This window comes from Mustela erminea, chromosome 13 (genome assembly GCF_009829155.1).
Source record: "Mustela erminea isolate mMusErm1 chromosome 13, mMusErm1.Pri, whole genome shotgun sequence".
In the NCBI taxonomy this organism is placed as follows: Eukaryota; Metazoa; Chordata; class Mammalia; order Carnivora; family Mustelidae; genus Mustela; species Mustela erminea.
The window spans coordinates 63,890,520-64,123,225 of record NC_045626.1 but is presented as its reverse complement, the minus strand read 5'-3'; the positions used below and the strand labels follow the sequence as shown (position 1 = coordinate 64,123,225).

At 45.1% G+C, this 232,706-nt stretch overlaps 4 protein-coding genes and 1 long non-coding RNA gene across 12 annotated transcripts; 2 read left to right on the top strand and 3 right to left on the bottom strand.

Annotated features, from left to right (window-relative positions):
* The first annotated feature begins 33,077 nt into the window (after positions 1 to 33,077).
* MAPK1 (mitogen-activated protein kinase 1) lies at positions 33,078 to 143,089 on the top strand. Of its 2 annotated transcripts, XM_032310395.1 has the most exons (9): positions 33,078 to 33,443; positions 95,820 to 96,002; positions 98,087 to 98,276; positions 109,703 to 109,819; positions 116,868 to 116,982; positions 117,264 to 117,395; positions 130,164 to 130,273; positions 132,790 to 132,915; positions 139,174 to 143,089. In XM_032310395.1, exons 1-8 carry the CDS (start codon positions 33,325 to 33,327, stop codon positions 132,904 to 132,906), a joined length of 1,083 nt encoding a protein of 360 aa, XP_032166286.1. In that variant the 5' UTR covers positions 33,078 to 33,324; the 3' UTR covers positions 132,907 to 132,915; positions 139,174 to 143,089. The 2 variants fall into 2 exon arrangements, with proteins under 2 accessions (XP_032166286.1, XP_032166287.1); XM_032310396.1 differs by lacking the exons at positions 132,790 to 132,915; positions 139,174 to 143,089 and adding an exon at positions 130,775 to 130,804.
* A 19,376-nt stretch (positions 143,090 to 162,465) lies between these two features.
* YPEL1 (yippee like 1) lies at positions 162,466 to 186,854 on the top strand. Its single transcript, XM_032310397.1, has 5 exons — positions 162,466 to 162,675; positions 178,582 to 178,864; positions 181,755 to 181,798; positions 182,359 to 182,467; positions 183,609 to 186,854. Exons 2-5 carry the CDS (start codon positions 178,748 to 178,750, stop codon positions 183,696 to 183,698), a joined length of 360 nt encoding a protein of 119 aa, XP_032166288.1. The 5' UTR covers positions 162,466 to 162,675; positions 178,582 to 178,747; the 3' UTR covers positions 183,699 to 186,854.
* LOC116571902 lies at positions 163,442 to 187,688 on the bottom strand. The gene is made up of 3 exons (XR_004278040.1): positions 187,284 to 187,688; positions 178,230 to 178,233; positions 163,442 to 163,452 (listed from the first exon to the last, which is right to left on the bottom strand). It is a non-coding gene; the product is annotated as an uncharacterized LOC116571902 (long non-coding RNA).
* A 408-nt stretch (positions 187,689 to 188,096) lies between these two features.
* On the bottom strand, positions 188,097 to 215,342 carry PPIL2 (peptidylprolyl isomerase like 2). Of its 2 annotated transcripts, XM_032310389.1 has the most exons (21): positions 215,187 to 215,342; positions 213,445 to 213,494; positions 211,951 to 211,996; positions 211,718 to 211,733; positions 209,605 to 209,667; positions 208,583 to 208,634; positions 203,790 to 203,841; positions 200,151 to 200,242; positions 199,211 to 199,300; positions 198,289 to 198,364; positions 197,409 to 197,569; positions 196,120 to 196,195; positions 195,441 to 195,547; positions 194,898 to 194,987; positions 194,537 to 194,570; positions 193,830 to 193,947; positions 190,126 to 190,182; positions 189,688 to 189,760; positions 189,511 to 189,573; positions 189,282 to 189,421; positions 188,097 to 189,018 (listed from the first exon to the last, which is right to left on the bottom strand). In XM_032310389.1, exons 2-21 carry the CDS (start codon positions 213,460 to 213,462, stop codon positions 188,922 to 188,924), a joined length of 1,521 nt encoding a protein of 506 aa, XP_032166280.1. In that variant the 5' UTR covers positions 213,463 to 213,494; positions 215,187 to 215,342; the 3' UTR covers positions 188,097 to 188,921. The 2 variants fall into 2 exon arrangements, with proteins under 2 accessions (XP_032166280.1, XP_032166279.1); XM_032310388.1 differs by lacking the exon at positions 211,718 to 211,733.
* Positions 215,343 to 217,071: 1,729 nt separating this feature from the next.
* Positions 217,072 to 231,331, bottom strand: LOC116571898. Of its 6 annotated transcripts, none has more exons than XM_032310390.1 (7): positions 229,081 to 231,331; positions 228,573 to 228,910; positions 228,284 to 228,407; positions 225,869 to 226,083; positions 225,157 to 225,227; positions 224,801 to 224,905; positions 217,072 to 217,299 (listed from the first exon to the last, which is right to left on the bottom strand). In XM_032310390.1, exons 1-7 carry the CDS (start codon positions 229,298 to 229,300, stop codon positions 217,125 to 217,127), a joined length of 1,248 nt encoding a protein of 415 aa, XP_032166281.1. In that variant the 5' UTR covers positions 229,301 to 231,331; the 3' UTR covers positions 217,072 to 217,124. The 6 variants fall into 6 exon arrangements, 5 of the variants coding, with proteins under 5 accessions (XP_032166281.1, XP_032166283.1, XP_032166282.1 ...); XM_032310392.1 differs by having other exon boundaries at positions 228,693 to 228,910; XM_032310391.1 differs by having other exon boundaries at positions 228,573 to 228,823.
* Positions 231,332 to 232,706: the final 1,375 nt, after the last annotated feature.

Below are 232,706 nucleotides of genomic sequence, written 5' to 3'. Positions count from 1 at the left end.
GAATCTCAGGCAGACTTCCTGCTGAGGGTAGAGCCTCATGCAGGACCTGATCTTACAATCCTGAGACCCCTACCTGAGCTGGCCACCTAACCGACCAAGCCACCCGGGCACCCCAGGATTTTATTTTGAAGTAATCTCTACACCCAATGTGGGGCTCAAACTCACAACCCTGAGCTCAAGAGTCCCGCGTGCTGCTGACAGAGGCAGCCAGGCACCCATCATGGCATGTTTCTTTTTTCTTGCCTTTTGTATGAAAATGGGACTCTGCTGCATGTGTTCTTCCCATTTTTGGCACTCAGCATTCTGTTCTCCCATTCGTCCGTACTGTGTGGGTCTCCGGCCTTTTGCAGAAACAGAGCTTCTCTGAACATCCTCGATGGGTCTCCTAGTACTCGCATGCAAGAGTTTCTCTAGGGCCCATACCCAGGAGTGAAATCACCGGGCAGGACTGGCTGCCGAACTTGCAGGGCTGGGCTCAAATCAAACATGTACCCCTTGATAAATTATTAGGAATTTCAGTGCAGCAGCAGCAGAACATTAAGCCATGTGTGGGCCCACGGGACTGCTCGGTTCCATCAGACTTTTTCATTCTTGTCAGTGGAACATGAAACGGCATCTCCTTGTGGTTTCAGATTGTGTTTCCTTGGTTACCCAAGAGGGCGGGCAACTTACACGTATATTGACTGTTGGGTGACTCTCTTTTTAAGGAACAGGGGACAGAGTTGTTGCCTTATTCTGCTCTTGCCCCTAAAGACCGTGTGGGTTTAGGCAGGTCACTTCCCTCCTGAGGACTTATTTTTCTCATCTGAGCCTAGAGATAGGCTGCTTTGCAGTTCTGCCCTTAGATTCAAATCTCTTAGGGCAGGAACCATGTTCTCTTCATCCTTGTGTCTTCAGCTCAAGGCCCGGCCCTGGGATGGTGTTGCTGAATGTCTCATCTACAGAATAAAGGCCGTAATTCACCAGGTCTGTCTCTAAGTGTCAGCAACAGCAAAGGCAGACTGGTGGGGTTGTTTCCCCTGGAAGCAGGTGGGGCGGCAGGCCGAGGGGCAGAAGGCAGAGACCTGGTTCAAAGGCCACCTCTGCCAAATTTCTGCAACCAGGGGACATCACTTCTCTGAGCCCCTGCTTTCTCATTTGTAAACGGGGTGGGGGGGTGGCGAGTGATGACAGCCCCCTCTGAGGGTTGCAGCGAGGAATAATTTAGAGTTGGAGTGGTGGTTATTCTTTTCACCCTACCTCTGGAATTCTAGGATGCATCCCCCAGACAAGACCTTGAGCTCTTCTCTCTGGGCATCAGATCTTTCCTCTGTCAGTGAGGGGAATGGGCCACCGTTGATTCCCCACTGGTGGGCCACTGAGTGGGCATTGGTTCCAAGTTGGAAAGTAAAGCCAGCCAAGCTAGAGCTGTATTTCAGTGTTGACCCTCTGAGACCTGGGTGTGATAAGCTTAGGGGAAGGTCAAGATAAATTGCTGGAAGCTTCGGGGGCTGGTCTCCTCCTTCTCCTCCGCCACTCACCGGTGCCCTAACACAGGTGTTGTTGGTGAAGTGCTTGGGATGGCTTCTTCCTTCCACTGAGCAGCTGAGCAATCCCTGGAAAGCAAAGTACACCCCCACCCACACTGAGCAACCGCTGGTGGGCGAAAAATTGGTCTCCAGCTGCTCCTAAAGAATGTTCTGGAAAGTCTCCTGGACACTTCTGACTCAACATATCCCAAACGCATCACACTCCCCGCAAACTCCACCTCATTTCAGGGATTGGCATCTGCAGCCTCCACCCAGGTGCCCACAGGAAAACCCAGGAACCACCTCCATCCGCCTCCCCCGATCCTGTGGTACCTCTGAGTCCTCTCAGGGAGGGCCGTGTAATCTAGTCTCCACAAGGTGACACCTTGTGAGAGCAAGCGAGGGCCCCATTAGTGACTGAACTGGGACAAGAGGCAAACACTCCGATGTCTGAGTGCATAGCTGTATATCACAGGAGGCAAGGACAATGAGTAACAACATAACTACCGGGGCTGTTACTGTAGCCAGTGATGGAACACAGCCTAGATCTCCACCAGCTGGAGTTGCTCCTAGGGCGGACTCTTACTCAGCCTTTGAAATGCTGTTCCCGAATTTTAGGAGGCTTACATAAGAAAATACGAAATTTAAATAATCAGAAAAATATAAAAATTAGGAGAAAAACTGAAGAAAAATGATGTTAAATGACAAAAGCAAAAGCATATGAAAGCATGGGCTAACTCTATATGTAAATGTACCAATATACAAAGTGTAAGGACCTGTTTAGAAACTGTCCCTGCTCCCTTTCCCCCAGGGGATTTACTTGGAGTCAAGTCCTGGAAACCAGCTTCAGGTAACAAAGCCCAGATACAAAGGTGGGTCAGGGCAGGTGGAGACGTCTGATCAATTGGGGTGGGGGGGATGCATACTGTCTCCCTGGTTACCAAGGAGTATGGTCCCCGTCCTTTGGGCGCCAATGCCAATCAAGGTGTAATAGGCTGGTTCAAATGTCTACTAGGGTAAATTGTAACTCAGTTGGTCACCTAGCATCACTGTGGAGTTTCCTGTGTGTGTTACAATCTCATTGGCCACCTGTGCGTGGCCAGGCCCAACCGCATGGCGTTTGCCCTCAAAAGCTAGTCTGTGAAACAGAGAAGGGTTGCCCTCTCTTGCGAGGGGTGCATCCCCGAATGTTCGTTTAGATTCTTGATGCTTGGCGCGAAATAAAGCTTTGCTTGACCTCCGCTTTGTATCAGTCTCGCTCCTTTAATCACGGACCCATTATTGGGGCATAACAAAAGAAATGTATATATCCTGTACACATGTAGAAAAGGTTCAAAGGAGGGGCCCCTGGCTGGCTCAGTTAGTAGAATATGTCACTCTTGTCTTGGGGTTGTGATTTGAGTTCAAGCCCCACGTAAGGTGTAGAGCTTACCTCCCAAAGAAAGGGGCCCTGGGTAGTTGAGTCGGTTAAGCATCTGCCTTCGGCTCAGGCCTTGATCCCACGCCCGTGCTTCTCCTGCTTCCTATGCCTCCTGCTTGCCTTGTGCTCTCCTTCTCTCTCTCTGTCAAATGAATAAATAAAATTTTAAAAGGAAAGAAAGAAAGAAAGGCCTAAAAGAATGACCACAACTGGAATCACAATTACCTCTAGGTGGTAGGATGTCTGTTTTGGTTTTGCATTACTATTTTTGTATTTTCCAAAAATTTGGTAAGTACGTTTTACTCTTAAGATCAGAAGGGGGAGAAGAAAGCTTTAATGTTATTTCAGGACACCCAAACAATTTATTCCTTCCCAAGTGCTTGCTTGCTGAGACCGCTCAGACTCCAGAGTGCAGAATCTGGGGACAGAGGCTCCTTCTCCTGGGTGCACACCTTGATAAAAAGTAAAAAGGCCCTGGGGTGCCTGGGTGGCTCAGTTAGTTAAGTGTCTGCCCCCTGCTCAGGTCATCCCGGGGTCCCGCCATTGAGCACCAGTCAGGCTCTCTAATCAGTGGGAAGTCTACTTCTCCCTCTGCCTGTTGACCCCCCTGCTTGTGTGTTCTCCCTTTCTCTCTGTCAAATAGATAAATAAAATCTTTAAAAAAAAAAAAAGAAAGAAAGAAAAGCACAAAGGCTCAGGCCAGACTTTGGGTGCCCCCAACCCTGCCCCGGCGGGGCCAGTGTGCTTGGGAGCATCCAGAAAGCTCATAGGGAAGGCCTCCCAGGGAGAGAGGTTCCAGCAGTAGGGCTGTGGAAGGAGCTCTGAGGTGGCCACAGGGCTGTGGACGGAGCTCTAAGGGAAGCTGAGTGAGCCCTTGAGGAGGTCGGGAGAGAGTTAGCACTTCTGAGCGTGCCCCGGGTGGGCGTGAGAGCCCCTACCGACCTCATTCAGTCGTAACTGCAGCCCTGAAGGTCTTTGTGATCTCTGAGGAGAGGCTGGGGGCAGCAGGAAGGCAGCCAACACAAGGTCATGGCCAGTACGCAGCAGAACCCAGGCAGCCTTCTCCCAGAGAGTGGGGAACAGAACTTCCCCACTTCTGGTCATCACCTGCTGTGGTAGGGACTGCCAGATAGCTGTGGGGGTGGTGATGGCTGTGGTGGTGTGTGTGTGCGCGTGTGCGTGTGCGTGTGCGTGTGTGTGTGTTCGCGTGCGCGTGTGCGCACCTGCATGTGTTAGAGACAGATCCCGCGCTGCGTGGCTGTCCATGTGGCTGAGTCAGAATAGAATAAATGTGTTAGAATTCTGTGTGTGCTGGCACTTAGTCTCCAGCAGGCTTTACTGAAACCTCACGTCTCCCCAGCTGACCGGTTGGTTTCTTTAGAAGGTTAATACAGAGTCAGCAAAGGTTAATACAGAGTCAGGGGGTGAAGGGCGCCGGGGTTGGGGGGAGGGCCTGTTCCCGCTGTGTGGCTGGAGCAAGGGTGTGGTATGTGCAGACGTCGGGGCGGACCAGGGGCCTCCAGGGCTGCACCCCAGGGTTTGTTCTCTATTCTTCAGCGGTAACAAGCCCTCGATTGTCTCTCGGGGTGGGGGCGGGGCAGTAATTGCATTCACATTTTAGCGAGGCCTCGGTAACTGCTGGAGGTGGTGTGTGTGAGCGCTTGGCAAACGGTTCCAGAGACCACGCTGTGCCGGCCCCATGGGCAACCGTCCTGCACATGCAAATAGGCTAATCTGAGTCTGATAAAGGGACTATTTACTCAAGTGTGGGAAAGGTGGAGGGAAACCACAAAGGACTGGTCAGTGGGGGGAGCAAGCGAGAGCAGGAGCGTCTCCCCCCCACCAAACCCCCGCCCCAAACCCCGCCCCGAGCCTGGAGGGAAGCGAGGAGGCTCTGGGTGGAGAGCGCCCCCTGCAGGAGCTGTGAGGTCGTGGCCGGCCAGGTGCAGCCCGGCGGATTAGCGAGGTAGTTAAAGCACCCAGAACTCACTCTCCTTCACCTTCCGAATCCCTGCCCGCTTACCCTGAGCAAATCCGGGCTGAAAACCCGCCTGCCGATGCTGAACAGGGTTTCGAGGGGGGCAGTGGTTATAAAGGGCGTCCGGCACCAGTGAAAGTTACCCTTAAATACAGTCAGTAGGTCAAAGGATAAATTACTGTACATTCTTTTAATGGATTCCAATATGTCTGTTTAGAGATTGTGGCAGATGTGTTATGCTCAGACCCAGAAAACAAGCAATGAAAATATATCAAACTATCTTATGAATATTTAAAATTATATAAATATCCATGAGTGTGCTCTTGGAAGCAGGGGAAAGAAGTCTGGTTATCTCTTGGAGCTGGGGGGCAGGGCTTACACTTTCAGGCTTTGCTTTACTGCGTTGCATTATTTGAATTCTTAAAGATGACCATGAAATGTTTTTGTAATTAAGAAAAAAAAAATCGTGGGGCGCCTGGGTGGCTCAGTTCTTGAGCGTCTGCCTTTGGCTTACATGATGGTGCTGGGGTCCTGAGATGGAGACCCGCATCGGGCTCCCTGCTTGGCGGGAAGTCTGCTTCTCCCTCTCCCACTCTCCCTGCTTGTGTTCCCTCTCTTGCTGTCTGTCTGCCCCCCAAAAAAAAAAAATATATATATATATGTATATATACATATATATATATATATACATATATATATATATGTATATATACATATATATATATATATTTTTTTTTTTTTTTAAATCGTAAAATGGAAAGAAAGATGCTCTCTCGGGAGCAAGAAGAAGTGAAGGAGCTGAAGCGGAGGGTGAGGCAGGGAGAACAGAGGGCTCCTAGCCACAGAGAGGCCAGGCGGGCGGGGGTCAGCAGGGACTAAAGCAGGGGAAGTAGGAGGGCCAGTTTGCAAAGTGCTTGCAACCCTCCTCCACTCCCTCTCCTCCCTCCCTCTGCCTTCCTTTCCCTTGGAGATGGCAACATGGCTGGAAGCCAAGGAGGCAGCTGGAATGGTTGGAAAATCAGTTACACACAGGGGACTGAGCAAATGTATTGAGGATAAAGGGAGCCAGGCTTTTCTCACTGTTGGAGGAGAATTACAAATGTGGAAGGGGGGCAGGCCTGAGGAATTGGAGCTGTCAGAGTGAACTGTACGTGTGTGTAGGCATTGTATGCATGTGTACATATACACATATAGCATATATTGTATAATTACCTAACCACATGTATTATATATTATATTATACAAATATATTTGCATAGGTGTATATATGTATATGTATATGTGTGTTTGTATGGGTGTGTGTATATACACACACGTATGCTTGTGTGTGTGCCCTTTTTCCCAGCGCAGCCCACTGAGAGGGCCTAGAAGCCTTGCCATCCCATTAGCAACAAGTAAATCAGGTACCCAGACCCTCATTTCTTTTTTCATTTTTTTTTTTAAAAGATTTTATTTATTTATTTGACAGAGAACACAAGTAGGCAGAGAGGCAGGCAGAGAGAGAGGAGGAAGCAGGCTCCCTGCTGAGCAGAGAGCCCGATGCGGGACTCGATCCCAGGACCCTGAGATCATGACCTGAGCCGAAGGCAGCGGCTTAACCCACTGAGCCACCCAGGCGCCCCAGACCCTCATTTCTAAACATCATCCTTCGCCAAAAAGAATTAGGTCTTCTTGAAGGAAAGGCTGATTCCAATGTCAGTGGGGCACCTCAAAGATAAGAAACCACTTAAAGAATTATAGGGATGGAGCATTGGGTGGCTTAGCCTGTTAAGCACCCAACCCTTTTTTTTTTTTCCTTAAGATTTGATTTATTCATTTGTCAGAGAGAAAGAGAGAGAGAGAGAGAGCGCACAAGCAGGGGGAGTGAGAGAGCTCCCGCTGAGCAGGGAGCTCGATGTGGGGCTCAATCCCAGGACCCTGGGATCACCTCCCAAGCCAAAGGCAGATGCAGAGGACTGAGCCACCCAGGCACCCCCCAACTCTCAGCTCAGGTCTTGATCTCAGGTCTTGATCTCAAGGTTGTGAGTTCAAATCCCACACTGGACTCCATGCTAGGTATGGAACCTACTTTAAAAATAAATAAATAAATAAATAAAAATAACAGAATAATAGTGACATGCTAAAAGGAAATAAAGGAGCTCCCACCGACCATGTCAGGGACAATTAGAGCATCAAAATAAAAATGATAACTGATTACAACCCACTGAATAACCTAAGACTCCATGAGTCATATTGACTGAGGAGAAGGGAAAGCTCTTCCTTACAGTACAAATCCAACCAATAAAAGTAGAGGGGGTGATGGAAATCAAGAAACCATCATTAAAAAAAAAAGAAACCATCGTAGTGGTAGATTGATCGAGGCTCGAGAATTCATGGATACTCTAAGGCTGGTAGGTGAAGGTTTGACGAGGAGCAGAATACTGCAAAATACAGAGTGTATTTTTCAAAAACAAATTTGGTTTCAACAAAATCTCCCCACCCCACGTGCTCTTCCGGCACACCCTTATCAGGTGGTGAATAGTTTCCCTCTCTTTGACTCTGGGCAGAGCATAGGGAGTCACTGCTAATCCAAAGAACATGGCAGGAGTGACCCTGAATTCTAAGGCCAGACGAAGAGAACCCTGCAACTTCTGCCCTCATCTCCTGGAACATTCTTTCCGGTGTTCTTGTGAACTTTCAGAACTCCCTGCTTAAGCTATAAAAAGCCCAAGTCATGGGGAGAAACCACATGTTGGTGACAAGAATCCCCACTGAGCTGGTCTGTAAACCACCTCAGCCCAGGTGCCATCTTGGAAGTGGATCCTCCAGCCACCAGCCATTTAAGACACTTCTGGCAGTTTAAGTCATTTCTGCTGAGGCCCCAGATCATGGAGGAGCAGAGACAAGGCTGACCTACTGTGCCTTGTCTGAATTTCCGATCCACAGAATCCAGAAGCACAATAAAATTATTTTTGTAAAGGCATTAAATTTGAAGGTGGTTTATTAGACAAATAGAGACAACTGGAGAATTGGCAAAACCTCAGGTATCTACCCAAATACTTATCCAGCACAAAGGAGAAAACGCTAACTTTCTGGAGGAAAAGCGCTGCAGACAGCAATTTGACAATGGAACCAAGGTTCCTATGACCAACTGAAGTTTCCATGATGATCAAGTCATCTTGATATGCTGAGAATAACACAGTATCACTTCAGCAGCACTCTGACACGTCCTGGGTCTAGTCTCGAGGAAACATTGAACAGACCCATATTGAGACACTGCCAATTTAGCCATGATATTTTTAGAGACCCACAAAAATATTTTAGTCTTTTTTTAAAAGATTTTTAAAATTTAGTTATTTAATTGACAGAGAGAGACAGCGAGAGAGGGAGCACAAGCAGGGGGAGTGGAGGAGGGAGAAGCAGGCTCTCTGCAGAACAGGGAGCCTGATGTGGGGCTTGATCCCAGGACCCTGGGATCATGACCTGAGCTGAGGGCAGATGCTTAACGACTGAGCTGCCCAGGCGCCCCAGAAATATTTTAGTCTTAATTTATTTTGAAATCAGAAGAAATGAATGTTAATGTAATAAATGTAGCCTAGATTATAGTCATCTTTGTACCAACACGGTATAAAATGTATTTTATTTTTCTTCTATAGAGGAAGGAGCCCACAAATGCAAAAGTGCCTAGGACCTACCACAGTCATCATGCATCCCTGCTTTGAAGACATCCTACAAAATGAAATGTTCCAGATGAGATGGAATCAGCACACTCCACCCTGTCTCTCCCACCGAATGTAGATATAAAACCCGCAGAGAAAAAATAAATCATAATGGGCGCATTGGGGAAGAATGCCAGAATTCAAAGTGTTACTGGACCAGTAGTGAATTTCCTCCTTTTCCCAAACCTCAAGTATCCCCAAGTCTAAAATCAACACATTCTGAAATCTGGAAATGCACGTAGCATGAATGGAGAGCCCCAGAAACTAGCAGAATGGGAAAGAGCACTCTAAACATGGAGAGAGATATGGGAAGATGGGAAGATACCATTTTTTCCTGGTCTTTCTTTTCTCACTCTAGGCAATTTTGAGTTGATGGTGGCAGCAGCAGGGGGGCTTCAGGAGCCTAAATTCTGAGCAAGGAAAATCTCCACCTTTGATCAAAGGGGCTATGATTCCCAAGAGAGTGAGCTTTAATCTCTCTCTCTTTCTCTCCACCCCTTCCACTGCTTGGCTCTAGATATGGGTCCAGTCATGGGAGAATGTGGTCCAGGGGACCACAAAAGGGAACCAACCCCGAGGAAATGGAAAAGACTGGGAAGATTGCAACGTGGTTTATTTTCTGTGTGGGTCTGACTCCAAACAGCACACCATGGATTTTGAAAACTAAACTAGGACAGACACCACCCGGGTCCCAGACTGGCCACTGGATGGCACATCGGGAGGACGGAGCTGAATAACCCTGTGAAGGCTTTGTAGATGGAACTGATACCAAATCACAACCCACAGAAAACGGGATAAAACTTGCAGCCTGAACTCCACCAAGTCAACTGCCTTTTTAAACAAGAATAACAACATTCTCACAGGATTTAGACAGAACACAGAGTCCCATGACATAAGATTCAGTGTCCAGGATACAATCCAATGATTTTGTAACAGTGAACATGTATTACTCAGCCTAAAGAGAGCCAGGAAAATCTCAATTTGCCTGGCAAGAGGCAATCAATAGGTGTCAACGCTGATATGGCATAGATGTCAGAAATGTCTGACAAAGACGTTAAAGCGGTTCTCGTGTCCGTCTATCTGTATGCCAGTATGTGTTGGTGTCGTTTTAATTACTGTAGCTTCGTAGTAAGTTTCAAAATCAGGATGCATGAGTTCTACAATTATTATTTTTTTCTTTTTCAAGGCTGTTTTGAGTAGTTGGAGTCCTTGGAATCCCATGTGAATTTTAGGAGAGATTTATCTATTTCTGCAAAACATATCATTGGAGTTTTGGTAGGGATTGCATTGCGTCTGTATCTCATTTTGGGTAGCATTGCCATCTAAACAATATTGTCTTTCAATCCATAAACATGGGATGTTTTTATGTTTATTTGTGTCTTCTTTATTTTCAACAATGCTTCGTAATTTTCAGCATACAAACATTTGGTCTCCTTACTTAAGTTTTTCCCAAGTATTTCATACTTTTTGATGCTATTATAAGTGAAATAGTTTCCTTAATTTTCTTTTTGAATCATTCATTGTTAGTGTATAAATATGCAATTATGTTTGTGCGTTGATTTTGTCTCCTGCGACTTTACTCAATTTGCTTATTGCTTTAACAGTATTCTGTATGATCTGAAGGGTCTTGTACTTACAAGATCATGCGATGTGCAAACAGAAATAATTTTATTTCTTCCTTTTCAATTTCGATGCCTTTTTCTTTTTCTTGCCTAATTCCTCTGACCAGGGCTTCCGATAGTATGTTGAATAGAAGTGCTGAAAGCTCACATCTTTATATTGTTTTGATTTTAGAGAAAAAGCTTTTAATCTTTCACCATAAGTATGAGGTTAGCCGTGAATTATTGTGTGGCTTTTATTATGTTGAGGTAGTTTCTTCTATTCCTGATTCGTTGAGTATTTTTTTAAAAGATTTATTTATTGGGGTGCCTGGGTGGCTCAGTCAGTTAAGCATCTGCCTTCAGCTTGGGTCATGATCCCAGGGTCCTGGGGTTGAACCTTGCATTGGGTTCCTTGTTCTGCGGGGAGCCTGCTTCTCTCTCTTCCTCTGCCCCTTCCCCCTACTTGTACTCTCTCTTTCTCTCTCAAATAAATAAATGTCTTTATTTATTATATATATATATATGTTACATTATTACAAATAAATTACATTATTACAAATAAATTTATTTATTTGAGAAAGAAAGAGAGAGGAGACAGTGCACAGGGAGAGGAAGAGGGAGAACGAGAGGAGACTCTGCTAAGTGTGGAGCCTGGCACGGGGCTTGATCCCATGACCCCAAGATCATAACCTAAGCCTAAATCAAGAGTTGGATGCTTAACCAACTAAACTATCCAAGTGTCCCCTTTGTTGAATATTTTTATCATGAGGAGTATCGGATGATTATGTAGTTTTTCCTTTCAGTATATTAATGTGATATATTGATTGATTTTCTTGTGTTGAACCACCCTTTCATTTCAGGGATATTCTCCCTCAATCATGGTTAATAATGCTTTCGGATTTTATGTACTAATATTTTGCTGGTGATTTTTCCCTGTATATTCATAAGGGATTTTGGTCTGTGATTTTCTTTTTTGTGATACCTTTATTTGGCTTTGCTATCAGAGTAATACTGGCTTCATAGGATGAAATAGGAATGTACCCCCTCTTCAATATTTGGGAAGAGTTTGGGAAGGATTGGTGTTAACTCTTTTTTAAATGGTTGGTAGAGTCAGCCCTGTCAGGACCCCTCTCACTCTTGAGAACGTTTTTTGTATCTTCACCTGGTAAATTCCTTTCACTTTACTCACCAAAAAAAAAAGTTTGGTAGAATTCATCAGCAAAGACATCTGGTTCAGAGGTTTTGTTTATTGATACATTTGTTTTTTGGTTTGTTTTTTATTTTTTAAGTTTTTAAAAGATTTTACTTATTTATTTGTCAGAGAAAAAGAGAAAGAGAGTGCATAAGCAGGTGGAGGGAGGAGGCAGAGGGAGAAGGAGAAGCAGATTCCTGCTGAGCAGGGAGCCTGATCCGGGCCTTGATCCCAGGACACTGGGATCATGACCCAAGCTGAAGGCAACCACTCAACCGACTGAGCCACCCAGGCATGCCTGTTTTTATTTTTTAATTTTAAGTAGGCTTCTTGCCTAACATGGGGCTTGAACTCATGACCCTAAGATTAAGAGTCACATTCTTGGGGCTCCTGGGTGGCTCAGTGGGTTAAAGCCTCTGCCTTCGGCTCAGGTCATGATCCCAGGGTCCTGGGATCAAGCCCCACAGCCCCGCATCGGACTCTCTGCTCAGCAGGGAGCCTGCTTCCTCCTCTCTCTCTGCCTGCTTCTCTGTCTGTCAAATAAATAAATTTGACATAAATAAATTGTGATCTCTGTCTGTCAAATAAATAAATAAATAAAATCTTAAAAAAAAAAATGAGTCACATGCTCTACCAGCTGAGCCAGTCAGCTGTCCCTGCTTACTGGTAGGTTTTGATTTCTGATTCAATCTCTTTACTTGTCACAGGTTTGTTGAGATCTGCTATTTCCTCTTGAGTCAATTTAGGTTATTTGTGCATTTCAAGGAGTGTGTCCATTTCTTCCAGGTTACCTAATTTGTTAACATACAATAGTCATTCATAGTATTCTCTTAATATTCTTTTTCTTTCCTTAAAGTCTGTAGTAATTGCCCCAGTTTCATTTCTTTCTTTCCTTTCTTTTTTTTTTTTTTTTTTTGAGAGAGAAAGAAAGAGAGCACCGCTCTTTCCTCCCACGTGAGCAGTGTGAGGGGCAGATGGGGAGGGGGATGGAGAGACTCTCAACCAGACTCTAAGCTCAGCATGGAGCCCAGTGTGGGGCTCGATCTCACAACCCTGAGATCATGACTGGAACCAAAACCAGTAGCTGGATGTGTAACCAACTGAGCCACGCAGGCACCAATGCTTCCCAGCTTTACCTATGATTTTATTTGTGTCTACTGTCTTTTTCTTTTTTTCTCCTTTGGCAATTTTATTGATTTTTCTCTTCAAAGAACCAGCATTTGGTTCCACTTATTTCTTTATTGTTATTCTACTCTCTATATCATTAATCTTCATTCTAATTGCTATTATTTATACTCTTCTCCTAGTTTGTTCTTCCTTTATAATTATTTTATTTTATTTTGTTTTGTTTTATTTTATTTATTTGACAGAGAGACAATGAGAGCAGGAACACAAAGCAGGGGGAATGGGAGTGGGAGAAGCAGGCTTCCTGCCAAGCAGGGATTTGGATGCAGGGCTCATCCCCAGGACCCTGGGATCATGACCTGAGCTGAAGGCAGATGCTTAATAACTGAGCCACCCAGACACCCCTCTTCCTCTGTAATTCTTTTTTTTTTAAAGATTTTATTTATTTATTTGACAGAGAGAGATGACAAGCAGGCAGAGAGGCAGGCACAGAGAGAGGAGGAAGCAGGCTCCCCACTGAGCAGAGAGCCTGATGTTGGGCTCGATCCCAGGACCCCGAGATCATGACCCGAGCCGAAGGCAGCAGCTCAACCCTCTGAGCCACCCAGGCGCCCCTTCCTCTGTAATTCTTTAAGGTAGCCAATTGATCTGAGATCCTTCTTCTTTTTTAATGTAAGCATTTACAGCTATAAGTTTCCCTCAGGGGGCTTCTGGGTGGAATGCGGAGCCTGATGCAGGGCTCCAACCCATGACTCATGAGATCAGGACCTGAGTGAAGCGAAGAGATGGACACTCAATCAACTGGGCCAACCAAGTGCCCCTTAAAAATAAAATCTTTAAAAAAAAGAGAGAGAGAGAGAGTTTTTGGATTTTGTTTTTGGGTTTTTTTTGGTGGCCAAACACACAATCTATGCAGTAGAATGTTCCATGAACACTTGAGAATAATATGTGTTCTGCTGTTGTGTGGCATTCTATTTATATCAGGTCTAATTGGTTTACAGTGCTGTTCAAGTTCTCTATTTCTTTATTGTTCTTCAGTCTGATTGCTCTATACATTTTTTTAAAAGATTTATTTATTTATTTATTTGACAGACAGAGATCACAAGTAGGCGGAGAGGCAGGTAGAGAGGGTGGGGAAGTAGGCTCCCCGTTGAGCAGAGAGCCCAATGGGGGGCTCAATCCCAGGACCCTGAGATCATGACCTGAGCCAAAGGCAGAGGCTTTAACCCACTGAGCCACCCAGGCGCACCAAAATTCTGTCAATTTTTGCTTCATATATTTTGTAACTCCTTAATACACATATATACTTTATTTTTTTTATGATTTTTATTTATTTATTTGACAGACAGAGATCACAAGTGGGCAGAGAGGCAAGCAGAAAGATGAGGAAGCAGGCTCCCTGCTGAGCAGAGAGCCCGATGTGGGACTCAATCCCAGGACTTCCAGATCATAACCTGAGCCAAAGGCTTAACTCACTGCGCCACCCAGGCACCCCCATATATACTTTTTTAAAAGAAAGATTTTATTTATTTGGTGGGAGGGGGAGAGAGAGGGAGAGAGAAACCAAAGTTGACTCCATGCTGAGTCCAGAGCTTGACAGGGGCTGGATCTCACGACCCTGAGATCAGACCTGAGCCGAAACCAAGAGTCAGATGCTCTACCCTGCACCACCCAGGCATCCCTAAGTGCATATATATTTATTATAAATGTTATATATTCTTGATTTGTTTAACCTCTTATGAATATATAATGTATTTCCTTGTCTCTCATAAACTTTTGATTGAAAGTCTATTTTGTGTGGTAATAATACAGTCACCCCAAGACTTTTATTTACTACTTTCATGGAGTACCCTTTCCCATCCTTTTACTTTCAATCTCTTTGTGTCTTTATATCTAATGTGGATGTCTTGTAGACATCATAAAAACGCATCTTTTTAAAAAAGATTTATTTGTTTATTTGAGAGAGAGAGAGCAGGAGGTGGGGCGGTAGGGAGAGAGAATCTCAAGTGGGCCCCCCAACTGAGCATGGAACCCAACACTGAGCTCGATTTCATAACCCTGAGATCATGATGTGAGCTGAAATCAGGAATCAGATGCTCAACTGCCACTCAGGTACCTCAACAAGTTCCATTTTTAAAAATCTACTCTGCCAGTCTCTATCTTTTATAATAATTGTTTAATACATTTACATTTAATGTGGTTACTAGAAAACAAGGACTTATTTTTTTATTTATCAATTTTAGACAGTATTTCTTATTCTGACATTGAGGAATTAGCTTTCTTGTGCCACTTTAACCCTCATTTTTTCTCCCCTTATTTTCACATTATAGTTTTCCGTAGTTTATCACTGAAGCAACAGTTTGCATTTACATTATTGACCAAATAAACATTTTTCACTCAAGCTATAAACTACCTGCAGTTTATAATTGTTTCTCTTTTTAAAAATACTTCATTTTCTGAATACCTGGAGCTATTTTCCACATAGCAATAATCCTTCTAAATGTTTACTCCATAATTGATCAGTTCCCTCTTTTCCCTGCAGACCTCTATCCCACAGAACTCTGTCCTTGTGCTCCAGTTTGGACTGGTTCCTCACTAAGCCTGGTACACAAATGTCCTGGAATTTCCTTTTGCTAGTCAAGAAGGATTTATTTTTTGTTATTTAACAATTTGTTTTCTGTGTGTTATATATCTGGATTGATAGATATAGTCATATATATGTACAATGCATATATAGATATATTACTCCTTAATTCCCCCATTACCATCACTTAAAAAAAATTTAGTTGATTTTTTTTAAGTGTGTCATTTTAATTCCCTTCTTTTTTTCTTTTCTATATTTTAAGTATTTTCTTAGTGATTATCCTGGGAATTATGATTAACATCTTAAACTTATAATAATTATAAAATAATTATAGAACTTACAAACAATTATGATTAAATAACAATTAAAAGCAATTATAAGATAAGATTATAAGATAGCAATTATAAGATAGCCTGGGTGGCTCAGTCAGTTAAGCATCCAGCTCTTGATTTCAGCTCAGGTCATGATCTCAGGATCATGAGACTGAGTCTCACGTCAGGCTCTGTGCTGGGTGTGGGGCCTGCTTGAGATTCTCTCTCCCAGGCACCTGGGTGGCTTGGTTGAGCGGCTGCCTTTGGCTCAGGTCAGAATCCCAGAGTCCCAGGATCAAGTCCCACATTGGGCTTCCAGTTCCACGGGAAGTCTGCTTCTCCCTCTGACTTTCTTCCCTCTCATGTTCTCTCTCTCAAATAAATAAATAAAAATCTTAAAAAAAAAAAAAAAGATTCTCTCTCCCTCTACCACTCCCTTCCCTTTCCTCTCCTCCTCTCTAAAAAATTAATAAAAAACAAATATATGATAAAATAATTTGAATTATACCAACTTATTTTTCTTTTTTAAAGATTTTATTTATTGGGTGCCTGGGTGGCTCAGTTGTTAAGCATCTGCCTTTGGCTCAGGACATGATCCCACGTCCTGGGATTGAGCCCCACATCGGCTCCCTGTTCAGTGGGAAGTCTGCTTCTCCCTCTCCTCCTCCCCCTCCCCCTGTTTATGTTCCCTCTCTTGCTTTCTCTCTCTTTCAGATAAATAAGTAAAATCTTAAAAAAAGATTGTATTTATTTATTTGAGAGAGATACAGAGTGAGAGAGAGATCATAAGCAGGGGGAAGGGTAGAGGGAGAAGCAGAATCTGCACTGAGCAGGAAGCCTGATGCAGGACATGATCCCAGTGGGATCATGACCTGAGCTGAAGTTAGATGCTTAACCAGCTGAGCCACCCAGGCACCACCCCCCTCAACTTATTTTCAATAGTATATTAACTATATTATGTTTTCAACTCTCCTCCTGCATATTTTTGCACAGATTACTCTTTATACATTGTATGTCCCTTAACATAAATTTATAGTTATTGCTTTATGCATTTACCTTTTATTTTTTAAAAGATTTTATTCATTTAAAACAAATTTTAAGATTAAAAACCTGTTTGAGAGAAAGAGCGTTTAACAGACTGAGTTGCCCAGGTGCCCCTATGCATTTATCTTTACATATATAAGAAAAAGAGGTAAGTTATAAGTCAAACCAAGAGTACAATAATATTAGCTTTCTATTTGCTTTTGAAATTACCTTTACTGGTGTTTTTAAATTTTTTCTGATATGTTCAAGTAACTATCTTTTTTTTTTTTCATTTCAGCCTAAAGTACTCCCTTTACCATTTCTTTAAAAAAAATATATATATATACTTATTTATTTGAGAAAGCATGATCAGGAAGGCCTGAGGGAGAGAGAGAGAGAGAATTTCAAGCAGACTGCACACTGAGGGAAGAACCCCACCCAGGGCTCAATCCCAGAACCGTGAGATCATAACCTCAGCCAAAACCAAGAGTCAGATTCCTAACTGTCTAAATCACATAGGTGCCCATACCATTTTTTATAAGGTAGGTTTACCCTAATGAATTCCCTCCTCTGTTGTTTATCTGGAAATATCTCCATTTCTCCTTCATTCTTTAAAGGTAATTTTTCTGGATATTGAATTCTTAGCTGATAGTATTTTTCTTTCAAGGCTTTAAATTTGTCATTCCACTGCCTTCTGACCTGCATGATTTCTGAAGAGAAATGAGCTATTAATCTTATTTAGAGCCTTTTGTACATAATGCGTCACTTCTCTCTTGCTGTTCAAAAAAAAATGTTTTTTCATCTTTGAGTTTCCACTGCTTGAATATAATGTGTCTCAATGTGAAACTCTGAGTTTACTCTGCTTAGAATTCATGGAGTTTCTTCGATGTGTATATTCATATCTTTCATCAGATTTGGGAAGTTTTCAGTAATTATTTCTCAAATATTTTTTCTTCCCTTTCTCTCTCTCTTTTCCTTCTTGAATTCCTATAATGCATATGTTGGTATGCTTGATGGTATTCCAAAAATCTCTATGCCTGTTATTTTTCTTCATTTCTCTTTTCTTTTCTTTTTTCTTATTTTTTATTTGACAAACAGAGATCACAAGTAGGCAGAGAGACAGGCAGAGAGAGAGGAGGAAGCAGGCTCCCTGCTGAGCAGAGAGCCCGATGCGGGGCTTGATCCGAGGACCCTGGGATCATGACCAGAGCCAAAGGCAGAGGCTTTAACCCATTGAGCTTTAACCCACAGGCGCCCCTCTTTTCTTTTTTCTTCATCCTTTTTTCTTATTGTTCCTCAGTCTAGATACTTTCAAATGTCTCATCCTCATGTTCAATGATTCTTTCTTCTGCCTCCTCAAATCTGTTCTTGAATCATTGTACTTTATAGTTTCAGAATTCCTATTTGGAACCTTTTTTAAATTATTTATTTATTTATTTGACAGATAGAGATCACAAGTAGGCAGAGAGACAGGCAGAGAGAGAGAGAGGAGGAAGCAGGCTCCCTGCTGAGCAGAGAGCCTGATATGGCTCCATCCCAGGACCCTGGGACCATGACCTGAGCCGAAGGCAGAGGCTTTCACCCACTGAGCCACCCAGGCACCCCAATTTATTTATTTTTAATATTTTATTTATTGGGGCACCTGGCTGGCTCAGTCATTAAGCGTCTGCCTTTGGCTCAGGTCATGACCCCAGAGTCTTGGGATCAAGCCCCGCATCTGGCTCCCTGCTCAGCGGAAAGTCTCCTTCTCCCTCTCCCACTCGCACTGCTTGTGTTCCCTCTCTCACTGTGTCTCTCTCTGTCAAATAAATAAATGAAATCTTTAAAAATTAAAATAAAAAGGATTTTATTTATTAGAGAGAAAGAGAGAATGAGCAGTGGGGAGGGGCCAAGGGAGAGGGAGAAGCAGACTATCCCTGAGCAGGGAGCTCAACGTGGGGCTCGATCCCAGGACCCTGAGATCATCACCTGAGCCAAAGGCAGACGCTTAAATGACTGAGCCACCCTGGGGCCCATAATTTCTTTTCTTTTAAGTTTTTTTATTTATTTTATTAATCTCTACATCCAATGTGGGGCTCAAACTCACAACCCCAAAAATCAAGAGTTCCATGCTCTTTCAACTGAGCCAATCAGGGATCCCTTTTATAATTTCTATCTCCTTATTGTTATTGCCATTTTGTTCAGACATCATTTTCTTGATTTCTTTTTGTCCTTTTTCATGGTTCCCTTCAGCTCATTGAGCATATTTGAGACAGGTGATTTAAAATCTTTGACTTATAATTCCAATGTCTGGACTTCCTTGGGAACGATTTCTGTCAAATTATTTTTTTCCTGTGAATAAGCTATTTTCCTATTTCTTTGTATGTTTTGTAATTTTTTGTACAGAACTGGACATTCTGAGTACTGTTTTGTGGTAATTCTGGAGATCTAATTCTCTCACTCTTTAGGGATTGTTGGTTTTGTTTGTTGATGGCTGGACTTTTCCAAGCTATTTTTGCAGTGTGAATTCCTTGTTGTGGTGTCCACTGAAGTTTCTCTTTCATTGTTTCTAAGGTCTGCTAATAAGCTGATGAAATTTACTTAAATGTCTGGCTCCCAAGAGTGGAGAAATAAATAGGTCCTATCTCTGTAAATACTATAGGAGTTGGGAAGCTGCTTCAGCCTCTGGGGTTTGAAACAATGGACAACCTCTTACTGGCCTCTTAACAATCAAAAGCCGCAATTAGTAATCAGACCTCACAGTCTTGATTTTTGGAAGACAAGGTTGTTGTTGATCACCTTGGGTCCAAAAGGCTGCGCCAGGAATGCAGGCTACAGTTCCTGCAGCTGCCTGCTGCAGGATAAGGGATAGGGATGGCATCTGCTACCATAGGAAAAAACTTAAATTGACTGAAATTTACCAGACTCCTTATCAACCCCTCCCCTTGCTACTGCAAGTGTTCTATTAGACTCCAGACTTCCTAAATAGTTGCTTCAGGCAGTTTTGCCACATCAGTGGTTTCTGTAAATAGATGGAGTCCTGAAACTCCCTACTCTGCTCTCTTCTCTGATGTCATCTCTTGACAATTGATTTTGACAAAACTGCAAAGACATTTTAATGGCAAAAGGACAGTCCTTTCAACAAATGGTATTGGAAAAACTGAAGCTTCATTGCAAAAACAAAAATTAAAATTAAAATAAGAAAGAACCTCAATCTAAGCCTCACAGGTTATGCCAAAATCAACTCAAAATGGATCATAGCTCTAAATGTAAAATGTAAACCTATAAATCTTACAGAATAAAACATTAAAAATATTACTATATACCTATTAGGATAGCCGAAATAAAAAATATTGACAATACCATGTACTGGAAAGGATATAAAGTTACTAGCACTCTTTGATGTTGCTGGTGGGAATGTAAAATGTAGTGGAAAACAATCTGGCAGTTTCTTATAAAGCCAAATATATACTCACCATAAGACCCATCAATTCCTCTCTTGGGTATTTTCTCTAAGGAAATGAAAACTTCTGTGCAAAAACCGATACACAAATGTTTATAGCAGCTCTATTCATAATCACCCAAAACTGGACAAGAAAAATGTCCTTCAGCTGGTGATCAAATAAATACAATGGTACATGTATACAGTGGGATGGAATACTAGCCAGCTACAAAAATGAACAAACTCTTGAGACTCGTAACAACTTAGATGAATTTCAAAGTCATCATGCTGAATAAAGAAGATCATTGGAAAAGGTTGCATATTTTATGATTCCATTTATATGGCATTCTCTCTCTCTCTTTTTTAAATTCTTTTTTGTTTGTTAATAGTTTTCATTTATTTATTTGAGAGGGAGAGGTAGCAAGAGAGAGAGCATGAGCAGGGGGGAGAGTGAGAAGCAGGTTCCCTGTTGAGCAGGGAGCCCTGACATGGGGCTCGATCCCAAGACCCTGGGATTGTGACCTGAGCCAAAGGCAGACACCTAATTGATCAAGCCACGCAGGTTCCCACCCACGTTTTTTTCTTTTCTTTTTTTTTTTTTTAGCAGGAAAGAGAGAGAAAGTGTGTGTGAGCAGTGGTGAAGAGGGGCAGAGGGAAAGGGAGGGAGAGAATCTTAGGCAGGCTCCACATCCAGCATGGAGCTCAATGCGGGACGTGATCTCACAACCTTGAGATCATGACCTGAAATGAAATCAAGAGTCAGATGCTTAACCAACTGAATCACCTGGGTGCCCCATTTGGCATTCTCAAAAAGATGAAACAGTATGGATACCCAGGTGTCTCAGGCCTCTGCCTTCAGCTTGAGTCATGATTTCGGGGTCCCGAGATTGAGCCCCACATGGGGCTCCCTGCTCAGTAGGGACTCGGCTTCTCCCTCTCCCTCTGCTGCTCCTCCACTTGTGCTCTCTTGCTCACTCACTCTCTCAAATAAATAAAATCTTAGAAAAAATATAAAGGGGTAGCTGAATGCTTCAGTCAGTTAAACCTCTGCCTTCAGCTCGGTCATGATCTCAGGGCCCTGGGGTCAAGCCCTGCATCACCCCCCCAGAGGTGGGGTGATGAAGAAGCAGAAGAGTCTGCTTCTTGAAGAAGCAGGAGAGTCTGCTCCTTCCTCTATTCCTAGGTTGCTGTCTCTGTCTCTCTCTCAAATAAATTAATAAAATCCTTAAAAAAAAAAGATGAAACTGTAATGGAGGAAAATACATCAGTGGGTTGGAAGGGTAAAGGGTGGGAGGGAGTTTGACTATAGTGCAAGGGAATTTTTGGAGGGCTAACTGAAGTGTTCTATAGCTTTATGGGGGTCATAGATACATAAATCTATACATGTATTAAAATCCATAGAGCTGTAAAAAAAAAAAACCCATAGAGCTGTAAATTTTATTTTTATTTTTATTTTTTTAAAGATTTTGTTTCTAAGTAATCTCTACACCTAGCACGGGGCTTGAACCCACAACCCCAAGATTAGGCTCTACCAACTGAGCCAGCCAGGCACCCCAGAGCTGTACATTTTATTTATTTATTTTTAAGATTTTATTTATTTATTTGAGAAAGAGAGTGCTGGAGTGGGGTGGGGTGGTATGCAGAGGGAGAGGAAGAAGCAGACTCCCCTCTGAGCAGAGAGCCTGATGCAGGTCTTGATGCCAGGAACCTGAGCGGAAGGCAGAGGCTAAACTGACTGAGCCACCCAGGCATCCCAGAGCTGTACATTTTAAAAGTTAATTTTAGGGCGCCTGGGTGGCTCAGTGGGTTAAGCCGCTGCCTTCGGCTCAGGTCATGATCTCAGGGTCCTGGGATCGAGTCCCGCATCGGGTTCTCTGCTCCGCGGGGAGCCTGCTTCCTCCTCTCTCTCTCTCTCTGCCTGCCTCTCTGCCTACTTGTGATCTCTCTGTGTCAAATGAATAAATAAAATCTTTAAAAAAAAAAAAAGTTAATTTTACTGTGTGTCAACTTATAAGAATAAAACAATTTAAAAATAGTTTACTAAACATACAAACAAAGCAAAAACACATGGTCATGAATGACAGGGAAAGACCAAGGACTGTTACATCCTGAAAACTAAAAAGTCACAACAACTAAATGCAACTTATGATTCTGGATTGAATCATAAACTGGAAAAATAAGAGGCATTGTGCAGCTGTCGGTGAAATTTGAAGAGAATCAGGATTGGATGCCAGTGTTGCCTTGGTGTTGAGTTCCTGATTTGGGTGAGAATACTGTGGTTACATAGGAACCTTCTTGTTTGGAAAATATACTCAGATGTATTTAGGGATGATGAGGGCATCAACTCTTTAACTTTCCCTCAAATCGTTCATGAAAGAATTATTATAATAATTATATATATTAATATATTATATATAAATTATATATCTTTATACATTATATATAAATTATATATCTTTATATATTATATTGCATATATGTTATCTACTATATACTAATATATATTAATGTATGTTTATTAAGATACACTATATTATTATATGCATAAATTATATATATGTATATATGGAGAGAGGAGGATAGAAAGGAGATATGGAAGTTCTTATACTATTCTTGTAACTATTAAGTTTGATATTACTTCAAAATAAATTATAAAAATCAAATACTAGTGGTGCCTGGGTGGCTCAGTGTGTTAAAGCCTCTGCCTTTGGCTCGGGTCATGATCTCAGGGTCCTGGGATCCAGTCCCACATCGGGCTCTCTGCTCAGCAGGGAGCCTGCTTCCCTCCCCCACCCCTGCCACCTGCCTCTCTGCCTACTTGTGATCTCTGTCTGTCAAATAAATAAATAAAATCTTTTAAAAAAATCAAATACTGTTGAGATGAAGCTCCCATGCAGAAAAATTCCAACTAATTCTTGCAGCTACACGACCTGCAAGGAGAAGGAACGTAACTTCCCATTCCTTAAGTGTGAGCTGTGCATCACGACTTCCTTCAAAGTGTACTGTCTGGAAAGGGAGAAAAAAAGAGCAACTTTAACCGGGAGAAATCTGACAAACACTAACTCAGCCAGGTGATCAAGGTCAACATCAATAGTGATGTCATGCTGGTAGCATGTAGCCTTGATATTATGTAATGAAAATGGCACTTTAGCTCTTGTGGTCTTCCTCCCCAAAATGCACATATGAGAAAACCATTAGGCAAATCTCAGTTGAGGGAAAGTCTACAAAACACTCAACTAGTACTCAAAACGGTCAGGGTCATCAAAAGCGTGGAAACTGGGGCACTTGGATGGTTCAGTGGGTTAAGCCTCTTCTTCGGCTCAGGTCATGATCCCAGGGTCCTGAGATCGAGCCCCACATCAGGCTCTCTGCTCACCAGGGAGCCTGCTTCCCCCTCATTCCCTGCCTGCCTCTCTGCCTACTTGCAATCTCTCTCTCTGTCAAATAAATAAGTAAAATCTTTAAATAAAAAAAAATCTTGGAAAGGCAAAAGACTGTCACAACCACACAACGAGTAAATATAATGTGGGATCCTGGAACAGAAAAAATGACCTCAGGTAAAACACTATGGACATTTTAATACACTGTGGACTTTAATTAACAACAATGTATCAATACTGGTTCATTAATTGTACCAAATGTACACACTAATAAAAGGTGTTAATGACAGGAGAAACTCAGTGTGGGATAATAGGAACTTTGTACTATCTTTGCAAGTTTTCTGTAAATCTACAAAATGATGTTTACTTAAAAAAAAAAAACAAGCACTATTTAGACAGTCAGTGAGGAGAATTTGGGTATGAATTAGATGCTGGGGTTGGTAAGGAGTGAGGTTGAAGAAGGTGTTTACTTTTTGGCTTGGGGAACTGAGAAAGCAGAGGGGCCCTTGGGTGAGCTGGAAACAGAGTGGGCAGGTGGGAAGTTCAAGGAGAGATTTGTAATGAGGGCCTGTGCTTGAATGCGGAACTGGTATGTGCAATTTGGACTAGATAGGGAGACTCGGGTGAAGATGATGGCTACTCTGGAATAAGTACATCCTGTAAGAGGACTGGGATAACCCTTTTGGTGGCTTGTCCATTCCCTCTTTCTTTCTGAGTACCCATTTGATTGGGGTATCTACCCTTCCCCATGCAGCTTGGTGAGGGTCACCCTCTTCTAGTTTTCAAGGGTAAACCTTGATTGGCTTAAGGCACTCATGGTAGTCTCCTTATTCCTAAAGATTTATTTATTTATTTTAGAGCAAGGGAAGCAGAGAGAGAGAGTCCCAAGCAGACTCTCTGCTGAGCACAGAGCCACAGGTAGGGCGTGATCTCATGACCCTGAGATCACAATCTGAGCCAAAACAAGAGCTGGATGCTTAACCCACTGCACCACCCAGGCACCTCATCCTTCTTCAGGATGATTAGAGTGGGTAGGCATATAACCCCATCTGTCAATGAGGCATGAGCAGAACCCTGCCGGGTGGCTCTGTAGTTTCCTCTCTTCTAAGGAGACTCCCAAAGACACAAACGCTTTCCTGCCTTTGGGTAATGTAACACCATGGGCAGGCTGGACATGCTACAGCCATCTTCTTGTTTGCCCGAGGATGATGTCAATACTCAGAATTGGGTAGAGGCTAGAAAAGGGCAGAGAGGAGGAGTGAGAACCTTACCTGTGGGATTCCTGTTAGATGAGAAAGTCCTTACTGTTTATCACTATTTGGTTTGGCAGGGCGAGGTCCAGAGGGAGGCAATGGAGGCACCCGTGGGATGCAACATTGAAGGAGGAACCCTCCCTCGGATGCTGCAGCCGTATTTGCCTGACGCCGGGAGTGATTGTCTCCTTAAATAGTGCACCTTTGGAGCCTCGAAAACCTCATCCTAATCCTGGCTCTGTGTGATTCAAAGTTTTCTGAACCTACAGCTGAAAGCTTCTATCTGGCAAGCAGAGGACACTGAAATTTAAGGAATGGACAGATAATGAGGAACCCACAAAAGGGGATGAGAAATAGCTACTCTGTTTGGACCAGAGTGATGTTACATGATCATGGTGCCGGTGGCCAGCGCAGCCTTCAGCCTAATATTAAAGAAATTGCCCTCCAAGCTTGCAGTAGTAGCCATCTCATTTTCACGATTTTCTTTTCTTTCTAAGATTTTATTTATTTATGTGACAGAGAGAGACACAGTGAGAGAGGGAACACAAGCAGAGGGAGTAGGAGAAAGAGAAGCAGGCTTCCGGCTGAGCAGAGAGCAGGATGCAGGGCTCCATCCCAGGACCCTGGGATCATGACCTGAGCTGAAGGCAGATGCTTAAGAACTGAGCCACCCAGGTGCCCCTAGAGTTTGTCTTTTGATCCAATCTGAGATTTTCCTATTTTTATATAAGAACTTTAGCTATTTCTGTTTTTCATATTTATTTACATTTGCCTTATTTGTTAAACCTAGTTTAACTTCCATCCTCTAGTATTCTGGTGTTTCGATGTTTTGGTTTTTTAAATCTTCATTCTGTGGTGAAACACTGTCTTCAGTGATTCAAAAAAAAATTGTGGGGACCCTTGGGTGGCTCAGTTGGTTAAGCAGCTGCCTTCAGCTCAAGTCATGATCTCAGGGTCCTGGGGTCAAGTCCTGCATCAGGCTCCCTGCTCAGTGGAGAGTCTGCTTCTCCCTCTCCCTCTGCCCTTCTGCTCTGCTTGTGCTCTCTCTCTCTCATTCTATCTCAAATAAATAAAATCTTTAAAAAAATAAAAATTTTAAATTTTTTAAAAATGTTTAAAGATTTTATTTATTTATTTAATTTTTTTGGAGCCCACGAATGGGGAATGGGACAGAGGAAGAAGCAGACTCCCTGCTGAGCAGGGAGCCCAATTTGGGACTTGATCCCAGGACCCTGAGATTATGACCTGAGCCTAAATCAGACTCTTAACCAATTGAGCCATCCAGGTGCCCTAAACCTTTTTTATTATTTTTTGATTCAATTATAATTAACATATAGTGTTGTATTAGTTTCAGGTGTACAAAAAATGAGTCAACAACTCTATACATTTCTCAGTGCTCATCAAGATAAGTGTACTGTTGGGCGCCTGGGTGGCTCAGTCGGTTAAGCAACTGCCTTTGGCTCAGGTCATGGTCCCAGCGTCCTGGGATTGAGCCCCGCATGGGGCTCCCTGCTCAGCAGGAAGTCTGCTTCTCCCTCTCCCACTTCCCCTGTTTGTGTTCCCTCTCTCGCTGTGTCTCTCTTTGTCAAATAAATAAATAAAATCTTTTTTTTTAAAGGCCTTTTTTTTTCTGGTCTTTTTTTCTTTGTTCATTCATTTATTTTGGTTCTTAAATTCCATATATGAGTGAAATCATATGGTATTTGTCTTTCTCTGACTGACTTATTTCACTTAGCTTTATACTTTCTATGTCCATCCATGTCGTTGTAAATGACAAGATTTCATTTTTTATGGCTGAAGTAATATTCCATTGAATATATACCACATCCTGTACATTCATCTATGGAAGACACTTGGGTTCCACTCTTGGCTATTGGAAATAATGCTGCAATAAACTTAGGAGTACATGTATCTTTTCAAATTAGTGTTTCCATTTTCTTTGGGTAAATCCTCAGTAGTGGAATTACTGGATCATAGGATAACCCTCTTTTTAATTTTTTAAAAGATTTTATTTTTAAGTAATCTCTACACCCAACATGGGGTTTGAACCTACAGCCCCGAGATCAAAAGTCACATGCTCTACCAACTGAGCCAGTCCAGGCACCCCTCTTTTTATTTTTTTGCAAAAACTTTATACTTAGACTATTTTCCACAATAGCTGCACCAATCTGCATTCCCACCAGCAGTGCCCAAAGATTCTTTTTCTCTACAGCCTTACCAACACTTGTTGTTTCTTGTGTTTTTTATTTTAGTCATTCTGACAGGTGTAAGGTAACTATCTCATTGTAGGTTTGATTTGAATTCCCCAGATGATGAGTGACGTTGAGCATCTTTTCATGCATCTGTTGGCCATCTATATGTCTTCTTTGGAAAAATGTCTGTTCAGGTCCTCTGACCTTTTTTAAATAAGATTATTTATTTTTTTGGAGTTGAATTGTATAAATTCTTTTTGTATTTTGGATATTAACCCATTATTGGGTTAATATATCATTATATTATTCTATAATAATTGTAAATATCTTATATTTACAAATTATATTATATATCATTTATATCATCATATACATATCATTTGTAAATATCTCCTCCCATTCAGTAGGTTGCCTTTTGTTTGTTATTGATGGTTTCCTTTGCTGTGCAAAATCTTTTTATTTTGGTGTTGTTCCAATAGTTTGATTTTGCTTTTCTTTCTGCTTTTCTTTCCCTTGCTCTTGATGTCATTTTCTATGATTCCTTGCTATTTCATTTCCATTTACAATGTGACAAAAGTGTCTGGTACGCTTCTTGGTAAAGGCTCTTGATTTTTGCTGCATGAATGATACCTTCCTTTTTATCTGTTATAATGATTTATAAGATAGAGATAGAACTTCTTACAGTGAAAAAATATATGGAAATTATACTATCTTTAAAATAACTTTTATCTTCAGTGTATGTAAAACAAAGATTTAATAATTTGTCTTTTCTTTTTTCTTTTTTTTTTTAAGATTTTATTTATTTATTTGACAGACAGAGACCATAGTAGGCAGAGAGGCAGGCAGAGAGAGAGAGGGAAGCAGACTCCCCAGCAGAGAGCCCGATGTGGGGCTCAATCCCAGGACCTTGAGATCATGACCTGAGCCGAGGGCAGAGGCTTAACACACTGAGCCACCCAAGCGCCCCTATAACTTGCTTTTTCTACCTTCTTTCTTCTTTTCTGGTTTTCATTGCATTAATCTGAGGTTAAAAATCCAATTTTTACAAAATCCTCTTACTCAGTTTTTTCTTTTGCATTTTGTTTGTTACCATAGCAACAAAAATGATTTCAACTTATCAGCATCAAACAGTCTCTACTGAGCGTTGTTTTTATTCAGTTATCGCTCTATCTTTAGCTGGTTTCAAGGCTTATTGCCAGTTCTTTCCTCTCGTTCATCATTCATGAGTTTCTGATTCATGTCTCAGTGGCTTATTATACAATTCTGAACAATTTTTGCAGAAAAGTGAGTTAATTGGGTAGTGTATTAGTCAGAAACTCTTGTGGTTTCAAGTGACAGAGACCTACTTTAAACTGACTATGGTAAAAAAAATAAATAAATAAAAGAATATATTGGCTCATGAACCTGTCAAGTCCAGATTGGGTTGACTATGGCCTCAAAACGTGTCATCAAGAAATTGTCTCCATTTCCGGGCTCTTCTTTCTCAATCTTGCCTTCATCCTCAGAGGGCATTTTTCACATTGTATCATGTTTCACTCCAACTCATACTCACTACCCTAGAACCCCAGCAGAAAGGGAGCACTTTTTTCCCAACTGTTTCTGTAAAAATCTGAGCCAAGTGTCATTGGCCTGGATTAGGTCACATGCCCATCCTTTGAACCAATGTCTGTGGCTCTTATTGGAGAGCCCTGGGTCACATCCCTACACTTGATTTGAGGGTGAGGCCAACCCTCCAAACCTCCTAAACCTCCTATGAGTATAGATGGGACGGTTCACCAAAGAAAAATTGGGTTGTTGCTTCCAGAAGGAAGAGTTGATGCTGGGCAGGCAAAAATAACAGACATCCATTGTTTTCTAATATTCTATAGTTCTATGAACTGTTACACTCTAGACAGACAACAGACAACACAGAAGACATCCAAGTGGTCAGCTGCCCATCTAAGCAGGGTTTTGTTTTTTATGTTTTTTTTTTTAAGATTTTATTTGTTTATTTGACAGAGAGCACAAGCAAGGGAAAGAGCAGAGAGAGAGGGAGAAGCAGGCTCCCCCTAAGTAGGAAGCCGGATGCGGCGTTCAATCCCAGGACCCTGAGATCATGACCTGAGCTGAAAACAGATACTTAACTGGCTAAACCACCCAGGTGCCCTTCTAAGTTTTGTGCTTAGATAGTGATTTCATAAGGTCTCACAGTGTTCCAGAACCTACTTCTCAGCTTTGTGCTTCCAAGTGTTGGTTGCTGTCAGTGTAGCTAGATGGTTGTTCCCTCTGGGCCTGACTCATGCTAACCTGACTCAGCAGAGACTGATGTCTATCTAATTCCCATCTTAGAATAAATAGTGATTGCCAAAGGACCTGAACAGGGCTGTCCTCTAGTTAGTAAACTTTCCCTGTTGAAAACCACCGGAGAAGCCAAACTGTAATCATAAGGTTATTCAGTGCGCATGGAACCAGGCAAGAGAAGTTCTCTGGAGAAAATTAGTGGTTAGATGGATCATAGCATGATAGTGTGGTGGCTTTAAAACATCCACAAATATGCTGAAAGACTGAAGAGAGAACATGTTACAGGAAAAGAGATAGGTATGTGGTAAGAAAGAAAGACAAGAGAGAACTGAGAGTAGTCCAATCTGGCCAAAACATGGAAGGTAGGGAGCGCAAATTAAGCAGAGTTGGGGTAGACGGGTGGTCAGCAAAGGCCTCACTCTCAGTGCAATGGGAAGCCTCTGATTTGCTTTAAGAAGGAAAGAGACATGGTCAAATTTGTTATGGAAAGATCGATCTGGGTACAAGAGAGGCATTTGGAGATGGGAAACACTGAAAGCAGAAAGACTAAGGTTATGGTGGTACTCTAGGTGAGAGAGTTGACACAGCAGACTTAGCAGAATGGCAGCAGGGATGACGTGGGAATGCCTAAAACAGTGCTTTTCAAAAGTCTGTAACCATGTGTGATGCTTAGAGTTAACTAGACTTATGGTGATCATTTCACAATATTTACGCATATTGAATCATTACGTTATACATCTGAAACTAATGTGATATTGTATGTCATTTATACCTCAAAAAAAAAAAGGTGCTTTTTGAAGTTTATTATGCACACAGACTACCTGGGGATCTTGTTAAAGTGCAGATCCTGACTCAGTATTTCTGGGGTAGGGCCTGAGATGCCACATTCCCAACAAACTCCCACGTAATGCTGGTGCTATAGGTCCAGACACCATACTTTGAGTAACCAGGATTTCAGAAATATTATTATTAATTTTATTTTTAAAGATTTTATTTTGAAGTAACTTCTATACCCAACGTGGGGCCTGAACTTCCAACCCCGAGATCAGGAGTCAAATGTTCCACCAACTGAGGCAGCCCCAGAATTTCAGAGATATTTAAGAAACAGAATTTACAGGAGTTTGTGACTGGTTGGATTGGGCAGGGTGGGGGGGAGTTGGCAACCAGGGAAAATGAGTTGTTCAGGATCATACTCAAATTTCCAGTTTGAGTATCTGGGTGGTGATGCTATCCACAGATACAAGATGAGGAACAGGTTTGGGTGGGGTAGATAATAATAAAAGATAACATTTATTGAGTACTTGCTATGTTCCAGGTTGTTTATATATGCTGTCTTACTCTCTACAAAAAACTTACGAAGTAGGTACTATTGTGATCTTCATTTTAAGAGTGAGGAAACTGAGGTAGAGGTCATACAAGTAGTTAAGTGGAACAGCCAAGATTGAAACGCTCTGGCACTGAGTACAGACGTCCTTCAGCTAACCATGGGAAGGTTGGATATGTGGAGCTGAAACACCTGTGGAGATGTCACATAAAGCTGTTCAGGTAAACAAGCTCGCCTGGAGTTCAGGCATGAGATTCTGCACAGTGGTTGAAGACCTGGGAGTAATTTAGGATTAGAGAGAATGAAACCATCCGAGGAAGGTTACAATCTACCCTTCTGAGTGCTGTTTTGTTTATTTATTTGACAGAGAGAGACACAGTAAAAGAAGAAACACAAGCAGGGGGAGTGGGAGAGGGAGAAGCAGGCTTCCTGTGGAGCCAGGAGCCCCATGTGGGGCTCAATTCCAGGATCCTGAGATCATGATGTGAGCCAAAGGCAGACACTTAATGACTGAGCCACCCAGGCACTCCGAGTGCTGTCAGTCTTGTTCCATTTTCCTTTTGCATTTGATTATTGCAAAGGAAGAATCTGGAAAAAAAAATTTTAAAAATATATTTTTATTTATTGGATAATGTTAGTGTTTGTTCTCTATCCCTGAAATTAAAGAAAATTTCCAGATTAGGTCTTGAAGTTGGTTTCTGCTGATTAGTTTTTCTAGATCTCAGTGAATTTACTCAAATTTCTACCTGCAGTCAGATCTTTTCAATCCTAAGGAAAATTTTATTGAAATTTAAATTACTGCCTGTAATTGATTTACTCTGTCTTCTTTTGAGGAGGGATGCCTATAGCTTGAATCTTCATGACATTCTCCTACTTATTTTTTTCTCAAAGAATTCCAGCACTTTGAGTATTTCTTATGCTTGTCTTCTATATTGCTGATTTGCTCTTCTGTGTTGTCAAATCTGCTTTTTACTGCATTAACTATTGGATTTTACTATGGTTACTGTGGTTTAAACTTCATAATACTCTCCATTTATCTTGGTCTGTTCTTTAAAAGATGCAATGTACTCTTTTTTTTTTTTTTTAAGATTTTGTTTATTTGACAGAGAGAGATCACAAGTAGGCAGAGAGGCAGGCAGAGAGAGGGGGGAAGCAGGCTCCCTGCTGAGCAGAGAGCCCCGTGTGGGGCTGTATCCTAGGACTCTGGGATCATGACCTGAGCCAAAGGTAGAGGCTTTAACCCACTGAGCCACCCAGGCTCAGATGCAATGTACTCTTATAATCAAGATGCAATGTATCAAGATGCAATCCAAAGATGCAATGTACTCTTATAATCAAGAATAAAAATAAGATGTATCTAAAACTGGGTTGTGCTTAGTGGACTAAATATACTTCAAAGGAGTAATTTTTGGCTTTAGCACTTTATTTCTCATCTTACATGCCACGTACCTTTTTCATACCAGGTTTTTAAATAATTTGCCTATTCAACTTTGAGATTGACTAACTGAATTTTGCTGACCTCTAGAAGTCCAGAGTTGAGGGCTTTCAAGATCACAGTGTTGGACAACTGAGATGCAGGATCTTACATCCTTAGTTCCCCTCCAAAGATGGCCTGGGAAATGTTCCGAAGCAGTGGTTGTTTCATTTCTGTCTCATTGTCTTAGCCATTCTTGGTATTCACGGGCTTTAGGATTGATCTTTATTTTTCAACCTCTGGTGTTTGTGTGTACTTCAGGGCCCCAGTGTGTTTGTCTCATTTTCTCTAGATCTTAATATTTTAGTTTTGGTGTTTACACCTTTGCATTCTTGTTTTGGCATGTCCTAAGATTCTACCCATCTGTACCAATCTGGGTCTCAGGCTCTGAATCTCCCTTTCTCCACTACCGTCTTACCCCTTACTCTGCTTTATGTTTTTCACAATACTTATCACAACTTGAGCATATATATATATATATTTTTAAACCCCTCTTCCCTCCTTTCTTTCTTACTACCTATCTCCTCACTCTAGAATGTGGATGCCCAGGAACAACTTAGATGCTCAGCAAACACTGATTGAACAAACGTGTCTGATTAGTGGATCCTGAGTTTCTAGCTTTAGTTTCAAAACTTTTGTGTTTTACACTTTCTCAGTATGCAAATATCGTTCGCGGTCTCGGTCATGTCTTTCTGTTTCTGTCCTTGTCTTCAGGCCTCTAAGTTTGTGTGGGGGCCACCGAGTCGCGGAGGCCCGCCCCACGCCTGCGGCCGGCCTGTGGCTCCCCGGCGTCGTCCCCCACGCGCTATCCCACGTCAGTACCGGGCTCCCGGGTTTTCCCTGCCCCGACAGCCTCTCAGGCTCAGTGGTACACCTCTCGCTGGTGCCGATGCCTCGGGGGTCTTTTTTTTTTTTTTTAAGATTTTATTTATTTATTTGAGAGAGAGAGAGAGAGACAGAGAGAGATCACAAGTAGAGCAGCAGGCAGAGAGAGAAGGAGAAGTAGACTCCCGCCAAGCAGAGAGCCCGATGTGGGGCTCGATCTCAAGACCCCGGAATCATGACCCCAGCCGAAAGCAGAGGCTTAACCCACTGAGCCATCCAGGCGCCCCCCTAGGTGTTCTTCTGCGTCTAGAGAGCCTCCTCCCTCGCCAACTCCCCCACGAAGGCACGTGACCAAGCAGGGCGGTGACTCTACCGCCGCCGCAGTGCTCCGCCCCGACCTCGCCGCTTCCGCCGGCCCGTGCAGCCCCGCCCCCAGACGGTGGGGAGCCAATCCGCCTGCACGCTTATTGGCTCCTCCCCGGCGCCCTCCACGGCGCGCGCCCCTCCCTCCGCCCGCTGGCCCGTCCGTCAGTCAGTCAGGCAGGCAGTCGGTCCGAGTGGTGGTGTCCTCTCCTGCTTTTCTAAGCGGTTCCGCCCTTGCTCCTTCCCGGTCGGCATCGGCAGCTGCACTCGCAGCGGCGCGGTCCCTCCGGGAGGCGCGGCGTGGGCCGAGCGGCGGCTGCAGAGCGTCGAGCCCTTCGCGGCGGAGGCGGCGGCGGCGGCCCGGCAGCCAACATGGCGGCGGCGGCGGCGGCGGGCGCGGGCCCGGAGATGGTCCGCGGGCAGGTGTTCGATGTGGGGCCGCGCTACACCAACCTCTCGTACATCGGCGAGGGCGCCTACGGCATGGTGTGGTGAGTGTCCGCGCCCTCTCGCAGGCCGGGCCACGCCCGCCCACCCGACCGCCCCGGGACACAGCGGACGCAGCCGCGGCCTCGTCCGCGCCCCGGCCTCCGGGGCCGCCTCGACCCCAACCCTTGGTTTCACTGCGGTGGGTGCGCCGGGGGCCTCGGGCGGAGTCCGGGGGCCGGTCGAGGTTGGGGTGTTGCTCGCGGGCGTTTCGCCGACCGGCCTTCGCTTGCCGCAGGGAGGGGCATAGGGGGCGGAGGCCAGTACCCGCGTACCCCCAGATACAGGCGTAGCGCAGATTTTACAGCCAGGATCTCCGGGAAGAGAACGTTAGGGTTTCCCGTCCCCGCATCTCCGGTTTGCTAGCATCGTGGCTTTCTTCTTGACATCCGATTGTACAGCCGGGAATTCCTTCAGAAGCTTGTCGGTGGTGGTGTTGGCCACGGTCTTAAAAGCGCTTCGCCTCGGCATGTGTGCAGAACGCAGAAAATAATTACCTTCCTCCCCTCGCCTGTATTCCGCGAACGGCTTTCATTAAATATCTTTAGTAGTGCTAACGGTGTTTTCCTGCGCAGGCTTTCTATAAAAAGCGTTAGTAGCATCACTGTTGGTTGTGAACTGTTTTAATCTTGAAGTTTTAAAATGGATTTTAATACCCATTTCATTTGCGTTTCAGAAAGGATAAGCCCGCACGGCTCTCTTGATTTATTAGAGTCGATTGGAGTTGGGCCTAATTTCACTCTTTTTTTCTTTAGCCGGAGTGAGCTCTCTTACTAGCGTAAATGTATTCAGACGTTTTAGCCCAATAGTTGTGGACTTCCCCTGTTAATGTTTTAGTGGTCAGTAATTATGCAGCCTTAATAGAGTTCTTGCAGAATTACAGGCACTCTCCCTTATCTTGATCCATATGCCTCAGAAACGTTCGTGGTTCTGTTAATTAGAATTAACTATATTGTTTTGTGCTGATGAGGACTTAATGCAGTGTAAAGTCCCTTACACCTGTTTTTCTTGTGAGTGTGTCTTGCGTTTAGTGAAGGAGGCAAACTAATATTTATTGAACACTTGGTGGCAGGTACTGTACTGGATATATCATCTCATTTTATTCGAACAGCCACCTCGAAGGAGGAAAGGGCTTGATACCCCTCTTTCAGGGGAGAATGTATTTTCAGGTGAAGCAAATTCTTCAGGTCATACTACTGAAGAGCCAGACCTGAGATTGTAGACTGAGATCCTGTCTCAAATGCTGCAGCTCTGTTATATCCTCGCTGTCTTTAAATAGTGTTATTAATAGCTTTAGAGTTGGGCATATTTTACTGTTGTAAGCAAGTCTGTTTTATAAATGTATTCAAATTTGAATGATTGTGATTGTAGAAATGCCATAAAGGGCATGTTTTAACAAGTATCTTAGACTAATTAAATTTTAAAAAGCTAATTGAATCTTGACTATTTTCATTCTCTTGAGGAGCAAAATGCTTCACATATGCAACTGTGAAAATTAATGTGAACTCAGAGGTTTAGGATCCAAAAGAGGAATTAAATTAGGTCAGGTCTAAAAGATATAAGGCCCTAGAAAGTACTGCCCATAGCATCACTTCTCTGTGATACATCTGATTGCTATTCCATCTGCTGGTAAGTATGCCAGTACAGGTGTCATGAGGTTCAGAGCTGCCCATAACAGCGTTCAGCTCTTTTTAAAAATTTAACATCTAAAATAAAGACTGAAAAAAATCTTTAGATTTAGAATACTTTATTTATTTAATATTTATTTATTTAACAGAGAGAGAGAGAGAGAGAGGGGTCGATCACAAGTAGGCAGGCGGGGGGCGGGGAGGAGTTCATTTAAGAAGCCCTCCAAAAACCCAGCATTCTTAATCAACATTTATTAAATGCTAATAATGTGCAACACAGATTACATTCTTACTAAGATGAGGATTAAAAGCAATAATCTGGACCAAGGATTCTACTTCCAATTATACTGGTATTTGGAACTTAGCAAAAGAAAATTTACTGTGAAAGTACTCGGCATCTCCCCCCGACTGAGACTTGGAAGGTCAAATGTCTACAGCAGTGATAGAAATAGTTACCTAGGGGTGCCTGCTCTATGCGGGGCTCAGTCCCAGGACCCTGAGATCAAGACCTGAGTTGAAGGCAGAGGCTTAACCTACTAAGCCACCCATGCACCCCTAGGATACTTTAATTGAAAGTTTTTTTTTTGCTGGGTTTTTGGAGGGCTTCTTAAATGAAATGTTAATGTTTAAATAGTGATTTTTTAAAAATGTAATGCTTCCAGTCAGATTTGAAGATTTTCAAGAATTGAGAATTTTGCCCTTTTTTGTTCAGAGCCCTTTCTTAATCATTATATGGAGGGTATAAAGATGAAGAGTGGAGTTTGAGTTCCGTCTTTTAAGAGTGGTTATGATTTTGATGGATGATAGGCTCAAATGATAGATTGAGCTGTGGAATCTAATCCTGGAAAAGTAGGTAGAAAATTGTAGAGGACTGTAAAGGCAAAACTGAGTTTGCCTCTATATTTGTGCAATGAAGAAGTATCCATTATTTTTATTTTATTTTATTTTATTTTAAAGATTTTATTCATTTATCTGACAGAGAGATCACAAATAGGCAGAGGCAGGCAGAGAGAGAGGGGAAGCAGGCTCCCCGCTGAGCAGAGAGCCTGACATGGGGCCAGATCCCAGGACCCCGAGACCACGACCCAAGCTGAAGGCAGAGGCTTAACCCACCGAGCCACTCAGGCACCCCTAAGTATCCATTATTTTGAAAACAGGCAGTCATATGATTAATTCTGGGATTTTTGGAGTGTAGACCAACACTGGTGGAATTGATGGAGAAAAAACTGTGATATTACAATTAAGCTGTTTTAACTGTCTAGAGGTGAAGTGATATAGTGGTATTGGAAGGCAACAGATGGAGGTGCTGAGAGACCTTATTAAGATAGAATCCATTGGGTGGGTGTTCCTAAGTGGCTCAGCTAGTTAAGTGTCCAACTCTTGATTTCAGCTCAGGTCTTGATCTCAGTGTTGTGAGTTCATGCCCAGAGTGGAGCCTACTTTAAAAAAAAAAGGAAAAAGAAAAAAAGAATTCATGGAGTGCCAGGATAGCTCAGTCAGTGGAGCATGTGACTCTTTATCTGAGGGTTGTTAAGTTTGAGCTCATGTTTGGTATAGAGATTACTTGAAAATCAAATCTTTTTTTTTTTTTTTTTTTTTTCCCATATGAGCTCTTTATCAGAAGAATGGTAGAAAGAACGAATTACGGCAAGTATGGGAAGAAGCAAAGGATGATGGGGTCTAGAAGGGCAAGAGTCTTAATGAGGTGGGATTTGGATTTAAGAGGGATTTCACAGACAAGGATTTTTCAGTTTGGATATGGGTATATTTGTTAATTCCAAGGCTTCTAGTTTGGGAGTCTGGGAGGATGGTGTTGCTGTTATCAGAGAAGAAATATACTGTAGACAAAGAAGGTTTATTAAGGAAAAATAATGAGTGGAGACTTACTAAGTTGTGATGACTGTAGGCCATTTAGGCTATATCCAGAAGGCATCTTGAAATTTAGAAGAGGGAATCTGGAGATGAAAATTTATGAAAGTGGTAGTCTTTTTTTTTTTTTTTTTTAAAGATTTTATTTATTTATTTGACAGGCAGAGATCACAAGTAGGCAGAGAGGCAGGCAGAGGGGATGGGAAGCAGGCTCCTCCTGAGCGGAGAGCCCGATGCGGGGCTCAGTCCCAGGACCCTGAGATCATGACCAGAGCCAAAGGCAGAGGCTTAACCCACTGAGTCACCCAGGCGCCCCGAAAGTGGTACTCTTGTGTGGATGAGCACAGATTCTTATCTGAGGTAATTGATGAGGTGAAATTGGAAGCAGTTGTGTATATTCATCTTTTTAGTAAACAATCCATACATTCAGTAGGTTTTCAAAGGGGTCCATTGTCCCAGACAGGTTAAGAACTACTGAGGTAGAACAGGAAGACCACAGAGGTAAACCATACAAACTTTTAAAAAAGATTTATTTATTTATTTTAGAGGGAGGGGGAGAGTGAGTGTGAGCATGCGCAAGGGGGGCAGAGAGAGAGAGAGAGAGAGGAAGGGAGAGTCTTAAGCAGATTCCTTGATGCGCGTGAGTCTGACCCCCATTTCAATTTCACCACCCTGAGATCATGACCTGAGCTGAAACCAAGAGTGGGATGCTTAATGGACTTTGCCATCCACATGCCCCCTTGACAAATATATATATATATATTTAAGATTTTATTTATTTGAGAGAGAGAGCACAATCGGGAGGAGCAGAGAGGGAGAAGCAGACTCTCCATTGAGCAGGGAGCCCAGTGTGGGACCTGAACTCGGAACTCCCGTATCATGACCTGAGCTTAACGGATGTTTAACCGATTGAGCCACACAAGCACTCCCCCTTGAGAAATATTTTTAAGAGGTAGGCAAAGGAATGAGAGCCTGAGGACTAGTGAGACATGTTAGAATCAGGAAAAGAAATTGTATGAGAGGAAAAACTGAAGCTGTGTATGCTTGATCACTTATTAACCAAGATAAGTAAATTTTGAGTAAGTTGAGTTTGAAACACTTTCTGAATATGATTGGAGAGGTCATAGGGTTATCTCTAGAGATACTAATTGAAGTAGAGATACTTTGAGAGTGGATAAGATTGGAGGAAAAAATGTGAGAACTGAGCCACAGGAATGCCTGACTTTAGGTGTCAACAGAGGACAAGTTACAAAAGAGGATAGAGGAAGTGTGGCTAAAGAGACCAGTCAGGAGTGTAGATCATCAGAGAAGCCAAGAAAATTGTGGTCAGAAGGGATTAACATTGTATAAAGGACAAACAATGCAATTTGAAGACAAAATATTGGACTTTGTGATTTTCAGCTCTCCTTTAAAAAAAAAAAAAAAGATGGCTCCAAGCAAAATTTCAGTGTGATCACCTTCTGAATGGTGCAATATCCTGTCTTACTAAGTTTTTGATTGTGGCAGACTAGTAGAACTACCATTTAGTCAACACTTCGCTTTATATGCATCAGTTAATCCTCATAACCACACTGCAAATGTGGTTACTTTGTACAAAAGTGAGGAAACTTGAGACAGAGAGATTGACTTGCCCAAGGACACAAGCTAGTAAGTGATAATGCATCTCAGTCTGTCTGGCTCCTAAATGATACTCAACCAAAGATCAAAGTTGAGAAGGTATATTCTTTCAGTAATAGGAAGTACCTATTGTCTGCTTTTGCTTGTATCCCCTTTTAGCCTTGTATTTTTTTTTTTTATTTTTTAAAGATTTTTAAAATTTATTTTAGAAACAACGTGAATGGGTGCGGGCGTGAGTGGGAGGGGCGGAGGGAGAGAGAATCCCAAGCAGACTCCATGCTGAGCCTGTAACCCAATGTGGGGCTCAATCTCAGGACCCTAAGATCATGACAGCCGAAATCAAGGATCAGATGCTCAACTATCTATGCTACCCAAGCACCCCAGTTTTTAGTCATTTATTTATTTGTTAAAAGATTTTATCTGTTTGAGAGAGGGGGAGCACAAGTAAGGGGAGTGGGTGAGGGAGACGTTGACTCCCTTCTGAGCAGGGAGCCTGCTGCAGGGCTTCATCCCAGGGATCATAACCTAAGCTCCCAACTGAGCCACCCAGGCTCACTCTTTACAGCCTTTTAAGAAACATGGGGCGCCTGGGTGGCTCAGTGGGTTAAGCCTCTGCCTTCGGTTCAGGTCGTGATCTCAGGGTCCTGGGATCAAGCCCCTCATCGGGCTCTCTGCTCAGTGGGGTGCCGGCTTCTCCCTCCCACTCTCCCTGCCTCTCTGTCTACTTGTGATCTCTCTCTGTCAAATAAATAAAATCTTTTAAAAAATAAAAATAAAAAATAAAAAACTTCCATGCAAGGTCATTCACTCAGAAAATATTTACTGTGTACCTATTATGTGCTGGGATTCACATGGTCCCTGCCTTTTAGTATCCTTCAGTCCAAATGGTTGGATGGAATTGGGCAATAATAAAGAGAATATACCAGTCCATTCAGAAAGAATGTATGTAGTGCTATGAGAAAAAGAAGGCCTGAGTGATGCGGGGCTGTCTTTGTATGACTTTATAGACTTTTGACCTGGGTGTTGAAGTATGAATAGGAATTCGCCTTGAGATATGCATTCTAGGTGGAGGAAAACGTACATGCAAAGCAACATACCAGGCCAGGGAAACCACAAGTTTTTTGGGATGGCAGGAGTGTAGCGTGTCTTTTTAGGAGAAAGCTGTTGACAGCTGTTGATAGCCAAATCCTGAAGGACATTATTTACTGAGGAATTTAGACTTGATTTTGTAAGTGAGAGAGTTATTAAAGGATGGCCTTGTCTCTGCCAGTTCCTCTTAAATTTTGTGAATTATGTTCCCCTCTTTGTGTCTCTTATGCTTTCTACCTGCTGTGCTTACTTTCTTATCCTTCTTATTTTGGGCTACTCAGTGGATGTGACTTACATCCCTTTTCCAGGGGCATTTTGAAATGTATGTAGGTTTTGTTTTTTGGTTGTTACATTGGTTGGGGAGTATTATAGGCCTTCCATGTGTATATGGTGGAGGCAGGCATGCTAAACGATCTGCAGTGCATGGTACAGTCCCTATACTGGAGCATCGTCCTGTCAAGATGATAGTAAACCCCTCTAGTCCATCCGCCCAAAACATTGGGCCCTGTTTAACTCCCGTGTTCCTCTGGCTCATCTTCTTCATAAACTTACCCTTATTACTGTTGGCTGTAGCATTCCCTCCTTTCCTGAGACTGTTGGGTATTTGTACCACCTGTTTGAAAGGCAAGACCAGCAGTAGTATATATCATCTGTAGAAGCTCAAGACTTACAAGTATATCTGGATTCAGATTCTTAGTTTTGCCTGTTAATTTTAAGATTTTATTTATTTATTTGACAGAGAGAGATCACAAGGAGGCAGAGAGGCAGGCAGAGAGAGAGGGGGAAGCAGGCTCCTCGCTGAGCAGAGAGCCCGATGCAGGGCTCATCCCAGGAACCTGAGATTATGACCTGAGCCAAAGGCAGAGGCTTAACCCACTGAGCCACCCAGGCGCCCCTGCCTGTTAACTTCTAACAATGAAGTGTCTTGTATGCATCTGGGAACTCAGTGATCTGGGCAGGTCATCTTACACGAGCAAATGAAAATTCAATGTTTCTGAACACTTACGAGTACAAGTAACTCAGTGAAATGAATTTTTGTATTAATAACAACCCTTTTGATGTGTACAATTCTGGTAGTTAGCTATGACTGATAACCCATTTCCGTGAATTGCAGGTTTTCACTTCTCAAGTATTATTTGAAAAGTTTTATGAAAAGCATCTGCATTTTCTTAGAAACCATATATAATTTATTCTCTACCTTTTTCACATTAAGATACCTGCTAGTTAAAAAAAGAACTGATTCCCCAACAAACATCCAGAGCTGTTTCACCTTGTATCCAGTCCACTCTACCCACCCACCTAACCCTGAGGTGCTGTTTCTCCCCTTTGTTTCTCTTTCATTACTTGGGGCTCCCTCACATTGGAAAGCCAGCAGGATAGATATTCTCCAAGGTCCTTTTTGGATTCTCAGTCTTCAGACAGTCTCTGTGTTCTGAATCCATGGCCAATAGGAGTTGGTTAATAGGGTGTGGGGTATACCATGGTCAATTAAGTGACATTGGTTGCATGCCTACCTTGTTTTAGGTACTATGATTCCAGGTTAATTTTCATTCTCATCTTTGAGATAATTTGCTTATTTATTTATTATTTTATTATTATTATTATTATTATTATTATTATTATTGCTTTATAGATAAGGGAACCAGGTCTCAGGTAATTTGTCCAAGGTTCACAACCAATAAATATATAGCAGAACTGAGATTTAGCTATACCCCAAACCTGTGAGTGAATGAGTGATAAATAAATAAATAATATTTATTGATTAAAAAAATATTTATTTATTTGCTTTACTCTGTTACACCAAGCTGCCTGGAAAAATGCTTTCTACAGCCTGGGTTCTTGAATGCATTGGCACCAAAGTATAAAATGATAATTGTCATAGATGACTTGGGCCTGTAGGGAGGTAGAAGAGGGAAAAACTGGATACCTGGAAAGGATGAGAGAGGTAGGGTTAAACTTAACCTTTAAAAAAAAAAAAGATTTTATTTATTTGACAGACCATGAGAGACGGAACATAAGCACAGGGAGCGGGAGAGGGAGAAGCAGGCTTCCTGCAGAGCAGAGCATGACCTGAGCCGAAGGCAGAGGCTTAACGACTGAGGCACCCAGGCACTCCCAGGTTAAACCTACTTTTTATCAGGAGGGTAGTGTTGATTTCTTCTCATCTTTTCTACTTCCTTCCACAGTTTCTTCATTTCCATTTACTTAATAGCGTGTATTTGACCTATGTGCCCAGCAGTACGATCAAAGTGGTGAACAGAAGGGGTGGTTTCACTCTGTGGTGTTGACTGAGTTTGATGAGCTGCACAGTGCTACTGGAGAGCTTAAAAGGAGAGCTAGGATGGTTTTGAGTAGTCCCGGAATATGTCCTGGCAGAAGTGGTATTTAAGTTGGGATCTGAAGAATGACTTGGAGCTAACTAATTGAAAGGTGGTATAAGGTGCTGGAGTGTTTAATGTACTACCTTGTAGAAAATGATTGTGGAAATTGAGTTTGTGATTAAGATTCAGGGATCTTTCCCATGGTAATGCAGGGATGGGAAGCGCAGTTACAACTTCAATATAGAGTTGTAATCGGGAACTAGAAAATAGACCAAGTCCCCTACCTTCCTCTGTCTTGATGTATCCAAAATCTTGCACTCTGCATTTCTGCATGGCTGGGGATTTTTTCTTTTTTCTTTTACCACATCCACATGCATTTGGCAGAAGAGAGCTTATCCTAGCTTCCTCAAGGCATGTGTCTTTAGTACGTTGACTACCAGAGGCTGAGAGCACACTCTGAATCCAATTCCTGGGAGAGAGAATTTGATCCAGCTTGGGATAGTGTCCATCTCTGGTCCAGTCAGCTGGTGAAGTCATTTGAAAAGGCTGAACTTCTCCAAGGGATGAGGGATGAGGTGGCAGTAGTCAGAAGATGTCTCCTGCTGACTGCTGACTTGCCAGGTTCAAGTTCTTGGTGCTGCTTCCCCTGCTCATAAGGCTGGGATTTTTCCTTGCCTTTTGGAGTCTGTGGGGAAGGAAGAGAGGAGAGGAGAGGGAGAAGTAGTTGAGACAGAAGAGCTTTGGGTTGCTTTTAGGGTTCTTTTGTTTTTCTGTCTCTGGTATAATGGGGGTGGCATCTAAACTGGGCAGTATCTTTCAGCTTTATTTGGTATTTGATACATATGTAGCATGTGTAAGTTATGTAACCTAACAGTAAACACTTAAGAACCTACAACTCTGTGAGTAACTTTTTTTTTTTTTTTAAGATTTTATTTATTTATTTAAGAGAGCCTGCACAAGTGGGGGCAGGAGCAAAGGGAGAGGAAGAAGCAGTCTGCCTACTGAGCAGGGAGCCCAATGTTAGGGGTAGGGGGAAGCTCAATACCAGGACCCTGAGATCATGACTTGAGCTGAAGGCAGAGGCTTAACCTACTGAGCCACTAAGTGCTCCTCCCTCAGTGACTTCTTCTTCTTCTTCTTCTTTTAATTTATTTGATAGAGAGAGAGATTACAAGTAGGCAGAGAGGCAGGAGGGGGGGAGCAGGCTCCCCACCAAGCAGAGAGCCCGACGAGGGTCCGATCCCAGGACCCTGAGACCATGATCCGAGCCAAACACGGAGGCCCAACCCCCTGAGCCACCCAGGTGCCCCTACCCTCAGTGACTTCTTGATCACATTGTCTTGGCCACGGCCTTCACTTCAAGGTTTAACTTCTTTCTGGAAGCCTATACAGTGGAGTGGGTAAAGGCATGGTTTTTCACCATTTGTATATCATATATATATGCAGCTATGGCAGATTATCCAGCCTGAGCCTTATTTTCCTTATCTGTAGAAAGGGAGTAGTGGTGTATACCTCAGTGTTGTGAGGATTAAATGAGGAATGTAGGTGAAAGTGCTGAGTGCTCAGTTATCTGGTTAATGCTCTAATCATTATTCCCTTGAAGTGAATGGGCCTGACAAGACCCACCTCAGTCTCTTGGAATATCCTTTTCTTTTAGAAAAAGAAATATGTTTATTTGAGAGTGAGTGAGTGCATGAGCGGGGAAGGAGTGGGAGGCGGTGGGGGAGGGTGGTTGTGGTGGTATGAATCTCAAGTCAACTTCACACCAAGCTCATGGAGCCCAACTCTGGGCTCGATTTCATGACCCTGAGATCATGGCCTGAGCTGAAAGCAAGCGTTGGATGCTCAATCCACTGAGCCAGCCAAGCATCCCATGGACAAATCTATTGTTTAAGTGGGTTATTCTTTCAGTTGTTATTAAACAAAAATAAAGCATCTCGGGGCGCCTGGGTGGCTCAGTGGGTTAAAGCCTCTGCTTTCGGCTCAGGTCATGATCCCAGGGTCCTGGGATCGAGCCCCGCATCGGGCTCTCTGCTCAGCGGGGAGCCTGCCCCCCCCCACCGCCTGCCTCTCTGCCTACTTGTGATCTCTGTCAAATAAATAAATAAAATTCTTAAAAAAAAAAAGCATCTCTGAGCAGTTTTTTAAAAATATATATTTTTAAAGATTTGGTTTATTTATTTGACAGAGACACAGGGTGAGAGGGAACACAGCTGAGGAGTGGGAGAGGGAGAAGCAGGCTTCCCACTGAGCCGGGAGCCCGATGTGGGGCTCCATCCCAGGACTGGAGGATCATGACCTGAGCTGAAGGCAGATGCTTAACGACTGAGCCACCCAGGCACCCCCTCTGAGCAGTTTTTATACTAAGCAGATCATATTTGTTTCCTTTTTCTCACATGTCCCCAAAATAATTTTTGAGAATTTGAAGCCATATCAGAATAGTCCTCCCTTATGTAAGAATCTGTTGTAAGAAATAAAACTGTGGTTAACAACTAAAAAGTTGTAGGATATCCTAACCAAGAAAATTAATAGTTTCTTTCTCAGCCAGTCAGTGCCCTCTACACAAACTCCAAACTCTTTTAGCTCTAATTTTGCAACTTTATTTCAATTACTAGCTTTAATGGGTTTGTTATTCCAAGGGTAGGTACTCTCAGAGCCTTTTACCCTGGGTGTTGAAGAGATGGCCAGGTATGAGTCTGATGCAGATTCTGAGAATTCCCTTTAAGGCCAACTTGAGGGGTCAAACAGATAGAATATGAGGGTTGATGGGGCGCCTGGGTGGCTCAGTTGGTTAAGCCACTGCCTTTGGCTCAGGTCATGATCCTGGAGTCACAGCAGGGAGTCTGCTTCTCCCTCAGACCTTCTCTCTCATGTTCTCTCTCTCTCTCTCTCTCTCTCTCTCATTCTCTTACATGAATAAATAAAATCTTTAAAAAAAAAATATGAGGGCTGCAGCTTCCACTAATTATCAGGGTCTCAGTTTTTGCAGTTTGGACCTTAATCTGGTTTAACAAGCTCTTTTAAAATGCTGATATCCCGGGGTGCCTGGGTGACTCAGTGGAGTAAAGCCTCTGCTTTCAGCTCAGGTAATGATCCCAGGGTCCTGGGATCGAGCCCCACGAGCCCCACATCGGCTCTCTGCTCAGCAGGGAGCCTGCTTCCTCCTCTCTCTGGCTGCCTCTCTGCCTTCTTTTAATCTCTGTCTGTCAAATAAATAGGTAAAATCTTAAAAAAAAAATGCTGATATCCCACTTCCAGGATGTAGCTGTGTTCATCCTTTTAAATGAGACTGATTTTTTAAAAATTGACCAAACCGCAAGCGAAAGGAAGCTGTATCTAGCCTTCATTCTACCTTTTAAAATAGCTATATCAATACACTATAAAATTCATAAAATTTTAAGTATTCTGTTTAATCATTTTTGGTACATTTACAAAGTTGTGCAACCATCACCACAATCCAGCTTTAGAACATTTCCATCATTCCAAAAAGTTCCTCCTTGTCATTTGCAGTCAGTTCCCACCCCCACTCCCACCCCCAGGCCGCTCCTGATCTGCTTTCTGTTTTGCCTCTCCTTGAACTTTCATGAAAATGGAATCATGCAAGATACATTTTTTTGTATCTGGTGTTTTCTTCATTTTCAGTGGTTTTGAGATTGATCAGTGTCATTGCAAGGATCTGTAGTTTCTTGGATTTTTTTTATTAAATAGCAATTACCTGAATAGATACACCAGATTATGGACATGTGGAAGTTTTTGGGTTTTGTCTATTATGGATAATGCTGTTATACATTCATCTGTAAGTTTTCCTGTGGATATTTGATTTTATTTCTCTTGGTTACTTGGGAGTTGCTGGGTTATAGAACAAGTGATAATGTATGTGTGTGTTTGGGGGAGAGGATGGTAAAATGATTTTATTTTAAACCATAACAAGACTACAGATTAATTCACTGAACAAATATGAATACCCTATGTACGGGCCACTATTCTGGGTACTGAGAATGGTGTGGTAAACAGAACTTAGTCCCTGACCATGAGGAATTTACTCTTCAGTGGAGAAGGTAGACCAGCATTTCACTTACTAGTATGTGCTGTGAAGAAAACTTCTATAAAATAGGTTAAGAGTATAGAGTAGAGGGGTACCTGGGTAGCTCACTTGTTAAGCGTCTGCCTTTAGCTCAGGTCATGATCCTAGGGTCCTGGGATTGAGCCCCACATGGCGCTCCCGGCTCCATGGGAAGCCTGCTTCTCCCATTGCCACTCCCCCTGCTTGTGTTTCCTCTCTCCCTCTGTCTCTGTCAAATAAATAAATAAAATCTTAAAAAAAAAATCTTAAAAAAAAATGTAGAGTGGAAAAGAGGAAGGCATTTTTTTTTTCTGTAAACATTTTCAATGCTACACATTTAAATTTTTTTTTTTAACATTTAACAATTTTTTTAAAAGATTTTATTTATTTGTCAGAGAGCGATCACAAGCAGGCAGAGAGGCAGGCAGAGAGGCAGGCAGAGAGGAGGAGGAAGCAGGCTCCCTGCTGAGCAGAGAGCCCGATGCAGGGCTGGATCCCAGGACCCTGAGATCATGACCTGAGCTGAAGGCAGTGGCTTAACCCACTGAGCCACCCAGGCGCCCTTTAACAATTTTTTAAAAACAGTCTGAAATGTTTAGAAATATTGTAAGGACAGTACAAAGAAGGTATTTGCCTGCACCACTTGAGAGTAAATTGCTGATACAGTGCCCCGTCTCACCCGAACACTTCAATGTGTATTTTTTATCAAACAGGGAATGTCTCCTACATAACCATAATATAACCATCACTCTCAGGAAATTAACACTGACACATTATTACTTCCTACTCTTTAGCCAGTGTTCAGCAATCTCATTTCATTTAGTTGTCCTGTCTTTGGTCTCCTAGCTGTAGCAGTTCGTTAGACTTCCTTTGGCTCTAATACCTTGACTCTTCTGAAAATTGTTGTATTTTTACTTTTGAAGAAAGACTATTTTCAGACTATTTTCCAAAGTAGATACACCATTTTACATTTCTATCAGCAGTGTGTGAGGCATTCTAGTTCTTCACAGCCTTATCAAAATTTGGTTTAGTCAGTCTTTTTGATTATATCGTTATCGATTGAGTATTGTAAGTGGTATTGCATTATAATTTTACTTTGCATTTTCCTCATGACTAATGATGATTTTTTTCTGTGCATATTAACCAGTTGTATATCTTAATTGATGAAGTGTCTGGTCCTAACTTCTGCCCGTTTAAAAAAAAATTCTTGTCTTTCATTTGGTTTTGGTATATATAGCTTTGCTCTCTCCATGTTTTCCTTTAATAAGCTAAAAATTTGAAGCATAATCCAAATCTAATCTTGAGGCAACACCAGAAAAATCTTGCTCTCTTGCTCAGATAAAATCTTTAAAAAAAAATTTTCTTTTAAATTTTTAAGTGATCTCTACATTCAGTGTGGGGCTCAAATTTATAACTCTGAGATCAAAAGTCACATGCTCCACTGTCTGAGCCAGTCAGATGCCCGATTACAAGTAATTTTGAAAAAGAGAAAACTTAGTACAATCTTATTTATAGAAGAAAAATTTTTAACTGTACAGCTGAAGAAAATAAAACAAAACCAATGTATTTCCCAATTAATATCTAAATTTCCACTGAACACAGGCTTACAAAGTGGGGAGCAAAACCTACAGAATTTACTGTGGCCACCAGGTTTTATCTTGAGTCAGAGTTGAGGATACTGCTATTTATTCCCTCAAAAGAAATGTGAAAATGTTTAGTTTGGGGCTTACTTAAAATGTTCCTTCCCTTTTCAATCTGGCAATGCAGACTTATCTTCAAATAAAACTTTATTTCCTCCATTAAATCATCTTTGTTTCTGTTCCATAGTTGAAGATTTTTTTTTTAGACCAATGTAATCTTTCCCATAAATCAATTTTTGCAAGACCATATAGACATGTAAAAATGCTTGATATGATGTTTAACATCAGCAAAAAACCAGTTGACAGCAACACTGGATTAATCTAGGACTGTGGCTAGGAACAATTGTCCTCTTTTTGGGGATACCCATCCCCAATTTTGGGGATACCTGTCCCATATTTGCTAATGTTTTCAAGCATCCTTTTAGGACAACTCTGATTCTTTACCATCCATGTGATGATAAAAGTGATATTCTTTAGAAGTGTTGTAAATTCCTTCCTTAGTCCAGGAGGAGCTGGAAAGAAAGGACATTTGTGATTCTTGTCCACTCTGAAGTAACTGCTCAGAAGAGCCGTTTATTTCCTGTCTCCAAGAAAGTGTAAGACGGAATGGTTATAAGAAGTTTATAGAAACTTCAGGAATGTTTCTGGTTACCCCAGCAGGCAAAATGTAGTTTCCAAGACCTGGTAAATGTCTGTGTAGCAACCTAGAATTTAATGCTAATCTATACAAATGTAAATTGGATGATATTTTGTGGCTTCTCATGGTTTCTGATTTAAACAGGAAAGTCTCTCATGCTTCCCTACTAAGTAAGCTGCTGGCATTGCGCCGAGGTATATTTTATTTATGGAAGGAAGTATCCATCACTTCCTATTTTTGTTTTTTAACATAAATGGGTGAATTTTGTCAAATGTAAACTTTTCTGCCTCTGTGAAAATGATCCTGTGATTTTTCTTCTCTAGCATTATATCCATATTAATGGATTTCCTTAATATTGAACCTCCCTTATATTCTTAGAATAAATCCTGCTTGGTTAGGCTGTATTCTTCTTTCTTATTCATTTGATAGAGAGAGAGAGAGAGAGAGAGAGATCACAAGTAGGCCGACAGGCAGGGGGGGGGGGGGGGGCGGGGCGGCAAGCAGGCTCCCTGATGAGCAGAGAGAGCCTGATGTTGGGCTCGATCCCAGGACCCTGAGATCATGACCTGAGCTGAAGGCAGAGGCTTAACCCATTGAGCCACCCAGGCGCCCCTGTATTCTTCTTTCTAATGTACTATTGGATTCTGTTTGCTAATGTTTGAAGATTTTGTGTTAATATTCACAAATGGTGTTAGTCTACTATATCTTTTTTTGTGCAGTCTTTTGGCAGGTGTGAGGGTTACTGTTACACTTTCTTCATAAAGTGAATTTGGAAGTTTTCTTTTTCTGTGTTCCAGGATAGCATTAGGATTACCTTATCTTTCAGTGGCAGAATTTCCCTAAGAGACCATTGGTCTGGTGATTTTTTTGTGTTTCCTTGAGGTTTTGTTTCTGTCTGGTCTCTTTGCCATCACTCTCTTGCTCCTCCAGTTTGTTCTGCACAACTACCACCATGACTCTTATTTCTAACTACCCATTAAGCACCATCACGTGTATGAGTGGGATCATACCGTACACATTCTTCAACTAGCTTTTTTCACTCATTGTTACGTTTTTGATACCGTTACTCATTTTCATGGCTTAATAAGTCTCATGTATAAATATACTGCAATATACCTATTCAGGGATTGGTGGACATTTGGGTTGTTTCTTTTTATTACAGTGGTTCTGGTGTACAAGAGTTTCTTTGGGGGGGTGCCTGGGTGGCTCAATGGGTTAAAGCCTCTGCCTTTGGCTCGGGTCATGATCCCAGGGTCCTGGGATCGAGCCCCGCATCGGGCTCTCTGCACAGCGGGGATCCTGCTTCCCCCTTTCTCTGCCTGCCTCTCTGCCTACTTGTGATCTCTCTGTCAAATAAATAAATAAATAAATTTAAAAAAAAAAGATTTTATTTATTTATTTATCTGACAGACAGAGATCACAAGTAGGCAGAGAGGCAGGCGGGGGGGGGGGGGCAGCAGGCTCCAGGACCCTGGGATCATGACCTGAGCCGAAGGCAGAGGCTTAACCCTCTGAGCCACCCAGGTGCCCCTAAATAAATAAAATCTTTAAAAAAAAAAAGAGTTTCTTTGGACACATCTCCAGTAATAGAACTGCTGGGTGGTGGGGCATATGCATACGTATTCACTAGGTAATGCCACCCTGTTTTCCTAAGTAGTTTTTCCAGCAAATTTTTGTGCTATTATTTTTGTACATCATTTGTTAAATTTGTTCCTGGGCTCCTGGGTGGCTTAGTTGGTTAAGCATCTGTCTTTAGCTCAGGTCATGATCCCAGGGTGTTGGGATGGAGACCTCGGTAAGGCCTCCCTGCTCAGCAGGGGGTCTGGTTTTCTCTCTTGCCCTGCCCCTCCCCCCTACTCATTTTCTCTCCCCCCTCAAATATTAAAATCTTTACAATAAATAAGTTTATTCCTTGGTACCTTATATTTGTTGTTGCTGTGGTAATTTTTTTTAAAGTTGTCTTTTTTTTTTTTTTGGAAGATTTTATTTATTTATTTGACAGAGAGCGAGAGGTCATAAGTAGGCAGAGAGGCAGGCAGAGAGAGAGGGGGAAGCAGGCTCCCTGCTGAGCAGAGAGTCTGATGTGGGCCTCCATCCCAGGACCCTGAGATCATGACCTGAGCCAAAGGCAGAGGCTTAACCCACTGAGCCACCCAGGCACCCACTGTGGTAATTTTTATCTGTTTGTAGCTGTTTGTAGAAATGCACCTAATATTTGTAAAATTGATTTATGTTCCACAACTTCGCTAAACTCTTACTGCAATAATTTGTGTTTAAATATTTTCAAGACAAGCATATCATCTGAAAATCCTGACAGTTTTTCTTCTTTTCTTCTCTCTCTCTTTTTTAAAGATAGATATATATGTATGAGAGAGAGAGAGAGAGAGAGAGGGAAAGCATACGCATGCACACATAAGCAGAGGGAGAAGCAGGCTCCCTGCTGAGCAAGGAGCCTAATGCAGGACCAATCCCAGGACGCTGGGTCTTGACCTGAGTCAAAGGCAGATGCTTAACCAACTGAGCCACCCAAGTGTGCCCATTACTTAGATTTCTTTCATCTTGAGAGCAGTGGTGATAGTAGCATCTGCAGAGTTGTTCTGATAAAAGGAAAGTGCTAATCAAATGGGGGAGGGGCTATTTTAGTGTAGTTTTCCTTATTAGGTTTTTTTTTTTTAAAGATTTTATTTATTTATTTGACAGAGATCACAAGTAGGCAGAGAGGCAGGCAGAGAGAGAGAGAGGAAGGGAAGCAAGCTCCCCACTGAGCAGAGAGCCCGATGTGGGGCTTGATCCCAGGACCCTGAGACCATGACCTGAGCCGAAGGTAGAGGCTTAACCCACTGAGCCACCCAGGCGGCCCAGGGTTTTCTTTTTCAAGGTTTTTCTGTTTCTTTTTTCCTGAGTGTTGAATTTCCACATGCTTTTTTACTGTATCTATAGAAACTTTCATGTAGATTTTTCTCCTCTCATTTGTTATAAATTTCAGACTGCATTAATAGGTTTTTAAAATGCTGAGCCAGTTTTTCGTTTCTGGGATTAAGCCCAGCTTGGTCACAATGTATTATCTTTATTATATATTGCTGCATTTGGTTTGCTAAGAAATAATTAGAGTTTCCTCGTTGTGTTCATGAATGAAATTGGCCTGTTGTTTTTCCTTTTTCATGCTTTCATGTTCATGTCTAGCTTGAGTATCAAAATTAGATTATCCTGGGGCACCTGGGTGGCTCAGTCGGTTAAGCATCCCACTCTTGGGACGCCTGGGTGGCTCAGTTGGTTGGACGACTGCCTTCGGGATCGAGTCCCGCATTGGGCTCCCAGCTCCATGGGGAGTCTGCTTCTCTCTCTGACCTTCTCCTCGTTCATGCTCTCTCTCACTGTCTCTCTCTCAAGTAAATAAATAAAATCTTTAAAAAAAAAAAAAAGCATCCCACTCTTGATTTCAGCTCAGGTCATGGTCTTGGAGTTGTGGGATTAGGCCACATCTGGCTCCTCACTGAATGAGAGTCTGCTGGAGATTCTTTCTGTTACCCCCGCCCCATTCACTTTCCCTCTCCAATCTTTAAAAAAAAAAAAAAAAAAGACCACCCTTACAAAATCAGGAAGTGTTTCTTCTTTTTTCCCATTATTTTTATTTCTGTAAAATTGAAATGATTAATTCACATAAGTTTGGTAGAATTGACCTATAAAGAAGTCTGGACTTGAGTGGTTTGTTGTTTTGCTTTTATTTTGTTTCTGGTGGGAACATGTTAAAGTACTGATTCAGAGATCTTTTAAAAATGGTTATATAACTTTACATTTTCTATTTCTTCTTGATAATTCATATTTTTCTAGGAATTTGTTTCTGTATTTATTGGAGTATTGTATTTTCTTACCTCTTAATTTTATTTTGAGGTATTCAAACATATATACTGTTTAAAGAATAATATTTAAGTACATGTAATCATGCAAGTCATAAACTAGAACATTGTTAGTACCTTAGAAATGCCTCTTGAAATCCCCTTCTGGAGTCAACCACTAACCTCGATTTTGTGATGACTGTTCTTTTCAGCCTCCCACCCCCTTTTTATTTTTTACTTTTATTGAAGTATAACATATTCAGAAAAGTGCACATATCATAAGATTACAGCTTAATAAATTTTCTCAAACCAAACACACTCATGTAAATAACCAGTGTCCAGATCAGCAGAACCTCAGCAACTCAGAAGCTCCCCTTGAACTCCCTTCCCATCATTCTCCATAGATATATAGGTGACTCTGTCCTGATATATAGTATAGATTCATTCTGTTTTGTACTTTACTTGAATAGAAGCATATAACATGTTTCTTAAAAATCTGGCTTCTTTTATTCAGCATCATGCTTTTGCAGTTGTGAATAACTCATTCTCATTGTAGTGTTAGTATTCTGTGGTATGACTATACCATAGTTCTTCATCATGTTAATATTCATTTGGATTCTTTCTAGTTTTTGATCATTATTAGTAGGCTACCATAAACATGGTAGTGCAGTGTGCTTTGGTGAGCATGTATACACATTTCTCTTGGGCATATACCTAGGAGCAGAGTGGCTGTACCCAGGGTATGCATAGATTCAGTGGGGAGTCCACTGTGGCTACTGCCATACAGTTTTCTAAAGATGTTAAGTCATATTCACACCCACTAGCAGTGTATTAGAGTTTAGACTGCTCTATATCCTCAAAAGCATTTGATATTTTCTAAAACTAATGTTTTAGCCATGCTGGTAGGTGTGAAATGGTATGCTCTGTGAGGTCTGTTTGCCATCTCCCTGACCTTTTTAGCTCTTCAGATTACTTTTTGGTTGTTAGCCTTTTGACCATCTTGTGAAGTGTTCGGGTTTTTTGCCGATTTTTATATTGAGATTTCTTGGATTTTTTGTTGTTTTTTGTTTCGTTTTGTTTTATTTTTGAAGATTCTGTTATTTCAGAGAGCATGTGTGCACACAAGAGGGGGACGGAGAGAGAATATCCAGCAGATTCCATGCTGAGTGCAGAGCTGAACATGGAGCTCCATCTCAGGACTCTGAGATCATGACCAGAGCTGAAACCAAAAGTCGGACACCTAATTGACAGATTTGTGTCTTTAGTACGTAATAGGAGTTCTTAATAGTCCTGGACATGTGTCTTTTTAGATTTATGAATTACATATACCTTCTCCATTCCAGGAGTTGTCTTTTCATGCTCTTGATGGAGTCTTTCTGGTTCTGTTTCACAGATTCAATTTCTTTTTTTTCCTTTTTTAAGATTTTATTTATTTGACAGACTGAGAGAGATCACAAGTAGGCAGAGAGGCAGGCAGAGAGAGAGAGGAGGAAGCAGCCTTTCCACTGAGCAGAGAGCCCAATGCGGGGCTCAATCCCAGGACCCTGGGATCACGACCCAAGCCCAAGGCAGAGGCCTTAACCCACTGAGCCACCCAGACGCCCCTCACAGATTCAATTTCTTTAGTGAACTTAATCATCTTGTCATATATTTTCTGCTGGCTAGATTGGCAGTGTTAGAAGAGGGGATATTTGTGGGAAGAAGGCCCCAACGAAGGAAAAAGGAACAGGCCTTTGACAGTTGTACCTTCATTATCTCTGGTGCAGTTTTGCAGGATGCTATGGGAACAGATGTCACTGTAAAACCATGCCAAACTGAGTATATGTAAGAGATTTTTTTTTTTTTTTTGGCCAAGTACCATTAGCTTCTGAGTCAAGTAGAAGGTAAGGTCAGACATCTGTTACAAGTGCATTGTATGAAGGGTCAGAGGCTTGGAAAGGGGGAAGAAAATTAGAGACAGCTGTTCTGTGCTTGAAAGTCAGCTAGACATGAATCAAGGGACTGGCTCTACTCCTTGAGAGAGATGACTTTATTCCCTGATGCATCCCCAGCACCTAGTACTCACATTGCACATAGCAGGTGCTCAGCAAATATTCCTGGAATCAGCCAGATAGAACAGTGCCAGTGATGGTACATTGAGGCTGGCTCTGTGCTGTTCATAGTTTCCACCTTCTCACATTTCCATTCTTTTCTTTATATTATTTGAAAATTCCCTCAATTTGAATTCAGGGAAGAAATAAGTTCCTTACTAAATTATAAGCCTCTTTAAGAGCAGCAGGGAACATGTTTCATTTATCAATTTAGAAACTTCATTTAAAATCTTGGCTTTGGTGTTAATAGCTGGGTGACTTAGAGCATGTCATTTAACTTCTCAGAGTCTCATTTCACAGTGAAGCAGGGATCATGTGTTATGAGTGTTGAAATGACTACATCAAATAATTCACTATTTAATCCTGAGAGCAATTTTTCTTGCATCCCAATATGAGACTAGAGAATAAAGCATTGAAATGAAAACTGGGAGGTTCAGGCTGGACATCTGTATAAGTAGGTAACTTGTAAGGTTGGTTTGCGGGTTTTTTAATTATTTTTTAGTGGCAAAATGCACATGACATAAAATTTACCATTTTAGCCATTTTTGAATGTATAGTTAGTAAAAGTATATTCACGTTAATGTACAAATCTATAGAACTTTTTCACCTGGCAAAACTGAAACTCTGCCCATTAAACAACTGCATTCTCTCCTTCTCTCACCCCTGGTGACCACCATTCTACTTTCTGTTTCTATGAATTTTACCTTATAAGTGAGCATAATGTCGTCAAGTTTCTTCCATGTTGTTGCAGATGGCAGGATTTCCTTCTTTGTTATCCATTTATCCAGTCAGGCACACTTGGATTACTTCCACCTTTTGGCTGTTGTGAATAATACTACTTTTAACATAGATGTACAGATATCTCTGTAAGACCCTGCTTTCACTTCCTTTGGCTATGTAGTCAGAAATGGACTTGCCAGATCGTATCATAGTTCTAGGTTTACTTTTTTGAGGAACCATCATACTGTTTTTCAAAGCAGTTGCACCATTTTACAGGGCCACATATAAGTTCTGATTTCTCCACATTTTCACCATCACTTATTTTCTGTGTTTTTTGGTTTTGTTCTGTTTTGTTTTGATAGTAGCCATTCTGATAGGTGGGAGGTGGAGAGCTTGTTTTGATGGGTCTTGTGCCTTGTATGTTTGATGTGCTTTCAGTCAGCAGTGGCTATTTGGCAGTTAAAATGGGAGTGACTCTCTTAATAAATGGTGTTAAGCACTTGCTGGGATAAAAATATGAGTCAGGCACAACCCTTATCTCAGAGGAGCCTTCAGCAAATAAAGTAGGCCGCTTACAATTTAGATGTCTGCTTGTGTATATGTGTGTGTGTTTTCCGTAGCATGCCCTTTTTTTCTAGATAATTATAAAAGTACTTCTCAAAGTAAGGGTCAAATAGTATCACCATGGTTAATGAATTAATGATGTTAAACATTGAAAGTTAAGCAATATTTTATTTTTATTCCTTAGGTTTTCAATTAAATTTGAAAGACCTTATGATAATAAGTTTTCCAATTATTCAGGTTATACTTCGTAAGTATTCTGGAACTCATAATCTTAGAATATCCATTTTCCTCAGCCTCGTGATAAGGATGGAGCCTTCAGGGCTTACAGCCTTCCTGAGGGTGGAAAGATGGGCTTGCCCTCAAGTTCTTCATGATCACTTAATGGGGCAGAGGGAGAGGGTAGTACCCAGAGGATAGTAGTATGTATTGAGAGGGTAGGGGAAAGCCCAGCTTGCTTTATCTGTGGGGGTGGAGTGTGAGGATACAGGTAGAGATGGAGAGGTACTACTTTCTTCCCTAAGAATCTCACAGTTTTCTGCATAGAAAGCATTCATCTCCTTGTTGCTGTAGTGAGTATGAACTTGATTTTTTTGTGTGTGTGTGTGGCTTAATGTATAGGATGAAACTGTCAAATTCCTTTGTGATAGTCAGGTTTTTTATGAGAAGCCTGTAGCTGAAGAAAAACATTAATTATGGGTTTAGTTATTATTCCTAGTACCAGGAATAAATGATATTTTATCTGCTCAAAGATTTTTTTTGATTATGTTTTATTGAAATATACAGTTAGCCAAGTGCTATACGTATCTTAATTATTCCGCCCAATAAGTTTTTGCAAACTGAACACACCTAGGTAATCAGTACTCAGATCTAGAAACAATGTAATTGGCATTATAGAAGCCTGCCTATGTTCCCCTGCACCCTTTACCCACCAGTAACTATTTTCCTGACCTCTAACATGCAGATTAGTTGTCTGGTTTTGTATTTTACGTCAGTTGGCCCTACAGTTTCTTTTCTTTTTTTTTTCTTTTTTTTTTTTTTTTAAATTCGGCATTGTGAGAATCATCCATATTGTGTATGTCTATATTTCAAAGTTATTTTACTTAAAAAAGGCATACTACTGTCAGTGTAGGAAAAGACTTTCCTCATTTTTCTGTCGTTGATCATGTGGCTTTGCAGTGCTGTTAATATTCCATATCTGGAGGGAAGAAGTTCTTTTTTTTTTTAATATTTTATTTATTTATTTGACAGACAGAGATCACAAGTAGGCAGAGAGGCAGGCAGAGAGAGAGGAGGAAGCAGGCTCCCTGCTGAGCAGAGAGCCCGATGCGGGGCTCGATCCCAGGACCCTGGGATCATGACCTGAGCCGAAGGCAGAGGCTTTAACCCACTGAGCCACCCAGGCGCCCTGGAGGGAAGAAGTTCTTGAGTACTCTTTATATTCTTACATTTCTTTTCCAGACCACATGGTGTCTATAAAGTTTTCTGTTATCTTGTTTTCCTCATTCCATTGCTCTATTGCTAATCTAATGCTATGTGATAAATGCTGTACAACTTAGTGACTTAACAAAAATTTGTTACCTCATACTTTCTGTGGATCAGGAATTGAGGAGTGGGTCTAGCTGGACAGTTCTGGCTCAAGGACTCATGATGTTGCAGCCAAGATCTCAGTTGGGGCTACAGACATCTGAAGAGTTGTCTGAGGCGAGGGCATCTGCTTCTCACTCACAGGGCTGGCAGTTGTTAGTGGTAGGGGGACAAGAGGTTAGGCCTCCCTTTCTCCCCCTGGAGCCTTCTCCAACTAGGCTGTTTGAGTATAGTCACCACATTGTGGTTGGCCAGGTTTTCCCAGAGAGAAAGAATACCTTTATGACCTAGCCTGGAAAGACATACCATCACTTCGACCCCCCAACCTCTACCCCTTCTTTTGTTGTTAGAAGCAAGTTCCTGAGTTTGGCCTATATTCCTTTGGAGGTTAGGACAGTCATTTGCTGTAAGACTCATGTAATGGAATTGTAACTAATACAGCAGCTGTTTTTGCCTTTTTAAACTCTCTAAAATAGAATAGAGATTTCAAAGACTGTTGGAATTATAATGTCTACTACTTTGAGTGGACACCATACTGCTTGTTGTAGCAAAGCCATGTTAAAAAGTAAGCCTATATTAAAAAGTAAGTCTGGGTGGCTCAGTTGTTAAGCGTCTGCCTTTAGTCAGGTCATGATCCCAGAGTTCTGGGATTGAGCCCCATGTCAGGCTTCCTGCTCAGTGGGGAGCTTGCTTCTCCCTTTCCTGCTCCACCTGCTCGTCTTCCTTCTTATGCTGTCTCTCTGTCAGATGAATAAATAAAATCTTAAAAAAAAAAAAAAAGTAAGCCTATTGCAGCGATGCCTGGGAAGCTCAGTCTGTTAAGCTCCGAGTCTTGATCTCAGGGTTGTGAGTTCCAGCCCCACATTGGGCATGAAGGCTACTTAAAAAACAAAAACAACAACAACAAAACACCAAAAAAAAAAGAAAACACACATACAAATAAAAAAAGTATGTTTCTACAGTACAGTGGAGGATGATGTTTTATTTACATTTTATATTTGTAAATCAACACTATGAAGTAAGTAAGTTTAAGCAGGAAGTTAATGTTAAGTGTTTCTGTCTTCTGTAACCATTTGAGTGCTATGTTTATTCTCCATAAATTTAACTTGTTCTTAAAAATGTGCTAATAATTCTTAGCATTTTGAATCTTTAATAAGTGGGTCTATACATCTAAATTTTTAAAAATACATATGCATGCTGGCTAGATCTACAAGGCTCAGCAGAGCCATGAAGTGACACAACTCAAGTAACTATCAGACATATCAGAAGTACAGTCTTGATGGGCTTAGTTGAAATAATGACGATCTTCAGAGAGCTGCCTGGTAGCCCCCTGTGCTCTTCCTCTGACAGGAGACCTGCCTTGCCCTTTGCGCAGGTGCATTCTTGGGATGCCTGGGTGGCTCAGTGGGTTAAGCATCTGCCTTTGGCTCAGATCAGAATCCCAGGCTCCTAGGATCCAGTCCTGCATCTGGCTTCTTGCTCAGTGGGGAGCCTACTTCTCCCTCTGCCTGTTGCTCCCCCTGCTTGTGTGCTCACTCCCTCTCTGTCACAAATAAAATCTTTGAAGTACATTCTCTTTGCCCTTTTCTATCTCATCATCTCCGAATATGGTCTGTACCCCTCACACTTGGAAATACTGAGTTCTTGTTTCAGCAAAGCCATGAGGGGAGGGGCTCTTAATTGTTGGAATTGGTTCTATGGGTTGGAAGTCCACCTACAGACCAGAAGCCTCCTCTACAGGTCCACTGTCCTAATTCACAGTTTAAAGTCTCAGGCCTTTTTGGATTCTTTTGTAACTCCTTCAGGGTAAAACCTTGAACTGTCATGAGGCTATGTATAGCCTTTGTTTTTCCCATTCAGTAGGAATACTAATATTGAAATACTAGTGTTGGATTGTTGGATATGGCACCAGACCTTGCCAGGGGTGTCGTATGCCACATCTGTACGCATTCTGTTACCTTTGTAAAACCTGAAAAGTACTGAATTTTGAAACACCTCTGATTCCAAAGGCTTTAGCTAAGAACTGATGAATGTGCTCTTCTGAACTTGGTACAATTTGTAACATCCAAATAAATAATACGATTTGAGAATTGTGTCAGCTTTTTATTATAGAAAATCTGGAAATACAGAAAGGCACATATACCCCCAGAAATTTCACCTGTAGTGCTAGTAACTAAGGATATCTGCTGTCAACATTTTGGCACATTTTTCCTAATAAAATTGGGATTACATTACAGTTGACTTTTTTTTTTTTTAAAGATTTCTTTTATTTATTTGACAAAGATTACAAGCAGGCAGAGAGGCAGGCAGAGAGAGAGGAAGTGAAGCAGGCTCCCCGCAGAGCAGAGAGCACGATGCGGGTCTCGATCCCAGGACTCTGGGATCATGACCTGAGCTGAAGGCAGAGGCTTTAACCCACTGAGCCACCTAGGCGCCCCTACAGTTGACTTTTGAAAACAGCATGGGGTTCAGGGTACCAAACTCTCAACAGATTCAAATCTGCATATAATTTTTGACTCCCCCCCGCCAAACTTCTCAACCAGATACCTTGCCAGTAACATAAGCAGGTAACACATATTTTATATGTTATATATGCTGGATTTTTACAGTAAGCTAGAGGAAAGTAGTACATGTACAGTACTGCACTACATACCAAAAAACAAAAAAAAAAAACCCACGTGTGAATGGACTCATGCAATTCAGACCCATTTTGTTAAAGGTCAGTTGTATATAATTTGGTGTTCTGATACTTTCATCCAACATGATGTATTTTCCAAGCTCCTGAACATTTCTTTGAAAACAGTCAAAATTTTAAAACCATATCATTCATGTATTACAAAGCAATGTATTTAAATACTAAAATTAAAAGGGCTTAACTTGGGATGCCTGGGTGGCTCAGTCGGTTACGCCTCTGCCTTCAGCTCAGATCATGATCCCAGCTTCCTGGGATCGAGTCCCACATCAAGCTCCTTGCTCCACAGGGAGCCTGCTTCTCCCTCTGCCTCTGCCTGCCTGTACTCTATCTTTCTGACAAATAAATAAATAAAGTCTTTTAAAAAAAAGGGGGGGGCTTAACTTTTTAAAAAATAGTTTTAGATATATAGAAAAATTACAAAGATAGTACAGAATTTTCCCATAAAATCCACAACACCCAGTTCCCCCTTTTTTTAACATTTCACATTCGTTGTCACAATTAAAGAATCAGTATTTATACACTAGCTAAAGTCCCTGCTTGATTCATTTTCCCCGAGTTTTTTACCTAAGATTCTTTTTCTGTTTCGGGGTCCCATCAGGCGTACCACATTATATTTAGTTGTCATGTCTTCATAGGCTTCTGTGGGTTGTAACAGATTCTGTTTGTTTTTGATGACCATGACTGTTGGGGGGAATACTGGTCAGATATTTTGGGATTTATCCAGCGTTTTTGATTCAATTAGACTGGGGTTTTGGGAGGAAGACCACAAAAATAAAGTGCCGTGTTACTATGTTATATTGGCTGTCAACATGACAACACTGTTGACATTGACCTTGTTCTACTGAGGTATTGTTTGTCAGGTGTCCCCATCATAAAATTATTTTTCCTTTTTCATAATGTACTCCTTGGGAGCAAGTTGTTTCGTCTACCCCTTAAGGAGTGGGAAGTGTGAGAGTATTTACATAAATTATTTAAGATTCTGCTTAGGAAGTTTGTTCCCATATATATCAGTATGACTCATGGCTATTAATTTTACATTTTGGGTTATAATCTAATGCTACTTTACTTTTTTCTCAAATTATTGGAAGTTTTGGCCATTGGGAGCTCTTTCAGTTGGTTCCTATGTCCCTTTGACTTACTCCTTCCTTCCTTCCTTCTTTCCTTTTCTTCTTTCCCTCCCTCCCTCTCTTTCTTCCCTTTTTCCTTTTTCCTTTCCTCCCATTCCAAGATGCTCCAGGCTTACTTAGTACATTTCCTGCCTCAGGGACTTAACTTTAAAAAAATAAAACAAACCACACTTTTTGAAATAAAATTTGTGGGGTGCCTTGATAGTTCAGTCAGATCAGCATCTGACTCTTGGTTTTGGCTCAGGTCATGTTCTTGAGGTCCTGACATCAAGCGTCAAGTCCTCTTCTGTTGTACTTCTCCCCCCTCAGCACAGAGTCTGCTTGGGATTTTTTTCCCCCTCTACCCTGTCCCTGTGCATGCCCGTGCGCTCTCAAATAAATAAATCTTAAGAAAGAAAGAAAGAAATGTAATTTGCATACTGGATAATTCACGCATTTACTATGTATGGTTTGGGGAGCATCTGGGTGGTGCAGTGATCTCGGGGTCGTGAGACTGAGCCTGATTGAAGGTCCCCCCCACCACCACTGGGCTCTGTGCTCAGTTTGGAGTCTGCTTAAGACTCTCTCCCTCCCCCCCTGCTCGCTCACACTCTCTCTAAAAATAGTTAAGTCTTTAAAAATAAAGTGTATAATTTGATTTTTTTTAGTATATTCACAGATATGTGCAATCATCATGAGAATCAATTTTAGAATGTCTTTATCATCTCAGAAAGAAACTCTGTACCCTCTAGTTGTCACCTCTCTACTGTCTCCCCCTTGTCCTAGCCCTAGGCAACTCCTAATGTGCTTTCTGTCTTTATAGATTTGCATATTCTACACATTTCATGTAAATAGCCTTATATAATATGTGGTTTTTTGGTGACTGGTTTCTTTAATTTCTAATGTTTCTAAGGCTCATCCATGTTGTATTTATCAGTACTTCATTACATTTCAGGTTGGATATAATATTGCCATAACATTTGTGTGCAAGTTTTTTTTTTTTTTTTTTAAGGATTTTATTTATTTATTTGACAGAGAGAGATCACAAGTAGGCAGAGAGGCAGGCAGAGAGAGAGAGAGAGAAGCAGGCTCCCTGCTGAGCAGAGAGCCCGATGCGGGACTCGATCCCAGGACCCTGAGATCATGACCCGAGCCGAAGGCAGCGGCTTAACCCACTGAGCCACCCAGGCGCCCCTGTGTGCAAGTTTTTGAAGACCTATTTTTCATTAGCTAGGTTCATATGGTAGCTTGATGTTTAACCATTTGAAGAACTGCCAGACCGTTTTCCAAAGTGGCTGCACCATTTTGCATTCCCACCACCAGTGTGTAGGAGTTGTATAGGGTTCCAGTTTCTTCTTCACTAACACTTGGTATTTTCCTTTTTTTTTTTTTTTCCATAGCTGTCCTGTTGGGTGTGAAGTGGTATCCCATTGTGGTTTTGTTCTGCATTTGTCTAATGACTAATGATGTTAAATATCTTTTCATGTGTTTATTGGCCATTCGTATTTCGGGGGGGAGTGAGGAATGTCTCCTTATTTAGAGTCTTTGCCCATTTTAATTTTATTAAGTTATTTATATATTTTTAAAAAATACTTTATTTGATAGAGAGAGAGAGCGTGCACAATTAGGCAGAGTGGCAGGCAGAAGGAGAGGGAGAAGCAGGCTCCCAGCCATGCAGAGGGGCCTGATGAGGGGCTTGATCCCAGGACCTTGGGGATCATGACCTGTGCTGAAAGCAGATGCTTAATTGACTAAGCCACCCAGGCACCCTTCCTTTGCCCATTTTTAAATTGGAATATTTGTCTTTTTATTATTGAGTTGTAAAAGTTACTTATATATTCTTTACAGATTCTTTATTAGATATAATGATTTACAAATATTCTCTCCCATTCTATGAATTGCCTTTTTACATTTATTTATTTATTTATTTATTTTCAGGTAAACTCTGCCCCCAACATGGAGCTCAGACTCACAATCCCAAGATCAAGAGTCACATGCTCTGTTTACTGAGCCAGCCAGGCCCTCCTACCTTTTAACTTTGATAGTGTCCTTTGAAACACAAAGGCTTTAATTTCTTTTTAAAGATTTTAAAAACACAAGTAGGCAGAGCGGTGGGGGAAGAGCCATCTCTCTGGTGAGCAGAGAGCTGGATATATATGGGCCTTGATCCCAGGACCCTGAGATCATGACCTGAGCTGAAAGCAGAGGCTTAACCCACTGAGCCACCCAGTTGCCCCAAAGGCTTTAATTTTGACCCAATCAGATTTATCTGTTTTTTTTTTTTTTTTTCTTTTGTTGCTTGTGCTTTTGGTGTTATTTAAGAATTTATTGCCAGGTCTAGGGTCATGAAGATTTACTCCTGCAATGGTCTGAATTTTTGTGTCCCTCCCTTTTCCCTTAACCCCCAATCTAAATTTATTTGGTGAAGTCCTAATGCCAACTGTAATGGTATTTGGAGTTGGGGCCTTTGAGAGGTGGTTAGTTCATGAGGGTGGAGCCCTGAATTCTCATGAGTAGGATTAGTGCTCTTACAAAGCAGACCCCACAGAGCTCCTAGTTCCTTCCACCATGTGAGAATACAATGAAGATTCTACAAACCAGGAAGAGATCCCTCACCCTGATCTCAAACTTTGAGCTTCCAGAACTTTCTGTATGTAGGCTACCTAGTCTGTGATGCTTTGTTTTAGCAGCTCAACTAGACCAAGGCAGGCAACCCCTGCTTTATTTTAAGAGTTTTGTAACTTTAGCTTTTAGACTTAGGTTTTTTTTTTTTTTTTTTAAGGTTTTATTTATTTATTTATTTGTCAGAGAGGAGCGAGAGCGAGCACAGGCAGACAGAGTGGCAGGCAGAGGCAGAGGGAGAAGCAGGCTCCCCGCCAAGCAAGGAGCCTGATGTGGGACTCAATCCCAGGACGCTGGGATCATGACCTGAGCCGAAGGCAGCTGCTTAACCAACTGAGCCACCCAGGCGTCCCTAGACTTAGGTCTTTAATTTATTTTGATTTTTTTGTTTTCGTTTTTTTTCTCAAGATTTATTTTTATTTTTTATTACTTAAAAAATTTTTTTTAAAGATTTTATTTGTCAGAGAGCGAGAGAGCAAGCACAAGCAGGGAGAGTGGCAGACAGAAAGAGCGGGAGAAGGAGGCTCCCTGCTGAGCAAGGAGCCCCATATGGGACTCGGTCCCAGGTCCTGACATGAGCCGAAGACATACGCTTAACTGACTGAGCCACCTATGTATCCCTGGGATTTTCTGTATACAACATTGTGTCATCTACAAATAGAGATAATTGTATTTTTTTCCTACTGTGGTTCCTTTTTTTTTTTTTTTTCTTTTTAAGAATTTATTTATTTATTTGACAGAGAGAGATCACAAGTAGGCAGAGAGGCAGGCAGAAAGAGAGAGGAGGAAGCAGGCTCCCCACTGAGCAGAGAGCCCGATGCAGGACTCGATTCCAGGACTCTGGGATCATGACCTGAGCCGAAGGCAGTGGCTTAACCCACTAAGCCACCCAGGCGCCCCCCTTTTTCTTTTTTCTTGCCTAATTGCCTTGACTAGAACCTCAAGTATAATGTTGAAGAGAGGTGGTGAGGCCAGACTTAGACATCCTTGTCCCTTCCGTTTTTCCTTTTCCTTCCATCCATCTGTCCTTCTTTTCACTTAAGTAATCTCTATACCTGGCATGGGGCTCAAACTCACAACCCTCAGATCAAGAATTGTATGCTTTTCCAACTCAGCCAGCCAGGCACCCCTGACATCCTTGTCTTGTTCAGGAACAAGACCTTAGAAACCTAAGTGACTAGGGATTTGTACATATTTCTTTTTTATTTAAGATAATTTTTTTAAAAAATATTTTATTTATTTATTTGACAGAGATCACAAGTAGGCAGAGAGGCAGGCAGAGAGAGAGAGGAGGAAGCAGGCTCCCTGCAGAGCAGAGAGCCTGATGTGGGGCTCGATCTCAGGACCCTGGGATCACGACCTGAGCCAAAGACAGAGGCTTTAACCCACTGAGCCACCTAGGCGCCCCTAAGATAATTATTTTTAAATTATATTCTTTTTCTGAAGTTGTGTTAGCCAGTTTTATGGTGAAAAAAATTTTAATAAAACAAATCTTTTGCTGTAAAACTTTTTCTTTTTTAAAGATTTTGTTTATTAATTTGACAGAGAGAGACAGCAAGAGAGGGAACACAAGCAGGGGGAGTGGAAGAAGCTGGCTTCCTGCAGAGCAGGGAGCACGATGCCAGGCTCCATCCCAGGACCCTGGGATCACGACCTGAGCTGAAGGCAGACGCTTAATGACTGAGCCATCTAGGCGCCCCTGATATAAAACTTATTGAAAATACCAGTTTTGGGGGCACCTGGGTGGCTCATTCGGTTAAGCAGCTGCCTTCGGCTCAGGTCATGATTCCAGGGTCCTGGGATCGAGCCCCGTGTCAGGCTCCCTGCTCAGTGGAGAGCCTGTTTCTGCCTCTCTCTTGCCTACTTGTGCGCTCTCTCTATCTCTCTATCAAATAAATAAATAAAATCTTTTAAAAAAGAAAGAAAGAAAATAGCAGTTTTTGTTATTCTATCCAGTGCTTTTTCATTGGTTAATTTAGTCTTGAACTTTCCTTCACTCTGTCCAAGAATCTGAAAGATGGAGAAAGAGAACTTTTTGTTCTTGCTATACCCAGATTCTCTCAGGAATGGTCTCCTTCCTCTGCTTTCTGATACTTTGGGCTTGCTACTTGTCCACACTGCAGTCAGACTTCACACCCAGCACTTCACTCAGAACTGATGCTATGTAGATTAAGAAATGTGCAGTATTTTTCAATTTTGACCCTTCTAGATTTGGTGGCTTTTTCCCAGAGGTCACCTTCATCACCACATCACCTTGTCAAGATTTTTATTTTTCTGGAGATGTGATGTTATAAACCATTTCCTTTTTTTTTTTTTTTTTTTAAAGAATTTATTTATTTATTTGACATAGAGAGATCACAAGTAGGCAGAGAGAGAGAGAGAGGAGGAAGCAGGCTCCCCGTGGAGCAGAGAGCCCGATGCGGGACTCGATCCCAGGACCCTGAGATCATGACCCGAGCTGAAGGCAGCGGCTTAACCCACTGAGCCAAAAGATTTACTTATTTGACAGAGAGGGGGAAAGGGAACATAAGCAGGGGGAGTGGGAGAAGGAGAAGCAGGCTTCACGCCAAGCAGGGAGCCCGATGTGGGGCTTGATCTCAGGACTCTGGGATCATGACCTGAGCCAAAGGCAAACACTTAATGACTGAGCCGCCCAGGTGCCCTTCCTTTTTATTTTTTAAAAGGTTTTGTTTATTTGTTTGACAGAGAGCGAGCAAGCTCGAGAGCACAAGTAGGTAGAGTAGCAGGCAGAGGAAGAGGGCGAAGCATGCTTCCTGCTGAGCAGAGAGCCTGATGTGGGATTCAATCCCAGGACCCTGGGATCCTGACCTGAGCCTAAGGCAGATGCTTAACCAAATGAGCCAGCCACCCAGGCGCCCGACAATGGAATTAAAAAAATAAAATAAAAGAGAGACCATGCTTTTGTGGGGTGGAAGGAAGTATCTAGTATCAGAACATTTTCATCACCCCAGAAAGAAACCCTGTAACCATTAGTGGTCACTCCTTTTCTCCCTTAACAGCAACCCCTGTTTCCTTAATAGTACATAGCCTGCCCTGCTGCTGTGGAGCTCTTTGAGTTTACTATGTATACTTTTGCACTCTTGCTTCTTTATCCTTTCTGCATGCATTATACTTTTTGTTACTTGTCTGGATTTACTTTTCAGAGTCATTAGTTACTATTTGTCAGTGACTCCATAAAATCTACTTGGAGAGTAATCATTACACTTAGAATTTTCTTTAGTTGGGCGGAGGTGTGTTGTCTTTTCATTCTCTTTTTACATTCTCAGATCTGTATTTTTTTCTTCCTGTTTAAACTTTGTTATTTTCAATACCCTTTTTTTAAGCTTCTTTCTTTTAGGGTTAACCCTGATTAGTAGGCACACTGTGTTCTTTCATTCTTGCCAGTGATGCCCTTCGTTTTTTTGTGGTTTTGTTCAAATTAGAAAAATAATTTGATTATATCCTTCGTGATTCTAAACAGTTAATCTTTGCTTTGTCTGTGGGCCTCTATTATTGCAGGTTAATTCTTTTTTTAGTGATTTCCAGCTCTGATTTCATTTGCTTTGTCTTCTATTTAGTTGCCTGGTTTCTGTCATTATTTTATAAGTTGTCATCTTATAATTTATATTCTACTTGGCTCATCCCCCCCCCCCCATCCTATTCTGCCATTTGCTGCCTTCAGAGGTGTTTTAAATTCTTTCGTAATATGTCATGGTTCTGTAGTATATATTGTAATCTGTTTTTTGTTTTTAGCAGTCCCCCTTATGTGTCCCCCTTAAATGTTGTTCAAGAGCCCCATTCTGTATTTATTCTTCTCCATTCTTGTAGACTTGCCTTGGCCAAGCCTGCTGCTTTTCTCCTGGGCCTTTATGGTTTGTATTTCGTTACCACTCCCAGCGCCTGTGTTGCCCTTTAAAATATGCTTGCTGTGTTCCTTCATTTGAGTCTTGTCTTTGTTCTTTGTTTGTAATATGTTTGTTTATTTTGTTGGGTTTTGAAGGAGGCATTCTGTACCATTTCTCAGTTAGCGCTTCCCAAAGTTCTGTTGTATAAGGCTTTCTGAGCACATTCTTGTAGAATAGAAAGAACATAGAATTCAGGTTAAAGACCAAGTGTTGATCCTCACCCTTTCATTGGGTGCCTTTGACTCAGTCACTTAGACTCATCATATGATAGGACTTTAACTCTTAAAGTTTTGTATTGTCGTGTTCTTTTTTTTTTTTTAAGATTTTATTTATTTACCCGACAGAGATCACAAGTAGGCAGAGAGAGAGAGAGAGAGAGGGAAGCAGGCTTCCTGCTGAGCAGAGAGCCCGATGCCGGACTTGCTCCCAGGACCCTGAGATCATGACCTGAGCCGAAGGCAGCGGCTCAACACACTGAGCCACCCAGGCGCCCTGTATTGTGTTCTTAAAAATGTGTATTTTAATGTGTAATGGAAATAAAAGGAGAATTAAAATATGCAGAGTTTACAATGGTCAACAGAAAATTGATAATTATTAGTGATTTAATTTTTTTTATTAACATATGTATTATTTGGTTCAGGAGTACAGGTCTCTGAATCATCAGTCTTACACAATTAATGGTTATTTTTAAATGGTAATAAAGTAATAACAGATTGTTGGGGCTGGGACTCATAAAAATTGTCTCCTAGGTGGCAGTGGTATTGTTTGCATATGTACTGAATTGATGAAGTGAGTTCACAGATACTTACTCTTCCAGATAACCCTATACAGTATGTGAGAGTTAAGTAGTGGTTACATTTTGCAAGGTAAGATATTGAGGTTCAGCACAATTAAGAGACTTGGCCAATGTTACAAGCATGGAGTTGTGACAGTGTAAGATCTTGAATTCAGATTTCAGGACTTCAAGACCAGCCTTTGTAACTTGACCCAAAATAAAACCCGAGTAGCTTTAAGGTTATTTCTTCAAATACATGTAGCTCTGTCATGTCAGTATGTTTTCTGGAGTGTGTAAAGACAGGAATTTCAGCCATTGTCCTAGATCATCAGTTACTTTGCATATGCTGTGGGTCAGTATTGGGCGTTATCTGTGGGCAGCCTCTCTCTGGCAGTATTTCCCTGCCTTGATCTTTGATTGTGTTTGGGCACAGATACATTTATGGCTCAAAGGTGAAAGTGAGGAGATAATATGGAGAGAAAAGAAACTGATTTCAAAAATAAGATTTCCACAGTAACTTGAGCAATGAAGAATTTGAGTAATTTCACAAAATTCATAATTCTGCTGACCAGTATCTTACAGAATTCTTGTAGGTCTCTGAAGTCCTCAGGGGATCCTGTGTGTACACTCTTGGATTATTGAAACAAAAAACTGAGGCCAGGACCTGAGGGATGGAAGACTAGATTAAGGAATTAGGAAGTCATCCGGAATCAAGGCAGCGCTCTTGTCATTACCTCAGGAGCAGCAGGCCCTTTCTCTGTGGTTCTGTCTGCTTCATACTCCTCTCTGCAGAATGAAGCGTGAGCATGCGTGACTCATCCCAGCATTCTTTCTCCACCCTCCAAACATATATTTTCGCAGAAGAGAAGCTAGTTGATCCAGCTCAGCCTTTGGATGGTTTCTCTGTATGCTGGGTGTTACTTAGTCACCATGGCAACGGGGCAAATCTACATAGGTGAGGGGAATGTGAGCTGGCTGGATACCCTAAAGGAGGCTCACAGAAGGTCACTTTGGACAAAGAATTCCAGGCTTCACTTCACAGATGTTCTCTTCAATCAGTAGGTGTGAAATAGAAACGGATTTCCACACTTCTAAAAGTTCCCTGAGTGACTCTGATGCCTACTTAGGTTTGGAAATCACTTTACTCCAATACATTAAATCAGTTTGTCTTTGCATAAGGAAATAATGGAAGAATAAACAGAAAACTCAAAAAGACGTTTAGCTTAGGGGTGGATAAAGACAGGGATGGGAACAAACAATTAGAAAACAAAACCCAGGGCACTTGGGTGGCTCAGGAGGTTAAATCTCTGACTCCTAATTTCGACTCAGGTCATGATCTCAGGGTCATGAGATTGAGCTCTGAGTTGGGCTCTACACTCAGTGGGGAGTCTGCTGGAGATTCTCTCTCCCCTCCACCCATACCCCTGCTTGTGCACTGTTCCTCTCTCTTTCTGTTTTTCTTTTTCTCTCTCTCATAAAAAAAATAAATCTTAAAAAAAAAATCCAAAAAAACTCCTTGTTTAAGAAAAAAAATTGAAGATACTGAGGACCAGAAGGTGACCAGTTTTCCCATCTGTGAAGTAATGCCAGTTTTTGGTACTTATTACTTGAATTTCATTTTTCCTCATGAGCATAATCCCATAGAAGTTAATTCTGGTAGGTTGGAGAAGATAAGGATAGTGTAATGAGCACTGGGTGTTATTACGTGATGAATCACTAAATTCTACTTCTGAATCCAGTACTACACTATATGTTAACTAACTTGAATTTAAATTTAAAAAATGGATCTCTTAAGGGCATATGGAGGAAGGAGGAGCTAAAGAATATGAAATTATGAATTTATGTGACTCAGTAAGAATTTTGTTCCTGATAATGGCAATAACAGTCTCTAAATTTCAAAGTCTAGATGGCTTTATATATTTTGGGTTTACTGTGCTTCTCTGCCATTATCATAGAGAACTAACATGTATGCAATATGTAACATTTAAATGCTATTGCTATTGAATAGTTCATGATAAGTCAATGTTAGGATGTACTGATGCTTACAGGTAAGACCTGAAGATGATTAAAGGAACTGTCAGTGATCCAGTAATACCTAAGTTGTTTATGCGTGAGTGTACATGAAATTATAGTTTGTGGTTAATCCCTGATGTGCTCAAAGAACTGAGATATTTACTCTTGGAGAAGAGATTTCGTGTATATATCAGTTTTTTTAAAAGGATTTTATTTATTTGATGCAGAGAGAGAGAGCACAAGCAGGGGGAGCAGGCAGAGAGAGAGAGGGAGAAGGAGACTTCCACTGAGCGGTGGGTCCAGTGGGGGAACCAGTCCCAGGATCCTGGGATCAGGACCTGAGCCAAAGGCAGACGCCCAACCGACTGAGCCACCTAGGTGCCCCATATATATCAGAGATGTTACAGTCATCTTCATCTATCTCATGACCAGAACCAGTGATTGCTTGTATCTATACAACACCAGCTATTTCAGTATAAAGTGAAAATCTAAAAAAATAGAGAGAAAGGGATAGTGGAAGAACCTGTGTTCTCTTGCCTTTTCTGTTCAGTAGGGAGATCTCTCTCACAGTAACCTAAAACCCAGGCGAAGTAGACTTAGAAGAAGGTTGGAGCAATAAATCTAAACCTTAGTTATACATTAGGATGATTCAGGGTCCTTAAAAAAAAAATCCCAGTGTGCAGAACTGTATCCTAGACCAAGTCAGTCAATTTCTGAGTGTGAGACCAGACATTAAAGAGGAAAGTTCCATGTGTAATTCCAATGTGCAACTAAGGTTGAGAACCACTGGGCCAGTGCAACAGGAAACTTGCCATCATCATGGCTCTGCCCATTTCCATTTTTATTTCTTTTCTCTTTGTAATATATGAATCAAAAACACTTATCGAGCATTTATTTTGTGCCAGGAATTAGTCAGTCCTTTATTTAATTTATTCTTCCATATTATGTCTCACTGTTAGCTCTTTTTCTCACCAGGAACTTTGTTCCTTTCAAGTCTAGTATCCCTTTATTTTCACATTCTTCCTTCTTTTTCTGCTTGTTCTTTTAAAAATCTTTGTTACACACACACGCACACACACAGACGATTTTTAACATAAGTATGTAATTTTTTAGACTTTATTTTGATGTAATAGATGTCTGTTGCTAATAATAGAAAAAGTGGCAAAAATAGTCCTCAGAGTTTCCGTGCACTCAACTTTTTCTAATGTAACATCTTCTGTATCTGTAGTGAAATTAACAAAACCAGGAAAATAAAACTGGTACAGTGTTGTTAGTAACTAGACAGAGATCTTACTCAGATTTTCCCATATTCCCAGTAATGTCATTTTTTTTCTTCTAGGATCCCATGTTGCATTTAATTATTATCTTTCCTTAAGTCTCTCCTCCATGCCATTTAGTCTGTCCGTATCTTTCACAACCATGCCACTTTTTTTTTTTTAATTTTATTATTTATTTGACGGAGATCACAAGTAGACAGAGAGGCAGGCAGAGAGAGAGGAGGAAGCATGTTCCCTGCTGAGCAGAGAGCCTGTGGCAGGGCTCAATCCTAGGACCCTGAGATCATGACCTGAGCCAAAGGCAGAGGCTTTAACCCACGGAGCCACCCAGGTGCCTCATGACCATGACACTTTTAAAGAGTACTAGATTGTTATTTTGTAGACTGCCCCTCAGTTTATTTTTGATGTTTTCTCATGAGGGGAATGAGATCATATAGTTTTGACAAGAATGGGGTAGAAGTGATATTTTGTCCTTCTGAATGTATCAAGTTTGGGAGTTCATGATGTTGATACGTGTTTTTTCTGGAGATGTTAACTTTAAGAATTTGGTTAATATGGTGTCTACCTGTTTCTCCCTTCATAAGGGAGTACATATTCAGTACATGTTTTTTCTCAGATTTTCACTCACCAAGTGAAGTATTCACCCATGGATCTTGTCCAAAGAAAGTATTATTTTTTTTATTTAAGATTTTTAAAAAGTAATCTCTTCCCCCAGCATGGGGCTTGAACTCAGTGACCCTGAGATCAAGAGTTACATGCTCTACCAGCTGAGCCACCCCACCCCCTAAAAAATTATTGTGCTATTTGCCTAATGATGATTTCTCTGCCTCCCTCATTCCTTCTTTTTTTTTTTTTTTAAAGATTTTATTTATTCATTTGACACAGAGAGATCACAAGTAGGCAGAGAGGCAGGCAGAGAGAGAGAGAGGAGGAAGCAGGCTCCCCGCGGAGCAGAGAACCCGGTGCGGGACTCGATCCCAGGACCCTGAGATCATGACCTGAGCCAAAGGCAGCGGCTCAACCCACTGAGCCACCCAGGCGCCCTCCCTCATTCCTTCTAAATGTATTAATTGGAATGCTTCTGTAGAAGGAGCTGTCTCTTCTGTTTATTTGTTCAGTTGTTTCAGTATGTTATACTGTTATACTGTGGGTTATAATCCTGTACTGTCATTATTTTGTTTTTGAAATTGTTGCAGCTTTGACCTTTGTTCCTTCAAATTAACCTCTAGCTCCTTTCAACCATCCCCTCCCTTTTTTGGGTTCCTCTTAGGTGCAAGGTTTGATCATTGCTACTGGGGGTGGTGTCATTTTTAGGTCTTCTCAGCAAACAGCTAGGAAAACAGATGTGTATATATACCAGTCCACATTTACACACACATCTGTATTTTTGTATCTGTCTGTGTATATGTTAAAAACTATGAGTTCATACTGACATCTCTTGATTCTAATCCAACACTGTGTGTTTTATCTTAGCCTTCCCTCTTACTTGTCAGTCTTTTCCCAACCTGGCTCATTATCTTCCATTTCTTTAGTTATTAAAAAAAAAAAAAAGATTTTATTTATTTATTTGACAGAGAGCATAAGCAGACAGAGGAAGAAGTAGGCTCCCCATTGAGCAAGGAGCCTGATACATGGGACTGGATCCCCAGACCCTAGGATCATGACCTGAGCCGAAGGCAGACACTTAATAGACCGGGCCACCTAGGCGTCCCTCATTTGTTTACTTATTTGTTCAGTTCCATTTTTTCTATATAAAGTAATTTCAGAATTGCTAACCCATATCCTGTGAGAAATGAATTTACAAACTAGATTATAGCATTTGTGTGCAGTTCCTTCTGACTTTAGCTTTAGAGTATCCAGTCAAAATATGTTTTCTTTTTTTAAAGATTTCATTTATTTATTTGAGAGAGAGCACGAGCAGGGAAAGAGGGAGAAGCAGACTCCCTCCTGAGCAGGGAGCCCAACGTGGGGCTCAATCCCAGGACCCTGATATGACCCTGAGCCAAAGGCAGACATTTAACTAGCTGAGCCACCCAGGTACCCCCAAAATACTGTTTGGATTCCAAAGTTTCTTGGGCTAGTTAATTTCTTCCTCTTGATCTTCAATGTGATTATATTATTCATTTGTTACTTTGTTATTATTCATTTGTTACCTTTGTTACTGGTTGTGTTCCATTGGGGTTCTTCCTGCATCCTGGTTTTAACTGTTTGCTTGATTTCTTTTTTTTTTTTTTTTTTTTTTTTTAAAAGATTTTATTTATTTATTTGACAGAGAGAGATCACAGTAGGAGAGAGGAAGGGAAGAGATCACAGAGAGGAAGGAAATCAGGCCCCCTGCTGAGCAGAGAGCCCAATGTGGGACTCGATCCCAGGACCCTGAGATCATGACCCGAGCCGAAGGCAGCGGCTTAACCCACTGAGCCACCCAGGCGCCCGATTTCTTTTTTTTTTAAGTTTATGATGCATTGCTATGATTCTGAGAGAGCTATACACAAAGGCATGCTCAAGAGAGGGAAGTATCTTACTCCTTCCTCGTCTGTATCACCCTGCTCCCATTCTCTGCTTTGTCTCTTTCCCACTCACCCCCCTGTAAGTAGCCTGTCTCTGGTTTCTGGTTTATCCTTATATTTCTTATACAGATAAGCAGATGGATGTATATTTCCTTATAATCCATCTCCTTTTATTGAGGAATAACATAAATTGCTTTTGTACTTGCTTTTTAAAAAACTTTGTGTCTTGGAAACCATTTATTATCGGTTCTTAGGGATCTTATTTTTACAGCTGCATAGTATTCCATGGTGCAGATGTACCATAATTTACTCAGCCTCCCTCCAGTATATATGGGTATTTAGGTTATTTCCAGTATTTTGAGACTACAAGTAATGCTTCCACAAATAACCTTGAACATATATATTTGCATACTGTTGGAGGTTTATCTCCAGGGTAGACTCCTAGGAGTGGGATTTCTGAATCAAAAGACATGTGTAGATACATAATTTTGTGCGTATTATCGTATTCCTCTCCAGAGGTTTATACAGTTGCATTCCCATCAGCAGTATGTGAGAGTTAATTGCATACATTTTGTAACTTGACATGCATGTGAGAAATTATCAAATTTTGCCCAGGGTATCGCTTTCCTTGTCTGCTGCTTCTATCATGATGGGGTTGGGGGGGGGGACAAACAGTTAACTGCAGAAACTTTTTTTTTTTAAGATTTTATTTATTTATTCGATAGAGATCACAAGTAGGTAGAGAAGCAGGCAGAGACAGAGGAGGAAGCAGGCTCCCCACTGAGCAGAGAGCCCGACTTGGGGCTCGATCCCAGGACCCTGAGACCATGACCTGAGCTGAAGGCAGAGGCGTTAACCCACTGAGCCACCCAGGCGCCCCCCCCACAGAAACTTTTTTAATGAAAAAAAGTAAATTAGTTTCCCAGAGCTGACTGGAGATTTTCTTACTGGCATTTAAGTTAAAATTGTATGTTATATTTTTCTACTTTACCTACTGTAGCATCTGTTATATAACACCTCACCACCTGCTTAGTTGTGCAGGCAGTTCTTTTCAGTTTAGATAATAATACTGTATACTTCAAGCTTAAACATTTTCCCCATCTTAGTTGGTTTTTTTCCCCCCATCTTAGTCATTTTCCACATCTGAGGCAGGTGTTTGATATTTCTGACAGTGACATTCATAAGAGACTTGCATTTCTCAACTCTGAAAATTAATAAAGGGAAACCTTGCTAAAGTGGAGTTGGGAGGCTAGAGCCAGACCCTACCACTGGATGTCAGTTACAGGAAGAATTGGCAATTACAGATCCCAACAGAAGATTATAGACAGTAAAGAATGCTTAGAGGCCCTAGCAGGGAAGATACCTCCCATCTCCCATAAAAAGTTGACTACCTCTGCAATTCAGCCATTGAGAAACCATCCTCACCTTGAACTTTTCCTTTTCTCCAGTGGATTTTTGTTCAAAACAACGCCTTCCAGCTTCCTGCTCCATAAAATAAAGTTTCTTTCCTTTGTCTGACTTGCCTGTGGTCTTACTATAATTTGTATTCCCAAATTATAATTCTCTCTATTCCTGAATAAACCCATTTTGGGTGGTAAATTAACTCACCATTTTATTTTTAAGGGTAACAGTTCCTTTCTGTTTTAATAATGGGGACAGTCTTCTGAGCTTCTTTTTCTTTGACTTGACTCATCAGGGTACAGCTTACAAAGGTATACAAGGGTTGCCCTCATGAAGTAGCTCATCCTCTTACAGACTGTAGCTCTTTTGTGCCTTCTTTCTCCTGTGCCCCTTGGCTTGAGATCTCTGTGGTTTTCCCAGTATATTAGTCTGGTCTGGCATTGGTCTGGATTCTGTCTGCTGACCTCTGACCAGATTCTCAACTTCTTATGATCTTTCCATTCCCATTTTATAAGAACCCACCTGTTTATTTGCCTGATCTTGCACAGGGTTATATAGATGCTAGAGACAGTCACTTAATTGTCATGTTTGGCACCACTGAAAATCTCTAGATTCTAATTTCTGCAGGTTTTCAACATGATTTATTTATTTATTTATTTATTTTTGCTTGTCTCCATTCAGGCCCCTTTCTCACTCCCCTTTTGTCTGGGTTTGCCTTTCTGTCTTCTGCCTTCAAGTCTTTTCTCCCACCCCCACACCTCATTTTCAAAATATATCTCTTATTTTGGGGAGATGGATTTTGGCTCAACCCAAAGAACATGTAAATAGCCATACCGATCAGAACAGGTAGGCCACTTTGGGAAGTGACATTTCCCAAACATTTTCTGTATCATAATCATGATTGTTATTTTTCTTGTCTTCATTGTCTGCCTTTTTTTCGTTAGCCTTTCAAAATCTGACTCAGTAATGGGCTTAATTTTGGTTCATCACCACCAAGAGGGCATGGCTAGTGGAGAACTGTTGGTCCTTATTTTGTGTAGCGGCTGAGAACATGGAAGGTCAGCTCACCTGGGTTTGAGTCCCAGTTCTGTTACTGTTGGTTAAATAATTACAGACAACTTACTTGACTCTTCCCATCTGCCTCAGTTTTATCATCTGTAAAACAGGGGTTACTTCATAGGGTTAGTAGTAAAGACAATACGTAAGGAATTTTTTGAAGCTCTTAGCACTGGGCCAAGTGCTTGGGACTGTGGTCATTATGAGTAATGAGGTCCTTTTTCTTCGTCTCCTTCAAGTCCAGAGGCACATGGAGCTGTCTGTGCTACCATTGAATGCTCATCGCTGGAAGAGACTTAATGCTCTTGGTCTTTGTTGATGACTTCTAGCTGTTATCATAGCTCAGTACTAGCCAGCTTGACTTGAATGATTACAAAATGCTTGGCCATGAGGGTGGGAGAGAATAACTGAGGAAGGAAATGTAAGGCAATAATCAAAGAGTCATTGGCCCATCTACTTCATCAAGGTTTCTGTCTCTTTGTCATGACAAGTTTAGAGCACAGTGGAATTACAAAGAACGCTTTTTTTTTTTTTTTTTTTTTAAGTTCATCAGAGGGCTTGAACTCAGAACCCTGAGACAGACAAAACCTGAGCCAAGATCAAGAGCTGGACCCTTACTGACTGAGCCACCCAGGCACCCCGAAGATCACTTCTGAATAGCACTGCTTGGGATTAGAGTATCTGTTGCAAAGAATACTAACTCTGATTTTGTGTTACCCTAACATGCTTCACCTTCAACATTTCTTGGTTTAGATTTTTAGGATGATGATAGTCATGGTACCAAATCCTGTTATGGTATAGTATAGTACCATATATACGAATAATAGTATAGACTCATTTTTCCTATTCATGAGGGGAGAGAGGTTAGTTTTTTGTACTCTTTCATTAATTTGTATACTTTTTAAATTTAAGATTTATTTATTAGAGATAGACTCCTCATACTCCCTGCCAAGTGTAGAGTCCAACATGGGGCCCAATCCCAAGACCCAGAGATCATAACCTGAGCCAGAATAAGAGTCGGACACTTAACTGATCCACCCAGGCGCCCCGATAATTTGTATACTTCAGTCCACCAAAAATTTGAGGAACCTTTATAGAATATAATTCACTACAAATCTCCCATCTTTTTATGTTTATATCTATGCATACATGTTTATATACATCCACATTATTAGGTATGGGTTTTTTTTTTTCTTCCTATTCTCTTGTATGCATATTGGTTTTTTTCCACTTGCTATGTTTAGAAGAAGCCTGAACACAGAATAATAGAATCTTCTCTCTTTTGTAACTTGGCCAGCACTGTCAGAGCAGACATGTAGGGAATAGCCAAGTTAGGACTAAAACTCAGACCTCCTGATTTGAAGTCTGGTGTTTGTTTCTAATGTTATTTCTTTTTTAGGATTCATTTAATAAAGATAATGAATAATATAATAAAGTAATAAGAATGACTCTTTTTCTTTTCTTTCTTTCTTTTCTCTCTCTCTCTTTTTTTTTTTTTTTTTTTTTTTGGAAAGCCTGTTATCCTTTGAGGTTTTGCACCTGCTGTTTCTGCAGTCTTTGCAACCCTTGGCCTTTCCTCATTTTTGATCCAAACAAATGGTTGTTCAGAGATACATATTAGGTAATTCAGTGATGTCTCAGGAAGAGATAGAGCCAGAATTGGTCATCTTTGACTCTTGGCTTCTGTTTTATTATTGAAGAGATTAAAATATACATATGTAAACAGCCAAAATTTTTAAGCTCTGGGCTATGCAGAGCACCTTTTCTTGAGAGGTGGCGTGTGTGTTAATAACATCAGATCTTCAGCTGTGATACTATATTAAAGCACTGATTTTTTTTTTTAAAGGGGAAAAGAGGGGGAGGGAATGGGGAAGATGGAAAGAGAATCTTCTTTTTTAAGATTTTTAGTTTAATTTAATTTATTTATTTGATAGAGATCATAAGTAGGCAGAGAGGCAAGCAGAAAGAGAGGGGAAAGCAGGTTCCCTGCTGAGCAGAGAGCCCAATTTGGGGCTCAATCCCAGGACCCTGAGATCATGACCTGAGCGGAAGGCAGAGGCTTAACCCACTGAACCACCCAGGCGCTCTAGAAAGAGAGAATCTTAAGCAGGCTCCACACCCAGTATGGAGCCTGACTCGGAGCTTGATTTCACAACCGTGAGATTATGACCTGGGCTGAAGTCAAGAGTCAGACACTTAACTGACTGAGCTACCCCAGCGGCATCCCTGGAGCCTTAAAATGATGATGGTTTTATAGCTGAAATGACTTTAGACTAACTGTTTTTTGCTCACCTGATGGTTTGCACCCTCTTAAAAAAACCTTTACACTGGCTATCTTGGTTAGTAAATTATGAGAGAATCAAGCTGAAGTAAGGAATACATTTTCTTTTAAAGCAGTCATTTGTATTATCTATCTTCTTATTTTTGGAACATTAATTTGGATCAGTCTAACTCACTTAGCATCTGAAGACAAGTTAATTTTTATCTGTGAAACAACGAAATACTGTAGTTTTGTTCAGATAATTAAAGTTCACCAAAATAGGTAGCTTGGAGAACAGCATAATAGCTTTCCTAAAAATAATCCATTCACAGCTGATAGGTAGCATTTTAGTTGCTTAACAACGTGTACAGTATGTGGTGCTTGTGCGTGGTAAGATACTTACTTTAGACAAACTTTATTATCCACAAATATTATTATTTTTTTTTTTTTAAAAGATTTTTTATTTATTCATTTGACACAGAGAGATCACAAGTAGGCAGAGAGGCAGGCAGAGAGAGAGAGAGGAGGAAACAGGCTCTCCGCGGAGCAGAGAACCCGATGCGGGACTCGATCCCAGGACCCTGAGATCATGACCTGAGCCGAAGGCAGCGGCTTAACCCACTGAGCCACCCAGGCGCCCTCCACAAATATTATTGAGCTTCTGCTAAGAAATGACTATAGTGGACTGGGGAGGATGAGAAAACCTGACATACCAGACATTTCATATTTATATTAAAGCCTCAGAAATGACTATGGAAGTCTGGGCATTTATTCTGATGATCTTGCCATTGCTCAAAACCTGTTGGTAACATTTCCCTTGAAATTGCCTTCAATATGAGCATATGAACTGTGAAGGAAAACCAACCCTGTAATTTTGTAGCCCAGCTCAATTTTTTAAATCATCTTTGAGGTGTAATTTATATATAGTAAAATGCACCTTCTCTACATGTCCAATTCAGTGAATCTTGGCAAATGGATCTACTTGTGTAGCCACCACAGCAAAGATAAAGAACTTTGCATAACCCTAGAAAGCACCCCTGAGCCCCTTTGCAGTCAGTCTTCACCTCAGGCAACCACAGATCAGCTTACTATCACTGTAGCTCAGCTTCATCTTTAGAAGTTCATGTAAATGAAATTTAAGAGTCAGTACTCTTGGGGCGCCTGGGTGGCTCAGTTGGTTAAGCGTCTGGCTCTTTATTCCAGTTCAGGTCATGATCTCAGGGTTGTGAGAGCAAACCCAGTGGGCTCTGCACTGGGTATGGAGCCTACTTGGGATTCTCTCTCCCTCTTCCTCTGCTCCCCACCCTCTCTTTGTCTCCTTCTGGGGGTGGGGCGGGGGGGGAGGGGAAAAAAAAAGTCTGTTCTCTTTTTGTGCCTGGCTTCTTTCACTTTACATGGTGTTTTTCAGATTAACCTTTGGTGATACATTAGTGCTGTACTTGTTTCCTTTATGTTGCTGAGTACACTTCCATCAGGGGTTGATGGTGCCGTTTGTTTACTTCTTCCTTGTTTAAGAGGTAATGGTTGATGAATGCTGGGTTGTTCCAAGTTTGTGGCTACTGTGCGTGAAGCTCCTACAAACATTTGTATACAAGTCTGAGTGGACATATATTTGCATTTCTCTTGAGTAAAGCCTTAGCCCTGGAATTGCTGTGTTGTGTGATCAGTGTACCTTTAACTTTTCAGAAATTGCCAAGCTTTTCCATGGTGGTTGTACAGTTGCACCTGCAGTATGTGAGAGTTCTAGCTTTTATACATCCTTATCAGCACTTGGTATGACCAGTCCTTTTTATTTTAGCCATTGTAATGGGTATGTGGTTTTAATTTGCATTTTCCCCTATGATTCATCAGTCATCTTTGCATGTGTTTATTGTCACACAAAAAATGCTTATTTTATTTTTAATACTGGGCTGTTTGTCCTCTTTTTTGAAGTTTGTATTCTGAATACAAGTCCTGTATGTTGCAAAATTTCTTCTCCATTTGCCCAGCTTCTTTTGGACCCCAGTGTTACTATCTGGCTTGCTCAACCATCTCATTGGCCTTATCGTACTTGGCTGTCTTTTCAGTCTTGTTAACTTCCTTCTGTCTCCTTGCCATTGTTCTTATACATTTAGGGGGGCTTTACCACTCCCCTCAGAAGGTGTGGTAGTTTTTCTTTTCTCTTTAAAATTATTTTCCTGCCTTGGGAATGCTGGTCATTCATAGTGCCTTTTGGCCTGGGATGCTAAATGTCCTATAGTAGGTGGCATGGTTTCACACCGTAACTGACCTGCTTGAAGTGTCACCGATGTTTTTGCTTAGTCCAGGCTGCTGTCCTGTCTCACTGATACCACCGGAGTGCTTCAAATGTTGTTGTTGTTTTTGTTTTTGTTTTTGGTTGTTGTTGTTTTTTACTTTTTACCTTTTTACAATTCATTCTGCATATTACAGCTGGAGAGATTACTTAAAAATATAAATTGGGCACTTTTCGTTCCCAGATAAAGGGGAAGAATACTTAAGTTAAATCTTCACTTAGCAGAACCTTAGCAGAACTACCAGATCCACTGCCTATTTCTTCAGCTTCTTCCTGAACCATACTGTCTCTGCTTGGTAGGCTTTAGCCACAGTGGCCTTCTTTTGAGTCCACAGATACTGCAGCCCAACTCCTCTCTTCTTGTAGAATACTTGCTTTCTCTGCCCTTCTTCAGCTTACCTAATTCCCACTCATCCTTCAGGTCTGTTGTGTGTTTTTTGTTTGTTTGTTTGTTGTTTGCTTGTTTTTTTTTTTTTTTAAGGTTTTATTTATTTATTTGACAGAGATCACAAGTAGGCAGAGAGAGGGAGAGGGAAGCAGGCTCCCCACCAAGCAGAGAGGCTGATGCAGGGCTCCATCCCAGGACCCTGAGATCATGACCTGAGCAGAAGGCAGAGGCTTTAACCCACTGAGCCACTCAGGTGCCCCTTCAGATCTGTTTTAAATGCTACTTTCTTAGAGAGGAAAAAACCTTTTCTAAACCATTTAAACCAGGTTGTCTAGTTATCCATAATGGCATTAATTATACCAATTGCATTTTTCCTTGGTATCCATCCAAATTTATATACTTAGTCACATAATACAGTATTATAAATAAATATATATTAATACATTCTCTTTATATTTCCCCCATATTGTATAAAGTTAATGATACCAGGGAGCTTTCTGTTTTCACTGCTGTTTCCATAGCAGTCCGTGCTCTGTGGATGGTTAGTAGATCTTTGGTGAATAAATAAAATTGATTTGAACATTTGAGTGTTAAACAAATGAATGTTTTTAAGGTTATCTGGTGTGCCTCCTTCAAGATCCTAAACTATCCTTTCTCTTTTTCTTTTTAAGATTTTATTTATTTATTTGAGAGAGAGCATGAAGGGGGAGGGGCTGAGGGAAAGGGAAAAGCAGACTCCCCACTGAGCAGGAAGTGCAATGCAATGCAGGGCTCAATCCCAGGACCCCGAGATCATGATCTGAGCTGGAGATGGAGGCTAACCGACTGAACCACCCAGCTGCCCCTGTCCTAGTTTTCTCTTGATTATAAATTGCTATAATAGTTTTCTGTTTCTGTCATTTCTGGTGAATCTGTAAATTGCCATGGAAACAAGACTTCTTAATCTTGATCTTTTAGGAAGTCAGTGGAACAAACTAAGTAAGATTTTATTTTAATTCCAGTATAGTTAACATGTGGTATTATATTAGTTTCAGGTATACAGTATAGTGATTCAGCAGTTCTATCCATTACTCATTGCTCATCATGATAAGTGTACTCTTAATCCTGATGGATGTGCTTCTTTATTAATGCCTTAAATAACAAGATCAAGCAGCAGGTCTCATAAACTCTGTAATTTTGGAGTAGGTCTTCCTGTTTCTAGTTTTAGTCTCCTTCATCATTTTTACTTACTTTTTTTTTTAAGATTTTATTTATTTGACATAGAGAGAAAGATCACAAGTAGGCAGAGTAGCAGGCAGAGATAGAAGGGGAAGCATGCTCCCCGCTGAGCAGGGAGCCCAATGCAGGGCTTGATCCCAGGACCTGAGCCAAAGGCAGAGGCTTAACCCACTGAGCCACCCAGGTGCCCCATTACTTACTTTTTAAAAAAGAATTTATATGTTTGTCAGAGAGAGAATGTGCAGCAAGCTCCCCTCCAAGCTGGGAGCCCCATGCAGGACTTGAACCAAGGACCCTGGAATCATGACCCGAGCCGAAGGCAGCAGCCCAAACCACTGAGCCACCCAGGCGCCCCTTCTAGGTAATATTTTAAAGCTTCAGTCTTTTATTTTATTTTGAATCTTACCTTTAGTTACTGGAGTATTCATTCTCAGTTTAATAACTGCACAGTGACCCTTTAAATTAATATTCCATAATGTATTAATCCTTATGTTTGATATTTGATAGTACAGCTTTGTTCTTTTAGGTAGTGCTACAGTATATATCTTCATTTATTGTCCCTATATATGTATTTTAAGACTTTTCTTATTTAGGGCGCCTGGGTGGCTCAGTGGGTTAAGCCACTGCCTTCGGCTCGGGTCGTGATCTCAGGGTCCTGGGATCGAGTCCCGCGTCGGGCTCTCTGCTCAACAGGGAGCCTGCTTCCATCTCTCTCTCTCTCTCTCTCTCTCTCTGCCTGCCTCTCCATCTACTTGTGATCTCTCTCTATCAAATAAATGGATAAAATCTTTAAAAAAAAAAAAAGACTTTTCTTATTTAATTAACAGAGAGAGAGAGAAAAAGAGAACACAAGTAGGGGGAGAGGGAGAAGCAGGCTTCCTGCTGGAAGCAAGCCCAATGTGAGGCCTGATCCCAGGACCCCAGGATCATGACCTGAGTTGAAGGCAGCCGCTTAGCTGACTGAGCCACCCAGGCACCCTGTCATCGCTATTCTTAGGATGCTCAAAGGGAGAAAGACAGGTAGAATGTTTTATTTATTTCAGTTTGCAGTGAATATTTAGACAATGTTAGGTATTTATTAGTAAATGTTTATCAAATGATTGAGGTGGAATTTATCTTATAAAGTTCAGTTAGGGTAGGTAGGGGTTCCTGGGTAGCTCAGTAAGCATCTGCCTTCTACTCAGGTCATGATCTCGGTCCTGGGATCAAGCTCTGGATCAGGCTTCCTGCTCAGGAGAAAATCTGCTTTCTCTCCCTTTGCACCTCCACACTACTTGTTCTCTCTCTCTCAAATAAATAAATCTTAAAAAAAAAAAAAAAAAATTGGGGGGAGCCTGGGTGGCTCAGTGGGTTAAGTCTCTACCTTCTGTTCAGGTCATGATCTCAGGGTCCTGGATTGAGCCCTGGGTCCTGGATTGAGCCTGGGATTGAGCTCTGCCCAGCAGGGAGCCTGCTTCCCCCTCTCTCTGCCTGCCTCTCTGCCAACTTGTGATCTCTCTCTCTGTCAAATAAATAAATGAAATCTTTTAAAAAAAAGTTCAGTTGGGTTAAGTTTTCAGTTACCTTTTTAGGAATACTTTAATTCTATCAAACATTCACTTATCAGAAATTAAAATATGTATTTATGAATTGCTTATTAAATTTAGCCCATATTATCCGCATGCTAATCACTTCATTTGTTTTGGAGTTATCATTTAATAGAATAGCTTTTTCAGATAAATTTTTATGTTGGAATAATTTTAGGTTTATAGAGAAGATGCAAACAGAGTACAGAGGGTTCCCATGTGCCCCTACCCATTCTCTTTCTCCTGATGCTGACATCTCTAATTGCTGTAGTAAGCTTATGAAAACAAGAAACCACCATTAGTATGTTCTAGCTAAACTCCAGACGTTATTCTGATTTCACTTTTCTGCGTTTTCTGTTCCCAAGATACCACATGCGTTTAGTTGTCATTTTGGCTTCATCGCCTCTGTTCTGGGATTGTTCTGCACCCTTTCTATTCATGACCTTGATGGTTTTAAGGAATACTGCTGAAGTGTTTAGTAGAATGTCCCTCAATTTGGGTTTATCTGATGTTCCCTTTATTAGCCTGGGGTTACAGGTATTGGGAAAGAATAACACAGAGGTGAATGCCTTTCTTGTCTCCTCCTGTCAGGGGATTGACAGTATTCACTTTTTATCAGTTAAGGGTATAAACTGTTATCTCCTGGTTGAGGTGGTATCTGTCAGATTTCTCCACTGTAAAGAAGGCCTCTGCACCTTCGCACATGCTTTGCTTGAAAAGCACTCTCTCTCATCCCCCTAGCTAGCTCTAAGGAACCTTTTCTTTCCCTCCACCTGGTGCCCCAGCCTCCGACCACCCACTACTTTCATAACACCCTGTGCCTCTCAGTTGTTCACCTGGATTTCCTAGTTGTTCTCCTCCTCCTTGCCTTCTTTAAAAAACAGTCAGCTGTACTTTTTCCACTGCTGTCGCCATTCTCCTCCATTTACTTACACCCACATTACCACACATCATCTCGTTGCAGATTCAGTCACTGCTTTGCAGTTTTTACCTTCCTTAGCCTCTCCTATTTGGAACTCTTTCCGTCCTTGGCTTCTGAAACACCACCCTCTCCTGGTTCTTGGATGTGGTTTAGCATGTGGTTTGGGTGTTGGACAACAAGGGTTCTCATTCCATTATTACTTATACTACTTTCTCTCTTCAGCCATTTCCTCTTCCTCTGACTGTTTCTGAATTCTGACCTCAGATCCCTTTTCACAACATCAACTCTACTCAGCTGTGCTGCCCAGTTGGCTTTTTTTCTTTCTTTCTTTCTTTCCTCCTTCTTCTTCTTCTTTTTTTTTTTTTAGATTGATTTATTTGAGAGAGAGCACACTTGTGTGTGTGTGAGTGGGGGAAGGGGCAGAGAGGGAGAGAGAAAATCTCAAGCAGACTCCCTGGTAAACATGGAGCTGGATGCGGGGCTTGATCTCACAATCCTGAGATTATGACCTGAGCTGAAACCCGGAGTCAGATGCTTAACCCACTGGGCAACTCAGGTGCCTCTACCTGGTTGGCTTCTTTTAAAGATTCCTATATCTTATTCTCAACTTTGATCTCTCCTTAATGCTCTTGGAAGAAGAGAATCTTCACTTCCTCCATCTTTATCACCCACAAGCATCCTTAGATCTTTAAAATCAGGAAGTTAAAGACGGCTCTTTTCTTTCCCAACCCCCACATCTTCATTTTGTACTTCTCAAACCCAGCTCTAATGTGTGCAAGGCCTGAGTCAAGAATGCAAGTGGGAAAAAAAGAACAATACAAATGGAGCTCCATGTACCATATACATCAAATTAAGAAACCTTAAATATAGTCTCTCCTCCTGTCACACAGATAAACCTTCTTAAAGACCTGTAAGATCAGCTTCAAATTGGGGCTCTTGCGTGGCTCAGTCAGTTAAGCGACTACCTTCCACTCAGGTGATGATCTCAGGGTCCAGGGATGGAGCTCAACGTTGGGCTCTCTGCTCAGTATGGAGTCTGCTTCCCCCTCTGCCCTCTGCCACTTCCCCTACTCTTGCCCATGCTCTCTCTCTCAAATAAATAAAATCTTTAAAAAAAAAAAAAGATGAGCTTCAAATGGAAAATCCTTGGGCTTCTTTGAGTTCGGTGTCAGCAGTTCCAGAGCCCAGACCCATGCCTTTGCCATGAGCTTGAGCTGATGTGTGTCTCATAAGCGGGATACCCAGCTTGACATGACAGTGCAGGTGCAGTGCACACCCTGCAAACAGCTACCCTTTGGCCACTCTGTGATATAAAAACTGGAGGAACATTCTCCTCTCAGCAGAGCTGCTGTGTAAGAGACTTGCACAGCCTTTGATGCAGACTCAGGCAGTAGGGAATTCTGGGGCTCCTGATGAGCATGTCCTCCAGACCCTGTAAATACCTCCTTGTGGAGAGGGGCCCAGCTAGGTGAGGCCAGTGGTCCCCATAGATGTTCTGCTTGTTTACCTATCCATGTGTTAACTCTTGTGTTTCTTGGTGCCCTTGCTCCTCTTTCAGAAGCCTGCTCATCCTTCAGGGTATGGTTTCTATAGGTCTCATCGTCTTTTAATCCTCTCCTAATACCCTTGTTTGGACTTAATCCAAATCCAGCTTTGCCTTTTCTTTCAGAAGTGCTTTACTATGTTAAAGGCAGTGTATGTTGTCTGTTCCTGTTGCACGTTTCTTAGCTTCGTCAGGACAAGATCGTTACTTGTTTTTGTCACCAACCCTAACATGAAGTCTCACAAATGGGAAGTACTTGACAAGTGCGGCTTGAGTCCACCACAGCTCTGGTGTCACTCTCGTGTTGTTGTGGTAACCCTATCAAAACAGGAAATGAAGTTAGTTTAGCATGACTTGTTCATAATTGACTCATGCTGGTTCCCTTTTCTTCCCTAAGTGATCACAAAACATCTGTTAAATAACCTACTCCAGAATTTTGTGGGCTTCTACTTCCACATTTACTGATTAGATATGTTTCTGGAATCTGTTCCCATCCACCCTGTCCCAGAAATTGACCACATATCCAGGGAGCCTTGGTTCCTTTTTTTAGGAACTTCTCTCTTGAGAAACAATTGATAAACAATATACTACACATATTTAAAGTGTACAGTTTATATTTTGACGTATTATACACCCATGAATCTATCAACACAACCAAGATAAGGAATGTATTATCACCTCCAAAGTTACTGGGTCTCTATTTGTGTAGTCTTTCTATCGTACCAGCCTCCCTCCTCACCAGCCCCAAGCAACCCAAAAATCTGCTTTCTGTCCCCAAAGATTAGTTTGTGTTTTCTATGAATGGAAGTACTTTTCTGGTAGTCAGGTTTTATTCAAAATAATTATTTTGAGATTCCTCTGTGGTGTTTATATCAGTTCATTCCCTTTTATTGCTGAATAGCAGGAATTTGTTTTAAATATTGAGTATGCTAACCTCCAGCCTTAGACCTATACCTTCCCCACGATTTATGGATCTCAGGATTTATCTGGAAATTGAGGCTACATTTATGTGAGATGACTGGCTATCAGTAGCTTGAATTCCTCAAGAGCAGAGTACTGTTGGGGTACCTGGGTGGTTCAGTCATTAAGTGTCTGCCTTCGGCTCAGATTATGATCCCAGGGTCCTGGGATTGAGCCCCACATTGGGCTCTCTGCTTGGCGGAAAGAAAGCCTGCTTCTCCCTCTCCCACTCCCCCTGCTTGTGTTCCTTCTGTCTCTCTGTCACTTAAGTAAATAAAATCTTAAAACAGGGATGACTTGGTAGCTCAGTGGGTTAAGCCTCTGCCTTCAGCTCAGGTCATGGTCTCAGGGTCCTAGGATCTAGCCCTGCATCGGGCTCTCTGCTCAGTGGGGAGCTTGCTTCCTCCTCTCTCTCTCTCTCTGCCTACTTATGATCTCCCTCTGTCAAATAAATAAATTATTTAAAATTTTTTTTTAATTTATTAAAGATAGAGAGAGCGCACTATTCTCTCAGATGGGAACAAAGTTAAGTAAAGATATTTTGCACCTCTTTCCAATAATTTTTCAAGTATTTTTGTATTGGTCAGGAATTTCAAAATAATTGTGCTTCCTCTTTTAAAGATTCCAGTATTCCACTGGTATCTTTCCTGTACATTTTTTCCCCTAATTAAAAAGTTGTGGGACTTTTTTGTTTTGTTTTTTTTGAAGAGGTTCACATGGCTCTTCAATTAAGAGGTATACGGTAAAGGGTTTTGCACTCCTTTCTGCCCGACTCCAGCCTGGCTGTCTGTGCCTGCACCACTGATCCTTTCTTTTCTTTTCTTTTTTAAAGATTTTATTTATTTATTTGACAGACAGAGATCACAAGTAGGCAGAGAGGCAGGCAGACAGTGAGAGGGGGAAGCAGGCTCCCTGCAGAGCAGAGAACCCGATGTGGGGGCCTGATCCCAGGACCCTGGGATCACAACCCTAGCCGAAGGCAGAGACTTTAACCCACTGAGCCACCCAGGCGCCCCGATCCTTTATTTTCTTGTGTATCCTTCCAGACTTCCTTTATGCAAACACAGGCAAATGTTAATATATTAATATATATCTTTTATTATTTACTAGAAAAAGATAGCATGTTATTCACTGCTGGACCTTGCTTTTTTTCCACTTAACAATCTCGAAGATCTTTCTATTCACTCTTTTTCTCAGCTGCAGAGTTTTTCACTTTATGAATAATGACTTCCCTGTTGTTAGATGCTTTTTTAAATTTAACGTTTTATTTTGAGATGATTGTAGAATCACATGCAGTTGTAAGAAATAATACAGAGAGGGTCACTTTGGTGGCTCAGTTGGTTATGCGACTGCCTTCAGCTTGGGTCATGATCCTGGAGTCCCAGGATTAAGTCCCGCATAAGGCTCCCTGCTTAGCAGGGAGTCTGCCTTTCCCTCTGACCCTACCCCCAATTCTCTCTCTCTCAAATAAATTAAATCTTAGGAGGAAAAAAAAAAAAAAGAAATGATACAGAGAAATCCCAGTTTCCCTTGCTGGTAACATCTTGTGTTACAATCATACATTACAGTATACATTACAACACAATACCATAGCTGGGAGATTGGCATTGATACACTCTAGAACTCATTCATATGTCACTAATTTTAAAATGTGCACTCATTTCTGTGTATTTTCTTTGCAATTTTATCACATATGTAGGTTCATAAACCACGATTTTTTTTTTTTTTGACAGATTGAGAGAGAGCACATGTAGGTAGAGTGGCATACAGAAGGAGAGTGAGTAGAAGGCTCTCCACCGAGCAGGAAGCCCAACACAGGGCTCAGTCCCAGGACCCCGGGATCGTGACCTGAGCCGGAGGGATACACTTAGCTGACTGAGGCACCCAGGTGCCCCTAAACCACTATCACTCTTTTTGACATCTTGAAATGTTTAATTTTTTCCTTGTTATCATGTCTCTTTTTTCCCCTTAAATTTGTTTCTAGTTTTTTTAATTTTAGTTTTTTAAAAGATTTTATGTATTATTTGACAGAGACACAGCAAGAGAGGGAACACAAGCAAGGGGAGTGGGAGCGGAAGAAGCAGCCTTCTTGAGGAGCAGGGAGCCGGATGTGGGGCTCTGTCCCAGGACCCTGGGATCATGACTCAAGCCAAAGGCAGCTGCTTAACGACTCAACCACCCAGGCACCCCTGATTTTTTAATTTTTAAGTAGGCTCCATGCTCAGCATGAAGCCCAGTGCAGGGCTTAAACTCACAACCCTGAGATCAAGACCTGAGCTGAAATCAAGAGTTGGACATTTGACTAACTGAGCCACTCTGGCACCCCTTAAAATTTTTTTAATTGAAGTATAATTGACAGTATTCTGTTCTGTATTCAATTCTTCTCTTTCTTTTTCTTCTTCTTCCTCTTCTTTTTTTTTTTTTTTTTTTAAGATTTTATTTATTTGAGGGATGCCTGGGCGGCTCAGTGGGTTGAAGCCTCTGCCTTCGGCTCGGGTCGTGATCCCAGGGTCCTGGGATCAAGTCCCGCATCGGGCTCCATGCTTGGCGGGGAGCCTGCTTCCCTTCCTCTCTTTGCCTGCCTCTCTGCCTACTTGTGATCTCTGTCTGTCAAATAAATAAATAAAAATCTTTTTAAAAATTAACTTAAAAAGAAAAGATTTTATTTATTTGAGAGAGAGCACGTGGATGAGTGAGAGGAGGGGCAGAGGGAGAGGGGGAATGCCAGGACGACCTGAGCCAAAGTCAGATGCGTAACCACCCAGGTGCCCAACAGTACTGTATTTCATGTATACACTGTAGTGATGCAACATTTGTATACATTGCTAACTGATTACCACAATAGTTCTGGTTACCATGTGTTAACCATGCAAAATTAATACAGTATTATTAACTGTATTCCCCATGTTATACATCACATCACCATGACATTTATTTTAAAACTGAAAGTTTGTATCTTTTTATTCCCTTCACCCATTTCACCCTGCCCCCAACCCCTTCCCTTCTGACAACTACTACTCAGTATCTATGAGTCTAGGTTTTATTTTATTTTGTTGTTTAGATTCCACTTAAAGGTGAAAGGTGAATATATATGTACATATATATTCATAACACACACATATATCCCACATCTTTATCCATTCTTCAGCAGACACTTAGGTTGTTTCCCTGTCTTCACTATTGTAAATAATGCTGCACTGAAGAATGGTTGCACATATTTTTCTGAATTAGCGTTTTCATTTTCTTTAGGTAGATACCTAGAATGAAATTGCTGGATTGTATGATAGTTCTATTTTTAATTTTTTGAGGCCCCTTCATACCGTTTTCCATAGTGGTCATACCCCTCCCCCCTTTTTAAAGATTTTATTTATCTGTCAGAGAGATAGGGCACAAGCGGGGGAGTGACAGGCAGAGGGAGAAGAAGCCTCCCCTCTGAGCAAGGAGCCCTATGCGGGACTCCATCCTAGGAGCCTGGGATCATGACCTGAGCCAAGATCAAGATGCTTAACTGACTGAGCCACCCAGGTGCCTCTGTCTTTAGTTTTAGTTTTAGTTCTTTTTCATCATCAGTTTTTATTTATTGTTAAAGATTATTTGCCTTATAGAGATGAGTTAGGAAGATTCTCCCTTTTTGTTTTTTAAAGATTTTATTTATTTGAGAGAGACAGAGAGCACAAGCAGGGGGAAGGGGAGAGAGAGGAGCAGACTCCTTGCTGAGCAGGGAGCCCAGTGTGGGGCTTGATCCCAGAACCGGGAGATCATGACCTGAACTGAAGGCAGATGCTTAACTGATGAAACCACCTGGGCACCCTAAGATTTTCCTTTCCTTAATATTGAACAACTTACTTAAATTTTTGTTTTTGAAAAGAGCAAGTTTATCAGTTCAAAGAAAAAATTTGAATATCTAAAATCAACTCATCCAAAGACAGTATAATCACATACAGATTGAGGTCCTAAACTGTACCCATAAATTGTTTACAGAGGCACATTTCAAGTAAAAGTTGTAGCATGGTATCAGTTGTGGGGGGAGATGGAGGTGAGCAAAGATTAAATTCTTAGAGGAAAGAAAAAAAAGAGTTGGTAATGCCAGAGTGATTTTAAAACAAAAGCTAACACCAAAAAGTCTATGATAAGATATAGCAAAATAGAATATAGAAAACGAAACTGAGAAATCCAAGGAAAAATGAGTAAATATAGAGTTGTTATAGAAGACTATGGAAAAGAGTTTTAATTTCCAAAAAGAGTATTTGTGACCAGTTCTATGGCAGATTATATAAAACAAAAAGGAGCTAGAAAACATATAGGAAATGACCCAACTCCATGGACAGAGTCGTGTCTTCTTTTCAAGTGGGAACCAATGAGGAGGATCTCATGCCTTCTCCCTTAAAAGGGGTCAGTTGGTTATTTTATCAACTAGTGTTGATACAGTTGCAGGGGCATGTTAACCATAAGCCCCTCCCCCCAACGGTCATGCTCAGAAGCAAATTTTATGGCCATGTTTAACTGCCCTGCTTCAGTAAAATAAGAAATTTGTAATGTTGAGTTTAAACCAGTATTTTAACCTGTAAATTCTCTTTTGGTGGACTCATGCTCTATGATTTTAATTACCCAAAATGAGTTTTAATTTCTAAAAATATTCATTATCATTATCGAATTGGATTGTTTGAATGACATATCCCTCTGCCTGCCGAGCTAAAAATCAGTGGTTTAGGCCCTCATGCAACAAACCAAAGATTTGAGTAATGATTCTTTTATTTAAGGAAATATATTTCATATCAAAGTATCAAGGGCACCTAAGTGCAATATATTAACAGTAGTGTGGGAGAATTGAGGTGAGTAAAAGTAAAGTGTCTCCTACAGCATTGTTCTACAGCATTGCATCAGTAATTCTCAGAATAAGCAGACTGACAAATACCATACAGAAGCACAAATTTGAGAAAAAAAACTTTCAATTTTACTGTTTTGTATTTCTCGCACTTGAGGAAACAAGCAATGTTTTATTGCCTGTCAGTGTTACTGCAGTGCTTCAGTTCAGTGGTCCAGGTATTGATACTTATTAAAATGGAAAGCTCTTATAGAAAAGATTAAATAGAGTACTGATCATAAAGAGAGTGGTAACATTCAAGATTAAAATGCATCACAGTGGGGCCCCCGGGTGGCTCAGTTGGTTGAGCATCCAGCTCTTGGTTTCGGTTCAGGTCATGATCCTCAGGGTCATGGAATTAAGCCCTGCACCAGGTTCCACGCTCACTGGGGAGTCTACTTCAAGATTCTCTTCCTCTGCCTCTCCCCCCAACTCACTCACTCTAAAATACATAAAACCATCACAAAATTGAAGGCATAATTATTATTGCTTCTGCCTGAATTCTGTTAAGTCAGACCTTGAAGTCAGTTTGGAAAGAACTGGGCCCTGTGTGACAGCTATGGAACCTTTTTTTTTTTTTTTTTAAAGTTTATTTTTTTAGTAATCTCTATACCCAATGTGGGACTCCAACTCATGACCCTGAGATAGTCCGTCACATGCTCTGCCGAGCCAGCCAGATGCCCTTAGAACTCTTTTTTTGAAGAATATGTTACAGGTTTTGTTGTAAGATTACCCAAATATTGGGATGCCTGGGTGGCTCAGTTGGTTAGGCTGCTGCCTTCGGCTCAGGTCATGATCCCAGGGTCCTGGGATCGAGTCCCGCATCGGGCTCTCTGCTCAGTGGGGAGCCTGCTTCTCTCTCTGCCTCTGCCTGCCACTTTCCCTGCTTGTGCTCTCTCTCTGACAAATAAAGTCTTTGCGGGGGTGGGGGAGATTACCCTAATATTTTGGTTAAGTGCTTTGAAGAAAAAAAAAGTAAGAGCCACTCTGGAAAGCAGTATGGAGATTCCTCAAAAAGTTAAAAATAGAATTACCACGTGATCCAGTAATTCCACTACTATTTACCTAAAGAATATGAAAACACTAATTCGAGGACACATGTACTCCTATGTTTATAGCAGTATTTTTTATAATAGCCAACCTACAGAAGCAACCCAGTTGTCCCTCAGTAGTAGGTAAGTGGATGACAATGTGTATATACAATGGAATATTAGTCGAGTAGCCTTTAAAAAAGAGTAAAATCTTGTCATTTGCAGCGACATGGATGGATCTAGAGGGTATTATGCTAAGTGAAATAAGAGAAGACTTGGGGCGCCTGGGCGGCTCAGTGGGTTAAAGCCTCTGCCTGCAGCTCAGGTCATGATCCCAGAATCTTGGGATCGAGCCCCACATCGGGGCTGCCTCCCTCTCTTTCTGCCTGCCTCTCTGCTTGCTTGTGATCTCTCTCTGTCAAATAAATAAAATATTTTTAAAAAATAGGAGAAGACAAATTCTGTATGATTCAATTCATATGTGGAATTTAAGGTACAAAAGAAGTGAAAAAAGAAAAAAGGCAAAAAAATAAACTCTTTCTTCTTACTCCCTCCCCACCCCAACCCTGCCACTCTTAAATATAGAAAACAAATGTTATCAGAGAGGAGGTGGCTGGGGGGACGGATGAAATAGGTGAAAGGGCACTTATGATGATCACTAAGTACCACGTAGAATTGTTGAAGCATAATCAGGTGTTGTACACCTGAAACTAACATAAACTGTTCATTACTTATACTGGAATTTTTAAAAAATTTTTTTGTTTTCAAAAAGGAAGGCCTAGGATGGGGCACAGAAGCTAGCTTTTTAAAATTTTTTAAAATATTTATTTATTTGAGGGAAAGATAGAGTGGGGGTGGGGGGAGAGCGACTCTCAGGTGGACTCCCCACTGAGCACACCAGTGGCTGCAGGGCTCAATCTCACAACTCCGAGATCATGGCCTGAGCCAAAATGAAGAGTCAGATGCTTTACCAACTGAGCAACCCAGGTGCCCCGAAACTAGCACTTTTAACAAGAATGTCAGGTGATCCTGATGCAAGGGTCTGGAGACCACAGTTTGAGTAGCACTTTAGTTAAGTGATGGGACTCATCCACTGGTGGCAGCCTGTCAATGCAGTATGTACCCAGATAGAGTGAGATGGAAGGACAGCTTCCTGAGAAGAGGACATAAACCTAAGGTACTTTGGAAAAAGAAGGCCTAGGGATATTAGTCCTTTGGGTAAAAGAATTATTCTTTCTATATCTAAGGGAATCTTACCTGGGCAATGTACATAAAAACATTGCTGTCCTCTACTTTTTAAAGATATTGTGAAGACAAAATGTAATTAGGTATATGAAAAGAACTTTGAAGGGCAAGGTGTTGTTGTTTTTTTTTAATGTGTTACAGTAGGTTTCAAAACCATGTACTATCTTACCAGTACTATCTTAAAATGTGATTTTTTTTTCCCTTATAGCTTTTGTGTTTTATGGTTAAAACCCACCTTAATACACATAGAACCACCATTTTTCTTCAAGAATAATGTGCTTATCACTTATATGACATCAGTGCTGGCACTATATGAGCCTACATTAATTTGTTACTTAAAACAGTTAGGGACACCTGGGTGGCTCAGTGGGTTAAAGCCTCTGCCTTTGGCTCAGGTCATGATCCCAGGGTCCTGGGATCCAGCCCCACATTGGGCTCTCTGCTCAGCAGGGAGCCTGCTTCCCTTTCTCTCTGCCTCCTTGTGATCTCTGTCAAATAAATAAGGAAAATCTTTAAAAAAAAAAAAAGTTAAAAAAGAAGAAAGAGTCATGTCATTTTGCAAATAAGACAAAGTAGATTCAAGCAATGAAGGCGTCCGCTTGGGTCCATTTTTGTTGGGGCTGAAAATGTAGTTGATGGTCATTTGAATGTTGCTGCTGAGTCAGAGGAATCTGATACAATAGGAAGTTGTTTTGGAGACAAATGATTACTCTCACCAAAATGCAGTTGCTGTTAAAAACTGGGAAAATGTTTTGTGTATGGGTGTATGGCATAAACCATGTTCCGGGGCTCATGACAGTGGACATCTACATGTTTATCGGGGCTGGGCTCTGTGTTAAGTTTGAGATTGAGTATGTGTTGCATTGTGCCAGCTACATCCTTCCTAGCTTGTGGCTTTTTTGTGGATAATATACATGCTGCCTTCACCTGTATGAAATAAGTATTTACCCAGAGTGCTAAACATTTACTACTTTACCGATTTTTATTCTTTCTGCCAAGATGTTCCTAAACTATTTTAAATGCCATCTTTCCCCTCCCCCTCCTTTTTGTTTTTGTTGTTTTTTTTTTTTTTAGCTCTGCTTATGATAATGTCAACAAAGTTCGAGTAGCTATCAAGAAAATCAGTCCTTTTGAACACCAGACCTACTGCCAGAGAACCCTGAGGGAGATAAAAATCTTACTGCGCTTCAGACATGAGAACATCATTGGAATCAATGACATTATTCGAGCACCAACCATTGAGCAAATGAAAGATGTGTATCCTTTTCAGACAGCTGCCTCCACTGATTGATCACCTTGTTGAGGAAATGTAACTTGAAATACCTGGATTTATCAGAGTAAAGGAAAAGTATATAAACCACATTAAAGGGAAAATTGTAATCTGCTTGCTATTAGACTTGTATAATTTTTTTCTTTGATTCATTTTTATGAGTTGTCAGTAACTCTTTTTAGTGTCTTTTCGAACCTGTATTTTTACTGTCCATTATTTACTGTCCATTCCAGTAAAGATTTTGGTTAAGTATAGTTATGGAAAATCTTAACACCATTTCCAGTCATGTTTTTTCCATTCTAGATATTGTTTGTTGTGGTAAAAAGAGCGGGAATGAATAGTAGATTAAGAAGGAGGTTGTGCTGGATATCACCTGGTCAAATCCAGACTGTCCTGATCTTAGACAATGTCATTCACCTTTAGGTCTGTTTTCTCATTATTAAGGTACTAGCCTAGCCTTCATGGTCTTTAAATTTGACTCAGCTCTGAAATTACGTTATTAACTATCAGCAGCATTTAGAAATCTGGTCCAGAGAATGCTCCGTGGTTAAAGACTGCATTTGAAAGATAGAAGCATTAAGTATCTGAAGAGAGTCTGCCAGAGAAAAGTTTCTATTCAGGCTAGTACAGCATTCCTACCAGTTTTCCCAGTTTGCTTTTTGCCCAGCCTGGGGACAGGCAGCTCACTGTCTCTAGGCAGCCTTTCCTTTTTTTTTTTTTTTTTTTTTTTTTTTTTTTAGAGGTTTTATTTATTTATTTGGCAGAGACATAGCGAGAGAGGGAACACAGGAGAGGGCATGGGAGACGGAGAAGCAGGCCTCCTATAGAGAAGGGAGCCGGATGCGGGGCTTGATCCCAGGACCCTGTGATCACGACCTGAGCCGAAGGCAGACGCTTAATGACTGAGCCATCCAGGTGCCCCAGCCCTTTCCATTTTTTAAACAGCTCTGTTATCAAGTTGTAGTGTTAAGTGAAATGCCTCCTGCTACCACCTGTTGTCCTCCTTTACCTTTTACTAGGAAAATCAAGTCTGTTTCAAGATGACAAGTTTTCAAATTCTGTTTCCTCTGAATCCCATACTGTGTCTCATCTAACATGAATCTGTAGGGGACATACAATAATATTTACACAGAAATGAATAAGAGATACGCAGAAATAACTGCTAATGAAATAATAATCGGGTGAAGTTAAAGCTAAAGAGTTCTAGAATGTAATTTCTGTAAGAAAGAAATCATCCACAGATAAAATTCTAGGTGGCTTAGATATGTGGGTAGGCAAGAAAGCAAGAGGAGTAAAGCCAGCGTGAGCCCCTTAGCATGACTTCCCAATGCTCTCATTTATTTAAGATCTTAACCTTAATTAAGAGTCAAGCACATAGGGCACCTGGGTGGCTCAGTGGGTTAAGCCGCTGCCTTCGGCTCAGGTCATGATCTCAGGGTCCTGGGATGGAGTTCCGCGTCAGGCTCTCTGCTCAGCAGGGGGCCTGCTTCCCTTCCTCTCTCTCTGCCTGCCTCTCTGCCTACTTGTGACCTCTCTCTACCAAATAAATAAATAAAATCTAAAAAAAAAAAAAGAGTCAAGCACATAGAAGGCTGCATTTAGTAGCAGTGCGTTCTAGGTCTGTGTTTCCGAAGGTTTTATTCTTCAGGAGAAGGAGGGGGGACAAGAAGGGAGGTAAAAGAACAGTGACATTAGAAGTTGTTGCTGGGCCAAAGAGAAGAGGGGAGTGTATGATGCCTGTTGGCCACCCTTGGAGAGGGTTTGTTGACAATGGACTAGGATGAAAGATTATCCAGTATTTGCATAACAGCCTGTCTCATCTCAGTCTAGGCCTGTTTATTGATCATACCAGGCAGATATTAATGGCTATTTTTTCCACAGGACTTAAGAAGGTTAACTATTTCAGATTCCTTCCATAGAGGTAAATCAGATTTTCATCAGTTTCTCATTTTCCTTGCAGGCCTCATGATATAATAATGGATTGTTTGGGGAGAAGGTTCGTTTTGATTTCAGTGTGCTTTGCTGAGTGTAACCAGATAATTTGCTCTGTTACCTTAACCTGTCTAAACAGATATATAGTACAGGACCTCATGGAAACAGATCTCTACAAGCTCTTGAAGACGCAACACCTCAGCAACGACCATATCTGCTATTTTCTTTACCAGATCCTCAGAGGGTTAAAATATATCCATTCAGCTAATGTACTGCATCGTGACCTCAAACCTTCCAACCTGCTGCTCAACACCACCTGCGATCTCAAGGTCAGCCGGTTGTTTACTCTTAGGGTGATACATGTTGGGGGGAAAAAACAATCCTCCTTCACTGGGCTTAAACCATTTTTATGTTCACACACACACACACACACACACAAGTAAAAAGCGCTAGGTCTCTTCTCCATCCAGTTCTACCATCCAGAGGTAACCACTATAACATATTGGTATATTTTCTTCCAGAGTTCTTGCTGTTTTCTTACATACATGTGTACATTTATGCTTACATATATGAAAGCAGGATCATATGCATTATGTATAAGTTAAAAATTCATTTCATTGGTAACCTTTTTCTTAATAAGTTTTATACAAAGAATACTCAGAAAACAACTGAAAACTTAGCCTTTATGACTTTAGTAGTTAGGATGTTTCCAATTAATGTGAAAACCCTAGATCCTTATAGTCCTCAGAGTTCTCATAAAAATGGGCAGCATTTGGGACACCTGGGTGATCTCAGGGTCCTGGGATCAATTCCCACATCAGGCTCCTTGCTCACTGGGGAGCCTGCTTCTCCCTCTGCCTGCTGCTCCCCCTGCTTGTGCTCTCTCTCTGACAAATAAATAAAATATTTTTTTTAAATGGGCAGCATTTGCAAACATATATTTGTTTTAACAGTAGCAGAGCTAAACAAGGAGGAAATCTAAGGCTATATTAGATATGAAAGAATGTGGATTCAGTCTGATAAAAATGCATGTGAATCCAAGAAGACCTAGATAAATGGAAAGATAGCAGTGTCTGGATTGCAAGACTTAACACTATTTAGGAGGCAGAGCTCCCCCAAATTGATCTACACAGTGTGATCCCTGACAAAGCTCTAGGTGGCTTTTTTGCAGATATGGACAGCTTGGTCCTGAAATGCATATAGAAATTCAAGAGAACCAAAATAGCCAAAATCGTATGAAAGAACAAAATTGAAGGACTTATCACACTTCTTGATTTCAAAACTTAACAAAACTATAGTAATCAATTAATCAGTGAGTAAATAAACCTCTATGTTATGATAACTGATTTTTGGTGAGAGTACCAAAGTCATTCTTTTCAACAAATGATTGAAGTGCTGGGACAACTGAATATATGCTCATATCATGTATAAAAATTAACACAAAACAAATCAAAGACCTAAATTTTTTTTTTTTTTTAAGATTTTAATTTGAGGGGAGCCTGGGTGGTTCAGTCAGTTAAGCGTCTACCTTTGGCTTAGGTCATGACCCCGGGTCCTGGGATTGAGCCTGGCATCCTCAGGCTCCCTGCTCAGTGGGGAGCCTACTTCTCCCTCTCCCTCTGCCACTCCTCTTGCTTGTGCTGTCTTGTGCTTGTGCTCTCTCGTGCTTGCGTGCTCTCTCTGTCAAATATATAAATAAAAACATAAATTTTTTTAATTTGAGAGAGCAAGCATGCACTTGATGTGTGTGCACGAGCCAGGGGAGGGGCAGGGGGGAAGGAGAGATGAGTAGACTCTGCTGAGTGTGGAGCCAGTTGCCAGCCAATCCCAGGACCCTGAGCCGAACTGACTGAGCCACCCAGGTGCCCCTAAAGACCTAAATTTAGAAGCTAAATGGAAATGGAAAACATTGGAGTGAGTCTCTGCAATCTGGCATTAGGCAGTCCTATTATACATTACACCAGAAGGACAAGCAACAAAAGAGAAAAAAGCTGGGATTTTTTTTTTTTTTTTTAAGATTTTATTTATTTGACAGATCACAGGTAGGCAGAGAGGCAGGCAGAGCTAGAGGGGGAAGCAGGGTCCCCGCTGAGTAGAGAGCCTGATGCGGGGCTCCATCCCAGGACCCTGGGATCATGGTGAAGCCAACAGCAGAGGCTTAACCCACTGAGCCACGCAGGGCACTCCAAAAATTGGATTTCATGTAGATGAGGAACCTGTGTTACAGAGTAAACCATCAAGTGAAAAGACAACCCACAAAATGAGAGAAAATATTTATAAATCATGTGTCTGATAAGAGATTTATATCTTAAATATATGAAAAACTCTTATAATTCAACAATTAAAAATAAATAGCCCAGTTTAATATTCGGCAAAGAATCTGAATGGACATTTTTCTAAAGAAGTTAGGCAAATGGCCAGTAAGTACATGAAAAGATGTTTGTTATCATAAGTCATAGGGAAATGTAAGTCAAAACCACAATGAGATACCAGTTTATACATACTAGGTTGACTGTAATCAAAAAGTCAGGTGATAAGTGTTGGTAAGGATTTCACTCAATGAAAATATGTCCACACAAAAACTAGTGTACAAATAATCTAAAGTAGCATAATAGTCCCAAAGTGGAAACAGTTTGAATATCCATTTGATGGTAAATAATTAAAATGTGGTAGATCCATACAGTGGAATAAAAAGAAATGGAATACTGGTATATGCTATAATGTGGATGAACCTTAGAAAATTATTGTGTAAGTAAAGGAAGCCAGTCTTGGTTCTATTTACATGAAATATCTAGAATAGATAAATCTGTAGCACAGGAAGTGGATAAAATAAAATAAAATCCTAGGCAGGTGGGATTGGGGAGGATTGGGGAGACTGCTGATGGATACAAGATTTCTTCCTGTGGTTACAAAAATTTTCTAAAATTAGAAGGGGGTAACAGTTGCGTGCCCTGTGAGTATAATACCAAAACCATTGAATTATATACCTTAAGTGGATGAATTATGTGGTATGCAAATTATATCTCAGAGCTATTTAAAAAGTGCATTTAGATGTATAAAGTGATCATTTCTTGGACTTCAGTTTAACAAACATTCCTGTGAGAAGCCCTTAAGGAGTACCTGGCAAGGGAGAGGGAGGAGTGTCTGTCTCTGCAATCTGAAAACTCATAGGTCAGAAGTCTGATAAACAATAGATTATTGTAATAATATCTGCTGTAACTGAGATACTGAAAAGAATAGTGTACAAATGCAAAGGAGAGAGTGGGTTAGTTCTGGCTGGGGCTTTGAGAGGCATCAGGAAACAGGTGGTGTCCATGCTTGTCCTCTAGAGATGGGCAGACTTTCAGTAAGGGAGTGGCTGTGTTGAGCAAAGAGTATCATAGTAGGCAAAAGGAACAACAGAAAGGAAGTAAGAAGTTAAGGGATTAGTGCATAAACACTGAGGCCTGCTTTGTGTGGCTGCAGCTTTGGATGAGAATTAGGAAGTCATTGATGCTAAGCTGGAGCTGTTGGTTGAAGGTAGATCTTGGAGAACCTTCTGGAACTATCTGAAAAAAAGGCGGTGGGTTCTGCTCCAGGTGGTTGATTAGCTTATTCACTATCATTGAGTGTTTGAAACAGGGTGACCAACATTCTGTGAGATGTAGAGGGTAGCTTCCTACATTAGATATAGTTGGGTTGGACTCTGTCACCTCTTGGGATCTGACAGAATTAGATTCTTGTCTTACGTGGGGTGTAACCAGATCCTTTCCCATCGATCTGCAGCTAAAAGCCAGGTGGGCACAAAAGGAATGAAGCTGCTCATAGGAATAGCCACTTAGTGATTTTCTTGAAAAATTACAGTATTTTTGTCTCCTAGTTCTTCCTTTTTTCTTTCTATTTCTTACTACAACTCTGTTATGACAGATCGCTTCCGTTTGCTTTTGAAGAGATGTTCTCGATCAGTATTTTCAGTATATAGTATTTTTGGGAAAAGTTGACTCCTAACTTTGTTTGAAAATGCTCATCCTTAAGAAGAAAACAAACAGAACCAGACTACTTTTTTGTCTGTTCACTGTTTGTGGGCTTCTCTTTACCTAGGGCCATTTTATTCATACTTACCAAAATTTATACCCACATTGATCTGTGTTGTTGGCCATCCACACAATCTGTGTATTGTTTTCAAAAGCCAGTATAACACAGAAGTTCAGAAACACAGTGGGATTATATAGATATTTACAATGGTGCAATTCACCCACATTTTGAAATGTACGTATGGGGTGTGCTTAATTGACATGGGCATAAATATTCAGGAGGTATGGCTTGTCATCTCTGATTTGTCATGGTGAGCATGTCCCAAAGGTAGGTCAAGGGACAGTGACAGTTCAGGTGCGTATATAAGAGTTGAGAGCACCAATGGGGAAAAGGGTCTTGTTTGCTTGAGCTCTGAAATCACTGTATCTATCACATCCTCAGTACCCTGGGGTGACCATGATACCTGTACTACAGGTCCCTGTGCCTAGAAAGTTTATAACCAGTGATCTTGCCTCTTGTCATTTAGGGTTTTTTGAATTTTCAAGTAGACAGTCATGTCATTTTCTTCCTTTTTTCCATTGGTTTCTGTTAACTAAAGTATTTCTTACTCTTGAGCCCTCAGGATATCAGCTGTTATTAATGTCTTCAGACTTAACTTTTCACGGTCAACAATAGTAAGATTTCTTTCTCACTTCCATAAACATGCTTTGCACTTGTTATTTGAAGCCCTGAGACAAATAGATGTTGTCCTCTTAGAACCTTCTGGGAGCCTCTCTTATAGACTCCCATTTTATTTCTCAGGGCCACAGAAACACAAGGGTTGTAGATCTATTTGGAGATTATGCTGGCATATTTCTAGTGGTACTACCAGGGGAATTAGGTCTCTAGCAGTCTGTGTCCTTAATGTTCGCTAGACAGAGCCCACAGAAATCCCAGTTGGAGTCCCAGGTTGCTAGTTTCATAGCCTTTTTAGTTCTGGTTATGCCTAGGAAAGAGGATTCTGGAACACAGGACATGAAAGCTATCTTTGGGGTTTCCTTTGTTTAATGAAAATCTGAGTTTGCAGAGCCTATAAAGTAGCCAGGTAGAAGTGCTAGAGCTCATTTTGTGTTTCTTGTACCATATGCAATTTGTCCATACCTTCCTTTGTATGGAATTATGATGAATTTTTTTTTTAATTTTGTAACCTTTGTAGTTTTTAGTCAATACCATATAAATTTGGCTAGCCTTCAGTGTTATAGTGGGGTTTTTTGGTCTGTTTTTTAAATCATATGAGCTTTTCATTGATGACTATGAATAGAGTTGTGAAATCTAGAGGTCTAAACCCCACATCTCCCTCTGTATTTTAAATTGTAACCAATAACTTTTGAGAACCTACTGGTCTATGTCCTGTGCTAGGCTGGGGGGATATAAATAGTAAAACGAGGTCACCCTTATACCAACTTACTATTCTGAACATCGGTCACTAAATGAAAGGGATGAAACATTTTCCTGTCTTTCTAGTATGGTTTGTGCATCAGGGTAAACAGCTCCAGTTGATGAAGAATTGGCTCTTTTAAAAGAATGCCAGCTAGTTAATGCAGAACAAATAGTAAACTAGAAAAATCATCATTTTGCAGCTTCCAATGAAATAATTGGTTTGTACAGTATCATCCATGGATCCTCTGCTCACTTTGCTCAGACTCTCAGACCTTAGGTGGGCTGCTGCTGCCTCCCCATATGAATTCCCTCTTCATCTCACACATCGACCATGCCCTGATCTGGAGCTCCCTCTTATTTCTGCTTGGGTTCCTCATACCCCCATGGGCCACTGTGGTTCTCCCACAGAGATCCTTATGTCACATGGCCAACCCCTTAAGGGTGGACTGGATTTTCTGCAGGGAGAGGATGAGGAAGAACAACTGCACATTTAATTTTAATCCTAAGAAGATAGTTGTATTGTAGCATTCAGCATGATAGGTTATGTTGTCCTTCCTAGTAAAGGAATACTAGGAATTCCAGCTTTTAATTTTTCCTTCTTCTTCAATATTGCCACTTTGAATAGTGTAATTTTTTTTAAGTTATTTATTTTTTGACAGTGAAATCACAAGTAGGCAGAAGTAGGCAGAGAGGCAGGCAGATAGGGAGAAGCAGGCTCCCTGCTGAGCAGAGAGCCCAATGTGGGGCTCGATCCCAGGACCCCAGAATCATGACCCGAGCTGAAGGCAGCGGCCTAACCCGCTGAGCCACCCAGGTGCCCCGGAATGGTGTAATTTTACTAACATTAATTGTTTAACATAAGATATTAACCCTGGTAATTCTGTACCTTGATTTTTTTTTTTTAAGATTTTATTTATTTATTTGACAGACAGAAATCACAAGTAGGCAGAGAGGCAGGCAGAGAGAGAGGGGGAAGCAGACCCGCCGCTGAGCGGAGAACCTGACATGGGGCTTGATCCCAGGACCCTGAGATCATGACCTGAGCTGAAGGCAGAGGCTTTAACCCACTGAGCCACCCAGGCACCCCTTGATTTTTATTTTTTAAAAGATTATCAGTAATTCAGATATTGTGAAAAATGGTCACCACTAGAGTCTGTGCCAGTTAATCCACTCCAGTTGTGCTTCATAAACATGTGAAGTAAGTCATTTATTGACTAAACATCAAGTGTCCATTATGTATATAACATTTAGGAATAACCAGTCAGTCAAGTGTTGCCTTTTTCTAGGGACTTGATAATCTTTTAGCTGGGGAGATGAGCATATGCTCAGCTGTCATGGATTGTGGGATATACTTTAATATGTGTCTAACAGAGTATTAGAGGAGTTTGGAAAAGTGAGCAGTGAGTTCTTGGGTGGGGTGTTGTTGATTTCTGGGGAACTTCTCAGAAGGGGTAACATTCAAGCTGGATTTAGGGTAAGGGAATGGAATGGATAGGGCACTCAGTGGAAAGGTCATTGCACAGTTAGGTCATAAACGCAGATGTAGTATTGAGTCAGTAGGAGCAGATGTGGGCAGAAAAGGCGGTAGAAGAGAGGAGATTAGGAAGATAGTTTGGTGGCAGCATGTGAATAGTCTAGAAGGTTATGCTTAAATAATTAGGGTTTCGGGGCGCTTGGGTGCCTCCTTCGGTTAAGCATGTGCCTCCAGCTCAGGTCATGATCTCAGGTTCCTGGGATCAAGCCCCTGCTCAGCGGGGAACCTGCTTCTCCCTCTCCCTCTACCCTTCTCCTCCTCATGTGCTCTCTCTCTCTCTCTCAAATAAATAAAATCTTTTTTTTTTTTTAATTGCATTTTGTTCAGTAGGTGAAGGGGATTGGTTAAAGATTTTGAGCCAGAAAGGTGACTTATATTTTAGAAGCAGCATTTAGACAGGAAGCTAGAGGATGAATTAGCTTGCAGGCAGGTAACCAAGCTAGTTTTCCTAATTCCAGCAAACTAAACTGAATCTCAGCTAAGGTCGTGACAGTTGAGATGTGGAAGCAGTCAATTCAAGAGCCGTTTTAGGAGGCTTCAGGTCTAGTTGCCACCTATGCCCCTCATACTTGCCCAGCTAGATTCTTTAGGGTATGCTCTGGCTTTCCCCGGGTCTTTCCATAGTTAGCATCTTTTCAGTGGTTCAGTATCACTTCAGAGGGGCCTCCTCAGAGTGCCTGTCCCACCAAAAGTAGTGTGTCCACTACCACTGTATTAGCTGTTTCTTCCTCTGTAACAAATCACCTGAAAAGTAGTGGTCTGAAACAATAGTAATCATGTATTAGCTCATCGTTTCTGTGGATCAGGAATTAGTCAAAGGGTAGCAGTGATGATTGGTTTCTGCTCCCACATCTGGATATCAGCTAGAAGATGTGAAGTTAGGGACTGGAATCCTCTGATGTACCTGGCAATTGATACTGGCTGTCACCTGGAACAGCCACATACAGCCCAGTGTCCTGGGTTCCCTCCTGAGGGTTCCAGGTACCCCAGTAGAGAGAGAGAGCCCAGTGGAAGTCGTGTTGCATTTTATGATAGCCTCCGAAGTCACATAGTATCACTTCTGCCATGTTCTCTTGGTTCAGGCTGTTAAAAAGTTTTGCACAGATTCAAGAGGAGGGAAGATAGATCCTGTCCTCTTGATAAAAGTTCAGAGACCTTATAAGAAGAGCTTGGGGGATAGGGTTATAATGATGTGTCCCTTTTTAGAAAATATATATGCCACGACTGTGTATAAAGTTATTCCTCTTGTCCCCTGTCTTTGTAGATTACTAGGAATGTAATCAACCCCTCTAAAACATAGCTTCCATTTCTTCGTCCACAGTCCAGGAGGACCATGGAAACATCAGCTTCAGTACATGGCCTCCCTCATCTGTGAATTTCTTATATTCTGGCTTTTTAAATCTATCTGGGGCTTATTTTTTTTTTCAGCTAGCCAGTGAGGAGCTGTGTATCAAGTCTAGACCCATCCAGTCTCTGTCCTATCAGGCATGGGGTCAGTGAAGGATCTGTGACCATGGTTTGGGGTTTGTGCTGGTTTTGCACGGCTGACAAGCTGCAGTATTTCTTCTCCGTACAATTCAAGATGTGGCTTTAGGTGTCCATTTATACATCAGAGGGCAGACTGAATGGTGAGCTTTGGTTGAATTCGAATCAGATGAAGTGTTAGCTCTCAAAAGAAAAACTGGGTCACAGATACATTGAAGAATTCAAGCCACAGAATTAAAAAAGATTGGTGGTAGGGCAATGTGCCAGGTGATGGCTCGGAATGGCTTAGAGTACTCACCTCCAGATTGTAGGAAGAAATCATCAATTGTTGCTTCTCTGAGTTGGAAATCATGCCAAAGAGGACCATGTTGCTAGTGAGCTTCCTGGGCATGACTACTAGGAAGCCTTCCTGCAGTTGGTGTCACTGGAATTAGTAGAAAAGGCTTGAAAGAAACAAACAGGGTGCCAGGGACATTGAAAGCGTCAAGATCAGCCAAGCCAAAGTTAGTATTTACTGTGAGCCCACATAAAAGCTTATGGCCATACATCAACCAGGTTCTCTTACGGGCCCATTACTATTAGGAGTGTAATGGCATTGATTGGCAAGCCAGCTTTGAAAGGTGAGGGTGGTGCTTATGATGGATGTTAATGTAGACTGAAGTTACGAGAGTATAGTAGCCAGAGTTAGTGTCAGAGCTATAGAGCAGGACCAGGATTTCCTCATCAGGCCACTCAATACACATAGAAAATTGCCTCTGGTAGAGGAACTTGGCAAAGCAGATGTGACGTTTGCTTCTTTTAAAGATGCAGTAGATTGATGGTGATCGTTCAGCCACAGATACATAACCCTTCCTCAGTGGTGTAGTCGAAGTCTGCTGCAGGACTTGTGGGATCAGAGGCACTGTATGGCAATCCCGGGGTCCAAGGCTAGAGGAAGACATTTGTGCGGTGAATGGGAGCTTTCCGAAGTTGAGTTGAGACACCCAACTCTGGGATATTTAAGCAAAGATTGATATCCATTTAAGAATATTTCTTAAGCATGTCCTTTCCTCCTTGTCTCCATTTTTATGGCCTGAGCTCAGGCCTATATTCTTTTTTTTTTTTTTTTTTTTTTTTTTTTTTTAATTTTATTTATTTAACAGACAGAGATCACAAGTAGGCAGAGAGGCAGGCAGAGAGAGAGAAGGAAGCAGGCTCCCTGCTGAGCAGAGAGCCTGATGCGGGGCTCGATCTCAGGACCCTGGGATCATGACCTGAGCCGAAGGCAGAGGCTTTAACCCACTGAGCCACCCAGGCGCCCCTCAGGCTTATATTCTTAACTGAATTAAAGTAGTAATGCTCCAAAACAGTGTGTTTTCCAGGCTGCCTTGCCTTATACTCTGGCATGTATTTATTAACATGTCTCCCGCTTTCTCAGGTTAGTTCTCCAGATGCCGAGGAAATAAAACATCCTCCAGTTGTGTGAGCTGAAGTGTAGTTGACCCTTGAAAAACACAGCGATACGGGATACCAACACCCCACCACCCCCCCCATACAATAAAAAATCCTCATTAAAAAAAATTCTGTGTATAAGTTTGACTCCCCCCAAGTTTAATAACCTTCTATTGATCAGGAGCTTTAACCAACAACATCAAGTCAATTAACATATTTTGTATGTCATATGTATTATACAGTGTATTCCTGCAATAATACCTAACTTAATTTTTTTGGTATTTCTAGGCTACACAATTCATCTGTGAGTTTTTTTTCAGATTATTGCAGATCTCCAAAAAGTTTTCCAATATATTTTATTGAAAAAAAGTCCATGTGTGAGCAGACTTGGATAGTTTAAACCCATGTTCTTCAAGAATCAACTGTATATTATAGTTAAATTTCATATGTTTTGGAGTCTGGAGTAGCACCAAAGTATTTGGGATGCCTGAGTGGCTCAGTCATTTGGGTGTCTGCCTTCGGCTGGGGTTATGATCCCCTGTTTCTGGGATTAAGCCCTGCATTGGGCTTCCTGCTCAGTGGAGAGCCTGCTTCTCCCTCTCCCTCTGCTGTTCCTCCCGGTTGTTTGCGCTCTCCTTTCTCTCTCTCTCTCTCTCTCTCTGTCAAATAAAATCTTTAAAAAAATTCGGCTTCAGCATATGAGACCTCGTAAGGCTTTGGGAGTAGATTTGACTACATGGAAGAGGAGGAAAGTGGGAAGAATTTTTGGAGGTTGGGGTACCTGGGAGGCTCAGTCGTTAAGTGTTTGCCTTTGGCTCACATCGTGATCCCAGGGTTCTGGGATCAAGCCCTGCATCAGGCTTCCTGCTTGGCGGCAAGAAACCTGCTTCTCCCTCTCCTGCTCCCCCTGCTTGTGTTCCCTCTCTCACTGTGTCTCTCTCTGTCAAATAAATAAAATCTTTAAAAAATAAATAAATAAAAGACCCTTTGGAGATACCTACATTTGTGGAACAGGTAGAAGAATGGCAGGAAGTAAAGTCTGAGAAGCAAGGCAAGTGTAGGTCAAGGAGCCGATCTAGCAGTGTTATTCTCAGGGACCAGCAGGAGTAGGCCCGAGAAAGGACCCTGGGCAGTTTCTGGTAACTTTATTTTTACCCAGAACAGTTTTTGTCAAGTGACCTAAGCAAGATTTCTTTGGGATAAGCAGATAATGAAAGATGAGTATGCCTCTTAACAGAGTCCTCCAGCCTGTTCTTCATCTCCAACATGTTGAATGGTCATCACTACCTTCCAGGTGGTTGTGAGGATTGTATAAGAATGAGTATATAGGGGCGCCTGGGTGGCTCAGTCGTTAAGCGTCTGCCTTCAGCTCAGGTCATGATCCCAAGGTCCTGGGATCAAGCCCCGCATAGGGCTCCCAGGCTCAGCGGGAAACCTGCTTCTCCCTTTCCCACTCCCCTACTTGTGTTCCCTCTCTTGCTATGTCTCTCTCTGTCAAATGAGTAAATAAGATCTTTAAAAAAAGAAAAAGAGGGGCGCCTGGGTGGCTCAGTGGGTTAAGCCTCTGCCTTTGGCTCAGGTCATGATCTCAGGGTCCTGGAAACGAGCCCTGAATCAGGCTCTCTGATCAGTAGGGAGCCTGCTTCCCCTGCCCTGCCTCTCTGCTTACTTGTGGTCTCTGTCAAATAAATAAATAAAATCTTTAAAAAAAAAAAAATGAGCATGTAGAATTAACAGGGAAGCTTCTGCCACATAGTAATGGTAGCATCTGCTTATCATCATCATTATTGCTATTATCTTTTTTATTTTTATGATGTTTTGATACTAATTTCATTAGCGTCTCTAAGGTGTCCCATTTTTTTTCTCTCTTAGATCTGTGACTTTGGCTTGGCCCGTGTTGCAGATCCAGACCATGATCACACAGGGTTCCTGACGGAGTATGTAGCCACACGTTGGTACAGGGCTCCAGAAATCATGTTGAATTCCAAGGTAAGGATCAGAGGTTTTCATAAAAAAACCAAGAAGCAAAAGAACTTTGGATATGTGTTGCAGTAAGCCTCCCTCCCAGTAAGCCTCTCTACCTAGCTTGAGGCTTGACCTGTCTGGCCAGAATCAAGCTGCTGCCTTAATCTCCAGTTCAGCATTAACCTTCTGGGCCCTGGGTTTTGGCCTCTGTCTCTCTGCTGGAGTAGTGCTGATGATGTGTTCTAGAGTTGGGGGGCATGCCCATCTCTTCACTGTTAACAATAAATGGTCTGTGTCCTAGCCCTTGGTCAACTTTTCTAAAGTCCTACCTATCGCAGCTCTTAACACCTGCTGCTGCCACAGATGAGTGCAGGCTGGGTTTGTTACAGGTTATGATAGTGCGTATTTTTTTGAAGGTGGACCAGGGCTGTTCTACAAAAGTCAGGTTTATCTGGTAATGAAGAAGGTCTCTTCAGCAAAATTACAACCATAGTTGGAAGAAAATGTAGGTATGGAAATAATAGGAAGTATTATGGATTCTTTCAAAATTGTATGGTAGTCCTGCTTCCAGATAGATGTACCTCTGCATCTCAGAGTGGCTGTGTAGAGTGCATACAGGTGGAAGGCAAACATTTCTAACAATATCTGTGTCTTGGTTGTAAGAAATGATTGAATAAATTTATAAAAGCAAGAAAAAGTGAAGTATGACATCTTTTTTAGGTTTATGAGCCAGGTGGCAATCATTGAGGGCTGCTGTGGAGATTGAGATTCAGTATTTTTAATACATCATTTGCAAATAGTGTATGAATGAGTGTCAGATTTAAGAAAGTAAGTGGACCCAACATACTTCTATATCTAATATCTCAAAATTAGGAGATTTTGAACTTAATTCTATCTCTTGGTTTGCAGACTACCCCCAGTACTAGGTGGGCAAAGAGAAAATGAAGAGGCATACCACTCCAGATGGGTAGTGGCAGTCTTAATATGTAAGGGAACTTATTACAGGGCTCGTCTTGGGCAGCCACAACATGAGTAAATCTCGGCACTCATCTGCCAAACCTTTAAAGTTTATATAGAGCCCTTAACTGGGCTCAGTAACGTATACAGCCCAGATAGTCTCAAAAACACGTATTCTTTCAAGGCTACATCCTTGAAAATGGCTGCTGTGGGAACGGTGGGCAGAGCACATATTCCAAGGCTAGAGGAAGGGTGAGGAACTTATTACCAGGGTCCAGCCCAAGGATTAGCTGGGAGTCATGTTATCGTGATGATCTTCAACACCATCTACTGTTAATGTAATGTTAAGATTCCTGAAGAAAAGCAATGAGAGTAGACATGGGGCCTTGTGTCTCAGATCTAGGAACCAGAAGTTGACCCAGGAAGCTTTAAGAGAATTAGTGAGCCCATGGGCTTCACACTCTTCCTCCATCCTTCATATAGTAGAAGGGCTTGAGATGAACAATATTAGTTGTTTTGTGAGCAAATGGAATTTGTTTAAAGCAGTTAGTTATTCTTGATATACATTTGTTCAGTTTGGTTATAAAAGTAAAATTCCATTAAAAGAAATTCCATTATAAAGAAAACTGTAGTGTAACAGATGTTTTGAAGAAGAAAATGCCATGTTGATTCTCATAATTCTGTATCACACATAATCCCAAATAGCAGGTTCTTTCTTTGGACTGGCCATGTGACAGGCATTCCAAACCAGAAGCATTTGCGCGCGCGCGCGTGTGTGTGTGTGCACGCGCGCACGCCCGTGGTGCCTACTGATGGTAAAACAGAGCGGATGGTATGATTTTTATCCTGGTGCCTTCGTGGCCCTACAGTCTCCATCCCAACTTGAGATGACTCCACTGTCTGCACGCTGTGCAGGGGTGCGGAATAACCAAAAAAGGATGGCCTCTGTTCTCCACAGTGCCCAGCACTTCTTACTTGTAGAATTAACTAAAATAAAACTGAGTGTGAATTCTTTTTATTTACAGCACCTCTAGCCTGAGAATGTTCTCTATTTATTTTTTTCTTTTTATTAATTTAGAACAATTTCAAACCCGTAGAAGAATTGAGAGCACAGTGAACACCCATACACCCCTTCCCTCGGTTTATGAACTTTCAATATCTTATTACTCCTTCCCTGGCTGTCTCTGCCTGCCTCTCTGCCACCTTCTCTCTTCCGTCTAGTCAAACCTTCTGATACTTCACCAACATAAACTAAGACTTTACTCCTAGACCCTTTGGGCCATACTAATAATACTCATTAAAGGCAGAGCAGTGTTCTTTCCCCACAGCCATAGTACCCTTAGCATACCGAGACAATAGCATTAATTTAGTGACATCCCAGTTATCCCGCCCAAAAGTTCTTTACAGCTGTTTCTGTTTTATTTTCAGTCTATGATCTCACTCTAGAACGGTCCTCCCGCCCTTCCTGTCTTCTTCATGTCATTGAATACTTTGCAGAGTACAGATTGGTTCCTTATGATTAGGTTTAGGTCACACTTTTCTGGCAGGAACCCCGTGGATTCTTGGAACTCACGTATATGGAGCTCCTGTTTCCCAGCAATCTTACCCTGGTGATTTACCCCATGATGACCCCTTGCCTCTATCATTATATTGGGGGTTGCAAAATAGTGATTTTCCAAATGTGTTATTCCTTCTACATTAATGCACTGCCATTCTTCTATGAAGAGCTTTCTGTTTTTTCTCTTTCTCTTCCTATCTCCCACCTTTTTTTTTTTTCTTTTAAAGATTTAGTCATTTTAGAGAATGTGCACAAGCAGGGGGACAGGCAGAGGGAGAGGGACGGAGTAAGCCAACTCCCTGCCGAGGAGGGAGACCAAAGCAGGGCTTGATCTCAAGACTCTGAGATCACAACCTGAGCCAAAACGAAGAATCGGAGGCTTAACTGACTGCGCCACCCAGGCACCCTTCCTACCTTTGTTTTTAAAACATTATTGTGGACTCATGAAATACATCCTGTCCATTATCATCTTTTTATTTCTATACTCATATTGTCCCCATTTTGGCTAGAGTGCTGTGTATTTATAACATTTTATTTTCATAGAATCTTCAGTTTGCAAGAAAAGTATAAGGCAGTGGTTCTCAAACATTTGAACCCCAAGATTCCTTCACTCTCTTAAAAAGTGTCAAACTAGGGGTTCCTGAGTGGCTCAGTTGATTAAGCGTCTGACTCTTGGTTTTGGCTCAGGTTAGGATCCTGAGGGTTGTGGAATCGAGCACTGTATTGGACTCCACACTCAGTGTGGCATCTGCTTAGGACTCTCTCTGTCTTCTTTTGCCCCTCCTTCCCGCTCGCTCACACGCTCTCTCTCTAAGATAAATCTTTGGGGTTCCAGGTGTCTCAGTTGATAAGTGTCTGCCTTCGACTCAGGTCATGATCCCAGGGTCCTGGGATTGAGCCTGGCGTCAGGCTCCCTGCTCAGTGGGAATCCTGCTTCTCCCTCTCCCACTCCCCCTGCTTGGGTTCCCTCTCTCACTGTGTCTTTCTCTGTCAAATAAATAAATAAAATATTTAAAAAAGATAAATCTTTTTTTTTTTTTTTAAGATTTTATTTATTTATTTGACAGACAGAGATCACAAGAAGGGAGAGAGGCAGGCAGAGAGAGTGCAGGAAGCAGGCTCACCGCTGAGCAGAGAGCCTGATGCAGGGCTCGATCCCAGGACCCTGGGATCATGACCCAAGCTGAAGGCAAAGGCTTTAACCCACTGAGCCACCCAGGCGCCCAAAAAGGTAAATCTTTAAAAAAGAAAAAAGAAAGTATCAAAGACCCGAAGCAAGATTTGTTTATGTGCATTATATCCATCAGTATTTACTATATGGAAATTAATACGAAAAAAAATTTCAGAGAGGCAGGCAGAGAGAGAGGAAGGGCAATAGGCTCGCTGCCGAGCAGAGAGCCTGATGTGGGGCTCGATCCCAGGACCCAGGGATCATGACCCGAGCCGAAGGCAGAGGCTTTAACCCACTGAGCCACCTAGGTGCCCCAATACTGAAATTTTTAAGAAGTATTGATATCTAAATAACAATAATAAAGCTACTGTTGTTGACATAAGTATTTTTCATAAAAACGTATGTTTATTTTCCATCACAGAAACATTTTAGTTAGAAAAGTGACATTGTTTTCATTTTTCACATTTTATGTTGCCTAATAGACTGTTGCTGAATTCTTCCCTAGTTCTGTACTCAGTCTGGCCAGTAGGTTGTTTGGATTTAAGTCTGTGAAGAAGAGTCTTCACATAGAATTGGGAAAGGGAGTATGTTAGTAGTCTTTTTAGCTACTTGTGACTATTCCTTGTTGATATTGTAGTGAAGAAAATGAACAAAATGAAAACTTGGTTGTGGAGTCTGAAACCATGCCACTGAACTTTTTGTACAGTCTTATTAAAACCTATTGGTCTAGGGGTGCCTGGGTGGCTCAGTGGGTTGAGCCTCTGCCTTTGGCTCAGGTCGTGATCTTGGGGTCCTAGGATCAGGCCCCACGTCAGGTTCTCTGCTCAGCTGGGGGCCTGCTTCTCCCGTCTCTCTCTGCCTGCTTGTGATCTCTCTCTGTCTCTGTCAAATAAATAAATAAAATACTTTAAAAAAAAAAAAAAAAAGGACCTCTTTGGCTACCTTACATTCACTGACGCATGGTTTTGTAATATTTAGCCTTTGGAAAATACTGGTTCACTGACTTAAGCAGATGTTCCAGATATTGTCATATTTCATGGACAGTGTTGTCACATGCTGTATAGCCTCTGGAAAAATCTCTAGTGCACTTGTGAGAGAATAAATGGAAAGGAAAACACCTTAGTAGTACAAAAGTAGTGTCACCTCTCAGATCCTTAGAGGGAAGCCACTGGGGCTCTGGACCACCTGGGAGAACTGCTGGCTAGAACTTCTGTATATCCTTCACCTGAGATTCAGACTCACCAGTTCTTTATTCTTTGTCCTGTTTGTTGTTTCATTCTCTCTGTATACGTGTGTAGATTTTTTTTTTTTCTCTGAATCTTCTGAGAGTGAATTATAGATGGGCCCCTTTATCCCTAAGCATTTCAGCATATATTTCCTTAGAATAGTGTTTTGTAGAATGCACCTCCGGTTTTCTGTTTTTTGTTTTTTTTAAGATTTTATTTATTTATTTGACAGAGAGAGAGATCACAAGTAGGCAGAGAGGCAGGCAGAGAGAGAGAGGGAGGCAGGCTTCCCACGAAGCCCAGAGCCCGATGTGGGGCTCGATCCCAGGACCCTGAGATTATGACCCAATCGAAGGCAGAGGCTTAACCCACTGAGCCACCCAGGTGCTCATGCAACTCAGTTTTATGTCATGTATTCTGGGCATGACTACCACAAAAACTATATTTTGTTTTCAGTGTGTTGTATCAGGAGGCATGGTTAATGTCCGTATTGGTGAAGTTGATGTTGATATTTTGGTTCAGTGATACCTGGTTCTCTTACCATATAGCGGTGATAATTATAGTTAAATATGGTAATAATTATTATTAGATTAATAGATTAGATTATTGTTAAATTAGAAATTAGTGGGGAAGGGACGCCTGGGTGGCTCAGTTGGTTAAGCAGCTGCCTTTGGCTCGGGTCATGATCCCAGCGTTCTGGGATCGAGTCCCACATCGGGATCCTTGCTCTGCGGGGAGCCTGCTTCTCCCTCTGACTCTGCCTTCCACTCTGTCTGCCTGTGCTCGTTCTCGCTCGCTCTCTCTCGCTCGCTCTCTCTTTCACAAATAAATAAATAAATAATCTTAAAAAATTCTAATTTAAAAAAAAAAAGAAATTAGTGGGGAAATACTTCAAGATTATATAAGGTATCTTCTTCATCATACTTTGAACCACTACTTTTACCATCTGTTGATAATTTTGTAGCTCTGTCATTCCCTCTTTGTTTCAGTTCTCTCCACTTATTAATTCATGGTTATCTTATTCATTGGCTTCAGTTCCATACCTGCCGTTCTGTATTTGATGTTCAAGTTGTCCTGGGTTTTCTAATGGGAGCCTCTGTGACATGTCCCCACTAATTTTGAGCAATTCCTTACTTTTTGGCACTGGACGCTCCAGGCTTATAGTATGTTCCCTGTCCCAGACTTAGAGCAGCCATTTCTCCAGGGAGCCCTGGTTCCTTTTAGTTATTTTGTGTGTGTGTTTTAAATGTTCCTCTTTATTTGGTTTTGGCTCAAAGCAAAAGCTATTTTGGGTTACAAGAATTTGGGGAATAATCTTGAAATTCAACCTAAGTTTATCATAGTTGCAGATCGGATCATTCTGTGTTTGATTTTCAAAAAAAAATTTTTCCCACTGTGTTTCTCTAAACTTTAATATTTGGCTGAATTTTTTTTCCTCTGTTCATTTATCATTATACCTTGCATTTTCCATAAAATTCAACTTACACTCCTTGGAGAGCTATGTTTTTTACACTGTTGTATGATTTAGACAGATAATTATTACAAGTCTTTTCATAGAATTCCTTTAAAAGAAAAATTATACCTAAAAATTGAATAGAAAAAGACGACAAATACAAATTAGTAAAATACGTTGGAGCCAGCACACACCACACACCCCATAGCCCCGTTAGAGATCAAGGATTTTCAGCCTAACTTTTTTGAAAATGATTTGCAAAACGGACAAAGAAACTCTGGAAGTATAGCAGTGACTCTGAGTGCCTTGAGTTGGTCTCCAGGTTTTTCAAAATAAATAAATTGGCCACAGATGTCCTAAAGCAAGGGATATTAATGTTTTTTCCTTTTGCCAGCTTTAGCTTATATGGTTGCTCTCTTTCAAATCATTTGAGGAAAGGAATGAAGTATACTTTGGAAATTCTCATTTATTAGTAAGTTAATCAACTTTGAAGAGAGAAATAAAATCAAGTAATCTTCGTTGTCCAACAACTTAGAAGAAAGCCAAATTATTATTTGTATCTGCACACTCTCTTCTCTTATTTCTGAATTATAGAGCCAAAGGAGAAGGTAAAATTCCTGTCAGCCATGTACCTGTTCTGTAGGAGGATCTCACTGTGTCCTGTAACATTACATATATTCTCAGTCTTTTCTCCCTTCCCACTACAGGGCTATACCAAGTCCATTGATATTTGGTCTGTAGGCTGCATTCTGGCAGAGATGCTGTCCAACAGGCCCATCTTCCCTGGGAAGCATTATCTCGACCAGCTGAACCACATACTGGGTAAGGTTACCAAACATTTTAGGAGCTAGATTTACTCAGTTCACCTGCCACAGTTTACATAAGAGTCATTTCATGAAACTAGAATAGTTCTGACATCCCTTTAACCTATGAGTCTGTAATCTTGCTTGATTCCAAATATTAAGGATCCTTGTGAAAACTTTTAAGAAAGGTAAGCATGGGGAGATGGTAAGAAAACAGTTATCAGGGTCCATTGTGTCCACAGCCAGAAGGTCAGTCGGCCTGAGTCTGTATAATTAACAGCTCATTATTTTATCTGATAGGTATTCTTGGATCCCCATCACAGGAAGACCTGAACTGTATAATAAATTTAAAAGCTAGAAACTACTTGCTTTCTCTTCCACACAAAAATAAGGTGCCATGGAACAGGCTGTTCCCAAATGCTGATTCCAAAGGTAAATATTATTTTATTGATTATTTTTCTTAGACTTAATTTTTTGCTTGCTTGTTTTATTAGTTAAATCATTAGGTCACTGGCCTGAAAAGTTAAGTCTGTGGCAATTGGGTAATACCTTATTTAGTACTTACTCTTTTTTACCTTTTATTTGCAAGCAGGGGCAGTAGGGTACAGGAATTTATGAATGATTGTATAGTTTTCCACCTTTGCTTTTATTTTTATTTTATTCTTTTTTTTTTTAAGACTTTTCTTTATTTGAGCAAGAGAAAGAGAGAGTGCAGGAGTTGGAGGAGCACAAGGAGAGGGGCAAGCCGACTCCACACTGATCATGGAGCCTGACGTGTGGCTTGATCTCACAACTCTGAGATCATGACCTGAGCCAAAATCTAGAGTCATACACTTAATCAACTGAGCCACCCAGGCATCCCTTATTTTATTCTTTTTTGTAGTATGCTCTACACCCAACATGGGGTGCAAACTTAAAATCTTGAGGTCAGGGGTCACATGCTCTACCCATTGAGCCAGGCAGGTGCTCCTCTTTGCTCCTTTCCAAAAAAGTTTTTTTTTCTTTTTTAAATTGTAGGTAACATACAATAAAAAATTCATTTCAGGTACACAGCATAGTGATTCTGTAATTATATACATTATGAAATGCTCACCATGATAAGCACATTACAATATTATTGACTCTATTCCCTATGCTCTGTTTTTTGTCCCTGTGACTTATTTACTTTTAGGATTGGAAGTTTGTGCCCTTTAATCCTCTTCACCCATTTTTTTTTTTTTAAAGATTTTATTTATTTATTTGACAGACAGAGATCACAAGTAGGCAGAGAGGCAGGCAGAGAGAGGGGAGGAGGAAGCAGGCTCCCCGCTGAGCAGAGAGGCCGATATAGGGCTCAGTCCCAGGACCCCGGGATCACGACCCGAGCCGAAAGCAGAGGCTTTAACCCACTGAGCCACCCGGGCGCCCCCTCTTCACCCATTTTTGTCACTCCTCAACCCCCGTCCTCTTTGCTACTTTTTTTTAAAGAGTTACCAGTATTCATTCATTCTTTCTTTCTTTCCTTCCCTCCCTTTCTCCTTCCTTCTTTCCTTTCTTGAGAGAGCACACATGTGTGCAAGCATGTAGGGCATGGAGGGGCAGAGGGAGAGAGAGACTTTTAAGCAGGTTACAGGGTTCGATATCATGACTGAGATCATGACCTGAGCCAAAATCAAGAGTAGGAAGCTTAACCAATTGAGGCACCTAGGCACCCCGAAAGTTATCAGTATTATTGCCTATGTCAGTTTCTTCAACAAATGATGCAGGAAGAATTAAACATCTATACCGCCCCCAAATAAAAACCTAAAAATGGAACATAGGCCTAAATATAAGGCCCAAAACTATTAAGCTTTGAGAAGAAAACAGAACACAATCTTCATGACCCCAGGATAAACCAAGATTTCTTAGATAAAATACCAAGAGCCCTCATCCATAAAAGAAAGAGGCAATGTATTTCATTTTACCCTTTTACATTTTAAGTTACCTTTGTTTAATAATTATGTTATCTTTTATCCCCATTTAGCATGTGTCTGTTAAATATATTAGGTGGTTGGGTTGTTTGGTTTTTAATAGCTGGCTGTTTTAAAAAACTTTATACTATTACAAAATTGTGGTAGGCAAAGTAATGACCCCCTCCTCAAAGATGTCCACATCCTAATCCCGAGGATCTGTGAATATGTTAGGTGACATAGCAAAGAGAAATTAAGGTTACAGACGGAATTAAGGTTGCTTATCACCTGATTTTAAGAAGAAGGAGATTGTGGATTATCTCAGTGGTCCCACTGTAATCACAAGGGTCCTTCAAAGTGGAAGAAGAAATCAGAATTTGAAACCAGAGAGAAGAAAGCAGCTTGCCAGCACCTTGGTGCTTGTTCTTCCACAGCTTTATCTTCATACATATCTATATTTTTACCTAAAATTTCCTTTCTATAAATATTTTTTTTTAAAGATTTTATTTATTTATTTGACAGAGAGATCACAAGTAGGCAGAGACGCAGGCAGAGAGAGAGAGAGGAGGAAGCAGGCTCCCTGCTGAGCAGAGAGCCCGATGCGGGACTCGATCCCAGGACCCTGAGATCATGACCTGAGCCGAAGGCAGCGGCTTAACCCACTGAGCCACCCAGGCGCCCTAAATAATTGTTTTATAAGCTAACATTTTTGGTAAAAATTCAGAAGTTTTAGGAATATTCAACTAAAAAGGTAAAAATCTTTTATAATTCCCTAAGGGTCACTGTTAATAGATTGTGTTTGAGTGTCCTTCCAGGTTAGTACATAGATCTGGCTTTTCTTTAATGATTTTAAAACATTTCATTCAGGGGCACCTGGATGGCTCAGTCCGTAGATTATGCAACTCTTAACCTCAGGGCCATGAGTTCAATCTCCATGTTAGGTGTGGAGCCTACTTAAAAACAGCAACATTTCATCAATCTTGGAAATTCAGCTTTTTCTAACTTTTGCTACTGTGTGTGTTTCTTTGTTTACTTTAGTAACTGTCAGCTTAGATGTTGAATTTGTTTTATGTACTAACCTGAGCCAAGGTTCAGAAACACTCTGTTGTCTAAAATAGAATTTGTTTTGGGGTGGCTCAGTCATTAAGCATCTGCCTTTGGCTCAGGTCATGTCCCCAGGGCCCTGGGATCGAGCCCCGAGTCAGGCTCCCTGTTCAACAGGAAGCCTGTTTCTCCCCCTCCCACTTCCCTACTTGTGTTCCCTCTCTCGCTGTCTCTCTCTCTCTCTCTCTCTCTGTCAAATAAAATCTTAAATAAAATAAAATAAAACTGAATTTATTTTGGGTATTAGAGGAACTGTCTTTTAAAATCTTTGATATAAAGGTAGTGTATTATCATGGGCGACAGTTTGGAAGTATAGAAAGAATAGGTAAAAGAAACACCCTTAATTACCAGAATCCCAAAGTAACCTTTAACATTTGCTGTTCCAGGGTGTGTGCAGCTTTTACCTATTTAGTTATACTTTTGTAATTACGTAATGCATTATAATTATAAGATTTTTAAAAATTATACTTTCAAGTGCATTGCATGTGTTACTGATTAGATTGGTTTGTATTCTGTATTGTCCCAAGCATGTTACCTAAATCTTATTTCCTAAGTTGCCTTTTTTTAAGAGGTGGATACATAACAAAATTGCATAATTAAGACTTTATAATAGGGGCAACTTGGTGGCTCAGTGCGTTGGGTCTCTGCCTTTGGCTCAGGTCATGGTTCCGGGGTCCTGGGATCGAGCCCTGTGTCGGGCTCGCTGCTCAGCGGGGAGCCTGCTTCCTCCTCCCCTCTCTCTGCCTGCCTGTCTGCCTACTTGTGCTCTCTGTCAAATAAATAAGTAAAATCTTTAAAAAAAAAAAAAAAGACTTTGTAATAAGTAGATCTCCAGGCTTCCCTCCTGTTTGTTTACTCACTTTTTTATTGTTAGTTGTGATTTGTATCAAATTATTTGAGATTTTTATTTAGCTTACTGTCCTTAGGTTAAAGCTATGAACTCTGAGATTTGTTCATTTAGATAACAATAAACGTTACTAAAATTCAGGAAGTTAATTTTGAAATGTAGTCCTTGGGTAAAAATAGTGACGCAGGGAGGGACTATAACTAGAATAAAGAAAGGGGGAAATGGGAGTTGGTAGTGCCAGAGTGAGCTGTGTAGCATCATGTGTTCGAAACTGGAGCTTTCCAGCCAGAGCTCCTAGTTTCTGTTCATAGCCCAGCTACTTCCTAGCTGTGTGAACTTTAAACAAACTACTTAACCTCTCTGGGCCTCAATTTTTCCCATTTACTTATTTACTTATTTATTTATTTAAAAAAAATTTTTTTAAGATTTATTTCTTTATTTGAGAGAGATCGTGCCTGTGTGTCGGGGGAGGGGTAGAGGGAGAGACTCTCAAGCTGAGAATCTTTGCCCTGAGCTCAAAGTCTGATACAGGGTTCAATCCCAGGACCCCAAGACCCATGACCTATGCTGAAATCAAGAGTCAGAGGCTTAACCTACTGAGCCACCCAGGTGCCCCTCCTGTTTATAAAATAGTTAGTAGTAGGACCTGCATCACAGGGTTATATAAAAGTCCAGACCACTGGAATTTGTAGGTCTGGATTCTGAGATCTCAAGACTGAATTTTTTTCATTAATGTATCTTGGAGATCTTTCAGTATCCCTAGTTATGAAAAGTGGTACATAGTATTCCCTTGTAGTGATGACTCAGAGTGTCTTTAACTAGTCTCATATTGGACATTGAAGTTCACTTTAGTTATCTGTTACCGTGTAACAAACTACTCCACAGTCTGGCACCTTATAAGACCACCATATATTTGTTCCTAAGTCCATTGACCCAGGCACAGCCTAGTGGGTCTGCTCATCTTGCTCCAAGTTGCATGGTCTGAGGTGGCCTCACCATATCTTACAGTTGCTTCTCGTTTATGTCATTTCCTGTCATCTTACAGTAGACCCAACTGGGCTGCTTCTGATGGCAGAAATATTCCAAAAGAGAAAGAACAGAAACTGCAAAGTCTTAAAATAGCAGACACTTCTGTAGCAATCTGTTGGTCAAAGCAAACTACAAGGTCAGCCCAAATTCAGTTGGTGGAGAAATAAATCCACCCATTGATGGGAAGAGCTGCAAAGAATTTTTGGCCATATTTAATCTGCCACCAGGTTGTTTTTAGTTTTTTACTATAACATACATAAATTCATTATTTAATAAATAGATCTGAGTGTTCTGTGCCATTGGGGTTCCAAGGCCCTGGACTTAGAACAGCAATAAAACTGATTACCTGCCTGCAGGGAGCTAATAGTCTGAATCTGTACAAAAATGACATAAATAGATGAATGTAAGACTTCAGGGACTCACAACACTAAAATTCTGAAGCGGAAACACTGGCACTTTTAAGTCCGGTTAATGATAGTTTTTAAAAAAAGGAAATGTAAATATCTCAAATATGAGGGAAAAGGTATTCATTTTTATTATATGAGGTGTGAACATTGAAAGATCGGTAATACCCCCCCCCCTTAAAAAAAAAAAAACACACTCGTAACAGTAGAAGAAAGCATCAAAAGTTTGATGACCAGGGCACCTGGGTGGCTCAGTGGGTTAAAGCCTCTGCCTTTGGCTCAGGTCATGATCTCAGGGTCCTGGAATAGAGCCCCACATCGGACTCTCTGCTCAGCAAGGAGCCTGCTTCCTCCTCTGTTTCTCTGTCTGCCTCTCTGCATTCTTGTGATCTCTATCTGTCAAATAAATTTAAAAAAAAAAAAAAAAGTCTAAAAAAAAGTTTGATGACCAGGGCACCTGGGTGGCTCAGTGGGTTAAAACCTCTGCCTTTGGTTCAGGTCATGATCTCAGGGTCCTGGAATAGAGCCCCACATCGGACTCTCTGCTCAGCAAGGAGCCTGCTTCCTCCTCTGTTTCTCTGTCTGCCTCTCTGCATTCTTGTGATCTCTATCTGTCAAATAAATTAAAAAAAAAAAAAAGTCTAAAAAAAAAGTTTGATGACCCACCATGTGGTCAAGGCTGTGGGAAAAAACAGATGTTTTCAGAGACAGCTGATAGCATGTAAATTGGTTGAGTCTCTCTGGAGGGCAGTTTGGGAGTTCTGTACATCTTTTGTTCCAGCAGTCTTTGGGACCAACCAAATGGAGAAGTGACATTTTAATTTGTTTTCTTTAATTAGACTGAGAAGGGACACCTGGCTGCCTCAGACAGTAGAGCATGCAACTCTTGATCTTAGGGTTCTGAGTTCAAGCCCTATGTTTGTGTAGAGCTTAGTTTATAAAAAAAAAAAAAAAAAAAAAAGCCTGAGATTGAATATTTTTCACATATTTGTTAGAAATTTCTGATTGCTGAATCCTTTGAACAGTAGTATTGTAGATTTTTCTTCAAAGGAGTGTAGCTTAGGATTCTCTCCAAAATTACTCCAGTGAGGGGGAAGAAATTATTATTCAACAGATGGTACTGGGCTAGTTGAATAACTGTTTGGAAGAAAATGAATTTAAATCATTACTCATACTTCAAAGTGAATTCCAAAAAAATTGATGATCTAATACGTTTTAAAAAAATCATGGCATTAAAAGCCAACGATACTTAGCATATTCAGTATTTTAGAGAAAGACTATCTTCCGAGGCTGTAAAAACATACAAGAAAACAAACATAAGAGAAAAATAGTAGATTTGATCACATAAGGTTTAAGACTTAAAATAGATTAGCTAGGTCAGGTGTGAGCAATAGGTATAAAATGTTCCAAATTGAAAAGCATTTGATGGATCCCTATCCTAAAACTATTAATGTTAAGGCAGCTTAGCACCGTGGTTTAGGTTGTGCTCTAGAATTGGCCCCTGAATTCAAATGGACCCCACCACCTCAAATCTTTGACTTCGGACAAGTAATTTAACTTCTCTGTCTCACAATTTCCTCATCTCAAAATTGGAACAAATTGCATTTCCCACCTCATAGGGTAAATTTGGGAGAGTTACATGAATTATTAGTTTATTGATGTTGGACTCATCATTAATATTAGTTGTGCCTGAAGAACAGAGAAATCTAAGACCTCAATGGATAAATAAATGAGCAAAGGATAAGAACACAATTTACATGAAGAAAGAGGTGAGGAAAGTAGGAAGAACGTTTTAGAGAGTGGCAGTTGAGACTTTGATTTGGGCATATTAAATTTAAGGACACCTAAAGGCTAAATGTTAATTGAATCGTTGAGGTAACTGTGCTGCCTCTGCTTAAAGGAATATCATAAAGTCACTAAAAGTGATTCTTAACAAAGTTTTTATAGCATAGGAAAATATTAATGAACAGTATTTACTGGGGAAATAATATAGCATTTTTTATATAAGGTATGATCTCAGCTATGTAAAAGAACATGCAGAGAAAAATTCTAAAAAATACTTCAGAAGATTCAGTGTTACATTGAGCGATGGGGTTGTGGGTGCTGAGAGATGGGATCTTGGATGACTCATTTATGGACTAGAGGGTCAGCTGTTTAAGGCTTTCTTGGTTCCACTTCATAAGAACCTACTGCCAACAGCTTAGGCCTGAAGGAGGACTGTACTGGCTCTCATAACTTGACAGGTCCCGTGATGTTTGGATTCCAGGGGATAGCCACTTTGACAAGAAATCTGGACCTCTTGCCTTCTTCTCTGATGTCTTTATTGTTAGCTCTTTTCTTGTGGTGACAAGATGGCGACCCAGCAGCTCCTGGTCACATTGACCTGTTTCCTGATAGTTTCAGCCCCACTGTGGGACTCACGGCTTCTTTGTACTCATCCCTGACCACTCTTTGTGGCCAAGGGAATCAAGTTGAAACGTGGCTAAGCTATTGTCACCATTCTCATGGCACAACCAGGAAGTGTGGGTGAGCCTGAGATCTTCCCATGGCAAGCGCAGCTCCACAGAAAATGAGGGGCAGTGGGCCCTGACAGGAAAGCCAAGAGTTCTTTTCTTCTTGCATCTGTTTATTTTTTGAAATTAAGAAAGTGCAGTTCATGTAAGAAGTCTGTCTCCTTTTCTCAGATAACCTGTTTGAAGAGCTTCCAGACTCTTGCTGCATCTGTAAATACATATATTAGTTGTGAATGGGTCATAAGCTAGATACTTTTACTGCCTACAGAGAGTTGTATTTATCAGTCTGCTTTGGAATCATACAGGAGGTTGAGAGGGTAAGAGGAATGATGTCTCAGAGCTTGAGAACACAAACCTTCAATGGCCAATGGAATAGAAGTAGGAACTCTTGAAAACTGGAAAGAATGATGGACAAAGAAAATAACTAGTGCATATTTCACAGAAGCAGTAGATGGCATCATGAGAAAGTGGACATGCTCAGCAGTCTCCATGGAACAGAGGCTTCCAGCTAAGGGATCATTGGTGACTGGATAAAAGTATTTGAGGGGCACGTGCATGGCTCAGTTGGTTGAGCATGGGACTCTTGGTTCAGGCTTAGGTCATGATCTCAGGATTGTGAGACCGACTGCCAGGCTCCGTGCTCAGCTGGGAGTCTGCTTGAGATTCTCTCTCCCTCTCCACCCCTCCCCCAACACATGCATGCTTGTGCTCATGTGCTCCCTCTCTCTCACATAAGTCTTTAAAAAAAAAAAAAAAGAACTAGTTGAAGCACTCAGTGTGAATGGGAAGTTTGAAATGGAAATTGCAGACAGAAACAACTGGTCCAGATGAGGGGGAGCTGGGCTACACAGTGGGAGATTTGACTTCGATCAGGGAGAGAGTCTCCTCTTTCTGCAGTAAGGACATGTGTGAATCTGGTAGAAGGACATCCAGGAGGGTTGCTCCTGGGGACCTCTGTTTTCTCAGCACCCTCAGTAATACCTGCACAGAGTAACGAGGTTCACAGGGCAGGAAGGGTATGATTCAAGCTGTGTGAGTTGGGAAGAATCTTAGACTAGAAAAGCACCTGAGCAGAGGTGCCCCCAGAACATTGGGAGGCCTTGTTAAGATTAAAAATCTTGAGTTTGGGGGTGCCTGGGTGGCTCAGTGGGTTAAAGCCTCTGCCTTCAGCTCATGTCGTGATCCCAGGGTCCTGGGATTGAGCCCTGCGTCGGGCTCTCTGCTTAGCAGGGAGCCTGCTTCCCTTCCTCTCTCTCTCTGCCTGCCTCTCTGCCTACCTGTGATCTCTGTCAAATAAATAAATAAAATCTTTAAAAAAAAAATCTTGAGTTTGTATGATACACAGTTCTCTGTAGTATGTTCCTTAGACCTCTGAGGTCCTCCACAAGTCCTTTCAGGGTGTCCATAGGGTCAAAACTATTTTCACAGTAACACTAAGGTGTTCTCACACTTTCTCTGTGCTGCCAGCTGCACTCTTGGTGCTGAAGCAGTGGTGAGCAAGACTGCCAGCACCTCGACCCAGGACAAGGCAGTGGCAGTGTCATGCCCTAATAGCCAAAAACCAGTGCCAACTGCACCTAAGAATGTCCCTGACAGAGCAGTAAAAAGTACTTGCTTTGTTAAATCTCGTCCTTCTCACACGTTTTGTGCACATTGTGTGTGACAAAATGAGAACATAGACACATAGATCATGTCTGCCACATGCCAAATGCAGTGGTTTTTCCTCAGAGAAAAGTGCTTGTACAGTTTGAACTGTGACTGAACTAACTGCTTCTTAAGATCAATCATCAGTAGGTTTTAAGAGCAGGATTCTAAGACTGGGAAGTTTGAGAAGCATTGTTGCAGTGGCACAGTTTGAACAGCTAGGTCTTTTTCTCTGGCCCTACTCAGAAATTCAGGCTGAGGATGGGAGTGACAGGTTGCAGCCTTGATCTTGGATGAGAGTTTTGCTGGATAGGTGAGATGGACCCGCAGTGATGCTGTGGAGAGCCAGTCATATGACTCACCCCAGGGTCTGGGCTGAGATGGGAAAGAAAAAAGGCTGAAGGACCAGATGGGCAGAGCAGGGTCATGTTGCTGTGTACCCACTAAAGTTAAAGAGAAGGTATGGGGTTCTAGGAGGCTACCAAGGAGAGTCAGGGATCGTGGTCAGATTTAACCCCAGCCTTGAAGGGACTTCCAGCCTTTTAGGGGAAATAAAACCTGTATCCAAGGAAGCATATGCACAGGCAGAATGATTCATGCCATCTGAGTGGTGCCAGTGGATTGCTGTGTGACGTGGGAGGAGGGAGGCTGGGCACTCTGACTGTGGGATCAGCACCTGCCAGCTGCTTCCCGTTTCTCTCCTTTTCCCCTTCTGTAGCTGTGAATAATGCAGAAATAGCACTAGCAATAAAAGGAAGCTGGAGATCCAGTTATTTTTCAAGTAGCAGAAAAAAGCTATCTTCCTTTGCGATTTTTGCCTATAGGTTTAAGGGCCTAGAATTCAACTTGAGAGAACGAAAAGGTCTATTTTAGAGCCGCTTAAGCTGCCAAATACCAGCTGCCTTGAAGTGCTTCCCTATTAGTATCAACAAGGTTTGGAGGGGGAAAGTATGCCCCAATGGCTTAGAAATAATGCTGTTAAGATCTGACTTGTGGTCAGACCTTCCTGGATTTTTCCTGACAGATGGTGTCTAATTGGACAAAAGGCCAAATGACTTCTCATCCCTCAAGAAAGTTCTTGGGGAGAGGTTCCTGGATGGCTCAGTTGATGAAGTGTTTGACTCTTGGTTTTGGCTCAGGTCATGATTTCAGGGTCATGAGATTGAGTCCCACATCAGGCTCTGCGCTCAGTGTGGAGTCTGCTTGGGATTCTGTCTTTCCCCCCTCTGCCCCTGCACGCACACGCACGCACACTCTCAAATTTATAAATAAATCTTTTAAAATTCTTGGGGAATGTCTCAGTTCTTTTATGGTAGCGGGGAGCAGTCAGTGGTTGGGAACAGTAGATGGGATAGGTTTATTATCTGGGTTACAGATAGTAGGACTGGAATGTGCAACAAGTCTGAAAAACTGGTATGTCATGTGTTCATATATCTGCCTGGGGTTCTGTGGGGCCTGGCATTAAGGCCAGAGGTACCTGAGTTATTGACCATTGTGCTGTACTATCCTGACTTTGGAGAGAGCCGCCTCTGAAACCTAGGCTGTTCATGGACCCTGAGACCTCGCATTATGGCAGTGGGGATGTAGATCTTTCCGGTCCTGACAGTGTTTCGTTCAACACCCTAAGAGCCTCCTAGATTCCTAAGAGCCTCCTCTGCTCTGAAAAGTTCTCTAGCCCACAAAGTAAAATGTCACTGTTCCCTAATTTCCTATGGTAGACTCATGTGTATTGAAAAGATGATAGGAAGGCAAAAACAGAAAACATACTATTTGTAGAAATGCACTCTGTTGGGCGCCTGGGTGGCTCAGTTGGTTAAACAGCTGCCTTCAGCTCAGGTAATGATCTCTGGGTCCTGGGATCAAGTCCCACATCAGGCTCCAGGGAGCCCACTTCTCCCTCTTCTACTCTCCCTGCTTGTGCTCTCTCTTTCTGTCAAATAAAAAAATAAAATATTTTATTTTAAAAAATATGCGCTACATAAAAAATTTTTTACAGTTTTGTGGACACGAGCAAAGTTATGTGTTGTGTGGAATATATCATGACAGTCCACAATGTGGCTTACGACATTTATCTCCCAGTTGTCTTAAAGATTGAGTGGGTGACATGCAACAAGGGAAGTCACAGGTAGGAGCCAGAGCTGAGTGCACATGCAGGCACGCACACACGCGTGCACATGCACACACATCCTCTCATGCCTGTTCTTTCAATGACCTCAGGCAGTAAGGTTCTGCCTCCCGGTGCTCTCCTGAGGTTGACTTCCTGGCACACAGCAGTTAGGCACTTGAGATTCAGATTGTGTACTGGCCTGCTGCTCTCCAGGATTGAACACAGTTTTTAGTGAGTAGATAATTAAAATGATTTTCTTTTTCCGTTCTCCTCAGGACTTAGTGATAATGTGCTGATTTGCAGATGGATGAGATCAATGACCTAATAAGTTATCACTGTAAGAAACAAGGTTTCGTTGAGGAAATGGCAATGTTTTCATCTTTGGTTTTATTTTATTGATAACTACATTCTCTAAAAATAAAAAGAAGAAGAAAGAAAACATTCTTTATTTTGCTAGTAGTTTTTCAGACTTGGAATATATTATCAGACTTGTTCCTTGGAGTTCTTCGATTTTTCAGGGGTGCCTCAGAGCTGCAAGCTAGGACTTAAGAGAGCTAGGTAGCTCCTTACCTACCCCCTGTCAAGAGCCTTCAATTTGAGGAAAGGACCTGCTACCTAAATTGGAAACCCTGTTCTGAGCATCATTAAATAAAAGCACACATTTTTTTAAAGAGCAGTAATGTCTTTTCTAGCATGTATTCTTTCTCACTGAAACCCGCTCCTGATACTAAATATAGGAACTGTTTGGTCATATTTCCCTTAACCCATGTTGCAGCCACTGTCAGCCATGACCTTTGGCTTTCTTCATGGCTTGACACTAGCTATGGAGGCCACCAGGGTAAGCCATTCATTAGCTGTCCCTCCCTCTTGGTCCTTTTGATCCCACACTTTCTGTTCCTGTACTCTATACAGGGAAGAAATGTTCAGCTGCTGACTACCAACTAGATCAAGAGAATACTTTGGGGGTGCCTGGCTGGCTCAGTCAGAAGTGCGTGTGACTCTTAATCTAGGAGTCATGGTTTTGAGCCTCATGTTGGGTGTAGAAATTAGAGATTACTTCAGTAAATAAACTTTAAAAGAGAGAGAATACTTCGTTTTGGGTCTTGGAGAAAGATGTCAAGCTGCAGAGTAGGCCAAGGGGCCCGTGCTTCACACATAGATCTCACCCAGGACCTGGAAACCACGCAGGAGGACAAGTGACCATTGTCTTCTATGGCCTTAGAGGCCTTCCATATGTGTTGAAAGATAAATTGGCCATTGCGGAGAGGACTTTTGAGTTGACTTAAGAGAAATAAATATATATCACTTTTCCTTCAGATGTCTGCAAAGCAAAATGGTGGTTTAGGAAAAGTTCAGTTTTGTAGGCAGAATTGGCTTTGAACTATGGTCTTCCATTTTCAGCATTTGGCTGATTATGTCACCTTTCTAAGTCTAGATTTGTGATTGTCAAATGGTCATAATCTCCAGAAGCCCAGGTAATAGTCACTCAGTGTGTTGGCTGTTCTCCCCATGGTGATGCTTAGTTCCATTTTTTTGTCGGTCAAGTTTACTTAAGCAGGGAATGGAAAGTAATTCAGTAAATGTTCCTTTGGCTTCTCACTACTGCAAAACCTTTCTTTTGTAGCTCTGGATTTACTGGACAAAATGTTGACATTCAACCCTCACAAGAGGATTGAAGTAGAACAGGCTCTGGCCCATCCGTATCTGGAGCAGTATTATGACCCAAGTGATGAGGTAAGACCAATACTCCTGGCTGCTTCTCCAGGGATATCTATCAGCCAGCAGCAGGCCCAACCAGGAAGGGCCCAGATATCATACTTAGACTGACCCCAAGAGGTGTATGGTGCCACCCCTGGTCCTCTCAGTAGCCCACATCATCTGCCTTGAGGAGCAGTACTGTCAGCACAGCTTGAAACCTCTCCCCACCCCACCCACCAAGCCCCTTCTATCTTGGAAAGTTTCCTCCAGGCCACCTGCAGCAGGGATGGGGCTGCAGGAATGGATGAATAAAGGGGAGCACAGATAAGGGGTCCAAGACTAGAGACCATTGTCATGGTTTGTGGCAGGAAGAGGAACCTAAATCAGAGTGCCTTCCTGAGGGTGGAAAGGAGGCCAACTGCCTGCTTAGGGAGGGGCATTGCAAAGTGAAGGGGGGTGCGCAGCTTGGATAGTTCCCACTGTGACTTGATGACTTCATGTCTGGTGTGCCTCCTTGGGGATGGGGATACATACAAGAGCCTCTTGTGGTGAGAAATGAGTCCAAAGATGGATGTGGCAGGCCTCTGGAACATGCTGGACAGCCAGGTAAAGATACTGTGTGTCATGTTCTCTCCAGGAAAGTCCTAGTTTCCTGGCCTCTTTGACTCTTCTGAGGCTTTATTCTCTGGACAATAATAAAGAAAAATGCAATATATACCCAAGTTTGGGTCTTTCTGGTTGAGGCTCACATGTAGAAACCAAGCCTTCTTCACACTCTTGTTTTAAAAGCGGGGAGAACCAAGCAGAGTGTGTTAAAGGGGAAAATGGAAGAGGGAAGGAGAAGGTATAAAAGCTAAAAACTGATAAAGAGAAAGAACAAGTCAAAAAGAGAAAGTATTTCCTAACCAGTTCCCTTCCATCTCTGTCCCCGTCTCCTCAGAAATACTGGGGGCAGCTTGCAAAGATACCTCTAATTTTGTAAATGGGAAAGGAGGGGATAGTGTAAGGTTTGGAGCTCTGACTAGCCCTGTGAGCCTCCCATGTCCTAATCGCAAGCCTGGGTAGTACCCCAAACCCAATTAGGGAGTTGGGAAGACCAGAAAGATGGCATATGTAGGACACAAGTGTGACCCACATGGAGCTGTCCTTGAGAGAGAGAACTAGGTATTGTTTTTCTTTCATGGACATGAATTTTCTACCCCCTTTCAAGAAACCAGTGCTTAGTGCAGAGTTTGGTGTCCCATGTTTCCTTACCCTAAAGGCCTGATTTGAGGATTACAAGGATAAAATTTAGAATTGCCTGGTAACTACTAGGCATCCACTGATTGACAGCTGGAATCCTCATCAGATTAGTTCTAGAACATTATGTTAGTTTAGGGGTACTTAAAAATCAAAATATAAATAATATCAATTGACTGATTTCCTTTTTCATATATATATATATGGGAATTCCTTAACAGAGACATTTTAAATATGTACTTTTTTTTTTAAGATTTTTTTATTTGTTTGAGAGAGAGAGCAAATACACAAGTTGTGGGAAAGGGGCAAAGGGAGAAGGAAAGGAGACTCTCCACGTAGGGCTCGATCCCAGGACCCTGAGATCATGACCTGAGCCAAATGCAGACTCTTAACTGACTGAGCCACCCAGGCACCCCTTTTTAAATATGTACTTTTTTTTTTTTTTTAAAGATTTTATTTATTTATTTGACAGAGAGAAATCACAAGTAGATGGAGAGGCAGGCAGAGAGAGAGAGAGAGGGAAGCAGGCTCCCTGCCGAGCAGAGAGCCCGATGTGGGACTCGATCCCAGGACCCTGAGATCATGACCTGAGCCGAAGGCAGCGGCTTAACCCACTGAGCCACCCAGGCGCCCTTAAATATGTACTTAAATAGCCTTCTGATTAGTTATAGAGTGTGCTGAAAAATAAAAATGAAAACTCACAGAAAACTATGACACAGATCACTTTGTAGTCTTGTTACACAGGTATTAAGATTTTGGAGTATTTTCTTCTCGGTCTTATATTTCTGTATCTAAATTTAAAAAAAAAAAACAAAAAACAGGCTTCATGTTCTTTAACACAAACGTGCACATTTCCCTCTGATATTAATCTTCCTTACAGCTTCATTTTTTAATGGCTTCATAATATTTTTTCACATAAAAATAATGTATTTAAGTACATTGATTTGAGTAGCCTGACTTTTGATTATATAAACATATCATTACCACCTACACAACAGTGAATTTCTGTTACTTCAACACCTAGTGCCTTAAAAATTTGAAATTGATTTTGGTATTAGTGATAAATTCAGAAGAATGTTCAAAATGGATGTAGTTGCTCCCCATCCATTTATTACATGTTCATACAAAGTGTGCCTTTTGGAGCGTGTAGGTGGGATATGGGTGCGTAAATGCTTTATCAGAGCTCTTGGTTTACATCGATGTCAGTGCTGCTGTATACATTTTGGAGTGTAAGCCACAGACATTATGATCAGTACATGATTACCTCTGCCATAACCACTCTTGTCTGCTCCCCATCCTGTCCTCTCCTACAGCCCATTGCCGAGGCACCATTCAAGTTTGACATGGAGCTGGACGACCTGCCCAAGGAAAAGCTCAAAGAGCTCATCTTCGAAGAGACAGCTAGATTCCAGCCGGGATACAGATCTTAAATTTGTCAGGTACCTAGAGCTTTAGCCACATGATAAACCCTGGTGAGGGAGAGAGAATATGAGTTAAATGTTATTAAAAAGAAAGATTTCCTTGAGTTCCATGTGGAAGCTTCCTGTGCTTAAGTCAGAAAGTCTGGTGAGCAATGCAGTGGTATCAGTAAGATTTTCACAAAATTGTGTTTAAAAAAAAAAGGAAATGCAGATCTTGATTTTAGAGAACATCCATAAAGAGGGGAAAGAATAGTGTGGAAACTCGAGGGAGTGGAGGAGTGAGAATAGTGTTCAAGTCTGTAGAAACGAGCAGCGAAGTCAATAATTACAACCAGGCCTGAAGCATTTGCTGGAGAAATGCTTCGGACAGAGCAGCCCAGGAGAGGCTGGAGGTGTTTCTCCGTGGACAGCAGGGTCATGCACAGCCTGGTGGCTGGTGGCTACATGGCTGCTGTGCTTGCAGCAAAACGGGAGGCTCCGTGAGGGTGGCGAGAGAAGAGTGGCTTCTGTGGCGGTATGTGTCTGATAGAACTGTGTCTCTGCTCCATTCTTCCTGCCCTGTCCATTCTGTTTTTATACATTGGGATCTAGAGACGGTGGTTCAGGCTGAGGGTTGGCAGTTGCAAGGCTCAAAAGCAGAAGCTGCTTGGGGTGTTTCACACAGACACCGTGTAACTGGTCAGAGGCCTTTAGAATGGCTGGATAGGAAAGGGTGGGGTTACCTGCAGTAACTCCAGGAAGCTGTTCCCAGGGGCCTCCAGCTAAAGGAGCAAAAGTAAAATGGTGTTAGCCAGGCTCCTTGATCATCACACAGCCCAGCTAGGGTGCTGGGCACCTGCTATAACTGCAGCTGTTAGAGCATCACTATTGCTGTGAATGGGGCCAGGAGCCTGTACTGCCACTGATGGGGGCGCCCTCTGGAGCCTGAAGCTGCCGTTAACTATCCAGTGCCTATGAAACCAGGAGCCTCCCTCCTCCTCAAAAGTCGTGTGTCACTAAGAAGCAGAAAAAAGGAAACCTAGCTTTTCCTGCATTGCCGGCCTTTGGCAGAATCCCATCAGAAGCCAGTCACCAGTGAAGTCCAGCAGTACAGTTGACAGTCTCCCAGCCCTGTCATTAAGGACAGAAGACAAAGGAAGGGTAGAGAGAATTGAGGACTGACATAGCCAGCTCAGCCTCAGGGGGCCGTGGAAACCATCAGGCAGAGTAAGGCTGGGAACCAGTAGAGAGTACACTCTTCTAGTGTGGAGGAGAAAAAATGGGGTTTTCAGAAGTCTGGTAACTTTGGGGCGCCTGGGTGGCTCAGTGGGTTAAAGCCTCTGCCTTTAACTCAGGTCATGATCCCAGGGTCCTGGGATCGAGCCCCGCATCAGGCTCTCTGCTCAGCGGGGAGCCTGCTTCCCCCTCTCTCTCTGTCTCTGCCTGCCTCTCTGCCCACTTGTGATCTGTCTGTCAAATAAATAAATAAAATCTTAAAAAAAAAAAAAAAAAAGTCTGGTATCTAAGCATGAAGGGTTGGAGGAGAAGACTGGGTGGGAGAAGAGCTCAAAATGAATCTGTGAGCTTCCAGACCAGAGGGCTAGAGGCTTGGATGAGGGCTGTGGAGGCGAGAAGTGGTGTTTGGCAGAGTGGAGGAAATGCAAAGTCTGAAAGACTCCAGATTTACTGACCCTAGCACCTGACACTGGACATGTCCTAAAAGACAAACTCAGAGTGAAGTGTGGAAGAAGCACCAGCTTGTGGGACATTAGGAACAAGCTGATAAATAAGCCCTTGGGGATGAGGAAGAGGCTGAGGAGGACAGAGTCTAGCAAGGCTTGGATTCATTTATCCTTTCATACCCCATGATGTTAGAGTCTATTAAAGTATTTATGTATAATGATCTGTAGGGTCACTCACTGACAAAAAGTCAGACCCCAGGACCCAACCGCTTTGACTACTTGAGTCTCCTTGGGTTCTCCATCCTGGTCCCTTTGCTTGGTGCTCACAGTGGAAAGGGTCCTGTCTCTCCCAGAGCTTGTTTCCCTGTGTCTGCACAAGGTCAGATCAGCTGCATCAGGGTTTTGGAAATAAAGTTTTATCTGGCCCTTTACAAGTACAGGTTTTCTGACCCCTGGCCTAGAATACTGAGCCGAGCTACTTCGGTTGCTTTTCTTTCTTCACAATCCTTTTAACAGCTCATTTTCCTGAAGTCCGTTGGTGGCCTCTGTTTTTCTCCATCTTTTTCTTGGTGAGCTCACACATACTGCATACTTCTTCTGGGACAGGCACATGTTAGACTCTCTAGGGAGCAGAGCAAACCTAAACCTGGCCCCAAAGGAGCACACGGTTTAGTAGGGGACGAAGACAAACAGAACTGCCACACATATTTTTAGTGTGCGAGAGAATGCCAGGAAGGAGGGAGGTGCTTGGCAGTGTGGGGCTGGGGAGTCAGGTCTGCATGGGAAGCTGAAGCCCAGGCTTACCGAGGAGCCCGCCTCTCTCTCATAGGCATCTTTGGTTTCTGAAGCATCAGGAAGGTGATTCTAGGGCACTAAGGATATTGGGTGACCCAGAGAGCAAGGTACCCTTGGGACTACTCGTGCAGCTGCTGGAGGAGGAGGGCAGTGCAGCTGCCACAGGACAACGAGACAAAGGCAAATGTGCTCCTAGGGCTTCAGGGCGCAACTGCTGGCCTGATGTCTCCTGACGGAGGCCACAGCGGCTGCCAGTGTCCACCCCACTTTATGAGAGTCCAGGATTAGGGCTTGTTACCAGGGAAGGGGTGGCAAAGACAGTCACTCTGTGTTTAGTTCACTTTTGCCACGGGAGCAAAAGGCACAGTACATGATTATAGCCTGACTTTTTCCCCCAGCTTTTTGTTACTGAATCATAATTGACATATTAGCTTCAGGTGTACAGCATAATGATTTGATTTTTTTTTTTTTTTAAGATTTTCATTCATTTATTTGACAGAGATCACAAGTAGGCAGAGAAGCAGGCAGAGAGAGAGGTGGGCAGGCAGGCTCCCCGTTGAGCAGAGAGCCTGATGGCAGGGCTCGATTCCAGACCCCTGAGATCATGACCTGAGCCAAAGGCAGAGGCTTAACCCACTGAGCTATCCAGGCGCCCCTGATTTGATTTTTATACATCACAAAATGATCATCTCTATAGATCTAGTTACCCAGTGTTTCTTAAATTACAATTTTTAACTATTTTGAAAAGTTGAGTTTTACAATAGAAACCCGTTTTCTCCCATATCTGTTCATCTGTTCCTCCATCTGCCTGTCAGTCTATCTTACTTCTTTCTTAATGCATTTCCAAGGAGGTCCCAACATCTAGATTGGCTTATAATTTAGTCATTAGAATATAAAAGTAAATCCAGAGGAAGGTGGATCTGGGGGCACTCATTAAATTCTGGGCCAGGTTCTTTCACAAACATTTTATTTTGTTGCTCACAGCAACAATGACTGAAGTCAGTATACAGCCCATGTTTATGACTGAGGAAACTGAAGATTGCACGTGTTTAAGCATTTTGCTGAAGATTATACACTGTTGGCAAAGTTAGGCAGCTCTGGGTCTTTGGACTCGGAAATCCCATTTTCTTCTAAGTTCAGTATGCTGCCTTGGAGGAGTAGTTCTGTGCCCTGGAAAAGGCTGAGGAGCTCATTCACAATACTATACCACAATGTTACTGAGTTCCCAGCCTGCAACAGTGAGATTAGACGCTACAAACTGGAGTGTCAGGGAGGTACAGGTGCTGGAACATACAGGGACTTTAAAGAAAGGTGATGTTGACTGCCCAACCACATAGGAAAGAACTAGAAAACGTGCCCACACAGGACCTCAGAGTACAGCCATGGGGACACCTTTGCGGGAGGGGATAGCAAAGCCTACTCCAGGAAAAGCCCCACGTGTCCCCTCCTTGACTCAGCACAGGCTTTACTGATGCCCTCAGTGGTCTGAAATGATCGGGGGTGTTCATTATATTTCGTTTAAGTGGGTCAGTTTTAGATAATGTGTCCAGTGAAAAGTTAAAAAATATGTCTGTGGTTAACTTTGTGACAAGCCTCCTCTTGCTAGAGGCTGGTGAAGGTAGGTGCCTAACTTCCTTCTAACTTTCTTCTGCCTGTTGGTGAATTTTCTCAGACCGATTAATTTCTCCCAGACAGTAGATTTGGCTGCAGTTCAGAAGAACGTATCTCTAGAGGGAGGTCATTTCCCATCTCTGAGTCCATCTCCTTGTCAGAGAGTTGGGTTATAACAATCATTCTTCCTGCCCTGACTCCTGAGTGGTAGATGAACTCCCATTTTGCCTGAAAGTACATTGTGAAATACCAAAGTGACATTCTGCTAGATCATACTAGCAGACATTTCACAACAGTAAGGGTCTCTCCAAAGGGAAGATCTATTTTGTTTGCATTTTGACACACTTACGTTACCCTCCAGCCATCTCAAGCAGACTTCCTCATCAGAGCCAAGAACACAACGTGATTGGAGTAGTAGTGTTTCACTTCTCCACAGCGTGATGCAAAACCAATGGAAACCTTTGGATGAACCTAATTCATTACATATGGATGCCTTAGGCAGTGGTTCTCGGAAGTGTGGTCCATCTGTGCCTTGCCCCCCAACAGTCTGTGTTTTAACAAGCTCTGCAGAGGATTCTGATGTTCACCCTTGAAAACTATTAGCCTATAAAGGGTTAGAGTAGATTTGATTTGTAATATAATCTCTTCATGTAAAATAGAGATATTACCATAATGAAGGGGGGAAGGTGTGCTTCTTGTACTTTGATGGTGTGACACTTCTAGTAGACCTCTTGCAGGTGGGTCCTGTCAAGTATAGAGGATGAGTGAAGACTTGTCTGCGGGATGCCACCTGCTGTCTCTCAGGGAGCTGTCCTTCAGGACTGGTGGGGCCACAGCTGTCAGATCACCCCAGACCTACGTGATCAGAACTATCTGCTGCTTCTGGGAACCATGCCATGGCTCCCTGCCTCACCAGAATCCAAGCCCACCAACCTCACACTTCCAGCCAGTACTTCATTTTGCTTGTCCTGCTTTGTTGCAGTTGTAGGGAACTTGACTGTTAAAACAACACGCTTGGCACTGTGTGGTTGATTCTGTCCTAACTGGACATCCAGAGAGGGAAAGAGACCTGGTAAGAAGGGGAGGTAGCAGGAGTGCCTGGCTGGTTCAGTCAGTGGAGCGTGTGACTCTTGATCTCAGGATGCAGGTTTGAGTCCCACATTGGGTGTAGAGATTTAAAAAAAGAAAAAGAGGTCACAGATGAATGTTTTGCGTGTGTGTGTGTGTGTTTCAGAAGGGCGCGGAGAGAGGGAGAAGGAAAGAGTCTTAAGCAGGCTCCATGCCTAGCATGGAGCCCGATGTGGGGCTTGATCTCATAACCCTGAGATCGTGAGCCAAAATCAAGAGTTGGACACTTAACCAACTGAGCCATGCAGGCTCCCCAAATGTGTGGGGTTTTTTCCCCCAAGATTTTATTTATTTGCGAGAGAGCGTGAGCAAGAGACTATAATCAGAGGGAGGGGCTGAGGGACAGGGAGAAGCAGACTCCCTGCTGAGCAGGGAGCCTGACATGGGGCTCAGTCCCAGGATGCCAAGATCACGACCTGAGCCTAAGTCAGACGCTTAACTGACTAAGACACCCAGGGACCTCCCAAATGTATGTTCCTTCTTTTTCTTTTTCTTTTTTTTTTTTATAAAGATTTTTATTTATTTATTTGACAGAGAGACACAGCGAGAGAGGGAACATAAGCAGGGAAAATGGGAGAGGGAGAAGCAGGGTTCCCGCTGAGCAGGGAGCCCAATGTGCAGCTTGATCCCAGGACACTGGTACCATGACCTGAGCCACCCAAGGACCCCCCCCCCCAAATATGTGTTCTTTACAAAGACCTTCAGATCCTGGTTTTGACCATTGGAGTGGTGGGTACCGTAGTTAATAAAAGGCACCTGAGGAACACTGAAGTCTGCCGAGCTGCAAGTGTGCATGAGTGCGTGTGTTCCCTATTTCACAGAAATAGGGAACCTCCTCTGAGGTGCCCAGGGAGAGGCGCCTGCAGACTGGAGGCCGAGCCCACTCCTTCAGAGCTGCCCTGTGATGCGCGCGCCCTCGTGGTTCCAGGTGAAATGACCTTCCCCCTCTGCTTCCCATTTTTCCAGTTTTCGTAATGTTGGTACATTCTTTTCACTTCTCTATTTTCCTAATATTGCTGCTAATGTTGTTTTAATGTGGGTCATTCTTAACTCATAGGCTTGTTTGTTTGTTTTTCAATAGGACAAGGGCTCAGAGGACTGGACATGCTCAGACATCGGTGTTGTTCTTCCCAGTTCTTGACCCTGGTCCTGTCTCCAGCCCGTCTCGGCTTACCCACCTTGACTCCTTTGAGCCGTTCGGAGGGGCGGTTTCTGGTAGTTGTGGCTTTTATGCTTTCAAAGAATTCCTTCAGTCCAGAGAACTGTTCCTGGCATCCCTGTGTGTGTCACCCACTGGTGACCTGTGGCAGTATGTACTTTCAGTGCACCTACTGCTTACCGTTGCTTTAGTCACTAATCGCTTTCTGGTTTGAAAGATGCAGTGGTTCCTCCCTCTCCTGAATCCTTCTTATGTGCCGCCCTGCTGACCCATGCAGTCACACCAGAGATAGTTCTTTCCAAATTGGCTCTCGTCACTGGCCTCTCACTTTATGATAGGGAAGGCTACTACCTAGGGCACTTTAAGTCAGTGACAGCCCTTTATTTGCACTTCATCTTTTCACCATCAGCATTTCCCCAGAGCAGGAGCATGTGGAAACACCTGGGATGTCTTTGCAGCCTGCAGCAGGTGCTCCCATCTCGGGAACCTTTGGGGGCACTTGCCCGTGTCTTTCCTCATATCATGTTAGTCACTAGCATATTTAAGGTTTGTGCTGTTTGCCCAGCTTTTAGAAAACTCATTTTTCTAAATAAAAGAAAGAAGTACTGCACCCAGCAACTTCACTGTCTAGATTTACTGTGGTTTCTTACACTATTCATAGAGGTAAAACACTCGCCCAGATGTGTTATCTGCAGTACTGTTTGCAAGGCTTACACAGAAAGATTGAAAGTGGCAGCTGCACTCGGGATTTAGTGAGAGATGGACACCGGAGCAGGGCACTAAGGAAGGCGTGTGGAGAAGCAGCCCGCAGGCCAGCCGGATGTCACAGGGCAGAGCTGCACACGCAGGGGTACGCATGCCCCCAAGCTCCTTCACACGGCGTGCCACGTTCAGTGTAGCCACGTCCAATGCCTCAGGATTTAGCAGAGAGGAGCCCTGCGTCTTTAAATAAGAAAGTGTACAATTCTTTTTCCTCCTCCAGCATGTCAGCATCTCAAGTTCATTTTTCAACCTACGATATAACAATTTGTAATAAAGCCTTCATGAGCTCATGACATGAAGCACTGTTCTGTCATCAAGTACTCTCCAATGTTTCTGATACAGCTGAGCTAAGACCATGAGAAAAAGCTAGCACTAAGTCATGTTTGGAGCTCTAGCCCATATTATCCTGATCTCTTTAAGTATTTGTTCCTGCCACTGCATACTGTGGCGTTGACTTGGTGTTCTGTCCCAGTGCGGTGCCTCCTCTTTACTCCCCCACTGCTCTCTGTGGTGAGAAATTTGCCTTGTTCAATAATTACTGTACCCTCGCATGACTGTTACAGCTTTCTGTGCAGAGATGACTGTCCAAGTGCCACATGCCTATGATTGAAACGAAAACTTTATTGTTACCTCTGAGTTTGTGTCCCACGGAAATGCTATCCAGCAGATCACTTAGGAAAACTAATTCTATTTTTAGCTTTTCATTTCTCAGCTGTCCTTTTTTTCTCGTTTGGTTTTTGACAGCAATGGAGAATGGGTTATATAAAGACTGCCTGCTAATATGAACAGAAATGCACTTGTAATTCATGAAAATAAATGTACATCTTCGATCTTCATATTCATGTTAAGATTCAGTGTCGATTTCCTCTGGATCAGCGTGTCCAAATGGACGGTCCGCTCCACTCTGTGCTTGGAGCAGAAATGCTTGGGGGCCTCCTCTTTCCACCCAGGGAACTGCCCCAACACTGGTTTATATAAAATGATTTAGAGGGCATTTCTGTAGGGTCCTGGTTTCCCTTTGCATAGCAGAGAATCGACTCTCTGACATGTTCCTTTACTCAAATCATAGGTCTAAAATAATATGTCAAACTATGGTGAAGACGCCCAAACGTCAGGTTGCATTCTCTGGTTCTTGTGTGCCCCAGAAATGCTGCTGGGCACCATCTGAGTGCTGGGAAGGACTGCCCAGTATCACTTGGCCCACACCAACCGGCCAGGGTGCTGATGTTCACACCTCACGGGTGAACAAAGGACGGCTGACGCAGCCTCAGAGATCAGAACCACATCTAGATTCTTGCCCTAAAGTACGTGATTTTCATCTCCGTGCTCGGAGCTGCCATGTAAAGGTCTGCACGGCATTGATAGGATAGAGGTTTGACTGTTACTTGATATATTGGTGAGTCAGTTTTCATTTTCAAAGAAGCATTGACAGTTTTCTTACTCTTATTTCTTTGTCCTTTTTAAATGGAATGTTAGTATTATGAGGTTAATCTGCAGTCCTCTAAATAGAAAGCCATAGCCTTGGTTACTAATACCTGGGGACTGCAGGCTGTTCCATCCCCCTCGCTGGTACTGTGGAGTCAGATTGGCATGAAACCACTAACTGCATTCTAGAATCACTGTAGTCGTAAGTTGTGTGCTTCTTCTTAATCATGCCAAACTTGGTTTAACAGGTCAGAGAATTGTCATAATCAAGGTACCTGTGAAAAGTACTAGCTATTACGTGTGATAGGCTTGTCATTTGGAATCTTCTTCCATCTCTAAAAATGTACTGCTTAGATTATCCAGATTCCTTATTGGTGATACTGAATGCCTCCATTTTTAGTATGCTCAGATAAGCTTTCAGACTAATGGCTTTTTTGGTGTCTAAAAAGTAAGCAAAAAACTCCTATTGAAACATTCCAGTCTTTTCATTTAGTGTGAAACAAAATACCTAACGAAGCCAGTGGAATGGATTTGAGAGAACTCATGACGACTCTGTGCTGACACAAGTCTTCAAAGCTGAGGGAGACACACAGACCATTTTGATGCATGGGTAGAAGAATACCATTGTGTTTGTGTGCAGTACACAGTGCGTGGTGTGTTCACAGTCTGTCCTGCTGCTGCAGGCATAGGTGATGGGTGTGCAGGGTCCTGCTGGCTTTTGGAGCCACACGTGGCTCATCACTGGTTGTGTCTAAGTAAAGAGTCACACACGTATGCTGCCCACACCGCATGCCACATAACGTTCAAACCATTTAGAGGAGACTGTTTGACCTTTATTTGCTTATATGTTAATATGGTTTTTAAATTGGTAACTTTTATATAGTATGGTAACAGTATGTTAATACACACATATGCACACATGCTTTGGGTCCTTCCATAATACTTTTATATTTGTAAATGTTTTGGAGCAATCCCAAGTTTAAGGGAAATATTTTTGTAAATGTAGTGGTTTTGAAAATCTGAGCAATCCTTTTTGCTTATACATTTTTAAAGCATTTGTGCTTTAAAATTGTCACGCTGGTGTTTGAAATATGATACTCGTATAGTGCAGATGAGAAGCATGTAACAGTAGATCTGTGGTCTCTCTCACTGTAAGCCAGTTCGGCATCATGGATCGGAAACGACTGGGAATCCAGAGGGAATTCTCTAGGGTTGCACCAGGTTTACCTAAAGCTTGTTGCCTTTTTTGTGCCGTTCATCCGTGTAGAGCACTCGAGAAAGTTCTGAAACTGCTTTGTATCTGCTTTGTACTGTTGGTGCCTTCTTGGTATTGTACCCCAAAACTCTGCATAGATTATTTAGTATAATGGTAAGTTAAAAACAAATGTTAAAGGAAGATTTTATTAAGAATCTGAATGTTTATTCATTATATTGTTACAGTTTAACATTTATTTGTGGTATTTGTGATTTGGTTAATCTGTATAAAAATTGTAAGTAGAAAGGTTTATATTTCATCTTAATTCTTTTGATGTTGTAAACGTACTTTTTAAAAGATGGATTATTTGAATGTTTATGGCACCTGACTTGTAAAAAAAAAAACTACAAAAAAAAATTAGAATCATTAAATTGTGTCCCTGTGTTACCAAAATAACATAGTATTGCGCATGTATAGCTTAATTGGAATTTCATATGTGAACATAAGAAGTCGTCTCATCCTTTATTACAGTGCTTCCCAAATGAGTGTGTTTGTAATTTGACTTTGCTTATAGTAACCAGTGATAGAACCATAAGCTGGTACTCTGAAGGCCAGTGGGATTTTAGTGCTCCATCAGGTTTTCCAGATTGTTCTTCAGATGCTTGGCTGTAGAATGGGGAAGAAGGCAGTGCTGGGAATTCAGACACGGTGCCCATGTGCGTCTCTTCTCATCTTCCTAAACTTCAGCACCACTGCTGCCAAGGCAGGTGTCCTTGGCCGCCTCTTTTTTCAGACCAAGATACCATGAATGTATTAGGGACTCTTGAACATTTGGTCCTTCTCAATACTGGGCATCGTGCAATGACTTACAGAACAGAAATACTGGACAATGTTTTGGTTTGGTGGTATAGAAAGAGCACAAACTTTGGGCCCATACATGTGGGTTCAAAACCCACTGTCTGCTGATAACTGCAGCTGGCTTTGGGCCATTGTGCTGTTCTCTGCTTCAGCCTGTTGTACACTCAGACCTTCGACTGGAAAGTGGAACTTGGCATGTCATAAAGATTATACAAATACATTTTAAGTTTCTAGCTCAGTACCTCAAAAGAAAGTAAATAGTAGATCTTTCAAAATGCTTTATATATTTATTTGTTTTTATTTATTTGTTGTAAGGTAGCACTAAGACATCTGTTAACTACCTGCTTTCTATTCATCTGAGTGGGGAGGACCGTGTGAACATTTTTTCAGGGAAATGAACTGATCTAACCTAAATTGATCGGTATTTGAAACATTCATGGAATTATTGCATTAACTTTCCCTTTGAGAGATCAACACTATTGTCTCCCAAATGCTGTGGAAATCAATTGTAATGATCATCTTCCTTCAGCACAAGGAATTAATAATCTTCTTTTTACACATTAATTATGATGAGCTCCTTGTCTTGGCAGTGGTGCAGCCATTCCAGTTGGCAGTATAGACTCAGATCTTGGTTGGTTCTCTGTATTTAATCAGAACCAGAATGTTCAGAGTTGACCAGTGACCACACTGCTCTTCTCTTGGGAGAGCAGAAGCCAAGCCCAGGTCACGGGGTAACAGCAGGTAGAGGCAGGTGCAGACCTCCCTGAAGCCCCAAGTGTGGAGGAAGGACAGAGATTGGGAGGAAGGACAGAGATTGGGGGTGTCCACGGGGGAGCAGTCAAGGGAAGGTTTTCATCAATGATGGGCTTAACCACATTTGAATCTGAGGGGACAGTGTTACTGGGCCTCACAGGGCTGAGGGCCAGGGAATGGGGTGGGGGTGTCAAGGTGGACGTGGCACAGGGGGCTCGCTCTCTCGGAGTCTGGCACCAAGGAAAGCTGAAGACAAAGGTCCTTTGAAGAAAAGGTAGAGAGGAGGATGTGGAATGAGGTTGTGCCCCATGACAGGTGTTTTTTAGGCGAAGTGGGAAACAGGGTCTCTTGAGAATAAGAAAGAGCCAGTACGAGAAGCAGAAATGAGAGGAATGTGTGTCCCTGGAGGCCTGGCTGAGGTGATGCCCGTAAGTCTGTTGTGCAGTGCCAGGGCAAGACAGGCCCAAGGAGGCTGGGGGAAGTGTGGAAGGGAATGGAGCGCAAGTCCCCTCACCTCTTGGGTGTAGAGATGCTTTTCCTTTTTAATTTCTTGGTCAGAGGAGCAGGGAAGCCATTGTGCCGTATTTAGTAAGACCAAGAGGTAACAAAGCCTATTGTCAGCTGTGGAAATGGTGGGAGGACTGGGAGGGCACATCTGTGGTGGGAGAAGGGGCGAGGGGATGTGCAGTGACCTGGAGCACGTGGGACGCCAGGGCCAAGGCTTCCAGGCCCAGGCACTCGCAGGATGTCTGCTGCAGACTGGCGGTGTGGGCACATGAGCTGGCCTTCTACTCACAAAGTGTCACCAAGCTGGCAGAAACCACCTTGGAGAGTCAGGGACCGGTGGCCCTCTTGACCACTCCCAGAAATCCAGGCCCCCTTTTTATTCCCCTTCTAAACTCTAGAGAGTGCCTTTGCTTCCTTCCCAAAGTGACTTCCACACTAAAATATCCTGTTCTTGGGGAGCCAGCAGACTCTAGAGGCTAGAAGATGTAGGCTTTCCATGATGGCGCCAGCTGCCAGGAAAGGAGGACCGGACTGCACTAGTGCAAGGCCCAGGAAGGGGAGGCAGGAGCCGCTCCAAGGAGCCAGGGTTGACTTCTTGCAAGGAATTGCGTTTTTAATTGCTTTTGAAAGTCTTTGCTGTGTGCACACATCCCACACAGCAGTGATTTTAAAATATTTTAATCACCAGAGCCCTTTCATGAAATCCGTAAAATCCGCCTGCTGTGAATAAGCAAGGGTGGGACAGCCCAGCGCCTCCCAGGGGTGGCATCACGCTTACACCAGAGAGGAATCAACACTCAGAGGCACTGGAGAGCAAAGCAAGTGCCACGGAAGGGCATCATTGAAGAGGTGGAACAGGACCCCACGTGACTGTTAGCACTTGCCCAGTGGGCCAGCAGCTTGGGAGTCCCTGGCAGGAGGAACCCGCGAGTAGGTGTGGTGAGGTCCCCCTGGTTTGAAAGTGCAGGGAAATGCAGACCAGTGGAGAAGGACAGATGAGGTTGGATGGGGCAGTAGGTAAGAAAGATGAGCTTGTAAGGCAGCAGGAGGCAAAGCACGCAGAGCGGCCCTCGTGGCACCATCTGTGGCAGGGAAGACAGGCATTAAATGAATAGTTAAAACTACAGACTTAATAAGTGCTTAAAAGAGAACAGGAATGAGAGGCACCGTCCTGCTAGATTATAAAGTGTGCAAAGGCAGCTGCATTAGCCCCAAGTGTTTTTGAGCATGAAATGCAGGCACATTAGAACTGGATGGCACCATGGGGACAGTGTGTGCAACTCGGGCCCCCAGAAGGCCAGGATGGTCCCCAGCAGGGAACTCAGGACCAGGAGAGGTCACAGGAGTGCCCAGGCTCTCAGTTCTTCCTCCAAAAAGACGTTGCTACTGTCAGTGATGAGCAGATGAGACCAAGTACTTTACTGAAAGAAGGATGAAAAAGGCAGATGATGTCATGGCAGACGAGGAAACAGGATGCTTTGACCTGTCCTGCCTTTTTTTCCTCACAGATGAAGGCAGAGGGGGCCTGTGCGTTCATTCTGCGGCCACTTCCAGGACCCTCAACTGGGTTGCCACGCAGGAGGGGCGGGGCTGGCCCTGGTTGAATTCTGTCCAATTTAATTCAGTTCAGTCTGCAAGAACGAGTCAGACGTCCTCCTTTCTCAGCTGTGGCCATGAGACGGGCATGCCCGGCAAACACTGGAGATACTATTTGATGGCTGATTCCCTCCCACAAGTGTGGAGTGGAGTGCAGCTGCACTGACCTGGGGCTGTAGGGAGCCCACCAAGCTGGCCCTGGCACCCCCTTAGACCCCGTGTTGTGCATGTTTCCCACATGCTGCAGACGAGTTGGTATGCCTGTGCAAGCTCCTATCTTGATGGAAGAACATGCCCTCATCAAGGTTGCATGCCTCACCTGGGATGGGAGAACACAGGTCTCCCCCATCCCCCACCCACCGCACACGGAGTAGCTCCTGAAGGGGAAGCAGACATGCACCCCACCTCCTGAGGGGCCCCTGGCAGGTCGAGTCCTAAACTCAGCTCCACTGCCAAGTGGCAGAGGGCCTTCAGCCAAGGCCATGGGGGCCTCAGTCTGCTGGTGGGATTGGGATGGCAGTCACTGCCTCCTAGTGGCCCCCAGGACTCGGGAGGAAAGGTGTGTCCCATGCCTACAGCAGCTTCCACAAGAGCTCTCTCCCTCCCCTTTCCTTTCTTTGTCTTTTCCTGGTCTGGCTTTGTGTTTTGTTTTTCCTTGGCGGTAACAGGTATCTGTGTCTGGGTCTGGAGGCTTCATCAGGCCCCCAAGGGTACCCCCTCAGCCCTGGTCTTCTGTACCACGTCCCTGCCTCCATCTGACCCCACACCCTTCTGGGCTCTGCCCTCCACAGCCCTGAGGGTGAATTGGCAGTGTTGGAGCACAGGCCCAAGGCCCCAGAGCAGAGAGATGAAGCCCCTTCCATGAAGCACCCCACCACTTGGGCTGTCGGTCCCGCTGCCCCCCAGATTCAGGTAGCACTCCTGGCACACAGGGATTTCTAAAAAGCACTTGACAGGTACCAAGAGGTTTAATACTTTGTGTTAGTCTGGCAGTTGGAGAAGGGCAATTATTACAGTTAGAAAACATGGTGTGGAAGATGCCCTATCTGTGCCTGGGGGGGGGGGGGCGGGGGGGAGCTGCAGACAGGTGCTGAGAATTCCAGAACATTCTGTCCCCCAAAAATCAATTTAGTTCTTCCCGTTGCTGGTTTCTTACGTTTACTCTGTGCATAAAGTAGACCTTGAGTTGTGTGTTTATGACTCCTTTTATCTCCCCAGGACTCTAATACATGCATTAAATCCAGAAAGCAGTCAACTTACCCTGCCAGAATTCTCTTGGATCTTGGGACACCCTGTCTCTCACTGGTGGTTCTCAAAACAGCTTAGTCACTTCCTGACCCCCCGCATCTTCCAAGAGCTCCTCTCCACCAATTTGGGCCACTCTGCCCCTTTTGGCTCATATCCTTATTTTTTTCTTTTTTAGTAGACTTCATTGTTTTTAGTAGTTTAAGATTGGCAGAATAACTGAGCAGCTAGCCGGCAGAGCTCCTAGTACCAGCCCCGCCCCGCACCACGGGCAGCCACAGACCCTTTTGCTCTGTTGTCTCTATACGTTTGCCTTTTCCAGAATGTCATGTAATTGGAAATATAAAGAGTGTAGCCTTTTCAGATTGGCCTCTTCCATGTAGCAATGTTGTGTTTAAGCCCACTTCATGTCAGTTTATAGCTTGATAGCTCATTTTACCTCCAACTTTATTGAGATACAATTGACAAGTAAAATTGTGTATATTTAAGATGTACAACATGAAAAAAAAAGAGATGTACAACATGATAATTCAAAATGCATGTGCTTCAAGGGATGATCACCACTACCCTGTTAACACATCCATCACCTCACAGTTTCTCTGTGTATGTGTAATGACAACACTTAAGATCTACTCAGCAAATTTCAAGTATACAGCACAGTATCATTAACTACAGTCACCGTGCATCCCCAGAAGTCATTCATCTTATAAGTGAAGGCTTGGACCCTTTGACCAGCATCTCCCCCTCTCTCCCACCCCCCAGCCCTTGGTAACCACCCTCTCCTCTGTGTTTATGACAGCACATTTCTTTTCATCTTGGAATAATGCTACATTGTATAGGCATCCCACAGTTTGTTTACCCATTCACCTATAAAGGGCATCTTGGTGGTTTCCTCTGGGGGAATTATGTATAAAGCCGCTGTAAACCGTCTGCACATTTTCCTGTGGATGTAAATTTTCATCTCATTCAGGTAATACCTACCCTTTGGTGCATGATTGCATCAGACACATACAATTAAAGGAAGAAATGATATGATTTCTCTACAGCCTCTTCAGAGGGAACACACCTGATTCTATGAGGCCAGCATTACCCTAATGTACCAAAATCAGGCAAAGATGTTGCAAGAAAAAAAGCTATCTTTCATGACCGTAAGTGCAGAAATGTTCAACAAATATTAGAAAAAAAAAAAAAGAAAAAATCCAACAACATATAAGAAGAATTATAGGGGAGCCTGTCTGGCTTGGTCGGTGGGGCATGTGGCTCTTGATCTCAGGGTTGTTAAGTTCGAGTCCCACATTAAATATAGAGATTACTTTAAAAAATCTTTAAAAAATTAAAATAGTATTACACTCCATGACCAGATAGGATTTATTTCAGGTATGCAAGACTGGTTCAACATTAGGAAATCAATGTAATCCATCATATCAACAAACTAAAGAAGAAAAATCACATGATCATACCAATAGATGCAGAAGAAGCATATGGCAAAATCCAACACCTTTGCTCATAAAATCTCAGCAAAGTAGGAATAAAGGGGACTTTCCCAATTTGACAAAGAATGTCTACAAAAACACAGGTGTGTGTCAACTATACTACAATTAAATGACCAAAAAAACCCCCCAACAAAACCTAGAGGTAACATTATTAATGATGAGAAGCTATGTGTTTCCCCAAAGTCAGGAACAAGGCAAGGGTGTCCCTTCACACTATTTCTGTTAAACATATTGAAAGAAAACAAACAAACAAACAAAATACCACCAAACCTAGGATTTTGTATTCAGTGAAAGTATCCTTCAAAAATGGAGAAATACTTTCTTAGGCAAAAGCTGAAGGAATTCAGGACCCCAGGCTGTTTCAGTTGATAAGAGTGTGGACACTTGATTTCAGGGTCATGAGTTTGAGCTCCACATTACTTGAAAAAAAATTTTAGGGTCGCCTGGGTGGCTCAGTCATTGGGCGTCTGCCTTCTGCTCAGGTCATGATCCCAGAGTTTTGGGATCCAGCCCTGTATCAGGCTCCCTGCTTACCAGGAAACCTGTTTCTCCCTCTCCCACTCCCCCTGCTTGTGTTCCCTCTCTTGCTGTGTCTCTCTCTCTGTCAAGATAAATAAAATATTTAAGGGGCGCCTGGGTGGCTCAGTGGGTTAAGTCGCTGCCTTCGGCTCAGGTCATGATCTCAGGGTCCTGGGATCGAGTCCCGCATTGGGCTCTCTGCTCAGCAGGGAGCCTGCTTCCCTCCCTCTCTCTCTCTCTGCCTGCCTCTCCGACTACTTGTGATTTCTCTCTGTCAAATAAATAAATAAAATCTTTTTAAATAAATAAATAAATAAATAAATAAATAAATAAATAAAAATAAAATATTTAAAAAAAAAAATTAGAGGAGCCTGGGTGGCTCAGTTAGTTAAGTATCTGCCTTTGGCTCAGGTCGTGATCACAGGGTCTGGGCATCATTCCCCATGACAGGCTCCCTGCTCAGCAGGATGCCTGCTTCTCCCTCTTCCTCTGCCCTTCCCCTTGCTCATGCTGGCTCTCTCTTTCAAATGAATAAATAAAATCTTTAAAGATAAGAAATAAATTAATTAAATAAATAAAAGTATTTTTTAAAAAGCTGAAAAATTTTGTTGCCAGTAGAGCTTTGCCAGAAATGTTAAAAGAAGTTCTTCAGAGAAAAGAAAAATTATTTCGGTCGGAATTTCAGCTCTACATAAGCCTTTTTTTTTTTTTTTTTTTTTTTTTTTTTAAGAGAGAGAGAGGATCTTAAGCAGGTTCTATGCCCAGCATGAGCCTAACACAGGGCTTGATCTCATGCTCTGAGATCATGAGCTGAGCCGAAATGAAGAGTCAGCTGAAGAGTCAGCTGGCTGAGCCGCCCAGCTGCCCCACCTTTTTAAATATTCTACTCCCTCTCACTCCTTGCTTGCATGGTTTCAGACAAGAAATCTGAGGTGATTTTCACCGTTATTTCTCTGTAGGTGAGCTGGGGGTTTTTGTTTTTGTTTTTCTTTTCTTGTGGCTTCTTTCCAGTTGTCCTTTTGTCTTTGGTTTCCTGCAGTTTGAATATGCCTAGATGGGCTGTGCTGCTGAGTGTTGTCTAAGATTGCTGAATTTCGGGGCGCCTGGGTGTCTCAGTGGGTTAAGCCTCTGTCTTCGGCTCGGGTCATGATCTCAGGGTCCTGGGATCGAGCCCCACGTCAGCGGGAAACCTGCTTCCTCCTCTCTCTACCTGCCTCTCTGCCTACTTGTGATCTCTATCTGTCAAATGAATAAAATTTTTTAAAAAATTGCTGAATTTGTGGTTTGGTTTCTGCCATTAATTCTGCAATATTCTCTGTTTTTTGCTGTTATTTTGGAGAGTTTGTGTTTCGGTTTTTTGTTGTTGTTTTGTTTTTTTCCATGATAGAGACACACCGAGGCACTCACACTACCTTCTGGGAAGCCAGGGCCCCACTTCATTTTTCGCAGCACTTTTTTTTTTTTTTTTAAGATTTTATTTTTAAGGGGCACAGCATCTGCCTTTGGCTCAGGTCATGATCCCAGGTCCTGGGATAGAGCCCCGCGTTGCGCTCCCTGCTCAACAGGAAGCCAGCTTCTCCCTCTCCCACTCCCCATGCTTATGTTCTCTCTCTCTCTCTCTCTCTCTCTCTCTCTCTCTGTCAAATAAATAAATAAATAAATCTTTTACTTAAGAAGTTTTATTTTTAAGTATTCTCTACACACAAGTGGGGTTCAAACTTACATCCCCCAGATCAAGAGTCACGTGTTCCACCAACTGAACCAGCCAGGCACCCCTCCCAGCACTTATCTTCTTGCAAAAATGAGTTCACAAATACCACTTTGTAAACATCTTATCTCACTTATGGGAAACTCATTTCTGTGCTGAGGACAAGAGCTCACCATCCGTTAGTAGCCATGCTGACCTCTGGCAGAGGGGATTTGGGCTCCCACCTGCAGCCTCTGTGGACCTATCTGTCCCTTCCTGTGTCCTGTTCCTGTGAGGCATCCATACTGTGGGCTCATGCAGAGAAGGGGCCCAGGATGCCTGATGGATTTTTGGGGCACGGGGCCCTATTCTGTTCAGCTACACATTCCTGGATACTGTTAGTGGACATTTCTCAGAAGGCAAATAGTGAGCATACCAGCCATGCCACCAGAGCTTGTGGACATACTTGGGGCTCACACTGGTTCAGCCACAAAGCCCAGAGTGCCTGGTACCTGAACCCACTGATGAGGCACCCCGAGGCTGGTGCCCACCCCCACACCACTGCCTGTTAAGGGGGGCTGGTTATTCAGCCTCTGTCCCCAAGAGTGAGTGTGTGCTCACTGGGCCCAGAACGGCTGCGGTGGGAGCCCGCGCCTCGGAGTCACACATCCGTCACCACTGACACCACACGATGTGGGCAGTGAGTGTCAGCCATTATTCCTTTAAATGTTTCTTCTGCTCCTATCTTCTTCCAGAATTCCCATTCTGTATATGCGGCATCTTTTGTAATCATCCTGCCGTCCTTGGACGTTGTTGTTGTTTTTTTAACTTTTTTTTTTTCCCTTTGTATTTTCGTTTGGAAGGTTTCTAGTGACACATCTTCAAGTTCATGAATTCTTTTCTTGGCTGTGCCCAGCCCACCTATGTGCCCACCAAAGCCATTCTCCATTTCTGTTAATTTTTTTTTTTAATTTCTACCATTTCTTTTTGATGCTTTCTTAGAGTTTCCATCTCTCTGCTTACATTACCCATCTATTCTTGCATGTTGCCCACTTTTTCTGTTAGAGCCCTTAGCATATGGACCATGGTTGTGTTAAATTCCCCATACAAGGGGGCATACTGCTGGCTCAGTAGGAAGAGCAGGTAACTCTTAGTCTCGGGGTTGTGAGTTCAAGTCCCAAGTTGGGTATAGAGATTACTCATAAAATAAAATCTTGGGGCACCTGGGTGGCTTAGTTGGTTAAGTGTCTGCCTTTGGCTCAGGTCATGATCCCAGGGTGCTGGGATCGAGTCCTGCATCAGGATCCCTGCTCAGTGGAGAACCAGCTTCTCCCTCTCCCACTGCTGCTCTCCCTGCTTATGCGCTCTTGCTCTCTCTCTCTGTCAAATAAATAAAAATTTTCTTTAAAAAATAAAATAAAATAATAAAATCTTTAAATTCCTGCCAATAATGCCAACATCTCTGCCATAGCTGAGTCCGGGTCTGAGGCTTGCCTTCTCCCTTCAGACAGTGCCTTTTTTTTTTTTCACAAGCTTGTAGTTTTTGTCAAATTTCAGACAGATGTTGAGTAACTGTGATAGTGCTTTAATGAGCGGTTTATATGTTTTTCTGGCGAGGAGTTAGGCTCAGAGGCTGAGGTTTCCTCTCGTGTCTTTGTTTATGTTTCCTCTGTGGTCTTTGGATGTCTCTAGAAACTGCTTTGGTGGAGTCAGTCTTGCACTGGTATTCACTTAGGCAACACATGTGTTAAGGCTGGAACTACACCGGGCAGCTGGGTGGCTCAGTTGGTTAAGCATCCAACTCTTGATATCAGCTGAGATCATGATCTCAGGGGTATGGGGTCAAGCCCCTCGCTGGGCTCTGCACTCAGCAGGGAGTCTGCTCAAAATTCTCTCCCTCTGCCTCTGTCCCCTCCCCCTGTTCTCACTCACTCTCTCTCTCTCTCTCTCTCAAGATAAATAAATAAAATCTTAAAAAAAAAAAAAAAAGGTTAGGGGCACCTGGGTGGCTCAGTGGGTTAAGCCTCTGCCTTCAGCTCAGGTCATGATCTCCCGGTCCTGGGATTGAGCCCCACATCGGGCTCCCTGTTCAGTGGGGAGCCTGCTTCCCCCTCTCTCTCTGCCTGCCTCTCTGCCTGCTTGTGATCTCTGTCTGTCAAATAAATAAATAAAATCTTTAAAAACAAACAAACAAAAGGTTGGAATGGCAACAGAGATCAGCATGACCCCTGTGCAGGGATGACACACGGATTTGTGAAGAATCAGCCTTGTAACAGTTGTTACAGCTGCAACTCTCTTAGAAACAGGAGCCCTGCTTGGGGCTGGAAGACAGAGGGAGGGGAGTTGTCCCAGGATCAGATGATTAGGTGTGTCTTCTTGTGGCCTTGTGGCCCCGCCCGTGATTCTCACAAGGGCTGCTTCTCGGGGCTCTTTTGCCTCCCTGGGTAAGACAAAGGCTACAGGGGGCTGGAGTCGCCATGTTGGATGAGGCTCTGGGGAAGTTGTCTCTGTCATGGGCTGGACTCTGTGTGTGTAGAATAAACCATCTAAGCATATTTCTTTTTTTTTTTTTTATTTTATTTATTTGGCAGACAGACATCTCAAGTAGGCAGAGAGGCAGGCAGAGGGAGAGAGAGAGGAAGGGAAGCAGGCTCCCCGATGAGCAGAGAGCCCGATGCGGGGCTCGATTCCGGGACCCTGGGATTATGACGTGAGCCGAAGGCAGAGGCTTTAACCCACTGAGCCACCCAGGCGCCCCCATCTGGGCATATTTCAAATGATCACATGTCCCCTCTCCCTTGCATCAAACACAAAAGAATTTTGTTCCAGTCTTCACTGTGAGGACCTGCTGGGGCTCCTTGGAGGTAAGACGTGGAAGAGTGTGCTTCCCTGCCCCCCCTTTGACTGGTTCACTGAGGGTGAGTTTCTAATTCTCAAGCTAGTTCTTGCTCAGCCTCCAGCATTTCATGAACATTACCATTTAAGCAGTCATGTAGATGTTCCTACCACTTCCTGGGAGCCTGCTCCTGTACTGGTGAGTTGGGATACTCTGTCTTTGCCTGAGTCTACAGTTTGAGGGAGGAGGTGTTGACCCCTGACCTCAGCTCTCTGCTGGGTCTAAGAAGAGATGCTTGATTCTCAGTTTTCTGCAGCTTTTTTCTTGCTTTCGAGGGCAGGAGGGATCCCGAGTTCCCTATGTGTTAAAGCTTAACCTGAAGGCCTTTCCTATATTTGTGCTTGCTCCCCAATGCCTTTCTAACAAGTGTGTCTAGACAAGTGTTTACTCAGCAGGTGGTGTTGGAGAAAACTATTCAGAAATAGCTCTGCATCTGATTTTAACACAGGTCAATGTGGACAACAGTGGGGGGTAACCATAGGAGCTGGGACACATCTGCCATGGGTGACCAGTAATAAAATCTATTTTCCAAAATATAAAAAAATCCTAGAAATACAAAAACCTTTCCTCATTCCCAACTGTTAATCAAAAAATATTATCTGCTTGCATGAAAAAAAAAAAAATCCAGTGCCATTAGAAATCAGAAAATGCAAATTAAAGATGAAATGTGAGGCACCTGGGTGGCTCAGTCAGTTGGGTGTTGTCTGCCTTTGGCTAGGGTCATGGTCCCAGAGTCCCAGGATTGAGACCCTGCTCGGGCTGGCTTCCTGCTCAGTGGGGAGTGTCCTTCTCATTTCTCCCACCCCTCTCCACCCCCTACTCCTGCTCGCTCTCTCTCTCAAATAAATGAAAATCTGTTTTGAAAGATTTCACTGATTTATTTGAAAGAAGGAGCAAGCACAAGCAGGGGACATGGGCAGAGGTAGAGGAAAAAGCAGGGAGCCCAATGTGGGGCTCCATCCCAGGACCTGAACCGAAGGCAGACGCTTAACCAACTGAGCCACTCAGATGCCCCAAATAAAAATCTTTTTTTTTTTTTCAAATAAAAATCTAAAAAAAAAAAAAAAAAATAGAAGGTGAAGTGCCAGTTTGTGTATAACCTATAGGCTTTCTGGGTTTTTTGTTTTGTTTGTTTGTGCATCTGTTTTTAGCAAAAGCAAAATTATAAAAGCCAAATGTGAAGTTGTAAGGAAACATGTGTCCTTTGGCATTGCTAATAGTGCTGTAAATGAATACACTGAAATCTGGCAAATGTGATGAGCCAGTCAGATGTGTTTTGACTCAGTAATACCATTACTAGGATTTGGGGGGAGGGATTTTTTTGTTCCCTAGACAATAATCCAAGAGAGAACAGCTACGTGGACAAAGGTGTTTGTACCAGCACTATTTGAAATCCCAAAAAGAAGACAAATAGCCTCCATGCCCTTCTTTAGGGAATGGTCTAACAAACTTGCAAGTCAATACAGCAGTTACCAGAGTCTTCATTTCACTATCCCCACCCCCACAATTTGATCTTCCAGCATGCAAATCCCAGACCCACTTGTAAATCAGACAGTTTTCAGTCTGGTCCTCTGAAATGACATTGCCCCTTCTCTTGTCCAGTTGCCAGGAAGTTCCTGGAAAAGCACACTGTGTGTCTTGCTCATTTCGGTACGCCTGCCACCTACTTCAAGCTCTGGTACAAAGAAAGGCTCTAAAAAGGCTAATGTGCAAAACGTGGGTCACAGACCCACTGTATCACCATCACTGGGAGACTGTTAGAAATGGAGAATCTTTGTTTTTTTTTTTTTAAGATTTTATTTATTTACTTATTTATTTAAGATTTTATTTATTTATTTGACAGGCAGAGATCACAAGTAGGCAGAGAGACAGGCAGAGGGAGTGAGGGAAGCAGGCTCCCCGCTGAGCAGAAAGCCCAACTCAGGGCTCAATCCCAGGACCCTGAGATCATGACCTGAGCTGAAGTCAGAGGCTCAACCCACTGAGCCACCCAGGTGCCCCCAAGATTTTATTTACTTATTTGACAAGGAGAGACAGAGCAAGAGAGGGAACACAAGCAGGAGGAGTGGGAGAAGAAGAATGAGGCTTCCAGTGGAGCGGGGAGCCTGATGTGGGGCTCAATCCCAGGACCCCAAGATCATGACCTGAGCCAAAGGCAGATGCTTAGCTGACTGAGCAACCCAGGTGCCCCAGAATCTCTCGTTTAAGAGGGTAAATTTTATGTTATCTATATATGCGACCACAATAAAAAAATCAGAATGCAGAATCTCAGGACCCACCTCAGACATGCTGCCTTTCAGCAAACCCGTTTGAACAAATTCAGGTGATCTGTTTACATTTTGAGAAACCCTGTATGTTAGATGGATAGTTACTCTTAAAATATAAATTCCCATCATTAGTTACTATTTCTAATCATAACATATACTTTTTCTCCCTCACTGTGGGAGGCTGCTCTTCATCGTCTCTTGGACTCCTTCCTCTGCACGAAGAATGGAGAAATCACAGTGGCAGCTGGCAGACTCCAAGGACAGCACGATGCCATGGCAACGTCTTCCATCAGTAACTTAATTTCATCTCCTCTTTTACATCTTGCTCTCCTCAGCCCTGAAGCTGGGAATTTTTTAATTTGGAAAGAACCAAAGATGGCTTGTGGTTGCCATGCCAACAGCAACTGCACCCTTCCTAATGGGCTTGGATCTCATAAAGGAAACTTATCAGCAAATCAGAGAATTTTTAACCCCAAGAAGCTACAGAGAGACTTGCATCCCCTCACTTGGCCATGGAGGGCCCTGGGGCTGGGAGGTGAGTCTCCATGTTTGCTGCATGGTAAGCTGCCAGCCTGCTTTGAAGTAATCCCTAGGCAAGCTGCTCAGCCTGGCCAACCCAAGGTGTCTAGGCAGGATTTGGGGACAGAAAGCAGCCTAGAGGACCCTTTAGGAAGACTGTTTTAGGTGCTTTTTTTTTTTTTTTTAACTGAGCATTATACCCAACGTGGGGCTTGAACTCATGACTCTGAGATCAAGAGTTGCCTACTTTACCGACTGAGCCAGCCAGGCACCCTACTTTCGGTGTCTTGCTACTCCCAACCCCAGTGTATTTGCTTGCCTAGGGCTGTCAAAATAACAGGCCAGGTGGCCTCAATAACAGAGATTACTGTCTCACAGTTCTAGAGGCTGCGAGTTCAAGATCAAGGTGTTGGCAGCTTTGGTTACTTCTGAGGCCTCTCTCCTGGGTGTGTCAATGGACAGTCACCCTCTCCCTGTGTCCTCACATGGTGGGTCATCCCTGCATGTGTCTGTGAACTGATTTCCTCTTATAAGGACACCAGTCAGACTGGATCAAGGCACCTTCCTAATGACCTCATTTTGACTTAATCACCTATTTGAAGGCTATCTCCAGATACAGTCACATTTGGAGGGACGCAATTTAGTGTGTAACAACTGGCTAGACCGGATCCTCCAGGGACGCGGACAGTACCCTACCCCATAACCATCTCTGTATGTGAGAGCCTGTGTGGGTCCAACTCCAGCATGTGATCACAAACACACCACTGTGTCCACACATGGGTCTGGAGAGCCTCCCATGGGCAGTTAGACAACTGCAGTGTCCTGGATCCCATACTGCATTCCACCTTTGATAAGTGTAGCCTGATCCATCACCTTTGTTGGGCTCAAGTCCGTAATCACCAAGCAGGCTTGCTGGCAGCAGGTGTACAACACCATTGAGCACCAAGCCACTGAGTCATGGTGCGCCAGGTTCTCATGGACTCTCTCATTCCTTCTCCTCTGTGGTGCACTTCCGGTGCACTGGTGTTCTGGTGCACTGGTCTTCTGGTGCCCTGGGCAGCCCAAGCAAAAGAGCTGGGCATCTTAGAGCTCATTTACACTTGAGTCGTCCTGCAGGAGTGGCTCATTCAACAAATTATGTTGCAAGCACTGCAGATACAGCTGAGGACAAACCCGGACCCTGCCCTCAGGTGGCTCACATCCTGGTGAGAGAGACGAACAATAACCCAAACAGAAGAAAACACAGGCCAGTTGTGGTGGTGGTGGTGGCTGGGGTTGCTGAAGAGGAAAATCAAAGCTGGGTGAGGAGGGAGAGGGAGTGGTGGGTAGGAGCTTCTGGTCCGCAGAGCCTGGAGAATACTGCTTCTCTGGTGAGGACACATTTGAGCAGAATCCTGAAGAAAGGGGCCTTCCCGGGGAAGGGACAGCAAGCACAGAGTCCCCAAGAAGAGGAGGCAAGGAGGTGGTGTGTCTGAAGAGTAGTAAGCAAGGGGAGGTTGTCGGGAAGAATTTAACCTCACCCCCAAAGAGTGCCATTTGCCTTCTGCTTTGGGGAGGTGGTTACTAAGCTCTACCAAGAGTGCCTGTTTGCCAGGTGGTGGGGGGGGGGTGGCTTCTAATAGCCTAACAATGAGATTTCAAGTAGGGACGTGGCACAGATTATATTCGGGCTGGAACTGAACACACAAGAAAGACCAATGTTGTGATGAGGGGGCTGCAGGCTGAGATCACTAGGAGGACACTCAATTAATCACACCTGTGCAATGAACTCCAGTAAAAGCTCTGAGCACCTGGCCCTGAAGAACTTCCCTGTCGGCAGCACCGTGTGGGCCATCCCTCACGGGTGCTGAGAGGAGGGTTGTGTGCAGCTCTAAGGACAGAAGGCAGCTCACCCCTCAAGTCTGACGCTCTCCTAGACCAATCCCTGGGTGCTTTTCCTGCAGCTGGTCTTAATCAGCATCCTTCCTGTGCTGTAAACTGTAACCGTGAGTAAAGAGCTGTGAGTCCCTCCAGGAAATTGTCAACCTTGGCTAAGGGTCTTCTTGGGGACTCCCAAACGCGCCATTGGTGTCAGAAGTGGAGGTGGTCCTGTGGGGACTGTTCCCTCCAAATGTTGTAGTTGGCCAAATGCAGGGGTTGAAGTAGGAAATCGAGAGGGATGGGGAGGTGCCAAGTTTTGGGGGGCCATTGGAAGTACTTTGTTTTTTAGTCTGAGTGCAATGGAGAGCTCCCGGAGGCTTTTGAGGAGAGACAGGTCTGGCTTTTGTTCTTAAAAAGTCAGTGTGTGAGGAGTAAGAAGACAAAGCTTGCTGCTCCCCTGTGGCAGTCATCATCATGAGAGAGAAGAGTGGCCCCAGTGTCAGGCACTGGTGGCAGGAGAGGGACTTTCTGAGGGACCACTGTGGGGCATGATGGGGAGACCCGAGGTGAGGGGCTCAGAGGTTTTGGCTGTCCTGGAAGTTTGGCTGTGCCTTTTATTGAGGTGGTGATAGCTGTGGCTCGATTGAGGGTGCCCTGGCTTTGAGGTGTCCCCTAGAGCTCCAAGAGTGGTTCAGAGTGGGCATATGGACTTGGAAGCCTAGGATTTGGGGGCTGGGGGTCCGTGCTGAGGCACACCCTGGGAGACATCAGGTGGTGTGAAGTGCTGCCTGACCACCACGGAGATTTGGCTGAACCCGGATGTGAGTTCTGGCAAGGAACAGGTGGAGTGGAGGGAGCCCAAGAGTGGGGAGGAGCCCAGCCGAGCTGCTCCTGAGCAGTTTTGCTCTTGAAGAATTAGAGAGAAGCATGATGATGGAGAAAATGGATATGGAGATGACACCGCGTCTCCCATCCTGATGGGACAGCCCAATAAAGCAGGGACTGAGGATGCAGGAGAAAGAGGGTGCTGTGACTGAAGCAGACCAGCTAGCATGTGGGGTGGGGTAGACCCGATGAGCCAGTGACATGCAGGTCTTAGAGGACAGAGCAATGTGTGCATGGTGGTGGGAGTGGGCCAGTGGAAGGTTTAGGGTGGAAGCAGTGAGAAACACTCCTGCTGATGCTGATGTCTTCAGTAAAGCAGGACACAGAGCTAGCACAGGCAGAGGGCAGGGGCTGGTATAGGATTGTCTTCCAGGAAGGCAGAAATCTGAATGGCCACAGCAGGCGGGCAAGGGTAGGATTGTCAGGAGGACAGTTCTGCCCTAGAAAGTGGTCACCCCAAAGGAAAGCATCTCTCCAGCTATAGCAGAGAGAGTCACATTTACCCAGGACTGGGGTTCACTGGGCAAGTCTGTGATGTGAGAAAGGTGCTCAAGGGAGGTGAACAAAAGGAGGAGAAGAGCCACCGGTGGGTAGGTGGTGAAGACAGGGAGTTGTGTGGCTCCCAGTGCTGGTGAAGGCACCGTGGTCCTGCTAACAGGAGAGGGCCAGAGAGCACAGTGTTGTGGCCCAGAGTGGGCTTCTGGAGGGTGGTGACAACAGGGACCAGGCAGCGGGTGGCAGACCACAGGCCAAGGTTGATAGCCTGTGAAATTACATAGAGAGTCACATGCAGGATGTTATCAACAAAAATAAAACTGAAAAGAACAGTGTTCGGGCGTTACACAAGACAAGACTACGTCTTAAATCGTGAAACTTTTTCATACGTATGTGTACTAGATTATAATGTAAAATGGGTTTTTAAAGCTTTAAATTTGCCATTTTAACTGTTAAGTGTATAATTCAGTAGCATTGATACATTTACATTGTTGTGCAGTCATCCACACTACCCTCCAAATTTTTCATCACCCCAAATAGAAACTTTGTACCCATAAAATGTATTCTTTACTGTGGTCATAGTTAAAAACATTTAAAAGGCACTGGTCAGTGGTCAGGAAAGGGATCCATCCTGGGGGTCATGCAGAGGGCAAAATTCTTGCAGGAGAGGGGGCAGTGAGCTCACAGGCCAGGGTACTGGATTCACCTGCATCACATGCATCAATCCCTTAGATTTTAAGGAAAAGATGTATTTCTGAGGATGAAGCTAGGAACCACAATGCAAAGCACAATAGGAAATCTGGTGCAAAAATATTCCAAGAATGCAGGAATCCAAAGAAATGGAGCAGAAATCATCAACGTGCCTAACGAGCACATAGTTATTTGGGTATGTTAAATTCAATATTCTGCAGCCACTAAAATCATTCATTAAAAACTGCAGTAAGAGTAAAATGCCCCTTCTCGAAGCAAGATACAAAATTACATAAACGTTGACTCACATAAAAATTGGGATTTTTTTCAATAGAGGACTGGCTAAGATACTTGCTGTAGCAAAAACAACAAAAGCATAATATTTAAGAAAATCTAAGGAATCTCTAAATTTTACAAGAGAAAGGAGCCCCCCTACACTCAGTTGCAAACTGAAGATCTGAAAGTTGGAAATAGAAGCTATGAAAGACTTAACAGTTAATGAAGAGTTGCTAACACTCCTCTGAAAACTGCATCTTAAAAACAATCATGAGTTCCCACTTTGCAGCCAGGTTTGTAAAAGAGGGGGAGCTGGAGACATTGCCAGGAGAATGGCTGAGTTCTGACAAATGGATAGTATCCAGAGACCTTCTAAGTACGGTAATAAATCAGATGCACATCCAAAGACGCTGAGAGATCTTTACAGATACACTGCATTGCAAAAAAGAAACAAGATCTAAAGAAGGCTAACATTTATAAAAATGTTATATACATTGTGACCTCAACACTGTGGTTTTTAAAAAATTATGTAACTTAAGAAACAACCTATAAGCTGTAGGGCCAAAAAAAAAAATGACTTGAGAGTCATAGAGGGATGGGGTGTGGACATGAAGATGGGATGGGCTGCCTGGGGGGGCCAGGAGGGCCACGTGGAGGATGGAGCTTCCTGTCGAATCCGATCTGGAGCAGAGAGCCAGATGCAGAGGTTCTCAGGCAGAGTGACTTGGAGCGTTCGGGGAGGATGGAGTGGGCGAGCGCGGAGGACCCCGTATTCTGGGAACCGAGTCTGCGAGTGGTCGGGCCAGGGAAGCCCAAGTCCTGCGCACGGCCGACCCATGAGCCCCGCTTCGGCCCCGGAAGCTGCGGCCCTGACGCCCATGAGCCGACCCAGGCGTGCGGAGAGATCGAGTGGCCCGCGGGCTCCCCACCGCGGGAGAAGCCTGCTGGCGAAGACCGTGGGCTGAACACCCAAGTTCAGAACAGACCGCGCTTGCGCACTGCGATCCTCTTTGAGCCCGCCCCAGGGCCCGCCCCTCCGCGCAGGGCCCCGCCCCCAGGCCCTTCAACCCTCATAGGCTGGCTCCGAGGCCGCGCTCGGCAGGCCGGCCAATGGGAGCGCGGCGCGCCCCGCGGCACGTGCGCCCCCGCCCAGCCCGGTCGAGTGCGAGCGGGTCCAGCTCCGGGGCGCGGAGCGCGCGGGGAGGGAACGCGCGGGAGGGGCGGGGCACGGGGCGGAGCGCGGGCGGGGGGGGCGCGCTGATTGGCCGACGCCGCGTTCCGAGGCCGTTAACGGCGGCGCGGCGGGGCCGCGGCTCCAAAACAAAGGGCAGGCGGCCCGCGGGGCGGCGGCGGGAGGATGCCTCGCGCCCTGCGGAGGCGCCAACGGCCGCAGCGCGTCCCGGGCCGCGCCGGCGCCGCCTGAGAGCCGAGCCCGCGCTGACCGGGGCCCGGGCCGGATGGGCGCTGCGGGCCGGGGCGCGGACCGCCGAGCGGCCGTGAGTACGGGCGGGCCTGGACACTGTTGCGCGGGCGGCTACTTTGTGGCGACCCGAGGCTCCTGCGACAGCGGGCGGGGCTCGGAGGCACCTGTTGGGCGTCCGGGCCGGCGGGCGGGGCGCGAGCGGGCCGCACCTGTGGATGTTTTTGTTCTGATTGGATTTTTTTGTTATTTGGCTCACTCCGTGTTGGAGCTGACCACAAAGCCTGAGCTTTGATTTTGCCCTCCTTTCTTCCTTCCCTTCCCTGCCTCCTTCCCACTTCAGCCACGAAAAAAATTTACAGAGAGAATGAACTGGATGCCTGCTGGTAATGGGCTTTTCCCTCTTTAACAGCAACAACAAAAAATGTTGCGACCCGGAGTGAAATGAGGACAAAAGAGGGTTCATAGGAATGTTTATTAGAAGAGGGGGATGTTTTCGAGTTACCCACATAAAGATCGTGACTAAAATGAATTGTTCTCTGTATCAGTTCCCTGCTTGTAGCACTAGGATTTTTTTTTTTTTTTTTTTTTTTTAAAGCACAGCTTGCAGGAGCCATAGCTTGAGAAACCTGCTCAGTAGGGTCCCCCTCCCCCAGGCCTGCCTCTGGTTGACATCTTTGATGTCCAGATAATGTGCTGAGTTCCAGGATGGGGAAAAAAAAAAGGCTATAATTTCATTTTGCAAAGATAATGGCTTTGGAAGACCTCAGTTTCCCCACCCCCAAGCTTTTTTGTTCAGTTGCATTTCTTCTTCCTCTTTCTGGCCAGAACACACACTTTAACCTGTTGTTTCCTTTGCCAAGAATGTTATTCTTTCCACCCACCTCCCTCCTAAACTAAGCAAGCCTCAAGAGGAGGCTTACCTCCTCTAGGGAACTCTTCCAGGTGCCTCACCTGAGCAAGCCTGGCTCTCTCCCACACCTGTGCACGCTCCAGCCTCTGCTCTGTTCTAGTAGAAGAGTCCCTGCTCGGTGCCAGGAGCTGTGCTGGATGCTGGGGTGGTTGAGTTTTGTAATTGTGCGCTGATTCCCTCTTACCCCTGGCCCCGGGTTCTTGGGTGACAGTCGTGGTACACTTGAGGAATGCTAATACTGAAGCTCTCCTGGACCCTTCTGCTTCCTTCCCTTGCATCTCACAGGGTTAGAGTGTCTCCTTGCAGGAACCTCTCAGCGGTAGGACCAGAGCGAAATCCTGCCCCACCACAGACCTGTAGTGCGGAGTCTGGCTTCTTTTGGGCACTTAAGAAAAAAAATAGCTGAATAATCTTTTTTTTTTTTTTTTTTTTTTAAAGATTTTATTTATTTATTTGCCAGAGACAGAGGGAGAGAGAGCGAGCGAGCACAGGCAGACATAGAGGCAGGCAGAGGCAGAGGGAGAAGCAGGCTCCCCGCCGAGCAAGGAGCCCGATGTGGGACTCGATCCCAGGACACTGGGATCATGACCTGAGCCGAAGGCAGCTGCTTAACCAACTGAGCCACCCAGGCGTCCCAAAATAGCTGAATAATCTTAATTACCAATCTGAGCAATAGCCTTTGCTTTTTCTTTTCTTTCTTTCTTTCTTTTTTTTTTTTTTAAAGATTTCATCTTTAAGTAATCTCTACACTCAGTGTGGGGCTCCAGCTCACAACCCTGAGATCAAGAGCCACAGTCTGCACTGACTGAGCCATCCAGGAGCCCCCGTAGCCTTTGCTTTTTAAATGAACTTCTTGTTTTGTAATAACTTTAGATTTCTGTGCAAGTTGCAAGGATAGTCCAGATAGCCCTGGTATGCCCCATGCCTAGTGTTCCCCAGTGTTAACGACCCTCTCCTGTCATGGTGCTTTTGCCAACATGAGCAACTGAAATGGAGACATTCTTGTAGCCTAAGTCCAGACATTAAATCTTACCGTTTTGAAGCCTTGGAATGTGTAAAGCTCTTTAGATTGGAAGCAGCGTTCCTATAAAATCTCTTCCTGATTTTCCTGCCTGACATCCCTAAGTTTCACAAGGACCTAATGTCAAGGGACAGAGAGTGGAGAGGGCGAGGGGCTGCCATAGAGTTTGAATGTATCCCTCCGCACCCCCGGGAGACTGAGAAACTAGAATATGAAGAGGCAGTATTCTTAGTTATTCAGTAGCGTATATATCCACTTCGCCCTAGAGAGCTGTTCTGACGTGGGGAACCAATCCTCAGCCACTGGGAGTGCTTGAAATGCTGAGGTCAAGTTGCCAGTAGAATCTGCCTGGGTGGATTTAATGCCAGGAAGATATAAAATTGGCATTTCAAGAAGCTGCTTTGCCGAAGTTGAATAACACAGATTCTTTTAGCCTCAGAGCCCCGACACAAACACAAGAAAGGGAGAAAAGCCCTCTGGTTAACTAAGCCCATTTTGCCTATTTATTGCTATCACTTTTAATTTGTGAGGGCACGGCAGACTGCGTAATGACACCTGTCCTCAACTTGCTGGGTTTTTGATTTTTGCCTTTTCCATGTGTTCTGTTAGAGCTACGTGCCTGCTGTAACTTCAGTAGTGACTTACCTCTGTTTGTAGAAAATATGAAAACTTTGAAAAAGAAAAAAGCAGCAGCAATGGAAATCTTCCTCTCAAACCTTCATTTGAGGTTCATTTGGTTTTCCATCTGTAGAAAAGTAGTTAGATCTGCTAATCAGTGAAACCTCTAGGGAGTGGAAATCTTGACATGAGATTTTGGGGGAGGTTGGAGAAAGTTCTGAATAACCAAGACATAGAGGGCTAAGGGTTCTGGAGAGGACAGCAGAGGTTGGATTCAGGAAGGAAGTCCCTGTTCCTTCTGTGATAGAAACCCTCTGAAAAGCTGTCTGCTGGTGAGAGAGAGATGGAAATCCTGGAGCCAACACAGTGTGGTCCCCACCCAGGGAACATCCTCTTAATCTGGCTCCTGAAGAGCCTCAGAACCAGAACCAGGACTCCTGATGGGGAGATGCGCTCACCATCCCTCTGTCCTGCTGTCCTATAACGATGACACGACCTCTTATGCGATTGTCTGGACCACCTTGTGAATCGCAATTTACCCACATTTTACAGATAAGGCAACAGCTTGGCTTGCGGTTCCCTGGCCACCAAACACGGGGCACAGTTTGAGCCAGGCTCTGTTGCAGCTTTGTCCCCCCTCACCCCCAGCAGCCTGTCTCTTGCCAAACCTCCCCTCCTGGGTCCCTTGTGCTGTCACCTGGCTTCCCAGTGTTGGCACTCTCACCCCCAAGCACTGGCCCCCTTCGATTGCTTTTTGCATCTCTGGTTTTTCCTTCTCTTGCTCCAACACAGGCCTTCAAATATTTGATTATGTCCTTATCCCGCCGTGTGTCCTGCTTCCATCAGCCTTCTGGGTGCCACCCTTTCAAGTGAGAAGGGCAGTGGTGTGTGTGTAGCTAGCAACTTGGTCTTTCCCCCTGTCAATAGCAAGCAAGCCAGTAAACTCTGCTAGGAAGTGTCCCCAGGCCCTGACTGTGGGGAACTTTGTTACTAGTGGGAGAAATACAAAATAATGTATTACAGGTTGTTGGAAAAGAAGGGCTCAGTGCAAACACATTAATTATTAGCCTTGCAGGAGACAGATGGTGGAGGTAGAACCTAAGGCAGGGGGGTGGAGGGGTGAAGCCAGGACCTGGAGGGCAGAGGAGCTAGGCCATGAGGTGTTGAAGTTGCACAGACACCCCTGCCCGGATTCTGGAGAGGCTGTGGGGCTTCATCTGGGGCCAGACAGACAGGTGGTAGGACTGAGGAAATCTTGCCCCTCCCAGTGGGTCCACTGATCACCAAGCCTGCAGTCCCTGAAATGTGTGGAGAAGAGTGTTTCATCCTGTAACTCCAGTGAGAAGGCGGACCACGCGTGTGAAGGGAAGCTGGTTCTGCCAAAGGCAAACTGGCCTCCTGCCATTGCCCTTTGACGTGAATCCCTCCAGGCCTTTCCACATCTGTGCTGTGTGTATGTGTGTGTGTGTGTGAGAGAGAGAGAGAGAGAGAAAGATTGAGAGAGAGAGAGTGAGTTTGAGTAGTTGGTACATACCTTCGGTATCAAAAATCTAAAGTCACCGGGATGCCTCGGTGGCTGTTGGTTAAGCGTCTCCTTCGGCTCAGGTCATGATCCCAGGGTCCTGGGATCGAGTCCCACATCAGGCTCCTTGCTCAATGGGGAGTCTGCTTCTTCCTCTGCCTGCCACTCCCCCTGCTTGTGTGCTCTAATAAATAAATAAAATATTTTTTAAAAAATCTAAATTGTTCAAAAAGCAAATGGTGAAAAGGGAGTCACCTTCCCCGTGCTTCCTAGCCCCCAGCTGAGGTCCAGGGGCGTGTGCCCAAGAGCGCTGACAGGTGTTACCAGATGGCTGCAGCACAGCCAGCCCTCGCCAGTGGTGATAGCAACTTCTTAAAAATTTTTGCCCATCTGCTAGGTTGTAAGACCTACCAGACTCCCTTTAATTTGCTTCGATGAATGAAGTTCACATAGGTTCATGTGTCTGCAAGGCACAGCGGTCCAGGGTGTAGACTCTGGCTTTGAATCCACTGCTTTACTAGCTGTGCAACCTTGGCAGGTTGGTTAAGCTCTCTGGGCCCCAGTTTCCATATCTGCACAGTGGGACTCAGGAGAATCCCCACCTCCGAGGGTTGCTGCCAGTTCGTCTGGTTCTTGTGAAGTCTGCTACTTAGGATAGTGTTGGCCTGGATGGGGGGGGGGCAGGGGGTGGGGGCGTCTCTGCAGAGCCCCCATGTTCCCTTTTCCATGGAAGATGTGGATGTCCCTGCCCGAGCCACTCACCCGGGGTCCCACTTCCACCATGAACTCTGGCTAAATGCTTTGAATGCCTGGTGCCTCCCTTCCTCCTCCTTCCTGGGGGAAGTAGAGGGCTGGGACTGAGCCTGTCACCAGGTAGTAGCAGGGTGGGGAGGTGGCGTGGAGAGTAGGGGGAATGGGAGGCCCAGGGTGTGGGGCCCTCAGGAGCCTCCATGCCATCCCGGAAATGTCAGAGCTGCCTGGCTGGGGCTTTATTTCTCAATGTTTTTGTCTTTCGAAGTGTGGTAACAGCACCATATGGACATGGGCCTGATTCACGTTCTCTTAAAATAATTATGCGTGTTTATTTTAGGAGAGACATTTCTGGAATCCAGAATATTGTTTTTGCTCCAAAAAATTACCCCACAGTAATATCTTCTGTGGGGGTGGGGGGGATGGTTGCTGCCCTCCAAACCCAGGGGAAACATAATGTCCTATAGTAAACATGATTCACAGGACCCATCGGCCTTTCTATGACTTCACGGAGGCTCCGAACTCGCCAGTAGCTCTATGTTGTAAAAGCCCATTTTGCTCACTGGGTGCCTGAAAATTTGGCCGTGATCTTGTCAGCGCCCCAGCAGATACCCAGTTTAGAAGCCTAGTGGAACCACCACCCAAAACGCTTCTCCGGACCCACAGATCCAGGCCTGGCCGTTGTCCTGGCTGGGCCCCCTCTGCTGGGTGGCGACAGGGGTGGCAGTCAGGACGGGGACGGTGGAGTGTGTATATGTAAGGCACACTCCTGCCTTGGAAGGGTTGGCCGTGAGTGCTGAGCACGGACAAGGCTCAGTCGAGGTGAAAGGAGACTCTGAGGAGGGCGGTTCCAGAGACAGGCCTTGGGGACACTGGCCGCTCCTCAGGCTGAGGTCAGCTGGGGCGAAGGCCATCCTTGGAGGCTGCAGTGGAAGGACACACAGCTGTGTCATTGAGCAATTCACGATAAACAGAAAAGCCTTGGCGAGTTGCCACTTTGAAAGGTGGTGTCCCATACAAAGGGAACTGCATGTGAGCTAAAAATAAGAGGTGTTACCCCCTTTATTATTATGAATAAAAGTGAACTCCCCCCCCCCCTTTTTAAAGTAATCTCTGTACCCAGCATGGGGCTCGAACTCACAACTCTGAGATCAAGAATTACACACACTGCCAACTGAAGCAGCCAGGCACCCTGAAATCCCTTGTTTCAAGGCTGGAGGGAGTTTCTGGGAGTTTCTCCATTCAGTCACAGGGGGCAGTGTTTCTGCCACTAAAGGGGCAGGACTCTTGAGACCTACCAGGCAGCTCGTGAATAGTCTGAGATTCCTGTCTCTTGGCCCCTTTACTGCGAACTTTTATTTTTTTATTTTTATTTTTTAAAAGATTTTATTTATTTATTTGTCAGAGAGAGAGAGTGCGCACAAGCAGGCAAGTGGGAGGCAGAGGGAGAAGCAGGCTCCCCCCCGGAGCAAGGAGTCCAATGCAGGACTTGATCCTGGGATCCTGGGATCATGACCTGAGCCGAAGGCAGTGGCTTAATGGACTGAGCCACCCAGGCATCCCTACCGCATACTTTTAGAGTCTTCATTGAGGGAGTCTGAGGAAAGAAGGGACAAAACTGAAGACTCCTTTCAATAAAGGGGAAAGACTCAGGTGAAGGTATGAAACCAGACTCAACATGAGTTCAGTAAGAAGTCAGGTCAGGGGGCGCCTGGCTGGCTCAATTGGTAGAGCGTGGGACTCTCAGTCTCTGGGTTGTGAGTTCAGGTGTAGAGCCTACTTTTAAAAAAAAAAAATTTTTTTTTTTCTTCCTTATGAGTCATCACCAAATTGTGGGGGGCGGGGGAGGTTGCATGTGTGGATTGACAATACCTGTGTGGCCCGTGTGGGACATAGGGTGGGAGCTGGGCTGCTGTGGGTGGGATCCATCCGGATTGACCCCCATCCCTATGACCTCAAATATGGGAGGGATGCCAGGATTCCGATTCAGAGTGCCCAGTAGTTTGGGTAACGAATAAAACCCAATAGAATGTATCAGGGCTAATGTGATGGCTTGAAAAGGTTAAAGTTTTGGGAATCCCTGACGGGGAATATCTAATACAATCAGACTTCTTCAGAGGCTCCCTTAATCCTTGATTGAGAAGACTTTGAGTGGAGAGAGAAACAGAGCTTCGTTTTGGAAGACAGATGTGTAAGCGTCCGTGTGTGTCCCTTGTGTGGAACTTTCCTCCATGATACTCTTTTTTTTTTTTTTTTTTTTTTTTAGATTTTATTTATTTATTTGACAGACAGAGATCACAAGTAGGCAGAGAGGCAAGGCAGAGAGAGAGGAGGAAGCAGGCTCCCTGCTGAGCAGAGAGCCTGATGTGGGGCTCGATCCCAGGACCCTGGGATCATGACCTGAGCCGAAGGCAGAGGCTTTAACCCACTGAGCCACCCAGGCACCCCCTCCACGATATTCTTGCTGGCAGATTTTCTCTGTTGGGAAATGGGACAACCATTAATTTCTGTTTCTGATATAAAATAGGACCCACCTTTTCCTTTTCCTACAGATGGGTATCCATAACTTCCAGCACCGTTTTAGGAAACCGCTCTCTTGCAGTGAGCTGTGTTACCACTGTCATTGTATCTGGTGTCCTTCTAGGCATAGGTTTGTTTCTAGGTTCTCTTTCGAGTCCCATCAGCCTGTTTTTCTGTCCCCTGCCAGCACTGCTCTGTCCTCTGTGACTGTGGAAAATGGCAGGACGGCTCTCTGTCAGACTCACGTAGCAAACGTGTTTCCATCACGCTCTTCGAGAGCGCCCTCATTGGTTTTGACCTTTGACAGGATGGGGCTCAAGACACACTACACTAAAATATGTCACCATGCATGTTGACTATCTTAAGCTGGAGGAATTTGAGAAAATGACAGAAGGAAGGAGGTCATTCTGACCTCCCCCTTTGCCCTTACTCCCTGACACAGGTCATAAGATCCTCCTGGGAAAGGTGTCCTCCCTATATGAGGAGGAGGGAAGACCTTCCTATCAGAGACAGAGAATTTGGGGCCAAGAATTCTGCACAACCTTATTAAACCTACCCTGTCTTTCTAGTTACTTCTTCACCACAGAATACCCCCTTGACGAAAGACCTCTACCTTGTCAGTTCTTCACAAATAAATTGTTTCTTTGTCTAAGTGATAGAAAAGCTTCCTGCTCTATTGCTATTGGTTCTTCATTCTCTTGTGGAAACATTCCATAAGATCTGTGTGCTTTTCGCCTGCTGATCTTTCTTTGCCAGTTTAATTTCCAGACCCAGCCAGGGACCCTGAGAGGGTTGAGGAAATATTTATCCTCCCCTATAGACACTTTTAGGATAAATTTTAGAATCCAGTCTTGCTGCCTTTCACTGGCTTGCATATGCACATGTACACACACACACACACTACAACACATCTTACTGGATTTTGATTTGAATTGCATTTTTTAAAAGATTTTATTTATTTATTTGACAGACAGAAATCACAAGTAGGCAGAGAGACAGGCACAGAGAGAGGGAGAAGCAGGCTCCCTACCGAGCAGAGAGCCCGATGTGGGGCTCCATCCCAGGACCCTGGCATCATGACCTGAGCCAAAGGCAGAGGCTTTAACTGAGCCACAGGTGCCCCGATTTTAATTGCATTTGATTTAAAAACTACTTCTGGGGGTGGGGGGCGCCCGGCTGGCTTAGTCAGCAGACAGTGCCACACTTGGATCTTGAAGTCATGAGTTTGAGCCCCACGTTGAGTGTAGAAATTACTTAAATAAAATTCACCTGTGTCTGGGTGGCTCAGTTGGTTAAGCATCCAACTCAGTTTCAGCTCTGATCATGATCATTTAGGGTCATGGGATCAAGCCTTGTATTGGGCTCTACCGTCAGCATGGAGTCTGCTTGAGATTCTCCCTCCCCCACAGCCTCTGCCCCTGTGCTCATGCTCTCTCTCTCAAAGAAAATAAATACAGTCTCTAAAAACAAATACAGCTAAAATAATAAAAAATAAAAATCAATATGTTTACAATATTTTCCGGTCCTGATCTTGGTTTATCTCCATTTATTTAGGTACTCCTTATTGTCCCTCAAAAACGTATGCTCTCTCTGTAAAGATGTTTCAGGTCTTTGAATTTATTCTTAGATACTTTGTACTGTAACACTGTTGCCTAAGTGTATATTTTTCTATTCTGATCTTTTTTTTTTTTAAGATTTTATTTATTTTTTTTAAAAAGATTTTATTTATTTATTTATTTGAGAGACAGAGATCACAAGTAGGCAGAGAGGCAGGCAGAGAGATAGAGGAGAAAGCAGGCTCCCCGAGGAGTGGAGAGCCTGATGCGGGGCTTGATCCCAGGACCCTGGGATCCTGACCTGAGCCAATAGCAGAGGCTTTAACCCACTGAACCACCCAGGTGCCCCCCCCCTTTTTAAAGATTTTATTTATAGATTTTATTTATTTATTTGACAGAGAGAGATCACAAGTAGGCAGAGAGGCAGGCAGAGAGAGAGGGGGAAGCAGGCTCCCTGCCGAGCAGAGAGCCCGATGTGGGGCTTGATCCCAGGACCCTGGGATCATGACCAGAGATGAAGGCAGAGGCTTTAACCAACTGAGCCACCCAGGCGCCCCTCTATTCTGATCTTTATGTCTTGTTGCCTTGTCTTGCAGAGCTGGCTGGGACTTGGCGGGGGTCGGGTAGGGCTGTGTGGAAATGGTGGTGTAGAGGCTCATTCCTGATTTAGAGAAAGTTTTCTAAGTCTTACCCGAGAAGCTGATGTTCATTGTGGGTTGTTCCGTTTTTATAGATGTCTCTTAACAGATAAGGAAGTTCCCTTATTTCCTTAGTCTGCGCAGAATGTTGCTAGAATTATCAATGGATGTTAGGTTTTGTCAAATGCTTTCTCTGCATCTATTGAGATAAACAGATTGAGAGAACAATACGTGGTACATTGTATTAACTGTATTTCCTAAAGTTAAATGATTTTGAATTCCTGTGATAAAGTCAACCTAATTGTATTTTATTATCCTTTTAAAATAGTATTAGATTCCCTTTGGTAAACTGATTTCGGGGGTTTGCATCTTGGTTCATGAGAAGAAAATTATAGCGTATTTCATTCTTGCGCTACCCTCATCGAGGTTTGGTATCAGGTCAAGCTGCTGGGTCATCCCCGTTTCTTTAATGTTTATCAGATTGTTTGGGTTTGTTGTTTCTTCCTGAGTCCTATTTTTCAGTTATATTTCTTCTAGGAATTTATCTGTGTGATTTACGTTTTTAAATACATTCAGTTGATCACAACATCCTCTTACCCTATAAATCTCATCCAAAGAAAGTGATATCCCATTTCCATTTCTGCCAGGTTATTACTTCTATCGATCTCTCCCTCCCACCTCTTGCCCCGGTCTCTCCCTCCCACCTCTTGCCCCAAATCAGTGGAACAGAGCTTTATCAGTTTTATCTGCCTTTCCCAAGAACAAACTTTTTGCTTTGTTGATCCTCTCTTGCATGTTTTCCTAGCCTGTTACATTACATTTTTTCCTGTTTATTTCCTTCCCTATATTTTCTTTGTGTTGTTTCTCTGTTGCTTTTTTTTTTTTTTTAAGATTTTATTTATTTATTTGACAGAAAGAGACACAGCAAGAGAGGGAACACAAGCAGGGGGAGTGGGAGAGGGAGAAGCAGGCTTCCCATCAAGCAAGGAGCCTGATGCGGGGCTCGATCCCGGGACCCCGGGGTCATGACCTGAGGCGAAGGCAGGCGCTTAACTGACTGAGCCACCCAGACACTCCTCTCTGTTACTTTTTTAACTTCTATTTTTAAGAATATATATTTTAAAAGATTTATTTATTTATTTGACAGAGAATGACTGCGAGAGAGGGAACACAAGCAGGGTGCAGAGAGAGAGGGAGAAGCAGACTTTCCGCTGAGCAGGGAGCCCAGTGTGGGGCTCGATCCCAGGACCTGGCATCATGACCTGAGCCGAAAGCAGACGCTTAACAACTGAGCCACCCAGGCGCCCCTACTTTTTTTTTTTTTTTTAACTTTTAAAGATGGGTGTTTACTGTTGTTGAGAATGCAAGCCGATGCAGCCACTCTCTCTGGAAACAGTATGGAGGTTCCTCAAAAAGTTGTAAATAGAGCTACCCTATGACCCAGCAATCACACTACTGGGTGTTTACCCCAAAGATACAGATGTAGTTATCCAAAGGGACACGTGCACCCCAATGTTTATATCAGCAACATCCACAACAGCCAAACTGTGGAAAGAGCCTAGATGTCCATGGACAGATGAATGGGTAAAGAAGATGTGGTCTGTGTGTGTGTATACATGCACACAATGGAATACTACTCAGCCATCACAAAAAAACAGAAATATTCCCATTTGCAATGATGTGGATAGAACTAAAGGGTATTATGCTAAGCGAAATAAGTCAGAGAAAGACAAATATTGTATGATCTCACTCATGTGGAATTTAATAAACAAAACAGGGATGCCTGGGTAGTTCAGTCAGTTAAGCATCTGCCTTCGGCTTGGGTCATGATCCCAGGGTCCTGGGATCGAGCCCCACAGTGGGCTCCCTGCTCCACAGGAAGCCAGCTTCTCCCTTTCCCACTCCCCCTGCTTGTACACCCTCCCTCTGTCTCTCTCCCTCTGTCAAATAAATAAAATTTTTTTTTCTTTTTTTTAAAAAAGGAAGGAAGGAAAACAGAGGATTATAGGGGAAGAAAAGAAAAGAAAAATCAGATGAAATCAGAGAGGGAGCCAAACCGTAAGAGACTCTTAAAATCATCAGAAACAAACTGAGGGCTGCTGGAGGGGAGATGGGTGAGGGGAGGGGGTAACTGGGTGATGGGCATTAAGAAGGGCACGTGATGTAATGAACACTGGTGTTATATAAGACTGATGAATCACTGAACTCTACCTCTGAAACTAATAATACACTATATGCTAATTAATTGAATTTAGATTCTAAAAAATTCTCTGAGGGAAAAAAAGTCAACCTAAAAAAAAAAAAACCGTCACAGCAAGATTCCCTGTGTTGCTTTTTGACATCCACACCCACTTCAGCCCCCTCTTAACCCCCAGCATCCTCTAGTCAGTTCCCCATTTCCATGATTTTGTCACTTCGAGAATATTCTACAAATGGAATAATACAGTATGTCACCTTTGGGGGGCTGGCTTTTTCTTTTTTTTACTTAGCGTAATCCTCTGAAGATTCCTTCAGGTCGTTGGGCTCCCTGCTCAGCAGGGAGCCTGCATTTCCCTCTCCTTTTCCCTCTCACCTCAGCTTAGGCTCTCTCTCTCAAATAAATAAGTAAAATCTTAAAAAAAAAAAAGGGGGGTGTTTAGCTCATCATTTCAACCTATCCTATTTTCTAGTCTACATCCTGTAAGATTATACATTTCCCTTTAAGTACTAGAAAGTAGTTATTTTATTATTGTTTAATAATATTAATAAAAAGATCTTTTAATTTCCATTCTTAGACCCATGAGTATATAGAAATACCTTCCTTTCTCTCCTCAGATTATACTTTTTTAATACGAGAGAATAATTGACACACAATATCCTATTAGTTTTAACTGTATATAATATTGATTGGGTATTTTTATATATTATGAAATGATCTCCACCATAAATCTAGTGTCCCCTGTCCCCATACAAAGTCATTAAAAAGTTACCATATTCTCTATGCTGTACATTATATCCCCATGACTTCTTTATTTTGTGACTGGAAGTTCATACCCTTTAATCCACTTCACCTACTTTGCCCACCCTGTCCCCTCTGGTAACCCACCATTTGTTCTCTGTATCTGTGAATCTCTTTCTTTCTTTCTTTCTTTTTATTTTTAAGATTTTTATTTATTTATTTGACAGACAGAGATCACAAGTAGGCAGAGAGGCAGGCAGAGAGAGAGGAGGAAGCAGGCTCCCTGCCAAGCAGAGAGCCCGATGCGGGGCTCGATCTCAGGATCCTGGGATCATGACCTGAGCTGAAGGCAGAGGCTTAACCCACTGAGCCACCCAGGCACCCCCAAAGACTTTTCTTGTTAGGTTTTCTTATTGATTTCTAACTTAAGTGTATTGTGGTCAGAGAATATACTGTGTTTTAAGTTTGGGGAAGTTGGTTGAGACTTGTAGGGTGGGCTTTTGTAAATGTTTACATGCTGTGCATGAATGTGGGTTCTGCAGTTCTTACAGTTTTCTCCATGTCTTTTAGGTCCAATTTGTTCATCACATTTTGCATATCCTCTCTGCCCATAATCATTTGTGTTTGTTCTATCAGTCACTGAAAGGCATAGTAAAAGAGAAATGTATTTATACTATATATGCTATGTTTCAAGTATAATATAAATATGTAATAATTATACCATATTTACACACTATAATCAGTGTTCCTATTCTTTTTTTTTTTTTAAACAGAGTTTTATGCCCTGCGTGGGGCTTGAACTCACGATCCTGAGATCAAAAGTCACATGCTCAATGACTGAGCCAGCCAAGCACGCCCAGTAATCCTATTCTGATTGAAGATTTATTTCTTACTCCTTGCAGTTGTGTCAGTGTTTGATTTATATATTTTGAGGCTATGTTATTAAGTGATAAGGTTTACACTTGCTATTTCTCTTCTGGCTATTTTTATCATTATGAAGTAACCCATTTTTCTATCTAGCAAAAGTCTTCCCTTAAATATTGATTTAAGGGAAGTGCTAATGTATTAATATTTTTTCATTCGAATATCTACTTTTTCTGTCCTTTAGCCACCTTTTTTTTTTTTAGATTTTTTTTTAAAGATTTTTATTTATTTATTTGACAGACAGAGATCACAAGTAGGCAGAGAGGCAGGCAGAGAGAGAGGAGGAAGGAGGCTTCCTGCTGAGCAGAGAGCCCGATGCGGGCCTTGATCCCAGGACCCTGAGATCATGACCTGAGCCGAAGGCAGAGGCTTTAACCCACTGAGCCACCCAGGCGCCCTTTTAGCCACCTTTTTTTAAAATAATTTCTACACCCAACATGGGTCTCAAACCCACGACCCCAACATCGAGTACTGCCCTACCAACTGAGCCAGCCAGATGCCCAATCCTTTTACTACTTCAATTTCTTTATTGTGAATCACATATATATAATACATAAGACAAATCTATTGCCAGCAAATAATTATAAGCCCTATGTCTGTGTTGCCACCACCCAGGTTTCTAGCCTTATCTTTTAGCCACTCTGTGTCCTTACTTTGAGGTATGTCTCTTGTAAATTAAGTCTAGGTGAGTTGTTGAACTCACAACTTCAAGATCAAGAGATGCATGTTCCCTCAGCTGGGCCACCCACTTTCTTGCGTCTTTTTAGACTGACATTTTATCATTCACTGATACGCCCCTTTGTAGGTTTGGAATTATACAGTTAGGTTTTGTTGTTCTAGAAATGTAATCAAAATAACATTTATCCTTACTTTCCCAGAATCTGAAGCTTAACCAATACTTATAGCTACTTTTTTGAATAATACAAGGACTCTAGAAAGTTTTCATCAGAGCTCTCACCCTGAGTTACTGTGCTCTTGTATTACGGTGATATATTTTCTTTTTCTTTTATATTTTTAGGGGAGAACGGTGGGGGGGAGAGAATCTTAAGCAGACTCCATGCCCAGCGCGGAGCCTGAGACAAGTCTTACGACCCTGAGACCATGACCTGAGCAGAAATCAAGAGTCTGACACTTAACTGACTGAGCCACCCAAGCGCCCCACACAGTCCTATTTCTTCAAAGCTCTACAAGATACTGCTGTTCTGTTTACCCACGGACTTACCATCTTCTTCATTCCCATTCTTTTTTTTAGACTCTCACGTTTAGTGCTGTTTTTCTTTTGTCTGAAGCACATCCTTGCGCTTCCTCTAATGATACTTTGCTGAAGTTAAACTTTTTAGTTATCTGAAAACATCATTCCGGAATTCTTGAAAGATATTTTCACTGGATGTAGAATTCTGGAATAGCCATCATTGTCTTTCAGGACCTTAAAGGTACCTTTCCTGACTGCCTTCTGGGTTCTGTTGTTCTACTTAGGAAATTGTTCTGTTGCAAGGTAATTTTCCATCCCCTTCTGGATACTTCTAATACTTTTATTTCTTTTTCTTTGGTGTTCTACAGGTGCTCTGCCCCATTTTCCTTCTCACTTTACCATCCATCAGTCTGAATATGTGTCTGGGCCTTCACCGTCATTTGCAGGCAGTCAAGCCCCATCGATGTTGTGAATGCTTTCCCCTGTAGATTCATCTAACCGTTTATAGTTTCCATTCTTACACTGATTTATTTTTTAATAGTTTGGGTTTTTTGTGTGTTTGTTTTTTTATTTTAATTTTTTAAAAATTTTTATTTATTTGACAAAGAGAGAGCCAGAGCAGGAATAACACAAGCAGGGGGAGCTGCAGAGGGAGAACCAGGCTTCCTGCTGAGCAGGGAGCCCAATGCGACGCTTGATCCTGGGACCCTGGGATTATGACCTGAGCCGATCGCAGATGCCCAACCGACTGAACCTGAACCACCCAGGCGCCCCTCATTCTTACATTTAGGTCTTGGATCCACTTTGAGTTATTTTTTGTATATGGTGTTAAATAAGGGTCCAGCCTCATTTTTGTGTTGTATGTGGATATCCAGTTCCTAGCGCCGTTTGTTGAAAAGACTGCCCTTTCCCCATTGAATCATCTCAGTGCCCTTGTTGAAAATCAGTTGAGCATATAAAGGGCTTGTTTCTGGATTGATATGTAACTTCTTCACGATTAATTAAACTGGATCCCTCTTGCGTATTCATAAATGTCACGGTGCTTTGAGTCATTAATTCCAGGATTTGGAACAAGATGTGTGCCATCCTGCTGCTGGCCTCACTCAGACGGGAGGCTTGTTGGCTGCTCTTTCCTTTATGTTTCCAGAAGTCACACACAGCCTAAAATGCACTAAATCAGATGTTTTTCTCAAGTGATCTGGAAGTAAAAGTAGTTCACTCGCCACTTCCAATGGCATCTAGAATGAAACCGTGACAAATAGTAAAGAATTCGATCTTCTGGGTCTGCCTCTCCCCACCCTGTTCCTGGGAACACACAATTCCCAGGCATGCCTCCTCAAAGTCTCTTGTCCCCTCCATAACCCTGTGCTTTGTCATGGTTGGTTGACAGGTTGTGACGCTTTTCTCTCGTCCCAACTGTGTGGACAGTGCCACACGCCCTCTGAACGACGACGGCCCTTGCGTGCATCTTCCGCTGTTTCTCTTGTCAGAGGGCCCAGCAGAGCCGCCGGCCGTCCAGTGCCAGCCCTGAGCTGAGCGAGGAGCGCCCAGCCGAGATGGTGAAGATGACAAAATCCAAAACGTTCCAAGCTTATTTGCCAAACTGTCACCGAACCTACAGCTGTGTCCACTGCAGAGCCCACCTGGCCAACCACGATGAGCTGATCTCCAAGGCAAGTGGTTGGTGTCCAGGGAGCGATGGGCCCCCGGTCACTGTGATTGTACCTCCTACCAGATGGACATTTGACCATCATGTGAATTCCGGGGTTGGTGGCGTCCTAGTAGTCTAGGGCCTTCTGAGCAGCACTGATGAATGTTTTGTGCGTGATTGAGTGTGACTGACTGCTATCTTGTTATCTCGGTATGACTGTGATCTTGGTGTGCCATTGGGCATAGTGTTGGCACAGGGGGTGGATGCTGGAGGGCTAGGCAGCTGGGACAGAAAATCACAGAAAGCAAGATGAGTAGGTTATTTGTCAGAGCAATAGAGTTCACATAAGACCAAGAAACACTGAAGGAGCAAAGGAAGTCTAGAAGATCTGTGGAAAGAGTCCAATAATGAGGAAATTAAATGTTAACTCGGAATACTTAAGAAGAAAACAGGGTATCGTGGGGGGAGGGGAAAAATTGGATCTTTTAGAAAAATACCCATGAGGGAAGCTGTGAAGAGGGCCATCTTTGTCATTAGTCAGTGATGCCCTGGCCTGAGGGAGCCGTTCCTTGATGCAGGCGGGTCTCGTTGTGAGAAGGCTCTGGTTTTATCTGTGGGCCACCTCCGGCACCCCACCTGTTCCCAGGAAGTTTTATTGAGCCACAGCCACATTTGTGTGTTTCCACAGCACCAGTGGCTGCTGTTGGGCTGGCCAGAGCACCAGCATCCTTACCGCAGAGGCCTCGCAGCCCCCAGTGCTGAAAACATTTCTCAGCTGGCCCTCGTTTATAGAAGGTTGCAGACCTCCTGCTCTAGTCTGACTTCTGTCTCACCCCCACCCACAAATCTGGCCACATCATGGATCCAAACCCTGTTTAAAAAATAAGGATTTGTGGGCCGCCTCAGTGGGTGAGAGGGTTATGCATCTGCCTTCGGCTCAGGTCATGATCCCAGGGTCCTGGGATCGAGCCCCGCATCAGGCTCTCTGCTCAGTGGGGAGCCTGCTTCCCCCTCTCTCTCTGCTGCCTCTCTGCCTACTAGTGATCTCTGTCAAATAAATAAATAATCTTAAAAAAAAATTTTTTAAAAAATAAGGATTTATAGGGGTGCGGGCGGAGAATTTGAAGAGCAGGCAAGAGAATTAGGAAAATCGGTCTACAGAACTGAAGGCTAATAAGGATGTGAGGGGAAGCCCATAACATGATTATTTCTTAAACTGGACATAAAGTAATATTCTTAATTCTGGAAAGCCCCTGGAAAGGAAAACTCTTAAAAAGTGTTTTTCTTTTTCTTTTTTTTAAGTCTGAAAGCTGTATGTTTAGATCAAAACCCACTAGCCTCAGGCGAGGGTATGCGGCAGTAACAAAGGGCCCCCAAACCACAGGGTCTTAGTGGCTAGCATGAGGGTCTCTGTGCTGCTCCAGTGGATGTGTGTCCCTGGTCAGCAGGGGCAGCTGCTGTCTGTGCCCATGCAAGGGACCGCACGAACCAGCACAGTGCGGAGTCGTGTGCACGGGAGACAGGGACAGATCTGCTTTCCCCTCCTCACCCCTGACTCCATTCCTTCTGCTTGTCTCTGTTAGTTGTGTGGCATATGTGGTCTCTTTCTGGCCTATAAGATCATGGTATTCCCTTTATCTTTTAAGATTTTATTTTTTCAAGAGTGTGTGAGAGAGTGGGCAAGCACAAGTAGGGGAAGGGGCAGAGGGAGAGAGAGAAGCAGGCTTCCCACCAAGCGGGGAGCCCGATGTGGGACTTGATCCCAGGACCTCTGGATCGTGACCTGAGCCGAAGGCAGACACTTGATTGACTGAGCCACTCTGGTGCCCTGTGGTTTTCCCCTTAATTGAAGGGCCCCCACAACACAGCACAGCACAGCGTGTCATGGCTAGCTCTCCACTTCCCAGTGTGACTCTCACCACACACGCTCGTGCCCGGTTGCTTCCGTCCCCTTCTTAATGTCTGCCTGTGTCCTGGATGTCAGTGCCTTCGTTTGCTCACTGTGTGGGTATCCACGTGTGCCATGCTTTTGCAATTGCAAATACTTACCAGTAACCAATCTTGTCACACATTTCCCTGTGTGCTCCGGTTGGTTTGTCTTGACAGTGAATCCTTAGGAGTGGAGTGGCTGGTCACACAGCATGTGCTTCTTCCATTTACAGATACTGTCCCCCTCTGCTCCAGTCAACATTCCTCACAGTCTTTTGAATTTGTGCTGAGGTGGTAGGCAAAAAAACCTCAAACAAACCCCAAAACAGAAACAAACTAAAAAAGCACTCAAAGAAGTTCTCTTCATTTGGTTATTTTTGAGGTCCCTGTGTTCTGCTCTGTCATTTGGACCTGGCACCGAAGCAGACGAGCCCCCCCGTCTGTCTACGAGGGAACTCACATTCCCTCTTGTTGCTGAGAGTGCAGGGTGCGGGCGCTAAGTCTGGAACTGACCCAGCGGTACCCCATCCTGCCTCCATTATCATCCCAGACTCCGTGGGTATGCTACAAGCTGTTCCTTGGCTTAAAGCACTTTCCTGGGGGAGATGTCACCGGAAGGTCCCTTCCTCCAAGGAAGGCATCATCTTGGGATGTGGTTTTGCTTTCAGTTTCAATGGCAAAGCATGGGAATGTCCCCTCCCCCTACTGTCTGACTGACGGGAGCTAGTCCAGCAGAGAGAATCGGGACACTGAGCGGCCCCTCTGGGGCTCTAGGAGCGCTTTGACTTCTGGGTCCTCTGTGGTCTGGGGTCCTGGAGGCCTGTGGTCAGCGCTCCCCTGAACGCTGCTTGAAATGCCCTACAAGGTGGCCCTTCCATCCACGTTGAAGTCCATGACCTGAAAGTCTCTCCATCTTCATCCCTAAATGCCAGACTTTTCCTCTTACCACAGTACATCTGTTAAAATTTTTTTCTTCTTTGCAGTCTTTTCAGGGAAGTCAGGGACGAGCCTACCTCTTCAATTCTGTGTGAGTACTACTGCCATTGGCCTTGTGGACATGGCTGTGTCCATGGTCTGATTACATTCAGTGCTCCTGTCCATCCATGCACATGGTCACGTAAAGCTGGACTGCAGAATTCCTTGATGAGCCAGAATGATCCAGCGGTTTTGTTTTTGTTTTTTAAGATCTTATTTATTTGAGAGAGCACGAGCCGGGGGTTGGGGGGCAGGGGCAGAGGGGGAGGGAAAAGCAGGCTCAGGAACCGGGAATCATGACTGAGCCACCCAGGTACCCCTAGAATGACCCAGTGTTTTGATAGCTTAAAGAATTCTGCTCTCTTTAGTGTGAGGGTTTGCGGGAAGGGTGTGCTCTTACCTGAGACCTAGCTCCCACATGAGGCATGGTCTGTGACCCATTTGTGGTGGGTTTGATTTTTGACAGTGCTCCATGCAGGACGGTGGTCATGGCCCCCACAGCCCATCCCATTTTGGGATTCTGGAGAAATAAGCTGATCCTTCCCCCAAGGGCAGTGGTGGGCAGGGGCGGGGCCTCTGGTCTTCAGCACAGTCCCACCTGCTCCCCTGCAGGGTCAACGTGGGCTGTGGCCCGGCGGAGGAGAGGGTTCTTCTTACTGGGCTGCACGCGGTCGCAGACATCTACTGTGAAAACTGCAAAACCACGCTCGGGTGGAAATATGTGAGTACCCGTGCACTCCGGGCCCGCGGAGCCCACGCCGACTCACCGCGGTACCAAAACACGTGTTAGTCAGGAGCAAAATTTGCAAAGGAGTAAGACCTCCTGCCTGAAGTGTCCCGTGTTCTCGTCGTAGAGTGTCTTTCTAGCCAATTGAACGTGGAGGTCCTCACATGGTTGTACCCACGCTCCCCTGACTCCCGGAGGTGGGACGTGGGTAACAGGCATGCTGGTTGGAGGGCATGTGGCCCTGCCCTCCGAGGGTCCTCTGGCAGGAGGCGAGCGGCCCACCTATGCAGGAGACACTCCCTGGTGGCTGGGGCGGCCCCCAGCAAGGCCTGGCCTCACTGGCCCACCTGGGGGTTGGCCCACAGGCAGCTTCTGCCCGCCTGACCCCCCCCCCCGCCACACTCCCTGATCCCGTTGTGCGCCACCCCTCTTGTTGACTCCCAAGTCTGTCTCCTGTGCCCCCGACCACCGCCAGCCGTGGCACCTGAGAGGTGCGTCTGGGTGTGGCTGGTGCCTGCCTGTTGTCCGCTACAGCCATTCTGGTCATCTTGGTCAGGGCTGCCTGTACTTCCTCTTTCTGGAATGCCTGACTTCCTGTCCTCCACATGCCTCGACACACATGAGGAGACGCAGTCCCCGGCGTGGAGATGGGCTCCAAGAGGCCTGTATGTGCACGCACATACACCCTGCCAAACCCAATTCCATTTCTACCTTCACTGCCCAGCCAAGGGCCTTCTCTCTCCCTCCAGCATCTTAAATGACCCCCCGGTGCTAGCTATAGTGGCCTCCACTGGCCTTTTATCTGCAGTCCCTGCAAGCAGGATCTCACTCCCCTCCCCTCCCCCCGGATTGTCTTACGCATGGTAGATGCTCAGGGATAAACTTGAATTACCCTTTCCCTGTGAAATGGATCTGTAAGGTTAAGGACAAGTAGAGGTGGGCTGCCCTTCCCTGCCCAGGCCCGTCACAGAGACAGACCCCTCCCCTGGCCCTGGTCTGTGGAACAAGGGACACCTGGGGAGATTTGACCCCATATGCTTGTTTTCTTTGCCAAGAGTGTAATGAAGTTGAAAAGTGAAGTCGATTCTGTCCTGAAACCTTCTTTCTACTTTTCTTTTTTTTTTTTTTTTTCAAGGAACATGCCTTTGAAAGCAGTCAGAAATATAAGGAAGGAAAATTTATTATTGAGCTTGCCCACATGATCAAAGACAATGGTTGGGAGTAAAGTGAAAACTTCGTTCTCTTCTGAATACTAGTTTGTGGAAGAGACTGTAAGTGTAACGGAGACATAGGAGCACCCTGGACGGCCGGATTTCTTGAACTTGAACCTTGCGGCGGGTGGGCCTTTCCCGGCCGTTCCGGTGGTAAGGTGTCCCTCCAGCCTCTGTCCTGTTCACGTACATGGCTGTTTCTGAAATGTTTCAGTGACCTTTTTCCCAACTTCTCAAGTTCTAGAGACAGAATTAACCGATTGATGACTTCCCTATCTAGTTAATACCTTCTTTTAAGCTATGCCTTTACGATAGAGTTTGGCTGTGCTCTTTCATGTTTGATAAAAAACAAACAAACAAAAAAAAAACAAATTTCTGCAGACCACAGGGTTAGGGCGCTTTTCAGAGAGCGAGTTCACACTGCTCTTTTTGAGTAAGGATACTATAGGCCACTTTTTCTCCTAATTCCTGAAACTACAGATGAGTTATTCCTTTTGCAGATGAGCTGTTAAGGCATAGTGCTCATTTAGGAATCTTCCAGAAACAGTCAACAAATATGTACACCAAGGGGCCTTTTTTTTTTTTTTTTTTGAAGGCTTGCTCAGAACTAGAAGATACCACTGATTACATTTTAGACAAGCTATAAATAGAGAAATCTGTCTAATGGAACATCTTGTTTATTTAAGCCAACGCTTCTTTATCTAGAAAGCAAGCATTAGCAAAGGCTGTTCCAAGGGGCCACAGGTGCGCCTGTGCGGAGGCCACGGTCCGGCAGGGCGCTGGAAGTGGAGCTTCTGTGTCAGTCGCTGACAGGGTGGTCTGCGCAGTGAGGGATGAACTCACTGGACGGAATCAAATTGGATTTCCTTTTCTGTTCTGATGTACTTGAAGAAAAAGAAATACTTTTGCATATGGAAGAGGCCAGAACTAGCCGGATGAACTTCCAAACTTCAGATTTGGGAGATCATTTTAAAATTTTTTTAGGAAAGGTTAAAGTTTCAAAACAGATTTAAACTTCGTAAATGAATATGGGTTTCCCGTGCCCCACTGGTTCTGCCCCTTGAGCTGACACAGAAGGGACTGGATGGTCGTCTACACTTTGTGTCTCAGCAATGTATTTTAAGTTCCGATCCACCAGCGCCTCCGCAGGGAGACAGCACTACGCAAGGTTCTGGCCACTTTTCAGAGAATGAAGGCTAAAAACCATTCCCAAATCGGTTTTGGTTTTCAAGTTTCCGACCTGACTCCAGCTGCCTGGCCCGGCATGCTGCTCCAGGAGTCTGGCGGGGCCTTGGGTGTAGCATGGCATGAAACTCCTGCGATCTCACTGCCGAGGGGCAGGAAAAGGGCCCAGCGAGGCAGGGAGAGAGAAGGGCAGCGTACCCAGATGTTTCTCAGCCCGGCCGGTGGCTCTGAAACCACTGCAGCAAAGGTCAGCCCCAGGGCGAGTGTGAGCTGGCCAGGAAGGGCGAGAGAACGGCTTTCCAGTCCTGTGGGAGGTCCCGGCCCTCCCCGGAGCCCAGAGCCCAGAGCCCGTGACCAGGCACTGGGCTCCCCTGACTGGTTCTGGCACAGCTGCTCACCCAGAGCTTCCCTTTTGGCACCGTCTCTCTGGCTAAAAGCGAAGCCTTAGAACGTGGGGAGATGCAGCGCCCCACCCTGGGTGAGGGGACGGGCGCCCAGGTTAGTGTCCGCGCATATCCCAGCGTCAAGGGCAGGTCTTTGTACAGCTGTGTGGGCCTCTGCGTGTGCAGGTACTCCAGCAGGCTGTTGCTTCCCCGAGCTGGCGTCCCCCGCAGTTTAGGTTGTCCCAGCACAGTCCCCATGTGTATAAGTTCATGTTCAGCTGTACAGCCTTCAGGCGCCCCGGGGGCCTAGGCCTGCACGCGTGGTGCACTCGCTGCCAGGCTCCGAAACCCGAAGACACTTCACCCTCGAGCTGGCACAGGCAGCGTGGACATCTGCGGCTTCGGACCTCAGTGGCCACTTTGAAGGGCTGGCAAGGCCCTTTAATTTGAGGAGTGAGTGCTCCTCATTGAAAACTTCGCCTAAACTGACATTTCCCTCCTTGCCGTGGTTCCTCAGCAAGCCTCCATGCTGCGCCCGAGGCCCCGAGAGGATGAGGGCTGGGGGGCGGGTCCTCGGGGCACCGAGGGCCGGGCTCCTTAGTGTTTCCCCACAAGCTCTTCGTTTAAACTGAAGAATCTTCTCAAATTCTTCTGACCGAGTTTTGTATATACTAAACTATATTTAAAGCTTTTATATGTTTTGGGCAAGTTTACTGCTCCTTGGATTTGAGCACTTTGGTTTTTGTATTGTCTTTTGTGATGGCATTGAAACATTTTTACTAGTGGTCTTAGGCTTTTTTTTTTTTGGTAATTGATACCAACGAAAAACTCTTTACCACTTTTATTTGATGGTCTTCTGAAAAATCCAAGCTCCTTTCAAAACCAAATGAACAGACCGTGAGCTGGCTTCAGGGGAAGGACATTCGGGAGACCACACACAACCAGACGTGCTGGTGAAGTGTGGGAATGTCCCACCCTCTTAAATTCTGAGACACTAAGTATCATCCTGCAACTTTTATTTAAATTATTTAAAGTATTTGTTTCCTTAAAGAATGGGAGATGATGCCAGGACCAGAAATGCATTGAACTTCAACCATGTTGCATTCTCTGGCATGGCTCGTCTGCTTTATCAGTGTGGTTTCATTTCGTTGCTGTTTTATATATACATATATATAGTATTTTTGTACCTTAATGCTTATTCTTGATGGCATCTGTCAGATATTAGGCGAGATCAGACATGGGAATTTTTCCAAAAGCCCTTTTAATTTACCTGAGGACCTCACCAGGTACTTACAAAATCCAAGCGGTTTTACTATTTAGAAAATTCATTTAAAAGTTCCAAAACGACCTACCGAAATGTAAACCCTCCTTTGTCAAAGGCTTTTGGGTGGGCCTGCAGCCAAGGGTGGGCTGGCCATGCTTTGGGCCAGGTGGGTGTGGTCACTGGGTGCAGCTGAAGGACATACAGATGGTCAGCAGCCAGGTTTGCCCCTTGGAACAGGCCTGCCAAGCTCACGTGCACAAGCCTCCTTCAGCCTCCACGTCCAGCCCTCTGTCCTCTGTGTCTCTGTGAGGTTGAAAAATAAAGCTTCCACTGTCAGATGTGTCCTTTCTGGTAGCACCTCCTGTCTCAGGCGCCCTGCCCCAATGCTGAGGGGCCCTGGGTTCCCGCTGGGAGCTTTGCATCTCCGAGCTCCTCCTGTGGCTGCTCCGGTCCTGTGTGGTGGCGTGCAGCCTCCCGTGTCCTAGAGCAGGGTGCCACCAGGCTCCCCACCAGGCAAGTCTGGAGTGTACACGCAGCCCAAGAAAGCTTCACTTGAGCTCCCCCTGTCCCCAAACTCAGAAAGCTGAGGAGCCCGGGGGCCCTCTGGAACCTTCCCTCTCCAGGGCCACCTCCTCACCCATCCACCCGCACCCTGAGTCACCAAGAGCTATTCAGAGGTCTGCAAGTGTGTTCACATGGCTGTCCCTGATGCAGCCCTCTCCTGGGCAAACCAGGTTCCTGGAGGCATTCTGGGCACAAACACCAACTCCCTGGGAGGGATGGTGGGGAGGTCAGGGAGAAGGGTGACGAGGGCCTGGCCCCAGGTGCAGAGGGCTGAGCAGGTGCTCTCTAGAACCCCGGTCCCTGGCTACAGTCACAGGCAGAGGACTGCAGAGGGACAGGGTGCGTGGGGAGCACAGACTTTGTTCACATACAGGACGGCCAGTGACCGGTATGAAACGATGATAATGGCCAGACAAGCTCTGGGAAGGGGCCCAGATGGCACCTGGAGGATGTGTGCAAGAGGCTTGAACAGAGGCAGGCTAGAGAGCAGGCTTGGGTCTGGGGTTCAATATCAGAGGTGGAAAGAGGGGAGCCCTGGGGTGCCTGGGTGGCTCAGTGGGTTAAGCCTCTGCCTTCGGCTCAGGTCATGGTATCAGGGTCCTGGGATCGAGCCCCACATCAGGCTCTCTGCTTAGCAGGGAGCCTGCATCCCCCTCTCTGCTGCTCTGCCTACTTGTGATCTCTGTCAAAATCTTTGAAAAAAAGTGGGGGGCACCCAGCTACATTTGGAAGCTGCTATTGACACTGATGGATCTGAGGTTTGGGTGAGGGAAAGAACCACCAAGGACAGAGCGTTAAGTGAGGTTTGCAGTGTGACAAGCTGGAGGGGGTCGTGGCCCATGCCAACATGAGGACGACAGGCCTCAGGAGTGGGTGTGAGGAGGTGTATAGCTGTCCCACGCTTCTGCAGAGGCACTCTGGGAAAGCTGAGGTAGTGTTGTCAAGGTCAGGAGCAGGGAAGCCACATGGGGACAGGCTACAGAAGAAACAGAAAACAAAGGGCAGACAAGCAAATGTTAAGGATTTTTTGACATTTATAGAAAAATAAAGAGAAGGGATTTTTAAATCCAGAAACAATGGTGAGGCTGGTCTGAAAGCCATAGTGCTGGAGTGAGGAGTCAAATGTTTGAGCCCGAAGTCAGGCCCTAAGGGCGGGGGGTGCGTGGGGGCAGCTGCTCCCATGGGCTCTTCTTCCCATCCTGAGGCAGGGGGGCCAGAGCAGGCCCACGGGGGAACATGGCTATGACCGTCCAGAGTCCTTGCGGGGGCGGCGGCGGGGGTGGGGGGCAGGCCTCAGCTAGTCCAGGCAAAAGGCAGCAGGAGAGCTTTTAGGAACTCGGGTCAAGGCTCTGGTCAAGGGTACTCAAGCCACAGGCAACAGGAGCTCCCTAGTCTGTGGCAGCACCCAGGAGCTGTCCTTCCCAGGCCTCAGGCGAGGAGGTCGGGCTCTGCCAGCCTGTGTTTCTAACGAGGTCCCAGGTGCTAACGCTGAGCATACAGTACCCAAGGGAGACGACAAAAATGGGGCCGGGGAGGAAGGCAGAGGCACAGCCTCTGCCTTACCCCACCCAGGCCCACCGTGCAGGTGGGCCTAAGGGCCACAGCCCATGCCTGGTGGTCTGAGATATCATTTGGGCTTGGCCCCGGCCTGGGAAGAGGGTCGGGCCACTGTACCAAGTGAAGGCGGGGAAGGCCTGTGGACTCCTAGGGCCAAGAAAGGGGACTCCTGCAACAAGCAAGAGCTTTAGTGAGCTGTAGTCAGAAAGGCAGAGAACTCCGTGGTGTGGATACAGGTCCCCAGCCCTGAGTCCCTCTAGGGCTCCAGAGGGGCAGACCTGCTGCTACCAGGAGCTGAAGTCCCCAAAGCCTCGGCTGGGCTTTTTCTTGGCTGCAGGGACAGCTGTGCTGGTTGAAGGCTCTTCCTCTGCTGCCCGTTTCCTGGGAAGAGGGGAAGTGCTTGAGCTGCTGGGTGTAGACGAGTCCCCCGCGCTGGGAGCCCATGCACACCCACAGCGCCTGCTCAGTGTGAGGTCACGCAGTCACATATTCCCCCCCAACCCTGAGTCCTTGAGCTCCAGCCTACACAGTGGCCCCCACAGCACCTGCTCTCCGCCATTGTCCAGTTCTCTCGCCATGGGTGGGCTCTAACCATGGGCGCTGGGAAGCCCCGCAAATGGGACGAGCACCCTCACTGCACTCACGTGGCTGCTGGGTTGATGTATTTGCCCACCCCCTGGCGGTACGTCTGGGGGCCTTGGCTCCCCGCCTTGGGCTGTTGAGTTTTTATAGCGCTTTCTGGGGCCGCCTCCTCGAGCTGTGTCTTCTTCCGTTCCTCAGCAATCTGGGACAGAGCAGGGCAACAGCTGGCTTGGAGCCCCACAGGCTGGGTGGGGTTCCTGCAGCCTCCCGCCGTCCCGGTGGCCTCCTCACCTGAGCATCGGCCTCCTCGTAGGGGTCCACAAACACGGTGGTGGAGTCGATGCGGATCTCCTCCTAGCAGCAGAGGGAGACAAGTGAGTGGGCGGTGGGAGGCGGCAGGCCCCTCCAAACCCGCCTGCCCCGTGCCCATCCTGGGCAACAGTTCCCCCAGTCTCCCTTGGCACGTACCTTAGGGCGGTCGGTTTTGGGGTCACTCTCCACGTTCTCCATGGCTGTCAGCGTGTCAAAGCCCCCAACAACCCTGTAGCCAAGGAACAAGTGTACCTCTGAATGTGCCCCAGGGAAGGATACCCCCCCAAAAGCATGGCAAGAGGGGCAGAGGATGGGCCTGAGAAGGGCCACATGGATGGGGGCGTGGCCTGGGGAGGGGAACCAAGGGGGGGGCAAGTTTGGACAGGGCAGCTGACCAGAAGGGGCTGGAGTGGCCCTCCCCTCAGCCAGGAGGTCCACAGAGCCAGCCATCCCCTGGCTAACAGAAAAGGCTGTGACCTCAGCAGTGATGGTGGTTGTGAGACCAAATGAGCACTGAGCCGGGCATGGGGAAAGGCAGTGAGAGGGTCCCACTGAGAAATGAGCCCTCCCACACCAGCAACCCCAACCTCTTACCGCCCAAAGATGGTGTGCTTCTTGTCCAGGTACGCACAGGATCGAAAGGTGATAAAGCTGGGCGAGGAGGAGGGGAAATTAGGAAGAGCCTGTGAGCTTCCCCACCCAGCCTGCTTGGCCCCCAAGGCTTCTGGGCACCCACTAGGCATCCCTGTCCCCCAAAAGCAGCTCTGAGAAGCTGGTGCTTCACTTGTATGCGTGGACCCCACACATATGCCTGGTTGGGGCAGGCCGTCAGGCAAGGCCACTGAGGGGACCGGAACCCCGGTTCCCCAGGAGAAGGCCTGGGCAAGGCCAGGGGAGGCTCTGCCACCAGATCAGGCTGCAGCCAACTTCTGGCGGACAGACACTGCCAGAGCCTGCAGGCAGAGGCTGCTGGGAGGGGTCTGAGGTGGGGGGAAGGGAGACTGGACACCAGAGACCATCCCACTGTGACAGCACGTGAAGATGCACGGACTCTGAACTGGAAGAGAGGAGACGGGCAGGAAAGGAAGCAGAGACCCTGAGGAATGTGGGTAAACACCCATAAATGCTGACCTAGTAAATTTTCAAATCTAATTTGGTGTAAAAATGAGTGAAATTTAAATATCCAACTATACGAACATGTGAGCTGGCTGGGCTGGGGGGATGGCACAGGCAGGGTTTGTCTGCGAGGGAGGGAGAGAGATTAAGTGGTAAGTGCAGACTTTAAATAAATCTACTTAAAGCCAAAAGTGACACATAACTTCCAAATCAGGTGAAAGAGAAAAGGAAGAAATGAAAAGTATTTTTAAAAAGGGGAAACCACGCATGCCTGGGTGGCTCGCTCAATCAGTTAAGCATCTGCCTTTGGCTCAGGTCATGATCCCAAGGTCATGGGATCGAGCCCCACATCGGGCTCCCTGCTCAGCGGGAAGCCTGCTTCTCCCTCTCTCTCTGCCCCCGCTTGTGTTCCCTCTCTCGCTGTCTCTGTCTCTGTCAAATAAATAAAATCTTTTAAAAAAAGGAGGGGTAACCAGGAAGTACAAATTAAGATAATAGAAAATACAGATACTGACTAGAAAGTTAAGTACACACCTACGACTGTCAGTTTGAATTAAAATAACCCCAAATCTAGGTGTGTGCCATTAAAAAGACACCCCTAAAACCTCAAGAATCTGGAACGCTCCAGGTAAAAGCATGGAAGAAGACGCCCAAGAAGAGATGGGAGAGAAGCCTTCTGGGGCAGGGTCTCTGGAGGAGCAACCGGTTTGGGCCGGAGAGCCCTCCTGGGACACCATGTTACCCACATCCCCGACAGCCCACGGCACACACAGTCAAGCAAGGGACAGAAGCTGAAGCCCATTCCACCGGGGTCAACACCCCTTCAGACCCGACCAGGCCTGACCAGACGCGGCCAGCAGGATAGTCTCCACAGACACCCACAACTGTGCAGACCTGAGCTCTGACCATCAAGTGGGTCTCTTGGCCATGCGTTGCTAAGACAGGTCAGGAAGCTTAAAAGGGACTGAAATAGTCCTGAAGGAAAAAGGAGGAAAGAAAAGCAATGACAGGGCAAACAAAGATATACGAGAAAGGAAGTCAAGTCTACAATTCGTTCTATGACCTAAGAAGACAGCGAAGGAAACACGAGCCGTAGGCATGCACAGCCTCGGACGTCTGCGGTGGTGGCGAGCAAGATGGGAGCCTGGGAGAGGAGAGAAACAGGAGGAAGCCAGTGAAGATGGAAATAGAAGGAAATCGCATAAAATAAAAACAGGAAAGCCTTCCGTAAACCATTAAGGAGAGCGGGAATGCAGACAAAGTGACGGACAGGAAGGGAGATGCCGCAGAAGTCTGGAAATCTAGAGACGGACCAGTTCCTTTCTGGCACAACAGCAGCGACCCAGATGGCCCTCAAAGCAGAACCCGAACTGAGTCGTCAATGTGAAAGATCCGCAAAAGGATCCTGGCATGTTACCTCACCAAGCAGACCGGAAGTGAGCTAAACCCACCCCAGACGGTTCACGCTGGGCCTCAGGCCTGACCAGCCCAGCTGCCTTCCAGGACAAAACAGTGACAAGCCAGGCTGGTCAACCCAACGCTTCTGTCCACAGATTCCAGAAGGAAAAGAAAACAGTCTGATCGTACTAACAGATGCTAAGAGAAAAGCCACTGGAAACACAGCCTCTCCCAGAGTCGGGCCGGCAACAAATTTGATCAGATGGCAAAACAGCACGGAACCTGAGAGCGGGACACCCACGTGCTCCCCTTACAGGCCCGACCGTGAGGGAACTAGTGTCCCCGCCGGAAGAGCAACAACACCTTGAGCTGATAAATGCTGAATATCTAGGAAACCCAGGACGCTTTTTTTTTTTTTTTTTTTTTTTAAGATTTTATTTGTCAGAGAGAGAGAGAATGAGTGAGTGCACACAAGCAGGGACAGAAACAGGCAGGAGAAGCAGGTTCCCTGATGAGCAAGGAGCCCTATATGGGATTTGATCCCAGGACCCTAGGATCATGACCTGAGGCAAAGGCAGGCACTTAACTGACTGAGCCACCCAGGTGCCCCAAACCCAGGACACTCTTAATAAACTATTTGAATAAAGTAGTTAGATATAAAATCAACTTTTTTAAAAAAAGATTTTATCTATTTGAGAGAGAGTGTTAGGGCACACAACCAAGGGAGAGGCAGGGAGAGGGAGAAGCAGGCTCCCCACTGAGTAGGCAGCCTGACACAGAACTCGATCCCAGGACCCTGGATCATGACCTGTGCTGAACACAGATGCTTAACCTACTGAGCCACCCAGGTGTCCCCCAAAATAGACTATATGAGCAACTGAACTGGAAAAGAATTTTGATTTTAAAATACCAAATAAGGGGCACCTGGGTGGCTCAGAATATATACTGTATACTTTAAAATACTACGGACGATTCTTCCAACTAGGAATACCTGGAAAAAGTATCTGGAAAACAGATGCCTAATCTAAAAAGCTCTGAAGAAAAATACAAACCTCCTCAAAAAAAGTGAGCAAAGAGGAAAGAGTTGACAAAGAACAAGCAGAAACCAAAGAAGTTTTAAAAATCAGAAATAATGGAAGTCAGGTGAACTATAGCTCCCAGAGAGCGAAGGACAGACAGATCAAGAGAAACTCTGGTTGGCTGGGCACCCCCATTCCACCCAATGGGACGGTGCTGCAGGGGAATCCCATCAAATGTGCAGGAACCCACCCCCCCCACCGCCGCCCCACCGCCGCCCCCCGACTGCTGATGCCACCATCACCAGTCACCGGGCCCCATGTTGCACAGACGGATCTCCCCTGTTCTGCCCACTCCATGGAGTGAGGCTCCTCTGGAAAACTGTCTTGCCTCCACTCCTGCCCCTCCCAGGCTGGGTCTGGCCACTCCCCTCCCCACACTCACTCCTGTGGGGCCCTCACCTCCTGCCTTTCCATCAGGACACGGGGCCACCCAGGCCCAGACTTCCAGCACTCCATGTCCTGGGCCACCCCCTCTCTGCGGCCGGAGCCAGCTTCTGCCGCCTCCCACAGCCTCCCTTGGGCCTCTGAGCAACCACCCAGGCTTAATCCTTCGTGGATGCATGCACAAACACAGGTGTGGGGTTGGGGGGATGGGGGTCCTCTCCCCCAGGGCGCTGCCTACTTTCTGGGCAGGATTCGGGTGGAGCACGCCCTGGAGGGCAAAGCTGAGAGAGAGGACCCACCCACAGGTGCCCAGTGACTCACAACTGAGACTTGTTGGCGTTGGGCCCTGAGTTGGCCATGCTGAGGATGCCCCGGCCCGTGTGTGAGAGGTTGGGCCGGAACTCGTCTTTGAAGGGTTTTCCCCAGTATGACTCCCCGCCTGTGGGAGGAAGGGGCAAGGCTAGCAGCAGCAATGCCTGGATCCCGGCCAAGTGTGACCAGTGGATGCAGCCCAGTTCCACAGATGTGCGCTGAGTCCCGAGGGGCCCCGCTGAGTACTCCAGGGGGCAGCCCTGCTCTGAGGGAACCTCATCACCATCTCCCCACGGACCTCCCCACTTCTAGCCCCCAGACCCCTCAGAGCCCTGCATGGGGCTGGACCCCTAGGACAAGGAGGACAGGGTGAGAGCTACAGGTCATGCCCACTCACACCACAATGGGTGAGGACACTGCCTGGGCCCTTGGAGCCGATGGACCCAGAGGGGGCTCCAGAGCAGCCAGAAGGCACCGCATGGCCTCTCCAGCCCATCCAGGCTGTGCAACCATCTCAAAAAAAACAAAAAAAAACAAAAAAAACAAACCAAGGGATGCACCTAAGGTCACCCTCAGGCTAGTGGCTGTCCTATCAGAATCCACATCTGGAACTCTCTTGGCCGCACAGCCCCCACCCAACTACCCCCCCATCCACCCCACCGCAAGGCCTACAGAGCAGCCAGAGCTGCTGAGGAAGCCCGCGCACCGGTGCCTACCTGTGCCGGTGCCGGTGGGGTCACCCCCCTGGATCTGTGAGAGGAAGCAAGGCCAGTCAGCAAACTCTGCCCTGGGAGCCCGAAGTCCCTGCCAGCCCTCCACTCGCTCCCCACCTGCCTGGCAGGCCTGAGGGCGACTGAGTGCCTGGTGAGGACACAGCCCTCCTGGGCCAGCTCTCTGCACGAGCCCAGCACAGCCGGGCTGGGTACTCACAGGGGTCAGTCTGCATGCTCCCCGCCCGGGGAGAAGGGGCTCACAGGTACGACTCTCAGCAGTCCCCGCAGCCCTCGCCCCGGCCAGGAGCCCTATGGCCCCCACGGGGGTGCAGGTCTGCGGCCAGCGCAGATCCCCCTCACTCACCACGAAGTTCCGGATGGACCTGTGGAAGATGGTCCCATCGTAGTACTGCTTCTTGCAGAGCTTGATAAAGTTTTCACAGGTCTTCGGCGTCTACACAATAGCCCAGATGCCTCCGTGAGGCAAGGAGCAGACCGTGGGAGGATCACAAGCACCACCCAGGGCCCGGATCAGGCAGCGGGGCTGGTCAGCTGCCCAGGCCAGACCCGGTAAAGCAGCACCGTGAGGCTGAATGACAGGACACGTACATCTGCCATGACCCTGAGCGAGGGCCACCAAGAGACACCTGAGCAAGTGGGGGGGCAGGGGGGTGTGCATGCGTGGAGCCTGACCCCTTCTGTGGGATGGGTATGCATGCCCATCCAGAACACAAGCCCAGGAAGCACCACGCGCAGCTCCCAGGGTCCCTTCTGGGGAGGGGAGTGTGGGCACTGGGCTTCTAGGGGGCAGGTGGAACATTCGTTCTCCCACAAGCGCATACAGGTGTGACTACGGACTGAAAAGCTGGGCAGGCGTGCGGACTCTGGTGGGGACGGCCACACGCACCATGTCGCAGTGCAGCTCCAGATTGAGGTCACCCTTGTTGGTGTGCAGGCGCACGTAGCCCTTCTTCTTCACAAACTGGTAGCGCAGCACGTCCTCATCAATGGCGGCTGCAAACCGAGGCCTGGGTCCGTGCTGCCCTCCGGCTGGGGCAACAACCCCTACCCATACCAGGTCTGGGGGGAGCCCAAGGATGGGCCCTGGCCAAGCACGGGCTCACGGTGCCCCAGCCACAGGACAGGGTGGGTCTAGGGGCCGGGGGACACGGCGGGGCTCGGCAGGTAAGGTGGGAGAGCCTGGAAAAGCCTGGAATGGGATGTCATTGGATAGGAAGGGGACAGTGGGGGCCAGGTAGGCCGAAAACACGAGAGGAAGAGGCATGGGGCCAGTGCCAAGGTGGGATGTAGGCTGGAGCCCAAGAGAGGACAGCCCCGGTGGGTGGCAGGAGGACCTCCACCCCCCGGCTGGGCCCCCACTGCAGCCTCTGCCCCCCCAGACATACACACACACTTTCAGAAAAGGCCTGTCGCTGCCTAACCACACCGGAGCCTAACCACACCAGAGCTGCCTAAGCACCCATGAAGGCCAGGCATGACGGCATGTCGCAGGGTGCAGGGGCAGGATGCCCGCCCTTGGCCGCTGTGAGGCAGCCTGCTGGGGACGGACATGCAAGGGCAGCTACCTGCTTCGTGCGTGGTCTCCGGAACCATGGCAGTGGAGGTAAAGGAGGCGCTGACCTTCCCAGTGGAATAGTGTGCCTGCAGAGAAAACGAGGTGGCCCATGAGCAGTGTCCCGGGAAGCTGGAAGGCCAGGATCCCACCTCTCGGAGCCCCCTCAGTGCCCTTCCTCCAAGAAGCTGTCCCTGGCGGCCTCCCACAGGGCCCAGCAGTGACTTCTGGGGGGCCTGGCTCTTTCTCTAAAGGCTCAGGGAGTGAGGGGACTGACCGGGGGCATGTGCGACAGAGGGCCCTGACCGGCCAGGAGGCTGAGACCCAGGTGGCCAAGGCTCTCATGGTAACTGAAACCCTGGACAGAACTAGGAACCAGGAACCAGTCACTGCTGGGGTTCACAGTATGAGGGACGCTAGTTTCTTTTCAAAGGTTTCAATTTCCTAGAGTAAACACACTGCTTTTTCAATCAGGGAAAAATAAGCCCCAATACGTTAAAAATATTTTTATCAGAGACAGAGAAGAGGAAAAAAAAGGTATTTCTCCCCATCAGAAAGAAGTACACCAAAATGCTAAGCACTGCTGTTTTAGAGGCATGGGATTGTGAACAACAAACTTCCTTCTCTCTTGTGAGTTTTCCAGGATAATCCTCTGAGGGAGCCTCAGAGCCCTCCCTCCCCCATCCCCTGGAGCCCTGCCTGAACAAGGGAACAAGCAGCTTTGGGGCCTGACAGGCCAGGGCACAAATCCTGTCACCATCACTGCCAACTGGGGGCCTTGGAGCCAAAAGTGGGTATCATGAAAAGCAAACGTGACACCCAGGCAGAGGCCCAGGCGGTGGGCACCAGCTGTCCCCTCCCCTCAGCACCATGGTCCCCTGAAACACCCCTGCAGTCTCTCCCTGGGCTTCCTCTGGGCAACAAGTGATCTGCTCTGCAGGGCAGTGACTGCATCCCAGGGGCTGTCCCGTCCCTGCTGTCCTGAGGCTGCAGTGCCACATGGTAAGCAGGCAGAGGTCCACCCAGCCTATCTGCTCCAGGCTGCCGAGCTTGGGCCAGCGTGAGACACAAACCCCGTGGGCCCCCAGCATATGCACCAGCCACCTCCAGCCTCCTGAGGCCCAGCCTCAGTGCAGGCCGCCTCTGGGCCCCCAAGGGGCAGCTGGGCTCTGAGGGGTCCCAGCCACCACCCTCCAAAGGTATCCCAGGGCCCCCACGAGCCCCTTCCCTCAGGCCCTCTCTGAGGAGCTGAGATGGGCAGGCCGGCTGCGCTGACAGCTATGTAGCCCTCTGCCTACTCACAGCATTCAGCTTGTCCACTTTCTTCTTCTCGGGGACCTTCATGGTGGCCGCCAGGACCTCGTCCCCTTTGAACTCCTTGTAGAGCTCCTGCAGCGTCTCACGGGTCTCGGCGTTCGTATTTTTCAAATAATAAGATGGGTCCTGTTTGGCCTTTTCTTCATCTACAAAACAGCACAGTGACCCTGCTCAGACAATCCCCCAGTGATGTCCCCAGACAGGCGCGACAGGGACAAGAGGCCAGAGCCAGCTGCAACAGCAGAAGCCCGGAACAGGATGCAGGCAAGTAAGCCGAGCCCCCACACAGTGACTCCCGGGGACCACGACACAGGGGAGGGGACGGGGAAGAGTGCGAACAACAGCTCGTAAGGGCGGCAAGACAGCCCACCCGCAGGCGCTTTCCACTGTGGTCTACTCTGGGCTCTGTCCCTAGCCGCGCCCTGGCCACAGTCACCCCTTACCCTCCCAGGACCTGCCTCCGTGCCAGAGGGACCCAGCAGCCTGCACTCATGACCTGTCCCTGCAGTGGGAACAGAGACAATTTCTAAGGAGCAAGGGGAGGACTTGGGAGAGGACATGCACTCAGGGGGCCTGAGGCAGAGTCCTGAGTGGGGAGGAGGTGGGGCCCAGGCCTCCACCATATGTGGCTGTGGGCACCAAGCATATGGGCCCCAGCTGGGACTCCCCACATCATGCCCCCCATGGGCGGGTGTGGGTGAATGCGGTCGTGCCAAGGTCGGCACAGAAGGGAGCATTGGCCAGTCTGGGCTCAAGCAAGATTCCTGGATGTTCCTGCCCCCAGCAAGGTGAGGGCTTTACCCAGAAGGCATGGACCTATTTCACCCAAACCCCTGGCACCAAAGCCAGCTGTGCTTATACTTACCAGGATCTGTCATCTTCATGTTATTCTTCACATGAAAGAAATCAGAGACGTTGAATTTGTCCAAATTGGTGGGGTCCTGAAGCAAAAAGAACATGCGCAGCAGAGTGAGCCGGGCTACAAAGGACAGCCGGGCGGCCCCAGGGGCATAGGCCCGGAAAGAGAGAGGGAGGGGCACCATGGAGATCTGGGGTGTCAAGCAGGGAATGGAGGGCACCTGCGGTCAGGAGCGGGCTCTGCCAAAACAGGGCCAAGAGCAGGGGTGGGTGGGGGGGGTGGTGGACAGACACTGGCATACTGTGTCCCGTTCTCCCCAGCATACGGCCGATGAGCATGGATGGACGTTCATCTAGGGGGTGACGGCAGATGTGAGGCAGCCAACTTAGGCCTCCCACACACACACACCCTCACCACACTCCCTTCAGCCCAGCTGCCAGACACAGAGCCCGCAGCACCTCGGGCCCACCCCGTGGGAGGGAGCATGCATGGACCTCTGATGAGGATGGGATAAGTCAAGGATGGGAATGGCCCACGAGGCCACCCCCAGAGTTTCTAAGTCCAGGTCTTTCAGGAGCCCGCTCAGGGCTGACACCTAGAGGCACGTCCTATGCTCAACACTGGAGTAGAACACATACCTGCCCGTCCTCTCTCACCTGGATATGGAGATGGCTTTGGGGGCAGAGATAAGATACCCTGGCATAGCAAGGACAGGGATCGGAAGGAGACATGTGAGAGCCAGACAGAAGCGGCCGTGCAAAGGCCCAGGCGGATAGAGAGCAGGGGTGCTGGAGCTGGGGGCACTGCCAGCAGTGGGGGGCAGCTGGGAAACCACAACCAGGCATGCCCAGAGCCTGTGCAGGGAGGTGGGGTTGGCAGAGGGCATCGGGGTCCACCCTCAGAAGAGCAGTGGCAAGGGGATGCCCACCTGAAGGGTGATGATGTCCTGCCGAGAGAAGGGCTCGTCCGTCAGCAGGTCTCGGAAGTTCTTGGCCTTGATATTTAACTGTTCCACTGCCTGCAGCCAGGAGGGAGCCCGCTGTTAGGGTGCCTGCCCCAACCCTGGCCCTGGGAGCCAGGAGGTCACCCAGGTGCCAGTGCCATTCCAGGGGGGAGGGAAAGGATGGCACGACCGTGTACCCCCCACCCCAGAGGGTGGAGCCAGCTGAGCCGCAGAGACTAGAATCCGCCATCTCAGCAAGGCTCACGGAAGGACACTCACGCGACACACAGCAGACATCAGCAAACGGGCTCTACAAGGCCAGCCTTGCCGCTCTACCAAGCCCCTCAAGCCAAATCTGTGCTCTGTGGGCAGCAGTGACCCCCAGAGCCTCTAGGGCAGCACTGGCCACCCAGACCCTGCCCACAGCCAGGGACAGGTGGGAAAACAGCTCAGAGAGGGCTTCCGCGCGACATGGTGCCGTGGCGACTGCTGTGGTACCCTCTGCCAGCCCACCCGGAGCAGCAGGCTGTGGGGTGGAAATCGGGGCCTCCCCACCCCCACACCTGCCCACCAGCCCGCATCTGCTCCTCCTGGGGACTCCAGCAGGAGGTGGGGCGGTGGGTGCTCAATGCTCCCCTCAGCCCTGGGCCTGCCCTCAGAGCACAGGTTCCCTCCCAGGGCCTGATCAATGAAGACAAGGACTGCGGGGCGGACCCCTGGGGTACAAAACCAACCCCCAGGTTTCAGGTCTGGAGGCCACCAGAAGGGCAAACCTCTTCTTGATTGCACTAGTGGCTCTCAGAATGCAGGCTCCACAGAGACAGGCTGTGCCCACGGTGCCCGGGGCAACCTCAGCACCAGCCCAGGGTTGCCCTGAGACACACCCCTAAAGAGCCTACAGGCAACACGGTTCCCAAGAACCCACCTCGTAGGTATAGACATTGCCGGTGGTCCTGACAGCTACAATGTGGGTGTTGTTGGTGAACACGGTAAACAGCACTGGGCAGTGGTACTTTCCTAGAAAGAAGGCACATAAAAAACCAGTCGGAGAAAGGGCCAGGGTCAGAGCAAGGGAGGACACAGAACCCTGTGTCAGCAGGCCCAGAACAGAGACCCACAGACAGTAAGCTGCTCAAGTCCCCGGCTCCAATCCCAGTGGGAAACTCCTAATCGTCCTACAAAACCCAAGCCCCACGGCCATCCTTGAAGGCGTCTATGCCATCAGCCTGCTGCTAGCAGACACTACCCTGGTCTCCTCCTCCTCCACCTCATACCCTGCCACATTCCCTAACCCCCTGTACCCTTGCCTGCATTGTTGCAACAAACTCCCACTGCCCTCCCTGCCCCTGCCTTGCCAGCTCTGCACCAAGCAGCCAGGAAGCCCGTTCAAGTATACAAATACACTGCGGAAGAAGGGGGGAGGATATTTACAGATTGAGACTCAGGACAAAGCAAGCACACAGATTTGTGTGGGCTTCTAAAAAATCTTGATTTGAAAACTAGAAGAAAAAGATTATGAAAGTATTCCAGAATTTTGACCACAGGCTGGATATCTGATACTAAAGAATTCCTGTTAAGTGTTTAGGTGTGATGATGGTACTATGATGACTTTTTAAGTCCTTATCGTTTAGACATACACACTGAAGCACTTAAGCATGAAATGACATGGTATCTGGTATTTGCTTCAAAATTACCTAAGCAGGTGCCACACGGGAGCACAGATAAAACCACACAGCTCTGAGTGGGCAGGAACTGAACTGGGTGATGGCTACGGAGCAGGGATCACCATACTAATTCTACTTTCATTTGTCTGGAGTTTCCAATTAAAAGCAAAGCCAAAGAGGCACCCAGGTGGCTCAGTTGGTTGAGTGACCGCCTTCAGCTCAGGTCATGATCCTGGAGTCCCGGAATCGAGTCCTGTATCAGGATCCCTGCTCAGCAAGGGGTCTGCTTCTCCCTCTGACCTTCTCCCTCTCATGCTCACTCTCTCTCATTCTCTTTCTCTCTCAAATAAATAAATTAAAAAAAAATAATAAAATAAAATAAAATAAAAACAAAGCCAAAAGGGGGCCTGGGTGGCTCAGTTGGTTAAGCGTTCAACTCTTGACTTCAACTCAGGTCATGGTACCAGGGTCCTTGAATTGAGCACCACGGCAGGCTCCGTGCTCAGCGTGGAGTCTGCTTGAGGATTCTCTCTCCTCCTCTCCTTCTGCCCTTCCCCTCCTCATACACATGTACATGCCTGTGCTCGCACTTGCTCTCAAATACATCTTTAAAAACAACAACAAAGCAAAAGGGGCACCTAGGTGGCTCAGTCGGTTAGACATCCAACTTTTTTGTTTTGTTTTGTTTTTAAAGATTTTATTCATTTATTTGACAGAGAGAGAGCATAAGCAGGCAGAGTGGCAGGCACAGGGAGAGAGAAAAGCAGGCTCTCTGCAGGGCAGGGAGCCCAATGCGGGACTTGATCCCAGGACCCTGAGATCATGACCTGAACCAAAGGCAGATTCTTAACCAACTGAGCCATCCAGGTGCTCCAAGCATCCAACTCTTGATCTCAGCTCAGGTCTTGATCTTCGTGCTATGAGTTCCAGCCCTGCACTGAGCTCCATGCTGGGTATGGAGCCTACTTTTTTTTTTTTTTAAAGGATTTTATTTATTTATTTGGCAAAGAGAGATCACGAGCAGGCAGAGAGGCATGCGGGAGATGGGGGCAGGCTCCCTGATGAGCAGAGAGCCCAATGTGGGGCTCAATCCCAGGACCCTGAGATCATGACCTGAGCTGAAGGCAGAGACAACCCACAGAGCCACCCAGGGGCCCCTTGAGCCTACTTTAAAAAAAAAAAAAAAGAAAGAAAAGGTGCTGGCTGGTCGAAAATGTTAAAACAATAAAACCAGGTGAATGGTCGGATGGTCAGATCTTCTCTCCTCTCTGGCTGGCAGCTGGGAATCCTGTGGGTGCCGTGTCCTGCATGACTGCTCTGCACCATCCCCACCCCGGACCCCTGCTTCTACCCCCACACTGTCCCAGCAATATAGGCCTCCTCAGGGCCTTTGCACCGGCTGTGCCCTCTGCCTGGAATGCTTATCCCCACATCCCCTCACACCTCCTGTCTCATCGGATTTCCACACAAACCCCATCAGTGTGTCTCGCTGTGACTCCCTCACCTCCCCGCTCCCTATCTTTGGTTGCTGGCAGAAGCAGCATCTGACACGCTATGGTGAACCATTGTCCAGTTTCCTCCCTCACCGTAATGTAAGCTCCTTTTACTCCAGGAGGGATGTGGCCTGTTTTGCTCTCTGCACATGGCAGGCACTCAGTAAATATGTGCTGAATGAGACACACAGTGGGCCTCTGAGTCAGCAGATCTCCGAGCTCCTCAGAGCTCAGAGCTCTGAGCAGGAGGTGTGCAGTGCTTATCTATCATCGTGGAGCTCTGAGTCCCCAGGCCATCCACAAAGCGCCATGCTCCAGTTTTGTCGAGGCCTACCCTCATTTACAGTGAGCTGGCACCTACTGTGGGCCAGGCTCTGGGGCAAGATGGGCGTGTCAGGCCCCAGCATCTTCCCCGGGATGCACGCACCCATTAAGCACTCTCAACAACCTCAGCCACAGCACCTGCATGGGCTGCTAGAACTGTGCCAGGCCCACAAAGAGCCAAGAGCAAGGTGGGAGCCCGCGGGGAAGCACCTCAGCTCTGGTATCTGACAAGAACAGCAGAGGGTGTGGAGAGCTGGAAAGCAGGATCCCTGGGCTGGCGTGGGGCTTCACAACCAGTGGTGAGAAGCCCAGCCGAAGAAGTCCCCAGCAAACCCCACACACCCCCCACCCCCACCTGCCCTGGGCCTCTGAGCAGCTCCTGCCTCAGCAATGAGCAGACCAGGGTCGCAGCTAAACAGGGTCCATGCCCACAGGGCCCAAATGTCCACACAATGGCCATCCGCAACCCTCACGGCCCCACTGCCCTTGTGGGAAGCAGTGCCCAAAACTCAACATTTTATCCCCTCCCCCCCTCCCCAGCTTTAAACCATCTGGACCTTTAAGGAAAAATTGTTACATCTTTTTTTTTTAAATTGGGGCAAAATACACTTAACTTTTGCCACTTCAACCATTCTATTATTTTCAGTAATCTTTACTGCCAAGGTGGGGCCTGAACTCACATCCCCGAGATCAAGAGCTGCGTGCTCCACTGACTGAGTCAGCCAAGGCGCCCCTACATATTTGAAAAATTAAGGGGCGCCTGGGTGGTTCAGTCTGTTAAGCAGCTGCATTTGGGTCAGGCGATGATCCCAGGGTCCTGGGATCGAGCCCCATGTCAGGCTCCTTGCTTGGCATGGAGCCTGCTTCTCCCTCTGCCTCTCCCTCTCCCTGCTTGTGCGGCCGCTCGCTCTCTCTCACACAGACACAAATACATAAATAAAATCTTTTAGAAAAAGAAAAAGAAAAATTAAGTGTCCGGCTTGATCAGACAGGAATGATGGATTCTGCAGAAAACATGGTGAGAGGCAGGGGCGCTGGGGTCTGAGCACAGTCTTTAAAATGGCTGTAAAAGGGATCTCTCACCTTCCTTGTTCTTTGCAAAGTTCAGCCTGATCAGGGACCTCCCATCCAGTTTCTGGAAGAAAAATTAATAGTTAATAAGGAGCAAGTGGCTGATGTGAAGAAATGCAGGGCCTATGAGGATGGGTGAGGCAGAGAGATGGGCAAGGTCTCTGAGCACGCAGAGCCCTCACAGCAGCAGGCAAGAGGACAGCCACAGGGGCCGCCCGGAGGGCCCTGAGACCCAGCAGTCACATGGGTAAGAGGGGCTGCTCCACGGAAACCCCAGCCTCTGAGCAGCACACTGACCTGCTCACAGGGCAACCCCTGCCTAGAGGCCGAGAGTGGAGGTGTGTTTTATACTTCTCAAATGCTGACACATTTTTATTATGAGCCCTGATGTACTGACTACTTCTGAAGTTAAAAATGAATGTTACCATGAGAGACTACGAACTCTGAAAAACAATCTGAGGGTTTTGGAGGGGCAGGGCGTGGGAGGTTAGATGAACCTGGTGGTGGGTATTATGGAGGGCATGTACTGCATGGAACACTGGGTGTGGTACAGAAACAATGAATTCTGGGGGCACCTGGGTGGCTCTGTGGGTTAAACCTCTGCTTTCAGCTCAGGTCATGATCTCAGGGTCCTGGGATCAAGCCCTGCATTGGCTCTCTGCTCAGTAGGGAGCCTGCTTCCCCTTCCCCTTCTCTCTCTGCCTACCTCTCTACCTACTTGTGATCTCTCTCTCTCTGTCAAATAAATAAATAAGATCTTAAAAAATAATAATAATAAACTGAATTCTGGTACGCTGAAATTTAGAAAATAAATAAAAATTTTTAAAAAAGAATGTTATGGGGGCACCTGGAGTGACTCAGTCGGTTAAGTGTCTGACTTCGGCTCAGGTCATGATCCCAGGGTCCTGGGATGGAGCCCCGCATTAGGCTCCCTGCCCAGCGGGAAGCCTGCTTCTCCCTCTCCCGCTCTCCCTGCTTGTGTTCCCTCTCTCGCAATGTCTCTCTCTGTCAAACAAACAAATAAAATCTTAAAATAAATAAACAAATAAATGTTACTTCTTCACCTAGCTGTGGAGTACATGAGCGTGCTCCTGCTGATCTGCAGTAGGACTAGTTTGCTGAGTGGGGGAGGAATCAATACCCCCACGTGCGGAGTGACTGTGATGAGATCCTCCAGTTTTTAAATTTCCTGCGCCATCTGTAGTTTACCTCTTCTATCAGCGACTTTACAATAAAACAAGGTCCAGGCAGCCAGAAGAAAAAGCTGCCCCGAGGTCGGGGGCTTGGACTGGAACAAGAGAAGGGGACTGCAGAGAGACCCCTTCTGGGGAAAGCTGCATGCCCGGGAGCACCTAACTGAGAGCCCACATCCTGGTGGCGCCTGGCCATTCCAGTGCGGGCCTGGCCTAGCCCTGCCTAGCCAAGCCACAGAGGAGATGCTGGGCAGGTGACCCAGGGCCAGGCCCCCATGTCCTCGCCCTCCTGCAGTGGCCAGCCCTCACCCGCTCCTCCACGGTTGGTTTTATTCCTGCGGTGGCCCCTCAACTGCCCCCGCCCCACCACCAGTGCAGTGAGCATTCAGCAACGGGGTACTCGCTCCCAGGCTGCTCCCATCAGACAGCCCTCCTGCTTCAGGCCCAGGCAGCCTGGTACAGGATCCTGCACACAACATGCTCCTCCTGGGTCCCCAGGAAGTGACATGGGCCAAGCCAGTTCCTAGTGAACTGCCCCTGGTTTAGCTGCCACGTTAGGCCTGGCCAGAGGCCGAGCCCAGAGCAGCTACATGTTTTGGGGCCCTAAAGAGCACCCATGAAGCAAAAAGCCTGAAAAAAAAAGTGCCCTAGATGCAACCAAATGACAATATCCATGGGGAAGGAGACCGAGGCCATGATGACGAGCAGGGACAAGAAGACCTGAGGCAGTCCAGGGGTAGGGTGGAGGCGGAAAGCCACCACTGGGAGCGCAGAGCACAGAGCCTTGGCCATGGACGAGCCCTGCACAGACTCGTCTGCTGCAGACGTAACACTCTTGTCAGAGAAGGCAATGAACCCCGAGTACAAGCCAATCACGGGGCACAGGCAGGCAGCACAGACCCCACAGGAAGCCCCTGGAAGCCCACAAGAGCTTCCCAGCAGAAGGCCTCACAGGAAAACACTGCCTAGTCACGCTTTTGAATGACAAAAAGTAAGGAAGAACACAGCAGACATCTGAAGGAGAGCGCTCTTCTTCCGGAGACCAGGGTGCAAGCACCACCTCAACCATCTGAGAAAAAACCCCACAGGCTCTGGGTGGCTGGGCCCAGAAAGCACGACCCCCCCAGTCTAATCCCCTTTCTTCCAAGGGCAGGGAAAAACCGCTGGTGAGCCACCCACCTGATCCGAGGGGCCAAGGGCACCCTACACTCTGTCACAAGGGCCAGAGAAGTCCAGACAGCACAGAAGGGCCTCTAGGAATCAGGTAACAAGACCTCAGCTAAGTAATGAACCAGTGACATTTCACCTGTCCTAAGCTAGCAACCAGGACACTGTTCACACTGCTCGCCCCCTCACTAACCTCCCCCTCAAGCCTCACAGCACCCAGGTCCTCCTAGGCCTCCCTGAAGGTGGCCTCCACCCTGCATGGCCACCAGGGTCTCCATCACAGAGCCGACCAGGCCTCAGCCAGGTTGCTGTCTTCCCCATCAGGGCAGGGCCTCATCTTAGCAGATGGGCTCCAACCCCCTGGCTCCGGCCAGCTCTCCGCTCCATGGTGCCAGAACCGGCTGCCTCGCCCAGCCCGCTATTCCTCCTCACACAGGCCATATTTCATGAGGTGAAAAACCTCTCGGCCTCCAACACCTCCCCCTGGTGTCGACTGTCCTCCAAGGACCCACAGAAGTCCCTACCCTCCCTGCTGGCCCTCCTCATCCCACCTCCACCCCAACTGCCTGCCCCACTCCATGCACCCAAATCCCTCCTGCTGCTCAGGGTTCTACTTCGAAGGGATAGACCTTCCTGCTGAAGCCCCACTGGCCTGGAACACCAAGCAGAGGCTGGATCGCCCAGTTCCACCTGCCTGTCCCAGGCACCTCTGGCACAGGATGTAAGTGACCCAGTCCTCCCAAGATGGGACTGCACTAAAAGATTCCTACTGGGCTCTCCCAGCCCCGGAGAAACAGAGACCCTCATGTGACAGCCCCACAAGGCCCACAGGTCCATCTGTAACAACAACCATGGGTCCAGGCTCTCTGTGCCCCCTCCTCAGCCTCCATCCTGGTCCAAGTTCACGCAGCACCTCCTGCACAGACAAGGGCACAGCCCCCTGGCTGCTTTCCCACCCTCCACCTTGCCTCCCTGTAGTCCTGTTTCCTACACCACAGCCAAAGTGAGCCTTCAAAACGCAGGCCAGGGGCGCCTGGGTGACTTAGTCGGTTAGGCGTCTGTCTTCACCTCAAGTCATGATCTCAGGGTCCTTGGATCGAGCCCTGAATCAGACTTTCTGCTCGGCAGGGAGCCTGCTCCTCTCTCTGTCTGCCACTCTGCCTGCTTGTGTGCTCTCTATCAATAAACTCTTTGAAATAAAACAAAGACACAGGCCAGATCACAACATGCTTCTGCATGAAACCCTGTCCAGCTTCCAGCGCCTCCAGAACAAACCCAAACTCCACCCCAGGGCCTTCAAGCCCTGCCTAACATGGCCTCTGACCATCTGCCACCATCCCCGGGTCTCAGCTTCAACGGTGCTGCTCCAACACCCTTCCCCAAGGCCCTCACCCCCCATCCCCGGCTCCCTGCCGGGGAGTGCCCCCACTTCCCACAGCTGATAGCACCCAGGCCCTACCTGTTGCAGCTGTGGAACTGAAGAAAGGGGCCTGTGCTGCAGTGTAAGGGAACAAGAGGGCCCCAAGAAGTAAGGGGACCACCAGAGTATGGGAAAGGCAGCAGCCCCACAGGTTTATGATGGAGGCCCACAGTGGGGGGCAGAAAAGGCGACTATGCTGGAACTTGGCTCTGGGGTTCTTTTCCCGAGTAGCACAGAATTCCTGACACTGGGCCTATGTGCGTGACAGAGAAGGAGCTGCTTAACCTTAATCATGATAAAAACACAAATTAGGGGGCACCTAGCTTGCTCAGTCAGTGGAGCATGCAACTCTGATCTCAGGGTTGTAGGTTAGAGGCCCGCACTGGGTGTAGAGATTATTTAAAAGTATAATCTTAAAATGTTTTTTTAAATATTCTCACCCTGAGGCAAAGAAAGTTTCTAAAAACTTGATCCTTGTGGTTATTGAGGGTATGGGAAAACAGGCATTTGCCACTTCTCTGGAGGACAGTTTGCCAGTAGCTGCTGAAACAGAAAACACACCCTCCCCGTGACCCAGGAGTCCTGGGAGGACCCCCATATATGTGTCCAGAGATGGGCAAAGGGTGGTCGCTGTTTGCTGTAACAGCAGGTGACTTCCAACATGCCACAACAGCCCCACAAGAAGATGTGTGCAGCCACGACAGGACATGGAACAGCTCTACACACTGACGTTCAGATCTCTAACACCCCAACAGGCGAGGAAGCAAGGTACAGTGGGGTTCCCGCGTGGGACTGCATCAGGACCCAAGGAAAGAAAATGGACATCTGTACACACGCATGTACATGTAAGGAACATTTCCAGAAAGGAACAGTGTGTGCAAGAGAGGGGAGGAGAGTCCCACTCATGGTGCCCCATGCACAGTCCTCTACCGCTCTCATGTGTACGCAAAAACCACAGAACAAAGGACAGACGAGAGGACAGCGTTCAATCGGCATTATTTAAAAACTCATGCCCCGCCACCTACCTCACCGTTGCTGGGGTTGGTCCCATACTTCTTAAGCCAAGGGACGATATTACTGAAGGGAAGAGAAGAGAGAATGTCAGCCAGGTGGCCCGGTGCAGCCCGGTGACGAGCCCACCATCCACCAGGGCCACGTCCAGGTAAGCGGTGCGAATGGGCTTTGCTCCGCATCACTTCTGCTAGCCCCTTGCCTTGACCAAGGAAGTGAGGAGTGTTTCTGGATACATGGGTTTCAACGTATATCCAGCGTTTTTATTGTGGTTATGGATAAACAACACAACGCAGCAAAAAAAGATAAATGTAAATGTTGATACATCCACACAGTGACATACTGGGCCAGCACCAAAAGTCAGGCTTCCAGAGAATTCTGAATGACACAACTGGGTGAAAAATGGATTTAGAATTGTCTTTGCAGTACTACCCCAACCATGTACCACAAATAAACTCACAGAAAAAGAAGGGTATAAATGTTGACCATAGTTATCCCAGATAGTTTTATTATGGCAAATTTTTCCTTTAACTTCGATGTATTTTCCACATTTTCTAAATAGAGACTGAAGCATGAAGAATTTACAGAAGCTGGTCTATGCTGGAACATAAAACACCATGCTTCAAAACACAGTACGGGGAAAGTGTACCTCAATTATGGCTCTACTTTCATAAATCGAAAAGTATTCAAGTTCGTTAACATTCCTAAACAGGTATAGCCAGGCCAATTAGAACCATAGGTGCCCCCACCCCCGGATGGGGAGAGGTCAATGCTACCCCAGGCAGGGAGAGTAGTGCCTGCCAGCAAGGCTGCCTGCTCAGGGGTCACAACAACACTACGGTCTCATCCCCGAAGCTCTGAAGTCTCCTGGGTCCCCAAGAGGCCACCCAACACTCCCGAGGCTGCCAACACCCCAGCGTGGCCTGGCTTGGCAGTGCCTAAGACTCAAACCCCCCAGCTGGTTCCATACCCCCTTCCCGAGTGGGTGTCAACAATCTTGCCCCCATGTTAGCTCAAAAGTCGAGGGAAAACTCACAGCAAGTCGAAGACGACACCCTCAGGGGTGCAGACCGGGTAGGCGAAGGGCTGCAGAGAGAGACTGAGAAAAGAGCAGAGTCACTCCAGGTCACACAGTGGCTCCCATGACTTCTCCCTTTGTTTCTTCCTTCCTCCCTCCAACAATTCCAGGGATCCTCTGCCCAGCCAGGGCTGGGTGTCAGTTCAGAGGTGAACCCCACATCCCTGCCCCTCAGAAGCTCCCTGCACACACCAATAAATACAAGGCAAGGGTCCCAAGAGGTGCTGAGAGCACCTTGGGGCAACAGCAGCCTCTCTTTCCCCACACTCTCTGCTGTGTCATTTGACATGTTCGAGCCCAAAACAAGTTCCTGGAGGCAGCCTTGTGGGGGCAGGACTAGAATCCACTCCCTAAAACCTCACAGAGCAGGCAGGCCACACTCTTCTACTGAGACCTGCCCTCTCTCATCCCAAGAGACTCTGGTGGGCCTATCCTGGTCTGGGGGTGCTGGGCCCACTCCTGCTTAGAGTATGCACACAATCCCCCCCTCCCCATTTCCAAGGGGTAGGCATGTGACTCAGGCAAGTGCCCTAGGAGCCCTGGGTAAGTTCTAATACACGGATATGGGGGTAGATGGGTCTGCAGAGTCCCAGACTGCCACAAGCCATTTACCACCTCGTAGAGGGTAAAAAGCAGAACCCACAGATGAAGGGAGATTATACCTGGTGAACTTCCTTGAGCCAATACCCTTTTCTCTTGCACGGGGTTTCCATCGCCAGCCATCAAGAGCCCCAGCTGACCTGGCTTGTTTGTAAATTGGTCATCTCTAAGTTGGATCAGCACAGGTCAGTCCCCAGGACCTGGAGATTCTGGCAATGATAGGGTCACCTCCCCAGATGCTGCTCCAGAAAGCCCTCAAGGAACAACCTCACCACCTCAACCAGTGGTGATCCTGCTGCTGCTGGGGGCTGATGACAACAGGGTCCAACACCAAAGCAAGCTCCAGACGGCAAGCTCCATGCATCTTCTCCAAAATGGGCCTCAAAGGGCATATTCTCAAAGCGCATTTTTACCCAGAACCCAAGGTACTTAAAAAGTGGATGAAACACAGTTTAGAGACCTCTTGGAGGAACTGGAAACCAAGGATGAAAGTATTTCCATAAAATCCATTCATGTACACTCTGAATGAGACCAGATTCCTGGGAGGCTGATGACAAATATCCATGGGGAGAAATCCAACCAATGATGCCTCTGTCTCACTTGTGGACCCTCCCTGAGCAAGTGCCAGGAGCAGGGAAAAGCCCTCACTCAATGCAACATGGGATCTTCCTGGGGCAGACTGAGTGGCTGCACCCTTGGCCCTTCCTACATGCTCACTGCCCTGTGGTGTCTATCTGAGAGCACTAGGAGAGCTCTGTCAGTTCTCAAGGCTCATCATGACCTACGGAATCAGAAACCAACGGGACACACACATACACCCACACCCACAATGCATGTGTCCAGACCAGGGATGATCACAGCTTGAGTTTGGGGAAACTGAGGCCCAAGTGGCCCATCTCCCCAACCCCCAATGTCTGGGGTTCGTTAATGCTAGTCCCACTTCTCCAGCAGACCCACCTTCTGTTCATACACATACCAACCATGGTGGGAAGAAGCATTTGGGAGTGTCTACATTTGGGTCTCTCCCCATCCCCAACAGTAACCTGTGTTCCCAGGGAAGGGGGAAGGGGTTCACAGTATCATGACTACTACTGTTGCTGTTACTACTTAGACCCTGGACTAAAAGAAAAGCACAAAAGACATGGGCCCGGGGTCAGACCACTGGATTCAAGCCTCAGTGGCATCACTTTCTGGATGTGGCGCCAGGGTGAGGGACTTCCCACCTTTTTTTTTTTTTTTGGACAGACAGAGACCACAAGTAGGCAGAGAGGCAGACAGAGAGAGAGGGGGAAACAGGCTCCCTGCTGAGCAGAGAGCTGGATGTGGGGCTCGATCCCAAGACCTTGAGATCATGACCTGAGTCGAAGGCAGAGGCTTTAACCCACTGAGCCACCCAGGTGCCCCGGACTTCCCACTTTTAAATACTGACTCTCTCAAGTGTAAGACAGGCTTAACAACAGAGTCTACTTACCTTAGAAAGAAAGAAGCTAAAAGAAACGATGCATAAACATACAGACAGAATGAGCAGAAAGTTAAGTATTAATTCTTATCACTCTAAGGTCACCTTCTCTCAGTTCAAGGAAGATCTAGGTGGGGGAATACAGACGGAACCCACATATGCCTCCCCAAGGACCAGATTCACTGTCAAATAACCGAGTACCAGGAAATAAGTAGGAGGGACAGATTAACACTCGAAACTCTTACCTGCAGTGATCAAAAGGTAAACGACGAAAATTGGCTTGTGGGATATCTGTTTAAGATGAAAATAAAAGAAAGCTTATTCTATAAATAACTTCACGTATGTGTTCCTACCACCAACGCAATCCCATGTTAAGAAATAGTTCATGTTGGGACGCCTGGGTGGCTCTGTTGGTTGGACGACTGCCTTCGGCTCAGATCATGAAGGAGTCCCGGGATCAAGTCCCGCATCAGGCTCCCGGCTCCATGGGGAGTCTGCTTCTCCCTCTGACCTTCTCCTCGCTCATGCTCTCTCTCAGTGTCTCTCTCTCAAATAAATAAATAAAATATTCAAAAAAAAAAAAAAAACTTAAAAAAAAAAAAGAAAAGAAATAGTTCATGTTAATCATCTAGTGCAAACACTAGTGTGGGTTAAAAAAACCTTTCAATAGGGGCGCCTGGGTGGCTCAGTCGTTAAGTATCTGCCTTCGGCTCAGGTCATGATCCCAGGGTCCTGGGATTAAGCCCCGCTTCGGGCTTCCTGCTTGGCAGGAAGCCTGCATCTCTCTCTCCCACTCCCCCTGTTTGTGTTCCCTCTTCCAAAAAAAATAAATAAAATCTTAAAAACAAACAAAACCTTTCAATAGGTAGAACACATGGAGTATATCAAGAATGAACTTAGAGCAATAAGCCACTGAGGTTGGGTTTCTCCCACAACATTGCTGTGGGGCTTGGCTTGGCTTTCCAAGACAGCTGTGCTGGTTTTATCCCCATCAGCAATTAATGAGAATGTGCTCTTTTTAATGCAGCCTTGATAAACTTGAGTATTATCATTCTTTATTAACAGAAAAAAAGAATGTTTATTTATGTCAAAAAATATCACCACCAGGGTGTCTAGGTGGCAGTCAGTTAAGCATCTGACTCTTTTTTTTTTTTTTTTTTTTTTACAGATTTTATTTATTTATTTGACAGAGAGGGAGATCAAAAGTAGGCAGACAAATAGGCATAGAGAGAGGGGAAGCGGTTCCCTGCTGAGCAGAGATTGTGATACAGGGCTAAAACCCAGGACCCTGAGATCATGACCTGAACTAAAGGCAGAGCCTTAACCCCCTAGGCCACCCAGGTGACCCTAAGCAACCAACTCTTGATTTTTGGCTCAGGTCATGGTCTCAGGGTTATGAGATCAAGGCCTTGTCCTCTCTGTGCTCAGCATGGAGACTGATTGAGTCAGTCTCTCTCTCTCTCTGCCCCTCCCCCCACCTGCAGTTGCTCTCAGGCATGCTGTCACAAAAATATATATAGATATATATACCCTCACCGAGATTAATTTTCTCATGTGTTCAGTGTTTTTTTGTGAATTATCTGTGTTCTCAACCCATCTGTCTGCTACACTTTCTGTGTTCTTGTTCATTGTTAACTTTTGCATTCTCACTGTGTAGTGAAGACCATTATTACTTAATTACAAACCCCTCCATACACACACATCCACACCAAGGGAAAAAGAAGGATTTCATGCCTTACCTGGTTTCTTGCCGCCATAGAAGTGAGTGTATTCAGCACAGGTAATGTACCTGAAGAAGAGAAAGAGAATGTTACTACCAACACCCTTTATAAAGAGGACAGTCTCTGGAAGTAACCGATGACTGAATCGTTTCACTCATTCAACAAATACTTATAAAACACCTGCTACGTATCAGACACAAAGTGGTTAATGCAACAGAGATACACAAACTAATAAGCAAATACAAATAGTCCTGCTCTCCTCTGAAGGAAATGAACAGAATTTAACAGAAGGCTTAAAGATGCAAAGGAGCTAGCCATGTGAAGATCTGAGGGAAGAACTTTCCAGATAGAGGGACCAAGCAGGCTTATCACATATAAAAGCCCTGACATAGGAAAAGCTGTTGTGTTTTCAGAAAAGGGTGAAGTCGCTGAAGAAAAGCACACAGGGGCATCCAGGAGCAGATGAAGAAGGGTGGTGGTCAGATCATGCAGGGCCCCACAAGCCGGGTAAGGGCTAAGGATTGGCTTTAAACAGTATGGAAAGCTGCTGGAGGGTTTTGAGTAAGGCCCTGGCATGACTAACATAAGTCCTCAAAGCATTTCCCTGGACCCTGTGTAGAGAGGGACAAGCAAGAGAGGTAACAGAAAACCAATCAGGAGGCAACTACGAAGGTTCAAGGACGAGTGCACATAAACTCCTACGGGACGGTTGCTGGATGAGTGAGAAGTGGCTCTTGGAAGAGCCACAAGGATTTACTGATGAACAGGGGGAGGAGAGAGCCGCAGAAAAGAGGCCTCAAAGCTAACTCCCAGACTTCTAAGAAACCCAACGGCGGTGTGACCACTGAGAGAGGGGAGATGAAGGAGGAGCACATTAAATTTGAGATGTCTATCAGACCTCCAGCTGGAAATGTTGAGTAAGCAGCTGACTACTGCAAGAGAGGAGATCACAAAGAACACAAAGGGAAGAAAAAACGTGGAGGACATGGATGTATGAAGTCTGGGAGAGGAAAGAGGATCCAGCAAAGGAGGCTGAGGATAGCGATGCCACTGAGGCAGACGTAAAACCAACAGCCTATGGTGTCCCACATACCAAAGAAGGTGTTCAGAAGGAATGAGGTGGTCAGCTGTGTCATGCTGTTGAGAAGCCCAACAAAATGAGAACTGTGAACTGATCACTAGATTTAGCAACAGAGAAGTTTCTAGGATCCTGACAGGAGTAGTGCTGGGGAGTCAAGCCTGCCTGGAGTAGTTTCAAGAAGACATCAGAACACAGCAAGCAGACGCAAGTCTTTCACGTCTTGTGAGAAAAAAACCAACAAATCACAGTGGCAGCTGAAGGGGAGCACGGGGCACGACTAGTTTTGTTTTAAACTGCAAGACTCCGGGACATGAGTATAGGCGGATGAACAAGCATACAGGGAGACTGGAGGTGCGGGAGAGGCAGGGGCTGATTCGGGAGCAGAGCTCGGGAGTGCAGAGGGGCCCGTGCTCGCCCAGCGCCAAGGCAATGGGAGGGCACGCTCAGAAGAGGGCACCTACGAACCGGGAGCCCAGGAGACCTCGGCGCTGGGGGTGGGGTGGACGGGGGTTAATTCCCCGCCTGAGGAAAGGGCAGAGGCTTCCGGGACAAAGCGCCATTTACGAGCCGCTCTGAGAACCAGCTCTGAGAGAGGGAAGAACGGCGGCGCGGAGTGCGGGACAGGCGGGCACTGAGGCCGAGCGAGGCTCCGCTCCGCTCCGGCTGCGGCTCAACTTACATCTTGTCCTTCTGATGCTGTCGCTTCCCCATGGCGGCGGCAGCGGCGGCGCTGGCAGTGCCAGGACTAATGAGTGCGGAGAAACGACGGCAAACAATCCAAATTCCGACTTCCCGGCCCAGCTAATTACTTCCGGGTCTCGTGGACCCGCCCCGGAAGCGGGCGCGGTGCCTAAGGGAACTGGGGCACCTGTTGCCGAGTGCGCATGCCCAGCAAGTACAGCCGGGTTCTAGGGTCCCTGGGCCGAATTCACCATAAGGCTTAGGTGATGGTGAGGCAAAGGATACTTATCTCGAGGCCCCACTTTCTCAGGCGCTGGGGGTCCTCTCTCTGGATCTTTCGCATTCCCATCCAGCCCTGGCTACGTGCCGTTCCTGCTCAAGCGCGCCCTGGTTTCACCTGGGCTCTCAGGTCTTTAAGTCAGCCAGGCACCTTAAGTCCCACCAGCCTCGGGCTCATCTGTTTCCTTTCACCGCAGACAAGTCCAAAGGCACGTCCGCGTTCGCTGTGTGCCCGTTCTGCTCCCCCTATTCAGTCCCCACCGACTCCAGGCCCCTCTTCTGGGCGAATTAGGGACAAGTAGCCATTAAGTCCAAAAATCTAAAGCTCTCACGCAATCTCTACCCCTATGGACCCTTCCCTTGACCAAATCACTATGTTCATGTGCTCCAGCCTAAGCCCTGGGCCTCCATCTACACCCACGCACTGGATGATCTTACGGAGGCTCCTGTCTTTAAGTATTACTTGTATCCCTTGATTCTCATCATTAGACGGCCAACACTCCAGATTCCTGATCTAGTCTACTTAGATACCCCTGATCTCAAATTTAACACGTCTGGTCAAAACAGAATTCTCCATCCCCCTTCTTTCCCCTACTCAACTGTACCACCAGCCAGTCACCCAAAGCCAGCTTCCTTGGCCTTTCTCATCTCATGGCTGCCTCCTTCTCATTTTCTAGGTCTCAATATAAATGTCATCTCCTCAGAGACGCCCTCCCTGACAGCCCACTGCATACATGTCCAACTCAGCTCCCACAGGACTTACAATTAATTAGATCTCTGCACTGGTTACACATATACAGACACACACAGGAGGACAGGATGTAAGCTCCTTAAGAGCAGGGACCCCCAACAACTTGGCTTATTATCTCCAGTCCCAAGCAAGATGTGGGGCATACACAAGGGTTCAGTGATTATCTGTAATGTCCAGCAGTCACCAAGCATTTAGTGAGGACTCATATCTCACATGCAGGTTGGATTCTCAGGTTACTGTGTGAAGGGAGTCACTGTCTCTGAAATTCCTTAGGGAGGTACCAAGTTGGAAACTTATACACCAGCTTATTTTCCTCAAGAGAGGGAACAGATCACTGTTTTTAAACCCACACCTGGATAAGGTTTGAGTTTAGAGGCCAAGTATAGGGAAAAATGATAGACTTCCTACTCAGTGGGGTCAAGCGAGACCCAAAGGGGCCAGAGTCACTGTAGGGAAGGACAGCCCTGTCTCATCACTCATTTCTTTCAAAGCGCCATGGCTGGGGTGCCTGGGTGGCTCAGTCAAGAGTCTGACTTGAGTTCAGGTCATGACCCAGGGTCCTGGGATTGAGCCCCACATAGGGCTCCCTGCTTAACGGGGAGCCTGCTTCTCCCTCTCGTCCCCTCATGCTCTCAAATTTTAAAAAAATCTTAAAAAAAAAAAAAAAAGTACCGTGGCTCAATTCCCATATGAGAGTGCAAGCAAGGGGACTACACACTACCACCAACTTGACCAATTACCGGATGCAAGCTCAGGCCCCCGGGGCCTCAGGCTTGCACCACCCTGACCACCTCTTCCAACTGAAGGAAGCCCATGGGACTGTACAGCTTCTAGGGAGCCCAGCACAAGCAAGCACCTCCACAGGAACTTTATTCACTCCTCTAGCCATGGTCTGTAGGGAAGAGGTTATGGGCCCCTCTTGGGAGGCACAGACTCTGTGCTGCTGGGGTCGTTCTCAGAGTCATCCATGGGTCTTGGCACAGGCTGGAACTTGAGCAAGACAGGCGGGGTGAAGATGGAGGCCTTCACAGGAGAGAGTGGTGTCTCTTCGGTCTTGGGGGAGCCACTACAAGCCGAGGTCCTGTGAAGGAGATAGCCAAGACATGTCCATGAGGTGGGATACTGGCACAAAGAGCCACCAGAAGTACACATAACAAAACCAGAGGCTATGGCATGGCTCTCAGGGCATTTCTACTTCCAGAACTCTCTCCCACGGATGGTTGTTCAGGCTGTTCACCGCAGCAATGTTTGTGATTGTGAAAACCTGGAAACCACCTAAACATTCATCTGGGAATGGCTAAAGGAACCATGGCTGCCATGTGGCAGGCTGTTCTGCAGCTGTTGGAAGGACTGAGGTAGGTCTGGAGACCCCAGCAAGTAATGATGCCCCAGTGATACGGTAGTGGAAAAATGCCAGCTGCTGGGAAGTACATGCAATATAATCCATGTGTTGGTTACAAAATTAACCAGTGTATTTGTGTGTGTGTGTGTTAGAAGGGTACACGTGAAACTCTTGTCAGTGGGACTCTGAGCAGGGGCCTCTTATATTTTACATACTCATTTCTCTATTACAAACTTTTCCCCATAGAACGTGTCCTGCTTTTGTAAACTTTTTAAAGCCAATTAAAAATACCCCAGTTTTGATGACAGCATCAGGAGAACACAGCTCACTCAGAAAGCAGTATGTAACAAGAGCCTAAAATTGTCCCCATCGGGGCAATGTTTCAACAAGCAAGAACAGTTGAGAAAATCTTCCATCCATACAATGGAGCACTGTGCATTTATTTTTGGTTAATATAAGTCTATTTCTAAGGACATGAGAAGAAACACATTCCACAGCTGGCTATGAAACTGCCCAACAGGACAGCCCCAATGAGGTAACAGACTACCAGACGTGTATAGATATGCATCTCCACAGGGAAAAGATATTCTATGCTAGTGCTGGTTATTTCTGGCAGTAGGAATAGGGGTGGTTTGGTATGGTTTTTCTTCTCCTTTGTGTGTGGTTTTCAGATTGTCCACAGTAAATATGTATTGTTTTAGAGTCTGGAAAAAAAAAAAAAAAAAGGCTTTTGAAAACTGTTCATACCATTTCCCTTATAATTCTGCTTCAGGAAAATCATCTGAAATTCAGGAATGGTTTAGCACATAAAATTTAATCCTCGTGGAAAAGGAACCAGAAATACTTCGTGTGTTCATGGAAGCCCCAAGTGGAGTTAAGTAAGGGACTGCACTATAGACAAAGGGTATCATACAGCCAGTGAAGCTTGACTTCAAAAGACCATGAAGGGGGGGGTGGGGTTATGGACATTGGGGAGGGTATGTGCTATGGAGTGCTGTGAAGTGTGTAAACCTGGCGATTCACAGACCTGTACCCCTGGGGATAAAAATATATGTTTATAAAAAATTAAAAATTAAAAAAAAAAAAACATGAAGAAGTAGACCTGTCCCCATGGCCTTAACGATGAGTGACAAAGGCAAGATAAAAAAAAAAAAAAAATGACATTGTCTAACTGAATCACACCTTTATAAAATGATGCCTAGAGAAATTTAGAAGGTATCTTGATAGCAATGCCCTGATAGCATCCAGCCCCAGTGCATGGCCCCATAATTCTGTGAGGATCTGGTAAGGCCAACGCCTCACTTTTACAGGTTGCTTCATGACAACACTGTGCGTGTTTGCTGACAACCCCTTCTCTGTCACCCAGCTGTCAGTCCCCTTCCTATCCCTTCATCCCACCTACTTCTGATCTGACTGCATAGCCTACTCCTTCCACTTAGACATAATTCATGAATCTACATGATCAGGTTTATAATTTTATGTCTGCATAATATTCCATAATTCAGTGAATGCACATTTAAGCTGTTTCCAGTTTTTCTTTTACATGACACTGCCCCAGACATTTTGGTACACAATCGCTTTTTTCTTTCCCTTCATTATCTCCTTGAGGCCAGCTTCCAGGACTGAAAATACCAGAGCAGGGATGCCTGGATAGCTCAGCTGGTTAAGCGTCTGCCTTTAACTCAGGTCATGATCCTGGTCATGATCCTGGTGTCCTGGGATGGAGCCCTATGTCGGGCTCCCTGCTCAGCGGGAAGCCTGCTTCTCTCTCTCTCTCTGCCACTCCCCCTGCTTGTGCTTTCTCTCTCTCAAATAAATAAAATCTTAAAACAACAAAGAATTTAAAAACATCTGTGGGTCCTGATGTTCTGATAAACTGCCTTTTGAAAGGACTAAGCTTACACTTTTGTGCTTCAAAAGACACCACCGAGAAAGTGGGAAGACAACCCACATAGTGGGAGGAAACATTTGCAGATCCTATGTCTGATAAGGGCCTTGTGTCTTTGGCAGCTGCTCAAGATACAGACTTACCATATGACCCAGCAATTCCACTCTTATGGGTATACCCAAGAAAACGGACAACCATGTCCTCACAGACACTTGGCCACAGTTGTTCCTAACAGTATTATTCACAAGAGCCAAAAAATGGAAACAACCCCAATGTCCATCAGCTCACGGACAGATAGAGAAAACGCGGTATTAGAGCCATACAATGGAATACCATTCCACCATAAGAAGAAAGTCAACCCATAGAAGGTACAGCACCAAAAGGGAACCCGGATGGAAACTATGACTTTTGGGTGATAATGATGTCAGTGCAGGCTCTTCCGTTGTTACCACACACATCACTCTGGAGCCGATGTTGTTCATGAGGGCAGCTGTGCACATACTGGGGGCAGGGGGCACATGGGAACTCTCGGTACTTTCCTATCAGTTTTGCCGTGAACCTGAAACTGCTCTAAAAAAGATTTGTCTTGGGTGCCTGGGTGGCTCAGTGGGTTAAGCCTCTGCCTTCGGCTCAGGTCATGATCTCAGGGTCCTGGAATCGAGGCCTGCATCAGGCTTCTCTGCTCAGCAAGGAGCCTGCATCCCCCTCTCTCTGCCTGCCTCTCTGCCTATTTGTGATGTCTCTCTCTCTCTCTGTCAAATAAATAAATAAAATCTTAAAAAAACAAAAATTTGTCTTAAAAAAGACATTTAAGAAACAGGAAATTCGTATGTTAACTCAAATTTAAATTTAAAAAATTTTAAATATTTTATTTATTTGACAGAGAGAGATCACAAGTAGGCAGAGAGGCAGGCAGAGAGAGAGGGGGAAGCAGGCTCCCGCTGAGCAGAGAGCCCGATATGGGGCTCAATCGCAGGACCCCGAGATCATGACTCGAGCTGAAGTCAGAAACAACCCACTGAGCCACTCAAGTGCCCCTACATAAAAATTTTTAAATTTTAAAAAAATTTTATTTAGTTATTTGACACAGAGAGAGAGAGAGAGTGCACACGCTGGTGGAGTAGCAGGCAGATGGAGAGGGAGAAGCAGGCTCAACCCCAAGCAAGGAGCCCAACATGGGGCTCGATCCCAGGATGCCAGGATCACGTCCCGAGCCAAAGGCAGTTGCCCAAACAACTGAGCCACCCAGGCACCCCTAAATACAAAAAATACAAAAAATAAAAAATAAATTATCCCCAAGGGTGCCTGGGTGGGTCAGCCAGTTAAACATCCAACTCTTGGTTTCAGCTCAGATCATAACCTCAGCCTTTTGAGATCAAGCCCTGCGTCAGGCTCCACGCTCAGTATAGAGTCTGCTTGAGATTCTCTCTCCCTCTCCCTCTCCCTTCCCTCCCACTACCACTCGCATGCATGCACTCACTCTCGCTCCAAAATAAATATAATCTTTAAAAATAAATAACTAAAAATAAATTATTCTGCCAACTCAAACAAACATACAAACAGGAAATTCGTAGCTAACACATGCTTTGACATGGATGAACCTTGCAAACGTTATGCTAAATCAAAGAAGCCAGTCGCGAAAGAGCGTGTTATTGTATGGTTTCATTTATATAAAATGTCCAGAACAGACAAATCCACAGAGAGTAGGTTAATGGCTGCCTAGGGCCAGGAGATGGAGGAACTGGGGTGGTGACAGCTAAGTGGTGCTAGGGTTTCTTGTTTGTTTTCTATTGTAGTAAAATATACATAAAAATTTATCATTTTAACAATTTCTGTGTGTACAATTCAGTGCCATTAGATACATTCACAATGTCCTGTGACCATCACCACTATTTCCAGAACTTTTTCATCCTCCCAAACAGAAACCATACCAATTAAGCAACAACCCACTTCCTTCTCCCAGTTCTTGGTAACCTCTCATCTACTTTGTCTTGAGGACTCTGGAACCATACAGTAATTTGTCCTCTCGTGCTGGCTTCTTTCACTTGTTTCAACATTCTGTTATATGGCTAGATCACATTTTGTTCATCTCAGATACACTTGGGTTGACTCCTCGTTTTGGCCACTGTGATGCTGGTGCTACGGAGATTCATGGGCAAGCATCTGAGTCTCTCTACTTGACTTCTTTCAGCCATATACCTGGGAGTGGAATTACTGGGTCATATGGCAATCCTACGCGCAACATTTTGGGGAACCACCATGCCTTTTTGCCATGGTGGCTGCCCCATTTTACATTCCCACCAGTCACATGCTAGAGTTCCAATTTCTCCCCATGCTCATCAACATGCCATTGATGTTAAGAGCCATCCTGGGGGGTGGGATGTGGTATTTCACTGTGTTCATTTGCATTTCCCTGATGTCTAGTGATGGGGAGCATCTTTTCCTGGGTTTATTGGCCATTTGTATGTCTTCCTTGAAGAAATGTCTATTTGAGGGGCGCCTGGGTGGCTCAGTGGGTTAAGCCGCTGCCTTCGGCTCAGGTCATGATCTCAGGGTCCTGGGATCGAGTCCCGCATCGGGCTCTCTGCTCAGCGGGGAGCCTGCTTCCTTCTCTCTCTCTGCCTGCCTCTCAGTGTACTTGTAATTTCTCTCTGTCAAATAAATAAATAAAATCTTTAAAAAAAAAAAAAATAAAAAAAAAAATAAAAAAAAAAAGAAATGTCTATTTGAGTCCTTTGCCCATTTTCTGGAATGGGTTTTTTATTGTTGATTTACAAATCTTTTCTCCCATTCTATGGGTTGTCTTTTCACTCCCTTCTTTTGGACATGATGGAAATGTTCTAAAATTGGACAGTGGGCATGTTTGCACAAATGTGAATACAGAAAAGGCCACTAAAGTGTACATTTTAAATGGGTGAATTCATATATACTAGGCAAATTATCTCAAAGACCTTTTAACAGGAAAAAGCCAGTATATAGTATTTTCACAACAAAAATGATTCTCTTCCTAAAGCCCTTACAGCACTGGATTCTCTTCACTTGGGTTTTTTTTTTTTTTTTCTTTTTTTAAGATTTTATTTACTTATCTTTTAGACAGAGAGAGCAAGAGGGAGAACAGCAGGCAGAGGCAGAAGCAGGCTCCCTGCTGAGCAAGGAGTCCAATATGGGACTTGATCCCAGGGCCCTGAGATCATAACCTGAGCCGAAGGCAGACACACAACTCACTGAGCCACCCACGAGTCCCTACCTGCGGCTTTTTTTTTTTTTTTAAGATTTTATTTATTCATTTGACAGACGAAAGTCACAAGTAGGTGGAGAAGCAGGCAGAGAGAGAGAGAGGAGGAAGCAGGCTCCCCACCAAGCAGAGAGCCCGATGCGGGGCTTGATCCTAGGACTCTGGGACCATGACCTGAGCTGAAGGCAGAGGCCTCAACCCACTGAGCCACCCAGGCGCCCCTACCTGGGGCTTTTTGATAGGCAGAGAACACACATCCTAGCAACCTCAACATGTACATCTTTCATTACTAAGGAAACCAAAAACATATTTAAAGGTTTGTTTACACTTTGGGTGTCTACGTGAATAAACATTCCATCAACTAAATTTAGAATCATCTCTGGGGCACCTGGGTGGCTCAGTGGGTTAAAGCCTCTGCCTTTGGCTCAGGTCTTGATCTCAGGGTCCTGGGATCGAGCCCCGCATCGGGCTCTCAGCTCAGCAGGGAGCCTACTTCCCCACTATCTGCCTGTTGTGGTCTCTTTCAAATAAATAAATAAAAAAAAAAATAGAATCATCTCTACAGAACTGTGCAGGTTTCTCACATGATAAGTCATTTGCATTCTCACTCACTGCTAGTGGGAATCCATAATGGTACAACCACTTCAGTCGTTTCTTTAAAATGACAGCAGGAAGCCTGCTTCCCTACTCTCTCTCTGCCTCCTTGTGGTCTCTCTCTTTCAAATAAATAAATAAAATCTTAAAAAAAAAATAGAATCATCTCTACAGAACTATGCAAGTTTCTTACATGGTAAGTCATTTTTTGTGTTCTCACTCACTGCTAGCGGGAATCCATAATGGCACAACCACTTCAGTCGTTTCTTTAAAATGAAACATATGGGGCGCCTGGGTGGCTCAGTGGGTTAAGCCACTGCCTTCGGCTCAGGTCATGATCTCAGGGTCCTGGGATCGAGTCCCGCATCGGGCTCTCTGCTCAGCAGGGAGCCTGCTTCCCTTCCTCTCTCTCTGCCTGCTTCTCTGCCTACTTGTGATCTCTCTCTGTCAAATAAATAAATAAAATCTTAAAAATAAAATAAAATAAAATAAAATGAAATGAAACATATGATCACCATGTGCTCTGGCCATCCTGCTCCTTGGTAAGAGAGTTGAAAACTTTTGTCCATACCAAAACTTGGAAGCAACCAAGATGTCCTCCAGCAGCTGGATGGATAAACTAGTGTACCCAGTTATTCAGTGCCGAAAAGGAACGAGCCAGCCACGAGAAGACATGGAGGAACCGTACATGAAAGAAACCCATCTGGAATGGCTATATACTGTACGATTCCAAGTATGTAATATCCTGGCAAAGGTAAAATCATGGAGACAGTAAAAAGATCAGTGGTAGTCAGCGGTTAAGGGGGAGGGAGGGAAGAACGGCTGGAGCCTGGAGGACTTTGAAGGCAAGCAAGCTATTCTGCAGGACACTATGATAGGGGACACCTGTCAGTATACATTTGTCCAAACCCATAGAACATACAACACCAAGAGTGAGCCCAAACATATGGACTCTGGGTGATGATGTGTCAATGTAGGTTCATCAGTTGTAAGGTAGGAGATGTTGATAGTCCGGGGGAGGGGGGGAGGTCTGTGCCTGAGTAGGGGGAGGGGGATCTGAGAACTCTCAGCACTTTTCCAGTTGGCTGTGAATATAGAACTCCTCTAAAAAATAGCTATTAAAAAAAAAATCATCTGATGCAATGAAGGAGCCAATCTACGTACATACTTTGAAATAACACTCCACGGAATGCCATGGGAAATACTCACCACCACCATAAATGTCGAAAACAGGTGATTAAAACAAACAAACAAACCACATATTCGGTAAACCCCTGCTTTGCGTAAACCTTAGGGCTACCCACAGTCGATGGAATCGTTCCCTTTCTGGTGCATCTTTGAGCTCCTTGTTGCCCGTTCTCAGCATTTACACACTCTAGGAAGGGGGAGTGACTTTTCCAGCACCCGATTACATTAGGGCCCTTTCAGGAAATGCGAAGGGCCACCACGCAGAATGTTTTTTGGCTCTCATGTACACTGCCATGATGCCATCCCACCCCAGAGAGGCTCAGAGGCACGCTTACCAGGGGAAGCCAGGGCAGTGGAGCTTGTGCGCACTGTTTCCAGCCAGGTACGAGAAATGGAAGCCTCCGGGATTGAGGACCAAGGGGGTCAGATCAACCATATGTCTGCAAGGCAGGGTGAGGAGGGGAGCATCAGCTCTGGACTCCTCCTGGGCAGGCCCTCCCACAGGGACTCCCGGGCGCAGAGCAGACCTCTATGAGCCTTGACCCCGTCCCTATAAAATGGGGATAACTCCTCCTCAGGACTGTGGTGAGGATGAACAAGGTAGGGAAAAATGGGAGCCAAGCACGGCCCACAACGTGCTCCCTAAAATGCTCTTTTCATTTGCCCTGAGCCTAGAATCCATTCCTTCCACCTCTTTGGGTTCGATGATAGGCCAGCCCAGTTCAGTTTCACTTCTGACCTTGCAACCTCCAACTTCTCCATCTGCAGGAAATAAGGGAAATCTTAGGATAAGTTTGGGGGCTTCATGGGGAAGAAAAACACCTTATACAAGAACTAGAGAAACGATGTGACTGTCACTCATTCAGCAAGTGCATCGGGGTCCTCCTTAGTGCCCACCTCAAGCTTGGTGTTAAGAGGGACAGGATGGGGGAGCTGGGAACGGAGAGAGGATGAGGAGGCTGCCTGGCTTGAGAGTGAGAGATATGCAGGGGCCAGGAGAGGGCAGTGGTTAGGAAGGCACTGCAGAGGCACTTAAAGAGAGTGGGAAGGAGAACACCAGCCATGAAGTGGGACAGGCGTGAGGCTGGAGATGTTGGGGGTGTGGCAGCCATGGTTCTCCACCTGTCCTTTAGGCCCCCCAAGATTCTGCCCCATGGCAGCTGCCTTGTTCAGCAGGTAAAACTCCATGCCTCCAACCCTTCAACTGGACCAGACCCCTTTTCTCTGCTTTATCTATCAACATTCTACCCAAAATTTAGCCTCCAGACAGCATTGTGCCGCTTAAAAACAAAGTTCTGACAGTCACTGCCGTGGGCCCAGGAGAGCCTCGGAGTTGGCTCTGAGCACAGGGGCGGAGGCTGCCTCTCCCAGGGCCACACAGAATGAGGGATGAGCTCACTGACCGACTTGGTGGGCAGTGGAGGGAAAGGACCAAAGACCCTAGGCATAGTGTAGACGGGAGGCGATGGGGCCACCACGGAGGCCATGGTGGTGGCGGGTGACGGCAGTGGGGGAGGTGACAGCAGGGCTGGTGGCAGGCATGGGGAGGTTGATCGGTCTCTCAAGAGGATGGGTTCTGGTTTCTTCAGTTTTGGCTTTCTTCTCTTCTTCTTGGCATCTGTAACAAAAGGGACCAATGAGGACCTCCGCCGTGGCCAGAGCAGGGCAGAGCAGAGGTTGAACAATGGTGTAGGCTCTTCACAAGCTTCCTCCCACAAAGGGCACCATGTAAGAACATCCAGAGCCACTGCTGACAAGAACCAACATATACCATCCCACTGACCCACAGATAACCCCACAAGGAAAGGGTATTTTTGTCTGTCTCTCTCACACAAGCAGAACTGGAAGCTCCCACTGTACAAAGCCCAGGCAAGACCCACACCCTGATGGGCTGATTTCAAGGCCAGAGTCTGAGGGGATAGAACAGAGTACTGCCCTCTAGGAAGGCTGGGCTTGTCCCAAGCAGGTCAGTCTGCTGCCTCCCCCAAACCTTGTGGAAAGCTCCTGATTTACCCAGGAGGTATCCAGGCCCTGGAAGGTGAGTTCACCAGCTACACCCAGCACCAGGGCCATCCTGGGGGTGTGCAAAGGCCCTCTCCTCTGTAAGGAAATCCTTCTGTAGAAGTGGGCTCAGGGAGAAAGTCTTTGAGTAACAGGACTCTGGGGCCCGCCCCCTCTACTATTTCCACGTTAGGTTTTCTTCCTATATTCTGTGAGTCTGAGTATTTCTACTGGACACCAGCAAGTATGAACAAGTGCCTCATACAGCTCAGTGAAAGGGCTCATCTAGGGGCGTCTGGGTGGCTCAGTGGGTTAAAGCCTCTGCCTTCAGCTCAGGTCATGGTCCCAGGGTCCTGGGATCGAGCCCTGCAATGGGCTCTTTGCTCAGCAGGGAGCCTGCTTCCCTTCCCCTCTCTCTGCCTGCCTCTCTTTATATATTTATTTATTTATAAATAAATAAATAAATAAAATCTTGGGGGGGAAAAAAAAAAGAAAGAAAGGGCTCATCTAGAATGATGATCACTACCACCGTGAGCACTAACCTGGAGGCAAAGAGCCCAAGCCCTAGAGCAACCCATACCTGAATTCCACTCTAGACTCTACTACTTACTATGTGACACTGTTGTCACAATGTTCGCTAACCTCCCTGGGCCTCTATGTTCTCATCTGTAAAATGAGTTTAATAGCATGGACACTTCCTCGGGAGGCTGTGTGAGAGCTTACACATCCTGTGGGCCCATCAGATGAAATGTGGAGCACTCACACTGAGCATCATGGAAAGTGAAAGATCCAGGTAAGCTGGGCCTCCTGATACAATGAAGAAAGCCACTCCACCACTAGCTAGTGTATCACTGAGGGCAAATGCACCACAAGAACTGAAACTGCATCTGATCAAGGTTTTAGAGCAAATGCCCAAGAAATACAGGGAGAAGGGGACAAGACAAATGACACCAGGGGACCCTAACAACAGATATAAATCCAGTGAGCGCAATGTCCCAAAGGACAACACAGTTCTTCAAGTTGATGGCATGGGGAGAGTAAGGGGAGAGCATCCCACTTCAAACGGACTCCAACAGACATGGCCATCCCTCACTTGGCATCCCTATGTGGTCACTAGTGTGACCCCCTTTCATTTCACCCTCACAAGTGTGCCAACATGGACACGAAGTACATGGCCATCCTAGTGAAAAGGAACCTCAAAGGACCTAACACCCAAATATTAAGTATCAGCTAATATTAAGAAATTGTTGTTGGGTGCCCGGGTGGCTCAGTCGGTTAAGCATCTGCCTTCAGCTGGGGTAGTGATCTCAGGGTCCAGGGATGGAGCCCCATATCAGGCTCCCTGCTCCATGGGGAGACTGCCTTTCCTTCTTCCTCTGCCCCTCCCCCTGCTCCTGCAAGCGTGTGCTCTCTCCATCAAATACATAAATAAATAAATCTTAAAAAAAAAAAAAAGAAATTGTCAACATCTAGGTAACATCGTAATTATAAAATGTCTTTTAACATATCAAAAAGCACGCTAAAGGATCCAAGATTACAATAATGTCTGAGATTTCTCCCAAAACGCTCCAGAAAAAGGGGGGGAACAGAGCCCAAAGCAAGCATGGCAAGATGGGGATACTTGCTGAAGCTGAAGGGTGGCTGGTCCCTGAGTGTTCCCTGTGGTCTCCAGTTTTGTATATGTTCGTTTTCCTAATACTTCAAAAATTAACACCAAATTTAAAAAAAAAAAAAAAGTACCAAGCAGAGAACCAGGGATAAGGGAACCTGAGTCAGGTTTCCTGGGTTACTGAAGTCTGGCAGGGGCTGAACCTCACCCTGGGAGTAGAGGTGCACGCGGTGGATCCCCCTCTTCAGCTGCTCTAGGCGCTGGTGCATCTCCAGGGTACCCATGCTGTTGCAACAATTCAGCTCCCCTTGAACTGCGCAGAAGAACTTGGCCTACGACAAACGGAGAGGCAGAGCAGGAGCAGGCCAGACAGGTGAGCCGCCTGCCGGCTGCACTCCCCAAGCTGGGCAGCCTGGGCTTCAGGAAGAACCCCACCCTGTAGTTTCAGCTAGGCCCGAGGGCTCCCACCCCAACCCAACCCACCCCCAATCACCTACCCTCGGAAGAGGAGCAGGAGCGGTGCGAGCACCCGCCCTCGTGGTCACCACCCCGCCTCCCCCCTTGCAGCCCCGCCGGCTCGCACCCAGAGGAAGGAGAGGAGCCCGCGCCCCTCGTACTCGGCCAGCTTGCCCTTGCGCACCACCCTCTCGGCCAGCGCGGGGTTGCGGTCGATGCTGCGGAAGAGGCGGCGCAGCGAGCGCTCCGTGTAGGTGGCCGCCTGCCTCTCGAAGTCCTCCTCGGAGATGAGCTGGCAGAAGGTCACACTCTGGGGTAACTCGCTGTCGAACTCGTCCAGGACCTCCATCCCAGAGGGGCTGCAGGCGGCCCGGGCGGCCTGGGGGCGGAGCGGCCGTCGGGGCGGGGCCACCGAGCCTCCAAACGCGGCGACCCCCCGCACCCCAGCTCGCCTCCGACCGTTGGGGAAAAAGGGCAGGTCCAAGGGGCAGGGATCGGGTCGCTGTGGGCGGCGGGGGCCCGTCGGGGCGGGGACCGCAGGGGACTCACCTGCTCGCTGCCCCACAGCCGCCGCTCGGACGCAGCCTCCCTCCGCGTGCAGCCGCCACCGCCCCGACCGCTCTAGCCAATCCCACCCCCGGAGCTGGCGAGCGGAGGGGCCAATCGGCTGAAGGCGGCCGCACGTGACAATGCCCCCCACCCCCGCTCTGGGCATGCGCTCTGAAACCTTCGACGGGGCAAACGCCGCCGCGCTCCGCGGAGGCCGCATCCCTCTGGTGTGTTGCAGACCTTGATCCGGGAGCTGGCGGTGGCCGCGCTAGGAACATGGCCAGCAGCCATACTCTTCAAACTTTAAGGCTCTCCCCCCTCCCCATTCCGCCTGCTCGCTCTCCCTCCTTGAGGTCTGTAGACAACACCCCAAGGGCTTCTTCACTCAGTCCCTAACTCTTCTACTCAGACTTCACTCTCCTTCTCCTGATTTACTCTCCAGCATTAAACCCAGCCCTCCCCAGCTTCTGTCTTTTCTCTTCCCCTGTATAACCACTCGTTTACTCTGTACTCGCAGTTGCCTCTTCACCAGCATCTCCAGCTGCTCCTGACGCATTTGAGAAGGTCCCATCCTCGCGGTACCAGCTGGGTCGATCCTACTCCACTTTTTGGTCCCAATTCGAAGCTGACTTAACTCTAACCGGCGTCTCAGGCTTAGACCTCCCTTGAATTCCAAAACCACATCCCAGTTTTGGCTGGAGACGTTTCTTGGGCGTCTCATGCTGAACATACACCCACTTTGGCATACAGCTTCTTCCCTCCCAACCCCAAACCGGCTTCTCTCCTCCCTCTCCTACTAGGTCGGCGATGTCACCACCATCCACCGCAGCCACACTGATAAGGGGGTCCATCCTGGATCGCTTCCTCTCTGTCACCTTCCAAACCCCTTCACCCCCATCAACCTGAGATCCATGGAGTGTATCTGAGAAGTCTAAAGAAAATTTTCACCCCCCACTACCAAACCACCACCCTCTAGGTTCTGTTGTCCCCGACATAGGAGATGGCCCTCACTTCCTCCCACTTTGAGGTCAGAGAGCAACCAAGGAGGAAACAACCAAAGAGGAAAAAAACTTTAGCCTAGGGGCGCAAACAGATATGATACACATGGGTTCAAATCTTCATTGTACTTCCTGATGCCGTGTGACTTAAAGACTTTGAAATATATGTGCCTTTTTATATACAGCACAAGTAACCTCTGAGGGGTCAAGCAGACTCCTAATTAGTCCCCCCACCATGTTAATGCTAATAATACTTCACACTTCACGTACTTTTTTTTTTTTTTTAAGTTGTATTGGTCCCCTCCTCTGTGCCAGGCACTGCCCAGAGAGATATAAAAAGGGACATTGTCCCTGCCCTCAGGGCTCCCAGTCTGATGAGGACTTCAGCCACAATGAGAAATTTCAATCTAGCAGGCTCTGCTGGAGGGATACTGGATGCTGTGGAGCCCAAGAAAGGCTTTCCCTGGGAGGGAACATTTGAGCAAAGCCCTGAGTTCACAAGCATCCCCCGGCAGGGGCCAGAGACATCTGTATGAGGGTCTCCAGCCAGTGCGTGCAAAATCTGCACAGAAATAAGGATGGCCACCACCAGCCATGGATGCCCGGTCTTTTACCCTCTCCCCAGGGTAGGGGTGAAGCTGACATCTTGATGTGCTTAGCCAGGGGTGAGGGGTACTCCCAAATGCCCATCTGGAAACCTAGGCCTCCTCTCAAAGGCGGCAGGCTTGAATGACTGTCCCTGGGCACACAAAAGCCTTTTGCATTGCGGTAGGTCCTGATGGAGGAGGTGACCTTGCAGGCACACCTGGGGCCTGGCTCCTTGGCAATCCCCCTAATTGTAGCTGTTGGGATGGGCATGCCAGGCACCTCTTGGTCCCTCCTGCAGTCTCAGGGCAGCATACCTCCCTGTAAGAGAACAAGCTGGCATGGTTGATGGGTATCACCTAGGGGCTTCATGGCCCAAGTCCACCCACCCACCCCACATAGTGCTGTTGCTAAGAACCCAGGAGAATGTTCTCTCCAGAGTCTGACCTTCCCCAAGCCCTCAAGGAGGGCGGGGTGTAGTCCGCCTGTGCATGGTCAAAGTTGAGCTGGGTCTGAGCCAGGCAACACAGTGGGTCTCCACTTCTCCACAAGGACCTGACCAAAGCTGAAGTCCCAGTCTTAACCAGGGAGTTGGTGTGGAAAGATCTTCAAAGCAGAGCTTTTCTGAATCCGGGGCCTCTGCCCCTGCTACTGTCCAGCCATAACCCAGAAGGAGAATTTGTGGGAGGATCCCCCAGCTCTGCACTCACCTAGTCCTCTGATGGAGGGGTCAGTCCCGTTCCACACCTACTCCTCACTGCTAGCAAGCGGACTGAGGCAGCAAAACTCCCTCCCTTCAGGCGCTATGGGTGTTGGGCTAGGCCTGACCGATGCCCTTTCATCATTGCACTGCTTCCCAGCGGCCCACAGTAGTGCAACAGGGAAAGAGTGTCAGGCAGGCCTGCCAGCGCCTCTCCCGGTGGTGGTCTGTGAGGATCTGAGACCTGGAATGCAGGCCCACTGGGGTGGGGCTTCGGCCTGGGGGGAAGGGTGCCCTCTGACCCTAGAGGCCCAGGCCTGGCCAGGATCTCAAGTTTCCATGGAGAAGGGAGCGAGGCCAGGGATGGGGGGGAGGGGAGGTCCTGTAGGCCCAAGGGGCCCATCCTGGGGAGGGGGTTGATAGTGTGGGGAAGGGGGGTTTCCCAAGGCTGGTCCCAGATGCTTTGACAATATCATTGCACTGCTTCTCAGAGCACAGTAGTGCAACCTCGTCAGAGCACCTGAGGCCAGCAGGAGGGACCCCCCACAGTCCCCAATAAGCCCAGAGCGGGAAGCTCAACCGTGGGTGGGTGGGTGGGTGGGGCTAGATGCCCAGTCCTGGACCTCAAGGCGGGGAGGGTTTCGGCAAGGCTGCGGTCCTAGAGGTCGTCAGAAGGTCCTGGACCCTCCCCAGCACGCTCCACATTGCGGTGCGGGAGAGACCCCAGACGGAGGGGTAGCTCCAACCCAGGAGCGGGAGCGGACGGGGGAGGGGGCAAACACACAAAGGAGAGGGACCCGCGCTCCGCCGCAGTCCCAAGCCCACTCCCTCAGGGAGCCAGAGTGGGTACAACCCGACGACCCTACGGCCTCATTCGGTCTGCGGCTTCGAGAGGAGGGTGGACCCATTCCGAACGGCGCGCCCCTGCCGGCTCAGGCCCCCATCCCTGGCCCCTAGCCCCAACTTGGGTTCCAGTCCTAAAGATTCTCTGCCTGGCGGCCCAGAGCGAAGCAAAGGAACAAGGAAGGCTTCCCGCCCTTCTGGAGTCCCCTGCACGGACAGGGCGCCCGGGGTCCGGGCTGCGCCCCTCTGCACAGTCCCGCCCGGTAGGGCCGCTCTGCCGGTGCCCTCCACCTCGGACCCTGCTACTTACGCGGCGGGACTCCCCTTCCAAACCAGGCCGGGGGCAGGACGCGGAAGGTTAGCGAGAGAAAGGTCCTGGCGGTTGGTCGCCCCCGTCGTCACCATCAGGACGACCCCGCACCTCGTGGCGCCCTCTCGCTAGCCGGCTCCATCTTTAACCCGCTGACAGTCGGTGGGGCCCGGCCCCCGGCTTCTTAGCA

Coding starts and splice junctions, on each gene's coding strand:
- MAPK1 (XM_032310395.1), top strand. CDS start 33,325: ATGGCGGCGGCGGCGGCGGCGGGCGCGGGCCCGGAGATGGTCCGCGGG. Junction 33,444..95,819: donor GGCGCCTACGGCATGGTGTG/GTGAGTGTCCGC, acceptor TTTTTTTTTTAG/CTCTGCTTATGATAATGTCA. Junction 117,396..130,163: donor CCCAAATGCTGATTCCAAAG/GTAAATATTATT, acceptor TTTCTTTTGTAG/CTCTGGATTTACTGGACAAA.
- YPEL1 (XM_032310397.1), top strand. CDS start 178,748: ATGGTGAAGATGACAAAATCCAAAACGTTCCAAGCTTATTTGCCAAAC. Junction 181,799..182,358: donor GCCTACCTCTTCAATTCTGT/GTGAGTACTACT, acceptor GCTCCCCTGCAG/GGTCAACGTGGGCTGTGGCC. Junction 182,468..183,608: donor CCACGCTCGGGTGGAAATAT/GTGAGTACCCGT, acceptor TTTTTTTTCAAG/GAACATGCCTTTGAAAGCAG.
- PPIL2 (XM_032310388.1), bottom strand. CDS start 215,218: ATGGGGAAGCGACAGCATCAGAAGGACAAGAT. Junction 195,548..196,119: donor GGAGACCACGCACGAAGCAG/GTAGCTGCCCTT, acceptor CTCGGTTTGCAG/CCGCCATTGATGAGGACGTG. Junction 189,019..189,281: donor TACATCAACCCAGCAGCCAC/GTGAGTGCAGTG, acceptor CCCTCTTCCCAG/GAAACGGGCAGCAGAGGAAG.
- LOC116571898 (XM_032310390.1), bottom strand. CDS start 229,300: ATGCGGCCTCCGCGGAGCGCGGCGGCGTTTGCCCCGTCGAAGGTTTCA. Junction 226,084..228,283: donor CGTGCACCTCTACTCCCAGG/GTGAGGTTCAGC, acceptor CTTTTGTTACAG/ATGCCAAGAAGAAGAGAAGA. Junction 224,906..225,156: donor CTATCATCGAACCCAAAGAG/GTGGAAGGAATG, acceptor CCTGCCTTGCAG/ACATATGGTTGATCTGACCC.